Source organism: Vulpes lagopus, chromosome 5, assembly GCF_018345385.1.
Source record: "Vulpes lagopus strain Blue_001 chromosome 5, ASM1834538v1, whole genome shotgun sequence".
Lineage (NCBI taxonomy): Eukaryota > Metazoa > Chordata > Mammalia > Carnivora > Canidae > Vulpes > Vulpes lagopus.
The window spans coordinates 27,794,976-28,083,333 of record NC_054828.1 but is presented as its reverse complement, the minus strand read 5'-3'; the positions used below and the strand labels follow the sequence as shown (position 1 = coordinate 28,083,333).

General features: G+C 41.7%; 4 protein-coding genes across 19 annotated transcripts in view; 2 read left to right on the top strand and 2 right to left on the bottom strand.

The window, feature by feature from the left end:
• INPP4A (inositol polyphosphate-4-phosphatase type I A) overlaps positions 1-128,898 on the top strand; it is a 136,411-nt gene extending 7,513 nt beyond the window's left edge. Inside the window, exons 1-26 of one of the 16 annotated variants that reach the window (XM_041754417.1) lie at positions 39,626-39,688; positions 69,608-69,678; positions 70,595-70,803; positions 71,405-71,449; positions 78,528-78,646; positions 81,074-81,190; positions 81,476-81,555; positions 83,161-83,272; positions 84,093-84,183; positions 84,673-84,820; positions 87,500-87,630; positions 89,919-90,023; positions 90,530-90,638; positions 92,864-92,881; positions 95,446-95,629; positions 97,112-97,330; positions 98,381-98,636; positions 102,298-102,330; positions 106,359-106,531; positions 107,528-107,651; positions 108,607-108,733; positions 109,244-109,384; positions 111,060-111,157; positions 113,100-113,212; positions 116,904-117,058; positions 121,180-126,204. In XM_041754417.1, the coding sequence (XP_041610351.1) occupies positions 70,698-70,803; positions 71,405-71,449; positions 78,528-78,646; positions 81,074-81,190; positions 81,476-81,555; positions 83,161-83,272; positions 84,093-84,183; positions 84,673-84,820; positions 87,500-87,630; positions 89,919-90,023; positions 90,530-90,638; positions 92,864-92,881; positions 95,446-95,629; positions 97,112-97,330; positions 98,381-98,636; positions 102,298-102,330; positions 106,359-106,531; positions 107,528-107,651; positions 108,607-108,733; positions 109,244-109,384; positions 111,060-111,157; positions 113,100-113,212; positions 116,904-117,058; positions 121,180-121,360 (2,985 nt within the window). In that variant the 5' untranslated portion in view covers positions 39,626-39,688; positions 69,608-69,678; positions 70,595-70,697 and the 3' untranslated portion in view covers positions 121,361-126,204. The other 15 variants (XM_041754418.1, XM_041754430.1, XM_041754423.1 and 12 more) reach the window with 15 other exon arrangements.
• A 6,001-nt stretch (positions 128,899-134,899) lies between these two features.
• LOC121490614 (cytochrome c oxidase assembly factor 5) lies at positions 134,900-142,313 on the bottom strand. The gene is made up of 3 exons (XM_041754434.1): positions 142,102-142,313; positions 136,147-136,230; positions 134,900-135,437 (listed from the first exon to the last, which is right to left on the bottom strand). Exons 1-3 carry the CDS (start codon positions 142,198-142,200, stop codon positions 135,396-135,398), a joined length of 225 nt encoding a protein of 74 aa, XP_041610368.1. The 5' UTR covers positions 142,201-142,313; the 3' UTR covers positions 134,900-135,395.
• A 53-nt stretch (positions 142,314-142,366) lies between these two features.
• On the top strand, positions 142,367-158,871 carry UNC50 (unc-50 inner nuclear membrane RNA binding protein). The gene is made up of 6 exons (XM_041754433.1): positions 142,367-142,508; positions 143,597-143,880; positions 144,680-144,800; positions 157,363-157,502; positions 157,591-157,692; positions 158,523-158,871. The coding sequence occupies exons 2-6, from the start codon at positions 143,601-143,603 to the stop codon at positions 158,657-158,659; spliced, it is 780 nt and encodes a 259-aa protein (XP_041610367.1). The 5' UTR covers positions 142,367-142,508; positions 143,597-143,600; the 3' UTR covers positions 158,660-158,871.
• Positions 158,872-159,353: 482 nt separating this feature from the next.
• On the bottom strand, positions 159,354-283,581 carry MGAT4A (alpha-1,3-mannosyl-glycoprotein 4-beta-N-acetylglucosaminyltransferase A). Its single transcript, XM_041756938.1, has 17 exons — positions 283,048-283,581; positions 279,358-279,687; positions 239,173-239,340; positions 236,776-236,916; positions 213,958-214,091; positions 198,144-198,190; positions 195,056-195,169; positions 194,965-194,983; positions 193,246-193,281; positions 185,459-185,573; positions 184,190-184,320; positions 180,757-180,864; positions 180,445-180,638; positions 176,206-176,284; positions 175,461-175,527; positions 165,809-165,921; positions 159,354-165,692 (listed from the first exon to the last, which is right to left on the bottom strand). Exons 2-17 carry the CDS (start codon positions 279,449-279,451, stop codon positions 165,666-165,668), a joined length of 1,587 nt encoding a protein of 528 aa, XP_041612872.1. The 5' UTR covers positions 279,452-279,687; positions 283,048-283,581; the 3' UTR covers positions 159,354-165,665.
• Positions 283,582-288,358: the final 4,777 nt, after the last annotated feature.

Here is a 288,358-nt window from a genome sequence, read left to right as displayed (position 1 = left end):
TCCGCCCAGTGTGACCTTTTTGCAAGTGCAACTCCAACTTTTAGGTGAAGAGAAATAGCCACCTTCATGATATGATTTGTGAGCTCAAAATAGTTCAGTGTTTCAGATTTTTCCAGAAACTAGTGAGCTGAGATATTTTGGATTTTGACTTTTCAAGGCTTTCCTTTTTTTTTTTTTTAATTTTTATTTATTTATGATAGTCACAGACAGAGAGAGAGGCAGAGACACAGGCAGAGGGAGAAACAGGCTTCATGCAGCGGGAGCCCGATGTGGGATTCGATCCCGGGTCTCCAGGATCGCGCCCTGGGCCAAAGGCAAGCGCCAAACCACTGCGCCACCCAGGGATCTCTTCAAGGCTTTCCAAAGTATTTCTAGGTTTTCTTGACTTTTCAAGGTTCATCCTAACCCAAGAAGCCTCTGCTGTACTACATCAGTGCTAATTGCTGAGGAAGAGCACCTGAGGAAGAGGCGGGGTGGCAAGGGTCCAGAACAGTGTTTTTCAAACAGCAGCGGTTTGTGAAATTAATTTGAGATTGTAACTAGCATTTAAACATTTTTTTTTTAATTTTTATTTATTTATGATAGTCACAGAGAGAGAGAGAGAGGCAGAGACCCAGGCGGAGGGAGAAGCAGGCTCCATGCACCGGGAGCCTGATGTGGGATTCGATCCCGGGTCTCCAGGATCGCGCCCTGGGCCAAAGGCAGGCGCCAAACCGCTGCGCCACCGAGGGATCCCGCATTTAAACATTTTTTAAAGGGATCCCTGGGTGGCGCAGCGGTTTGGCGCAGTGGTTTGGCGCCTGCCTTTGGTCCAGGGCGCGATCCTGGAGACCCGGGATCGAATCCCACGTCGGGCTCTCGGTGCATGGAGCCTGCTTCTCCCTCTGCCTGTGTCTCTGCCTCTCTCTCTCTCTCTGTATGACTATCATAAATAAATAATAAAAAAATTAAACATTTTTTTAAAAAAATTAAAATATGCAAATACATGTCTTATAGGAATAGTAGGCATTTTTTGGTAAAACATGTCGTTATTTGCATGTTTTATGTTTGGGTATTGTTCCAATGTCCGTGTTTCCTACTGTGAGTTTCGGCAAAAATGTGTTGAATCTAAAGGTTGAGAAAGGAGAGGAGGGGGCTTCCATGACTATGTAAGCACACACACATGCTGGGTGTTTTCCTGGAGAGAGGGCCTCTGGTCTTCATCAGAACCTTAGTGGAGGGTTGGGGGGTCTATGACTCACCATAAATGGAGAACTGCTGATCTGAAAGGGGACTTTTATCAGTGTGGACCACTGGGAATGAAGCTGGAGCCCAGGAAGACAGCAGAACAGAAGGTGTAGATGTGGTCTTGCTCCAATTTACTGTCTGTGGTGTTTGACCACCTGGGCCAGATCCTCCTGGTGATGTTGAGAATCCTTGGCATGGCTACTCTGAGTGATGGGGAGGCAATGGCAGGGAATGGAGGGATTTGTCAGAGGCTTGCAAGTTAACTCTGGATACCTGACCCCTCCTTCTCCTAACAGGGTGGATCAGCATGTCTGCCTACACCAAGAGAGCGAGAGAGAGGGAATGAGACGAATAGGTTGGTATCTGAATCCACCTTGTTTTGAAGCCGGCCCTGTTGGAGCCATTGCTACCTGTGATTCCCTCTGTAATCCTTTGTGGCTTAACAGGACAACTTCCATGTTACTTTGGTTGCCTTTGGGATGCATGTGTTATACATTAATGCAGGTGTTTGTCTGGTTTGTGTCACAAAACATATGCATATCTTTGGGGTGTCTGTGTCTGGTTTTGAGGGGGACAACTTGGATTATGAGAAGAAAAAGTGATAGACCTGAACCTAAATCAGTTTTCTTCTGGGATATGGGGGAATTGTCTGGCCCACAGAGGGTTATATGAGTTAAATAATGTAAGTAGGAGATTGTGCACTGTGATGCTCTGGGCCGGTGCAGTTGGCAAGTTACTATCCTGTGGGAGACTCAGTATTTTTCCTCTCAATTCTATGGTCTTGATAACCCTGTTTTTCCCATTTTTGCCCCCATTTAAAAAAATGTATTCAGTTTTCTCAATATCCTTCAAGTCATGTCCATGCTTTAGAAAGTTTCTCTGTGGAAGAAAAATGGGATTTATAATATTTGAAAATTCTCTAAGGTGAGATATCTTAGCTACTTTCCAGGGTTGCAGCCTGTTAAGCCACTCAGCTTGCTTATATGTTATTGGAAATACTTTTTTAAAGATTTATGAATTTTTAAATTGAAGTATAATTAATATAGGTGTTATATTAGTTTCAGGTGTACAACATAATGATTTAGTAATCCTGTGCATTATTCAGTGCTCACTATGATAAGTGCCATTATCATCTGTCACTAAGCAATGTTAATATGGCACTTCTAAAGTTTGTGATGGGGTCCTCTAGAACTTTCCTTTTGGGGAAAGTTCACTGCCCTACAGTCATTGCCATACCAATTCATTAGAATTCTTGAACTATAGCAGGAAAGAGTCTCCTATTATTTTTTCCATCCTCCCCACCCCATCCCAAATACCATTTAGAACTTTCTTTAATAATAAAGGTGGCAGGTAAAAACATAAGGAGCCTTTTCCATTATCTTAGGTTGCAGGAAACCTTGTAGTTTTTGAAGTTGAACACACTGTGTATTCCTAAATTTACATTAATCACTATCCTATTAAGTATGTAAAACATTCTTTTGCACTGATGCACTTTCTATCTCCCTTCATTAAAAGCATAACAACCATTAAAAAAAAATGTATTCAAAAGGCTAGGGCACATCCATCTCTGACTCCTGCTCAGAGTACCTCTGAGGGGAAATATTGCAGAAGAAGGTTCTGTGAGGGGACTGCCAGCAAAGGTCAGAGAAGGATGTGGGCAGAGGGGGAACAGGGAAGTGGGAGGGGCCCAGGTTCATAAAGTTTTGTGAGGTGGTCACTGACCCAGCTAAGCCTTCTACTGACACTTTTTTTTTTTTTTTTTAAAGCACATAAAAACTTGTGATTGTGTGAATTGGATGTTGAATATTTTCACATTTCTTATTCATTGCTTTGGCTGTGTTCTGCATATACAAATGTTAAACAGTGATCATATTATATAATTGGGTGATAATCTAATGGCTGATAAAATGCAATAATAGAGCCCAATTAAGATAGGACTGTGTGCCAAGAAATGTTGAGATACCCCAGAATCCTCCAAACATTGTTACTTCTCTGGTTCTGAAGAGGAGGGAATGATGGGTGAGTACATTGGTCTGAGGGAAACACCTTGCTGGTAGTTTCCCTAAGGCAGCAGAGAAGCATGCATATGGATTTTGCCCCTGACCTGTCAGTGACTTGGTAAAATCCTGCCCGAATCTGACCTCTTTCTTCCTTGTTCATCTAGGGAAGACAAGTCCCTCATTTCTTTCTCCCTTGGTCACTAGTCCAACAGTGAAGCAGAGTCATGATCACGTCTGAGAGCCACATGAGTAAAGTTGGCATTGGGGGACCCCCCCGCCCCCCCCACACACACAGACACAGTGTTTAGGGAAGTACTTTTTTGGTCTGTGGCCTTGGAAATCAAGCTCCTGCCTCTGCTCATTCACTTCCTGGCTCTCCTGTGCAGTGGTTCAGCAGCAGCTTCCTAGAGTACATACAAGTACATACACTTAATGCCAGAGACCCTGGAGTACCCCAGATATGTCCATGGAGGTCGAAGCTGTCTGTGTATCATGCAGACTAAACTCTTCCTGGTCAAGTAGAGTGCCCGGGGCCTTTCCCTGGCTCTTCCTCCCTGGACCCCTCCCCATACCTCCCTCCTGAGGCTGTTTGTGTATGTATAGTCCCCCTAGTACAGCTATGGGTTTTATGGTGACACTCAAATCTTTCCCATTTTCTGTGGACTGATGGAGGCTACTTTACTTCATAATGTTTTCCCCTGATAATATATGCACTGCAGTTCAGATCTGGATTGTCTTTCTGGCAGTTTGATATCCTTCCCTAACTTCTTCACCTACCTTTCTGACATCCTTTTACTCTATTTTTGACCTTTTCATTTCCTGTTATCCATTCCTGACCTTTTACACAAAGGGTGCGTGGATTTAAGGTTATTAGTTCAAGCATAAACTGATGAAAAAGAATTGAAGACGGAGCTTCAGATGGATACAACTGTTCTAAATGCCATCCCTCCAAGAAGAGCCCTGAACAGATTTTGGGGATGCTTCCATCACTAGAAGCTGTCACATTCTTCATTTGTGTGTCTTTCTCCTAGAAACACTGCAGAGCCCATAAGACCAGGAACCTATCTTACTTGATAGTGCAGTCTTCCACATAGTTGGTAACATACCAGTGATTTCCTAAGATACACATTTTGTGATGGTTGTTGTAGGCACCTTTAAACTAGATGGTAAAAACAAAACAAAAAAAACCCCTAGATGGTATTTTGAATCACTTCACCAGAGGGAGAAAGATGTGTTTGCATTTTGAGTCAACTTGATTATTTAATCATTCCTTAAGTAGTCAAATATCTCAAATATATATAGGATATATATATATCTCAAATATAGCTAGGAGTTAACCTTGTTGGTCACAGAAGAAAAGCCAGCAGAGTTTGTGAAGCAGTGAAAAGCCTTTTGCAGATTGGTTGCCTGGCTTAAAGAGAAAGGGTACTTCCACGATAGCAGTACCACTCCTACACCGACTTGGTTGTTAGGAAGCATCAGGCTACCCTGTCCAGTATTCAGATCTGTCCTCATTACCACAGCCAGCACAGCTTCAGCCCCTTCCATAGCAGAGTTTTCAGCTGCAGTGGAACAGACTCATTCCAAACAGGATTAGATGAGATCTTAAATGCCAGGGCAGTGATCACCATGTCATTCCTCGGAACTGGGAGTCACAGGGTCTGACCAGCATTATATATCTATAGGTTGGCTGTTTTGTAAACTGTTAAAGATTGTACCCATATTTATCATGACTCCTAGCAGCCCGTGGCTTAGACTGTGAACTGCATTTAATGGACTAACTGTAAAGGATAAAAACAGGGACTGTTTTTGCCTCATAACCTAGATTTGTCTGCACTAAATACACAAGCTGAGCTATTAAATGGTTGGGGCAGTAAACAGGAATTCTGTATATTAAAGCTTTTTGAGCTTGCTACTCAGAGAGGCCTACAAATAGGGTTGGTTGCCTTTTTTTTTAGGATTATAAATGTTGATTATATTGGGGAGAAACTTTTATAAAGTAATTCTACAACACTATGAATTTTATTATGCTTTTAAGGTCTGGTGAGAATGTACTCACTCCAGCCTGGAGCCCATGGTAAATTTGAGAATGCTTCATTTAAAGTATTCCTAAAGTATTCGTTTTGGAAAAAGGAGATTGTTAATGAACTTAAATCTAAAATAGTATCCTCCTCTATCCCTAGCTTTCAGCATTCCAGGATGGTGACATTTTCCACCATTGGATATAAATGGGGAATGATAAAATTGTTAGTATTAACATTTGGCTGCATATAACAGGAAAAAAAATCTGGAGGAAAAGAGGCTTAGTCAGGACAGGCGTGTGTTTCTCGCAGTTAGGACTTGTGTCCTACCTTCCCTGTGACAAGGCCCAGTGCCTCCTGTCTAGCGTGGTGGCTAGAGTGCAGCCAGCTCATGGGTCTTCCAGACACCAGACTGGAGGAAGGCAGACTTCCAGAGAACTCCTCATTAAATTTGTCTGTAAGTCTTGTTGGCAAGCCCCGAACCCCTGGCCACACCTAGCTGCAAGGGAGGCGGACAACCCCAACTAAACGTCAGGGTCCTGGGCCTGTCACTAAGGAGGAAGCAAAGAATAGACAGTGGAGGCAACCAGCTATGTCTTTCCTGCAAGTTATCTTTTTTGGAAGGTTTTTATGCTTGTTGGTAAAATGTTGGCAGAATTTTTGGAAACCTCTGGGGAGGCTATAGGCCTGGACAACTAACTGAAAAGCTGAGTGCTTGAGACCTTTCTCATTTCCACATTGCTTTTATACCAGAGGCTGAAAGAGGTCACTCAATCCTCCTTCATTTACTCATTTGAAACACAGAAATGTTTTTAAATTCTCAGAGTTCTGAATTAAATTCTCAGGGCCAGTGCTGAGGCTTACAGACCATAGCTGCTTTCCACCAGTATTCCCTCTGGTGCCTCTGGACCCGTGCGTGCATCCAGAGGGAAGGGCTGCCTGTATGCAGGGGGGTGAATTTCAGACAGCATGTGAGATTCAGACAAGGACCTGTGTGGACAGGATACCCTGAGTGGGAAGGGGGGGCAGTCCGGGAGGAGGCAGGTAAGCTTCTCCCTGCACCCCCACCACCCTGTGGTCTCCAGGGCTGGCTCATCCTTCCCTATCCTGATCCACCATCGACAGGTCCCCTCCCAAAGTGTGGGGAGGGCCAGTCTCACTAGCTGAATTGAGGGTAGCACATGCATGCTGGGTCTGTGTTTCTATCTTGCCTCTTTCCTTCCTTGTCCTGCTTTTCCTTTCAGGAAGGTGATCCTAAATGTCCACTCTCTTTTGGATGAAAGGGATTTAATAACCAATTTATTCTAGGTGTCTGTAAAATTGCACGTGTTCTTCTTTTTGAGGCATTTGGGTTTGTTTTTTTGTTTTTGTTTTTGTTTTTTTAAGATTTTAGTTATTCATGAGAGAGACAGAGAGAGGGGCAGAGACAGAGGCAGGGGGAGAAGCAGACTCCCTGCAGGGAGCCGGATCTGGGACTCAATCCCAGGACCCCGGATCACAACCTGAGCTGAAGGCAGATGCTCAACCACTGAGCCACCCAGGTGCCCTGAAGCATTTGGATTTTAAGAAGGATAAATATGCTGGCAGTTTCTAAACTCAAGAGAGCCTCTCCAACGGTCAGATATCAGACCAAGGAATAGGCATGGGTAGGAGAAGTTTGGGCCATTCTTTGCCTGTCATCGACATGGATGTAAGCATTTGTAAAGGTGGCTGGGCCAGCTGTTCTTGTCCTTTTCCTTCTACCATGATCTAGTGCATGGGCTCGACACACATGCCTCTCGTGTGCTCACACTCCACTCATGTGCTCGCACACACCATTCATGCATGTACTTACAGGTGCCACTTGCACATGTGCATACACATCTTTCCTGTACCACAAACACACCTTGCAAGACAGTAGCTGCAGGAAGTTGAGCTCCCCTTAGGAGCCATGCTTTGCTTTCTGTCTGACTAGAATCCCTGGGACTTAGGGGTGTATACGTGCACGTATTCAAGAATTTTTACAAAGAAACACCCTGAATTCATGCCTCTGAAATGAGGAAATTTCTTTTTGTGTTTCCAAAACTAACAATGAAAATTTGCTAATCTGTAGTAATTTTTTCAAACCTTTAAAAAAATGTTAACTTCACATTTTAAAAAGGCAAGGGTTATCAAAGGGCCCTTTCTCACCTTCTCTACCCCAGGAGTGGCTGCTGTAGGCAGTGCATGAACATAACACCTTTCCTCACATCCCAGCAGGAATTGTTACTTCTTGAGCTGTTGCTTCTCTTCCAGATTGTTTTGCTAATCAGTTCTTATTTGGTATGAAGATAGGTTGGTTTTTTTTTTCATCTTTGAGAGTGAAATGTTCTACTTAAGGGAGGTCTCCATCAAACTTCATGGAACTACTTTCCTTCATGGGTGTGCAGATCCATGTGTTATGTGGGACTTGTCTTCCTATTCCACAGGTGCCCATGCTGAGTTTCCAGCCGCAGAGAGCTAGATGCTGCACTTTTTCAGGGGAAACAAAGACTGTTGGGACACCCTCAGTCTGCAGTATGAATGCAGAAAGTGAGGCCCTGGCAGTGGAGGGGGTGGGGGGAAGTGGTTTTGATTTCCATGTTTCATCTCCCACTCTCAAGGGAGTATGGTGGAGAAGAAAAGTACAGGCGAGGCAGAAGTTCTTGAAATACCACTGACTGTAGAAGGTGGCTGTCAGCACACTTCACACGGCCATTGGCCCGGGTAACTCTTGCCAGGGACATAGCAGGCATTTGGGCAGCATCTGAGTTCAAGATGGCAACCACCAAAGGCCTTGAGACGCCTGACGTGGAACATCTGTGAAGCACAGAATAAAGTCCTAGGTCAGGATTGTCAGCACTCAAGCTGTGCTCTGCCCAGTGCGAGTGACGCTCACTGTGAGACAAGATGGACGGATGGTGCAAATCTGGACTATCCAGGGGAAGGAGTGACACAAAGTGGACCTGGGTCAGGTGCTCACCCTTGGTGTTGGAGAACTTGATACTTCAGTTGTCTGGCCTGGGTCTTTTGACCACATGCGCCCCCAAGTTGAGTGGCCTGAGAGAGCAGGTGCATGCACAGTTCCACCTGTGGAGTGTAATTAGGGGGTGAGTGCCAGGCCACCAAAAGGAGGAATACAGCACCAAAGTGAGCTAATTTACTCCAGGCACCCCGAAGGGCTGGCACGTGTGGGGCTCAGTGCCTGGCTCACTTGCACCCCTGTTTGGGAGCCCTCTTACCCTCTCCTCCTTGGTGTGTAGTGCCTTGAGAGTAAATCCTTAGGAGTCTAGAGGAATCACTTAAAATGTTAAATTCTGCTTTACTGTGTTTTATGGGGAGGGGCATTGTGTCCCACAGTGGCATTCACATTATGTAGAGAGTTCTCTGGAGACATGCCCAGTGAACCTAACAGATCTGGGGTGTTGAAGGACACAAATGTCCTTCAGGGCAGGAACAGTAGCTCAGTTTTCTTTGTATCTCCAAGTATCCCACAGTGCCTGGTACAAAATAGGTGTATAATCAGTGTTTCTTGAGTGAATGAATGAACAAAGCTATGATTTCATTGTCAAAAGTGTAAGAAAAGCCTCAGCCTGTCCCAGGAAGACAGCCCATTTCCCAGAGATCAAGTTGGAGTTCATTCTAACTTAGGAGAGGGAAGTGAGATGGTAGCTTGTGGCACAGCTATACCTCCAGTCACTTCTCAGGGTGAAACTGAACCTAGCAGCTTGTGTTCCTGGGCCTGGTATGTTCTCTCTGTGGCCTGTCAGTGGTGTCCTTGGCACACAGGCCTGTCAGCCAGCTGCTGGAACCTAGCAGCTGTTTCTGCTCCTCCGAGAAGGGACCACACCTTCTTTGGGCTTGATCATCTTGGATTTTTTTTCTCTCTAAACCTAATCAACCTTTTTCCCGATGCACAGGTTGAAAGTGTAGTACTAAAAGAGAAGCCCAGTAGGGTGCCCCCCTCCCTTCTTGGGTCTTAGGGACATCTCAGGACTTCATGGAGAGTTATGTGACAAGAGTGGGGCAATAGCTCGAGCTGGGAATTTCAAGAGAAAAGTGTGGGGAGGACTGAGGGTAACGCATCAGGAAGGAGGCTGAGGAGAGGCAGCCTCAGCTCACTGAGGGGCTCAAGGTCCATCGGGCCCTTTAAAGTTTGGGACTTCATCCCGCACAGGAGTTTTTTTAGACTTTTTAAAAACCTTGTCTGTTTTGCTTATATCATTATTTTAAATGACAAAAGCAATTCCAGAGTCTTTTTAAGGGTTTGAGGAGACCCTTGCTTAGATGGTAATAGTTTTTATAACTGTACCTGTACTCTAGCCAGGTTTGTGGGCCAAGATGGACTCCCTCATTTCTGTTCAGTGGCATGGGCACTGCAGCTCACTGGGCCCAGGTACAAGGCCCCCAAAACTCACCATGATGGCCGGGGAGCCGTGTCTGTGAAATGATGGAAATGAAACAGGATTAGGGAAGGATATTCTAGACCACCTGTGAAAACTGGGCCGGCTGTGAGGAGGAGCACTGTAGAAATAGGGGTTTCTAGAAACAAATATTAATTATGTCAGGGTCTTCTCCCTGCAGTGAAACAGCTTCAGTTGGCCCTACCTCCTCCACAGACACACGCTCTCCTGTGACCTTGTAGGGTCTTCACAAAGTAGTGCAGTGTAGACAGAAAACATAGTCAAGCCTTTTGGCCAGTGGCTGGGGGAGAGGGGTTGGTAGTGGTTGTGCTAAAACACTCTCCTCCTCCAACAGTTTGTGACTCTGGGGCTGGGAGCATAAATGTTACTGTGCCATATAATGTGGTGATGTAGGCATGATGGAAGAGCAAGGCTGGGGAAGAGGAAAGTGTAGGGCAGAGAGCGAGAGACGCTGGCAGGGGCAAGGTGATGGACATTATTTCTAGTAGCAGGTACAGCCTTAAAGATTTCCTCACCTGCTGGAGGTGATATTGACCTAGAGAAGCACCCCTTTAAAACCTCTGCCCTCTTGTTAGTGGCTATAATATATTAATGTTACTTGGTGGGAGTCCTCAAAACCTCTTTGTATTTAGCTTTATGATATATTTGAGAACATTTTATGTTATGTTTCACAAAAGGCATACCTGTTCATGGTTAACAAATTATAAGGTATAGCAGGATATATGGTAAAGTCTGCCTCCTACCCCAGCCATGCAGATCCAGCCACACAGGTTCCCTCCCTGGAGACCTAATGCCATGTGTTTTTTCTGTGTTCTTCCCAAGATTTTCCATATATGCCAACAGACTTATGTACGTACACAGTAAAATTTTTTTTCACGCCCGCAGTATCACATTTCATGTCCACTGTACCCCTCACCATCTCCCCTTACTGTGTCTGGGTACTTACTGCAAAGAGTTTCTCTTTGTTTTGCCCAGCTGTACAGCATTCCCCTGCCAGGCTTTAACCAACACTCTGTTGAGCATGGTAGTCTGTTCCCGGCCTGTGCTGGGCACTACTGTGTTAGCTCTTTGAAAGAGGCTCTTCTCCCCACCCTCTGTGCACCCTCTAGCTCTCAGGTATGGATTGAGTATTGCCATGGCTGGAAGGAGAAAGTGAGGTTAGGTGACATTTGGAAGTTCCTCCCCATTGATTGTGATTTTCATCTGGGCTATAACTTTTTCTTTGGAGAGTGAAGGGCTGCTAATGGTTAGATATTACTGTTTATAAGATATGCTTCTTTAAAATATCACCTTTAATTCTACACAGACCTTTTTAAATCAATCCATAGCATCCTGAACAAGGCTAGTCAAGGCCACCTTTGACCCCAGCTTTAAGAACAGTGGCTCTAAGGGACTTTGTGGGGCCCATCGCAGATCCAAGCTACCAGAGGTGCTGCAGATGGTTCTGGAGTGATGTATCAGACAGCCAGGACTGGGAATGCATTGTGCTTATGGAATGGAGCAGACTTCTAGTTGTGGCAGTGTCAGGCTGGGGCTGGTTCCGGCCATTCCCATCCAGCATATCGGTTGCTCCCATCACCATGCAGTGTATCTAAGAGGGAAGTGAGCAACCTGGACACAGGCATTGTAAATATGTCTTGGAGTCATGTTGGATGGTCCTTGTCAGCTTCTCACTCTGGAAGACAGTCCTGGTAGTTCACCACAGTGAAGTGGGTGTGCAGTTACTCCCTGTGGTAACATTGTACAGGTGGAGAACATCTGGGAGGGGTCGTGGTGGGCTCCTCGGAGCATGCCCACTTGTTAGCATTCACTTCTGTAGATTTTGGGGACACATGAAGTGACCATTGCTCCACTGGCTCTGGGGATGCTCCAGAGAGTGGGACTTGATGGTAGCCCACCCCCAGAGGGTTTCTAGGTATATATGTCTTTGAGGCTGCTTACCAGCCCCTGGGCAGGATTCAATAGGATGCATCCAAGCCGTGAGGCCTCTGTGGGGGGAGCCAAGGGCTGGCAGATGTTAGATGATAGCCCCTGGGGTCAGCTGTGTGCAGTGCCAGTGGCCGAGAAGTACGAGGTGGGTCTTTCTTCCGGCCATGGCTCAGTCTTTATATAGTGCTGTCTTCTTTCTGCCCTGTTAGCTGTCAGCCAGTTCAGGGCCCTGGTCTCTGCTGGGTAAGCCCAGCTATTGCAGGAGATCAGAGAAGATGGGGGCAAAGAAGGCAGCTCTGGGGCCAGCAGATGACTGCTTTCAGGAAGTGAATGGGCTTCTTCTTTTTGTTCATATTTTCTCTAAAATACTTTTGAGGTTTTCTGGCTCCACCCTGAGTGCCTTTGTGGCTAAGGGCTGCTTGGCCTGGTGGAAGGTATGTTTGGGCAGGCCCAAGTCAGGGTGGCAGGGTCCTGGGGCAGCGCAGTCCTGACTCTGAAACTTTATGGGGGCAGAGAGGAGGCCAAAGAGCTGTCAGGATCGCGGGGCCTCCTCCACACAGAGCCCAGGAGGAGGCTGCTAAGAGCAGAGGAAGTGGAATTGTTGCACATTTTGCATTTCGACACTGGGACTCAACCCTCAAGAAGGAAAACCAAGTGTGGGGGTGCACGGTGCCAGGGCTGTAGAAATGAAAAGAAGAGGTCAGAGGGCCAGACGTTAACCGCCCTGTCTTTTGCTTGCCCAGCTGGCTCTTCTGGGCTGGCCCTGGCAGGGCAGAGTTCTCGGCCCCACACCAACTGCAGGGCCTATTGCTGTGGGTGATGGCCCTGTGAAGTTCTCGTGCTGTGTTTATTCAAGGTAAGAGGGCCCTGATGACAGCTCATGACCCCTAAGGCCAGGAGGGTCTAGTCTGTGAGATGTGACATCAGTAAAGCTAGCCATATGGATATCTGAGTTAATAATTGTACGAGGTGTTTAAGACAAATGCCTGTGACAGTATTGTACTTATATGGCAGGAGCTAAGAGTCCTTGCATAGCCCGGGAAACTCCCTTTGGGATGCAATTGAGAGAAGCAATAAATATGAAGGTGTTTTTTTAATGGAAGCAGGATAATTGCAGCATAAGGCTGTAGCTCTTCACACCACTTGTGGAGACTGGCTGGTGGTCCAGGGAGGATGGCACAGACCATCCTTCAGTGTTTGTGATTGTTTTAGTTTCTACTCTGCTGGGCGCCTTGCTGATTGCTTCACATGCGGTTCTCATTTAATCCCTTGTATTAGTTTCCTAGGGCTGCTGTAGCAAATTCTTGCAGACTCGGTGGCTAAAACCAACAGAAATTTATTCTTTCACATTTCTGGGGGCTAGCAGTCTAAAATCGGTATCACAGGGTCCAAACCAAGGGTTTAGCAGTGCTGTGCTCTCCCCAGTAGTGTTAGGGAAGAGGCTGTTTACCAGCCCCTATGCAGGATTCAGCGGGACACATCCAAGCTGTGAGGCCTTTCTGCAGAGAGCCAAGGGCTGGCAGATGTTAGAAGATAGACCATTCCTTGCCTTGTCCGGCTTCCCATGGCTGCTGGCAGTCCTTGGCTCCTGACCCCCAACCCCCCATCTTCAGTGCCAGCTGTATAGTATCTTCTCTGTGACTTCTTTCTGCCTCTGTTTCATGGCTTTCTTCTGTCTGAAATCTCCCTTAGCCTCCTTCTTGTAAGGGCGTTTAAGATTGGAATTAGGGCCCACCCATGTAATCCAGGACAATCTCCCTATCTCAGGATCTTCAGTTAATTACATCTGCAAATATCTTTAGTTAATCACATCTGTGAAATAATACTCAGCAGGTTCCAGGGATTAGAATGTGGACATCCCCATTACTTGCCCCACTTATGGGATATGGTATCCCACATCAGCCTTCAGAAGACATTCAGGGGATGTGTGAGGAAGCCAAGGCTGGGAGAGGCTGAGCAGCTCTTGGGTGGCCATGGTTCTTTTTTCTCTCTGCCTCTGCAGTAGGGGCCATTTTGTGATGTTGCTGGAAATGCTCTTGATAAATAGATAAGCCCTGTCATTTTCCTATGTTGTTACCTTGGTTTGAAAAAAATAAGAGCTTTGCGGTCAGGTGCCATGGGCTGCAACTTGTTAGGGACATGTTTGTTGAAAGAATGAATTTGTTTCACTGTGGCTGGGATGGTTTTGGGCAGCCTTGTTCTCATCTGTATGTTGATGATAGAACAACCTGGTGAAAATTAGTTGGTATCCCATGGGTGAAATGGCCCAGCATGGATGTCCCAACAAAGGCATGCATGCTGAGTCCTTATTCAGTGTGAGTTCCCAATCCCAGCCAGGGAGAAGTCACCTGAAGAAGGCCAGGTGACATGTAGCACTGACGGTGTTAATCCCTGAAAGAAACAGTGCGTTGGGAGATGTGTAAATAGTTGACTCATTGATAGGACAAACGTCAGTCGGATACCTACTTGTGCCCAACAGTCTGGAAGGCAGAAGGGAAAGAACAGCAAACAGAACATACTATTCTTGCCCTGGGTTTGGGGCTGGGGAGCCAGAGGACAGACATTTGAAAAGTCATTCCACTATTGCGGACTGAGGAAAGTTGCCTTGATATGAATGTGAACATACATGTGTATCACATATTTGTTAATATTTATATGTTATAAATAATGTGAAAATTGACAGTAATTCATGTTCCTGAGTCTGATACATATCTTCAGCTCATTCTCCTTCTTGCGCCCACCTCAGTGGCAGTTCAGATAACTCCCTGGGCCCAGTTAGCTCCTTCCCCAGAGTGGAGCCTGTGTCCTACTTCCTCTCTACACTGAGCCCCCTGCTCAGGTGGGTGTAGCTCTGGCTTCTGCCCAGCAGCCTGGCATCCGGGGCTCTGACCTCCCTTTGGTCACTTGGCTCCACGTCCAGCTCTGCCCACCTTGCTTAGTCTGTATGCTGGTCCCCCACAAGTCTTGTTCCTGCCTTTCCCCAGATGTTCAGCGAGGCCCCTTTCTTGTGTTTCTTATGCTAACCTTGTTGAGCACTCACTGTGTACCAGGGCCTGTTGGCTCAGGTGGGGTGACACATACTCCCTGTCACGATTAGAAGCCACTAGGACTAGTGGAGCCTTGCTGAGTGCTAATCACTGTGCTCTGTCTCCATGTGCATCATTTTGTTTAATTCTTATAAGACTCTCATGGATTTTTGTCTATCCTCCCATCTTGTGGATGAGAGAATTGGGCTGCAGAGAAGTTAAATTACCCAGCTGGTCAGTGGCAGAGCAGGAGTCACAGGTCTTTCTGTCCACAAAGCCCCTTACTCACCCTTACTTAAGTCAGGTAGGCCTTGTCAGTGATAGATCAGCCACCAAATGCACAGCAGCAAGGAAGTGCCAACCTCCTGCTGACAGGAGGTGACAGTGTCTGTCTGCATGCTTTTTGATGGGGACCCACAGTTTTATTTTCATCTCTCTTTTAAATACTTGTCTCACACTTGCATATGTTCTGGCAGTCATTGAGGGAGCAAGCCAGACTTTTTGGACTCAGCCTCTTTGAGTAGAGCCGGGGAGACAGAGTTGCTTTGTTTTCTCCCTGGATGCCCAGAGCCCATGCTTACATTCCCCACCTTCTCCTTCATCTATTTATCAGTCACCACTCTGTTTCCTTGATCTCCCCATCTGCTTATCTCCTTTCTCCTTTCCCTGTCTGTGTTACCAGTTAAGACTAAGAACCTGCAATGTTAGTGACCAACCCCCACCATGTGGTTGTGTCAGGTTCAGTAGAGACGCAGCATCGTTGGTGTCCTCCACTCTTGGAAATGAGCAGAAAGTCTCTTCTCAATCTCTATGGGTAGTATTTGAGTGTTTGATGTAAAGCTTTTTTTTCTTTCTTTCTTTTTTTTTTAAAGATATTTATTTATTTATTCATGAGTGACAGAGAGAGAGACTGAAAGGCAGAGACACAGGCAGAGGGAGAAGCAGGCTCCATGTAGGGAGCCCGACGTGGGACTTGATCCCAAGTCTCCAGGATCAGGTCCTGGGCCGAAGGCAGCACTAAACTGCTGAGCCACCTGGGCTGCCCTAAAGCTTCTTTTTCTTAAGTAACAGAAGATGTTTTTGCATATACCCGGCACACATACATTCATATTTGATTTTCTTGTATATATGCATGTGGAAATACACACTTGATTTTTCTTGTATTAGCATTTTCCTTATTTTAAACTAGCAAAAGCCAAATGAGTGAAAAAAGCATTTGTCTATTTGCTTAGAAACTTAAATATCATCTTAAAGGTAATTTTATATGAAAAGAATTATTCTCTAGGTTCCGTATAACTTATAAATGGGCTTTTGGAATGCAGCCTGTTGATTGAAATGCCCAGAAGTTCAACCTCATCTTTGTGGAATTCCAGAACTGAGTTTTAAAATATTTCTCAGTGATAATGCTTTGTTCACTTTCCAGTGCAATGAGACCATGAACTAACTTAATATGTGATTGCCCTAAATAAGTGGAATAATAGTAAAACATTGAGGTTTTATAGTAAGGAGGTGAGATACCCCAATTTTGATATCTCAGTAAAGAGAATAGAAAATCTGAAGGTGCCATCAGGGAAATATAATAAAGGAAGGGAGGGAAATAAGACCCATACCAGAGTTATACCATGTGAGGTAAGGCTGGTGGGTCACATTTTTGGTCCTGAGATCTGTGGCATTTCTTTTTTGTTGGTCTTGAGCCTGAACCCAGCCTTCAGTTTGTGAAGGAGAAACAACACACACCCTTTTAAAATATATATATTTATTTTTATTTGAGAGAGAGGCAGAGGGAGAAGGAAGGAAGAGAATCCCAAGGAGCGATATCGCTGAGCATGGAGCCCAACTTGGGGCTTGATGTCATGACCCCAAGATCATGACCTGAGCCGAAACCAAGAGTTGGATGGCTAACCAACTGAGCCATCCAGGTGCCCTGAAACAACACACTCTTGAAAGCCATAAACCAAAGTCTCCAAGCAACTGGGCAAACCATTAGCTACTGTCATGAGTCAGCAGTGATCTATAGCTTAAGCTCTCACTTGGTCCATGTCAGAATCAGCACTTTGTGGCTATTTGATGTCCTTATCTTTCCTGATAATCTTGTAATAAAGATTTCTTGGGAAGCATGGTGGCAAGAGCACTGGACCAAGAGCCCAAAGTTGGAAGACCTAGTCAGGAGTGTGACTCAAGGCAGGTCATAAAACATCTCTTTGCCTCAGGATTTTTCTCTGTAAAATCGGTAGACTGAAATTGAAGTGTGAGATACAGGAATCGGTTTTTGTGGTTGTAAAACGTGGCACCTATGAATTTAAGATAATTTAAAGAATAAATGTGTTTATATTTCACCTCAGCTACAGCCTCTTGGGAATTTGAATAATTTTGCATTTTACATTGTTAGTAAATACAAGAAAATCTGCATTATAATAGATGCATATTTCATGTAGTTATTCATGCTAGAAATTCTAATGTAACATCGATTGTATAAAATTTGTGACAATAATTACCATTAATAAAAAAAAAAGAAAGCCATAAACCAAAGGGCCACGGAGAATATCATTCTCTTTTTTTAAAAATATTTTTTTATTGGAGTTCGATTTGCCAACATATAGCATAACAGCCAGTGCTCATCCCATCAAGTACCCCCTCAGTGCCCGTCACCCAGTCACCCCGTCCCCCTGCCCACCTCCCCTTCCACTGCCCCTTGTTCATTTCCCAGAGTTAGGAGTCTCTCATGTTCCATCACCCTTACTGATATTTCCCACTCATTTTCTCTCCTTTCCCCTATAATCCCTTTCACTATTTTTTATATTCCTTGAATGAATGAGACCATATAATGTTTGTCCTTCTCTGATTGACTTACTTTACTCAGCATAATACCCTCCAGTTCGATCCATGTTGAAGCAAATGGTCGGTATTTGCCATTTTTAATGGCTGAGTAATATTCCATTGTGTTTGTGTGTGTGTATCTATCTATATCTATATCTATATCTATATATCTATATCTATATCTATATCTATATCTATACCACATTGCCATATCACCCTGAATGCGCCCGATCTTGTCTGTTTCCAGAAGCTAAGCAGAGTCGGACCTGGTTAGTTCTTGGATGGGAGAATATCATTCTCAATGGGGAAAAACTGAGAGCTTTTCCCTTAAGGTCAGGAACATGGCAGGGATGTCCACTATCACCACTGCTATTCAACATAGTACTAGACATCCTAGCCTCAGCAATCAGAAACAAAAAGAAGTAAAAGCCATCCAAATTGGCAAAGAAGAAGTCAAACTCTTACTCTTTGTAGATGACATGATACTCTATATGGAAAACCCAAAAGACTCCCAACCCAAACTTGCTAGAACTCATATAGCAATTTAGCAATGTGGCAGGATATAAAGTCAATGCACAGAAATCAGTTGTATTTCTATATATCAACAATGAGACAGAGGAAAGAAATTAAGGAGTCAGGCCCATTTACGATTGCACCCATAGCCATAAGATACCTAGGAATAAACATAACCAAATAGGCAAAGGATCTGTACTCAGATAACTGTAGAGTGCTCATGAGAGAAATTGAGGAAAACACAAAGAAATGGAAAAACATTCCATGCTCATAGTTTGGAAGAACAAGTATTGTTATAATGTATATGCTACCTAGAGCAATCTAAACATTCAGTGCAGTCCCTACCAAAATACCATCAATTTATTTTATAGAGTTGGAACAAATCCTAAAATTTGTATGGAACCAGAAAAGACCCCGAAGAGCCAAAGAATGTTGAAAAAGAAAACCAGGGATCCCTGGGTGGTGCAGCGGTTTGGCGCCTGCCTTTGGCCCAGGGCGCGATCCTGGAGACCCGGGATCGAATCCCACGTCGGGCTCCCGGTGCATGGAGCCTGCTTCTCCCTCTGCCTGTGTCTCTGCCTCTCTCTCTCTCTCTGTGACTATCATAAATAAATAAAAAAAAATTTAAAAAAAAAAAAAAGAAAAAGAAAACCAAAACTGGAGGCATTGCAATTCCGGACTTCAAGCTCTGTTACAAAGCTATAATTGTGAAGATAGTATGGTACTAGCACAAAAACAGATGCATAGATCAGTGGAACAGAGAACCCAGAAATGGATTATCAACTCTATGGTCAACTAATCTTTGACAAAGCAAGAAAGAATATCCAATGGAAAGAAGATGGTCTCTTCAACAAATAGTGTTGGGAAAATTGGGCAGCCACATGAAGAAGAATGAAACTGAACCATTTTCTCACACCATACACAAAAATAGATTCAAAATGGATGAAAGACCTCAATGTGAGACAGGAATCCATCAAAATCCTAGAGGAGAAAACAGGCAGCAACCTTTGTGACCTCAGCCAGAGCAACTTCTTACTAGACACATCTCCAAAGGCAAGGGAAACAGACAAAAATGAACTATTGGGACTTCATCAAGATAAAAGGCTTTTGCACAGCAAAGGAAAAAGTTGGCAAAACCAAGACAACCGGCAGAATAGGAGAAGGTATTTGCAAATGACATCAGATAAAGGGCTAGTATCCAAAACCTGTAAGGAACTTATCAAACTCAACATCCAGAGAACAAATAACCCAATCAAGAAATGGGGAGAAGACATGAACAGACATTTCTCCAAAGAAGACATACAAATGGCCAACAGACACATGAAAAAAATACTCCATGTCACTCCACATCAGGGAAGTACAAATCAAAACCACAATGAGATAGCACCTCACACCAGTCAGAATGGCTAAAATTAAGAAGTCAGGAAATGACAGATGTTGGCAAGGATGCAGAGAAAGGGGAACCTTCATATACTGTTGGTGTGAATGCAAGCTGGTGCAGCCACTCTGGAAAACAGTATGAAGGTTCCTCAAAAAGTTGAAATTGGAACTACCCTATGATCCAGCAATTGCACTACTGAGTATTTACCCCAGAGATACAGATATAGTGATCCAAAGGGGCACCTGCACCCCAATGTTCATAGCAGCAATGTCCACAATAGCTAAACTATGGAAAGAGCCCAGATGTCCATCAACAGATGAATGGATAAAGAAGATATGGTGTGTGTGTGTGTGTGTGTGTGTGTGTGTGTGTACACACACAATGGAATACTACTGAGCCATCAAAAAATGAAATCTTGCCATTTGCAATGATGTGGATGGAACTAGAGGTTATTATGCTAAGTAAAATAAGTCGATCAGAGAAAGACAATTATCATATGATCTCACTCATGTGGAATTTAAGAAACAAAACAGGATCATAGGGGAAGAGTAAAAAATAAAACAAGACAAAATCAGAGAGGGAGACAAACCATGAGAGACTCTTAATACGGGAAACAAACTGAGGGTCACTGGAGGGGGGAGGTGGGTTGATGGGCTAACTGGGTGATGGACATTGAGGAGGGCACGTGATGTAATGAGCACTGGGTGTTATATAAGACTGATGAGTCACTGACCTCTACCTCTGAAACCCAGACTACATTACATGTTACTTAATTGAATTTGAATTTTAAAAAATTAAATAAAAAATATTTTTATTTGAGAGAGACTGAGATGGAAGGAAGAGAATCCCAAGGAGTGTCCCCACTGGGCATGGAGCCCGACTCGGGGCTTGATGTTATTACCCTGAGATAATGACCCAAGGTGAAACCAAGAGTCAGACGCCTAACCAACTTAGCTACCCAGGCACTAGGAAACAACACACCCTTGAAGCTGAAGATTCGAAGTCTATAACCCTTCATGGGTTCACAAGGGGACCATAAATTCAGCTAAGACCAGTTGCAGGGCTCATGCCTGGACATTGAGGGCAGGAGGGACCTCTTGTCATCACAGACCCCTGTCACTAGGAACTCCCAAGCTTTGAGGATGCCTCTGGAGGTGGTGGCTGAGATGGCAGGGGAGCCAGCCCTGCAGAACACCTGTAAACAACCTGGGGAGAGGAAGTTCTGGGGGTTAGGGAGGGACCCAGACAGTGCTGCAACTTTCTCCACCACGGCAGCATATTACACTCAGCTGGGGGCTTTCGAGAAACATGGAAGGCTGCTTTCCACCCCCTACCCCCCAGTAAAGTAATGTGGAGGTAGGGCCAGCATTGGCATTTGTCACCTTTCCATTAGATGATTCTGAGGTGCAGTTGGAGTGGAGCAACTAGGCCCTGGGGCTTTGGAACTTGGGCTTCTGCACTTGGCCAGCTTGTTTTGGATCCCTGTGGCTGTGCTGAGCCAGTCTCTTACGTCCTGAGTCTCAGTCTTCCAGTGTCTCAGGCTAGAAAGTGAAACGAGGCCACGGGCACTGGTGCGGTGTACTCTGCCTGGCACTGGGGATGGCTTCATGGTGGTAGTGGCTGACGATTACAGAACAGGCCCCTGGCCCCTCTCACTTAACGACTCACTTGCTGAAACCATGCCCTGGTTGAAGGTACATCTCGACTCAGTGGCCTGTGGCTAGAGAGGACACAACCACGTTGACAGGTCTCTAACTTCATAACCACAAAGCATTGTTAGGGACCACCTGGCACCCAGAGCATATTTCCCTGCTGTCCTAGCCCAGGGGTTGGCCATCTTTTTCTGGAAAGAGCCAGATAATATTTTAGGCTTTGTGGGCCATACAGGCTCTGTGGCAGCACCACCCAGCTCTGCTGTGATGGTGTGAAAGCCACCATAGACACTAGGGAAACAATTGGATGCAGCCATGTCCCATTAAAACTCTCCAAAAACAAATGTTGGGCAGGATTTGGCTGAGCCCTGTCCTAAATGGTTATTTCAACCTCTTGTCTCTACATCACCTCACCCCACTCTCTGCTGCTGGTCTTGCTTCCAGCAGCCTGGATTGCACTTGTGTGGACCACCCACCAGCATGGGTGCCACTCGCGTGTTCTGAGGCCAGCCTCTTGTACACCGCTCCCTGTCCCCAACAGTGGCCAGTCCCCAGGCTTCATTCTTCGGTGGCCTCTCACTTCCTCACATGTCCCTGAAACATTCTCCTGACAGCTCCCAGAACTCCTCACTTTGGATTGCTCTCCTGCTTCACTCAGTCTGCTGGCCTAGTTTCTCCTCTACTCCCTGATACCTTTGGGACCCAGTCCTGGGTGGGACCTTTGCTCTGCTCCCTTCTCTAGTGCTGTCGTCCCCTCTGGTGGCTTACTTACCTCCTCCAGGCAGCCAGTTCAGCAGTGCACTGCTCCAGTCTAGACATCTCCCCTGGACTCCAGGCTCTTGTATCCACTGCCTTCCTCACAGTAAGCACCTCACACGTGATGTGTCCCAGACCAGACTCATTCTCGTGCTCACCCGCTCTTCCTCACCTCAGCAAATCACCACACACTCTTGTGTTGCTTAGCTGTTCGGTGAAGCCTCAGAAGTGTCCTTGACAGCCCTTCCCTTTCTGTATCATCTGTCAGGAAGTCCTGCTGGCTCCACCTGCCGAACACACATGCGTCTCCTTTCCCTGTGCCCTCACCTTTGCCTTCAGTTCTGCACCATCTGCAGGGCGTCTGCCCTTCCTGCTGCTCTTGCCCCCAGTTTCTAGTGGAGCAGCCAGAGGACTTTTCAGAGCAAAATCACTTGAGCTCACACCTCTGTTCAGAACCCTCAGAACTTCTCCTGGATGTGAAGCCATGGTCATGAGGCCCCACAGGGCATCCCCCCACCTCCCCTGCCACTGACCCTGCCTCTACGCTCTCTCCTCCTACTGTCCCTATTCTAGCTTCAGGCAGGTGCCCTGGCTTGCCTTCTGCCTGCCATTTCTTCCCCTAGATACCCATATGGCTTTCTTGCTCTCATAGCTTCCTTGGGTCTCTGCTCAAATGTCACCTTTTTAGTAAGGCCCATCGTGACAACTCTGTTTAGAATTGCAATTCCCCCACCCCCTGTTTACCCTAACAGTCTCTTCCACGATGGCTTGGGCACGCGCCCTGGGTGCTTTAGAACCACAGCATTGGCACAGGATGAGACCCTCATGAGACCGACGCACCGGCAGCTGTTTACAGATCCCCAGCAATAGGGTGGGGGCATATTTGCAGCAGGCCTCCTGTAGTGTAGCCAAGTGCCTGGTCTGGTGAGGGAGGGTGAGGGGGACGACTACAGGGAAGGCCCACTTGCTTCTTTTTTTTTTTTTTTTTTTTAATTAACTTTTATTGGTGTTTAATTTACCAACATACAGAAAAACACCCAGTGCTCATCCCGTCAAGTGTCCACCTCAGTGCCCGTCACCCATTCCCCTCCAACACCCGCCCTCCTCCCCTTCCACCACCCCTAGTTCCTTTCCCCGAGTTAGGAGTCTTTATGTTCTGTCTCCCTTCCTGATATTTCCCAACATTTCTTTTCTCCCTTCCTTTATATTCCCTTTCACTATTATTCATATTCCCCAAATGAATGAGAACATACACTGTTTGTCCTTCTCCGATTGACTTATTTCACTCAGCATAATACCCTCCAGTTCCATCCACGTTGAAGCAAATGGTGGGTATTTGTCATTTCTAATTGCTGAGTAATATTCCATTGTATACATAAACCACATCTTCTTTATCCATTCATCTTTCGATGGACACCGAGGCTCCTTCCACAGTTTGGCTATTGTGGCCATTGCTGATAGAAACATCGGGGTGCAGGTGTCCCGACGTTTCATTGCATCTGAATCTTTGGGGTAAATCCCCAACAGTGCAATTGCTGGGTCGTAGGGCAGGTCTATTTTTAACTCTTTGAGGAACCTCCACACAGTTTTCTGCCCACTTGCTTCTTGATAGCAAAGGCTACTTTATTTCTCGTTAGGAACTTAGGAATTGAATTACAGCCACAAAGTCTTCTTAATGGCATTGATTGTTAAGATTGTGTTCCTCTTAAACACATAAAGGAGTAACACATGGGCTGAGGCTGTGAGGCATTAAACCATCTGGCAGGATCTGTATCAGACCCACTGCCTCACATAGGATTTGTGACTGCCACTAAGACTTTCCTCAACCTTTTCTTTTTTCCTTTTTCCTCTCCTTTTCACTTCTTGAGGTTCTAGAATCCTACTTTTTGCCTTGTGATGTCCTTGGATTTTAAGGAGCCCGGCTCTTGGGGGCATGGTGGGGGAGAAGAGTGGGGGCTGATGAAACACAGGCGTGCCCCCCTCTGAATGTCTCCTGAACTCATGACCTCTATCTGGATGCCTCCTGACAGGAGCCTTGCATACCTGTACACACCCACTGCATAAAGGGGAGCAGGAAGCTCACCTGCCACCAGCTCTGAGCTCTAAGGGAACTGAGGGCCTGCCTGGTAGGTCTGTCCCCAAGTGGACAACCCTTCCCTTCCCCTCCATTGGAAAGCATGGCGGGAACTGGAACCCAGCACCTTGGGCCCATGCAAGGAGAGTTGATGGGGTGTTTCTCCCTTCTTGGCCAGGCACTTAAGGAGCAGAAGGGAAGAAGTGTTATTCCAGGATTGTGGAAGAGGTGGTGGTCGATTGGGTGGTCACTTCTTTGGATGTTGCCTCTGGTCAGGTGTGGTGCAGGGCCAGGCTGCAGGAGGAGCTGAAAGACATTTCCAAGGAAACCTTCACGGGTCTTCTTTGAATAGGTTTCAATATGCATTTCCCTCTTGCTATAACCCATTCAATCCGTAGTATCAGAAACCAGAATGATTTGGGCAAACTTTTGATTGGAGGTCACATTAAAACAGTGTTAGCGGGGCACCTGGGTGGCTTAGTGGTTGAGTGTCTGTCTTTGGCTCAGGTTATGATCCCGGGGTCCTAGGATCGAGTCCTGCATCGGGCTCCCCATGGGGAGTCTGCTTTTCCCTCTGCCTGTATCTGCTTCTCTCTCTCTCTCTGTCTCTCATGAATAAATAAATAAAAATTTTTAAAAAATAAAACAGATTTAGCCATGAGTGTTAGATGTGTGCATATGTGTGTCTATATCTCCACTGCAGATGGCCAATTGAATAATGTCCTGACCTAAGCCCCATGAGAGACACTGTTCCGTTATTTTACAGCCATTTTGTGTAGGAGGAAAAGATGAATGCCTTTGTTGGGTTAAAAAGAAATATTTGAACTTTGAAAAGCTTTTTTTTTTTTTCTTTAAACTTGGCAATCTCACTAAGCTTTCAGGAGAAAATGTAGAATCAAAATATATAATAGGTGGGAGTATGTATGTGCATTTTTTTTTAAACTTAAGATTTCTGTGGTATCTCGTCACATTTGGAATATTCTTATTAAGCCATCTGAGAGGTTTAAAGTCTTGCGGATGAAGGTGTGGATGATAGTGGGTGCTTTTGGACATTAGGCCTGTGAATCTGCTGTTTCTCAGAGGCTAAAACCCCAGGTTGAGCTTTTGGGAATCAGGGACAAGCTCAGTGTTTGCTGAGTGGACTGCAGGTTTGAAATGCTTAGCCCGGGGATCTGCAATTTTCTTCCCCACCCCACCCCCAATATCTCATAAACGTTGACGCTCTCAGCATGTTGTTGGCCCTATTAGTGGATTTGCCCCAGACCCCTCAGCCCCCAGGAGTGCCCAAGAACCCCTGTGTGGCTGAAGTCACAGTACGTGGAAATCAGGTTATAGATCTGCATTTCCACCCCATGCCTGGCAAACTGTTGGAGGGTCTGGCCGGGGTGCAGGCTGACTTAAGCGGGGACCACCTTGTGTGATGTTGAAAGTGCTGAGGAGGCCCCACTGACTGTGGCATCAGTACTGAGCTTGTGTTTGAGAACTGCCTGTCCTTGTCCCTCCTCTGTGCCCCACAGGAGTGTGTGGGGAACCAAGAGTATCACCTGGGCCATGGCTCCTCCAATGAGAAAATAGAATTCTTTGTGATTCTATTTTTTCTGTTTCTGTCCATACCCCCCTCCCCTCTGGACATCAGTAGAGAGCTGGGCGCTTTTGGCAGTGATAAGTAGGAGCCACGAGTGGGGTCCTTCATCAGGGGAGGAGGGTGCAACATACACAGCTGTACTGGAACCCAGCAGCCCATGACAATTCCTCCAAAACCTGTCCAGAGCAGAAGGGTCAGTGGTGTGTATGTACACAGCAGCAGCACCGAGGCCAGGTCATGGCCGCAAGGCTAGTTGCTGCCTCTTGAGCTTTGGTGAATCAGTGGGTGCCTGTGACACCTTGCACCTTGGAGTGTCCTCACTCCTGGCCCACTGACCGTCCCATCTTCCCTGTGTTCATCCACTCATTCTTCATCTGTCCTTCTCAGGTCCAGGAGGGTCAACAGCTCCTATTTGCGTAGTGCATGGGGTGCTTTTTGTCTGTCCTTCTGTCTGTCTAGTCTCCCCTGGAAACAGGCATAGTTTACTTGTTTCTCAGAAGCTGAAAGTGACAACTTTTGTTAAATGCCTGCCCAAGGTCACACTGCATTAAAAAGCTGATCTGGGTCTTAAATATCTTGACTTCCCACTTCACCAGGAAGTGGAATGAAACGTTTGAGAGTTAATATTTATGATACTGGGAAAGATACAATTTATTCACTGGGGGACAGTTTCAAAACTTATTTGAGGCTATTACATGTCTTAAATAGTTACACACTATGAGGGTGTTCCTTACTTGTGGCATCACTCAAAAATTACAAACAGGTATAGAGACAAAAATCATGGCTTCTGTCTTGCCTTCCAGTTCCGCTCTCCAGAGGCCACCAGCAGGCCCAGCATTTTTATGCATGCTCTTGGAGATGGTCTGTCATATATAGACATGTATGATTCTGGGTCCTCTTCCTTTGAAAACATGCATTAATTTAGGCTTATGTGGAGAGCCATACACATGGGTTATGAAATCACTGTGGCTTTATTTTAGTCTATTCTTTCTTTGTATTAATAGTATCTAATATTACCTTGCTGGCCTCAATATCAACCTGTGGCTGAGTTGGATTTTGGTGTCCATGGCAGAGCAGTTGAGGGCAATCTCGCATCCTTCTAGGTGCTTGGTGGGTCTGTGGCAGGTTTTATTCTTTTAAGCAGGACTCCTACACACCAGAATATCCTCCAAGGTAATTAGAGGTGTGTTGTGTTCTTTGCAACATGGAAATCCCTTAGAAATCTTGGTGTTCTGTGCTCTGAAGAGCTTGGGGTGAGATGAGCCCTGACTGGTGCCATGTCACTGTTCACTCACTCCACAGATATCATTGAGGGTTGGAGCAGATAACTGGCCTGACTACTGTCTCCTGGCTGGTGAGTGACAGCTGAGATCCAAACCAGGCTCCTGACCCCAGGTCTTAGCCTTCTTGTATTCTGTAAGGTACTAGGAGCCTGTAGACCCATTCAACCAGTCGTGGCCTAGAGTGCCACCACTCGGGCAGTTTGCCTTGTCCCTAGCAGTTCATAGACTCTCTTTGCACATTGCCATTGACATCAGCCTAAGTGAAGAGCAGAAAAATTGGTTTCATTACTTTAGAGTCATGGCTTTTAAGAAAACATCTATTTTATCGATAAAAAGCACTTCCAAATAATTTTTCTTATGTACTGAACCTGTCTGGTGCACTAGAGATAAAAAAATTTATGTTTCTTAGTCATTTAATCATTTAATAAAAGCTTGTTTGGGGCTGCTTCCATGGGTCAGCTGAACACTAAAGGGTTAAAGATGGAGATGACTCAGTCCCTTCCCTTGAGGAGTTCATAGGAGATGGGGATTTAGAGTGTATTAAAGGTGTTTTTCTTTATGGTTATAGGGAGGGCTGTGTCATAAAGAGCAGAGGGTATTTCTGCCTGGGTGTGGGAGAAGCTTCACAGAGGAACTGTTATTTAAACTGGGCAAGCATGAGTAGGAATTGTCAAGCCCAAGCCCACAAGAACAGGAAGGGCATTCTAGATGGAGAGGAGACCAGAGTAAAGGCATGGGATGTGTACGTGAAAGCCAGAGAGAAACTGCTTTCTCAGAGAGGTGGATGGTCCATGCCGGGTGAAGGGCTCTGGAGTGCATCCCCTGAGTGCTGAGAGAGCCCTGGAAGGGATTTAATTTAAGTCAGAGAGTTATAGTTAGCCCGTCGGATCTCCAGGTTACAGAGAGCCTTCTAAAACCAGGTGGGTGGTACTTCAAGTACAAATCTCTCTCTCCCCAGCTGTTGAAACTCAATTCTTGATCAACCAGGAAAGCAGAAGAGGTTGGAGAGGGAGGCTGGGCCTTGGATAAAGCAAAATCACAAGTGACACAAAAGGAATCAAAACGTAGTGCAAAAGGAGTTTAATTTGGGAAAAGTTATATGTAAAATTTAGCACATTAGACTATTACAGATATGTTGCTTTTCTGCTTTAAAGTGTCAGTGTTCGATTGCATGACCAAAAATGGTTATAGCTGTGGCAGACAGGGCTGTGTGGCGTCGGGGTGAGCCCAGGAGCCCACTCTGGGCTCCTTGTTTCCTTACTGGGGTGGGGGTTCCAGGAGGAAGTGAACAGCTCTGCTTCTGTAGGGCCTGCTTCTGTAGGGGGCCCTGCGTGTCCCCCTCTGTTGCCAGCAGTTACAAATAACTGTAGAGTGCAGTTATCATGGTTTTAATTTTTTCCCACAGAAACCTTCTCATGGTTTCCTAAAGGCAAATCCACACGTTTAACCCACCCACGAGTAGTCAAGATTTGATGGTGGAATGGCTTTGTGGTAACAAGCCTGCCTTGCCATGAGGTTTTGCCCACGTTTTTCTCCTTAATAAAATGAGTCAGACTTGCCACCTGAATTTTTTTTTTTTAATCTCAAAACTTTTGAAAGAATTTAATTAGAATGGGCACATAGAATAATGAAGATTCATACCATAGGAAACTTTTTTTTTTAAAATCAAGATTGCAGAAAGCTTTTAAGATTTGAGTCTTGATGGTTCCTAGAATTTGAATTTTGCTTATTCAGGGCTAGGTAACCCCAGCCTCTTGGTCAGGCATCGCTGGGCCGCACGCATCAGTGCCACCGGCACCTGGGCTCTAAAGGTTCTGTATACACACACACTCAACTGGCTTCAGTCCAAACACCCCTCCACATTGGCAGGAGGTTGCCCTGCTTGTCTGAGGAGCACCTCGGGGCAGGAACTATCTTCAGCTGGGTCACACCCTTTATTGTGGGGACAAGCAGCACCCTCACCCCAACCCCCACCTCTGCCCCTGGGTTTCCAGTCCCCCACCCTGGAGTCAGGGAGGCCTTCACCAAAGCACTGTGGCCCAGCCCTGGGTGTGTGCAGGGAGGAAATGTCTGGAGGCTGAATTCTGCTGAGGGTGGGGTTCCGGGACACCTCTCCAGCGCCAGAGTAGAGTGGGGCCCACCTCCCTCTGAGTTCCTCGTTGCCAGGGTAGAAATTCTCACAGGGCCCTCTGGCCCATTCTTTTCTAGCCAGGTTTTTAATGGGTGCTTTTAATAGATTTATCGACCTTCATCAAGGCCTTATTTCCTGTTGTAAGTTTTCTCTGTTCTCTGGGTACTTTCAGCCCCTTCCCTGTTGTCTTGATCTAGTGGGTTGGCACAAGTGCTTCCAGAACCCTTATTTCTGAATGGATGGAAGTGTCCCAGGGATTTGGGAGTGTCACATGGCCTTGGTAGTAGTGATAGTAATAATGAGTAGCAGCAAACACTTGAGTAGCTTTTTGTGTGCCTCATAGTTTGTGGGGATGAAATTATAATGTCGGTGCAACAGCCAAAGTAGATGCTTCTTTGGCCAGTTTCAGACAGGGAAACTGAGGAGTAGGAGGTTGAGCCAGTTAGTGCTCGTTACGCCTTGCCTGGTGAGTGGCAGAGTGGGGATTGGAACACAGATGATCTGGCTCCAGACTGTGCTCCTGACTGTGGGGCAGGCCCCCTTCCAGGGATAGGAGGCATGCTCTACCCTTCCGTCTGCCATCTTGCCTCCTTCAGGTGCCCACATCAGCACACTCGTCACCTTTTGTCATGAGCAGGTGTGGTGGCATGTTCTGGTCATCCTGCTTGAGCGGGGAAACCATGGTCTCAGTGACTGCTTCAGGCCCTGTTCCCCAATTCTAGGGGCATCTTTGCTTGCAGCCTTTCTCTAGGGTACACTGTTCGCAGACCACAGCCTAACAAGAAAGGTTTAACCAGGGCCTCAATTCCAGCAAATCTTGAGCTGTTTGGGCTGGTCATCACCCAGGACACAATGTTGGTGTTGAGGGAGCTTCCCTCCCTTTGTAAGAGAGTAAGACCTTGGTAGTCATAGTCCCTCCAAGAGTGACTGATTCTCTTCAGCCCAAAGTCTGGCTGACAAGCAGAGGCTTTCTCCCTCCACCACACCCTGCTCCCCATCCCCCACCTGTGACGATTTATGGAGGAGTGCTCTCCTGCCCAGGAGACCACAGTGGTGAGGGAGGACAGGCTGCAGACTCCTCTGACTCCTGTGGCCTGAGCCCCTGTATGGGAGGAGAGATCAGCGGTGGAGGATGGAATTTGAGCCAGGAGGACTAGAGCAGCCAGTTTAGCTCTTAGGGGTCCCAGTCTCTTGGGCCTTAAATAGGCTGGAGTAGGAGGTGGTTAAACACCATCTGCAGCCTCTAACCCTAGGTTATTATGCAGCCCTAATCTTCCAGACTCTAGGCTGGCTTTGTAGCCCATTTGGAAACTCCTTTGATCTCCTTAAAATAGGCTGGACTATTTTGGACATTGCTCTGTGTGAGAGGGATATGTGTTTAGTGCTAAAATAGGGCGTACTTTTTAATTTGTGGGTATTTCCTTTTCCTGTTCCATGCACACTGTGTTTAAGTCCCAGTGTCCTCCCTCCCACCCAAGAGGACAGCCTCAGGCCAGCTGAACAGACTGGTTTTGGTGAAGGCCTCTCTCCTCGTGGCAGGACCTGCTCGGTCCAGACTCAGGATGTCTCTGTGTCCAGGGGAGCTTTTACAACATTCCGTTTCTTGTCTGCTGATCGAGGGCTGGGTCATTTGTCCAAGAGTCTGAGGGATTCCAGAGCAGAGGTGGCCAGCTGCAGAGTGGCTTTCCACCTGGCTCTGCTGCAGTTCCGGTCACAGTGGGTGTGGGGCAGCCCTCAGCCCAGATTCTGAGTTAACTGTGGGCAGGTGTTGAGTTACACACATGCACACACACACACACACAGCCCTTGCACCAAATGGTGGTGATCTCTCTTCTGACCTTTTTGTTGGTCACCGACACAGCTGTGAAGAGGGTGCCGCAGTAGAGGGGAGAGTGGGAGGCTGGGGTGGGAACAGCTGAGGAAGACGCAGCTCTCTGACTCATTCAGTCCTGCCTTATTCTGTGGTCCATTCTTCTGTCACTGAGTGTGGACATAGCTCACACCCTGGTCTTTCTCTTGTGCTTTTTCAGTGTATTGAAAAGAAGGAAGTCTGAGTTTTCATAGAGCATGAAGACTTCACTGGACACAGTTGTGTCAAGCTTCAGGCCTCTTTCTAAGCCAGGAAACTAGATCTAGGACTCACCTGGACAAATTGTTCCAGGCCTGGTGCTGGGCTCCGCCCCCAGGGAGGCAGCCCTAATCCTCCAGGCCCGTCCTACAAGCTCCCTGGTGATGCTCATACTGGTCTCCAGAGTGCTCTTTGAGTTGTCTTGGACACTTATCCCTCTTCCACCCTCCACTAGAGATACTACTTCATTTTTATTACCTTCTGAAAACTGGGCTACTTCTTTCAGTGTTAATTGATAGCCTGGCTGACTCTAAGAGCGTGGGGTGGGGTTCGTGGCCCTGCTCTACTTGGCGGCAGTTCTGATGGGGACACAGAATCTGTGGTGCTCTGGCAGGAGCTCCTTCCTCCTGCTTGTGCCTCATGAGATGTCCCAAAGCTATCCTATCACGATGAGTTTAGCAAGGTGACTCAAAAGCCAGGAGCCCAGCTGTTTCACCATTAGCTACATGCCAGTTCTCATTTACAGAGGCCTCGGAGATGAATGAATAGTTTGGTTGTTGGCATCTCTTCATGGGAATAACTGGTCTGAACCAGCTTGTTCCAGCCATGGGGACGAGAGTTGTGGCCCTGCTGTTTGTAAGTTGGAAAGGTATGATGTGTTAGGATCTTCTCAAGTGTGCCAGGAGGCACAGAACCGACTTATAGCCCGTAATCCATATTGTCTATGACACAGGCAGGTGGTGAGGATGGGGTCCCATTTGGTTTACTTTGGTCCATAAAACATCTGTCATGTGCCAGCTTCTCTGAAACAAATAACAGTCACAAATGGAATCTGAGGTACAGAGGATGCCAACAAACTTCTTTCCCCTCTTCTCTTTCCCAGGGGAGAGTCACCTAAAAAAGAAAAATGAACCCTGCCCAGTCTCCTTGGCTTCTGGTTGGCCAAGGGGGTTGAGCTGTTGCCATGTGGTGATCTCTAGGGCCCTTCATGCCTGGCCCTGGGCTAGACCAGGTTCTAAAACTGCCCCTCAGGCCTGTGGTTGGTGACTTCCTAGAAGACCTTTCCCAGAGATGCTTTTATCTTCTCATGGCCTTAGAAATTGCATCCAAATAGCCTAGAGGGCCGGAGAGCTGCTTCCAGGGGTCTTGCCTGAGGTCAGTCTCTTCCAACAGGAGCTACAGGGCTCTCTCTTCCAGCAGTGCCAGCATCCTTCCCTTTGGGCTACCCTCTCAGTCTCTGGGAAGCAGAAAGCCTTTTTTTCCTGATTTGTGAGGGTACCTGGTGGAGCCCCCAGAGGGTCCTGCTCTCTCACTGTCTTGGACAGGTGGAGGACTCATCCCCAAGAGGTTGGCTCACATGCTAGGTATCGTGCCAGGCATATTTCAAGGATTTTGATTCACCAGCTACCTGGTAAAGTGGTTATTATTCACTTCCAATTGCAGAGGAGGGAAGGGAGGTTCAGACATGGGTTCAGATTTTATCCAGTGTCCTGTCATGGTTTCTGTTGGTTCAGTGTAGATTTTGCTGTGGAAGGATTGTTTTTGTAACTTTACCTGTTAGTGCAAAGGAGCGCAGTCAGCATCGCTTTCAGCTGTGGAGAGCAAGGCCCCAGGCTGGTCTTCCTCTCCTTTGGCTCTCTGTCCTCTCAGGCTTAGACCTAGGTAGGCTCCTGTTATGCTGGAGAGCAAGTGACCAACGTGACCAGTCAGCCACTGTGCATTTACACATTTGGTCCCTTGCTTCTGGCCAGCAGCCTTTTTAGGCAGATTGTGTCCCCCCTGAGTAGCCAGTACAGCCCCAGGCCCTCCATGGGACTGAATCTTTAACCAACCTGCCTTGTTCCAGGTGTAGTGCATGGTGCCCGTGTGTCTGTCTCCAGCCACATTCCCCTGTGCCAGCCTGGGGAGGGTGAGCAAGCAGATAGGGCCACTGCATGCCTTGGATCTGGACTCTTCTGGCAATAAGAATGAGGAGTGGTATGATGTATGCCCCATCCTCACATGCCAGTCAGTCCATGGCTATGTGGGAGCCCTGGCAGGTGCATTTACAGCAGGCAGCACACCAGGTATTTGCTAGTTCACTTACTAATTACTTTTCAACTCCAAACTCTTTTGAGTTGGGGATCCTGACAAAACAGAATTTAACTAGAGCACCTGTGACATTTTCTTGCATCTGGTGCTTCTATGGTGAGGTCATCGATGTCACTCAGTGTAAAGCCTCACCCCACAGAGGCGCCAAGGGTTTGTGAATAGGAGGGGTTGGAGGAGCATTGATGGACATGGTGTGACCCTATGAGTGGGGTCAAGACATCTTCTGAACATGCTCTAGAAGGAAAGAAACTGCGTGTCTTTCCCAAAAGCCTCAAGGCATTTGATGTGCTAGTGCCAGCTCAGTCAGTTGGCATGTCTCAAATGTACTGCAGTTGGTGATATGGGAGAGCTTGGTTCTTATCTCATGGAGTTGAAGAATGAATATCATGGACACAGGAGAGTGAGTAAAGGGTTAGAAGTTTATTAAGTAAAGATACAGAGAAAGCTTTCAGGAGTGAGAGGGGTCCCGGCCGGGTTGCCACTGAGGGCTTGTGGGATTGGTCTTTCATTGAGAGCCTAATCAGGGAACCTAAATCGTTTTAACATTATCTATTGACATCACCATTGAGTAAGGACTATTGATAACATCTTTAATGGCTTACTTCTTCTTTGGGGTCTGGTTGTTCTTTGTTGGTCATTAAGTAGCTGTTACAACAAGACACGCTCCCCACCCACACCTTAGGGCAGAGTGGTCTGGCTTGTTCCCTTATCTCTAGTTTCCTTACACTTCATCATTTTGGGGATTTTTGTGAGACTGCTTCCCATGGCCCTATATCTAGCCCTGCCTAGCCCCATCTGTCCCTAACTCATTGGCAGGTGAAACCCTCTTTTGTTTAGAGTCACTTATTCTGGTTGCCATCGGCCCCTGGCTAATCCCTTGGGTTCTTTATGGAACTGCATTTATTTGCCTTAAAGTTGGCATGTTTTACCTGTCTAAAGTGATTTTAGGTATAAAGATTCAATGACACTATTCCCTATGTAATTTAATGCCATACTTCTCCATATGAAATGATCTTACTACATGAAGCCTCAATAGCAAATTTATGAGCAGACTTTATTATATCTCCTCCAGTGATCCAGCGTAAGCAAGCAGGCTTGTGTTTGGAGAGAATTCTAGGCATTTCGCTGTCCCTCCTAATAAACTGTGCTTTGCAGAATCCCAGGAAGGGGAGGAAAGTAACCACAGTCTGTAATGGGATGCTTGCTGGGCTTGAGCATTTGGTAGCTGGACCTCAGGGGTGTACCACCCCACCGCTACCTCCGGGCCAGGTTTTTTGTTCTATTTACTTGTTTGTTTGTTTGTTTGTTTGTTTGTTTGTTTTCCAGGTAGGCGTCATGCGTAGTGTGGGGCCCAACACAGGGCCCAAACCCTTGACCTTGAGATTGTGACTTGAACTGAAATCAAGAATCAGACACTTAATCAACTGAGCCACGTAGGCACCCCCAGGCTTTCTTTTCTTTAGTGAAAGGTTGCAGCAACAAGCGCTTTTGCCTTTCTTTTTCCCTTTGCTTTGAGCCTACCATACTGGAGTTGGGTTATGTGAAATCTTTTGCTGGTTTATTAGCTCAACACTGTGTACTTTAAAAGCTTAATAGTTTTATTTATTTTTTCTTTTTAAAAAGATTTTGTTTGTTTATTTGTGAAAGATAGGCAGAGGCATAGGCAGAAGGAGAAGCAGACTCTCTGCAGGGAGCCCAATGCAGGACTCGATCCCAGGAACCTGGGATCATGACCTGAGCCAAAGGCAGATGCTCAGTCACTGAGCCACCCAAGTGCCCCAAAGCTTGAACAGTTTTAATACACGGAAGCAGCAGTAAAGAAAGAGGCAAAGCAGGTGATGTGAGGACCCCTTTCTCCCTGCTTTGTGCTTGTGACTCCTACATGATCACATTTTGGGGGTGAAGATCTTGGGGGTCTGGGTAAAATCACCACCCTGCCAGAGGAATGGCAGGTTGAGTTGCTGCTGAGCGCCATCTTGGCCAAGTGTGGTTTAACTTATCGGTGCAAGTCACAGGTGGGCCCCACTGGATGTCAAGGATCAGTCACGCCTGGTCCAGGCTGTGAGGGCCCCGCAAGGAGGGCAGGCTGGTGGGGATTAAAAATGAAAGTTGCACACTTCTGGACAGGTATAACTGGCTCTCTTGCAAGGTGGAAAGGGGCAGGCTGTGGGCAGCTGTGAGGTTCCCCCCATCATTTCTGCCTGACTGGAGTTATCTCCCAGTGGGCCTGGCTTGGGGGATGGATACCAGCAACCAGCAAGTCCACACTGATAGTGGGCAAGTGTGGTTGACATCCAGGTCTTGATCTAAAATGATAGGTGCATATGCTCTCATTTAAAAGAAATGGCATGGCTTCTGATTGAAGATTTAAAATTTTATTACACCTACTTTGCTTTTTTGAAAAGAAAAGTAAAAAGGTACATGAAAATACAAAACAGGGATTTTGGATCTACTTCATTTTATTTTATTTTATTTTATTTTATTTTATTTTATTTTATTTTATTTTATTATTTATTTTTGGATCTACCTCATTTTAATAAAAATTTTTGTTATGCCATACTTTATATGAAAACCCATAGGAAGAATAATACAAATAATGCCTTCAGCTTGACATTTTAATTCCCAGTACAACTGAAACTACATGTACCTGCATCTCTCCCTGAGGTTACTACCATCCTCAATTTGCATTGTATTCTTTTTACCCACTTAAACCTTTGTATTTTGTGACTCTGTCTTCACAGTCTTGTTGATGGGGGATGAGAAGCAAGCACTACTTATTAATTCTCAGTTTGTCTTCAGACACTTGGGGTCAGAAACAGCTGTTCTGAATTTGGGCTTGTGGCTGCCCCAGGTGGTAAGGCAATGAATGGTCAAGTTCAGGGTGGAGCCAAGTCCTGATGGACTATGCTCCCTCCTCTTCCTCTTCCCTCCTGCCTTGCTGTCATGGGAGCATGCTCGAGTGGGTGTGGGCCTTTCCAGGTTTCCATTGCAGAGCACAGGCTGGCCTTGTGTTCACCTTTGCTGCAGAGTTGGCTTCATTTGGGGAATTTCTATCTGCCACTGAGCATTCCCATGGTCTCTGCTTTAAACACCTTGTCTCTAACATGGCTCATGAGTCCTGCCCTAAAGGTAGAAGCCCAGACCAGCTCTCTGTTTCCTCTCTTCCTGGGCTGTCCCAGCCTCCTGCTGGCTGCTCTGGTCCCATGGAGGGTAGGGCAGGGATACTGTCTGCTGTGTAGCCATCCAGGATTTGGTGACCAAATGGCCTCTCTGTCAGATGGACTGTGTTTATGTTCAGTGAAGCCCTCCTTTCCACTCTCTGCTGGGAGCCTTTCCTTTTGCATAAAGAAGCTCTTGCTCCCCACTCATTCCCCCCTTCACAGATGCCCCTTTGCCTCCTCACATAAACTGAAATATGGCTGGTTCTCCCTAGAAATCCAGAGGCCTCAAAATGGAGTAGGCATTCTTTCACTCCTCATCCTACATCTCCTTCCAGAAGTGGACTTGACCCATGACTGTGCTGTTGTTTCCACTTCCTTTCACTGCCCTCTGTCATTCTAGGTTACCCTGGTCTCCAGAAAGGACTTGGCACCCGCCTCTGAAGTCCTTTTCCCTCCTTAATATCTCTCATGTCTCCAGGGATGACTAGCGTCACCACACCCACAGCTTTCCGTTTCCTGCCCTGTAGTTATTCCTGAAACTGCCCCCAGTTGACCTTCCCTGGGTCCCAGCCTTCTGCATTCCCACGTCCCCTTCTCCTGTGTAGCCTGGTCTTTGCTCCCTCTTAATCCTTGTCTGCCAGGCCTGCTGGAACCTTGTGTCTGTTGGCCCTGTGGTATAGAGATGGTCAAGCCGCAGTCACTACCCAATGAGCTGAGAGTGTGAGGTGTGACACATTTCATGTGGTTAGGGTGATGGAGGGGATGTGTGCAGAGGACTGTGTGAGATTGGGGGAGGGGTGAGGTATTGCTTTCCCAGCAGAGTTTGGAGGGAGGCCAAGAAGAATTAGCCCCAGGAGCAGGGTGAGAAGGGTACTGCAGGAGGGCCCAAAACACTGTGTGTGTGTCTGTGTGTGTGTGTGTGTGTGTGTGTGTGATTTACTTATTTCGGTATGAGAGAGAGAGAGAGTGTGTGCGTGCAGGGGGAGGAGCAGAGGAAGAAAGAAAGAGAAACTCAAGCAGACTCTACACTGAGCAGAGCCTGATGAGGGGCTTGATCTCACAATCCCAAATCAGACCCAAGTTGATACCAAGAGTCAGACACTCAACTGACTGTCACACAGGCACCCCCACAGCATGGAGATACTAAATAACCTCATGTGGGTACAGTTAATAAAATTTTGCATGCTTATTATAAAGAGTTTAGAAAAACATGGTCCAATAGATAAACAAGAAAATTATGGTACAACCACTAGTAGTGTTAACATTTTAATATATTTTCTTCTCATGTCCTTCCACTTTGTGTGTGTGTGTGTGTGTGTGTGTGTGTACATCTGTGTATTTGTATTGGTAGATCTTAGAATTTTTTTTTTTTGCTTGTCAGTCGTTGTAAACTCAGTGATTTCCGTTTAAAATTCTGCATAATGTTTCACCATATAACCAAACCATAATTTACTGTGTTCCTAACAAGCATTTACACTGCTATTAAATCTTGCAATTTATGGTGTAAAATATGTTACTGCAAAAGTAGTGCTGCAAGTGAACGCCTCAGTCTGAGATCCTGCTAGAGAGCAAGGACTTCAGTCTTCTGATCTCCCTGTGGTGGAGCTCCTCCAGCAAAGGTTCCCCCACCCCTCCAACACATATACACAGTGGCTGAGCACATTCATGCTCTACTGTGCATCTGCTTTGTGCAGGGATGGCCTGGCCCAAAGGGGTGTGAACGCATTCCATTAGCACTTCTTCCCTTTGCACCAGCAATGACTGACCACTGCCACAACCACAAAGGATTTCTGGAGCTTTGCCAGCCTCGCCCTTGGCTGTGTAAGAGCTGGAGACATAGCCACATGGTACCTCCTTTGTAAGATATATTTTGGATTAAGTTAAAAAGTATGTGTCCCTGAAGGTGCTGATGCAGCAAATAAGATCATCATGCAGCCTGGCAAAGCATGAAATATGTTTACAATCTAATGTACAAATGAAAAAGCAGGATATGGTATCTGTTGTACACACTGATCTTATCTATAAAAACAAAAAGAGTTAACTTCAGTAAAGGTGTGATTATGAGTGAGGATTTCCTACTTTATTGTCCAAACTTAAACAGTAAGGGGACTATGGTAGTTTTTCTTTTTATAGTTCCTGAGCTTACTCTCCTTGGCTCACTACAGGGTCAGATTCCTTGAAAGCCACCAGGGCCGGTGGCACCACTAGGCTGCTGGACAGTTGGTGTGTGGTTGTCCCCCTGACCTGTGGGGTCAGCTGTCACTTAGGGACCACTGCCACTGCTCTTCTGGTGATGGGAACCCAGCTGCTTAATTTTGTTGATTTCAGAGTATAAGCATCTTATTAATGTTTGAAAGTATGTTGATTTTTTACATGAGGCTTTTGAGAACTTTCTTCATTCATCATCCTTTGAATGGGTTAATCCAGAGTTTTGTTGTCCTTGTAGAATATTCTTTACTTGAGGTAAGTCTGTAACTGAGGAAACAGAAATCTATTGGGAACACCTTGTCTGAAGGACTAAAACAGGGCGTTTGCTAACCACCTAAATTCTCTCGTCTTCATAAAAATTATTTAAGTTTCATTGAAAGAGTGCTCTCTACAATAAGAGGAGGGGCACCTCCTGATGAGAAATCTAAATTAGAAACAGGACCAGAAGTAGAACTTTTGAATCCCCACCTATCGTGGGAGATTTGCCACAGTCCCACAGAGTGGGCCACACTACTTTCCAGGGTCCCTGGCAGCAGATTTCTGGTCCCTGACTGCTCCCTCCAACGGAGGGCTCAGTTTCTAGCTTTTTCTTGTCTTTTTCTGGGGATCTTCATGGAGAACCGTAATTGTGTTAAGTGATTTGTCATTTCCTGGAATATTCTGTATGAATTGGGCCAAGTTTAAGGAAATGCCCATACATTGTGGGTGCTCTCTCAAGATGACCTAAGAATCCCACGCATCCTGGTGACACTTTGTGGAGCAGCAGGCGTGCTGTGAACTCTCCTGGGGGCACTGAAAGTCTGGGGAAGTTTGAAAAATATTCCTCCTCGTCCAGCACCTTGCTTCCCTGTTGTCTTGTCTTCCCTCTTCTGCTTGCTTTTTTCCTGTCCTGCACCTTTCCCTGCTCTTAATTGCCTTTGGAAAGAGGAACCCCTTCCGTGTTTTCATCAGCCTGTTATCCCTTTCCCCCAAGCAGTGGTGCACCTTGATGGCCTGAAAGGTGGAAACCAGTAGATTTTTAGGGGAGCTGGAAGAAGGAAGACCTGGGTCAGGCCGGGCAGGAGCGCCCCAGGGTCGCCCAGAGGCCCTGCAACTTGGGCTGGGTAAATCAGGCCCAGCCCGCAGAGCTTTTAGATCACTGACTGGATTCCTGCAGAAGAGTTACATCAGAGGAGTCTAAGAATAGAAGTCAATTCTTAGAAGGCTGCATGAAGGGCAAGGCAGCTGCTTCTCAAATGTCTGATTGCTCTACTTCTGACGGCCTCAGCCCGGTGGGAACTGTCATGTGAGGAGAATGTGTGCCTTGACCTGGAGCCCCTGCACTGGGGACCTCAGCCACCTGAGGTGGGCGTGGGGCAGACTGGAGCATTGGCTCCTAAAGAGGCTGTGGGGAGATAAAGTATAGGTTACCATTCCGGTTGAAGGAAAAAAATGTAGGAGGGACAAAATGTAGGAGGGACGGGGAAGGTTGTTGACTCAGAGCTAAGATTATTTTTTTTAAGTAAATTTTTAAATTTTAGAATAGTTATAGGTTTACAGGAAAGTTACAAATACTGTAACTAGGTCTGCCTCCCGACCCCCTCTGAACCCTGTTTCCCATATTGTTAACATCTTACATTGTTATATTAGTCACAGCTAATGAACCAATATTAATATATTATTTTTAACTAAACTCCATGCTTTCTTTAGATTTCCTTAGTTTCTTTTTTTTTTTTACCTAATGTCCTTTTCCTGTCCCCAGATCCTATCTAGGACACCATGTTACACTTGCTCGTCTTGCTTCCTTAGGATCCTCTGGGTTGTGAGAATTTCTGACTTCTCTTGCTTTTGGTGACCTTGACAGTTTTGAGGAGTACCATTTAGGTATTTATCACCCACCCTCATTCTAGGTTTGTCTGGTGTTTTTCTGTTATACTGGGCATACGGGTTTTGGAGAAGAAGAGCACCGAGATGTAATGCTCTTCTGGTCACGTCACAGCAGGGCACACACTGTGGACACTGAGGTCAGGTTTATCAGATTTCTCCCCTGGAAAGCTACCCTCCCCTACTCCTCTACAATGTTCTCTGCAGAAGGCAGTAGCCCTGTGTCACCCACAGGTAAGGGGTGAGAGGCTTTACAACTCTTTGAAGGGACAGGGGCATTTACATAAACTATTTGGAGTTCTTCTGTATAAGCGATTTGTCTCTTCTTCATTCATTTATTAATCCAGTCTCATTCATTTATATTAGTGTGGACTCATGGATATTTACTTTGTACTTAGGTTTATAATTTAGTATTAGGTTATTTATTTTTTTATTCGCATTGTTTCAGCGTTGGCCGTTGGAAGCTCTTTTGTTGGCTCCTTTGACATTCTCCCAGTATTATGGGGTTTTTTACTGGTTTGCTGTTTGTTTGTTTGTTGTCGTCGTTTTAGCACATCTTTCCTTTTTGATACCACAGGATACTCCAGGCTGGTCTTGTACATTTCCTGCCCCCGCCCCAGAGTCAGCCATTTCTCCAAAGAATCCTCATCCCTTTTACTGGAGATTGGTATTAGAAACTAAGATCTGGGCACTGAGTGGCAAAAAATATTGTAATTTCAGTTCCTATCTATTTAAGCAACAAAAGCAAAACACGTAAGTGGAAATACTAGCAAGGAATAACTGCAGATCTTTCTCCATTGACAAGCTCTGCCTCCTTTGTGGGTTCTACAGACACCATCTTATATTTGTAAACTGATACAGACCTCAGTCTGAGTTCCATTTCTGATATTGTCTCTGCAGTGGTGATATCTCTGTGCATAGGTTCTCACTCTGACTCTGAAGTCACACATTCTCTTGCTGTGTCCTAAATGAATGATTCATGCTCCTTGAGTCTTGTAGTGGGTTTTGATTGAAAGCAGTGAAGTCTAAACCAAGAAAAGAACTCAGTGGAAGAGAAGTTTTAGACACATGATGAGCTGTGTAAACAGGAAGCAGAGCCAGAGCTCCTTAGAGGGAGGGTTGTTTGAGGCAGGCGTTCAGGGAGAGAAGTGTAGGGGATGGAGCCAGCTCCTGCATCTGGGTGTGGGGGGAGTGCTGTGGGATCTTGACATGAAAGCTACAAGTTCAGGGAACTGGAAGGAAGCCTTGCACCCCAACCTAAAGATTCCGGGCCCTTGCCTTTAAGTGAGTGCATACCTGTGCATGTGTGTGAGTGTATATGTGATGTAGTTTTGGCTCTCAGCCTCATGGGGAGGCAGTTCTGAGCCTATTGCCTTAGCCCTATGTGGGGAGCCAGTGGTATTAGAGAAGAAAGTGATGAGAGCAGAGAAACCTCAAAGAAAGAGAGAGAGAGAGGACAGAACTGAATGACCAGTTTGGTTGATGGATGGAAAGTGATGTCAGATCTGTCTGAGCACAGTGGGGCCCCAAAGAGAATCCAGGAGAAGCCAATTCTGAGGAGAATGTGTTCTTACGCTTCAGTAGGTGCCATGAGTCCATGGCTGGTGGCTAGTTGACTTGAGGATGCTGCATTGGGCCTCAAGAGAGTCCTTAGGGCCAAGGGAGAAAGATTTAGGCATCAGCTATTGGATGGCTTAGTGGGTAAAATTGGCATGGTACAGGAGAGTGGAGGCACACACTGAGGACCAGGCCTGGCCTGCAACCCATCCCTGTCTTTGTGGTTGTCCTTGGTCAAAGGTCCTGTCATGCTGAATGACTGATGGGCACTGGTTCACTGAAGCACCAAATGGGAGCTGTCATTTACACACCCTCTGTAGACACCATCAGTACCAAGTGATTTAGTGTCTTTTATCTTGGTGACTCTGGACCCTGTTTTGCAATCCTGAGGTGCCTGACTCCTTCGACAATCTCACTCGGAGGGAAATTTGGCCCTAAAGTTTTCTTCTTGGCAGAGAAAGAAAAGAGAAGTGGTCCCCTTTCTTCCTAAGGCTGAGAGGATGCACAGGAATGTGCCTTCCCCCCCCCCCCCCCCAATGACTTTGGGCATATAAGTTGCTTCCAGAAGGGAGATGGTTGGGGCATCTTTAACTATTTGAGTTTTTGTCCTTGGATGACATGGCATTTTGTGTAGGGTTTTTACATCTTTCCCTATGCAGCTGCCAAATTCAGACTGCCTTTTCCACTCCTTCCATTTGGAATTAGTATCTTCATAGGATCCATGTACATGTGAGTGACATGGATAGTCAAGAAAGGCCCAGAACTCTTTATAATAGTGGAGTGCAGTTAGTGGAATGTGATAGCTTTGGGGATAGTGTGCAAGGCTCCAGTGTGGGTGTGTTACCAGGTCTTGTTGATGGATTAGATGTGGGGGAGGGAAGGGCCCATACAGGAGACCAGGAAGACTCCATATTTTTGGCATGGCGATGCTATCTGCTAAGGTGGAGGGAAGCTTAGAAGTGGAGCAAGAGGAGCGAGGAACAGCACTGACAGCCCGAGAAAGTCAAGAATGTCCTATTGCAGGCTTGTGTTTTCTGCTGGTTTCCTTTCTCTGACCATGCTGCACATCACACAGAAGTCTCTAAAAAGAGAGAAGGTTTGAGATACAGTATCTGGCTTTGGAGGATGGAACCCCATGTGATGATGAAGACACCCATGTGGGAGGGGCTGTGTCCGTGCTATGGTGGTCTTCTCAGTTGGGCCTCATAGAGGTTCCCCAAGTCCTTGCACCTGTGGCATTATGGTTAAACATGGAGGGAGTGCTTGAGGATTCATACTCATTGGTTAGATATGAGGTGCTTCCCGAGGTATATCTGTCTGGTTTGGTCCTGACCCTTCATTGTCTTTGTGAGGATGGATGCCTTCATCTCATTCTGTTTGAAACTAGGATTTACTTCTCCTTGCCCTAGACTTACCGCTACCCTGTGACACCATGGCCTCCCAGTAGACAGGGTGGGAATCTAGAGACCCCTGTCAGTAGTGACAGCTAGGTGCGGGGTGGACAGGTTGTGCCTGCCACAGGTCTGGCCAGAAAACGCTTTGAGATAAAAAATTCGGTCCTTTGAGTTTCACAATAGATCATGTAGGGTTTGTTTGTTTTCCAAAATTACTGTTTTACAATATGTGGACCCTTTCTGCTTAGAACAAAATAAAACACTTCCCAAAGAAAAGAAATGTTTGATGCTAATTTCACAATTAAAATTACAGTGGGGGAAAAAGTAAAATGAAGTTGTATTTCTTTATGGAGATGGAGAAAAAAAAAATAAAAACCTAAACTGTGTCATTCAGACAGTAGTAGTAGGAACAATAAGTTCTATCTGTATCTAATTGTAGCTGAGACCCTGCTAATCAAAAACAAATTGTATTTCCAAAAGGGAGTAGGAGGTGAGCTTTGTGCACTTCTAGAAGACTTTCACATTGAGTAGTAACATAGATGGTGGATTTTTTTTTTCAAGATTGTATTTATTTATTCGTGAGGGAAACAGAGAGAGAGGCAGAGACACAGGCAAAGGGAAAAGCAGACTCCCTGTGGGGAGCCTGATGTAGGACTCGATCCTAGGACCGTGGGATCATGACCTGAGCCAAAGGCAGACGGTCAACCACTGAGCCCCCTAGGAGCCCCCTCTCCCATTGTTTTTTAGTTTGGGGTAAAATCTCAATTTTCAGCAACTACCTTCCTAAAAGTATGCTGCTCCCTGACCTGGTAGCCCAGTAACATGTAGGCAGAAGGGTTTCATGAGCAACCACCATGGACCCAGTGCAGGGTGGGGTCTGGGAAGCCAAAGGTAAACCAGGTGTCTGTGAGCTTGTATGGCCCTCATCCACTGGATATTCTCTTTAAAGCATTCCCTCATGTTTTCATCTGAATGGTTTGGTTTCCAAGCCAGCAGAGGGGAGCCAGGGAGAAGCAGCATACTTAGGTTGACAAGAACGTTGAAAGCTGATAACCTGATTACAGGTAAAGAGAGGAAAGCTATCATAATGGGTAGATGTAACAACAGAAAAAGAGCAGCCAGCCAAGTGCGTTTAATATAGAGATAAGCCCTGCACCCTGATAGAAGGCACATTTGTGTACAGTCACATACCGAGTTCCTCTTTATCCCCATACTATAGATGGGAAAGAGGGCCTCAGGAAAGGGACTGTCGGGGCATGCAAGTTAGGGACAGGATTGGATCTATGTTGTAGATCTCTTATTCAGGATAGCCCTTATTGTCAGGGAAGAATATATTTTATAACATTTTCTTCTAGCATGGTTTGCTTTTTTAAAAATTGCCACCCAACTGATATCTCACTGGCCAGAAGCAAGCAACTGCTAGAGATTTCCCTACTAGAACATCTCTCTTACTGTCTGAAGGGGTGGGCCCTGTTGATATGCTATCTTTGGGGGCCAGTACATCATGTCCCTTAACACTGATTTCCATCTCATGTCTAGAATTTTCCCTGCTTCAGCCAACTGGGAAGAAATCTCACAGGGGTATGAAATTTCAGGGGACCCTTCAGGGATGACTCTTTTGGTAGCTTTGTGAAGGTGAGCAGTCAGGTCCTTGGGGAGGTTGAGGCATGGGCTGACTCTGGAAAGGGTGTCCCTGGGGCCTGTATAGAAGCACAGCCCTTGGACCTTTTGGCATCAGTTTGCTATCTGGAGGGACCCATAGGGAAAGCAGAGCCTATTGAGGAACCATGTCCAGAGTAATGGGTTTGCTAAGTATTGAATTTGGGCTTTGTAAGTGATTGAGGATCTTCATTTTATAGATGGGGAGTCTGGGGCTGGGGGGCGGGGGGGGGTGTTCCAGAGTCCAGTCCAGTTCTCAGCTCCTGCATGTCAGAGCCAGCATTGGAGCCATCCTACCCACTACCCCCTGTCTATCAGGGAGAGATGGTTGGCTGGTGTTGTCACATTTCTAGCCCTCTCCTCAATTTGGATTCTGAGAATGCCATCTTTTTGGGGACTGGGCAACACTTGGTGACTTCTTCTAAGAATGTGCTGGCGACGATCTTTTCAACCATGCTTGGTTACCCCAAGCTAGTTGTTTTTTTGGGAGAGATGAATATATTTCTCTCAGATGTTGATTGGAATCCTTTTGGCCTTCTCAGCTGAGTGGTCCAGAATGAAATGAGCCTCTTATGTGTAGAGGGGGTTACTTGAGGGGTATTTATTTTTGAAGAATGTATGTGGTTCATCTGCTTACTCTGACCTCCTGATGATCTGATTTGTGATTGCATGCCTGCCATGCATAACATTTCCTTACATTTACAAATGACTTGCTAGTCATGATATACATCTGGGTGACTGTTATTATTAATAAAAAGTATATTTTTAAGGTATGACTCCAGTTCCTCCTGGGGGAAGTTTCCTCTTAGAGTGTAAAATTCATATTCTGCTGGTTGATGCCACTTCCTTAACATGGACTATTAGAGTGAAAGGAACTTGCACATAGTGTTTTGTTCTTTAATAGAAATTTAGGTATAAATTTTATCAGGATCTGCTTCTGGAATAGTAGTATTAGAGGTTCTGCAGACCTTCTCAGCAAAACAATAATCATTGATAAAAACTGTTTTAAGAAAGTAATCAGTTAAAATATCTGGAAATTGCTTTAAAGGCATACAACAAATGAAGAAATATTTATTCAGGAAAACCAGCTAAACTCAGTAATAACAGTAAGAGTTTGTAGCACTTGATCTGTGGCCCACTTTTTCCTGCCCAGTTCAGCATGGCAGAAGCTATACTGTTGGCTGGTTGTGGCCAAGATATGTGGCTCCCTCTCCCCTGGGCTTCCATCAAGGCCTGGTGGCGCAGCGGTTTGGCGCCGCCTGCAGCCTGGGGTGTGATCCTGGGGACCCTGGATCAAGTCCCACATGGGGCTCCCTGCATGGAGCCTGCTTCTCCCTCTGCCTGTTCCTCTGCCCCCCTCTCCCTCTGTGTCTCTATGAATAAATTAAAAAAAAAAAAAAAAGGCCTACAGTATCTCCCTGGGAGGGGCAAGCTGCCAGCGTTTCTCATTCCCCTTGAGCTCCGTGTTGCAGAGCTAAATTCCAGGAAAGTATAGTTAGCCTCTAGGGTGGAAGGTCTTTACCAAGCTGAGAATCTTCAGGCCCCAATTGCCCTCTGTCATCCCAGTTTGCATGTAGGGCAGAGACTCAATTCGAGAAGAGTGAAGCCTAGAAGATCAAGGGCTATGCCCCCACCCAGCATTGTTTGTAAAGTTGGCATGTCACTCTGAGAGAAGTGGGCCACTGTCCTTGACCGCAGCTCCAGGGCAGTGACTCAGAAAGGAGGTGAGAAGTAGGCCATAAGAACAGAAAGCTCTGAGGCTTCTCCCAAAGGTACTGAATTTATTTGTAACAGAGTGTGGGGAAGTTCAGACCTAACAGTACTCTCAGAAATGAGGAGATTTTGGTGGTAAGCAAGTAACAAAAGGCTGGTAGCTCCCTGAGAGCAAGTGTTGAAACTTCAGGCTAGAGACAACCAGGGAAAAAGACAGCTAGGAAGAACCTTCCTGGTCAGAACAGACCGCAAACATTGACATCAAAAATGACCCTGCAAAAAGACCTATATTTAATTGGATCCGGTTGTGCAAAAATTGATGCCCCAGAATATTGCTGAAAACGGAACAACCAGCCAGCAACTCTTGGAGCCTCACTGCTGGGTGTGATGACATCAGAGACAGGCAGCCTAAAGGAGACCAGGAAGAGGAGCAGAGAGCCCTGATGAAACCGTTTTCATCCCAGGAACACTGGGCCTCCTGAGAACCACCACTGTAGGCTGCACTCTTGGGGTGGGGTGGAGTGGGGTGGGGCTAGACTTCACTATAAACTAGTACAGCCCACCCCTGAAAGAAGAAACAAAAACAAGCCCCTGGGGAGGAGAAGAACAGCATTCAGAGTTGCTGCAATATATTTAAAAGGTCCAGCTTTCAAGGAAAAAAAGATAAGACATGCAAAGAAATAAGAACGTGAGATGGGATTTTTAAAAAGGTACAGAAATTGTGTGGGAGAGGGCTGAGATGTTGGGCTTAACAGACCAAGACTTCAGAGCAGACATGATAAAGAATGATAAATATATTCAAAGAACTAAAGGAACATGATGATGCATCTGACCAATTAGAGAATAAATCAGTAAAGATCTAGAAAGTATAAAAATGAACCAAATGGTTGGGGTGCCTGGCTGGCTCAGTCAGTAGAACATCTGACTCTTGATTTCAGGGTTGTGAGTTCAGTCCCCATGTTGGGCATGGAGCCTACTTAAAAACAACAAGAACTGAACCAAATGGAGATTCTGGAGTTGAACAATAAAATAACTGGTATGAAGAATTCACTAGAGGACGACATCACTAGATGTTCACCATTGGAAGACAGAATTAATAAACTTGAAGATAGAGTGGTAGAGATTATGCATTTCATTTTTAAAAAGATTTGAGTTAGAAAATGAGAATGAGTGGAGGGAGGCTAGAGGGAGAGAATCTTTAAGCAGACTCTTCACTGAGTGTGGAGCCCTACATGGGACTCCATCCCACAACCCTGAGATCACAAGCTGAGCTGAAAGCAAGAGTTGAACACTTAACCAACTGAGCCACCCAGGCACCCCAAGATTATGCATTTCAAATGATAAGGGAGGTGGGGGGAAATGAAAACAGAGCTTCAGAGAAATTTGGGGTATCATTAAACATACCAACATACATATAGTACAAGTACCAGCAGGTGAGGAGAAAGGAACAGAAAAAAAATATGAGAAGAAATAATGTCAGAAAACTTCCCAAATTTGATGAAAAATCTATACATTTAAGAAACATAGGAAACTCCAGTAGCATAAATATAAAGAGGTTCTTATCCAAGCACATCATAGTGAAAGATGGTAAAAGAGAAAATCTTAAAAGCAACAAGGGAAAAATGAGATTGGACCAGAGAATCCCAGTAAGGTTAACAGTGGACGTCCCCTAGACATGATGGAGGTGGGATGGAGAAGACAGGGGGATGGTGTATTCAAAGTCCTGAGAGGACAAAAACCCCACCAACCAAGGACCTTATATCCAGCAAAACTCCCTCTCAGTAATGTGAATGAAAGATGTTTTAAAATTAAAACAAAAAAAAAGGAATTTGTTGTTAGCAGACCTGTCTTACAGGACATTTAAAGGAAGTTCTTGCTGACAACAGATGACCACAGACGGTGGTTCAGATCCATATGAGAACACCGAGAGTGCCAGGGTTGGTTATTATATAAAAGACAGTATAAATGTGTGTCTCTCCCCCTTTCTTCTTTTAGCTGATTTAAAAAGCAATTTTATTAAATGATATGTATACAATTATATTGTTGAGACTGTAACATTTAGAAGAGTAATGTATTTGTCAATAATAGCATAAAGGAGGCAAAGGGGAGCAAAGCTTTCTTGGAGTAAGGAAATTACACTGTGTTAGGTAACTTGAATCCACAGGATAAAAGGAAGAGAACCAGAAATAGTAAATAAGAAGGTTAATATTTCAAACTCTGTAAATACATACTTGCTTTCCTTCTCTCAGCTTCTTTAAAGATTTTTTTTTTTTTGAGAGAGGGGGAGGGTGCACATCTGAGTGGGGGTAGGGAAGAGGTAGAGAGGGAGACAGAATCGCAATCAGGCTCCACACTCAGCAGAGCCTGATGTCAGATTTAGTCTCATAACCCTGAGATCATGACCTGAGCCAAAATCAAGAGTTGGACGTCTAGCTGACTGCGCCACCCTGGTGCCCTGCCCTCACCTTCTTTAAAGACACGAAGTAATAGTAAAGAAATAGTGACAATATGTTTTTGGGTTTCTAATATATATAGATAATGATACATGTAACAATAATTGAACAAAAAGGAAAAGGGAATAGAACTGCATAGAAGGAATGTTGTCTTGTCTTACTGGAATTGTGTGGATAAAGTAATTAAAGGTCACACTAGAAAATATTATCACTTAATGCAGAGGAGAACAATAAATGGGGAAGAGACAAACAAAAAAGACAGAGATGCCTGTGCTCTTGCTCTTGTTCAGATTTTTTTTTAAGATTTTATTTATTTATTCATGAGAGACACAGAGAGAGGCAGAGACATAGGAGAGGGAGAAGCAGGCTCCCTGCAGGGAACCTGATATGGGACTTGATCCCAGGACCCCAGGATCATGCCCTGAGCCGAAGATAGACACTCAACCACTGAGCCCCCCAGGTGCTCCCAGATGGTTTTTATTATACAGGTACAAACTAAATATTTGAATTTGACTTTCCTTAATTCTGCATGAAAAGAAATTTTATCGGCCTTTCCTGGAGAGAGCCCTCATCTGGCTCCAGTTTATTCTAGGTCTTTTTGTCAAAGATACATTTTAAATGTTGCATTCAGGCCTGACCTGAAGGCTGTAAAGATATAGAGAGCAGGTGTGGAGTAAGAGAGAAGCTTGGGGCCTGGGATTGAGGTTTCCTGACTCTGGTACTGAGTTATGACCTTGAACTGGTCATTTTTCCATCTCTGACATTGGATGTCAAATGTTAAAAGATTGCCCTGAGCACCCAGTGAGATAATGACTGGTTAGTGCTTGACCACAGGCTCCCCCCATCCCCATCCCAGCAAGTCAGTTGCCCAGAGGGGAGAGAAGGGATTCAGGTTCTCTGCCTCAGTATGAGGATACTGCACCTCCTGCAAGCAGAAATGGGAGGGTCATTTTAGGGCCTCTGGTTCTTGACTTCCTACTGGCAGCTGCTACCAACTCAGATGCTGGACTTGGGCATTGCATTAGATTAGAGGGCTAATTTGTCCCTCCCACCGCCATTCATATGTTGAAGTCCTGATGCCCCAGTGTGTCTATATTTGGACATAGCCTCTCTAAAGAGGTAATTAAGGTTAAATGAAGTCATAACGGCAGGGCCCTGATCCAGTACAGCTAGTACCCTTAGTAGAAGAAGAGACACAGAGGAGGGGCTCACAGATGAAAGGCCATGTGAGGACACAGCAAGAAGGCAGCCATCTGCATGCCCTGTAGAGAGGCCTCAGGAGATACCAACCTGCTAGCACCTGAGTTTTGGACCTCCAGTCTCCAGTACTGTGAGAACTTAGGTTTCTGTTGTTTAAGCCACCCAGTGCATGGTGTTTTGTTTAAGCAGCTGGAACATCCTAACACATCTGTCTAGTGTGTTCTTTCTTGATAACCAGCATTACTGAAGTTGTGCCCCACTGAGGAACTGGGGAAGCAGTCCCACTCAAAACGTCTAAGCATGAAAGATAATTACAAATAAGGCTGTTTTGGAGATTGTTTTCTCTCTGTCCTCCTCCTGTTAATGATCAGCTGGGTGACAGAAGCCATCTAAGTGGTGCTGTCAACCTGCCAGAGGGGACTGTAGCTCTGGTTGGTGTTACCCAATGCCAGGTTTGTGTTGGATTTTGGTTTCCTCCCTGTTTTCCCCCCTGAAACAGTAGTGGTGGATAATCACATGGTATTTTTAGAACTGCTTTGCAGTTTCTCTGTGCAAACCTTTCCCTGGGTACATGGTTTAATCCTCTCATCTAGCCTTGTTTAAGATCTGCAGAGTACTATATTTATTTGACTTTCTTTGAAATTTCCAAGCTTTTCAGAATGTTGCTGCAAGAAGTCTAATGCTTACAGAACTCTAGAACTTATACCTTAAAAGGCTCAGCCACTGGTATGTTTGTAGGCATTCTTATGACTTCTCTCTCCCCTTTTTTCCTAGACCTTCTAGGGCAGGGCAGCTAAAAACCCCCTTGGAATTAGTGTCAGAAAGTCCTTTTTTTTCTTTTTTTTTTTAAATGAACCTTGTATTTGTTGGTTTGTTTGTTTATTTTAAAATATTTTATTTATTCATGAGAGACACGGGTAGAGGAAGAAGCAGGCTCCCCGCAAGCAGCCGGATGAGTTACTCGATCCTGGATCCTGGGATCCTGCCCTGAGCTGAAGGCAGACACTCAACTGCTGAGCCACCCAGGCGTCCCATAAACTTTGTTTTTTAGATCAGTTTTAGATTCATAGCCAAGTTGTACAGAAAGTACAGAGAGTTCTCATACACCCCTGGTCTCCACATAGTCTTTTGATTGTGCCCTTGTGATCTTCCAAGGACAGTTGGGGAAAGAGTCTCCTTTCTAGAGAAGCAGTAAGTTTCTTTTCTTCTTTCTTTCTTTCTTTCTTTCTTTCTTTCTTTCTTTCTTTCTTTCTTTCTTTCTTCCTTCCTTCCTTCCTTCCTTCCTTCCTTCCTTCCTTCCTTCCTTCCTTTCTTTCTTCTCTTTCTTTCTTTCGATTTATTTATTTATTTATTTATTTATTTATTTATTCATGAGAGATACAGAGAGAGAGACAAAGACACAGGCAGAGGAAGAAGCAGGGCCCATGCAGGAAGCCCGATGCAGGACTCGATCCCGGGACTCCTGGATCACACCCTGAGCCAAAGGCAGATGCCCAACCATTGAGCTACCCAGGCATCCCAGGGAAGCTGTAAGTTTCTAAGCTACATCAGTGACTTTCAGTGATCAGGTGGAGGGTGAGGGTGACGATCTGTCTGCCTCAGTCTTTGACTTGAATGTAACTTGGGCCTGGCACCCAGCAGACTGTCCCTGTGTCTGCTGTGGGCCCAGTGGAGCCACAAGAGAGGCCCTTGGCAGGCCCGGATCTAATTACTGGGGAAACCTTCCTACTCCTCACAACCTCAGGCTGTCTCATTCTCCAGAAAGAATGTGTCATTTAAAGATTTAAATGCTGACTGCTATCTTTTTAAAGCATTTTTTGCCTTTCTATCTCATCTGACACTTAGCAAGGCTTTGTGTCACTTAAATTTTACTTAGTAACCTTAGGTCTACAAAGCCTTCACGTCCACACTTTCTTTATTGAGATTTGTAGCAAATCTAAGGTGAGACTGTCTCCCCAGCTTAATGACAGAGGACGTAGGTTTAGAGTCAAGCCTTTCCACAGTGAAACAGCTGGCTGGTCGTTGGGGATGGAGATGGGATGGTGTGTTCCATGCAGTCTGCTCTAGGCCCAGTGTCCTAAAGGGGACATGTCTGCTTCTGGAGGGATGGGTGCAAGCCTTATATCTGAATAATTAAATGTGTTTTATATGTATATGAAAAAATACTTAACTGGTTCAAATATTACATGTAAATTTAAAGAAATTATTTAAAGAAAATTCCTTTTTTATTTAAAGAAAAATCTAAAACTGTCAGTGTAAGGTCACAGTAGAAGTCATAATCCCTGTGTGCCTGCCATTTGGGAAGTACCCAACATCTGTGCTAACCTGTAAGATGACCAGGGAAACCAGAGTCCTGCTGTCTGTCCCAGCCTTGCTAGTTCTCCACGGCATATCCTCACTGACACAGAGAGTAATGATTCTCTGTGGCTGAGGCAGGCTTTGTTGTGAGGAGCAAATGACAGAGCAGAATGAACACAATTTAGACCATTTAGGGCACTCTAGCAGTGTAGATAGTAAACGGGGGATTAAAGGGGTATGGCGGAGGGGCTGCATCCATCAGAGGGAATGCCGAAGTGCCCAGAGTTGGTGGTCCTGAGATCTGATGGCTGAATTAAAACCTAAAGCAGACCAAGAGCCCAACAGCTTCGACTCTACATAAGTTATGTTTCAATGACATTTCTTTGCCCCTTATTTGTGTTTGATAAATATGCTGATGCACCAGGCGCTGCTTAGCCAAGCAATGCTAGGAGAATTCTGGCCTGATGCAGGGTATCTCTGGTCTGATCCAAGACCTCAGTTGTCTTCATGTATCTGTGCCTGCTCTCTTCCTGCATGGTATTCTGAAAAGATGTGAGTGTGTTCACACCTGCCTGATGGGTGTACATCTGGCCCCTATATAAAAGCCCAGTCCTCATTGACCCCTAGTGATGGGCTGGATAAGAGTCCTGGGAGTGTTAGGTGATACCTGTCTGGGGCTGGCTGAGTTCTCCAGATGAGAACATTGCATGTGGTGGAGGCCTACCCCTCTGACTCTATTGTCAGTGCCTTGGCCTGTGCTGAAGGAGGCAGGACCCAAAGCTGGCTGGCAAGAGGGCTTGAGGTGGCTTAGGAAATGTATGTCCTACATGCTAGCTTCCAGTTTTTTAGTTTTTCTACAGATCTCTTCTAATGGGAGATGGGAGCAGTTCTAGAAAGTAAATTTTGAAGACACATTTTCCCTAGTCCCTTTATTACTTAGAGAATGTTAACAAGAATGTTAAAGAAAAAAAAAGTGAAAGCACAAGTAAGATTTTAATTAGTTTTCATTGTTACTGCTCTTGGTGATGGCAATTTTATATATATGTCAGGGAGGCATTTTATGGGGGCCTTTGTTCCCAGTGTGTTCTTCACATTTCAGAACTTAGCTGCAGATTTGGGAGAAAAACCAAGTAATGGCAAACGTACTTCTTGACATTTTCCTTGTTATTGCACAGATAGCCCGACTGGTTAGCATCCTCTTTCTAAAGAAAAGCACAACCAGCTTAGGAATCTTTCTGGAACAAGGCCACAGAAAAATGGAAGATGTTCCTGGCAACTTTGTGTAGCAGCCTCACTACTGCTCGGCTTAGGGTGAGGTCCCCTTACAGGGGGAAGATGACCCTGGACTAAGGTGTTTGTGATAGACCTGAGTTGCTTGGCCTCTTCAGTTACCAAGTGGTGTTAGTTCTTTTTGTGGTTGTTGATGTCATTGGGTTTTATTTTATTTACAGAATTGAACAGTGCTTCTTTCCAGATAGTGGCATGTCCTAGCTTTAGGTTTAATTGTTGTGATGACAGAGTGACCTTTGGAACGCCCTGGAGACCTGCCAAGACAGGAGAGTTGTTTCTCAAGTGTCTGTTGTAGATGTTGCCCATCCCTTCTATGTCAGGTGCCATCTTGCCCCAGCTTACCCAGGTAAGCAAGAGGTTTGTTCTCAAAAGCCCAGTAGGAGAGTTTAAGAAAGTACCAAGATTTTTCCTAGAGGGTTCTTCATGCCTACTAGTGAAGCCCAGCTCTGTGGTCTAGTATGAGTGGCTACCTCGAATTGACCCTGCCTGGTTCTCTAGTCTGTTCTCTCTGTCCCTTAGAATGCTGGGCTTCCCTGTTCCCTGAATTAATTGTCCTTGAGTGTGCCTGTGCCTTTTAAAGTGATATCTGTCCACGCTTGTCTGGATCATCTTTGACCAGACTTACCTCCCTCACAAGCCTAGGGCATGCATTTCATTTTGTCTTGTCTGAATGTCTTACTCCTTTGTTACACTGTGGGTCATTTCTGACTCACCTGTGTGTCCCCTTTAAGTATCTGGCTTGGCACCTCTTGAATGAATGAATGAACAACTGCAGTTTAGATTACAGGCCTCCATGAACACTCCAATCAGCAAATGTTGTGGGTCATTGGTGGGCCAGGCTTGCCAGCTGAGCATAGAGACCTCCCCAGAGCTCCTCTCTGTCCTCTGCCCCCTGCCCCCTGGTTCTTCCTCTGTTGGCCTAATCTTCACTGGTGGTTGGGAAGGTGTGCCATGGCAGGTGTTGCTGTTGAGTACGAGGACACCAAGTGTCAGTAGGTGCCTCTTCCTGCCCAGTTGAACTCACTGTTCCAGGCCACACATGTGAGGGCTGTGAAGGGAAAACACTGATTAGTGAGAAAGCCCTGGAACCCCTCCTCACCCCCGTTAACCGGGAGGCAATCCTGGGGAGGGATCCTGATTTCTTCAGCTTTGGTCATGCACTCTCCTCCTTACAAGGAAGAACGCATGGGAGAAATATGTGAAAGAAAGGACTTTCTTTGGTGCCAGACTAACTTCCAGCTGATCAGCCAAAAAGCTGGTTTCCCTATCTCAATCCTACCATATCACATTGTCAGAGAAAACACACACACACACACACACACACACAACCACCAAGAAAACTCAAACCAACCAAATAATGCAACTGAGTTAGCTAAAACGGTAAAACCTTTTCTCCAGAGAAGTCTCATGTAAAAATCAGGACTGCTTGCTTTTTATTTTATATGAAAATATGGAACACAAAAATCCTTTCAGAGTTTCTCTACATGCTCCACCCAACAGTGATTAGTTAAAACAGCATTTCTCTCTTGCATCTCAAGTAAGCTGATAATATACCATTTTGCCAGAGATTTACATATGGTAAAGCTTACAGAATGTGTGACCCACTTTGTTTCCAAGGTATGTAAAGACAGACTTCTCTCCCTAATTTTGGTTTGTTGGTGCAGAAGCCAAAATCAGCCAGGTTGGGTGCTGCCCACTTGGAGGCCTTGGGCAAGTCATCCTTAGTCTCCTGGCTTATTGCCTTGTTCCAGAAATAACTTTGTCCTCCTAGCATTTCATTGATCTGTGGTTGTTGCTTCACATTTATAGCCCTTTATGGAATTTTGTGGCTACTCAGAAAGCTTTATATTCTCTTGTGAAACCAACCTTGACACTTCTGAATTAGAAAACAAGCTTTCAAAAAAAAAAAAAAAAAAAAAAAAAAGAAAACAAGCTTTCCTAGTGATTATAAAAATAAACTGAATCCTCCCAACTCATCATCTGAAACACATTGGAACTTTAAAATTATTGTCAGTCTTGCTCTGTCAACAGTCTAGAAGGGAATTTTGTATCAGGAGTGAGCCTCTAAGTGCCTCTTCGGGCCCATGTACCATCCTGCTGAAGGTGCTGAAGTGAGGATGGTAAAGGGTTCAACAGGAGCAAGGGGGAGGTACTGGGGCACTGTGCATGTGGTTGGATAGGAAACTCTGCATGGGGGATGCTGGCATGTAGATGCCCGAATTTGAAGTAAACCTATAGCTATCATATTAGATAAGCCCTAGGAGCTGGATCCTTCTTTGTTTTCTCAGAGCTCCATTGGAATTAGCATGGAGTTTTGAAAGTTGCCTGAGTATTTGGTTCTAGTAAACAGAACCAAAGCCTGGCTTCATGGTTGCTCACTGACCTGGCATAATCCTGGAGCTTCCCATCCTGAAAAGGCTCAGGCAGCCTCAGGCCTGGATCTCACTAACCTCTCCAGGAGCTGGTGTGGGTGCCCAGCTTCCCTTCCAGGAGTGCATTTTGCTGTTAGGTTAACAAAAAGTACCAGCAAAGGGGCACGTGGGTGGCTCAGTCGGTTGAGTGTTCGACTCTTTTTTTTTTTTTTTAAATTTTTATTTATTTATGATAGTCACAGAGAGAGAGAGAGAGAGAGGCAGAGACATAGGCAGAGGGAGAGGGAGAAGCAGGCTCCATGCACCGGGAGCCCGATGTGGGATTCAATCCCAGGTCTCCAGGATCGCGCCCTGGGCCAAAGGCAGGCGCCAAACCTCTGCGCCACCCAGGGATCCCGAGTGTTCGACTCTTGATTTCGGCTCACGTCATGATCTCAAGAGTCCTGAGATTGAGCCCCGTGTCAGGCTCCACGCTCAGCAGAGAGTCTGCTTGAGATTCTCTCTCCCTCTGCCCCTTCTGCTGCTTGCAATCTCTCTCTCTCTCTCTCTCTCTCTCTCTCTCTCTCTCTCTTTCTCTCTCAAATAAATACATAAATCTTTAAAATGTACCAGCAGGTCTTTGGGACTGTAGGATCTCCCAAGTAGGCTAACTTTGGTCAAGGCCTGTGTTTCTCTACACAGGGACTGCCATTTTAATGTGTATAGCCACTGTCCTGAGTAGTGAGCTGGTTCATTTCCTTGTACTGCTTCCGTTGACAAACCTCAATGAGGACGTGGGAGTTTCTGTAAAGAGAGGGAGGATGCATGTTTTATTCTTGAATTGTGGAATGTGTGTCATCAGTGTGAGCTGGGGACAGCATGTTAACTGTTTCCCAAAGCCCCTTGACATATTCTTCATTTACTATAAGCCAGGATATTCTACAGTGAATAAATAAAACCTGTTGGGAACAGTAAAGAGAAAGGAAGAAATTTAAAAAGCCACAGTAGTTGTAGAAAAAGAGTGGAGGAACCCCTACTAATCGGGTTAACATGTCACCACAGAAACTAGGTGTTGAGTCATGACTTACTGGTTCAGGGGTTCCCATCTACTTTTCTATTGAAACATACCACAGTATTTATGTAAGTCCTGTCTCCACCATCAATTATAGAACATTACATATGTATATATATTTTTTAACTTTAGTATTAATATTGTTGACTAGGTTTTGTCTTTCTACCCTATTCATAAAGTTTTGTGTTTTTTAGTTTTATTTTGCCCCTCCCCCCAGTTTTGTAGGCTTTAAAATTTCTTCTGAAATATTTTAACAAAATATTGATAATATTTTTTTGAGGTACTTAATTTCAGCTTATGTAGAGGAAATCAAACATCAATGATGTAACACAAGAAGTCCCCCCCCCCCCCCCCATCGTGAAGTTCTCTCTTCTGCCTTCTCGAGGAAGGTCCATTTCCTCTCCAATCTGTAGCTTAACATGAAGGCTGGAGTTTGGGTTAGAGAAGAGACTTTGTGACCACACGAGCCTCGTAAAGATGTGGGTGGGGGTGGAAAGGAAAAAATGGTGAGTTTGTCTTGGATCTGAAATGTTTTCTTCCTGGGGGTCCTGTAAAGAGGTGGAGGGAAGAAAGTAATATTCTAATAAACATTGAAAAATTAAAATAATATATGTGCAGGGTGCCTGGTTGGCTCAGTTGGTTAAGCATCTACCTTTGGCTCAGGTCATGATCCTAGAGTCCTGGGATCGAGCCCTACATTGGCTCCCTGCCCAGCGGGGAGTCTGCTTCTCCCTCTCTCTCCCTCTGGCTGCTGCTCCCCCTGCTTGTGCTCTCTCTTTTGCGGTCTCTCTCAAATAAAATCTTTAAGAAAAAATATATGTGAGAGCACTTAAAAAGTGAGGAACTAGCCAAGGGAAAGAATCGTGCCTTTTACCTGCATCTGGTTGTAGTTTGAATTAATGGGCCCTGCAGGTTGTTTTGCTTGTTGGAAAGTGTGCAGGACAATGAAGGGTTGGCTCGTTGGCTCAGGTCCTGACTTTGCTCCAAGGCTCATGACCTTGAAGAAGCTTGGGTCCCTTGTAGGCCTGACTTCCATCTGTCCAGCAGCCCAGGGCAGGGGGGGCGTGAGGAGGGGGAACCAGGGGGCGCAGGCAGCACTTGCCAGCGGAATTGTTGCTCCTGCTCACAGGGCTGGGCTGCCCTTGAGGGTTTTCCACCTGAGGCATCTCTGGACAGGGTGTTTCTTTCCCTGGGTACCAGATGAGGCAGGTGAGTGGACAGAAGGCATCTGAGGCTGGGCACTTGTCTCCTTTCTTGACCTTCTACTCCTGCGAGCTGGAAACATGATGGGAAACTCCAGTAGCAGCAGATATGCCTGGAGGATCATAAGGCTGTGTGACCAGACTGAAGGGAGGGAGGACAGACGGTGCTCTTCACGTGGGGAAGTGTCGCAGCCACTGTCTGGTTTGCCACCTCAGTGGCCCATAGCAGGAGCCCTTCACTGTGGAGACTCAAAGAAGGTGACCGGCATCTTCAGTATTGCATTTTTACACAGTGAGCCATAAAATTATGTTTTGCACTTTTTTCCCCTGTAACCCTCTTGATGTCATGAGGGAGCAAAACCACATGTCCCGCCATCTGGGACTCTGAGACTCCTTGTTCATGGTCCAGGGAGGTGTCAACATACTTCCCCTCATCTGCCCTGCTTGACAACTCATGTTTCTGGGGAATGGTGGCTGCTGGCCATTGTTATTTTGACCACATAGCTGCTGTGTAAACTAAGTGGCCTTTGTGGGCAGGAGAGGCCTCCTGGGGTCAGTCAGTTGTGTTTATGTGACAGTTTCTTTTTTTTTTTTAAGATATTTATTTATTCATGAGAGACACCGAGAGAGGTAGAGACATAGGCAGAGGGAGAAGCAGGCTCCCTGCGGGGAACCCGATGTGAGGCTTGATCCCAGGACCTGGGGATCACAACCTGAGCCAAAGGCAGACACTCAACCACTGAGTCACCCCGGTGCCCCTGTGTGAGGATTTCTGTGGCCACACCTGCCTCATCATGTTATTATAAACGTGAGTTCATTTATGTCCAGGTCTTGTAGTAGTTGATGTATAGATCTCTTTTAGTTTTATTGTAGTTGAAGAGCTCCGAGAAGAGAGAGTTTGTACCTCATTTTATGTTTATGTTATCTATTTTAAACAATATGAGAAACATATACTTAACAGTGGGAGTTCTTCAACTTTTTTAAAGTTTGAGGACAACTTGCTACAGAATCTCTCCATTTGGATCCTAAAAATTGTGGTGAGTTGTGAGGATTCTCTCCAGCCTCCCCGCTCACCCCTTTTGTGGGGATTCTCTCCCACCAAACTCATGGTCTCATGGAAGCACTCATGCTGCAGTGTGTGACCCCAGCCTCTGGCCTGGGTGCACCTGGCCCAAGTTATACCCTTGGATTGCCTTCCCCAAGAATGAGCTGCATTGGTAACTGAGGGAGAGTCCATGCATTCAGCCTCTTCAGTGGCTAGACCTAGGGAGTAAATTTGGGGGCTGTCGGCTGCCTTGACATCATCATGAGCACAGGTTCATTTTCAGGGAAGGGGAGAAAGACATGGGTAAACAGAGGAGAGCCCAGACAAATTGTGCCACTGACATTGGGGTCCTTCGGCCAGTTAAGCCACTCCCATTCAAGTTTTATAAGTCAATCTTAAACCTTTATGACAGATGTGCTTTTTTGCTCAAACTCCTCTGAATTGGCTTCTCCAGGCTGCAGCACAAGTGTTCTGGCTGTCGAGTATGATGTTTTGGCCATGATAGCAGGAGTACCCAGAACCTGCCCTCACCATGATGGCCTCTTCACTAAATCCTTAGGAACAATGGGGTGAATGGACATAATGTCAGGGCAAGGCACTGGGAGTTGCTGTAGCTGGGTGTAAGCCATCACCCCTGGGAGGGCACATGCTCTTTGCACTGTGATACTGAAAAAACATTAAGCAGCTGTAGCCACATCCCTCCCACCACTCCTTGGGGTAAAAGGACAGATCCCTCGCAAAGGGGAGAGGGGAGAGAAGCAGAGTCAGGTGGCATCTGCCCTGGTGGCTGAAGAATGTCAGGGCCCAGCTTCTAGGGGGCCAGCTCTGGGGGAGGGACTGGTGGAGGCAGGCACCAGGCCAGACGTTATAGTGTTGGGTTTGAGCAGGGAAAAAAAAAAAGGGGAAGAGAAAGAGCAGTCTCAGGCAGTGAATGGGTCACACCCAGCTAATCGTTAGGGCTCAGGTCCCCAACCCAGCTCTAGAAGAGCCAGAGAGTTCTTACTTGCTGCATCTCCTGGAACCAAGCTTCGAGTAAGTGCCTTGGATGTAGGGAGCATCTCGTCTGAGATGATATCTTCCTTCATTGGCTGGTTGGTCCTTTGCAGACCTACAGTTGGAGTTAAGCTAACCCATGGGTCACGGAGAAGCTGTTGTCCTCATCTCTTTGATTGTTAGTCCTCCGGGAGCTGTACGTCTTCACTGACAGGGGGAACTGATATACACTGGCTACAGTTCTTTTACACAGCTACTTAGGAATTTCTCTGGCGTTCCTGAGAGGCCTTCCTGGCTGTCATATAGGCAAACTTTCAGTTAATTGTCTGAGGGCCTCAAGTGGCCAAGCTGACAATGGAGAAAGACATGAGACTTGTCAAAGTCATGGACATTTCTAGGAGAGAGAAGAATGCGTTGACACTGGTGTGCATTGTCTTCAGTAATAAACAGGCAGCTCTTAACAATAGAATACAGTGATTAGTGCTTCCATTATCTTTGCTTGTGCTACTCTGGTAAACTTCTGTGGCAGTCAAGTGACAAATGAAGCCTGGTGCATGGGAGTGAGAGGACTGAATCAACACTGGGTTGATTCCCATCGAGAAAGTGCCTCCAGAATCCCTGGTTCTAGCACCTGGGGCACCCCTGCCAGTAAACGGTGCAGGGACAGCAGGCCAGCCCTTCCACGAGGGAGGGTTTGGGAACATGTTTTACCAGCACCAGTGTGGTCCTCAGATTATCCTCCATTCATGTTTCTGTTGCAATTCTGGTCATGCATTTCCTGACCAAGTCCCCCTGTTCATCTTTGTGTCCTTAAGGCCTGGTCCGTGAGAGACCCTTGTTGAAGAGATTGTCCATTTATAGAGAAGAAACAGCATGAAGCATAGAAGGAAAAAAACGTGCTTAAGTGGCTTAAGAGATGTGGGGTGTGGGAGGGCTCAGAACAGCAGAGGCCACCAGAAGACCCCTTGGTGCAGGCCCCCTTTCTGCATCTGCTGCCCGCATTTCTCCCATATAAGCACTTATTATTAACACATCTCTCTCATCTCCTGGATGTGAGCCCCCAAACCACGGTTTGCGCCTGTGTTGCTTGACACAAATCCTTCTACGCACTTTTTCAGGGTTACTTATTTTCAGGCTAGTTCTAGCAGACAGTCCCCCAAAGTTCATGGCTTATATATGAGCCACAAGTCAGTTTTAAGCTGGACTGTCCCAAAGACCTTCTGGAGAGGCTGGTTTTTAGGAAGGACATACTGGAGGTGAGGCGACTGCTCTCCGATGTATTCCAAGGAAGAGCAGCCTCTAAGAGGTTGGCTGACCAGGGAGGTCTAAACAGCAAGCAAGCCAGGTAGGAGCCAGATGAAGATGCTGGCAGAAAGGTTCCTGGCCTCTCCAGTGCCGTGTAGAGACAGCTGCAGAGGGACTGTCAGAAACCAGGGCAGTGGGGCAGGGGTGCCGAGGCAGGCTGGAGTCTGGATGTGTGGGGAAGGTAGAGCGGAAGGATCACCGATGCATTGGGTGTGGGGTACAAGAGGCAGAGTAGTTGAGGAGCCGGCACTGATTTTGTTTCTCGGCTGGAGCAAGTAGAAGGATGGAGCTGCCATTGACTGAGATGGGAAAACGGGGGTGGGGGGGGGGGCTGGAGGGGAGCTGGAACCGTCTGGGCTTGTCCTGCTTCTGGGCCCTAGCCCCAGCTGAGGGGAATATGTGCGCACCCACCCAAGGTGACTGACTCCTCCCTCGGAGGCAGAGACATGCGGAATCTGGGTTAAGGCATTGTCTTATATCAGCTACCATATTCCTTAAATGGAGGAGGGCAGGCTAGTTAATTAACTTGGGCCAACCCATTACCACTGCTGCCTGTTCTGCGTCACCAGCAGAGAACAGGGCTTGGGGAAGTGGAAAGCTGGGGAAAAAAGGTGGCCAAGTGCAGGCCCGGGGTGGGGTGATTTGTGCCTGCAGGTGACAACACACTCCAGCCACACACAGATCTCTGGCCTGACTTTCTGAGGCATTTTTGTCCTGCATTTTGCCACCGGCTGCCCTGGGTAGGTTTGCAGCACACTCATTGGTTAGCGGTGTTCTCGCAGTCGGACACTTAGAGGCACAGTGAACCTCTTTCCTGGGTCCAAGGCCCTGTGCAGCACAGAGACTGAGAAGTGGAAGAGCCTGGGTCCCTGGCACAGAAGGGGAAGGAGGAAGCAGGCCTCCACAGAGAGAGGACTGTGGTGGGTGCTGGCCCTCAGAACAGGATCCTAATGGGTGTTCAGCCCCGAGGCACAGAGCAGCCACTCCTCTTCCCTGGGGGGCTGGGATGGGGTCCGACCCTGGAGCCCTTATATCAGCCAGCTTCTCATTTTACCATCGAGGAACTTGAGGCTCACAAAAGGTGCTTTGTGAAGGAGACGAGGCTCCCTGTGGCTGACCAGGTCTGACACCCACCACACTGCCTTTTGGAATGGCGCTCCATTCACCCATCCCTTCCCCATGGCAACCTTTGGGCCTGGGTGTTTGGTTTAGGTACCACGATCACTGTAAACTCTGTAAACTGAAGCACGGGCAAAGTGCTGCGGACCTGGGTGAAGAGTTCTGGCTGGAAAGTTGTGTAGAAATGTCAGTAAGCTCAGCTGGAGGGAAAGAAAGGCCTTCTCCAGGCTCATCGGTGGCCCCCTTAGAAGTGTGGCATGGAACTAGACGCATTAGAGGCTAGGCAGAGCCAGGAGACTCACATGCCTGATGCCAGTCTCTGTGCCAGGCTCTCTGTGGGGGTGTTACTCGTCTCTTTACATCCTGGTGAGGTGGGTGTTGTTACTCCTGTTTTATGGATTGTGCAACTGAGCCTGAGGGGAGCTCAGTAGCTTCCACCCAGTCCCCCCAGAGAGGGGAGTGACACTAACTGAGCCAGTACATAGCCTCCCGCACCCAGCTCCGGGCCTCCACAGGGTTGACCCGAGGGTCTGGGTCGCACAAGGGCAGGTGCTAAGAACCCTCTGTGGAGCAGGCTGTCCGGGGCCTGCTGGGCTTGGGGCCAGAGGGGCACTACAGGCCTCCCTGTCCTCTAGCCTTGTCTTCGTTCCTGCGGCATCGGGCCTTTCCTGCCCAGTTAATACCTGAGCCTTGGAGGCAGGCAGCATTCCTGGCTTTTTATGGTAAGGAGGCATCTTTGACTTTGTTTAAAAGATTAAGATCTTTTCTAGGCAGTTGGCTTGTTTGAAAGAGAAAAAGATGAAAGATCTGCTTGTTTCCACTAATCTCATGCATTTTAGGGTAGGGAGGGGCACAGAGAGGTGAAGCATCCAGTGGAGGAAGAAGTCCCCAAAATGGGCAAATTATGATCAAGGAACCCTTGCTGCTAAGTCCCAGCTTGGCCTAATTCCTGCTGCCCATGCCTGCCAGAACCTGTGCCTCTGCTCTGCTTACAGTGGTTCATCCCACACGTCACCCTTACCTGCTGTATACCAACTGGCAGTCTTCTCCACAGTTCAGCACCCTCCTAGGCTTTCTCAGCAGCCTGCTCAAGTTTGTGTTATTTAAGGAAGAATGCTTTTAGTGTGTCTCCCCACCCCAGTAGCACAATCCTCTGTTTACAACCATTCTGGCATTTCCTGTGCACCAAAACTTGACTCATTGCCCTTAAATTTCTGGGATGTCATGTAGAGGCACACATTCATTCATTTATTCCATATATAAGCCAGAGCTTTCTGCTGCCATTGCCTGCTGTTCTGGAATATTCAGAAGCCAGACCTTTCTGGTCCTTGCCCATCTACTGAATCTTCCTTTACTGGTAACTGACCTGGTCAGATGCCTGGGAACAGAACAGGAGCTGTTTTGGCACTGGACGCACTCAACCTCACACACCAGATCTCCCTTTGCCTAGACAGGAGCCTCTGACTTGCCCTTGGCCATTCTGGAGATACTGCTCCTATTCCTCTGCACTGGCCTTGCCCATCCCTGTTTTCGTAGCCACTGTGGCTCTGGCCCATTCACTTTTTGTCATGGGCAGCTGTACCCCACCCACCCTGTGCCCACTTGAGGTTTGTGTCCATGTTGTAGTGTTTGTGTCCATGCTGTTGTTATTCTCTTATTTGCTGGGATTCAATGAATCCACGGCCCTGAAACCCCAAGGGTCCCAAGACGCCTTTTGGGTGTGGACCAGGTCTGAGTGGAGCCCTGGGTGGCCCCAATTCCCAGCTGGCTCCTGTTGAAATGAGGCTAACCTTGGGTGCCCGGTGGGAGAGATGGGTCTCTTTTTCTCTCCTGGTTGAACTAGCAGCTCTACAGTCACCTCAGAGAACTTGCTTTCTCAACATTAGTGCCAGCTTCCATCCTAGTGTGTATCTGGGGTGGTGAGATCCAGGTCCAGCCAGGTGATATTGGGGTGGGGGAGGGACAGGAGAGATATCAAGGTGTCCTGAGCCTGATGTGGGATTAGAGGGGACAAAAGACTTTCTGGATTGATTGTCTGCTAAAGTGGGTTTTTTACTTCTCTGTGCTCTGTTCATTTCCTGGCCCCGGGTGGAGGTCTCCCTGCCACCTTTAAGCCCTTTTCTCATACCTCCTGTAGAGAATAAAGCAGCATTCTTTCCTAAACACTGTAAGTAAGTATGAACTAGTGGCTGTGAGTTTTATTTTCATCATGACCATTTATTGGGTGCCTAGAATGTGCCAGACTTTAGTCCAGGTAACTAATGTTAGTGGCTATAACAGCCACCTCCCAGATCTCAGTGGCTTCACACAACAAAGGTTATTTCATACTCAAGCTCAGCTCCGTGTAGGAAGGGGTAGGGAGTGGGGGCTCTGTTCTTCCCAGACTCGAGGACCTAGTTTCTTTCAATGGATTCCTTCCCTTACCCTGGGCCTTGGAATCATTCACTCAGTGCCCTGCCTCCAGCCAGGAATCAGGAGGAAGGGTCCCTTGGAGGATCCCAAGCCCCCCAATCTGTGTTCAGGCTTGAATGAGGCACCTAGGAGGATATGGAAGAAGCAAGGAGTTTAAGTCTGGCATTCATAAGACACAAGGTACCCCGCTGCTCACCCCGTGGTCACATCAGGAAGTGCATTATCTTGGGGTACAGATTGGCTTGCCCTGTTAGGGAGACTGAGGCAGGGCTGTTGGCTGCTGGGCGCTGGCTGTAGGTGGGGGGCTGCATGTGGGAAGTGGCAGCTGTCTCTCTCAAGTTATTATCAGGAGTGATGTGCCAGTGGGCACTGTGATGCCTTATTGATCTGTGATCGTGGCTTTCCTGGATTGGGGGTTTTGATGGAAAACTTCCTCTTTCTGACTCCTGTAGTAGCCCCCTCCTCAGGGGCTGCTGATTCATGCTCTGATTCACTGGAGCCTTTTGTCTGACTTTCTCTCCTTTGCTGCCTGTATTTGGAGAGCAGAGAGGCCCAGGGAAGTTTTGCTGGGAGCCTGTTCCCTGTCTGCAGCGACAGTGACAGGGTGGGCTGGGGAGGCAGAGTGCCCCAGTTGTATTTGGGCTCTTTGCTTTTGGTCGATTCTGGTAGTTCATCCTTTACCTCCATGTGACCTTGAGGAAGTCACCTTGTCTGGACTTTGGTGATGTCATCCGTGCAACTCCTCTTTAAGGTTATCCTCAGAAGAACCCCCCCCCCCCCCCACTGTATAAGACAGATGAAAATGGAGTTTTGTGGCTAGTTCTTCCCACTCTGCTCCAGTTCAGCTGCTCTAAGAACTTACTGAGCCAGAGGGGCCTCCAGAACCCCTTCCGCACCTAGGAACCCATGTTCTGTGGAGGAGGATGGCAGACCTTTTCCAAGACTGGCTTCCTGAGAAGCTTCTGACAGCCACTACCAACGTCACGAATGCCATGGACCTACATGAACCACCACATCCCTCCTATCTTGCTTATGTTCCCTCTTCCACCACCCCCTACCCCCTCACAGGTGGAAGGGACATTACTGGGTTTGCTACCAGGTTGATAATTGGTGTCTTCTTGTCAGAAGGGGTCCCATGTCTCTCACAGAGTGAGGAGAAGAGGCAGTTAGTTTCATGAGTTACTGCTTCTTTCTTTCTTCTTGCCCCCAAGAAAAAAATTTCCAGTTCCTTGAACAACTCCCACACGCTCTCCTCTTTGATGTAAGTGCAGTTTTTCCTCCTCCTAATGAGCTCTGGTCTTCAAATGGGGCCAGGAGGAAAACTGGGGACCTTGGGAATATAAGAATCCTTGGCGAATTACTTTAAATTAATGAGATTAATCAGGAAAATCGAGTTCAGTTGCACAGATCAGATCTGTGTTCTGGGTCTTGATGACTTAAGTTGCAGATCCTAATTAAATGCCCTAAATAACCATGTAGTGGCTTCTGAGGTCCTCTTGACCCAAAAGCTTCTCTGGTCTGTTAACTCTGTGAAATGTAAAATTAATCTGTCAATATTCCCCTTTAAGCATTTCTATCCACAGGCTCCTGTGATGCCTGTGACACCCTCCGCCCTCCTAGGAGAAGGGACCCTGCAAGGGGAGAGGTAGCGGGTAAGTGAGGTCAGGGCATTCGAGAGCCTCCCTTGGGCTGGCAGGTAGTTGGGGTACAGTTGCCTTTTGTCAGGTGACATGTCTGCACTGTCCCAAGTGTAGGGGAGTGATCACAGTTTCATTACAGGCTGAGCAGGGCAGCCAGGCAGGGCAGTGGAATGCTGCAGACACGCTGGGAAGAAGGTCAAGAAAGAAGAGTGCCTTCTTTGAGCCGATTTATGCCCAGGGTGCTGCCTCTGCCTCTGGCCAGTGTGGGGTGCAACTTACAGTGATGCAAGAGGATGACCTTAAGTTGAGACAGGGACCTGTTCCCTGTGGTCACACCCCCAGCATGGCCACCTTCTCCATGTGGTCTCCTCCTGGATCTTTCCCTCTATGTCCAACCTTTTTTTTTTTTTTTTTAAGATTTATTTATTTTAGAGTGAGTAAGCCAGATGTAGGGCTTGATCTCATGACCCTGTGATCACGACCTGAGCTGAAATCAAGAGGCAAGTGCTTAACCGACTGAGCGGCCCAGGTGCCGCAATCTGTGCGCTTTTTAAATGACTATGATCAGAACCAAGTAGAAGATTTTAGTAAAAATATGACGCAGAGCTGACATAAACATTTTCTCATGCTGTTGTCTTTATTGTAGTCATTAAAATAATTAAGCTTTTTATTGAAGTATAAAAATCACTCATGTACAGTTCAATGAATTTTACATAGTAAATTCAGTCTTAAAACCAGAGCCCCAAACAGGAGACAGAGCATCACCAGAGAGCCCACAAGCCTTCTCCTGCCCCATGTGCCCTCTCCAGTCAGTACTCGTCCCTCAAACATATCACTGTCTTGACTTCTGGCACTACGGACTCATTTGGCCTGTGCTTGAACTTTATAGAGATAGAATTCCCTTGATACTCTCTCATGTGACTGGCTTTTCCCCCTTGACATCATTTCTAAAAGCCATCTGTGTTGTTTTGTTTACAGCAGATGGATGCTTGGATTGTTGCTTGAGTTTGACTATTACAAATGTTATGCTGTAAATGTTCTTTATACCTTTGTGAACATAAATATGCATTTCTGTTAGCAATTCATCTCTGAGCTGTATACTAGGTCACGGTGTAGGTGTATGTTCAGCTTGATTAGGTACTGCTAGTTTTCCAGCATGGCTGAGCCATTTCATCCTCCACTGGCAGTGTCTTGGGGCCCCTTTTATTCTACATCCTTACCAAGACTTGGTATTTTCTTTCTTTCTTTTTTTCTTCCATTTTTAGCTATTCTAATGAATGTGCAGGGATCACATGGTTGTGGTTAGTAGTTTCCTGATCACTAATGAGGTTGAAGAAATTGTCATGTGCTTATTAACTTTATCATGACCATTTTAACAGCCATGTGATAGCGTATCTTATAGATAGTCCAGAATCCACTTACTTGTAGCTGGGCATTTAGATTGGTTCCAGTGTTTGTCAGTATAAGTAATGCTACAATAAGCATCTTTGGCCTGATGACAAGAATTTTGTTTTTGTTAATAAATTTTGATATGTAATGTGATAAATAATTTGATAAATTTCTAAAATGCACATTCCACTTAAAAATGTTATCAATAATATAGGTGAACCCTATAGTTTCCCCTAGGTCTGCCAACAAAGCACATACTCATGAGAAGAGCAAACAAACCTCTTTTAGAAGACTACTTTAGATGAATATAAGGAGTTTTTAGCATTCCTTTGTTATGAATGAGTTTGGCCACTTTTCCAAAATGTTTATTACCACATGTATTCCTCTTTTATGAATTCATATCTTTACCACTTGCATTTTTAGTGAGGTGTTTTTTGTTAATTTGTACAAGCATTATTATAAATTACAGATATTAGTACTGTAAGTACTTTCCCTGTTCTCTTTACCATTTTCATTGCATATTGTGACTTTGTATGCCTCTTGCTGTCAGCGGCCACTGTCCTCTCGGCTGAGGTGCCCAGGCTAACAGTCCCTAGGTGCTCCAGTGGGAGGGGGAGGAGCTCAACCTGCAAGAGAAACAGAGTTTGCCCGAGGGCCAACCACACTTCTGCCTATCATCTGTACCCAGACTCCAGGTATTTCAGATAGGTCACACACTGGGTCCTGAGGTCTGCCCTGACAGTCTCTCTTGACTGCGTCGGAGCCTGGGTGTTCTTTTCCACAGGAAGGCACCCAAGGCCCACGCAGCCACGGCAGGGTAGAGCCCTCTTCTGTTTTTGCACATTTGGTTCTCGCTGCAGCCCTGTGAGACAAGTACAACCAGCCTCATCTTAGACACCAGAAAGCAGAGCCTCAGAGGGGCCCGGCAGTTTCTTCCAGGGCCTGACATTTGTGAGCAGGATGACTGGGACTCAGATTCTCAGCTCATTTTTCCTTAACCACATCCAAGCCACACAATGAATGCTTTAGGGCTGGTACGTGTTCCCTTGGATCACTCCTGGAAGAGGGGAGTGGGAATGTGCATTTTCTGTTTCTCATTCTTTTGGGCATCAGCAAAAACCTTTGCTTTTGAGCCAAAAGATTAGATTGTTGTGTGGAGCTCAAAGGAATTTATAGTAGCTCTTGGCTTCCCCATATCTTCCCCATATCTCTAGGCATCTCTGATAGCATAAGTGTTGCGTTATAATATGCATTCTCAAGAACTTCATATTTGACCAGCTTGTTAAGTTTATAACTTTCTGTTTTTAGATGATGGATTTGGACGAGCTTCTATGAAGAAATGCCACATGTCTCAACTAGTCCAAGAACAAACATGTCCAGTAAGTTGCTGGGTGAATGAATATTAACTTGAGAGCAAGAACACAGGCCCTTTGGGGGCACAGGTGTTGACAGACTTTGAGAAGACAGTGTCTGGATACGTGGAAACCTTTGAAAAGGAGTGTCTTAAATCAGCTTTATTGTACCATCTAATTATCTTCACTTCTAAAGGTTGGTTCCTTCTAGAGACAGCAGGAATTGTAGCATAGAGGGCTAGAAAAACATGAAACTCACTTCTTACTGCTTAACCCACTTCTTAGAGCATAGTGTGTGTTCTGTGCCATGCCAGAGCATCTGGCTGAATCTGTCTGATTCAGCCTGTGTTGGCACTTTGCCCAGAGACTTCTGTATCCATAGCACAGCACTGTCCACTTGAGTCAGTCATAAATGACACACACATGTATTATAGGAAAGCAAGCCCAAGACCAAAACACATGTGAAGTTTCTGTAGCTCTGGGAAGAAAGAGAACAGGTTGGAGAAAAGTGCCCTTGTCTCTCTAATGTTCTACTGTGCCGTTACAGCCAGTGGGCTGCAGACCTCTTGTGTATATTATATCCTTCTGGCAGAGATGAATTGATTTAATTTTAAAGATTCTAAGAGACTTGTCAACAGAAAAGGCTAATAAAACAAGAAAATTTCAAAAGCCATCTTTTATGATTATATCTAAACCATCATTTCATGTAGTATGTCTTTGTTGAAGAGATCATGATTTTCTTACATAATCCCATGAGCATATGTACTGGTGGTATTTGAGTGTTAGTGTTGAAGAGCATAGAGGAAGAGGTCACTAGACGGGGCCTAGATCATTGGACTCTCCACTCCTCACTTGCCCATGTTAGACCCATACTGTCTCCATGAGAACACGGTCTCTCAGTCACCATCCGTGTTTCACACCAGTATTTGTGCCTCTTTCTCAGGACTACTGCCACCTTAGGGGACTAGGGCTTGGTGACAGCGCTTCCCGGGGAATCAGGCGTGGTCTGACCCAGGAACAGGAAGCACAACATCACCAATGACATCATGACAGCAAGAGAGCACAGCCCTCGCCATGGCGCCAGGGCCCGTGCGATGCAGCGGGCTTCCACCATTGATGTGGCAGCCGACATGCTGGGCCTCTCTCTGGCAGGTGAGCCTCATAGGACCTGCACTGGGTTTCTGGTACAAGGTCACAACACATAGGTCCCACACCATAAGAGGAGCTGGGAAGGCCACACCTGCCTCCTGGGGTACCCTGAGGATAGTCACAATAAGCCCCCAGTGACTGCCCCAGGCTGGAGGGCACCCTGGTGTAGCATTCTTCTGGTTGAATCAGGGAATGGGGAGGGAGGAGGTCAGCTCTCTTCCTGGAAACTGCTTCCATTGCAGTCTGCCCACCGGCAGTTTTCCAGCTTGGGTGGGCACCCCCACAGCTCATTTGCCAGTAGGCGATATGGGAATGTCCACAGTGCCCATCTGGCAAGTGCCTGTCTGGCAAGTGGCCAGGCCATGATCAAAGCCCTTCTTGTTGTGAATATGCAGAGCTGAGTAGGGAGGGGGGTTTGGTCTAGGAGTCTGAGACTTCTTAGGAATCTCAGAAGCAAAATGTTTAGAAAATGAGTGATCTCATATACCAGTTTCTGAAGTGGGGGTGGTGGGGAGTAGAATGTTGAGTCTTTTGAATAAAATCTAAATGCCAGGAAAAGTTTATTAAGGGTGACTTTTTTTCCTGTCATTTCTTCTTTATTCAGGAAATATACAAGATCCAGATGAGCCCATTTTAGAATTCAGCTTAGGTAAGTATCTTTTTTAATTTTTTGTTTAAAAATGTATGTTGCTTAAAAACAAAAGCAGGATCTTGGCATGAATTTGTATCAGAAAAGTCACTGCTATTGAATTGTTTCTAAGATGAAGCCACGAGGCGGGTGTCAATGTCTTGTGCATGGGAGGGAACCTGGAAGCCTCAGGCCTTGGGTCTCTTCAGCATGCGTTTCCTCCAGGCTGGCAGTGGTCAGGGGGCAGGGTATAAGTGCCCACAAGGACAGCCCCCCTCCTCCTAGGACAGGGTTGGAGAGGTGTGAGAACTGGTTCAGGGCCAGGGTTGTCAGACCCAGCCATAAGGCCCTGTGCAGTTGAGTTTAGTTGCCTAGCCCTTATTCCCTGCTTTGTGAATGAAGGTGATGACACCTAGTGCTTTCTCACTTGGACAGCATCAGAATATCCTAAATACTGCCCTGAATGCCCTAAACTTGTCCTAAAAAACTGTAGTAGAATGTGCTGGCTCTGGAATCAGGGAAGCATGGCATTACTGTGGCTTACCCAGAAGGTCCAACCACCTGGCCCACCAGTTGCAGATGGTTCTTTGCCTGAGCCTGACGTTATCCTGTGTTCCTCTTCCCCTTCCCTTGTCCCCTGGGCAGTGGTGAGCATTGGCCTATGGGCTGGCAGTGGTGGCCGGGAGGTGGTATGACTTAAAAGAAGCATCTCCTCAAAAGTCAGATGACCTGGATTCTAGTCCAGACTATTACAAACCAACCACACAGCCTTGAGTCCGTCGCTTGACCTTACTGGACCAGTTTCCTCATGTGCTGTAAGGGATGTTACCATTTGAGAGACAAAAAAGATCATGGTGCTTAAAGCAAAATCAGACAAACAACTTTGACAAATGATAAATATTTACAAATGGGGCATTATTCTCAAATTAATATTACACTTTGAAAGCATCCCCATTTCCAACCGAATGCCCCTAAACAAATTCAGAGGGTTTCCCAACTGTGACTTGATGGCTGGTTCTGCACTGGCAGGGAGTCCTGCATTTTGAACTAGGGACAGGAGGTTGGGAGAAGCAGCGTTTAATCCTGCTGGGATTCCCGCAGCTGCCCACTTCCAACCTCGAGCTTTATTGTTTTTCACAAGTTGTAATACTAGCCCAAGAGCCTCCAGTTTCACAAGTGAAAAGTGAACTTATTCCCACCCCCTTGTCTTAAGTCATCTCACATGTCAGGAAGAATAAGAAACAGAAACACACACACTGTGCAGTGAGACATTTTTGGAACCCCCAAAATGTAACCCATGAGGAGGAGGGAGCAGATGGAGAGGAGTGTGGTCACACCTTCATGGCTGTGAGGGTGCTGGATTTATCCCAAAGATACTGTGGAGTTTAGAGACAAAAGCAGGGACTTATTGGAAAGTTTGTGTAAGGAAGAGTTTGGGGTTCAAGTTTCCACCACACTGTCAGTCCTGCAGGGACTGGTGGTTACTCTTGTAAGAAACTTGGGAGGCAGAGAGGCTCTGGGCTGAGGTCCATAAGCTCAGAGGAGAGTGTGATGAAGGGCCAGAAGTCTACTGAATAGCAGCCCCCACCAGGCCCTCCCCAGCCTTCTTCCTCTTCCCCTAATTTTGCCAGGCTTATTCTTCAGGAAGGAGGCTCTCACTCTGGAGAAAGTGAACCATCCACTTCCACTCCCCCTAAAGACACAAATGATGGCTTTCTGGACCCCAACCAAAAAGTAGGCTGGCCAGCCACTCAGGTACTGTTGTGGAACCCATCCAGCCCCCCTCATACTCAGCCTTCTGATACCTCATTCTTAAAAATGAATGGACATTCTTTTGTGCATATATAAAGATTGGTTACATGCATACTAGTTGCATCTTTATTCATAATAGCCAACACTGGAAACAACCCACATATCCAGCACCAGGAGAATTCACTATGGTACATGCATACAGTGGAATACCACTCAGCAAGGAAAAAGAAAAGGTACTGATACATACATGATGAATCTCAGAAGCATCATGCAGAGTGAAAGAAGCCAATTCAAAAGGTTGTATATTTATGATTGTTTATGTGGAACTCAGGAAGACTAATCCACAGTGACAAAAGACCTATCAGTGGTTGTCTAGGAGTACTGGTGAAGACCAACTGGAAGGAGCACAGGGGACCCTTTGGGCAATGGAAATGTTCTCTCTCTCTCGACTGTGGTGGCTATATGGATGTATACATTTATCAAAAGTCATTGAGCTCCACACTTTAAATGGGCATGTTTTTTTACATATCCCTCAAAGTTGATTTAAAACAAAATGTGAGAATGGTTAAAGATTGAAGGCTTTTGTAGAAGGCCCACACATGAAAGAAGAAGTAGGAAAAAAACAGAACTTGGAAGAAATGCAGACATTAAAGAAAGTAGAAGAAAATGTCAAAAAAAAAATTTGTAGCCTCAAGAAAAGATGGCATATCCATAAAATAAGAACAGGATGCTGTTAAAAAAAAAAAAAAAGAAAGAAAAGAAAAACAAGGGCAATCTTAGAAACTTAAAGTATGATTTTTTAAAAATACCTTAAAAAGTCAATAAACGTTGGAATATATTCAAGGAATTATCCCCAAAAGTAAAAATTTTGAAGCAAAATAGAAAATGGGAGAGAACTTGAAATGGAAAATTAGCAAATCCAGGAAGCCCGACATTTACAGGAAAAAAACAGAAAAGGGTAGAAGGGAGGGGAATTACCAAGAAATAAGAAGTCTGTTAGAACTGCAGTGTTTCTGGGTGACAAATGCCTACCAGGGCCCAGCATAATAATTGAAAAAGCCCCAGAACAAGGCACATCCTGGTGAGATTTCAGAGCACTGGGAATAAAATGAAGATCCTTAAACTTTCAGAAGGGGAAAGAAACAAAACAAGTCATATCCAAGGACTGGGGTCAGACTAGAGCAGAGGAGATTCTCAGGGACACTGGGAACTTGACGATGGAAAGGGAGCACCTTTACTGTGAGTGGTAAAATATTTCCAATCTGGAATTCTCTACTCAGCCAGACAGTCAAATATGAGGGGAGAAAGAAACTTACTTCAGCTTTGCAGACTCTCAAACTTCTCCCACATCCTTTCTCTGGAAGTGAGTGGAGGATGTGTTCCACCCAAACGAGGGAGTAAATTGAGAACAAGGAAGACATGGGAGCCAGAAAACAGGGCCCAGCACAAGAGAAAATCGAAGGAAATCCCACTTAGCTCATAATAATATTCACTTAACTTTACTAATGCAGAATATGGATTTAACAAAAAAAACCTTGAGCTAAACTGATCGAGTATAGAGACAGGATGAGAGTTGATGTAACCAAGGTAAAAATCTTCACTCCTGTGATAGAAATCAGGATATTTCTGATTCTTGCAAATCAAGGATGGTACAATAGCCATTTGATTGAGGCACACGGGGGAAAAACAGCTTAAAAAGGTAAGGGTGAGTTTCATCTTAAGTTATTTTTACCACAATGGGGGGAAAAAAGAGGATTGAATGGTCAAATATTTTATGTTAAGTTTAAAATTAAGAAGGGCTCATTTTAAAACCTATAATAGACAAAACCTTAGAGGAAAATACCCTATCAGAAATAATCACAGTTGGCATTTTGGTATGGATCCTTCCAGAAATATTTTTTTTAATTTTTTTTTTTAATTTATTTATGATAGTCACAGAGAGAGAGAGAGAGAGAGAGAGAGAGGCAGAGACACAGGCAGAGGGAGAAGCAGGCTCCATGCACCGGGAGCCTGACGTGGGATTCGATCCCGGGTCTCCAGGATCACGCCCTGGGCCAAAGGCAGGCGCCAAACTGCTGCGCCACCCAGGGATCCCCCAGAAATATTTTTTATACCCACACAGTGCTATACAGAATTTTTAATGATTTTTTTTTTTTTTTTTTTTTTTTGCCTGTAGGGGTGATGGGATTATCTACAAAAATGTCACGCTGGTATTTTTTTCATGTGGCAAAATGTCATTGGTATCTTTTCATTGTAATAAACCTGGAATCTGCCCCATCACTTCGGATGCCTACGTAGACTCTACTGTATGGCTGTACCATGTTTATTGTAACCAATTTCCTATTTAGATTCTTTCTAACTTGCCAATATAGACACCACCCCAGTGAATACATTTGTACATAGATCTTTCACACGTTTTGGTGATTATTTCCTTGAGGTAAATGCTTGGATACAGAATTGCAGTCAAAGAATACGTAGTTGAAATCCATATTATTGCTTTTGCCTCAACAGCACTTATCCAGCTGAGATTACAGGTGATCTGATTGGAGAGATGAGGCATACATGCCAGAGACTCATGACTTCTCTGGGAATATGCCAAAGCAATATAAGAAACAGACAGCAGATGTGACTTTGGGCTGCTGAGGGAAAGAGCCATGGAAGCCCTTGGGCTAGGAATAAACACTGAATGAGACTTAGCTGTCTAGGGGTTGGGTCTGAAGAGCAGTTACCTGCAGGAGGGTGTGTTTTGAAGGTGGCTGTTGGCTGATTACCCCTTATCCTGACACCAGTCTTCCCGGCTTTAGCCACCTGTTATACCTCAATCTGTCCGCTGTCACTTGTGCTTCAAAGACTCAAATGTTCCTGCTTCACGTGGGTATGAGAACCCACACCTGATGAAGGGACAAGCTGAGAAAAACCAGGCCTTCAGTCACTTAAACATGAAGCTTAAGGGAGGACAAACAAGCAAGTGAAATGGTCAAATCCCTGCCTCCTGCTGCACCAGACCTAGCAGAAGAAATCGAAGAGAATGTTCAAAATGAATAAAGCGTTAAAGCTTCTAGAAGAAAACAGAGGGTCACTCCCAACCTCAGGGTAGGCAAAGATTTCTCAGTGCAAAAAGCACTAACTCTGTACTTTAGTGTGCTATCACTGCCATAACACAAATTACCATTGAACACCTTGAAACAACACAAACTTATTTACTTAGGTTAAAATCCAGTGGGTTCAGCGTGGTCTCTGCTTAAGCAGATTCTTGACAAGTTATAAAAAGGAACAACAACAAGCACATGGTGAAAAAATGCTTTGCATCATTAATCATCATGGAAATGCAAATTCAAACACATCCATTAGAACAACTATAAAATAAAGACTAACCCTACCAAATGTTGGTGGGGATGCAGAACAGCTGGAACTCATATACATTGCTGATGGGATTGTAAAATGATGCAGCTACTTTAGAAAACATATCCTCTGCTATAACCCAGAAATGTCACTGTTAAGTACTTATGCAAAAGAAATGAAAGCCCATGGCCACAGAAAGACACAAACAGGAGTATTTATAGCTCCTTTATTTACAGTGGTTCACCGCCAGAAACAACCCAATGTCCATTAATAGAATGGATAAATAAATTTTGATACATTCATACAATGGAATCTAACTCATCAGTTTGAAAAAAGAGAGTGATTATCAGTACATGCAACAATATAGATGAATCTCAAATTCAAGAACAGATAAAAGTGATGGAAATCAGAAGTTGGTTGCAAAGGTAGAAGAATTGACTGGGAAGTGTGAAGGGGAAATTACCAGTCTGGTGTTTTGAAAAAGTTTTTCATCTTGTTTTGGTGCTGGTTGTATAGGTGTGTATGATTGTCAAAACTAATTGAATTGAAAACCTAAGCTCTTTGTATTTTATTATATCCAATAAATAATGAAAATTCATAAAGGCCTGTGAGAAGATAATACACATGGATAGAAAACTAAAATTGTTTTTCCAAAGCAAAAACCAATTTCTATATTTTAAATCACCAATGAGCATTTTTAAAAATGGAAATGATGAGGGCAGGAATCGGCAGAGTAAGGATCTCCAAAGAGCCTCTCCTCCATAAAGGGGCAGTGAGAACACTGGCAAAAATGGTCACAATCAGTTATTTTAGATCTCTGGAAACCGACCAAAGACTTGCCACAGTCTGGGGAGCATGTATTACTCCTCAAAAAAAAGGTAATTGTCCCTACAATTGTGTTGAACTTTGATTTACCATGTATTTCATCAGTTCTAAGATGTGTGTTTTCTCATGTTTTACTTTCTATTTAATCAGAAGGTGTCTTACAATCAATAGCATATCATAATCTAATGGCCCCAGCTCCTTTCGCTTTCATAGTGCATTTCACAACAGATAGGGTGTTAGATTCAGTGGTAAAATGTGATCATTGTTCCTGTGGGTCACTTCTATGCTAGAATTATCTGAGTGTTGTCTATTTCAAAATGCTTATTAGTACAATAAATTTTGCAACTGAAACAGTTCCAAAGGAACTGTTAGTTCCAAAAAGTAACATTTTTAGTAATCTGGCTTTTTTTTTTTCTTAAAGATTTTCTTTGTTTACTCATGAGACACACACACACACACAGAGAGAGAGAGAGAGAGAGAGAAGCAGACAGAGACACAGGCAGAGGGATAAGCAGGCTCCATGCAGGGAGCCTGATGTGGGACTCGATCCCAGGTCTCTAGGATCACACCCTGGACTGAAGGCAGCACTAAACCACTCAGCCACCTGGGCTGCCCAGTAATCTGGCATTTGATATGAATCTTATAAGGAGAATAGATGAGCAATGACATCTTTAAAAAAAAAAACACGTTTGTGTTGCCACAGATTTTTAAATTTGCTTCCAACATGTATTCACACAGAGACCTTGGGAGGCCACAGCTTAAGGCTGGCCACCACAGCCATAGGATGCAGGCATGTGTAGCTGTGTCTTGATTTTATAAACTCTGTGGCTACTTAGCTCAACTGGTTAGTTCAGTTGGTTAAGGTCAAACATTATGGGTCATCAAACATTATGGGTCAGACCCCATGTGAGGTTGTGTTCTCTAACCCATGGACACAGAAAGTGCTCTTCAGCTCAGTCTTCCACTGATAGTTAGGGTCTAGTTCTCATGGGAGTGGGAGACAGGTGGAGAAGAGATTGTTTCCAATGGAAAAGGCCACCTCCATGTGATGACTAATTGTCTCATCCCCTTAGTGTCATTGATTTTTTATTTGTTTGCTTTCTTTGGGTGTGTTTGGAACAGAGAACTAATTAGAGCCTGATTTTAAAGGATTTGTTTCTTTCCTATCTTGATTCCATAGCTTGCAGTGAGTTGCATACTCCATCGCTAGATCGAAAACCAAATAGTTTTGTAGCAGTGAGTGTAACCACCCCTCCTCAGGCATTCTGGACAAAACATGCACAGACGGAGATCATCGAGGTAGGTACCACTGGCTCTGACCCTGAAGCTCTGCAATCTTTAAACATCGCACGATGTTTATAGGCTGCAGATGACCTGAGCGCCCTCCATGGGATCCCAGTACATTGATGCTTTTCTTCACATTCATATGAGTGGCATTATATTTGCCATATCCCTTACAATTATGGATTAGCTATTGGCTGGTTGTTTTTAAACAATGATCCTATGAGGTTATTGCCTTTTAAGAGGTAAAGAGCTCATTCTTCCTTGTCATTTTCATTTGGCTGCTGCTTTTGGAGAATTGTGTTCATTAATCAAAGTTTGGAGAGCATTAACTATTAACCAGCCTTCTTACTGGGTATACCCATATTTTTATTGGCTCTTTTTGTAGATCCTTTTGCATTGTGTTTTTTATATTTACATTTTACATTAAATTAAATGATGTGCATTCATCTTGGGACTTTTAGAAATCCCTTTTAGATAATTGAGCACCGTATATGAATTATGAAACTAAGTATAGGATCTGTGTGAGATTGTGCAGGATTTTGTTTGTGACATGAGCATCTATATTAATAGCTCCTCCCTAGGAGTCTCAAACAGACATAAACTGCATTTTCTCCTCTTCCCCCTTCATATTCTGGAATCTTTTTTCATTCTCTTGAAAACTTATTTCCAAGTTCAAATCAACAATTTTGTTTTCGAAGCATTTGCTGAGCTCTGCCTGCATGGAGCACAGTGCCAGGCGCTGTGGTTGACACAAATACCTTGAAGGCCCAGTCCCTGCCTTCAAGGAGCTCCCCATCCTGTGAGTGGGGAGGCAGAGTGAGTATGGCCTCTCTCTACATAGCCATGTGGGAGGGGGTGGAGTAGAGAGATGAGAGCAGCACCTGGGAGGTGGGAGGCGGGGAGCATCCAGCTCTGAGGATTGGAGAGGCTGCCTTGGTGGTGCTTAGTGAAATTCTGACTTAAGAGATCTGAGTGGGACTCAAGACTCTGCAGTTCTCATAAGCTCCCAGGTGATGCCATGCTGTCAGTCTGGGGACCACATGTTGAAGAGCACACCAGAGTTGTGTGGTAGTTTTGCAAAGGCATGCAATAGGAAAGCATCATGTGGGTTTGGAGAATAACCTTATCCTGTTCTGTGTGTGCAGAAGGCCTAAGTGGGAGAACAAGGGAGAGAAGCCTTGATCATCAGGCCAGGATTTTGTATGGGCCAGTGCAGGCCTTTCAGAGAGGAGTCGCCTGACTAGATGTGTTTCAGGGAGGTCCTAAGTTGATAGTCATTTAGGGGAGTATGTAGGACCTGACTGGCAATGGGAAGGAGTGAAGAGAAGGGGTGCATGTGACAGGCCCTGGTGGTGGGTATGTGGGGGCAGTTCATTGTTCCTGGGTGGTTGAGAATGATGGAGAAAGAAGCACCAAAACAGACATTTGTAGCCTCCTTGGGAATAGAGCCAGAAGTAGCCGTAACCAAGGGCAGATGAAGAGTAAGGTTGGGTGGGCTGCGGCCCCAGCAGGCCACCCAGGAGGCGCTGCCCAGTAGACCTTGAGAGACTAGATCTGCAGCTGCAGAGGGAGCAGAGCTAGAGGCATGGAACCCACAGTAGGCACAAACAGGAACATTAACCATTAGGCTGAGATAGTTAACCACCGCCTCAGAAAGAGAATATGTTATGGGACTCTGGGGGAGCAGGGCTAAGCTGCCAAAAATGGGCACCTGTGAGCTAGAAACTAACAGCTTGTCTTTTGAAAAGGATAGCCTTAAAAGGGTCACTTCTTAATTATTCCAACTATGGGATTCTGGAAATAAGAGATGACTTAAGCCATTCGTTTCTTTTTTCATCTGCCTTTGTACATCCTGAAGGAACAAGCCAAAGTAGTAGATCCAAATACATCACTCATCTAAAGTTGTAATACCAAGAATACATGTGGACATCCAACTTCTTTCACTTTGAGAGAATCCCTTCTAGTGAACGAGAGAATCCCTTAGAGTGAGCCCTCGGGTGTAGCTGTGCAGTGGGCTTGCCTGTGGTGGCTGCATCTGTAAAGGTCTGTCATACTACTTTGTCCTTGCTGAAAGTAGTGTTTGGGCTTGTTTGTAGGCATCCATGTAGGCTACCATGAGAGTCTGTGCTGATCCAAGTCAGTAAGAAGATTAGTGTCTCATTCTGAAAATGTTGGTGTGTTTCAAAAGCAATTACTTGGAAAAACATAACACTATATTCTGATTTTTTTTAAAAAAGATTTTATTTATTTATTAAGGAGAGACACAGAGAGAGAGAGAGGCAGAGACACAGCCAGAGGGAGAAGCAGGCTCCATGCAGGGAGCCTGATGTGGGACTCGATCCTGGGACTCCAGGAACATGCCCTGGGCCGAAGGCAGGCGCTAAACAGCTGAGCCACCCTGGGATCCCCTGTATTCTGATTTTATTCTCTTTTCTGTTCTAGGGAACCAACAATCCTATATTTCTAAGCAGTATTGCCTTCTTTCAAGACTCTCTCATCAATCAGATGACACAAATCAAACTCTCTGTGTATGATGTCAAAGATCGATCTCAGGGAACAGTTAAGTAACACGTTGTGGTTCATGAGATTTTGTTCCCTTTTTATAGAGTTCTGTAATCATCTAAGTGAGAGGTGAACACAGATTAACTTCACTACTTTGCTCACAGATTAACTGATGTTCAAATGTATTTGTCTTTAGGAATTTCTTCTTGAGCATCCCTATTGGGCTCCTGAGATAGGGTCAGATGTGTTGTGGGCACCAGCCAGCTGGACTTCTCTAGGGCCTGATATTGGACCAGAAGTAAAGCAAGCGTACTAATGCCTTCTCTCCCCACTTTTCCTCAGATGTATTTACTGGGCTCTGGAACATTCATTGTCAAAGATCTGCTCCAGGACAGGCATCATAGGTTGCATTTAACACTAAGGTTGGTATTTAACTTTATTCCCTTGAAAGGATATAGAATTATGCAGTCCAGGGACAGATGGCAGGAAAGGCCTCATTTCCTGCACAGAAAGAAAGCCCAGCCCCTCCCAAAGGCTGGGATAAGTGAGGAGGTGGTTACTCACCGAAGTGGGATTAAAACTCAGCCCATCAGAAGACCTTTAGGGAATGGCAATGTGCAATATCCATAGGAAACATAAGCCCTGTTTTATGCGGATCTAAGGGAAAACCTAGATATGTATTTGGTAATACTTAGCATTTTTGTCTATTATCTTTTCCCATTAGAATATGATCTCCAAGGCAGCAGGGTTTTTGTCTACTTTGCTTCATTGCTGTATCCTAAGCATCTAGAACAGAGCCTGTTTTCAACAAATATCTATGGGAGGAAGGAAGGGGAATCCCCACTTTATCCCTGGAAAGGAGATGAAAGAGGTCAAAGATGTCAGCCCTTCCCAAATTCATTTCAGAGACAATTCTCATGGAAACCCTAACATGGTGTATTTTTTTTCCCCTCAAAGTCAGTTGGGAAGCTAGTCCAAAACAGCAAGAAAGACTTAACAAAGGTTAATGACCTGCTGGATAGTGCACCATTCTAAGGCTGTAGTGGTAGTGGTGTTACAGGCATGGGCAGAGCAAGACCCTTGCTGTGGCCCTTGGTTTGCATAAAGAGCCTGATTCAGGCTGAAGGACAAGTCTTACAGAAGATGCAAGGGGTCATGTGGGGCAGAGGGCTGCTGAGAGGAAAATATTCAGGTATATCATATGCCAGAACTAACTCTAGTTGCATCAGAGCTAAATGTAAGAAATGGACATCATCCTTTTGAAAAGGGGCTACATAGGACTCTTGAGCAGAGAGCATGGGGAGGCACTTTTCTACAGATGAGAACAATGAGAAGAAGTCACAAAGGAAATTGTCAGTATATGTGACCACATAACAATTTTGGACCTTGCTAAATTAGACATCTTAAATAAAAAGCCAGAGGCTTTAAGGTATCGCTGGGGCTTCCCTGGATGAGTCAGATGGGCCCAGGCAGCTGGCAGCCATCCTGAGGGATCTTAAGGGTGAAGCTGACTAGGGCTAGAGAGGCATTAACTTTATCATATCAGTATTCAAAGGCTTTGGGAAACCCTTAGCTTACTTGGGGTCCAGATCTAGGTCTTGGGTCTAATCACAGCTTATGGGTTTATGGGAGGGAGCAAAAGGGGGCTTCATGCCAGAAGAAAGTGCTCCCCAGTCCCTGTTCTGAGACGTGTCCTCATCACTCTCTAGGGCAGGGGTCAGCCCAGGTGCTGATGGGTGCCTCCCAAACAAGCACTGGCTCTTCCCCTGCAACTGTACCCCAGGCACATCCATGCTTCTCTGGGGTGCTGTGTCTCCTCTCAGATGCTGCCCTTCCCTGTGCTTTCACGTTTCCTTGTGTGCCTCCCCCAGAGCCTGTGCATGTAGTGAATGCTGCTGACTGACTGGCAGGCCAGATCCTGGCACTCCCAGGACCCCTTGATGACCCAGGATGGCTGAGCTTTGCATTTAAGCAGAAAATGAAATGCAGGTACAATGCCTCTTACCAAAGTACTTTGCCCACCGCAGATCTGCAGAGAGCGACCGCGTGGGTAACATCACTGTGATTGGCTGGCAGATGGAAGAGAAGTCAGACCAGCGACCCCCTGTGACCCGGTCTCTGGACACTGTCAATGGGAGGGTGAGTGTGCCACCTTGCTCTTCTCTGTTAGAAGGAGTAGGAGGACCTGATGGACTTTGCCTCTGTGCTCAGCGAAGGGAAAGACAGGGCTCCCGAAGCAGAATGTGCCAGTCTCCGTAGGCACTTCTCAAAGTATCAAGAAGGGGGGTTACCTCAGGGAGCATGACATGCAAGGCTCTGCTGGATGGGAGCCTATCTGGAGGAGCTGCAGTCAGGAGGGGAGAAGGTGGCTAGTGAGGGTATGGAATGAGACTTGGATTAGTTTGTTGTAGTTTCCCTCCCATGTACACTTGTGCCCTACAGCCACTGTATGCACATCTCCTATCTATACACCCTCTGCAGCCTCTCACATACCTCTCCTCCTCTCCATCTTCACTCTCTCTCTGTCACTCTGTTTCCCATGCACAGTCGCTCACATAGGTCCCTCATGCTCTCAGACTGCAGTTCTAATATACCAAACATTGGTAATTGGTCATTGCTGTAAAGTATGGAAATAACTCATTTTACCCAAAATAAGCCCAGGATGTCACCTGTGCAAACATTCCCAAGCGTCATCTCTTTCTTCCTCTCATTCTGTATGTCACAACACCACAACACCAGGTGAAGTGACCTAGTCACTAGAAAATCGTGTGTGTGGCCCAAGTGCAGTGTACTGGCAAGTGGATTAATATGTGGCGTAGGCAACGTATTTACTGTAGAGTTAATGATGAATACAATTTTAAGAATTCTTTGATGATGCATATGGACTCCATTTCTGCTGAGTGATTTAGAGTTGTCTGAGTCTCACTGTTTTTCTCTGCTTTTCTGCACACATTATTAGATGGTTCTACCCGTTGATGAGAGCTTGACAGAGGCACTGGGAATCCGATCCAAGTATGCTTCGTTGAGAAAAGACACTTTACTGAAATCGGGTAAACAGCTTCCTCCGTTGGTACTCTTGCCACTCTTGTGAGTGTCCACTCGGGCCCATGCTGACCTTTTCCTCCCTGCCCGCTCTGATTGTCACGGCCAGGCATCCCGACTGTCACCGCCCTGCCACATTTCTAAGTGCCGTGCTTTTTGCCAGCATGTGGAGTTAGTAATACTCCAAGCAAGGGGAGGGGGTGGGGAGTCCCCTCCTTCATTTCACTCTCATTTTGCCTTGGGTTTGGTGACTGACAACCTCCCCACCCCAGCCCCTGCACTTGAGAGTTAGTTACACGTCCTGGGACACGATGATTGCATGTCTCAAGAGAGGAGCAGCCAGGCTCAGTCACTTGGTGGACTTTGGTTTAAAGGTTTTAATTTTCTTGAGATGAACAGTAAGAAGCACCATTGAAGGCCTGGGGAGGAGGGCACATGCGGCAGATGTGTAGCCAGCTCACACGCAGCCTCCATCTCCTCCACATCCCCCACCTCAGTGTTCGGCGGAGCCATCTGCCGCATGTACCGATTCCCCACCACGGATGGCAACCACCTGCGGATCCTGGAGCAGATGGCAGAGAGCATCCTCTCCTTGCACGTGCCCCGGCAGTTTGTGAAGCTCTTGCTGGAAGAGGATGCGGCCAGGTGAGGCCATGTGGAGAGGCCAACCACCCATCATGCCCTTCCTTTCCAGAAAGCTCTTAGACGTGGTGGGTAGAGCACTGGCAACAGAGGCCAGCTTCAGATCCAGCCTCTGCCACTTGTTTGCTCTGTGGCCTCAGCTTGCTGAAGCCTGTGTTTGCTCACCTACATCCTAGAGTTTCTGTGTGAGGCCTTCCCTTCCCCTCTCCTGTTCCCTCTCAGTGATGAGGAATGGCTGCTCATTCTTTGGTCCTGGCCACCTGGGTCAGTGGTTTTCTAGGGTAGGGCCAGAGTGATACAGGCTACAGAGAGCTAAGTATGACCCATTGGGGCCCTCAGCTCCTTTGTATCTCTCAGCCCGAGGCATATTCCATCGATCCCATGGCAGAGAGAGGCCGGAGGGGTGGTTCAGTGCCGCAGATCGCAGAGCATGTTGCCTGTGTTCCTCAGATGTCATTTCTCCTTGCTGTCATAAGACAGTGTTAATTATGAACACTATAATAGCATGAAAGGAAACAATGCAGTCAGAATCTTACTATTTCAATACAGCCATTTTTAAAAATTTTTTTCTTGAAAAAAAATTCAATGTAAGAATGACAAGAATAATGCAATGAGCTGCTTTATCTATGTGTACAATTTCATAGTTATTTTAATTTTAAAACTTTCCTTTCAGCTTTTCCGTATTTATACAGATTTTCCGAGCTACCCTGTATAGTTGCATAGGTCTTCAGGTTTCACTTATAATTTTAATTATGGCATAACTTCCCATTATTTGGTATACTAGATTATAACCTTAAAGAGTATACTCATTTCACCAGAGCTCTGGTTTTGAGGCTTTTGTTGTTGTTGTGTTTCATCATACCAGTTTCACACACGTGACTGGTGTTGTGCATGGTGTAAAAAGCTTCTTAATGAGTGAGACAGACTGTGGAAGACAGTCCCTCTGGAGCAGTGGGGATTGCTCTCAGAGCCCAAGCTGTGTGAGCAGCGTGCAGAAATTAGAAGGGATGATGAGGAGGAGGGTGGTCAGGGCAGGCCTCTGTGAGATGGTGGCATTAAACTGACCCCAGGAGCGCAAGAAGGAGCTGCATGAAAGACGGGCAGAGACACTGGAGAAGGTCCATCAGCAGCCACAGCAGACGGGGCTCATGTACTCATGAACAGACCCACAGCTGCAGGGCCAGTTGGCCAGCAGTGAGCAAAGACATAGGTCTCACCGCAGCTCGTGTGCGTATTCTTTTACTTTGATTTTGCTAATTTCATAATAATAAAATGGTATAGCTTTCTTTTTAACTTCAGACAATTCAGTAGATTCCATAAAGTTAACTTTTTTTCCCTCCAGAGGAAAGCATGCATAGTATAAAAACCAAACAGGGGGCAGCCCCAGTGGCTCAGCGGTTTAGCGCCGCCTTCAGCCCAGGGTGTGACCCTGGAGACCTGGGATCGAGTCCCATGTCGGGCTCCCTGCATGGAGCCTGCTTCTCCCTCTGCCTGTGTCTCTGCCTCTCTCTCTCTCTGTGTCTCTCATGAATAAATAAATAAAATCTTAAAAAAAAAAAAAAAGCGCCAGAAGGCTTTTAACAATGACGTAAGTCTTGGGGCCCTCGACTCTGTGATCTGCTTCCTAGAAACAATGCTTTCAGCTGTTTTGGTGTTTACCACTATATTTCTAAATAAACATATAGCGTACTCTCTTAACCAGTTTTGGGGATTGGCTACTGATTCCATGAGATGAGGATTTCAGGTCTTTTGTACTTTCTTCAGCTTCCTAATATGGTTATCCTTCTTTTTTTAAAGTCTATCTTGTGTTTTCATTATTCTGATTATGTAGCTATTATTTACTGCTGAGCTAAGACATTTATGTTTCAATTCTTAAACAGCTTTTATTTTTCTGGAGGTGACAGATCCTCTTTTTTCTTCTCTTCTCCCTTTCCCCTTTCCTTGCCTTCATGCTACTTTTAGATTTAGACAGCTCATTTCTCATGGAGACAGAGAAAGTAAGCACAGCCCCCTCTGGCCCTTGTCCCTGACCCCGAGGGACAGCACAGAAACAAAGGGGGCCGAGTGAGTGCAACAGAGCGTGGCTGCCCAGTTCCCAGCAGCTGTGGATGTGGATCGCTATGTGGGATCTTTATGTTCTGCGGCAGTATTCTTAGGGGCAGGGCAGGAAGGCCTGGCTTCCCCAGAACAGGGGGGCCATGAGAAGCTGTCTCACAATAGCCCCTGGGGGAGACAGGTAAGTGAGATGGCCTCAAGTACTTGCTTATAAGCCTCCACTCGTCTCATCTTCCAGAAGAGTCTCACATCCTTCTGTCTGCCCAGATTCCAAAGGGCTGCCTGCGTGGCCCGTGTGAGTCCTGGCAGGAGCCACTCCCCTAGAGCCCCTCTGCTCCACCTAGTTCCCCCGACATTTGACAGGGTTTCTGTGAGAAGGGTCTCTGTGTGCTTTTCCACATGGTAGGTAGTCTGCCCTTCATATAGCCACTACCCCTAGAGTGGTCTGTTGTGCTGCCCCACCGCTTGCTCTGTAGATGTGTAGTGTAGCTGTGGTCTGAGGCCTCCCCTGGCATCGACAATACTTCTGCCTCCATTCTGTTCTCCTGCTTGGTTGGGACACCTGCGCCTCTCCCAGGGAAGTGAGGCGGCTCCGTGGCCTGACGTGCATGTGTGTCTTACTTGCAGAGTGTGTGAACTGGAGGAGTTGGGGGATCTCTCCCCTTGCTGGGAGAGCCTCCGGCGCCAGATTGTCACTCAGTACCAGACCATCATCCTCACGTACCAGGAGAACCTGACCGACCTCCATCAGTACAAAGGTGGGTGCTGGGTCTCCACTTTCCCAGCTGAAGCATGAGAACCTGGCTCAAATACTCTCTCCAGCAGACGCTCTAATGGATTTTTTTAAAAATAGATTTTCCTGTAGGTGTGAATTTTTTCGAATATGGATTTCTCAGATCTTAATTAAGAAGACAAGTATGTGATTTGCATTGAAAATTCCTTCTACGGTGTCATCTGCCAAAGCAAGTAATGTAGGATGAAATTTAGGGGAGATGAAATCTCAGGCTGTTGGTTTGTGTTATTTTTTTGTCTTGGTCTTAAAATGCCCAAAGGAAATGCCCCCAAAGACATAAAGCATTTGCTTTGAGACAAAGCAGTTTCCTAGATTTCCCAGTTTAAATATTCAACAGTCCTGGGGATCCTTGGGTGGCTCAGCGGTTTAGCGCCTGCCTTTGGCCCAGGGCGCAATCCGGGAGTCCCGCATCGGGCTCCCGGCATGGAGCCTGCTTCTCTCTTTGCCTGTGTTTCTGCCTCTCTCTCTCTCTCTCTCTCTTTCTCTCTATGTCTATCATGAATAAATAAATAAATAAATAAATCTTTTAAAAAAATAAATATTCAACAGTCCTTGTATTGAACATCTGAATTGTCTGAGTGGAGCTCTCCATTTTAAGGCTCAAAAGAGAAAGTGAAGGGCAGCGCGGGTGGCTCAGTGGCTCAGTGGTTTAGCGCCGCCTTCAGCCCAGGGTGTGATTCTGGAGACCCGGGATCGAGTCCCACGTCGGGCTCCCTGCATGGAGCCTGCTTCTCCCTCTGCCTGTGTCTCTGCCTCTCTCTCTCTCTCTCCGTGTCTCTCATGAATAAGTAAATAAAATCTTTAAAAAAGAGAGAGAAAGTGAAGTACAGGCACCTCACCTTTTTTCTTAAAAGATCCTGTTTGATGTTCAAAATAATCTAAACATAGATTTAGAAGACTAATCTTAATTCCCTTTTTATTCCAAAATTGAATCAATTTTTTGGTTTTCATTACTTTTCTTCTCTATCTTCAGATTCTCTCCACCTCCCCCACTACATAATGGAATTTCAAGATTAAAAGAAAATCATAAGTCCTTAATATTAAGGTTTTGACATAGAACATATGAACATCTCCATGAACTTGGCTGAGGAGAAGCCAGATACAGTTATGAGGACAAGATGATGGTGTGCTTTGGTTTGGTTTGAATCTGAAGGGCAGGTCTAAATGTATTGGCAGCAGATGACTAAAGAAATTTAGGGACCTCCCTGTGCTGGATCCCTGTTACCTGGGAAAGCAGGAAATCCACAGGAGCTTGAGTTTCCAGAGCAGAGTATCTCAAGTGTCAATGTGTATCCCTGATCCCTAAAGATCTTGCTACAGTGCAGATCTAGGATTTTGAAATGCAGATCTGCATTTCAAACAGGCTCTCAGGATGCCACTGCTGCTGACCTCTGAGCCACCTGCAAGTAGCAAACCCTGAAAGACAATCTTCTCACACAAAATGCAAAGCAGACAATGGGTGGTCTGTATTTCATATACTGGTACAATTTAGCTTTTATCACTAGAGAGAAAGTTTATTTCTTCTCTTCTTCTGATTATCAGGTAATTTGTAATCCCTTTCTTTTCTAGGCGTGCAGTCCTTAATTAGTGTTGGATTCTGATCCTAGAAACAAGATTGTAGGTTTAGTTACAAACATCATCCAACCTCCTTAACCTTCCTGAGGATAATCAAGGGAACATGTTTAGGTTTGTGTTTGAAGGGCCAGGATCCATAGCTATGTAGCATTTGTTCATCTTGATAGATCTGAGGTGACGAGTAGATCTTTTCATCTCTTTGTGGGATTGAGATGTGTTGCTGTAGTTGAACCAATTTCTTAGATCTTGCATGATGGCAATCTCCAGGGTTGGAACAGGCAGTCCCTGGCAGGGGCCCATTTGCTTTATATAGTAGTGCTGACATCGTGTTGCACAAAATCAGTCTTTGTGTCAGACTTCTCAGTTGAGAGCTGAGTCACAGGAAGGCAGGGCACCGATAACCATAGCCTTCTGAAGCTGCCTCTACCCAGCTATGCTTACCACTTGAGCACCCGGAACCAGTCTTCTGACCAGTGAGCTGCCCTCCCTCCAGGGTTTCACCTACCTGCTATAATGGAAATGAAATGTGCTCACGGTCAACTCAGAATTTCCTAGGCCACTCCCAGCATGTACCTGCTTACTCTCAGCAGCTTCCTGAAAATATCACTGTTCTCCTTGCTATTCCTGAATACAGGGTACATGTCAGTGGTCCTTGTTTTCTCCTATTCTGTTTCTCAGGTCCCTCGTTTAAAGCAAGCAGTTTGAAAGCAGATAAAAAGTTAGAATTTGTTCCCACAAACTTGCACATACAGAGGATGAGAGTTCAAGACGATGGGGGGTCAGGTAACTATTTTTCTGTTCCCTTGCTAAATCACACTGCACTTCCTTCCTCCCTGTGTGCCCGGTTCCCAGGCTGCCCCACATATGCCCAGCCTTCCCTGTGTGTTCTTCTGCCTGGCAACTCAGATAAGAGACATGTCATAGGACCTTTGTAAGGTCTGTGTCCCCTAGTCTCTGCCCTCCCTCTGTTCCTTCCCCTGGTCTATCCTCCCTCCAGCATCCCTTTGTGTTTCTGGGACAGAAAGTCACCTGGCAGTTATCCTTCCCAAGGAGGGATGCGAACTAGGCACTGCCAGAAATTGCTTCTGGCCGTTGAGACACCCCCTCTCTGCTGAAATGATGGTGCTGGGCCCCAGGACCCTCAGACAATCCAGGCTGTGGGACTGAGGGAACAGGCTGCCTGGAAACGGGCGGAGGGGCAGGGTCCCAGAGTTTCATGCATCTCCCTGTAGCTGGCTCATCCACAGGCCTGAGCCCAGAGTAACGGAGAAGAGCTTTCTGTCATTCAGATCAGAACTACGACATTGTCACCATTGGAGCGCCAGCAGCACACTGCCAAGGTTTTAAGTCAGGAGGTCTCCGCAAAAAGCTGCACAAATTTGAAGAGACCAAGAAACAGTAAGTACTGAGAGGGTGTTCATGATTCTTGTACAGCTGTCTGGTGCTTCCCAGGTTAATAAATAAATAAATAATGTGACCGCAAAAACATCCAGCCATCCAATGTGCTTTTGTGTGGCGGGAGGAGCTGCCTCATGGCCCCTGTGCTTCTCTGTGTGTGACCAGCTGGGTGGTGATGAGGGCACCTGAGTAGTGGTCCTGCAAACGAACAGCAAATCAAAATCCCCCTTGAAGGTGACTACCCTGTGTGGACTCTCTGCTGGCTCAGTTGTCCCTCAGAGCCCTTGGTCTGTCACACCGGATGTGTGGTGTGTGTTGAACACCACAGAATGTGAAGCCTGCAAGAGATTGTCTCCTTTCCTAAAAGGACTGCAGTGGTAAACACTCTTTGTCTTAAGAAGGTTAGAGTAAGGTCGGGGGGTGGAAGGGGAATAGCACACAGCCGCAGTCCAAACAAAAAATTGTGGAGCATGCAGTGAGGTGTGGCTCAGGCATGGTGATTTGAGGACAGGAGTTGAGGGAGAGAGGGTTGGCCTTGCTGGTAGCCTGCTCAGTGCGGGTCCATGTGCTGGTGACCAAGGATGCAGGGTGATAGATATAGGTCAGGCCCTGACGGGCTTCAGCCTTGCCTAGGAGAACATAAGTGAACAACACCATTTGGAGCAAGCAGTGCCATGCTTGGAGCAGGGGTGACAGAGGGAGAGCCATAAATCCCAGCTGTTGTGTTGGATATGTGGGAGGCATTGGTGATGTTCCAGAATGTCACCCGTTAAGACTTAAATAGATGAGGGAGGCAAGTGTAAGAAGTAGAGGCGATGAGTATAGATAGTCCGGTAAGATCCATGGACCATGGAGTAGAGGAAGTAGCACGCAGTGTCTGCTTGGGGAAAAGGATTATTACTTGATCATGTGGTCAGACTGATGGGGATGACAAAAGTGACAAGGTAAGTTGATAGAGCAAGGTTCTGGAGCAAAGGCCAGACCAGGCAGGTAGTCCTAGAAGGGACAAGAGAAGGTGGGTGCAGAGAGATCTTTGAGGAGTAAAGAAACAAGCTGAAGATACCATGGATCAGCCTCTGCAGAAGGTGGAGTTGAAAGACTGGGACTTACCAATGGAGACTGGAACAGTTGGAGGAAAGGTGAAGCCCATAGGCCCAGGGAGTATCAGGAGAATCGACAAGGCAGCCAGGTGGAGAGGAGAGCATTAGCACCTGCTGGGGAATCAGAGGCTATGTGTTGCCGTGGCCAGGAGTCAGGACATGGCTTGAAGAAACTGATCACATACTGGATCAAGGAAGGGTGAAAGGTCAGGCACAGTGGCCAATCATGGGCCCAAGGGGATCTCGGATGCAGCTAGGAGCTTTCGCCCATGGTGTGCAGCTGGAGGGGTGAGCCAGCAGGTGGAAGAGAACACACTATTAGAAATTGTCACTCAGATGTGTGCACAGGATGCCCAGAGCCAAGGGAGCCCTCCAGGCAAGAGAAGGAAATAACAAAAAGGGCCAGTGGTTAGGAAGGGGAATTCCAGCCTTCAGGGTGGGGCAACGTTCCTGGGAGGCCCCCAGATAGCTCACTTGACCTTGATTGATCCCACCAAGGGGTCTTCCCCTGCCTAGACAAGCCAGGTAATCAGACTGGCCTGTTCCCTGGGAATTACAGTGAAGAGGAGGCTTCCTGTGCCCACCATAGCTCTGCACAGCCAGTCAAGAGATCGTGTGTCTGTCACTCCATTGCATGTGACTGTGTGGGGGATTTGAGGATGCCATGGGGGCCCCAGCAGGGAGAGCCCATCAGAAAGAGGGTGCCACTGTCCATCCCTGCCCCAGAAAGGTCCAGATGTTGATACCTGATTACTCTGTTAACTTCAGAACTTATTTCCAAAATGTCTCTGGAGTATTTTTCAAATCAATAATATAAATTTTCATTTAATTTCCTCCTAGTGTTATAAAACCACCTGAAGAAATGATTTTCATTATTTGAACTATACTTTAAATGCAGACATAACTTGCCCACAGGTAGAATGTCTCCCTGGGCTTGTGCACATACACTGGTATTGCTCTGATGAGTAAGCAAATGGGGCTCAGAAGTTTTATTGGCCCTGTCATGGGTGCCTCAACATGTAAATTTCAAGGAACTTTGTCAAAAGATAACTTGGCTTTTTAATTTTTTATTTTGCATTTGGTGTTTGCTAACTGCTAATATTTCGTTTTGGTTCTTTTCTTTAGCAGTTTTGAGGAGTGTTGGTGAGTTTTCTGTCTGTGGAGAGTGTTTGTTTGGGTCTTGCTCTCCTGTAGAGAAAGCCTGTGTTGTCCCCTCTTCTGTCAGGTGCCTCAGCCCTCTGTGCCACCGGGGGCCCCTGGTTATAGCCTCGTAGACAGAATTCTCCCTTCCAACTGCAATGTTCTTTGATAATGAATAGCCCGTCTTCATCCTACCAGTTCACCTTCAAAATCTGGCAGCAGTTCGTTGCTGTGCGCGCTCTGAGAGAGGACTCTGTTTCTCCCAGGCCGGGCAAGTCCCCAGTGCTGGGATTTCAAGTCAACCCATTGGTATGGTTGGGAATCCCTTTCTGGCTTCTTTTATGACAGTCTTAGGGCTTTGATTTTCACTTTACCATCACCTCTTAGGGGAATGAAGCCAGCATCCATTTTAATGATAATTTAGGCGGATATTCCAAACAGTGTGACTTGGGCCAGTTATCCCCCATTCCCGAGGGCAAACCAAGAATTAAAATAACCAAGTGACTTTTCCTACCAAAGATGGCAGCCAAAAACCACTGTGTCTACTGCCTGGGGTCTCCACTACTGCCCCAGGCTCTCCCCCATCATGCTTAGCGTGCTTACTCAGGCACAGCTAGCACTCTACAGTGGCACTTCACTTGGTGACAGGCCCCAGGAGCACTTGCAGCCCATGAGAACTGCTGCCATCTCAGAACTGGTGAGGCTCGGCATCCATGGCTGGGCCCTGCCTAAGATGGCAGAGCTCTGCAAGGCATAGCTGGATGTGCTGAGGAGGGAACCTTCTACCCAGACTGAGACCTCCTGGGCTTTTCCCATTTTTAGGATGACATAGTTGAGCACATGTGCTTGTATATATACCATCATCCCTAACAACAGCTCTTTGAAATTTACTCTTCCACACCTGGGCCATATGCTTCCTGTGCGTAAGTCCCAGATTATTTTTATTAGAACTGACCTTAAGAACACAAGGTGAGTAGGGGGTGGTGCTTTCCTTCTGGGTTGGGGGACGGTATGTACTGCTTGAAGTGTACACAACCATCTACCATACACTCATGTATATCTGCATGAAGCACACATTACACATGTGCTCGAAGTATTGGGGCCAGGGAAGAACAGATTTTTAAAAATCCTATTTGAGATTGTATTTTTAAGACTCAATTGTCAAGTGGCAGCTATTCATTTGCAAGAGTGATTGCAGATTGGAAAGTAGTTGTGTGCACATTGTGCTGTGAAATTACTTCTCAGATCACGCAGGCTTGGTTGCGATCTGCTGCATGGGCTTCTGGCAAATCCATTGTGTTTTATCGTGGTGTGTGGGTTTGGGGTGTTGTTTCTTTCTGGGGTGCTTTGGTTTTTGGGTTTTGCATGTTTACACCATAGTCTGTCAAGGGAGGTTTCTTGGGGACCTGTCTTCAGGGTCGAGAGCCCAGCAGGGGAGGGTTTCAAGTCCTTATATCCAAGGGAAGCCATGGAGGTTGTGCCCCTCCACCTTCTCCCTCCTACCCAAAACCCAAAGGGAAGCTAGCTCTTTGAGGGGACCAGTGAGGGCTGAGAAGGATGAGGACCAGTGAAGGATGAGAATCCCATTCCAGCTAGAGCTCACAACTTCAGATTCCAGGAGACATCCTCACTGGTGCCTCATACTACTAGAGAGTAGTATGCTTTTGTTGGCTTCCTCATATAGTCTGAAAAATAAATTTATCCATTTACATTGATTTAGGATCCTAGCTGAGAGACTTGGGTTTATCATGTCCATCTAGAATGGCCAGACATGTTCTCCAGGCCCCACACAGCCGGGACATGCAGCCATTTCTCCCAAGGCTGGCACTTGTGCCTTGCAGGGACTGGGCTATAGCTTTGACATTAATCCTAAGATCCCATACTGCTTGGTGATGAAGGAAGGAGGAAGAACCAGGTTTTCAAAGCTGTTGAAGTGTCCAGGCCTGGCCTCGCCTCTGGCTTAGCATGTTCTTTACCTCCTTGTCATCTGCTGAAATATTTTTCAAAGTAGAGAAGCACTGGAGGAGGAAGTCTGATTTTCAGGGTCAGAGGTGTGAGGGAGAATTATGGGTGTGTGCACAGAAAACTTGAAGATTGGCCAAATGGAGAAAGAGATTTCTTGTGGAAAGTCTGGTACCCACAGCAGTTTCCCTTCACTGTGATAAACTGACCCCTTCTGAGATCAGCAGACTCTATGCCTCCACCTCAGTACTGCTGATAAGGTGACAGGTGAGGTTCTTAGGTAGAAGGTTATGAGCATTTGGGTAATTATTGGATTCAATACCTGCATACATATTTGCATAAGAATACAGACAAAAAGAGAGACAAAAGACTTCATTGTGTTTTAATATTTCAACCCTTCTACCATATAGAAGACAGAGAGAATCATAGACAGAAAGAATCTCTTGAGATTTGCTTTTACCCATCATCAGCTGGACTAGCCTAGAAGAACATCTCTGAGTATCAGAATGCTTTACTTGGTGTTGGTTGTGGGCTGGGGTTGGGAGGCTGCTACCATCCTCATAGATTTGAGAAAACTCCTTAGAATCTGTTCTTATCCTTTTTAGTACACCATCCAGCTGCCAGTCCATAATCTACATACCACAGGACATCATCAGAGCAAAGGAGATCATTGCCCAGATCAATACCCTGAAAACCCAAGTGAGTTACTATGCAGAGCGGCTCTCGAGGGCGGCCAAGGACAGGTCTGCCACTGGCCTCGAAAGAACCCTCGCCATTCTGGCAGACAAGGTAGGAGGCACTACCCTGCTACATGTGGGATGGGGGCTCCCTTCGGTTTCTGGAAACCCTTGGACACCCCATGTGTGTCCTTCGAGCTATCCTACAAGAGGTGACATTGGCATGACCTTGAAGGTCTAGCTTAAATTTTAGTTCCCCCAAAGGCCCAGGGAGGTTTGGTGATTTGCCTGTGGTCACAGAGCTGAATGGGGGCAGGCCCAGGACAGCACCCAGGGCATGTGATTTCAGCCGCTGCTTCATTCAGATGTGTCTCCCCTCAAGCCCACGGGGTCCATTGTGGAGGCTGGGATAGTTCCACAGCTTTCTTAGCAACTGCTTACTCAGTGAATTTTTTGCCAATTTTTATTGATTGGAATTTGAAAAAAAGAAACTGAGTTATTATACAGACATACCATAAGGGAAATGTAACTTCATTGGCTTACATAAAATCAATAAACCATTTTCTAGTTAGCTGTAATTTGATCCTGATTAAAAATATATATAGGGCCACCTGGGTGGCTCAGTTGATTAAGGTCTAACTTGATTTTGGCTCAGGTCATGATCTCAGGGTTCTGGGATCAAACCCAATGTCCGACTCTGCACTCAGCAGGGAGTCTGCTTGCAGTTTCTCTCCCTCTCCCTCTGCTCTTTGCCCCACGTGCATGTGTGCGCGCACACACACTCTCTCTTTCTCAAATAAACAAATATTAAAAATATATATATAAATATTAGTCCATACTGGGGAGGGAATTAGATATACCAGATCATTTTGATGGATGATGCTTTTTCAAATTACTCAGTCTCTCAACACACACATACACACACACACCCGCACACACACACACATATGCATGCATATGCATACACACATGTATAGAAATTCTGATCATACTTCCCCACTCACACCCACTTTGCTAGGGTGAGGTGCCATTCCTGATCATAATGTGTTATATCCTTCACATGTGTTCACTCAGCAAAAAAAATTGAGAGCTAGGAATTAGATCTACTTGGAAAGGAAAGATAATGTTATGAGAAGGAAAATTATAAGCCACAAAACTGCTGCATACAGAATTTCCCAGAACTCTAGTGCTGTGCTGAAAGTCCCACTACCCCCAGAGTCCAGGGCTTCAAGTATGAGATAAAAAAGATAAGACATAAGTGATCAAATCAAATTTCTGCCTGTCCCCTGGAACTAGAGAAGACAGTCCAGGAAGTCAGTGAAGGCAAGGATACTGGGCTCTCTTCAGGCCCTTCCTTGAGTCATGTCAGGCTCAGAGGCAGGCAGGATCGAAGAATGTCAGAGATTTCTCGACCTCCCTCATTCTTCCTGTGTTCTCTAGTCCTTTTGTGGGAGCCTCAGCCGTGCCGAGGACTCTTGCACTATGGAGAAGGGTGTGCAGCTGGGTCTTGGGACAGTTCCTGAGCTCTTAGAGATAACTGGCCTTGCAGCCCCTCTGCTGAGGGCTCAGCGGCTTTGGCTTGTGTGTACTGCAGACCCGGCAGCTGGTCACCGTGTGCGACTGCAAGCTGCTGGCCAACTCCATCCATGGGCTGAACGCGGCGCGGCCTGACTACATTGCTTCCAAGGCCTCCCCCACATCGAGTGAGGAGGAGCAGGTGATGCTTAGGAATGACCAGGACACCCTCATGGCTAGGTGGACGGGGAGGAACAGCCGGTCTTCTCTGCAGGTGGACTGGCACGAGGAGGAGTGGGTGAGTCTGCTGCCCGTGGCCCTCATTCTGCTGTGCTTGCGTTGAAAAATTCTAAGCCTCTTGCCAGCCCCTCCCCCTAGAGATACCCTAACAGGCCGGCTGGTTGGTAGACAAGCTCCAAGCCTCCTTCCCAGATGGCTCTGGGGCCACCTGATTTAGGGAGGGAAGTGGCATTTTCACATTTTGTGTCCATCAGAGGGGCAGGGCTGCTAACAGGCCAGGCTGTGTCAGACCTGGTTGTAGAGGGGGTGATGTTCTCCGTGGAGCTTTTACCCTGCTGGAGGCCTGTCTGCTAAAGACCAGTGAGGCCCCCTGTTTCCTCAAAGCTCTGCACCCAGTTAGCCCTTCTGGGGCCATTTGTATTTGGGGGGTGGGGGAGGAATTTGGAGATGCTACCGGACATTGTATGCCTTGCATTCCGCTTCCTCACGAGGTGGCCCTGAGAGCTGCATCTGTCTCTCCTGAGGGAGTGACACCTCACACAACTCGTTTTTGTCATTTGGGGGGACTACCACTTGGAGGCATTTTTCTGTGAAGCACTGAATTTTTAGCAGCGGAGTGCTCCTCCAGGCCTGCCCTGGTGTCCTGTATTCTGTGTGGGTTTCTGCAAACCACTTCCAGCCCTGCTTCCCACCTCCCCACTCCCCATCTGCTTCCATTATCTTCCCTTAGCCCCCTCTGTGTTGAGTGGTTGTAGGAGGTCCACAGAAGAGCGGGGAGGGGGCAGCTGGCTCACTGGGCCCTGTGGCCCTGCTGCCAGCTCTGGAAGGCACTGGGAAGTCTTGTCCAGTCTCCATGACAGTTACTAGCAAACGCATCTCCAACTTTAAAAACAATGACTGCAGTAGATTGATTTGTGTTTTGAAAAGCAAATACAACTGTGATGGGGAATTCTGAACTTTGATATTTCTAAATATGTGGCATTTTAATGATCACAGTGGCCCAGGGTAGGGGAAACAGTGGTTGGGGTGGGAGGGAAGGGGTTGTGTTCTGTTCTGTTTTTCCCCTCACTGGGAGAGCTGACCCAAATGGGCCTTTTTGGTTTGGAAGGAAAAAGTGTGGCTGAATGTAGACAAGAGCCTGGAGTGCATCATTCAGCGGGTGGACAAGCTGCTGCAGAAGGAGCGCCTACACGGCGAAGGCTGTGAGGATGTCTTCCCTTGCGCAGGCAGCTGTACCAGCAAGAAAGGTAACCGGGACAGCCACGCCTACTGGATCAAACCGGAAGACCCCTTCTGCGATGTCCCCTCCTCACCATGCCCCTCCACCATCTGCTCTGCTGCATGCCATCCTCACCTGACCACACGTGCGTATGCATCCACGCTTCCCATTCATCTGCCTCCACCTCACGCTGCATCTGTGTGTCTGTCCGTGTCTGACTCCATGACCTCTTCCCGCCACGCAGACTGCAGGGAGGGCTGTCGGGCAGAGCCACATGGCGCGGAGCTCGGAGCAGTGGGCGGTGAGGGCAGAAGCTCCTGTGCTCCGTGCCCATGGAGCCCGTGTGTGAATCAGCATGTCTGGCAAAGGCAGAATCTGGAGGCTGTCTTGGTTCTCACATCGGTGAGGATGGGGCTCCTGGACTCTTCTGGTTGGTAAACCAGCCTGAGCACCTGAAGGAGGCCGAAGCACAGATGCTTTTCTCAGGAGATTGTTTATTGCCTCAGGGATCGGTAGAATCAAGGAAAAGCTGACTCACGTAGGGACACAGCTGGGGGAGAGTGCTAGCAGGCTCAGCACACTTGCCTAAAGGCTGCTTGGCATCAGCTGGTGTGCTGTTCTCCAGCAGGAGATGTTGCCGTGGGACTTGTTGGTGACTCAGTCAGGTGGTAGGACCCCCTCATGGGGCTAAGTTAGGTTCCTCTGTTCAGCAGCACCTCCAAGCAGGGTTCTCAGTAGATGCCGACATTGGCCTGAAGCAACAGGCTTCAGAAACAGTCTTCTGCCTGCGGAGGCATAGAGCACAACCAGATTACCTTGTCCTGCATATATCCCTAAAGCCGGGCACGCGTGCTTTCTCTACCAGCACATCCTTGGTCCCTGTCACTCAGGGCCGCCTTCCACCTTCTCCTGTAAGAGCTGCGGGGGGGTCATGGGCCAGGCAGTGAGGGCGGGCTGTAGACCTAGCTTCTGCTCTCCTTTGGGTGTGATAAGCTGTAGTTCATAAGGACCAGATATGCCAAGGTTAGCCCTTCAGATAGCAAGGACCTTTCATTTCTGAATTGGACAATTTTTATTCAAGGCAGAATCGTGCTCCTTTATCAGAGCCTCTTGATAAATCCTTCATTTGTAACCTGCCCTTCACCCTTTCAATCTTCCTGCAGTCTGTTCCCAGGGCACAATTTCACTTGAGCCTCTGATTCAGCAGTGTTCATGTCCTCCACCCTTCCATCTGTGAAGGACTATAGTTTCAGTTCCCCAAACCTGTGATTGGTTTCGTGGAGCTGTTTTGTCCTGTTTGTCTTCTCATTTTTTTTATGTAAATTGTGTTGTTTTTTTTTTTAAAAATCTGAAAGCTCATTGTTCATTTCTCTTCAGTATTGTCTTGCTTGTAATTTTAATTTTTTTCTGCAGAATTAAAAGAGTGATTTATTGGAGTTTTTTAATGCCAAGAGAATTTATTAATCAGATATTCTGTAATATCCATAGTTTAAATGTCACTTTCCTTCTAGGCACATCCCATATTGGTCAAATGTAGATAAATTTAAATGCAGTTTTCAAGTTATTTAAATGAGCATTTATTTATGGTATTTAGGGTATGACTTGCGTTTGCCATGCAAATCAGCTCAGTTGTGATCATGGGAATATGAAGCATACATTTGAGAGAGTCTAACTTGGCTGATCAGTACTCAAAGAAATGTGTGAAACCGTATGCCACTAAATTAACTGCGATGATCCTTAATTTAAAAATCTTGAGCATAGCTAGGTAGCTGTTGAGAGCTGAACATGACCAGGAGGATCAGAAAGAACGAGACTGGGAGCTGTTTGTTTTACCCAGTGTGCCCTACCCTGAGGCCAGAGCTCAACTCCGTCGTGATTTTTTCATACCATTCCAATTTCCTGGGCCAGTTGTTTTGACCTAGTGAGCAGGTTGTGTTCACACCAGCTTATTATATATGAAGAACTCTGTGCCTCTTTGAAAAGCATCATGACTTTTCATTCTAGCTATGTATATTGTCCTAGGTTTTGGTTTTCATCTTTTGCTAAGGAGTCACCGTCCCTTCTAGCTTGCTCTCCCACAGAACTCATCAGAGCCTTACCTGGCAGGCATGCATCACTGTAGGAATCACTGACAGGTCCCTGCCAGCTGGAACCACAGAGACTCCATGAGCCTGTCCTTCCTTCTCCTGCTTTCCGCACAAGTGCCCCACAACCCTCTGCATCACCACCCGCAGCCACCCCATCTGGTGGCTTCCATGACCTGCCATGCATGCACTCCCATCCTCTCCTCATTGCTGAAGAGCCATTCAAACCCCAGACCAGGTTGCTTTAACCTACAGCCTGTGGGTTGTACCCTAGTTTTATATGCCCCTGTGATTATGTGCTAAGACAAGGAAGTATATAGTGGTCATCACATCTCAGGGGACTCCATGGCCTAAGACAAGATGCAAGCCACTGGTCCAGAACTATCAAAGGAGACAGACACCTCCCCCAAAACACACATACTTCCTGCTTTGATCGAAAGACTGAATTTACCCAGCTGAGTTTAACTCTTAATGCCTTTTCTGGAATGGTCACAACCCAGCTATTTGGAATCACCACAGAAGATCATGAAAGCAGGTTCCTCGACCTTCCTCTTCACTCAGACTCAGAATTTTGGAGGAAGGGTAATGGGGAGGCACAGAAATCTGTATTTTTTTTTTTTTTTTGACCTGGGGTAACTGATTAGCTGAACAGAGGTCTAAGGATCACTGCTCTGCATCACTGCACACCACTGTGGGTTTCTCTCTTTGTTAGGTAGATGGTCTCAGGATATTTGGGCTCTTATGAAGAGGCTGAAGTCTTCAGCTCTCAAGGGCCTTTACTTTTGCTGTGTTCTATCCCTTTGCCAGTTGAAGAAGTCACTGCTAAAGGTGATTAGAGAGGAAGGATCCCTTGCCACCCCCATCTCTGGACAATCCAGGTTGTAAACATCTCTACACAGCTGGTTCCAGCTATTTTGGGGGCTCTGAAACCACCCATTTCAGTACCCTGAAGACATAAAATGACCCCTTTTCAGACTTGTTTTCTTCCAGGTGGCATGCCCAGTTAACCAAGGAATTTTAAGAGTTTTTAAGGGAAATACACAGTTGAAATGAGTACTTCACTTGCTGAAATGAGACAGTGTAGGTGATATTGGACTAAAATTGGCATTCTTTGAGTGACCTGGAGGGACATTGTAATTCTAAACTTCCCCCAAATCATAAAAGCTTTAAATTTGATTTAAATTTGAAAGATTGGCATAGATGTTGGTTGGTATATTGGTTTCATCACTGGATCCTAACCTTTGGGTCTCAGCATTCAGTCTGCAGCCCGGGTTCTACTCATGAGTCAGAGCAGTGAGCTCTGAATTGGGGATGATTGATTTGCTGGTCAGTCTCTCTCATTACAAGTGTGCTTCCAGATGTTGTGAGTCAACAACATGGGCTCCACCATATGCAATGTGATTGATGCAGGCACTTTATCACATTGTAATCTGTTAGTTTGCTTACTGGAAGAGCATTCTATGTTGAAGTCTTAGCAACATGAACGAATGAATCAGTGAGTGGGTCAGTGTTTACCACGAGGAGGGCTTGGCTGCCTCAGAGCAGCTGAGTACCTGCATGGGACCTCTCAGGGAAGAGGCAGGCAGACCTCTGACCTCTTCTCTGTTCAGTTGAGCCACCTTACGGGCGGCTGCTGATGCAGTTGCTGTAAGCGTTGAGTTGTTCATGTTTGAACTTTGTGCTGCTCCTTAATCATCCGTGTCACCCTCCATTTCTGTGCAGATTGCAGCCCCCCTCCTGACGGGTCCAGCCCAGGTACGTGGTTTCCGTTCAAGGCTTCTGCAGATATCTTTTTAATTCTCAGGTAGTGTCTGTAGCTGAATTCTCCAAGATTGCCTATGCTTCCAGAGTTAGGAAAATATTTTAGGAGTTTATTTAAGGCAGGTAGCTACTTTTCTTAGGTTTGGTGAGGAACCAGTTGGGTTGGGGACTGTGGCCCAAAGCAGCCTACTACTTTTTTCACTTTCCCATCACAAAACCTTTTCAGATGATTCATGTCTGTGGGCGCGCTGGACTTCTGACTCAGAGCAGTACATGTTTGTAAACAATACTTCCTGTGATTTCACCTGAACTTGTGAGCACTACTTGGAGGTGGTGTAGCCACCCGAATATTGCAGCACTCATAATCACACAACATCCTCTCTTCTGAGTCTGGATGCAGCTTAGAGTTCTTACTAGGTATTGCTAACAGGCTCAGTTGGAGATAGTGCTAAAAATGGAATCTTTTTGCTGCCTTTGCATGTAGAAGTCAATGTTTACAGCTCTAGTTCAGGGGTCGGCAGACTACAACTCTGAACCAAATCCTGTTCACCACCTGTTCTTGTAAATAACATTTAATTGGAAATCACATCTACTCATTTACATATGGTCTATGACTGCTTCCGTGGGGGCAATACTAGAGTCAAGTAGGTATGACGGATTCCATTATCCTCTAAGCCTAAAATATTTACTGTCTAAACTTTTACAGAAAAAGGGTGCCGACCCCTGCTCTAGTTCATGTTGAATTTCCTGGTTATGACTCATGGGATCCCCGGAGTGAGCATGAGACCCCCAAATAATATGCTTTTGCTTATATCCCCCAAACCAGCTACCCAATCAGTCTGATGATTGCCTATTTCTGACTGGATATACATGGGAGGTAACAGGACACCTGTTTTATATCTAGAGCACAGCAAACTGGTGATTTGGGGATTAACCAAACTCTCCCTGTCAGTTTTAGAAAACCCTCTCAGCTCATATAGCACCATGAATTTTATATCAGCTGTGTCATTTCTAGAAGCACTGGTGCCTTGTCCACAGTTAATGTCAATGGACTAAAATGGCCTCCTGCCAAGAGTTCCTTTGGCTTTTCCTGGAGAGCTATATTTTAATCTCAGTTAAAACACACATGCATTTTTTCTCTCACTCTTTCTTATTCTTCCTCTTACCCTCTCTCCCTCCTTCTCCTGTTAATGAGGAAGAAAATGCAAAAGCAGAGTATGGATTTGAAAAAGCTCTTCAAAGTTACCCAAAGTAGCATGGTCAGTGGATTGGCCACCAGTCAGTGAGCATTAACAGATTAATAACTAGATGAGGAGCTTGTCCCCTAAAGTGAATCAGCTACATCACTAAGGACATTGTTTAGTTGAGCTGATTTTTTTTTTTTAATAGCAAGATTTTTTTGACAAAGGGAGAAGAATATGACCCCGTTACCGTATCTAACTTCCTGATATCTTTACTTAGCTAGGTCCTGGCAGAAATCTCATTTTTGTCCCTGAAATTCATTTTGTCTAGAAGTTTCTAATTATAGTTTTTCTTCGTATTCTCCCTGAATATATTTCCAGCCCCCAATCCCTTCTCTCTCCTTGGCAGAAACAGCCTGACACAATAGAAATTACATAGAGTTTTAGAGTTAGACACATACAAATGCTAGTTTTTTTTTTTTAATGTGTCTGGGAAGACACTTAACCTCCCTGAGCCTGTTTCCTTACCTGTATTAATGATTCTCCCTCTGTGGATTAAATGAGAAAACAGTTGAAAGATAAAGCACTAACATTTTTTGCATAAATGGTGATTGGCACTCTTATTGTACTCTGGACGTGTCTGAGGCCTTTTCCAGATAGATGGCAGACACATCTCCTACCAAGACCCAGATCTCTTCTCCAGGACAAGCTCCCGGTGTTTTTTAACCATTCTTCCGTTATTTCCATTTGTTATTCAGGATTGGTTTTTTTTTCCCCTAATGGAACAAAACTAAATCATACTTAAATGGATTTTTTTTTAAAGATTTTTATTTATTTAAGAAAGAGAGCAAGAGAGCACAAGCAGGGGGAGGGGGAGAGGGAGAGGGAGAAGCAGGCTTCCCACTGAGCAGGGAGCTGGATCCCAGGACCCTGAGATCTTGAGCTGAAGGCAGACACTTAACCAAGTAGGCCATCCAGGAGCCTCTTAAATGGATTTTTTTTTTTTTTTTTTGAGAGAGAAGTAGGTAAAGTCAACAGGTATTGCATGGAGATTGGCTTAGTTAGCTAAGACTGCTTGTACTTTCTGATAATTTTCAGATTAAAATGATAATTTGCATATTAATTGCATATGTACATGCATGTTAAGTGGGAAAGCAAAGTAAAATTGGCAATACTTGTTCTACAAGCATTTATTTCTTAGCTAATGACTAACTTAGTCAATGCATCCCCAATTATTTGGCTATTAAAACTAAGCTGCCATGGATCTTTTTAAATAGTTGCCGCTGAATAAAATTTACATGTGTGCAACAGAGTTCTTTAAAAAACAAAAACATGGCCTCTGAGATTTTTTAGAGGAAGAAAGAGACTTAGATGTTAACTAGCAGAGCTCTTCCGTTTTATCAGAAAGAACCCATGTAGCCGAAGATTCAAAAGACTTGTCCGTGGCCACCACTACTTAGCAGCAGCTCAGGCCCAAGACTCACATTGTCCACTTTTCAGTCCAGTGTTCTCTGTCACTATGAGTTCTTTGCTAAGACCTTTTCTGCTGTAGACTTTCTAAATCTAAGCCTACTTTTTTTTTTTTTGCAATACAGACACAAATCCTTGTCTATATGCAGTGTGCCTATATACAGTTAGATCATTTCTAAATTTTGAATGGCTACGTATACTTGAAAATCTACATTAACCAAACACTGAGTATAGGGAAGTCCTTTTGCAAGTTTCAGGCAATTATCTAAATTTGTTTCTCAACAAAGTGCTACTCATATATTTTGAGAGGAGTGGAGCTAGTCTCCCTTCTCTCTGGCTCTTTAGATTCTGTTTAAGGCAGAGCTTACCCTCTGGCAGCTGCATTGCTTGTGCAGCCCTGTGGCCTCTCCCCAGTGCGATGATGTTGGTGGGTGTTCTGTGACCCGCACCTCATCCTAAGGGAATGTGTGCTGTCCTGGCTCCACTCCCCACCTGTGCCACATTTGCTGTGGTTAGGCTCACCCAGTGGTGATGGTTAAATGCCTATTTCTGGGCTTAGTGACCTGTTATAAATAGAACTGATGAGGGCATGTCTTTTCTCTTTTAAATGCCTTCAAAATAGGAAAGCAAAAAAGAGCCAAGGCCCAAAATACCTTTAACTCTGTTTTTCTACCCTGAGTTCTATTTTTTAAAAATTGTTTTGGTACAGGGTCACAATTTCCTAGTATTTCCAAAAAAAAAAAAAAAAAACTAAACCAGAAATAGAGGGTACCAGGCAGGACAGTCTTGGGGGTGGGGAAGAAAATGTGGGCAGAAGCAAGGGATATTCTGAGAATGGAAAACCTGGGAAACCGTCTGGAACACTCTTTCCTCCAGACATGGGAAGTGAGACTATAACAGCCGCACACAGCTGCACAAGGATGGAGGTGTCCTTTGCTCTAGAAAGATGGGGGCCTCTGCCTTAATTGCTGGGTCAGGAGAAGCAAGATAACAGGTCACTTTTCTGAGGGCCCTTCTCTCCCTGGATGGTGGAACAGTGGTGACTTGCAGGTGACTCGCAGAAGCTTCTTGGTCATTTTCCTCAAAAGGAATAATCTTGAGCATTTAAATGTACAGTCCCCAGTAGGGAAGGGAGACCAGACCTACATCAATGGCCCCCAGTAGGTCTGCTGGTTAATTACTGGAAAAGCTTCAGGCTAGAAGGTTGAAGACTGGGGTGGTTACAGGCAGAACTTGGTGCCACGCAGTTATGAGATGCAGAAGGGGTAGGGAGGGGGAGACAACAGGGCTGAAGGGCCACATAACTTACTAAACATCTAGAACCTGTCTCTTAAAATCTTCCTCCTCAAATGACTCTTTCCTCATGACCAGGCGAATGGAGCGAGGCCCTTTACCCCCTGCTGACCACACTCACGGACTGCGTGGCCATGATGAGTGACAAGGCCAAGAAGGCAATGGTCTTCCTGCTCATGCAGGACAGTGCTCCCACCATAGCCACGTACCTGAGCCTGCAGTACCGCCGCGATGTGGTCTTCTGTCAAACCGTAAGCCCTGGGAGTGGTGTGCGGGAACCCACAGGCCCTTCTGCCCCTAGAAAACACAGCCTTAAAAAATCTCTCACTTCACACTGAAGAAAACAAGGATGGCAACACTTTCTCCTGTCTTTGGCTCTTAAATTTATTTAATAGAGAGGTCTAGATTTCTACCCGAAGGGAGGAATCCTACTTGATACGTATTTAGGAGAGGGTCTGAGTCCATGCTTGCTTCTCCCTGAGGAAGTGGTGGGCATGGGCACTGCTCCCGCCCGAGGTGTGCTGGCTTCCAGACCACACAGGCCTCTTGGCTGTCTTTCTTCTTACAAAGAAGTTTAGTGAGGGAGATACCAATGCTGTAGTCTGTTTTCTTGTTTATAGAACAGCAGGTGCCTTAGTTCTGCTGCTCATGCACAACTGTTATAATGGTTTTGGAGAAGGGAAGAGCTCAAATGAATGTCACAAGTTCGGTAGATGGCAGGCATCACATTAGCGAAGTGCACAGTGACAGAGGGTCAGGCTGGTTCTCTGAGGTTGTGCCGGCCCATCCCCACAGGAGATCTCCCACTGAGGTAGCTTACAGGGTGACTATGTTCTCTCTCATTTCTGTTCTTTGTTGTGATTGTTTCAGTTTCCAGCCAGAGCTGGTATGGATCTGTGAGTAGATAGGCCATTTTCACTGTCGGGATTTAATTCTGGGCTTCTAGGGGGTTCTAGCCCAGGAGTAAGCCCAGGCAGTTTGGGTTAGAAGCTGAGCTAAAACCAAACCAGCCTTTGGGAGCAATAGGAGTGGCAAGCCTAGAATGCTATGTGGCCTCCCCGTGGCCTGTAGCCTGCATGGCCTCAGAGCCAAACACCCCCCACATGCCAGATAGAGGAGGGGAAGAGGTGCTGCTGCAGCCCAACCAGTGGAAGCAGAGAAACTCGGGGCCAGGGGCATGGCATGGGCTGGGAGCCACTTAGGAAATGTCTGCCCCCCACACTGTTCACCTTGTGTCTCCCCGACAGCTGACTGCTCTCATCTGTGGCTTCATCATCAAGCTGAGGAACTGCCTGCATGACGACGGCTTCCTACGGCAGCTATACACCATCGGGCTGCTGGCCCAGTTTGAGAGCCTGCTGAGCACTTACGGTGAGACTCCAGGGGCACCCCCTACACTTTTGAGATCCTGGGGTTCGTAAGCAGTGCGGACATATGTAATTCCCATTCTTTCTTCCTAGACATTTTTCTGACTACGCACACAGTACATGCTGATTAAAATAAATCCAGATATCATCAAAATGTGTAAGGACCAAATGAAAGTCCTGTATAGTTACACATTCACCCCTTCATTTGTTTTGTTGTTGGTTTTTACAATCAAAGATCTTTCTAATTTGAGGATGGTTGATAATCATTTAGCAGTAATTTCCTGTAGGCCATTTGGACCATTTCTGAATTACTCCTATGAAAACAGTGCTGTCATACATCTCTGCACACAAGTGTGTATGCACCTGTGTGCCCATTTCTGCAGCCACTACATTATTAGAAGGAATATTTCTGGTTCAAATGGTAGGAATATTTTAAAATCTCAAAGATATTTCCCGAGTGCTCTTGAAAAAGACTCTCTTCTTTCATTTTCTGTTTATTTCTTCTAAGAGGATAAAACTAGGGAATTTTTTAAGAAGCATTTGTCAATCTTTGGAGTTATAAGACATCCAATAAATACCAAGCCCTGTGGAGTGGAATGATCTGGCTACAGTGTGCTATTTGGCTATCCTTGTCCATCTCTGAAGTGCCAGCTCTGCCTTCTGAGGTCCCGTGCAGCCCAGTTCCCTCCCCATGCTGTCTGTCACCAGGAGGGGGCTGGAGACTGGCATATCTCTCCACCAGCAGCATTGCTGGTTGTGGCTGCAGGGTTTTAGTAGCAGCCTTACCCACAGAGGAGTGAGTCCACTGGTGAAGAGGCTCAGAGAAACCCTCTCTCCTCACAGCCATGCCTGATCCTGTCACCTCCCGTCTGTGCCCAGCTCTGTGGCCGTTCTGAGCCCACAGAAAGAATGGCAGGTCCCTTCTACCTGACAGCCTTCCATCCCTCTCTTGTATCCAGGTGAGGAGCTGGCCATGCTGGAGGACATGAGCCTTGGGATCATGGACCTGAGGAACGTGACCTTCAAAGTCACTCAGGCCGCTTCTAATGCATCGACTGACATGCTGCCCGTCATCACTGGAAATCGGTAGAAAGATTTTTTTAATCCTCAAAACTAGCACTGTGTTTTAATTTATGTTCATTACATGTGACGTGCTTTTCATTTTTGTTTTATTGCCTTTCATTCAGTTAAAAACATTGATCTTCTACAGTAATTTCACGGGCCTTTAAAAGGTTCATGACTAGCACTTTGTTTTTGGTTTTTTGTTTTGTTTTGTTTTTTTAAAGATTTTATTTATTTATTCATGAGAATGCACAGAGAGGAGAGAGAGAGAGGCAGAGACGCAGGCAGAGGAAGAAGCAGGCTTCATGCAGGGAGCCCGACGTGGGACTCGATCCAGGGTCTCCAGGGTCACACCCTGGGCTGCAGGCGGCACTAAACTGCTGAGCCACCACTTTGGAAACCACTGAGCCAGACGGCCAGTCCCTACTTTTGTATCGAGGCCAGCTTGGTTTTCACCTTCTCACTCGCCTCCTCTCCTGCCTCTCCCCTGTCACAGCCCTTACCCGTCCTCTGCCTGTCTTCACTATTTTGCAGGGATGGGTTTAACGTGCGGATCCCTCTGCCAGGCCCCCTGTTTGATGCCCTGCCCCGGGAGATCCAGAGCGGCATGCTGCTGCGGGTGCAGCCCGTCCTCTTCAATGTGGGCATCAATGAGCAGCAGACTCTGGCCGAGAGGTGGGTGCAGTGGTCACTTACCGCATATAGAAAATGTCCTTAGCCCTCTTCAGGTTCTGAGCACTGAAGAGACTTTGTCATCACTCCCTTCCTTTGGCCAGCATTCTTTAAGTGCAGCCGTACACCTAGCTCTATGTGTGGTGCTGGGGACACAAAGATGACCCAGATGTGGTCTGTATCCTCAAGAGACTTGGGCTGGTAGGAGAGAGATGTGGGCACAAGGATGAAGATGAATGCAGGGAGTAGGGGCTCCTAACAGGAGACCCGGGGAGAAGGTCTGGGAGGGCTTCCTGGAGGGGATGATGGCTGAACGGAGTTTCAAAGAGTAAGTCGGAATTGGTCAGACGATGAGGTGGAGGGAAGGCCTGACATCTCAGGCCAATAAGCCTGAACAAAAGCAGGTAGGGAGAAACTGTGTGGCGGCTCGAGGCCAAGGCCCAGGCCGGGATGGCCAGTGGTGGTGTTAGGCCTGTGTTTGAGGCTGAGAGCCTTGCCTTGATTGCAAAGGCCTGTGTCTTGTAAACTCCCTCTAGGTTCCCCTGCCAGGCAACAAGGAGTAGTCACATGTACCCGTGTGTGCAAGTAAGTGTGTGCATGTGTTCAAGGTGTGACCAGAGCTAGAGGAGCCCACTCCAGGGAGAGTAGGCAGCATCAGGAGGCCGGCAGGGAGGTGTCCCAGGGAGGACAATAATGCTCCCTGTGTCTGGCAGCTGCCATTCCTGTTGACTGCAAGAGCAGTTTCTGGAAAGTGTTGAGGCAAGGCCATATCACAGTCAGCAGAGGGGCAGGTGGAGAGGATGAGACAGTGGGGATGGGGAAGACTTGGTGAGTGCCAGGTCTTTGCTCATTCATCTGCTTTTGGGACACTCTCTTCTCAGCTGTGTCTTGGGGGCAGTCCCCAAGGGAGCAGCTGCCTAGAGGAAAAACCATTGCCGGCATCAGAGTGGATGGGCTGTGATGGACCCACAGGACGGAGTCCTGTGGATGGGAGTCCTAAAGGATGACACGGGTCCATGAAGAGGCTGATGTGCATGGAGGTCACTCAGCAGGGCAGTGGTGGAGCTGCACTGGGCATCCAGGCCTTAGACTTCAGAGCCTGCCTGTGTTAATGACCACCTTGTGTCTTCCTCAAGGGTGACTTTTCTCTGCCTCTGCCTTACACATCTGGCATGTCCTGGCTACCTGGGAGGTGTGCACAGGATGAAGCTGCATGGAGAGAAAAGAGCTAGGGCCTTACATACAGGGCAGGAGGAGCAGCTAGTCAGGCGTGGCAGCAGGCAGAGTGACTTCAGCTTCGAGTACAGGACTGTGTCCTCACTCCCCAGCCAGAGCCCCATTGCTGTCCCTGTCTCCTAAGCACCTCCAGGATGGGAGGACAAGGGCTTCCCAGTGAGTGGCCATGAGGTGTTTCTGTGCATGCCTTACTAGGGGACAGATGGAGTTCTGATTATCTTTTAGGCACATCTGTAACAAACATGCATGGTTTCTGTTAATGTTTAAATACGTGTCACAGACACAGTAGAAATGGCCTGATGCTTGAGAGGAGGAAAGAGGTTTAAAGTTTAAATGTGCACAATAACTCTTGAGACGATCGACATTGTTAGCTTCAATGCAGTGATGCTGATGCTAGAAGAAAGTGTCAGTAACTAATGGTGTCCCCATATAACTCCTGAAGGTTTGGAGATACATCTTTACAAGAAGTTATCAATGTGGAAAGTTTGGTGCGGTTAAATTCCTACTTTGAGCAGTTTAAGGAAGTATTGCCTGAGGATTGTAAGTATTTCGTCACTCACGGTAGGTTTCCTTTTCACTTGTTGTCTATCCTGTGTCACCTTGGGTGTTGGAGCCTTTCCTACCGCTTAGGCTGTCTGCTCACCCACCGTCCAGATGCTGCCTCCATGGGCCCAGTTCTTCCTCTGATTCCCTGTTCTCCCTGGCAGCCTGGTCACCTATTCAGACTCTGCCTGGCTTGAATCCTCACCCACAGGAGAAGCTTCCTCAGGCGTGGCCTGTGCTGATTCCTCGCTGGTTGGTTCTCTTGTCACCTAGATAATGTGGGCTTTCTCATACATCAGCCCAGCCACTGGTGCCATTGAGGCCAGTGATGTGCATTGTGCTCCTGCTGGCAGGACAGGTGGGGGTCGCAGAGGCAGGACCCCACTCAGCCCTGCACTGGTGTGAGCTCTCCACACACCTCCCTCTGTGGCGTGTAGAGTAAGATACCAGGCAGATACTTACTGCTGGATGTGGGAGGCAAGGGGGCCCATGTGCGGCTGTCCCTGGAGGCAGATGGAGTGACAGCAGCCATCACTCTGCAAACAGCCTTCTCTGGGCTTCTGGACACAGGCAGGAGCCCAGGGCTCTCCACACTATCTGTAAATGGAGAATTCTCTCATGATTTCGTATTTACTGAGCACTTGCCCTGGATAAAGCACCACAGGACCTAGTGACAAATGAAACCAAACCCTGCCTGGTTAGAAATGGACTCTGCCTCTCTGTGCTCGCACTGCCCCAGCCATGAGGGGGCTCCCCAGGTGAAGGAGGCCAACTGGGTCCCTGGGTAACCCCCGCATCCTCTAATGGGACTCCTAAGGAGGAAGATGGGAAAAGGCTTCATTCGCATTCCCGGGTCACTGTGTGCCAGGCATTGTGCTGTGCTAGGTGCACATTTCTGCACTGACTCCCCACGACAATGCTTCAAGGTAGGCATTAGTATTGGTGGCACAGAAAGGTTGGCTTGGATCTGAGGCTTGGTGCTTAGATAGTCGGAGAGAGCCATGGGCACATGGTGGAGATACAAAGGGCCTGCACTGGCTGTGGCCACATGACCTGGTGACTGCTGATAGGTGGGGCTGGGGGGCGAGGAGAGCAGTCCAGGTGCCAATGGCCTTGTGATATGGGACAGGGGGCACAGATGAGGCCAGGTAGGGCACACCTGTCACCACCTTGGTCAGCAGCACAGGGTAACAGGGCTGTCTAGTGGTTGAGGTCACTGTGTGAAGAGGAAGGGGCTGAGGACAGAGCCTCTGGGGAAAGTCCCCGTGTGGAGGTGGCTTGTGAAGAAAAGATTCAGCAGAAGGGTGGGAGAGAGTCCTTGCAGGCAAAAGAGCAGCAGTGTTACCTGGGTGCCAAGGAGGGGGAAGGGGAGGGGTCCCTGGTGACTTCTGAGGCACATTCAGTGTGGCGAGGGCTGCAGTCAGGGCAAGTAAGTGATGAAATGGCACTGCCTTGATGGGCCACTCTGCCCCAGAGATCAGCAGAGGTGTGAGATGGGCGATGGGGGAAGGAGCTAGGAAAACACCGGCTGTGAGATGGAGGAGCAGCTCAGGACTACGCATCAGGGATCGCTGTGGACAGGCGGAAATACAAGCAGGCAGCCTCCATTTCCCCAGGGAACCGCAGAAGTGCCGGCCCTGACCACACACTGGAATTCACTGGGGGGCCTGGACAGTCCTGATGCCTGGGCCCCACCCCAGAGTGGTGGTACATCAGCAGTTCCAGAAACTCCCTAGGTGGCCAGGGTTGGAAGCTGTAAGGGGCATGGAAGTAATTTAAGTGCTACCCATGCCAGTAGCCAAGGCCAGTCTCTAAGCGTACCCCCTTTTCTTGCTTAAGTCACCCTAAACTTCCAGCTTGGCTCATGCTACAGTGGCTTCAATAGGCCACTGTACACTGGGTGTCCCACCAGCTCTCATGGACTCCCCCTGTCTTGCAGGTCTACCTCGATCTCGGAGCCAGACGTGCCTGCCGGAGCTGCTGCGTTTTCTGGGCCAGAACGTTCACGCCAGGAAGAATAAGAATGTCGACATTCTCTGGCAAGCCGCTGAGGTAGTACCCTTGTCATAGTGAGGAAAAGAACGTTATTGTTGCACTTGCTGCCAGTAATAATAATTATGATAATAAACCAAAATTGCAGCCAGGAGTCGAGAGAACAAATTTCTCCACAAAAACTTATGTCCCAAACTCTGGAAGACACTGAGAGGTGCCTGTGAGTTCATTACTTAGGGCTGTCTGAAGTCTGAGAAGCTTGACACAGACTCTGTCCCCTGGGGCATTTAATAAGCAGGCTGATGACAATTGTTACCTCCAGAAGCCTGGGCAATCGATAGCAGCTAGAACTCACTGCCTCTTCTAATAGCTTCAGCAGCAGACCATGGTGACCTTCCTAGTCTCTTTACAGTTATTTTTTGTATATTGCAGTTTGGATCTCTTTTCCCAAGTACTTCCAGTATTTTCTCATAAATGTACTTGCAGAGGTCCATAGCTAGCCATTCACTCATCCCTGTCCAGAGGTAACTTTAACTGGTCTCCAAGGCAGCACTGACCTGTCTGGTGTTGGCACTTGCACACATAGATTCAGGAGCACGAGTGATCCCCATATGGCATTCCAGCTCCCAGCCTGGCCTGAGCGCAGGGGAGGAATAGACACCTGCCACTCTGCCCCTGGGGGAGGAGTAGACACCGCACTGCCCACTCACACCTGGTTACCCCCTGGTTCGCAGAGCCCAGGCAGCAGTTAGGAGGGCTGTCTAACCCTCTTCCTTCCCCCCATTGCTTTCCTTAGCTACTCATTCTAGAGCTTTCCTGTTCTCTTCATCATGAACGTGTTTCTCTCAACCCTGGGTCTCTTCCATGGCAGCAGACAGTCCAGTTGGTCATGGTGCTTGCCAGCTATTTGGTAGACCCTGTGTTTGAGAGCCTGTCTTCATGGAGCCCTCTCTTTGAACACGCCCCCCTTTGTGCCTTTGTCAGTGGCTGTGGCCACTGATGCCTTTCCGTCGGATGCAGCTGTGACAAGTGGATGTTCCCCTCTGTATATTCGTGTGTTCATTGAGCCTACAGGTGCCCCAGCTGCTAAGACTTCATGCTCATGAAAACTGTGGGATAGGTCAGCCTGAGGAGCTCCCTTTCTGGGCTAGGCTACCCTTGGAATCTTTTCACAACAGAACACATTTGGAAGCACTGAGTGACAGGAAGCTTGAGGGGATTCATGGGCCTCATTTTTCAAATATTGTCCTGGTTCTGAGGTCACATCTGCCCTTGTTTGATCAGGCCAAGCCTAACAAATAGGGTGTAGGGTGAGCTCACGCATGCCAGGGTGCCTCGGCAGGCAGAGGAGCCCCTTACTTTCTTAGTATATTTTTGGGGGCTGCTAAAATCCTTTGGCTGGCCATGACAAACCTGCTACACAGATATCTTTGCAAGAATTCAGATACAGAGCAAGCCTTTCCTCATGTGGCACAGAAGGTGACACAGCCAGATCCCCCCACAGTGGCCCAGAGCAGCACCCCCTGATACACTCTCCTTAGTACAAGTACACAGATGGCCTTACAGATGTAAGTAGATGCTGAGACCCGTGCGTACCCCGTTTGGGAAGTGTGCTTCTCTTTTCCTCTTGCTAGACTGTGGTGATCCACCAATCCCCTGTGCCAGGTCAGAAAAGCAGCCCATCCAGTCTCACATTTTCTCTTCCCAGCAGAGGTTCAAGGTATAGATTTTCAGGTGGAAAAGTCTCAAAGGCCCTGGACACATCACCTCTTGTATTTTCCCCTTGAGGGTCCCCTGGGGGGAGAGGTATTTGTGCAATGCCAAGTCACTCAGCTATCAAGGCCTCCCATCCCCAGTCTGATCAGAGCTGCCCTCCTTTTCTGAATCTTATTTATTTTCATTTCTGTGTATAAATCCTGACTAAACAGTTCGGGTTTAGTCATTGGTCAGGTCTAGGCCTTAATTCCATGGATGGGGAGATCCATCAGAGCCCCAAAGCTGGCTGATGGCCCCCTTGAGGATGGAGCCTGGCACTGCAGATGGCCCTCTTGTGCAAGAATGCACCTCTGGTCACTCTGCCTGCCTTCTGGAATCTGATGTTCTGGATACCATGTCTCTGAATGTAAGCGTTTTTTTGAACCTATTTGTGGTTCTGGCTTGTGCCATGTGTCTGGATCATGAACTCTGCAGCCTGTGGAATTCAGTGAGCAGGTCACGTGCACCCTCCCTTCATCAGCTATGGTTTTATGCATTTGGATTATATCACTCTTTGCTGAGTTTAGGGGATGCTTAGTGTCCTTTTTTTTTTTTTTTTTTTCCTTTCCTGTAAAAATTGTTTTTGCTCTCAGAAGAAGCCTGTCTTCCTCCTGATGGTCTTGGCCAAACTTGTTTGGGCCCTTTCTCTTTTGTCTTTCTCTAAACACCGTGCTTAGGACTACACTGTGCTCTCTCTAGTGGCATTCCTGGCAGTGGCTGTGCCTCTTGGCTCTGCTGGCCTGGGAAGCAGGTGTGGTCCCATCTCCTGGGCCATCTGCAGGGCTTCTGACACTGCTCTGGAGTGTGATAGCTTATTGGAGTCCACCGTCATCTAGTTTTGATTTTTCACTGAATACCAATATTGTTCTCGAGGTGCGGTACCTAATACAGGTTCATAGGCCCTTATGTGAAGCTCTCGTGGGTAGATGTTTTGGAATTCCATATTTTAAGAAAGTGACATGGTACACGGTTGGTGCACATATATGTAATATAGTGCATATCACCTATGTTTGATGTGGCACGCATATGATTGAACATACCCAGAGGTGTCTGGAGCAGCCCTCTGAAACAAACTCATTAATATTGCTTTATTGAGAAATATGAATGTTTACACAAAATGGGATAAATGAAGATTGTAGTCTCACGTCAGCTCAGATCTGATTGTGTTGCCAAATGAAGTTGCTGTAAACTTAAAAAGAAAAACAATCTTCCGTTCGAGGGCTTTCTGTTCATGGGGACTGGGTACCTAGAATTGTATCTAGTGGTGCAAAGAAAAGGCTCCCAAATGTCCTTCCTGTGGGGAGAGAAGGTGCCCTGGCGTGGCCTTTTCTCAGCCTGGAGGATGCCCCACTGTGAGCTTCCACTTCCTCTGCTTGTGAAGGGGAAAGTGCACTGACCTGTCCCCATGCACAGCCCTGAGTGGGGTGGATAGTGGAGGGCCTGTGGAGCATGGTGGTCAGGAGGGGACTAAGGGGAAGCATTTCTGAGCTATTCCCATCTGTGCAGGTGAGGAGAGAGCAGAGACTGTGGGTCTGTGCTGTGCCTTCCAGAAAGGCCTGGAGATTTGGCCAAGGGTGGAACATCCCAGGAGCTGCTCTGACCTCCTGAGCTGGTCTTTGCTGCCCTCCTCTGCCCAGGACCTGCAGCAAAGGTCTGAATGTGATGAGATGGCCTGGGCAATTTGGAAGAAGGCACAGCTGGTAAGGTCAGCAGACAGGTGGTGATACCCCAGAAAAGAAGGGAGCCCAGGCCTTAATGGAGTGGCCTGTGGTAGGGAGAGTCACAGGAGGGATGGCCAGGGACAAAGGCCATCCCATGGGCAGTGATGTCATCTCTGCGGCCTTCTCTGGCAGGACGTGGAAGTGGAGGGAATGCCGGCCCGAGGAGTTGGCATTGCCATATGCCACCCTTGGCCACCCGGAGCCTGTGTCCCACCCAAAGCTTCTTGCTGTTCTTTGGAGTCTCCCTCTAAGCACAGCCTGTGTTCCTGTTGCAGATCTGCCGCCGCCTTAATGGGGTCCGGTTCACCAGCTGCAAGAGCGCCAAGGACCGCACGGCCATGTCGGTGACGCTGGAGCAGTGCCTGATCCTGCAGCACGAGCACGGCATGGCTCCACAGGTGTTCACCCAGGCCTTGGAGTGCATGCGCAGGTGAGTCCCGCTGCCCCCGCCGCCCGCCCCGCCTGCCCCGGGCTCCGTGTAAACTGCAGATGAGCCGGTCCTGCCGGGGCGCCCCCGGCCCAGGTCCCCTTGACTCCAGCTGGCATGCTCTAGTTTGACTTGGGAAAATTCACTGATGTCTGCCAAGTCAAACTGTCGATGGTCTCACATTGAGACCATGTTCTCTTTTAAGTCAAGGGGTACTAGAGAGCCAGCAGTCTCCATGAGCAGGACTGCTCTGAAATGGGTGGTCTCGGGGCGAGCTTAGGAGTTAGGAAGTCGTGTGTAGCCGTGTGCAAGTGGTCTGGCACGTGGCTTTCCCTCGGCCCCCTGCCTTGCTGTGGGTGAGAATTAGGGCCAGAGCTTCCTCAGCAGGCATCGGCTGCTTCCACCATGCCTCTTAGCTCCTTCCAAACTTGAGTGAAGAAAACGCGTCTGCAGGTTGCACCGGTTTGCTCCGCTTCTTCTCTAGCCATCGACACAGTTTGCTTCTCTTAGCAAAGTGTCAAATGAGTGTCTTATGGTAACGGCAGCAGCCCCCCACCTGTCTGTGTGCCGTGGCGACCTCACCCTAATGATGTTCTGATTCTGAGGCAGCAGGCGTGTTTGCAGAATGAAACCCAGGACTAAAACTGTCTACTGTTGATCGATGCCTTGTTTCAAGCACTGCTGGGGAGCACCTTACCTCACATACCAAAAGAAAGGATAAGAAACCTGGTTTTCCCGTCTCCTTCAATGTAGCCACCAATGCTGTCCAAGTCTCGTTTTCAACAGTCACTCCTACTGAATGTTCTGTATCATTTGTCCTCTCACCAAATTCTTTGAAGCGTTCAATTCTCTTATCCTTTCTGTATGTTTCTGCCGTTTGACCTTCTCACAATAACCCACCAAAGTGATGCCTGAGCTCCTGCCTCTTGATAATAGCATTTTGTAGAAGTGGAATCGTGTTGTCCCTGTTTTGTCTTTCCACATTCATCCAAACCTCTGTTACCTCGGGGCTTCTATGTATGCACGTGGAGAAAGTTCACCATCCTCCCTGTGCTGAGCCTCAGGGAAGCAGTGGAGACTCTCAACCCCCTGCCCAGGCACCCTTGGCTAAAGGCCTGTCCTCACAGGCTGCCCTTCAGGCTCAGTGTCCCTGAGGCCACGGGGGTGGCAGCTGCAGGGTGCTGGGAGGGACCACCTTGGTGAGATGCAGAGAAGAAACACGAAAAATGGAAGGGAGGGGATACCTGTGGTGGTTGGAGCAATGATTAGGATCAGGTCCACTCAGTAGACCAGACCGTGGTGTTTGCAGTTGTTGTGTAGACATCTGTCCAGTCCTGGCTTCTAAAACCAATTCAATGAGAACAAGGATTCATTCTGACTGCATCTGAGCACAGGGAGAAAGGGGCTCCTGAGAAAGACACATGGGCAGCCACCTCTGCTGTCCCATGGCCTGCCTTGGGGCTGTGTGTAGGGGCCCACATGTGCATAGAAAACCGCTGTGGTTTTCAACATGCACAGCCCTTTACCACCTAAGAAATGGATATTCCTTGAAGCAAAATTTAAAAATATGGATAAGCCCCTATACCAGCTGTTCTCACACCTTCACCTCAAAATCCTCCATATTCCCACTTTTGGACAAGTAACTGTGCTAATGTGTGACGCCTACTCTTCCTGATGTAGACACGTATATACAGTCACGTAGGTGTGTGATTAATACACACATTGGTTACCCAGTCCCTGAATAATACACAACACACATACATGCATGAACAGATGCAGTTATATGTGCAATTTTAGCCTGTTATTTTAGCCTACTTTTTTCATTTACCTGTCTTATGGGCATTTTTTCAGGTTAATAGAGACCTTGCCATTTTGAGCACACCATAATTCCCCAGTTTGCTCTCATTGAATAAGCTCTATGTAGTTTTTAGCACCTCAAACCAAGGTGTGGTGAATACCCTTAGGTATGCTCCTGTCCACATTTGCTGCATCGATCCCTTAGGTTAAATAGTATACACCTTAAAAAAAAAAAAAAAAAGTATACACCTTTGTAAAGCTTTTAATACAAACTGTCACACTCCTGCCCACTATCCCGAGCGCCTGCTCGTCCATCTGGGTGTTGTCGTGCCTATCACTCATCAGAGTGCTTCGGAGTCTGTAAAGTCAGTGTTGTATTCCTTTGTCCCAGGTGAGGACCCTGAGGTCCTGAGTAGAGAAAGACCTTCCTCCCTGGGCCTCCCTCTGCCTCTCTAAACCCCCGACCCACCCACGTCCAATTATGAAAGTCTTTTTAAAGTTTCCTATTTGTTTTTCTGAATTTTCTAAAATCTCTGCAGTAAACATATAATCTTACTTAACAATCATGTAAGATATTATTACATAAGAACCAAGCTCTATCACAGCCCCCCTACACCCACCCCCAGGAACCAGTAGCTCTAGCAGCCGGGGCTCCATGCTCACTACCACCTGTCTGCCTGACCATGTAGCAGCTCAGGCCATCACCATGTTTGATTGTTTTAAGGTGATTTTCTGGATTCTCCCCTGTGGGGAAGACACGCATCTGTTCGTAGACAGAAAACCTGAGGTGGCTGGGACACTAGCCAGTATTTCTGGCTGTGGTCAGGACCTGTGGCTCAGCCGGGAGCCCGAAGGAGGCCGCAGAAAATACTGGCCATGCCTTGAATGGAGGAATGCATTTTGGTTCTCTTGCTTTCTCGCTTGCATCTTACCAGATGGAAGAGTAGAGCATGCAGGCAAGGGTGTAGGGCGGAGAGAGGGGTGGGGTAAGGGCTGACACTCGGGCTGTGTTTCTCTCGAAGGCCCAGGGTGAGCAGTGGCCAGTGCTGTGCTAACAAATGTTTAACAACCAGCTCTCTGCCTCCACCACCACCAAAAAAAGCCCTGATCTATAGTGTTTGCCAGATTCTATGGCATAAATACTCCCACTGGGGCTTATTTCAGGCTACCAGTGTGACACCACAGAACATGGAGTTAAGAGGCGATGTGACATTGGAGCCAATGCCAGCACACCACTCATGGTGCCTCTCTGTCCCCAACCCAGGGGCTGAGACATTCACAGAGTGAGCTAAGTAGCCACAGTGACACCCCCCCCAAGACTGCCATCGCTGGGAATGTGACAGTCAGTTGGAAAGTGTCCCCAGTCAGAACGGCACACCTGAACAGTGCCATTCCAGGCCTTCCAGGTTCCTCTGGGAAAGCCCAGGAGAATTCTGCTTGAGGGAGGACCTCATGCTACTAATCTCTGGGTGGATCCTCAGAGGCCACCTGCTGTGTCCCAGCATCTCTGCTTCTGTGTCACTGTTGCCACTTTGGTGACATTCATAGAGGATGTGGCTCCAGAGCCGTGTCACCTCAGTATATTTTGTCTGTGGTGCCAAAAGGGAAAATTCCAAAATTTCTGATGTGAGCTCGGTTGGATTCCATTTTTGGGGATCACCCTGCCCACTAGTAAATTTGAATGTTCAGAGCCACCAGCAACTCAGGCCCTGCCACTGCTTAGCCTGACAGCCAAGGTGAGTCTGGGGAGGGCTCTGCCTTTGACTGGTACTTGAGGTAAATGGTAATTGTCTGAGTGGTTCATCAAGAGGCAGCTCTGGCAAAGTCGGCCACACGGCCCCCCGCTCAGGCATCTGTGAGAAGGTCAAACCACCCCCACCCTTCCCCCAATGGTTCTTCATGTTCAGCTTGCTTTTGGAAACCCATGTCTTGGCAGCATGTGAGAGCATGGCAGGGCAGCATGGAGTTGTGCTTGGCCAGCCGAGAGAGGGCGAACATGGAAAACCATTTAGTCAACCTACATGTGTTTGTTTTCAGTAGACGACAGTATTTTTTCTTATTTTCACTTCTCTTTCTCTCCTTTCTTCTTGTGACTGTGCTGGTTTTGTTTTGGTATCCCTTCCACACCCTTTTCTGCACATCATCTTTTCTTTCTGTTGTGGCTCCATCCCATTTTTTTTTTATACCTTACCATTTGGTTCTCCTCTTTTTTTCCATACTTTTGATACAATCCATTGCATGTGTCTCCTTTTTTTTTCTTTTTTTCCTTTTCTTTATTTTCTTTGCCTTTTTCTTTTCCTTTCTCCCAAACTTTTTCCTTTTCACAGCATTGGAACACGGGAGGTAGTCACCCAGAAGAACTTGAGCGGCCTGGTGCCCATCCGAGACTTAAGACTAGACCCCAGCCTCCTCTGTTCCATCCCTTTGTTAGCTCTGAGCCCCAATTTACTGATTGTGTGGCTCTTCCTGAGCATAGCCTACCTGGTGACCAAATTGCGTTGCAAATGAGTATCCTTGCGAAAAGTCAGTACTAAGTCACAAGAGAAACAAAAGTGCCAGAGTATGTCCAGCCACCTGTGTCCCTAACTGGACAGAAGGAATGTGTCAAAGCGTGGTCTGCCAAGAAATATTTCATGCCTTACAGTTTGATGTTCTGTTGTTCTGAACTGTAAATACCCATCAAATTATTTCACCAAGAGGACTCGTTCTTTTAAATTCCATCGAGTTTTCAGAGCTTGTAACACATTCTGACAGTGCCCTGTCACTGCATTGTTTAGCTGGCCTCGAGTTACTTGTACCAAATCTCTCACCTTCTGATGTACAAATCTTCATTACCTGTATATCTCCTGTGCCCTGTTTCTGAGAGAAGGGGTTCTGTCTGAAGAGAGTTTGTGTATTTGATACTATTCTTTAATGTACCGCTAACCTTTCCTTTCCTTTTGAAGAGAAATGAAAAGGATAGATGCTTTATAACCGGCTCATCTAGATCTACCTATTTAATAGGACATGTACTTTCTGCTTTCATTTCAAAGCGTAGTCCCTGAACTCACAGTAGCAAACACTTTGCAGAATCGTAACATTCCTCGCTTGTGTTTATGATTTCCAGTCTGAGATGACACAACCCTGTGACTGCAGTAGCACGTTGTACCAAGTCAGGCACATTAAAATAACATGCTGCATGTGACTTTTGACCTACTCTTTGAGATCTTTAGGGATCACTAAACTGATTACAGAAACTAGTGCGTATAGTAACAAAAGGCTATTAAATACATTTATTTTTCACGAAGCAGTATTTTTCATTTTAAAAATCGCATCTTGAAATACAGATTAAAGTCCAGACATCTTTTCTCTCTGCCAAATCAAATGTGGTTAATAATGATCATTTTGAAAATCAAAGAAAAAATGAACCAAAACTGGAGGCCTAACCTTTGGGCACTTGTGATAGATGGAACCATGCTTGGATTTGTGCTCTTAGCACTCTTCACATAATGTGGCAAAGCCCAGAAAATGGAATGGTTCTTAACCTTAACTTTCACATTTGGCAGAAGAGTAATTGAACGTGTGTAATGGTAACAGTAAATTAGGTGGAAATGCCATAGATTCTGTATAAGAAATACTCAGTGGCTTCTCTGTTTTCCAGTTCAAACTATGCCATGCTTCTGGTTTTGACCGCCAGCTGGTTCCCCACGCACAGTATTTTATGAAAGTGGATTTCTTTTTACCAGTCTAGAAAAATCAGAGTGAATGTACAGAATCTGTCTTTTCCAGAAACTTTACACACATGCATACACACAAACCCAATCCACCACAAAATCTGCCCTCTCTGTTCCTCCCTCAAGATATCAAGAACTTACTCTGGGACTTCTCTGGTTTGACATCAGACTCTAGGAATGGTAGAAGTGGTTAGCAGTGAATGAAAAACGCTGGACTCAGGATTCTAAGACTGTTCTCCTCATACCCTGGGAGGCCCTTCTTTTCCTAGACCCCCTGAGCACTGCAGGAGCCCTAGGGCAGGGTTCCTACCTGTAGGGGAAGCCAGTCTTCTCACAAGTGCCGTGTGGCCACCGCGTCTCTTCTAGAACAACTGAGGTGGCCGTTCTGTGGCATAGCTCCTGACACCCTTCAGTAGGGAGTCTCACCGGATGCCCAGTGATAGGTGGTGTTAAGTTGTAGCAACACAACACTCGTCACTGTCTGATCCGTGATTCTTGAGAGGCATGTTCACCTCCTGCCTCCTTCACTTTGGGGCGCATGTGTATCAGCACCCGAAGACTGTTTAAGATCCTTTATTTGAAAGGGAGAAAGTAGAGTTCACAGGCCCTTTCAGCTCCTGTTCCACAGCCTCCCAGTCCCTGCTCTGGTTCAAGTGCCCCTGAAGCCCCTCGGTGGTGACACGTGCTTGTGCCTACCTCCAGGCCTGGCAAAGACTATGCACCGATGAGGGTGGCCCTTTGACTATAGACAGTGTGCCCCCCGCCGCTCCCCGGGCTTGTGGGCATTTCTGTCCCAGTCCCTCGAGACTCCTCCTGGGACCACCTCTCCACCCCCAGCAAAGGGAGGGCATGGCCACTAAAGAGGCCCCTCTGAGGAGGTCTTGGGCGCCACAGCCTGCTCCTCGCTGCCATGGTGCCAGCCAGGCCTTCCTGCCCTGTGTAGATTTGGCTGCTAGGTTGACAGAGAAATAAGTTGGAAAGGAGAGAAGATAAAGTTCTTTGTTTTTCTCTTCAGGGGCTGAGCCAAAAGGCAGTCATTCTAGCTGTCCGGTCATGAGGGCAGCACAAGAAAGAACACCAGGAGATCAGCCTAGACTCTGATTGTTGTTGCCACCTTTCTTCAGACCGTCTGAGGAAAGAGACTCAGTATGCTCACCCTGTGTGCTGAGTTTTAGCATCACTAAGGCTTTTTACTTAGGAAATAAGACTAAATATATATCTGAAAATCTTTTCTGCTTTAGTGAAAAATAGGCTGGATGAAACAAACATGGGAAGGATGAATCACCAAAGAGGAGTCTGGTATTTGGTGATGGTTTTCAGGCTGCTGCTGAAGTGATGCTAGCAGCAGGTGGGACATTATCAGTGGCCACCAACACTAGATATTCAGGATCACTGAGATCCCAGTGTATCCACATGAGTTCTAAAGTGGAAGATCCACACCAGAAAGGGAGAATCAGAGGAGTCCTCAAAATTAGTTGTCATCTGGGTTTCCATTCTAGTTTCTCATTCAAAAAAATGGATGTCCTTGAAAAGAAATAATTTACCTATAGAATAAAAAAAAATCATGGAGCTTTGAAATAGTTAAACCCCTCTTTCTAAAATCTATCCAAGACCTTTTCAATGGGTGCTGTTGACACCCAAGAACTATGCAGCCGATGTGGTGGATAGAAGTGTTCTACCTTAGGACAGCAGGCTGGCCCCTGTGGCAGGAAACGCCAGTTAGCAGGACACACCCTCTCCCCTCTACACACTTCAGTCTCAAGCCCTAGCACCAAGCTCCTGCAAATAAGTCATGGCAGCATTGGGGTGCCATCAGCCTCAGCAGTCAGATTTTGTAAATTCAAAAACATTTGAAGGAAAGTAAGTACGATTTGCTTTAAAAACTAAATCACATGGAAAGGGTAATCTTGATTACAATGTTGTGTATCACCTATTCAGTCAGTAAAACCCATAATTAGCTTCTTTACCATGTGTAAATAAAAGATAATGGCAAAGTTGACAGATGATTCTTCTGTGCTCCTCAAAGCAGTTTGGCATTTACTAGTGATAGATGGCCTTTGAAAAGTGTGTACATTTCTATATAAATAGAGAAACCATATCTGAAATAGTTTGATAACATGAGAGCTTCCAAAGATAAAGTCAGACTAACTGTGCATAGGAACCTATAGCTTCTGCTTTACATGAGATTATATTTTTATCTGATTACTGGATGCTAGACAAACATGATCATCCTTTACCCTACAGGGTTCCCTGTTCATATGGCCTAGGCATTCAGCTCCAATGACACCTGTCTCACTGAGGGCTTGAGGCTCTGGTGACAAGAAAGCCTAGCTGAGTTACTAAATTACTTAATAACAAGCAGGTGGATACTTTTCTAAAATACCTGAGCTTACCTTTTGGATAAAATTATTGTCGTACCAAAAATATTTTACATGTTGTTGATAATGAGACTGTCATTTTCACTTTAAAAGGCTTGAGCAATTGCCACTGATATTTTTTAAAAATGCATGACATAATGGTCTTCATACAATTTGAAATATTTTTTTTAACTCACTCTTTCTTGGTAACTCCAAATTTTACATCTCATAATGGGGATTTTTGTACTAAATTTGATAACTAGTCGATTTAATTGCTAGTCTAAGAATAATATAAAAATGTAAAGTTCTACTGTGCTTATAGGAAGTCATTTATATTTAGAGTCGCTTTTGCCTGTTAATTTAATGTCTACAGCAGATCATTTCCCAGAGAACTCCCCTGATGCTCTCACTTGGGAATGTGAGGCCTGCCTGATGGCTCATCCTCCTGTTCAGCATTTGCTGTGCCTGCTGGGTTGCCATGACAACCCTCCATCCAGTACAGCTGGGGATGATGCCGATAGCGGGTTCTGTAGGGAAGGGCACCTGTGGGCTCTCACTGGCTTAGTGGCCTGCCTATGAGAGGTGACCACAGTGAGGACAGCCCACCTGGAGAAGACTGCCATGGGGAGATCTCACTGGGCTCACTCCTTCATGATTGTTCTAGCCCAGACAGCTGTGCAGACTCACCGTGCCACCATTGCATGGGCTCACTGATTGCTTTGCACCCAGGACAGCTATCTCCTCAGTGGGGATGGCATGTTAGAGCAGCCTTCTCAGCCAGATGGCTTTGCTACATTCTGAATTCTGCAAGGAAAATGAACATTTTGAATTTGAGGTGATTAATAGCCATTGCTACTACAGAAAAATGCAGCTCCTGAAAGCTTTGGTAAGAGTAGCACTATTTCTCATTCTATTCAATTTGCGACGCCACAGAACCTTTGAACTGCTAGTTATGATAGAATTCTCAGATTACTAGACATGACATTCATGGAAACCTTCCACTTAAAAACATAAGTTTGCTTCTACTTAGATATAGCGCTGCCTCTGGAAATGCCAGACTCGCAATCCCATCCAGCATGTGTCCATGTCTGTGCTTTTCTTAGTTGCCTTCCTCGTTCAGAAGCCTGCCATCTTGCGTGCGTATTGTTGTAAATGAGTCCGGCACCCATTAGAATTAATCAACCTTTTTTTTAATGCTATGAAAATAATCAACTCATTTCATCTTAGTTTAAGTCTTTTCTTTTTTCCTTTTTTACTGCTGTCATTTCTTGTGCTTGTTTTTTCCCCAGTGAGGGTTGTCGAAGAGAAAATACAATGAAGAATGTTGGAAGTCGCAAATATGCATTTAATTCCCTGCAGCTGAAGGCTTTCCCCAAGCATTACAGGCCTCCCGAAGGGACTTACGGAAAAGTTGAAACATGAACACACGGTTCCTCTAATTAGCTGTTACATACTAAATGTGGGTACCCTCTAGTGTCATATATGAATTCTTCAAGAAGACCTGAAGGATTGGTTTTTATTTTTGTGTTTTTTTTTTTTAAAAATTCACTAAAAAGTCTATGGAGCATGTTTTTTTCCCACTGGAATTAATAGGAGGTAATGTTTGGCTCAGTAGTGTGGATTGTAGCGACTGCCCATTTAAATAGCCTCAGCCATAACCACACAGATATCATTGATAGTTCCCTGTATGAATCAAGCTAGATATGTCTGAAATGCTAAAAGACTTTTTAAAATGCCCACTTAGGCAGCTGCACACCTAACGTATTTTTCTACTGAGTAACTCAAAATTGAGCATTGAATTACAGTCTACTTTTAAAAACTCTGAATGTAAAACAGTAAATAATATATTAAATTATTGGATCCTGGGCAGACCAATAGATGTTAAATGTTAACTCAAGCTTTGGGAAAGAAGCCAGCTCTAGCTCATGCAGTGAGAGCAAATGGTTCCAATGAATTGTCCCATCTGTAACGGCACAGGTGAAATCAGAAGGTGAAGTGAGGGTCACTAAATAACGCCTGAGATCAGACTTCAATGGAAGGTAGTCTCTGCACAGTGGCTCCCACAGTGGGGCCCAGCTCTGCCCCTGACACCTTGTAGAACAGGGTGTGTGCTGGAGAATGTGAAGCCAGCTGTCCTGTTCTCTTCAGCTCTGGGGCTGGTCCTGCACACGCCCCCTCCTTCCATCACTCCAGAACCCCGCTCACTCATGAGGTGTCTGCTGCCTCTCAGATAGCAATGGGGGATTTTTGTGTGTGTAGGTGCTGGAAGCCTAAATATTTTCAGAACAGATGTCCTTTCGTGGGTTTCCCAATTTATTGTCTTCTAGAAGACAATGCAATCATGTTGAATTGTCTGATGAAAGTGTCTCTTAGGTTTGCAGTACTTGTTACAGTCCTCTTCACATTCTCTTATGTAAGATGACTATTGAGAAAGTTGGATTTATCTCCTACAGTGAGATTTTGAAAGGGATTAATGGGCCATAAAACTTAGGAATTTCATAGAAAATTATGTCTGGTCATCTATTATAAGATGATGAGTCTTATCTGCACATAGCAGAGATTTTTTTCTTAGTTTATATGTTTATCAGTTGTTTATCATGATTATGTTTACATGTTATTTAAAAGGCTGTAAAAGAAATCTATGTGGCACATACCCATGATGCTGATCCTAATGATTTAGGAAATTCCTACATCTAAATTTGAGGTATTATTCATGGGCTCCTTTAGAAATGCCAGTTGGAAACATGTAATGTATGTGGGCTGCTGAGGCCCAGGCAAGGCCACCCACCGGCAGGGACCCAGAGGGGTAGGCACAGGTGAGGGTGGAACTGGGTGGATGACCCTCCAGGCCCTACCTTCTCAGACAGAGCCTACTTCTCCTGATGCCCGGTTGGGTGTGAGAGGATATGGAGGACGCAGCAGGGAGTGATGGCACAACTCACACATCTCCCACGGCTGGCTCACTGTGGAGAGTGTGCGCAGACACTGCTGTCCACCACCCCGCTGCAGAGGTGGCAGCAGCTGGTATCACCTTCTGCTGTGTTAGACCCCGCTCAAAGACAGTTTCCAGTATGGCTGATTGGGCCTCTCACCACTCCCCCATTTCATTTAATTTGTAATTTCTCTAGCATCTACCTATTTCCATCTTTTCTTGTTTTAACATCACTACCTTTAAAAAATTCCCTCGTCTTTTTTAAATTAAATGTTACCCATATTGTTTCCAGAATTTTATTTTATTTTAATTTAATTTAATTTTATTTTATTTTTGGTCTGAAGAGCATTAAGTACCTGCATTTATCAAAAGGGAATACAGCAAATGTTGAGTCATCTGTTAGCAATTCTGCATGTGGCACCATTATGTGAATTATTTTAACGACTTTGGCTTCATGTTAAGGATCACCATAAAACTCTAAGACTTGGCTAATCGTGTAGAAAATGTGGAGGCGTCAGTATTCCATGTGAGCGCTCGGCCGGGCTGCGGCGAGAGAGCCTGGCTCAGCCTCCCGGCGGCCTCACGCTCTCCGCGCTTGCTCCGCGCCAGGGCTCCTGCCCGCCGGGGTGGCCGGGGCTCCTCCCGTGGGCCCGGAGCCTTGAGCTTCGGTTGCACAAGGAAAGCCGCTTCACAGGTTCCGGCCAGCGTTCCTGAGAAGGCCCCTCCTTTCAAAAGAAACGTGGAGACCCACTAGGAATGTGGGACGTGACGTGGATTCTGTGTAAGCACGTGCAGCACAGTTGCCTTTGGTTTCCTTTAAAAATGTACAAATATTGTATAATACAGTTTTGTCCCCACACAATTGTATTTGCCAAGCTTAGTGCATTCAAGTACTTTTATTTATTTGTTTTGGGTGGGCAGTATTAATATATATAAACATATAGTTACTGTTTTATATATTCTTAGCTCATTCAAAGCCATGTATGCTGTAAATGTGCTAGTCTTTAGAATGACAAATAATAAATAACTGACAAGAACATTAAACTTGGTGTTGCCTGATTCATCCCGTTCCAATCAGTAGGAGGACTAGTGGTATGGCCGCAGCGGGCCGGGCCACCTCAGTGGCATTGCATCGAGCGCTCGGGAGTTTGTAAGCATGAGACCATGACAGACTTCTGTTTTATAACCTTGTTCCCGTTTAATTTGAAGCAGAGGGGCAGTAGGGGTGGGATCAAGAGCATGGACTTCGGCTTCGGATAGAGCCAGCTCCAGTCCTGTGCTGCCACTCACTGGCTGGTGACTGAACAAGTTGCTTGCCCTCTCTGAGCCTTGGTTTTCTCACGTGCGAAGCATGGACCCAACAGTATGTTCTTCGTAACATGGTCTAAGGTGCCCTGGCATTAAATGTTCTTCAGTGTCGCTGTTGTTACCGTCCCACGTCCATTAAGAGGGATTGCGTCTTCTCTGTGGGTTGCCTGGTCATCTGTTTCGTGTGATTTGCTTAAAATGTAGTTCCATTAATGGTTGGTTTGTTGTAACAAGGACTGCATCTTGTACCTTTGCACCTTTTTCTCAGCCATGTGAGCAATGATTTCCTTTGGATGAATTCCTGGCAGCAGACACTTACAATTAAAAGATCATTTAAATTTTTTAACATTTTTGAATTTTTACTATTACTGAAGTGCTCCCAGAAAATTAACCTACCACCTATTAGCACATGCCTTTTTTCCTTTATTCTCAACTTCTGTTTGATGACTATGAAAATTGAACATCTTCTATACTTTTAGTGATATTTCTACTTTTGTGGCTTCATTGGAGTGTTGGTCTTTTTCATGTGCCTTGTTTCTAATATATATTAACTCCTCTGTCGTATGTAGCAGTTTTTAAAAACCTTCTCATTTGTCTTTGGTTTTGTTTATAGTAGGGAGTAAGAGAAGTTTTAAAGTTTTTATGTAATTAAATATGCTTGTCTTTTTCTTTTTGGTGCTTGTTCTGAAATCCAGTCCTGGCTTCACCACTGAAGGTGACAGACTGGGCACCCGTCCCTTGTCCTTGAGATGGATGAGGTGCTGTGCACTCAGTGAAGGACCACACTAGCCTGTGCCACCCTGGATAGAAAGCTCCCTCCCCATTGCTAAGATCTGGCAAGTGGGAAATAACTTTGTCTTATTTTTATCATAGCTGTCAGTCTCCAAGCTTTGACAGATTCCTGAGAGCATAGGATCAGAATATCCACATTACAAATTCCCCCTTGGACTCCTCTTATATCTCAGCGCTATCTTTGTGATTATTCCTTCCTGTGCCAGGCTCTTTGGTGGGCCGTTTCCGCAGTTCAGGCAGGTCTGAATTCAAATATAGACCTCTGCGGTATTTTCACGCTCTGTTGTATCATTTAATGACAAGCTGGGACAGGTTAAAGAGGATAGGAAACTTGTTTATGTTTCCACTCCTGGGAAGATGATGTCCGCATCAGAGAGACAAATTTAGAAAGAAAGCATTTCACTGCTAAGTACCCCTTGCTGCTCACCCCTCTCTCGGCTTCCATGCCCTCACTCTGTCTCCTTGTTGTCCTCCACCCACCACTAACATTATGGTGTTCCCCATGTTTCTGTCCATAACTCTCCATCTCCTTTCAAACGCTCTTCCTGAAAAGTCTTAATCACTCCTATGGAATAAATTGCCACTTATTTGCTAATGACTCCCAGATTTCTAGGTCCTCCCCAGACTCTAGGTCCATATCCATCTACACACCCAGCCACCTCCTAGTCATTCTACTTGAGTGTCTACCTTGGGGTCTCATAGCCTATCACAAAGTCATGCTTTCTCTCCAAGCTGGCTGAGCCATCCTCTATTAAATGACCCTACCCTCCACCCAGTGGTCATCTTTTCTCTTGCCTTCCACATCTCATCAGCTACTAAGATCTGTATCTCATTACTCCTTCAGCCTATCCCATAATTCACCCCCACACTCACAGCCCTAGTCCATGTCTTGTCCCCACCACCCCTCAGCCTTCTCACTGCTCCTTAAATGCCCATCTCAGGCCTGCCCTCCTCTATGATTTCTCTCCATAGAATGAGTTGGTCCCTTAAAAAAAAGTATTTTTCCTCATTTCCATTTTGAGTATAACTATCATATTGTGTATCTCCTACCCATCATAATACGTTTTACTTTGTCCAGCATGTTATTTTGTGTCTTCGACAGCAAACATAATGCCTGTCACCCAAAAACGTTTACTGAATGAAAGGATAACTTTTGGGAGGGAGGTGTTCAATTGAAATTTTTCTTATTTTACCACTAGACCATTGTTGCTTTTGTCTCTCTGTATAATCCGTCATTCTAAACAATGACAAGGAGCCAAAACTAACTGTCTCAAAGGAGAAAGCAAACAAAAGCAGCAGAGTGTGGCAAGCACCAGGATGGTAGTTTTCTCTCCTAGGGTAAGCGGTAAGCAGCAGGATCTCTGAGGAAAGCCCAGTACCATAGTGGGTTCACACAATGTCCTTTTGATCTAGATGGTAGTGACATGATGATTTACTTTATAGTTATTTGTTAACATTATGCACCCTGTGCACCTTTCTATATGGCTGTTATATTCAACAAAAATTAAATGTTAACCCATCATTATTCAATCAATAATCTGTGAAGAGAATTAAGAATATAGTTCTATTTATAATAGTATAAAAAAGGAATAAGATACTTGGAATTAACCGCATCAAGGAGGCAAAAGTCTTACACTGAAAACTACAAAGTGTTGTAGAAAGAAGACACCAATAAATGGAAAGACATTCATGTGAATGGACTGAGAGATTTCGTATTGTTAAGATGCCAATACTTTCCAAGGTGATGTACAGATTCAGTGTACTCCCTATCAAAATTCCAGTGGTGTCTTTTGCGGAGATAGGGAAATGCATCCTAAAATTCATCTGGCATCTCAAGGGACCTAGAATAGCCAAAACCCTCAAAAAATAACAGTTGGAGGTTGCACACTTCTTGATTTCCAAACTTATTACAAAGCTATAGTAATCAAAATAGTGTGGCACTGACATAAAGACAGACATGTAGACCGGCAGAAAAGAACAAAGGGCCCAGAAGTAAACCCTAGCATATGTGGTCACATGACTTTCATCAAGGACACCAAGATCATTTAATGAGCAAAGGGCAATCTTTTCAACAAATGGTGTTGGGAAAACTGGATATCCCCGTCAAAAGAGTGAAATTGGACCTTACACTATGTACAGAATTAACTCCAACTTGATCAAAGACCTAAATGTAAGAACTAAAACTGTACAACTCCTAGAAGAAAATTTAGGGGAAGAACTTCATTGGATCAGTCAATCATTTGTTGGATATGACACCAAAAGGACAAGCAACAAAAAGTAAAAACAGATACACTGGACTGCATCAGAATTTAAAACAGCAATGGTGAACATAATCAACAGAGTGAAAAGAAATGGGAAAAAGTGCAGATGGTCTCCACTAAGGAGTTAATATCCAGCATATACTCAGAACCCCTAAAGCCCCACAACAGAAGAGCAGACAGCCCTATTTTACAAGGGGCAGAACTTTGAATAGACATTTCTCCAAAGAAGGTTTATAAAAAGCCAACAAACACATGAAATGATGCTCAACATCAGTGCAACAGTGGTTGCCATGGGTTGGGGGTACAGGGTAATGGGGAGTTGGTTAATGGGTGTACAGTTTCAGTTTCACAAGATGAATGAGCTACAGAGATTGGCTGCATAACAAGGTAAATGTACTTAACACTATTGAACTATATACTTAAAAATACTTAAGATTGTATGCTTTATGTATATTTTACTACAGATAAAATTTTAAACAGTTACTAATAAAGGTATCATAAGTTTCAAAGTGGATCACAGACCTATATGTAAATTAAAACTATAAAATTTTTACATGAAAACAAGAATAAATTTCTGTAAGTTTGAATTAGGTAATGATTTTTTTAGATATACCAAAAGGAAAAAAGATAAATTGGAATTTCTCAAAATAATTGTGCTTCAAAAGACAGCAAGCATCAAGAGAGTGAAGACAGATCACCTTTGGGAGAAAAACATATGCCAATCATTTATCTTTAAAGAACTTGTATACACAATATATAAAGTCTTCTTATAACACAGTAATAAAAAGACAGCTTGGAGCACCTGGGTGCTCAGAGGTTGAGCATCTGCCTTTGGCTCAGGTCCTGGGCCTGGGGTCCTGGCATCGAGTCTCCCATAAGGCTCCTTGCAAGGAGCCTGCTTCCCTCTCTGCCTATGTCTCTGCCTCTCTGTGTCTCTCATGAATAAAAAAAATCTTTAAAAAACTCAATTGAAAAATGGACAAAGGACTTGAATAGACATTTCCCCAAAGATCTACATAAGGCCAGAAAGCACATGGAAGCATGTTCAACATCAGTAGCCATTAGTGAAATGCTGATCAAAATCCCAATCAGATACCACGTCATACCTAGTAGAATGTTTATAATCAAACAGATGAAAAACAAATGTTGCTGATGTGGACAAATTAAAATCCTCATGTTGTTGGTGGGAATGTAAAATGATGTAGTCACTGTGGAAAAGTTTGGCAGTTCATCAGAATGCTAAACATGGAGTTGTTATACCATTGTTAGGTGTATACCCTGGAGAAATGAAACATATCTGTGCAAAACTTGTTCGTGAATGTTTGTAGCATACTCTTAATACCCCAAAAGTACAAACAACTCAAAGTCCCTCAACTGATAAATAGATGCATAAAATATGGCATATCTGTACTATGGAAGTAGTATTCAGCAATAAAAAGGAACGGACAGATGCTACGTATGGATGAAACTTGAAAACACGGTAAGTAAAACCCAGTCACAAAAGGCCACATATAATTCCATTTTTGTGAAACGTCCAGAATGTGCAAATCTATTGACACAGAAAGTGTATTAACTGTTGCTGGGAACTGGAGGGAAAGGAGGGATGGGAGGAGTAACTGCTAATGGATATGGGTTTCCCTTGAGAATGTTCTGGAATTAGTGGTGATGGTTGCACAAACTTGTAACTATACTAAAAAAAAAAAAATTGTATGCTGTAAGTGTGAATTTTATGGAATGTGAATTTCTCCAAATGAAGCTGTCAATAAAGCTATTACTAAAAACAGAGGGTTCTATAAAATAAATTTAGTGTTTCTTACCAAAGTTCTTTTAATAAAAGTTGGAGCACTTAAATAGATATACAAGAGTTACTGGGGGGAAAAAAACCCCACAACAACAACCCATCATTTTCCCTTTCCCAGTAAGAAGCAGTATACATACACACACACACACACGAGCCCAGTGACACTGCAACAAGGACCAGCGTGCAGTCCTCACTTATAGGTGAACCTTTTAAAAAAGCAATTGAGCTACAGAACACCTTGACTGCTTATACTCCAAAGAACCATGGCTGTAATGAAGTATAGTGTCTTCATTATTCTTCAGTACTGGAAAGAGAGGTGAAACAGAATCATATTGGACTCAATTGTATTAAATGATCAGAATAAAATTACTGTGATTCTAAACTTTTTCAAGCATTTCCTGGTTTTCACTCCTGCTTTGACTATGAACATCTATTGTTTCAGTTTGCTCTGAATCCTTTCTTTTCAGGATAAGGCCCACCACTTACCCAATGCGATTCTGTTGGGAGTTACTACAGCGCATAAGACCCAAGCCGGCCAACATCATGGGGCCCTCATCCCTTTTTCCACAGGGACTAGTCTGATTCAAGGGTGAACCAGGGAAGACAATTGTCCTTTTGTAGGATTTGATTAGTGAACCCTAGAAAAGGAGGTTAGCTCTCTTATTTTTGGATCACACGTCTTGAGGTACACTTTGGGCTGCCTGGTCTCTTTCCCATTATGTAGAGAAGGGACCAACCAAAAATTGAAGCCAGAAACAAAAGTCACAAGATGGAGGCCAAGAGCCCTGGCAACATAACTGGAGGTTTGCATCCAGCTATGCCTACTGTTTGATATAAAGTTTTGAGGTTATTTAGTGAGTCCGTGCAAATGAAACATTTCTTCTCCAAGGAATCAAACACAAATTTATTTCAGAACCATATAGGACAGATTGAGTAAAAGAAAGCTTTATCCTAAACTTTCCCGATAGACATTTACTCCCCCAACTGCATGTTATCAGTTTTCACAGTCCCATCAGTGGCCTTCGTAATATTCAAAAGGATGTGCAAATGTGTCATTTGGTTGAAGAATCAAGTTGGAAAATAACAATCTTTTCACTTTTTATGCTTTCAAAAAATTCTCAAACAGTATGATGCTCCCAGCTCATAGCTGTTCAATTAGATTTTTCCTTGAAAAGTTAACTTGGAGCAAGAGAATCATTTAGCTTTGAATTTTGAATACATATTCAAAAACAGAACTCATCCATTTTCTCCATTGTTCATGGAGGGAAAAACTGGACCATCCCACTAGATACAGCAAAAAGTCTGTCTCCTATTTGGGCTTTTCTTTTGTAAGTTACTGGAGAAAACTTGTTCTCATTTTGGCTTCATCATGCTAGCATTCAATATCCTTTTCTTCCTCGGAATCTGGATCTGGCATCCAACTGAAAACAAATGTACAGTTAAATCAATTTTGTACAACACAATTAAACAGCTTTGGTAAGGGGTCTCACTACATGACAGAAGTAAACCAGTTTCCAGCACAGTAAAAAAGGCAACTGTCAGAGCTACCAAAGGAAAAAATAATAATAAAGATGACATTAAAAAGAAAAGTTCCATTTAAGGTCCCAATAAGGATTTTCTTCTTAAGTAGAATCCAAATTACACTTATATTTTTCTCTGAACTACACTCAACATGTGCTCTAGCAAACTCAACTTTTTAATTCAGTTTTGCTTGGGTTAAGTTCAAATGTATTTGAAATTTTTAAATATGAAATAACAGCAATCTGGGGATTAAAAGGATTTAGTCATAGGATGATTGCATGTTCTTTGACTTACACCTCACAGTGCTGCCTCCTTGAAGGGTGGTAGGCTAGGTAGAGGGTTTCAAAGTCAATAAACAAGGCAGATTTGCATCTTGGAGGGTTAATAGTGAATGAGTCTTGGACAAAGGCTGTAAGAATCTATTAATCTGCTCAAATGTTTCCTGGACCACTCTTTTCAGTATCAGAGTACAAGTAATAGGTAAATAATATTACCTAATCCTTTTTTTCTGAATGATCTCACTGCAACCTATCTGTAATTAGTAAGTCATTCCATATTTAATTATGTATAGCTAATTTTTAGCATAAGCTTTTCAAAAGCTTTACTTACCATTGATCTTTTACATTCAAAAAATGAGTATTTCAGAGCTTTGCAGTTTCCTTCCTTCAGACACTGTCGAGGGGATTTTCCTTCCTAGGACGCAGAATACAGTATAAATATTTGGGAAATTTCCTTACAAAGCACAAAATCACTATCCTTTTGAAAGTAGTGCTTTTTGAAAAAAATTTAAAAATAGTAAATTATATGAGAAAATGCAGTTCATTTTGACTCGATGTTTAGGAAGAACAGGATAGAATAAAAAGATGTATCATAATTCTGGAGCACTTTGAGGGTGCCCTTGAGTTCTTGAAAACACTGGTGTCCATGGGATACTTTTCTTTAAAATTTTTATGTAAAAAAAAATCTCAAAACTGGTATTTTTTAGCTCCTTACAGGTAAGAAAGAGTAAAGGTGAAAGTAGTAATGGGATTTCTTAAGTGTTTTTAAATTTTTTACACTCCAGAATTTTTCAAGACAGAACAAAGTAGTGTGTGTGTGTGTGTGTGTGTGTGTGTGTGTGTGTCAGAGGAGAGAGTGTGTGTGCACGTGCACACATGCATATGAGAAATTAGGCCTGCTGTCATAGGAAATGGGAGGGTTTTTTCTGGAAGGTCCCATCAAGTAACTTTAAAGCCTCTAGTTACATCCTTTTAATGCATGCAGTTTAACCTCCAACAGATCTCTGCACACTCCCACCCCAACGCCCGCAAAAGTCAAGCTCTCTAGTCTGAGAAGCACAACCACGTAGACGTGGAAGAGCAAAGGGAGATGTTATCAGAATTTATATATGTCTGTGAGAAGAGATCTGCCAGGGCCTGATGTGAAATGAACTCTTTAGGCAGTGAAAGTTGAAAAGATAGGATGCTGCTACAAGAATATTCACAAAAGATATGCTTATTTCTGATTCTTAAAATGAGACTTTTTAACCTATAACTTAAAAATCAGACTTGACAAAGCAACAACTGCAAAACTAGGTAAGAGCAAAAATTTAGTAGAATTTTTTTGAAGGTGAACATGGAATAAAAATTTTAATACTACCTCTTCATGATCTTAAAATATTTTGAACAAATACACTGTTGTATGCATAACACAAAGGCATTTAAAGACATTGGAACATGGAAGCATCTACAAATAATAAACTTCACAATTCAAAGAGGCAAGATTAAAATTGAATTGCAGTAAAATTTCTTTTTGGATGCCCTATCCTGTGAAGTTGTCTATTAATAAACAAAGCCCTCAAGGACTAACTTATTTAAAAAACTCAGAATGGTCCTAAATCAGTTAATGGGAGGTTAAAAAATAAATACTAGATATTCCCACCTAGATAGAGCTTTTATTTTTTTTAGTTTTCCTTGCCTAGACCCAGCTTTTTTTTTTTTTTTTTTAAGATTTTATTTATTCATGAGAGATACAGAGAGAGGGGCAGAGACACAGTCAAAGGGAGAAGCAGGCTCCCCACAGGGAGCCGAATGCAGGACTCAATCCCAGGACCCCAGGATCATGCCCTGAGCCAAAGGCAGATGCTCAACCACTGAGCCACCCAGGTGCCCCTAGACCTGGCTTTTACAACCAGGTAGCAGAAAAGATGTATGTGTACAAATGCTAACTGCCAGTGTGGGCCTGTCACAAAGCAGGAGAGCCAGAGGGATAACAGAGGTGCTAAAGGGGTTCTGTTAATGTAAATATATAGAAAACATCTGGAAAAAGTAGACCAAACTTACATTTTCTGAATTACCTGAGGTTTAATGACATCAAAATGTGATATGCAATTTGTGAAGGAAAAAAATCAAAACCTTAACATTATTATTTCCATTAAAGAAATAAACCCATACTGCTTGTAAACATTAGCCTTCTGCAGTCCTTGACAGTATAAAGGAAAATGATGAAACCTTCCTACTCAAGTTGAGTTTCAGTGTAAAATGGGTCAAACAATTTTGAGAATAAAAATGACCCTGTTCAGTGTTAATTTTAAAAGCTCAAACAGCCAGTATTAGGTGCCCTAAAGTCAGATCAGTTTCAGTGTTAATAAAGAACCTAGGTTGAATACTTCCTACCTAAATAGAAACACTGGGTGCATGCCCCAGGAAAAAGGTAACCCCAATTTCACCTGCTTTTCATCATCAAGGATTTCCCTTCAAGCAGATTTTGACACCTCAACCCCACAACTAAAACCACTTCTCCACACCTTTATTTTGCAAGTGCCAGTCACACTTCTGGTTTTTACTGTGAAAAATGCTACAGGGTACCGCATTCCTGATCCTCTGGAATCTTGCCACTTTCTAGTCTGTCTGCTTAGGTTCTAGATTTTATTTTATTTATTTTTTTTTTTTTAAATTTTTTTTTTTTTAATTTTTTTATTTATTTATGATAGGCACACAGTGAGAGAGAGAGAGGCAGAGACACAGGCAGAGGGAGAAGCAGGCTCCATGCACCGGGAGCCCGATGTGGGATTCGATCCCAGGTCTCCAGGATCGCGCCCTGGGCCAAAGGCAGGCGCCAAACCGCTGCGCCACCCAGGGATCCCAGGTTCTAGATTTTAATGGCCACCTCCACCCGTGAATCTCAAAAGTGAATCAGAACAGAGTAGCAAGCTTCCTTGCACTATGTTGGGGGAGCCCAAAATTTTGTAATGAGATGCTGCTGATGGGATGTGTGTTACCCATATGAGAGAGAGTAAATAAAACTATACAAAAGACTAGAACTATAAACTGATGCTTCCCCAAACTATCTAAGATGTCGTCTTTTTCATAAGCTTTTAAGCCATACTGTCAACAGCCTGCTGGGAAGATCCATCTAGATACACCAGATCTAAAAGAGGTCCTGGGTTAATTCATCCTCCTTCATCTCTGCCAAATGGCAGACTCTAGTTATCCCTTAACATTTAACTCTTCCTTTCTAGTGAGGCCTACGGCTGGGCTAGACTTCCCAGACACCCTAGCAACTAGGCTGGGTCGACTAAGTTCCAGCCAATGGAGTATGTGAGGAACTGAAATGTAAAACTTCTGGGCTGGTCCTTAAAAAGGCACATGGCTGCCCCCCTTCTTCGTTTATGATAAGATTTAGCTTCTTGTATACCGAAGTTCATACCATCCTTTCATAGGCAATCTTAGGTCATGAGTTGAGAATAATATCCTGTCTCCCATCATAGCACCTAAAACCACAAGATCAACAATGTCTAGGTTCAGGGAAGGCTGAGAGGAGCTGTCCAAGCCCTACTTATAGGCGCACACAAGAGCAAAAGAGAGTTTTCTATCTTCTTTAAGGCAGTGTTATTCTGGATCTCTGTAATATGTACCTGTCATATGAACCTATATCCTAATCAATACACTCCCAAGCTTATTTGCCTTCTGAGGTCAAAATTAGTGATTCCCAAACATGGCTGTGCCCAAGAATCAACAAGGGATACTTTTATGGGTGTTGGGGTTGGAGGTACTGGAATCTATACATTTAAGCTCTCTGCCCCCATCTCCAGGTAATTCTAATGAAACCCAGAGGTCTGGGAGCTTCTTAATGGAGGCACAAAGGAAATAACCCACGATTGAGGTTTTTTGGACATAGTTTCAAACTTTTTGATCTCCCAGGAGTCATATAATCCTAAGAAGTCTATCCAAGAGATGCCTTTTGAATCTGCTTGTTCCTTGCTTTTCCTCTCCAGCCCCACTGGGGCTGACATCCTTATCATCATTACCCTGAGCTTCTCCGAGGCCCGGTATTTCCTTGACTTTCTCTCATTGCAGCATCTATTTTGAATTCCTTCCTAGAACGAGGTCGAGCAGCTTTTTCAGTGGGTTAAAGACTGGCAAGGAGAGATTACAGCATCCATCTGTCAAAAGATCAGATTAACTTCTGTATACAAGAAGCTAAATCTTATCATAAACGAAGTGGCCACACAGGGCAGACGCAGACCTCAACAGAATGTCCCTTGGTCTTCAGAGTCCCTAGGAGGGGAGGGGCGGGCTGTAGCTGCCAGTGACACCATCTGAGAAGAGAAGATATTGTCCCAGATCTGCAAAACTCGATGTTCTGTCTGAGTACTGCCCTTTTACACTCCCCCTGAAGTTACGGTAAATTTAACACAAACTAAAAGCACTCCCATTTAAGGTACTTTTTATAATTATCATTTTCTCCTAAGTGACCAACATCAATAAGGCCACAAACTTAAGTTTGTGGCATGTGTCCTGGTCATTATCTTGTCTGGTTTTCTCACTTTCTAAAGATCTAATTTCCATGCAGGAGGGAATGTGTCCCAATCATCTATGTGTCCCAAATTAGAGTTTGGCACTCAAATGTTTGCGGAATAAATTATTACAAAAATACAACTTGGGATCCTTCTTGCCCTCAGTATCTTCCTCCACTTCTAGAGTTTCTTTCCTCAGTCCCACTGTGTACTTTATTCTCTTGATTGCTCATCCTCATGGCCTTCCTGATGCTGAATGTCAAGATAAATTCAGGGTCCTCACTCTGAGACACAAGGGCCTTCACACATGCCAACCTTCTTCTCAAGCCTTCTGTCACATTCCCTATCCCCCAATAGAGCACTAGCTTCTCCTGGTCACATCTCCCTGACTTGCCCATGCTATTCTTTCAGCTTCTCCCCTCAACCACCACATTCCTCACTCCTTTACTTGACAACCTATTACTCAACGTTTAAGACTCCTATCAAATGTCACCTCCTCTGTGAGAAGTTTCCAAATTCCCAAGAAAAATAAGTTGCTTTCCAGTGGACTCCCACGGGATGTTGTTCCTAAATCTAATCATTAAACAAATATTTACAAGATGCTTACACAGATGCTTATACTGTTGGAATTTAGACCCTTCCATGACTGTCCCTCCCACCAGACTGAGGTGATGTAGGGTATGACTGTAACAGATTCATCTTGGTATCACCAATGCCTGACATCATGCCTGCCACTTACCAGGCATTACTAAGAGCTGACTATTTGCACCAATGAAGCAGTCCACTGGAAAAGCCCTGTGCAGGGAAGTGTAAAGTGTGAAGACAGGGCACCTCCGTTTCCTCATCCATGTGAGAGGGACTAGAGAGCCTCTTAAGCCCATGACAACTCAAGTTTTCGGACAAATTGGGCAGCCAGTCCGGCTGACTGCTAAAATCAGTGAACCAAATGTAAATCCTGAATCAGCAGAAACACTGATACAGCTTTATGATGCATGTCCATTTTGGGATAGTCTTTCCCTTTGAAGAGCAAACTCTGAAATTACATCTCCAAATGCAAAACATAATTGCACACAACTGATTGCCCTTTCATCAGGCCTTTGTAACTGGCAAAGGCACTTGCGTTTGAGTTGGGCGCTAAGCTAGAACCCAGCTTTGGACCTCAACCGTCATCTTTGGACCTCAGTATCTTCTTGCCCTCAGGTTGAGAAGACATGAGGGGAGACTGCGGTGAAGCAAGAGACAAAACAGTGAAGAAAAAAAAATGGAGCTGCTTCGTTTACAACTTATTCAAGAAGGCACATAACTCCAACTCAGAAACGATTTCAAACCGAGAGAAAGTCAATATCTATTCAACCATAACGGAACAGAGAAAGGAGAAACTACCAGTCAATACAGCGTACCAGGTTTATGTAATTCTCTGATAATTTAGATTCTCATTTTCTAGCACGCAGGAAACCGGCCTTATTCTCCTTTATACTTCCAGAACCTAGTGGAGTGCCAGGCAACATTTAATAAAATGTTTCTTGAACCGAAATGGTTTATCTTTACGAGAATCCAAAGGGGAGGTTTCATGATCCCCAACCTAACACCGGAGGGAGCTGACGCTCCGACAGCCGAGCCGCCCAAGTTCACCAGGCTGGCGCCGTGCTCTATCCCTAGACTGGCTCCGTCACCTCCCCTGGGCGCCACCGCAGGCTGAGCGGGAGGCGTCGGTCGGGTCCTGCCTCCCCGGTTCCAGCGTCTCCTCACCCCGGACGCCCGGACGCCCGGACGCCCGGCCGCGCTACCTGGAGCACACAGTCCGACTGCAGCAGACAGGCGCCCAGGTCCTCCTTCACGCCCGCGCACGCGCCGCCCTCCGGCTTGTCCTCGTAATAACGGGGCATGACTGCGTCCCCGCCCCAGCAGCCGAGACCCGCCGGCGTCCGCAGCGGCAGCGACCCCCGTGGGGCGCAACGGACACCCGCGGAGGGAAGGAACCGGAACTTGCAGCCACAACTTCCGGCGGGCCCCCGGAAAACTACGGGGCCCGAGAGGCCGCGCGCACGGCGGAAGTGGGTGCACGTGACGCGCCGCGCCCCCTGCGCTGGCTACGTTGCGGGAAGGGAAGTCGGCCCGGCGCCTGCTGGGTCTGGCTGCTGGGCGGAGGTGGCGGGCTAGCTTGGACCTCTTGGAGGCCGCAGGGCGGCTCCAGGTGAGACCCGAGGACTGCTCCGTGCACGCGCGGCTCGGGCTCGGGCTCGCCGGCGCCTTTTCCTCCGGCCCTTCAGGGCGCGCTGGCCCTCGGCCCCGGAGTGACCGTAGCCGCGTCCGGCTGCTCGGCCTGCGGTAGGGTTGCCAGATAAATAAGCCAGCGACGCCCATTTACGCTTAAATTTCACATGAACGACCGACAGCGTTTCCGTGTATGTCCCACACAATGTTTCGGACAGTCTCCTACTATAAGTTATACTTGTATCTGAGATTGATTCGAATGTAACTGGGCGTCCTGTGTTTTCATCCGCTAAGTATGGCGACCTCCCCGCAGCCCCGGGGTGACGGGGAGCCTCTGGAGCCGGCGAGGCGCCGCGGGCGCCCGGGAGGCCTGGGGGGCGGGGCGGGAACTGGGCGGCCGGCCTGTGAGGGCTGGACGGTGAGCTGCGCTCCCCGGGCTCCAGGCTGGGTCCACCGGCCTCCCACGCTGCCAATCCCTCTGCTGAACTATTCACGGAGTAATGCAGTATGGGCTTGAATTTTGTTTTTATATCATATTCCAGTGAAAGAGTTGCTTGGTGGTCTTGCACTGATGGACCCATGTGAATATGCCATTATTTTACCTCGTCGGTAACATTGTTTCTAATTGGCTTTTAAACCCGGTTCCCTTAAAGGCCTGATGGTTTAGAGCTCGGGAGTTTTGGCTCCATTAGTCCTCTCTGTGCTCCTGAGGGGGTCCCTTCACCTCCTAGAGCTTTTTTTTCTGTCTCCCTCTCCTCCCTCCCTGTGGTTAACAGTGACTACTAGGGGGAGCTTCCCCAGGCTTGAGAGAGGTGAAGCGTGGGAAACCTACAGACCCCGTAGAAGTGCTGTGAGGGTTCGGAAGGGTGTGGCGCTGCCCTTGCCTGACGTGCAGCCGACAGTTCTTGAGCCCCCAAATAAGCCTCAGAACCACCTCCATTAGCTTTTGACCCCTGACGTTTACCAAGGATTGGGGCGGAAATGTAAGATGGCATCCCTCCTGAATATCTCAGGAGAGGATACAAGAGGATATCCTTGTAAAAGATTTTTTTTTTTTCTTCCATCTAGGAAGATGTTACCGAGTACTTCAGTGAATTCCCTAGTGCAGGGGAACGGAGTGTTGAATTCCAGAGATGCAGCAAGACACACGGCTGGGGCAAAACGCTACAAATACCTGAGAAGACTTTTTCGTTTTCGGCAGATGGACTTTGAGTTTGCTGCATGGCAGATGCTCTACCTATTTACTTCCCCACAGAGAGTTTACAGAAATTTTCATTACCGAAAGCAGACAAAGGATCAGTGGGCCAGAGATGACCCTGCTTTCTTGGTCCTCTTAAGTATTTGGCTCTGTGGTAAGTGTTAGTTTTTCTGTAATAGAGTTGAAGAACAGACTGGTTTGTTTTTGTTTTTGTTTTTTTAAAGATCGTATTTATTTATTAGAGGATGCAGGGAAAGGGGCAGAGGGGAAAGGAGAAGCAGGCTCCCCACTGAGCAAGGAGCCCAACAGGAGGCTCTATCCCAAGACCCAAGGTCATGGCCTGAGCCGAAGGCAGACACTTAATCAGCTGAGCCACCCTGGTGCCCCGAAACTTAGTGTTTTAGATTGTACTTGTCATTTGCAAAATCTTTTGTTATAAACATATTGTGGGTCAGGATTTAGGATATTTGAAGCTGTTTCTTCTTTTCTGAAGCCTCAAAAATCTCACAGGAAAGAGTGTTGTTTTTTCTGGTTTCAAAGGTCCCAGGCAGATCCAGAGTAAATTGTTTCTTCGGAACATGGAAAAGCAGAAGACAGAGTCACTCCGTGTCTTTTAGCTGCTATGATAAAGAAGTTGATACCAAATGCAGACTTACTGTGAAAAGGACTATCAAGATGGGAAATTGCATTTCACGGGCAAATCTAGAGTGAGAGTGCTAAAAGTACCAATGCAAACTTGTGAAACTACTTTTAAATTCTCCAATAAAAAAATAAAAATAAAAAAAAAAAAAAAAAATAAATAAATAAATAAATTCTCCAATAATGTAGTGAGAGAGTCCTAACCACCTTTAGGGTATAAATGTATAAGATTTTTTTCACCTTTACCTGGGCTTAAATATGTGACTGCCTTTTCAGAACCTGTCCTGAATTTATCACACAAATCTTTCTTTCAGTGTCCACTATAGGATTTGGCTTTGTTCTGGACATGGGATTTTTTGAAACGATAAAGCTTCTCCTTTGGGTTGTATTCATAGATTGTGTAGGCGTTGGTCTTCTCATATCAACTTTAATGTGGTAAGTATCATAATTTTGATTTTTCAAGTCCTGCTGTAGAGCCTGCATTTGCTTCCTTTAGAGATACAGTAGCTGATGTGCACTGAAAGCATGAGTTTAAATTTTTTTTTATTATTGAAATATAGTTGACACACAATGTTACATTAGTTCCAGGGGTACAACATAGAGATTTGAGATATATATACATTATGATGTGCTCACCAAGATAAGTGTAGTTACTTACCATTTGTCACCTTACAGTGTTGTTATAAAATTGACAGTATTCCTTATGCTGTACTTTTTATCTCTGTGTCTGATTTATTTTATAACTAGAAGTTTGTATCTCTTAATCCCCTCCACCTATACCACCCATTCCTTAAACTCTCTTCTCCTCTACCAGTTTGTTCTCTATATTTATGAACCGGTTTGTTTTTTGTTCATTTTGGTTTTTAGACCCACATATAAGTGAAATGATACAGTGTTTGTCTTTCCTGACTTATCTTGCATATCATTATATCCTCTAGGTCCATCTGTGTTGTCACTAATAGTAAGATCTCATTGTTTTTTAAGACTGAGTAATATTCCTCTGTGTGTGTGTATGTGTGTGTGTGTGTATATACACCCCGTTTCTTCTTTATTCCTTCAACTATTGATGAACACTTTAGTTGCTTCTATATCTTGATCATTGTAAATAATGTTGCGATGGACATTGGGGTGCATATAGCTTTTCAAATTAGTGTTTTTATTTTCTTTGAATAAATACCCAGTACTGGTTCTGTTTTTAATTTTTTGATGAACTGCCATACTGTTTTCCACAGTGGTTGCTCCAGATTACATTCTCACCAGCAGTGCACAAGGGTTCCCTTTTCTGCACATCCTTGCCAACACTGGTTATTTCTTGTCTTTTCAATACTAGCTATTCTGACAGGTATAAGGTGATATCCCATTGTACTTTGATTTGCATTTCCCTGATGCTAAGTAATGCTGAGCATTACTTTTCATGTATCTGTTGGCTTTTTGATTGTGTTCTTTAAAAAAAAAAATCTATTCGGGTCATCTGTCCATTTTTTATTTGGATTTTTTTTCTTTATTGTTGAATTGTATAGTTCTTAATATATTTGGGATACTAGTCCCTTATCAGATACATCATTTGCAAATCCTTTCTCCTATCCACTGGATTGCTTTTTTATTTTGTCTGTGATTTTCTTTGTTGTGCAAAGCTCTTTAGTTTGGTTTAGTCCCAGTAGATTATTTTTGCTTTTGTTTTCCTTGCCTGAGGAGATAAATCCATAAGAATGTTGCTGAGGCCAATATCCAAAAAATTTCTGTTTATATTTTCTTTAGGAGCATTATGGCTTCATTTCTCATATTTAGTTCTTTAATCCATTTTGAATTTATTTTTCTGTATGATGTAAGAAAATGGTCCATTTTCATTCTTTTGCATGTAATTGTCCAGGTTTTTCCACACTATTTATTGATGAGACTGTCTTCCCCACTGTATATGTTTTTCTCCTTTGTCATAGGTTAATTGTCCATGTGTTAGTTTGTTTTTTGGGTCTATATCCGGTTCCATTGATCTGTCTGGTTTTGTTTTTGTTTTTTGTTTTGTTTTTAGAGAGAGAGAATGAGAGCAAGCGGGAGTAGAGGTGCAGAGGAGGGGAGAGAGAGAGAATCTTAAGCAGACTCCATGCCTAGCATGAAGCCTGACCGGGGACTTGATCTCATGACTCTGAGATCATGACCTGAGCCAAAATCAAGAGTCAGACACTTAACCAACTGAGCCACCCAAGCACCCCCAATCTGTTTTTGTGCCAGTACTATACAGTTTTAATTACTGTAGCTTTGTAGTATATATTGATATCTGGATTGTGATACCTCTAGCTTTGTTTTTCTTTCTCAAGATTGCGTTGGCTATTTGGGGTCTTTTGTGGTTCCATACAAATTATAGAATTCTTTAATTCTCTAAAAAATATTATTGGTGTTTTGATAGAAATTGTATTGAATCTGTAGATCACTTTGAGTAGTATGGACATTTTAACAATATTGATTCTTCCAATCCACGATCATGGAGTATCTTTCCACGTGTGTGTCCTCTTCAATTTCTTTCATTAGTGTCTTACAGTTTTTAGAGTATAGGGTTTTTATCTCCTTGGTTAAATTTCTTCCTAGGTATTTTTTTGGTGCAATTATAAATGGGGTTATTTTCTTAGTTTCTCTTTCCACTGCTTCATTATTAGTGTACAGAAGCACAAGAGATTTCTGTATATTTTGTGTCCTGTAACTTCACTGAATTTATTGATTAGTTCTAATAGTTTTTTGGTGGAGTCTTCTAGGTTTTCTATATATAGTATCATATATCTGCAAATAGAAACATTTGTACTTCTTCCTTACCGATATGGATGCTTTTTATTTTTCTTGTCTGATTGCTTTGGCTAGGGCTTCCAGTACTATGTTGAATAAAAGTGGTGAGAATGTATGTTCTTGTTTTGTTCCTGATCCTTAAAGAAAAGCTTTCAGCCTTTCACCATTAAGTATGATGTTAGCTGTGGGTTTGTCATTTATAGCCTTCGTTATATTAGGTACATTCCCTCTCAACCCATTTTGTTGGTAGCTTTATCATGAACTAATGTTGGATTTTGTTAGATGCTTTTTCTGCATCTATTGAGATGATCACGATTTTCATCTTCCATTTCGTTAACATGTATCACATTAAATGATTTGCACATAATTGAACCATCCTTGCATCCCTAGAATAAATCCCACTTCAAGTGGAATATCCTTTTAATGTATTACTGAATTTGGTTTGCTAATACTTCGTTGAGTATTTTTGGATCTTTGTACATCAAGGATATTAGCCTATGCTTTTCCTATTTTGTAATGTCTTTGTCTGATTTTGGTACCAGGGTAATGATTTCCTGGTAGAACTGATTTGAAAAATATCCTTTCTCTTTGTTTTTTTTGTTTTTTTTTTTTTGTTTTTTGCAGTAGTTTCAGAAGAATAGGTGTTAACTCTGCTGTAGATGTTTGGTAGAATTCACCTGTGAAACCATCTGGTCCTGGACTCTTGTTTTTTGGGAGTATTTTGATTACCAATTCAAATCCATTACTTATAATAATACATTTTTTTCAGACTTTGTATTCCTGATTCAGTTTTGGAAGGTTGTATATTTCTACAAATTTATCCTTTTTTTTTTTTTTTTGGCTGTCTAATTTGTTGGCATATATTTTTTCACAGTAATCTCTTGTAATCCTTTGTATTTCTCTGGTGTCAGTTGTTACTTCTCTTTCATTTCTGATTTTACTTATTTGGGTTCTGTCTCCTTTTTGATGACTCTGGCTGAATGTTTTATCAATTTTGTTTATTTTTTCAAAGAACTAGTTCTTGGTTTCTTTAATCATTTCTATTGTTTTTTCAGTTCCTATTTCATTTCTTTCTACTCCAGTTTTTATTACTTCCTTCTTCTGTTAACTTTAGGTTCTGCTTGTTCTTTGCTCATACCTTTAGGTTTAAAGTTAGATTGTTTATTTGAAATTTTTGTTCTTTCTTGAGGTATGCCTGTTAGAACATCCCTCTGGCAATTGCTTTTGCTGTGTCCCAAAGATTTTTGGAACATTGTTTCCATTTTCATGTGTCTCAGGAACTTTGTCTCTTTGGTTTTGTTGTTGTAGTTGATGATGATGACCTGTTATTTTAGTAAAAGGTTGTTTAGCCTGTGCATGTTTGTGAGATTTTTCCATTTTTTCTTGTAATGGATTTCTAGTTTCATACCATATGGTTAGAAAAAATGCTAGATATGATTTCAGTCTTCCTAAATTTATTGAGATTTGTGTTGTGGTCTAAACTGTGGTCTGTTCTGGAGAATATGTCTTATGCACTTGAAAAGATTATGTATTCTCCTGGTTTTGGGGGGAATATTCTGTATATGTGTATCTAATATGTTGTCCTTCCTTACTAATTTTCTGTGTGGATGACCTATCCATTGATGTAGGCGGGGTATTAAAGTCCCCTATTTTGTGTTACTATTTCTCTCTTTATGTGTGTTAGTATTTGCTTTATGTATTCCAGTATTCTCATAGTTGGGTGCATATTTATAATTGCTAAATTCCCTTGTTGGATGGAACCTTTTATCATTGTGTAATGCTTTTATGTAACGCCTTGTTTTGTCTCTTGTTACAGTCTTTGTTTTAAAAGCTATTTTTGTGTGAAAGAAGTATTGCTTCCCTGGCCGGCCTGTCTTTCTTTCTTTCTTCTTCTTCTTTTTTTTTTTTTTTTTTTGGCTTCCATCTGCATAGAATATCTTTTTCCATCTCTTCATATTCAGTCTGTAGGAGTCTAGGTCTGAAGGTAGCCTTATTGTCAGCATATAGTTGAGTCTTGTTTTCTTATCCATTCAGTTATCCTGTCTTTTCTTTCTTTCTTTTTTTTTTTTTTACATTTTTAATTCCTGTTAACATACAATATTACGCTGGTTTCAGGTGTACAAAAGAGTGATTCAGCACTTCCATTACAACACCCTGTGCTCATCACAAGTGCACTCTTTAATCCCCATCACCTATTTTACCCAAGCCCCCCTTCCCCTCTCTGGTAACTGTCAGTTCTCTATAATTAAGAGTTTTTTTTCTTAATTTGTCTCTTCTTATATTGTTTCCTTTGCTTGTTTTGCTTCATAAATTCCACACAAGTGAAATCATATGTTGTCTTTCTCTGACCTATTTTGATTAGGATTATACTCTCTAGCTCCATCCATATTGTTGCAAATGACAAGATTTCTTTCTTTTTTATGGCTGAATAGTAGTTCATTGTGTGTATGTGATCTCCTTTATCCATTCATCAATCCATGGACATTTGGGCTGCTTCCATATCTTGGCTGTTATAAATAATGCTTCTATAAACATAGGGGTGCATGTGTTCCTTTGAATTAGTGTTCTTGTATTCTTTTGGTAAATACCCAATAATGCAATTGCTGGATCATAGGGCAGTTCATTTTTTAACTTTTTGAGGAACTTCCATACTGTCTTCCACAGTGGCTGCACTAGTTTGCACACCTACCAACAATGCAGAAGGGTTTCTTTTTCTCCACATCCTTGCCAACACCTGTTGTTTCTTGTATTGTTGATTTTAGCCATTCTGACAGGTGAGAGGGATTTGCATTTCCCTGATGATGAGTGACGTTGAGCAGCTTTTCATGTGTCTTTTGGCCATCTGGACATATATCTTCTTTGGAAAAATGCCTGTTCATGTCTTCTGCTCCTTTTTAAATTTGATTATTGGTATTTTGGGTGTTGAGTTTTATGAGTTCTTTATATTGGATACTGACCCTTTATTGGATAGGTCATTTGCAAATATCTCCCATTTAATAGGTTGCCTTTTAGTTTGTTGATTGTTTCATTCACTATGCAGATTTTAAGTTGATGTAGTCCCAATAGTTTATTTTTGCTTTATTTTTCCGTTGCCTTAGGAGACCTGTGTAGAAAGAAGTTGCTATGATCAGTGTCAGCAAAGTTACTGCCTGTGTTCTCTTATAGAAATTTTATGATACCAGGTCTGAACATTTTGGTCTTTAACCTGTTTTGAATTTATTTTTGTGTATGGTGTAAGAAAGATGGTCCAGTTTCATTCTTCACTGTCCAGTTTTCCCAACACCATTTGTTGAAGAGATGGTCTTTTTCTCCTGCTTTGTCAAAGATTGACTATATAGTTGTGGGTTCATTTCTCAGTTCCCATCCTGTTCCATTGGTCTATGTGTCTATTTTTGTGCCAGTATCATACTGTCTTGACCACTACAGCTTTGTAGTATAACTTGAAATCTGGAATTGTAATGCCTCCAGCTTTGTGGTTTCTTTTCCCAGCTCACTTTGGCTAGTCAAGGTCTCGTGGTTCCATACAAATTTTTGGATTGTTCATTACAGTTCTGTAAAAGGTGCTGTTGGTATTTTGATAGATTGCATTAATGTGTAGATTGCTTTGGTATGAATGAAAATAGTATGAATATTTTAACACTATTTGCTTTTCCAATCCATGAGCATGGAACGTCTTTTCATTTCTTTGTGTCATCTTCAATTTCTTTCATTGGTGTTTTTAAGTTTTCAGAGCACAGGTCTTTTACCTCTTTGGTTGATTCCTAGATATCTTATTATTTGGGGTGCATTTGCAAATGGGTTTTCTTAGTTTCTCTTACTGTTACTTCATTATTGGGTATAGAAATGCAACAAATTTCTGTATATTGATTTGTATCCTGCAATGTGACTGAATTCATTTATCAGTTCTGGCAGTTTTTTGGTGGAATCTTTCAGGTTTTCTATTTATTGTATCAATTTATCTGCAAATACTTAAAGTTTACTTCTTCCTTACCAGTTTGAATACCTTTTATTTCTTTTTGTTGTTTGATTGCTTTGGCTAGACTTCCAGTACACCATGTCTTTTGATTGGAGCATTTAGACATTTACCTTGAAAGTAGCTATTGGTAGGTTTGTTCTTATTCCTATCTTGTTAGGCTTTTTTTGTTTTTTGTTTTTGTTTTGTTTTGTTTTTTTGTAGTTCTTTTGTACCTTTTCTTGCTCTCTTTGTATTGATGACATTTTTTTTAGTGTTATGCTTGGATTCTTTTTCTCTACTTTTTGTCTATCACACAGTTTTGGTTTGTGCTTACTGTGAGGTTCATATGTAACATTCTGTGTATATAGCAGTTTCTTGGTTACTTAAGTTGGAACACATTCTAAACTCACTACATTTTTACTCCCCCTCCATTTTGTCATGTCGATTTTACATCTTTTTTTTTTCTAAGTCTGATAACTAATTTTTGGATATAATTGGTTTTACTACTTTTGTTTTTTAAGCTTCATACTAACTTTATAAGTGAGTGATCTACTCCCTTTATTATAAGTTTGCTTTTACTTGCGAAATTTTTTTCTTTCGCATTTTTTAGTTGTGGCCTTTTTTTTCTGCTTAAAGAGATCCTTTAACATTTCAAGGTCAGTTTAGTGCTGGTGAACTCCTTTTGTCTGTGAAGCTCTTATCTCTCCTTCAATTCTGAATGTTAACCTTGCTGGGTTAAGTATTCTTGGTTGTAGGTTTTTTCCTTTGAGCATTTTGAATGTATCATGTCTGCGAGGTTCTGCTGAAAAATCAACTGAATGCCTTATTGGCCTTCCTTTATAACCAGTTGTTTTTCTCTTGGCTGCATTAAGATTCTCTCTTTATTTTAATCTTTGACATTTTAATTCTTATTTGCATTGGTGTTAGCCTTCATGGGTTCATCTTGTTTAGGCTCTCTGTGCTGCTGGACCTGGATATCTGTGCTTCCTTCCCCTGGTCAGGGATGTTTCCAGTGATTATTTCTTCAAGTAAGTTTTTTGTCGTCCCCCCCCCCCCCCTTTCTGGGATTCTTATAATGCAAATGTCAATATGCTTGATATTGTCCCAAAGACTTCTTTTTTTTTTTTTTTAAGACTTATTAATCATATCCTTATTTTTGTTTTTAATTATTTCTTTTTGTTCAGTCTTGCTGCTTTCCATTTCCTGCCTTCTGCATTCCTAGTCCGTTCTTCTGTGTCTTAGTTTGCTGCTCTTTCTCTTTAGTGTGGTTTGCATTTCAGTTACTGTAGTCTTCAGCTCTGATTGGTTCTTATATTTTCTTCTATCTGTTGAAGTTCTCACTAGGTTCACCCTCTCTTGTTTCAAGTCTGGTGAGCTTCTTGTTGACCATTACTTTGAACTCTTTATCAGGTACATTGTTTATCTTGTTATTTCACTTAGAGTATATTCCTCTATCTCCTTATTTTGTTTTACTTTCTGTATTTGTTTCCATGAATTAGGCAGAACAGCTCCTTTTCCTGGTCTTGAAGGACTGGTCTTGTGTTTGACTGTCCCATGTAGAGTTGTGTATGCCTTCTGGCTTTGGCTGGAACTGTAGCGGGCATGGCTAGAATGGGGTCTCTGGGTATGCCACATGGGGCATACCCTAGCAGGACGCCTGAAACTAAAGTGGGCCTGGGCTGGCAGTGCCCTGCTGGGAAAGCTGGATTCGAACTGGGCTGGTGATTCCAGGGTGCTCTGCACAGTGGGGGCCTTCGTGGGAGAATTGGAGCTAAAGTTGCTGTGGCTAGGGGTGTGGGGCTCATTCAAGTGCTGGGCAGTTAGGGCATCTGTGCCCTGTTGCAGTCTGAGTGATGGGGGGGCATGGTGGGGGTTGGGGGGACATAAGCAGTGGTGCTTACCGGCCCCTTTGGCCCCAGAATGTGTTCCCACAGGCCATGGCCATTTGGCTGAGGGTTAGTTTTTTTATATTCTAGTTGTGTTTTAAACCACTGCTCTTGGGATCCCTGGGTGGCACAGTGGTTTGGCGCCTGCCTTTGGCCCAGGGCGCGATCCTGGAGACCCGGGATCGAATCCCACCTCGGGCTCCCGGTGCATGGAGCCTGCTTCTCCCTCTGCCTGTGTCTCTGCCTCTCTCTCTCTCTCTCTCTCTCTCTCTCTCTCTCTATGTGACTATCATAAATTTAAAAAAATTTAAAAATAAAATAAAATAAAAAAATAAACCACTGCTCTTTTATGTGCACCTCAGTGGGAGTTGGGCTGGTGTGGGATAGGGTCCCAGGGTTCACTGAAGTGGCAGGCCAGCTGGGGTGGCCATATCCCGCTCCCATCTATGCTGTCAGTGTTGGGCCTGGTGGGGGAGGGAACATACACATTGGCACCTGCCAGCCCTCTGAACCCTGGAGACCAGTTCCTCAGGTCCCAGCCATTTGGCAGATGCTCAAGGACTGGTTCCTTTGAATCCTAGTTGCCATTTTACAGTGGGGCTTTTTTCCATGCGTTAGGGTGGTATAGTCTATTCCTGGTTCCTTGGTTCTATCCCCACCCCTCAGTTGACAGCATCAAGTGGGGGGTTCCTGTTGTTTCTTTGCCTCTATCTCTCATGTTCTCTGTGTGGTCCCTCTGTCCTTTGTTGTGCAGAAGCTGTTCAGTCAGCCCTCAGTTCTTTTTCTGGAAGAATTACTCTATATGTGGGTATAGATTTGGTTTGTCCATGGAGGGGAGTTCAGGGTCCCTCCATCGCCATCTTGGATGGTCTCCTGAAAGCATCAATTTTGATTGCTAGGATTATGAGAACCTGCCCTCCCGTGTCATTATTTGTATCAGAAAATACTCTAAGGGGTGGTCTGTATTGTCAAAGTGCAGCAAATAAGTGAACTGAAATAATGATTATATTAACAAAGTCCCTGGTTTTGCAAAAATATGTAGTTAGCCAATTCTGCTTACATTGTCTGGATGATGGCATGGTTTTCACCTTTATTTGTCAGTGGGTCACTTCTAGATGTTTAAGCTATAGAGGATTATTTTATGGAATCTTACTCTGAATATCAGATTTTAAATGAAGGACATTTGAAAAAGGATTTGTTAAACTTGGTGCCATCTTGCTGAGACACACAGGTTTTACTGGACAGGTACACAGTCTGACTTCTGAGTTTGGTTTAACAACGGTAGTGTACTCGGGATCCCTGGGTGGCGCAGCGGTTTGGCGCCTGCCTTTGGCCCAGGGCGCGATCCTGGAGACCCGGGATCGAATCCCATGTCAGGCTCCCGGTGCATGGAGCCTGCTTCTCCCTCTGCCTGTGTCTCTGCCTCTCTCTCTTTCTCTCTGTATGACTATCATAAATAAAAAAATAAATAAATAAATAAAATAAAAAATAAAAACAACGGTAGTGTACTGAGTAGAAATGTATAAATCCAGCATTTGGTTTTTCCATTTTCTCATAGATGCAGGCTCCAATATGGTTGGCATGCCAGATGAGGGGATTGGATGTTTTAAGTGAGTTCATAAAAGGCCAGTGTTTGAGTAGAGGTTGTGGGCATCATGTATCAGAGAAAACACTACAGAAATTTTAGTCTCAGAGAGGCCTAGGTTCACATGCCAGCTCATTAGTCCCAGTCTAACTGTAACTCTTAGTCCCAGTTTCTTTTGTAAAATGGAGTTAGTGATCTAATTTGTAAGATATTTGAAAAGATTGTGGTATAAAAAGTACCTGGTATATAGGAAGTGCTCAATAAATAGTGGTTATTAACATTTTAAATAAAGTCCTGAGACTTTAACCTCTGATAGCAATGTGTTCATTTGTAACTCCTTACTAGTATAAGTTTTGTATGTGCTTGGGAGTCAATAAATGGTATGTGTCATTAATTTGGAATTCTAACATTTGGGGTAAAAAGAATACTACTAACTAATAGAAATTACATATTCATTATCAAAAAGAATGGCAGATGAAACTGTTTCAGTAAATAGGGCTTTCAAAGGGATCGATTGTAGCAGGCATTCTATCATTATATCATTGACTCTATAGGGCCATAGAAATCAAGTCATTCTGGAGTTTAGCACCTTTAGTTTGAGTCCATATTAGTTAAGTAGAAAAGGACTGGGTGGGGGAGTGCTGAGGTGGTTTAGTCGGGTAAGTTTCCAACTCTTAATCTCAGCTCAAGTCTTGATCTCAGGGTTGTGAGTTCAAGCTCCATGTTGGGCGTGGAGCCTACTCATTAAAAAAAAGAAAAGGGACTGACTCAGTATATTTTTCAAAACCTATATTTTGTTACATTGTGTTGTGAACTGTGTTAGAAATGATGACATGTGGTTGCTGTCCTCCCAGATGTGCCAAGGAATCAGCAGGAGGAGGTGTTTGGGGGAGATGGGATCATTGATTCCTGATGCACAAGAACAACATCCTGGATCTAGTGGTGCAGGGTGACACTCACCAGCTCAAGAAGATACGTGACTATAGAATGTGGCCTTCAGTGCAGTTCAGAAAAAAGAATTGGACTTTATCTCATAGCTTGCATATGTTGGTTGGGGAGAGGAGGAGAGGTGGAGAACATGGAGGCTTTGGAATAAAGAAATATCAGATTTACACTTGAAGTAAAGTCTTCTGTGGCTTTGAAGGAGCTGAAGGAGAGTGGTGTGGCTGGATACAACTGTGGGGGTCTGCACAAGAGCAGAGCAGGCCCAGACAGTGTGATGAACTCAGGAACCAGAGAGGAGAGAGATGGATCTGAGAACATTCTGCGATAATCGGCTATGATGAGGGTAGGAAAAAGTGGCAGGTGCAGATGAAGCATTCCATGTCAGACATGCTGAGTTCTGGTGTCTTGAGGACTTCAGTGGAAATAAAGGTAGAGTAGACATTGGGGTAGATGACTTTGAACCTACCAGTCTGGGCCAAGATGAGAATATTATTGGCATTATTAAATGTGGAGGTGGGAGGTGAAAACTACAGATGTCTTGAGCTCTCCCAGAAGGCATGTCTGTGTTCCAGAGGTAAGACTCAGAGTGAAGACAGAAGCCTGGAAAGTGCCCATGTAAGGAATAAGCAAAGGGGTAGGAGCAGCAGGAGGAAAACCACAGAATGAGAGCTCTTGAGTCGTGAGCTAAAAGCTTTTTCATCCACTCATCAGTTAACTGAACTGGTAGGCTATGCTGCAGAACAAGGACAGAAGCTTGAAGAATTGTTCTAATGGCTAGAGAGGTTACTGGCAGCCCTTCCCTTACCGGTTCCTCCTGATTCCTTGAGCTTTTAATGGAGAGGTGACCTATTAGGTGTGAGGCTTGGACCTATTCTGTATCTGCATTCATTTTTTGGAGGGGGGAGGGGCCTTATGCAGGCCCATGGCTTTAAATATTTATACATGGATGAGTTTGTATCTCCCATTTTCAACCTCTCCTCTACATTCCAGACTTTATATACTTCTTACTCCATGTTAACCAGCATCTTCAACATCACAGGTTCACATCCAAACTCCTGCACTGCCCCAAACCGATCTTGCTCACTGTAGTTCATGGCAGCTCAATCCTCATTGGTTTCAGACAGAAATCTTGGTCATCCTTGACTGTTCATCTTTTATCTTATTCCACATGCAGTACTAACACAGATCCTGTTGGTGCTGCCCTCCAACCATAGCATTTCCCCCATGTCACTACCTCTACTGCTACCACCCCTGCTCATCTCTCATTCGCCATAGCCTCCCCCACGGGTGTCCTTGTTTCCCTCTTGTCCCTGTAACCTGTTCTCCGTCAAATCCAGTCTCAGGAAACCGTGTCAAAACAATGAGTCAGATATCCTTCTGGGAACTGCAATGACTCCTTATCTCATCGAGAATAAAAGCCAAAAGTCTTAAAATGGCCACAGGCTCCATAAGCTCTGGCTCCCTACTTCATGTCCTGCTGCTTTTCTCACTTGTTCTAAGCAGGTGGCCTCCTCATCCAGCCTCAAACAGGCCACACCCTGCCCCCTCTTCCGTCCTCCTCCACTTCTGTGTTCAGACTCCTTTCTGCCTGGAATGAGGGTAATTCCCATCCCTGCCCTTGGGTCCTGACCCAGGTGTTAACCTTCATAGGACTGTCCTGTTTAACACTGCATTTCAACTTTATATTTTCTATCCTTATTGCTGAGTTTTTCTCCATATATGCCATCTGAAGACTCCAACTAGGTGGAAGGCAGAGATCTGTTTTGCTCATCACATTGTCTCCAGTATCTAGAATACTGCTTGGAATTAATCTTATTATATTATGAAAGAAATTTTAACTTTGCTCTTTAGGTTTATCTCTAACAAGTATTTAGTGAAACGGCAAAGCAGAGACTATGATGTGGAATGGGGCTATGCCTTTGATGTGCATCTGAATGCTTTTTATCCCCTCCTAGTCATTCTGCATTTTATTCAGCTTTTCTTCATCAACCGTAAGTAGCAGTTACTTCTTAAATGAGCATCAAAAAGTCACCATTATATGCCCTGAAAAGAGATTCATTGTACACCTCTCTTCTGCAGATGTTATCCTGACGGATACATTCATTGGATATTTAGTTGGAAATACCTTATGGTTGGTGGCAGTTGGCTATTACATCTATGTAACCTTCCTAGGATACAGTGGTAAGTCATGGTACAGTTTTGATTGAGAACATAGGTAGGAGGTGGGGTGGTTTTGCTGTAATAACATAATTAGCTTACTTTTATATGAATTACCTCATTTAATCTTCACAGTTAGATTTACTTAACCCCATTTTTCAGACGAGGGTACAGAAACTAATGGTCATGCAGCTAAAAAGTGGCATGGTTGGTATGTAACAAATTTTATAATTTTAAGGAGCCATGTTAAACCATGTTGATATTTCTAGGTTACTTGTAGGAACCCACACCCCATTTCCTTTCCTCCCTGGCTTTCCCATTCTTGGTCCCAGCAGGGGCTTAGAATGGGGCATGAGTTGGAGCTGACATATGGTCACATAGGTAAAGGCACCCTTATGAATGTATTTCAAGGTGTTAAACCTTTGCCTCCCTTTGTTTTTACCATCACTGTGTGGTTCTACAGAGGTCACAAATCAGGCCCAACCTCTGCTGGCCTGAGGACGCAGTTTGCAAATTTACTGTTAAATCCTGCTAGAAGTTTCTTTTTCGTAGTATGAATGAAAAACATAACCCGGCTTGTCCTTTCTTGTCACTCTGGATGATGAGAACCTTACTGTAAATACACACCCCTGGTGCTCAAGTATGACTAGCTCCTCTGGTCAGCCGTGAGGAGGTGGCGGCACCAGCAGCAGAGCAAGTAGCAGACTCTGGCTTTAGAGCAGCGTTTCCCCAATTCAGAACATGCAGGGGGTTTTTTTGTTGTTGTTTGTTTTTGGCTTCACCTGTTGTAATAACTTTCAGAATGTTCATTAGTCATATTTCCTTTTTTAAAAAAATAAATTTTTCTTTTCCAGCATTGCCATTTTTGAAAAATACAGTTATTCTTCTTTATCCGTTTGCACCTCTCATTCTGCTCTACGGCCTGTCACTAGCACTAGGATGGAACTTCACCCACACACTGTGTTCCTTCTATAAGTACAGAGTGAAATGAAAGCAGTATTGAAACTATTCCATCCTCCCCAGCAGCAAGCACTCTGGGTGAAATGATTTCTTCCTAAACTTGTAAATAAACTATCTTTGTAGATATCTTCAGGTGTAAAGTTTGCAAATTTGAGAAAATACATATGTTGACACCATTGTCAAGGTACATTCCTTAAAACTAATTAAATGTACATTTCTATAATAAATATTTTTTAAACTAAAGCATGTATTTTATTCATTCTAATAAAGCTTTAAGTTTTTTTGAAAGAAATCCCATTTGGAGAACTTGATCATCATATGCTCCCCACCACTGTTACTGACAAGGTACGTACTCTGTCCCCATTTTCTAAGAGGTTGTATTTGATTCTAGTATAACCTTCGAAAGTCTCCTTGACCTGTAACGTAACTCAAAGATGAATCACTGTACGATAGGACATAAAATCATCATTTACAGCATTTTCTATACAAAATATATTCGACTGAAGCGGTGCATGGTGGCTACTCTCCTTAGTATACGTGAGAGAGAGTGAACACTTCTATAACCCTGATAATCAGTGTCTTTTCCTTTGAAGTCCTCTCCAAAACCCACATAACTAAAAATAGTTTTAGGTAAATTCCTATATCAGTGTTGAAACTAATAATAAAACTTACTACTCATTAAGTTTTATCTATTTTTATTAGAAGGAATCTTGAATTCAACATGGCTTCTTAAACTTCTTTATTCCAAACACATGAACGGTTGTGGCACAGAGAAACAGTAATGAAAGGCACAGTCAACAGGACCAGTTATTAGGTTTTCAATTATAGCAGCAAATTTGAAAATGACTTCCTTTAAAAATCCAACAGGTACCTAAAATATTACTACAGATATTACCATTCACCCAATGAAAACATTTTCAGGAAAATATGTACAATACATTTAAGGAGAAAAAAAAATTCTGGTACAATCTGGAAAAGCAATTCCTCAAGCACCTTTTCTTAAGGGGTGCTTCCAGAAACATCTACAACCTTTCCAAACAGTGTTCTCAATGAGAAACACATTAGTTTTTCATTCCATAAATGAAACATTATGTTCAGTCAACTGATTTTTAAATCTTTGTTAGAAAACATCACTCTTTACTGAAATGAAAAGTGTTAAATTTGCTTACCTTACAGTGCTATCCATATCAGCCATTTTTAAGGCTCAAAGAATAAGTCTTCAAAAGGTATTTTCAACCAATATCAGCAAACACTGAGCATTTCAAATAATAGATGTCTAACCAAACTACTGAACTTTTGACTCGGAGGGATTTGCTAATTATTAATAAATACCAAAAAAAACAACAACCAGGAGCAAGTGACACATAAAGTAGCCTGCCTCATGTCCAAGAGTGTCATTAGTTATTCCCCACAACAAACAACCCTTACTTGGAGAACAATTTTAGCACCACTATTAACATTTTTACTGCAATATGAACAACACCGAGAACGGTACTTTTCACAAAGTGCTTTCCATTCAATACCCAGCTTACTTTCTTGGACAATGTCTTCTAAATTGTTTACACACACACACACACACACACACACACACACACACTGGACTGCCAGCTCTTTCCTGTTTGTTTCCTTGAAAATGATCTAGTTAGTGCCCCAAAAAGGTGGAGTATTTCAGGCAAGAAGGTATTGATGATAGGGATATATATATATAACAAGTCCTTTTTTTTTTTTTTTTTTAATACTGTGGTCATAGTCTTTTCAGCATTGTATGTTCACATGCATTAAAGAAATAAGCATACTGGTTATCATGTTATATATCAAAAGTAGTAATTAAAACTGTACAGCTATCAAATTTTACACACTATAAATAATGCTACATAGCTTGGAAAAATTTACTTTTCTATAAAAGAAAGAGCTGGGTTATCTGAGTTCCCCTAGAACACGAAGATGATTTATGACTTCCAATTTCTAACTTTCTGACAGTCTTAGCCTCTATTTTCTTCCCTTTTGCTCTGCTATTCTTCTATCAAGGGTATGGCAATAGAGTAAAAATAAATACAAACCAAAATAAAATACAAACTTCATTAGCAATTAATGTTTTAGAAACAGATATTTTGGAAAATATTTGCAAAGTACAAAAATTTGGTTGGCACATACAGGATTTGATCCGTGCTTACACAATAACGTAAATAAGTTTTAGTTTTTTAAGAAAAAGTGTGTTCTTCGATGCAGAGTAGATTATCCGATCTCTAAAGGCAGATTTTTTCCTTTCCTAATCCTTCTTTAAAAATGCCACTGTTGGGGATCCCTGGGTGGCGCAGCGGTTTGGCGCCTGCCTTTGGCCCAGGGCGCGATCCTGGAGACCCGGGATCGAATCCCACATCAGGCTCCCGGTGCATGGAGCCTGCTTCTCCCTCCGCCTGTGTCTCTGCCTCTCTCTCTCTCTCTCTCTCTGTGACTATCATAAATAAATTAAAAAAAAAAAATGCCACTGTTCATCAACTTTTAATAATATACTGAACAGGCTCAGAGCAGACTAAATCAGTACAAAGTATTACCTTTCCCAGGAAAAAGATTCCATATACACTGGGTCCTCATTCTGGAATGAGAACAATCCCATTCTAGCAGTTTCTTTACAGAACATTGCTAAGATACTCAAGTTTTTGGCAACAAACTTCCAATCAATACTACTTGAGATTCTCTGGCAGAGAAACAAACCCCAGAGGAGGCCCACCAGGTATAAGTTTGCTAGTGTAAGACTTGATTCATGTGGTTATAGAGAGATCTCTAAGTTAACTATAGGCAATTAAGGGTGAAGACTTTTCCAACTCCCCTCTTTTAAATACAATTTTTTTCTATTGCTGCATAACAAATCACCACAAATTCAGAGGCTTAACACAATACCTATTTATTATCTCACAGTTCTACAGGCCAGAAGTCAGGGCAGGCTTGATTCGAGTTCTCTCAGCGCAGGGTCTCACAAGGCTGGAATCACGGTGTTGGCAGGGCTGGGCTCTCATCTGCTGGAGAGGACTATTTGCAAGCTCGCTCAAGTTGTTGACTAATCAAGTTTCGGTGGCTGTAGGACTGTACTTCCCATTCCCTTGGCTATTGGCTGAGGCCTCTCTTGGCTCCTTCCAGGCAACTGTGTTCCTTCTCCTGTGGTGCCTCCCATCTCAAATCAGCAGTGGTGCCTTGAGTCCATCTGCTTTGCATCTCTAACTTATGCTACCAGCCTGAGAATGGCTTTTAAAGGGCTCACACAGTTAGATTAGCTGCCCCCAGATAATCTCCCTTTCACTATATAACATAATTATGGGTGATATTGTATAGGTAAGACTGCTTCCGCCCACATGCAAAGGGCCAGGCCATCATCCACAGTACCTGAGGGTCATCTGTAGAATTCTGGCTACTACAAACCCACCCTGCTGTCAAGTAGAGCAGTCTCTCCAAATATGCTGTTTCCATGGTAAGCAAACTTGCCTTTGAGGATAGCATGGTTGGGAGACAACATTTCATGATGACAAATCAAAAAGAAGCCCCTCAGAACACTGCAGAAGGTTCTTGAAATGAAGACCCCTTCTGATCACTCATGGTGCAACCACTGATCTGAAAAGCTGCACCCTTCTCAAAGACCTCTCCGTGGTTGTATGTGTCTACAGCCTGCCTGCAAAATAATCCATGTGCATTCATTTTTTCCAAAGCTTTTCGATCTCACTGCCTGAAACCATTGTTCTTGACTACACAGTACAGCACGGAGCGTGCTGAAATAACACAAGAGGGGCAGCACCGGGGGCCCAGCAGTTTAGCACTGCCTTCGGCCCAGGGCCTGATCCTGGAGTCCCGGGATCAAATCCCGTGTCAGGCTCCCTGCATGGAGCCTGCTTCTCCCTCTGCCTGTGTCTCTGCCTCGCTCTCTCTGTGTCTCTCTTTAATAAATAAAATCTTAAGAAATATATACAGCACGTGAGACCCAGAGACCTCAGAAAATCTGGGGTCTTAGAATCTCAGAAATAATCCTCAACCTTCTCAGTGACAATACTCCTCAATGCACTGTGATACATTCTGCATGCCTGCTCTTGCCCTCCTCATCAGAAGTCATTACTCTGGTTTCTAAAGTGTTCACACCAGTGCTCTTGACACAGTGCTGTCCCTCCAGAACTTTCTGTAGTGACTGCAGGTTCTGTATCTGTGCTGTCCTGTCCAGGCTAACAAGCACCTGAACTGCAGCTGCTGTGACTGAAGAGCTGAAGGTTTTCTTAGTTTAAATTTACGTGGTCACCCTGCGTTTCCTTGCTGCCATATGGGACAGGGCAGCTCTGGGGCCAGAACAGCTTATAGGAAATAAACACTAGATGCAAACCATGATTTATTTCTCTCTATATGTTATTATATACTGGACACCACTGGACATTTTCCCCACTCACGATTCTGATAAAAAAAAAAAAAGTGGTTCAGTGTCCTTTCGAGGCCAACTGTATGCTCCCCTCAGTTCCAGGTTCTATCCCCAGACTTCACTCCCCAGCTACTCCTGAGGGCTGCCACCTGCTTGAGGAAGACAGGACTGTTTCCATTTCTAAGGGTCTCCGGAGGAAGTGGGGGAAGGGAGAGACCGACAATGAGATGATCTGAGCACCTCTGCACCAGAGATGAAGGGCGAGTTGCAGGCTTGCCCCCGCACAGCTTGAAGCCTGGCACGTGGAAGAATGTGCATGTGCACACGCACATGCGTACGTGCGCGCGCACACACACACTCCTCATGAACAACCCAAAACGGGACGGCTGGGGCAGAGGGGGAGAAGGGGGCAAGGACTGTAGGTAAAGGGAGTTAAAAAGAAAGGTGTGTGGGCTGGAGCAGCTGGTCCCCAGGGGCCTGCAGACCCGGCTGGCACCTGCCCCTTGCCCCGCACTCGTGCCCGGCACTCCTGGCCAAAAATTCACCGGGGGGTGGGGGGGGCACAGAGACTGAAAGCTGGGGGAATGTGGCTCAAAGGAGCCTTGGGGCTGGGAGGGGAGCGGAGGCTGAGCGTGAACGCAGGGAGGAGCTGGCTAGTGAGGCTCCCCAGTCCAAAGGCAGAGCCACAGAAGCAGGGAGAGGAGCTGCAGCCACCATCCACCCCCACCACCACCCCCACCTCCCCACCCCGGGTTTCCAGAGCACAGTCCTTCTCCCCAAAGCCAGGGCGGGCTACCGGGCAAGCAGGGAGGCCAGAGGACTTCGCAGCCCACCCCCAGGGCTTCCCTCCTGTCGCTTGGCCGTTCTAGCAGCGGGTCAGTGTGTGAAGCAGCTGCCCAAATTTTATAACAAAAGGTTCTTTTCACACGAAACTGGCCTACAGGCATCAGGCCAGGAAAGCTTGAGGACAAAATAAAACTCAAAGAAAGCGAAAAGTAAATTTAAGAAACCCAGTAAAAAAATTTTAACTAGACTTGGACATAAAAATTATTAGTGGCAACGGGTAACTTTCTAATCCAGGAAAGTAACTAACGATTCCAACACAAGTAATGGAAAGACCTGTACCCTATGTGTCTCCCAACACTTCTCACTCCGTCACACTGTACAGAGCAAGGCTGTCTGAAAGCTCTTTGTTCAGCATCCTGTGAAACCACGGAAACGACTCCAGGCAAGAGGCAACAGCTGGCACTTCCAGCCTCAGCCACTGGCTAGTGGAGAGCTCAGGGGATCAATCTCTGCATGTCTACCTGTAACCCACCTGCAACCCCCCCACCCCCACCCCAGGCATACCAGGCTGGCTGGGAACTGACGCTGATAATTCGGAACTTCCTAAAAGTAAAATACTTTTGTAAAGATCACTGATTGCTAAGGCTGATAGTATTTTTGTTTACAGTAGTAATAACATTTGGAATTGCCTAAGAGCTTTTAAGTACTCTTCAGATAGGAATTTACTTGTAAGTTCATAATGCAACAGAACAAATCGTTTTGGAAAAACATACAACTGTTACAATACCTCTCCCTAAAAACCAATATTACAATTTTATTTTTCTTGAAAATTAAGTGATTTTGACTCATACAATAATATTGCCTAGAAAACATTTTGTCAGAACTCATAAAATGGGTGCAGATATAAAAGGATCAACGAGAGATAATGCATCTAACTCATGGATTCAAGACAAAGATTTAAAAAGAAAATAGAGTTTGTCATCTTACATATCAGAGCATATCAGAGGGAATGTAATGAGTTGAGTCCATGGTAATTTGGGTTGAATGCATGACCCCCACACATTAAAATTTATCAGACTGATTTTTTACACCATAAACAGTATATAGTAAAATAACCCTCAAGAAGGACATTGGTCTTTAAAATCTCGGCTTTACGGAATGACAAATGCCTTTGAAAATAGTTTGTTCTGAATCACTGCAATTATAAAAGTACTTCGGTTAGGAAATCAATCTAGAATCATTCTTAAATGGCAGTGCATTTGAAAAATGGCATTAATTTGTAATGTTTGCATTTCCAAAGAAAAATATAGAAAGAACTTAAAAAAGCAAGGTAACTTTTCAAAAAAAGTATTGATTCAAAAATTTACTGCACAAAAATATGTACTTCTTAAATGTTTCTAATAAATTAATTCCATAACATTTTTATGTATATTTATATATTTATATATATATAATCCCTGATAATCTATAAAAGAGGGTCTATAATAGTAAAATAAATGAACTTCAAAAGTACCCCCTTCATAAAATGTATTTAACATTAATTTTTCTCAAATTTAAGGAATGTAACAATATGTACAACTCTTATGTATTAGTATAATACCAAAATAGTACAAGTCATATTAACAGGCTGTCATAATTGTAAAATGTTTGAGTCAAGTTAAAATTGGAGGACAGCTTAGGTTTGAATGAATGCAATTATCCATGGGACGTTCACTTTCCAAGCGGAAATGACAATCATCTTATCTACAGTAGATTTCACAAGAGGTAGTGTTCAAGTAAAAAAAAAAAGGTACATGCTTAACTATCTTTAATTAACAAATTCACAGGAAAAAATAGGTACTGGTTTCTTAGCAGATGGTCAGTTGGTGACTTTTTTAATATGAATCTGAAATACAAAATAAGAAGTACAATAAAGGTCTTACGCATGAAATCAAAATACGGTAAAAAAAAATAAAATAAAGTACCTTCTAAGCAGTGTACCAATAGCACACATTGTCTTACCTCATTAAGAATGGCCCAAACAGCAGAATTCTGAATAACCGAAAGTCGAAACGCTGAAATGGGGTTTAGCCTGGGATCCACCATTCCTTCGGCAACACCATTCTCAAATTTCCCTTCAAAATAAAAATCAACATGTGTTGGGTAGACTAAAACAGCACACATTAAATAGGACTTAAAACAGGGACGAAAAACAAAATATTTCCAGTGGACATTGTCAGACAGGGCCTGGGTTAACTTTTCCCTTCTTTCTACTTGTATTCAACTTTCAAATTTTTCATTAAGTATATATAAGTTTACATTAGAAGCAACCTATTAGATGAGGCAGAGCTATACTTTTTCCTATTGCAAATTAAATATATATACATATATACATAATTTGTTCTTGCATCAAAAATGTTTGAACATGTAGGTTTTTGATAAAATGTGACTTAAGCCCTACCAAAGTATATTCTGTATTATCCCTTAGTCTGACCCTTTGAGGTTTAAGTTTGTAATAACACGTTTCAGTGCTTGCAGACATACATACTGTGGTTGGCCTTGTGCACAGGCTCAATCTGTATGTATTTTATCCCTGTGTCACTTCTAGAAGGGATTATGAAGTGATACCTCCTCCAGGAGGTTCTAATAGAAAGCTCCTATGATAAGTTACAAACTGAAAAAGCTCTCCTTAGGGATAGGACCAAGACGTTCTATAAAAAGGTACCAGGCTCTGTATCCATTTTTTCTTGCTGTGAGGAATATTCTAAAACCACAACAAAATGCTATTGAAAAAGTGACAGAAAACTGGTTTGTTCTGGGCCATGTTTTGTCATTTATAACTAGCTTTTAACCACAGATAATTTCAGGATTCTAAGCATCACAACTGGAGCCTAGCATAAAAATCTGGGTTGCAAAAAAGAAAAAGAAAAAAAAAAATCTGGGTTGCAAAAAATATGCATATTGCGCTTATGTGCAATCATAAAATCAAGGGGTGTTTTCTTCCATTAGCATTGTTGCAAGTAGTTTCTTTTTCCATTGGCTGCTAGTGGTTGCTATTTTAGGTCCTCTATGCATCACTAATGTAAGACGACTATGCTAGGTTATGTTGTTTCATACTAGTTTAGTTAGGGGTCCCACTTTCATTCCTCATGAGATTTTCTGTATTTCTCATATGCTTCTTCGCTTATGAATTCATCCAGTTCTGGAGGATTACCGAGTGCTATCTTGACCAGCCAACCATCTTCGCAACAAGATTTGTTGACAAGTCTTGGATTTTTCTGCAAGAGCTTCATTACTTTGAGTTACTTCTCCTGATAGAGAACAGGGTTCACTAGCAGCTTTCACACTTTCCAAAGCACCAAACCCATCTTGCCTGTTCAGTGTTGTCCCAAGGCCGGGCTGACTACAGTCAACAATATCTCCCAAAGCTTCCTCCGCAAAATTGCTGATTCTCGCCAATTCTGATACCATTTCCTGCTGTTCTCCCTTCAGGCTAGTCTGTGAATTTACGCACGGGGAGCAGAGCAGGGCGCATGCGCGGGCCCAGGACAGAGGCTGGTACGGCCCCGCAGTGCGCATGCTCCGCTCAGCTCCTGGCGCCATGTTGGTAGCAGTGCGGGGCCGGACCCCGGCTGCTTCTTGTAAAGGGCAGATGGCAAGTATTTTGGGCTTTGGGGGCCAAGAGGAAAAGGGAAGATACCAGGTTGGTACTTACAGAAAGAGAAGTTTCCACAAAATGTTTCCTGATGAAATCAAATTCTAACCAACAGTGAGTACTTTTATGTTTTTGCGAATGTCGGTGGACCAAGGAGAACATAGTTCCTTTGCGGGCTGGGGGTTAACATTTCAGGCACTGGGATTCAGAGTCATCCTCCTCATTACAACTGATTGCAAGTGTTCATCTGTGTGGATCCTTGAGAGCTTATGTAGTTTACCGTGGGTGGTGCCCCTCCCACGGCCTGGATACCGCGAGATCCATGGGTCTGCGAGCACGTGGTTTCAGTGGCGCAGCCTCGCCCCTTAGAAGGTGTTTATGATGGAATTCCCTTGGGTTCTTCTTGATATTTGCCATGTATGGGTCACTAGGCACAGGACATAAGTCACTTCCAAGCAAAAGTTAGGTGGAAGCCCCTGGATTAGTTTGTATAGTTCAAAAAATGTCATCCTTGACTTTACTGAAATACAATACTGAACACACTATTGTATAGTTCAAAAAATGTCATCCTTGACTTTACTGAAATACAAGGTTTGCATAAAAGCGCTATTTTGTCTCGTAATATTAGGTTGAATTAAAAAACATCATCAAGTCTTCAGCAAAAACTGACTTTCAAAGAGTTAACAGTAGTGAAGGGAAAAAATTCTGATTTTTTCTTCTTACTGGGAAAAATTCTAATCTTATTCCTGCCCCCCCCCCAAAGAAAAAAAGAAAGTGGAAAAAGATTTTGTTTTTTGTTTTCCACGATAAAATTTATCACTGGTAAGCCCCAGAGCTGCTCTGTGGTCCAGCAAGTCACACTATTCATTCAGCTCATATTTCTGACTTAAATTCACAGAACTGATCATGGCAAAGCCTGTGAGGGTGAATGAAGTTCACTCCTGATGCTGCTGGTTCAAAAAAAAAATGATATATGACAGATTCAAGTATTTCCCGTACACTATCTGATGAATAATAACTATTGGTTTTAAACGGTTTACATTTTCACAAACATTGTAAATTTATCCGACTAAGCCGCCTTCTTCATAGGCATCTTTACCACCATTCACTGTACCACATCCTAGCAGATTCCACTTCAGGTTGTACTCCGTTTGTGTTTTCTCAGCTTGCTGGAAAATATTCTTGCCTATACTTGCTTCCATGCAGACCATTCAGAGACCAGTGCTTCAGTCACTTCAATCTTGGCATTGACTCCAAATAACTGGGTTGTACAAGTAACATATATCAACTTGAGACAAAATAACTTCCTTTTTTAATGGAAATGATAGAATTGAACCTATTTTTATTCTAGTGTTATCTTAGTGTAAGAAGATTTTTAGGCTTTCTTTGTCCTGCAGGTCTAGATCCGGTTTCCCACATATTATAATGACTTTTTATGCACTGAGATATCCCCAGATACTCTGCAGGAGCAGGATTTCTGACAGTGATCTTGCAAATAGCCTCATCCAAAAAGGTCCAAAATTCATTAGTGTACTTAAACCCTCACACACACAAATGCAAAAAGACCAGGAAAAAAAAAATCACCAAAACAAAAAACCCCAGCAGCATCAAGTAGTTGGGAATCAACTAAGTAAAGAACACTTAGTGAAATCACATTTAATTTTGAGGAAGATGATACTGTTGGGGTTTTGGAAAGATAAACAACTGGCATAATAAAACGCAGTATTTTTTCATCTTCTGTGAAGGGAGTTTTCTTAACAAGATGTGAATATCTGTTACATAAATATTAAATATAATTCTTATAATTACAATGAGGAGGAAACCTTCGAATACTCTCTGGTTTAAATTGTTTTCTATCCAATCTCTCTTTACATATCCATTTATTTATTTTTATATTATTTTTATTGGTATTTTAGATGTTACAATTTACTTCTTTATCAGTCTGGTTTCAAAAAATACTATTTTGCCAATTACTAATAATCTTACAATGATATACATTTATTACCTTCCGGCCTTTGGTTACCACTTTCGTCTAGTTTACCTTAAAATATGCTATAAATATATCACATTGACAACTACACAGTCAATAGTCTGTTTTTTGACTGATACCATTTCCAATGTCCTCAATTCTTCAAGCAGTTTTTGCTGAAAGCTTAATGGCCTATAAGTTTATTTTATCTGCACATGTATCTTTGGCTGCTCTGATTAAATATGATTTTTTAAAGATTTATTTTTTTGATAGAGAGAGGGTGCACAAGCAGGGAGAGCAGCAAGCAGAGGGAGAGGGAGAGGGAGAAGCAGGCTCCCTGCCAAGTAGGGAGTCTGATGCAGGGCTCGATCCCAGGGCCGGATCCGGGGATCATGGCCTGAGCTGAAGGCAGACACTTAACTGACTGAGCCACCCAGGTGCCCCTAATTAAATACAGTTTAACTCACTATTGGTAATCAGTTTTATTTTCTTGGCTAACACACAAGTGACTCTGAAACTCACTTAGGTTACAGCCTCATTTGAATTTTTTATTTTTGTGAAGAAATTCTGCTGGAATGAAATACTCTTTTAAGTTTTCTAATTTTCTGACCTCTGCTTTCCTGTGAGTTGGGAGTATTATGAGGGCTCAGAATGGTAATATATTCTCTAGCACAGCTGTTGCATCACAGCATAATAACCACGATGACCTGGCATCTGATTCTGTAAAATTATCCACACTTTCAGTGTTAGAAAGCACTGACATTCAAAGTCCACTTGTATAGTTTTGACATGATGGGTACACACTGGTCATTTTTTAAAAAATGTCCCAGTATGGTGGTACACAGGTGCGTGTGGCACTTGAAAACCTGTCAAATTATAAATGCATTGCTGCCATTTGTAGTGCACTGAGTGCTGATACAAAGCAATCAGAGCACCACCTCAACCTCTACTGCAACTACTTGCTCATCTCTGCTGTTGTAGCATAAAAGCACACAGACAATACATAAATAAAGGAGCATGGCTATGTTCCAATAAAACTTTTATTTATGGACACCGAAATTTAAATTGTTTATAATTTTTACATGTTACAACATATAATTCGTTTTTTCTCAAACCACTTAAAAATAAAAGTGAAACAAAAATTTTAAACATTCTAAGCAAAAACAGGAAATGGGGGGGGGGGTGAAAAACAACAGGAAGTGGGCCAGATCTGGACCAAGGGCTATTGTTTACTCATCATGCAGTCTACTCCAGAGTTTTACAATATAATCACTAGGCTTTTAGTAAGATATGTTCAACTTGAAAACCATACCAGAGAATACTTGTGTATTTTTTTAAAGATTTATTTATTTTAGAGAGAAAGAGCATGCACACATCGGAGTGGGGACAGGGGCAGAGGGAGAGGTACAAGCAGACTCCATGCTGAGTGCGGAACCCCATGCCAGCCTCAATCTCACAACCCTAAGATCATGATGTGAGCCAAAATCAAGAGTCCTATGTTTAACTGACTAAGCCACTGAGATGCCCCCAAGATTTGTAATATTAAACATATCAACTTCCAAAGTAATATTTTTATTTAAAATGTATTAATTTTATTTCAGAAGAGTATATCCATGTTGGGGCTATAATGGGGTAGGAAGTATATGCTACAAAAAAGTGTTACTGAATTACTGAGTTAGGGCTGAAAAATAGTATGAAATTAAAACATTTTAATGAGATATTATACTGTCATCTGATTGAGCTCATTTAATTAGAAAGATGATTATCTAATGATATAACTGGCCTCTTACAACACTTTTTACCCAGGGGCCACCTGGGTGGTGCAGTCAGTTAAGTGGTTCTGGCCCAGGTTGTGATCTCAGGGTTGTGACATCTAGCCCTGCACTGGGCTCTGGTTAAGACTCTTTCCCTCTTCCTCTGTGCCTCTCACCCTAGCATGCAGGCACCCACATGCACTCTCCAAAATAAATAAATCTTAAAAAAAAAAAAACAAAAAAAACACTTTTCACCTAGGATTTTATCCTGCAGATATACTCTGACATGTCTGAAGAGTATATATTGCAGCAAAAACTGCAAACATCCATCCATCACTAGGTGACTGGCTCTATAAGTTATGATATGCTGTATAACACGAGGGAATTCTGGGCAGCCAATTAAAAGAATGAAGAAAGAATACAAATAATAAACTAAAACTGAAGATAATGCAGCTAAAGACCTACTTGCATTCCCAATGCAGAGAAACTCTCATACATGTGCAGAATTGTTCAGACCAGCATTGTTTGTAACAGGAAAAAAAATGGAAACAAATTTAACAGCCAAACAGGAGAACAGACAGTGATATATATTCATCCATGGAAATTTGGATGAATTTGGAAAAATGAATGAGCCATTGATACATCCACATGGACGAATCTCATGATGGTCAGAGAAGACAAACTGTAGACTACAGAACATCTCATTGCTCTCAAATTTAAGAACAAGCAAATTAACACTGTGCGTTGTTCAGGAATGTATCACACATAGGTAATAAAAGCATACGTGCAAACGGTAACCACGACGCTCAGGACAGTAGTTCTCGTCAGGTGGAAGGGGAAAAGAAGATATTAGGGAAGAACAACTGACTGGCACATCTCAAGCCAGATACACAGATACTCATTACATTAGTATCTGTATCTTCTGTGCATCTGAAATGTTACAGCTTTTTGGAATGTTCATCTCCCCTGTATATAGGTATTTTGCTCAGTGAAAAGACAAGATGCAGAACAAAGTGCAGAGCACGTTATCACTTGTGTGTGATTGTGTGTTTTTAAAAAATATACTCATATATTTTTATTTATGAACAGAATACTTCTGGAAGGACACAGATCATTAAGGGAATTGCCTCCAGGAAGCACTGGGTAGGAGGGAAAAGAAGAGCAAAGGAGACTTAAGTTTCTGTCTTCAAATTTGCGTTTGGTACCATGTGCCTGTCCTATGTTTCCGAACAAGAAATGTAATTTTTGTCTCTGACCCAACAGTCTGGTAGGTCAGCATTGAAAGAAGGGGGAAAGGAAGGAGGAAATTACTGAGAAGTGACTAGAATTCCCAAATCCTGGCACTGGCAAGACTTCCAGGGTCCCGCCCTCTGAGCCCTCCTGGCACCTCACCCAACGGCCCTCCATCCTCTCCTTCCAGGGTTTCTGACAAGGCTCTTCCCCTCACAGCTTTAACTTACTAATGACGGCAGGATTTCCTTCAACAAGGCTGTCCTCGGCCGTGATGCTGTACCCGCCCACCCTGCCCCCAGCCGTCATGGCTCCACTACCTGCCGGCTGGGTTCCATCTTCAACACGCCTTCAAGCATAAATGACTGCACACTCTGCCCAGTTAAGTCCAGGCCCCCACGTGGGGCCTGTCTTTGTGGGTTGTTCCACCGCAGGAGGCTCTTAGTAGTTCTCTCCTTCCCTGGTTCTGTCAAACTTCTGGATGGTCTACAATTTTTTTTTTTTAAAAGCTGCCTAGCTTTTTTTTATTATTATTTATTTATGATAGTCACAGAGAGAGAGAGAGAGAGAGAGGCAGAGACACAGGCAGAGGGAGAAGCAGGCTCCATGCACCGGGAGCCCGATGTGGGATTCGATCCCGGGTCTCCAGGATCGCACCCTGGGCCAAAGGCAGGCGCTGAACCGCTGCGCCACCCAGGGATCCCTGGATGGTCTACAATTTAGCTACCTGTCTCCTCTTAGTTGCTTGCCATCAAAATCTCCGTTGTATTCCACAGTGTCCCTCAGAGGCCTCAACTCCCCCAGGCTCTGTTTCAAGTTTATCAGTCCCCTCAGGGAGAGCTCCAGTGTTCAACTGACTCTCTCCTGGAGAACACCTCTGCACCACTGCTCAGGATCTTTGGTAGGGACATCAGCCCACTTACCTTGGAGTGACACCCCTGCTCTCTGAGCACTGACTGGGTTGTAGCAGTCACCCTTTGTTTTCCTGGCTTCCATCTCCCAGGGTGCTGGGGCAAGGGAGCTCAGGTGAGGGTGATGAGGGTCACCCCTGAGTGAGGTTGGGTTGGAGGAAGGAGCCTCACATCTCTTAGCTGCTCTGTTCTGGAATTGAGTTTCTGCAATATGGAGTTGAGGATGATGACAGATGCTGGCAGCCTGCTCTTCCCAGTGAGAAACCACAGCCCTACAGTGGGAGCTGGTGGAAAGGAGTCTAGCGCTCCTGGCTGCACCCACAGAGAGCAGCATTTGGGTCTCACTGAGCTTGGGCAGAGTGGGTAGTGGAGCAGGTCAGGTCGCTCCCAAACACCACAGCCCCTTCATGTACTTACTGAGATTCAGATTTGAGTAATGGCTCTCCATTTGCTATATTTTCTTGAAAATAATTTTCACCAGTTATGGCTGTTTCACCAAGAGAAAGTTGCCTGCAAAGCTATTCCACTAGAGCATACTTAGGGAGAATTATATTCAATTGCAAAAAAGTCGATTGCTCTTTGTTTCTGATGTACCTTTTTGTTACACAAAAAGACTGGCTGATCCGTAAATTCTCTTCAGTTCTAAATATGAATGAGTTGATGTTTTAGATGGTCATTATCTTCAAATTGCTGCAGAGAACTTACTACGAATGTTCAATTTCCTATGCTTTCCTAACCTAGAACACAACAGTCTCAGACACTAAATAACTGACAAGTAATAGGGTTAATAAATGTCTTGTATATGCAGCCAATTTTATGTACATTTTTAGAAACGAGCTAAGATAATCCAAATATGAAAATAATTAAACTCATCCATCCACCAGAATGACACAAAAATTAGGGTTATCATCCAAGCCTGGTAGCAGAAACAATGCCACCAAATGTAAAACCGCTCTAGAAAGAATTTTAAGAACGTATCTGTCCTGTAATGCAATGTAAACTTAACCAATACTCTCTTCTGCCTACTATTGAGGAAAGCATTCATTTGTTTTAAATAAAAGAAAATATGTAATCATTCACTGAGTTGATGACCATGCAGCTACAGGCCCCATGTCAACTGCAGACACATGAGGGACAAGCCCCCCTCCCTTCCCACAGTGAGTGCGCACGACTGTGGCACAGCAAGGTTACACGGTCAGGGCGCACAGAGCATGGTAACAAAGAGCAGAGAGGAGGGGCAAATGCAGCGTTTAATAAAGAATGAGAAAGCATTCATTAGGAGAAATAGCAGTCAGTCATTTCAGGCGGAGAAAATGGCCAGACATATGGCTGCACGTGAGGACAAGGAACATTAGAGGAACGAGTGTCTGAGGACCAGGGACATTAAGGAAAAAAGGAAGCAAGATGTTAAAATGGACGGAAGCTCAGGGATCTGATGATGGAATGTGGTTAAGGTCCATCCCCAGGTTAACATAATGGGAACACGTACATTTTAGAAAGGAAACCATGGTGGCTCTGGGGAAAGCCAAGGAAAGGACGCAGGGAGATGCAGTCCTTCCCTGGCTCAGAAGTGGAGGTGGAGGCCGAGAGCACTGTCCCAGGCCAAGGACTATGCATTCCCACACAGACAGATGTGTTTCATGCTAATGCACAGTGCAAGGGAGGTAGGTGCTCAGGGTGTCTCCCAGAGTTGGGCATAAGCAACCAGGTGAATGGTGACATCGAAAACCATGGGGACCAAAAGACATGACCGTGTTAGGGATGCTCAGAGTAGATGAGTGTGGGGCCACTCAGAAGGCACACAGACCTGAAGGTTTGGGGGGAGGTGCGGGCTAAAAGCACAGATTCTGGCACGTGGATGCTGCATGCACTCTGCAAGTAGCTGAGGTCACCCCGTGAGACTGCAGATTACCTATCAGTGAGGGGGATAGTGAAGGGGCAGGTGGACAGAGGAAGAGGAACCAGCAAATGAACCTTTGATCTGAGCTCCTAGTTGGGTTGAGATAATAAAAGTATGTAGTGACACATGAGGACAAACAACTTGGGAGCACACTGGTAACTGTAACCCTAAAGTGCTTAATGTCCAACAAGAATTTAAAACTAGGAGTAAGTACAGAAAAGTCAAGCACATTTTACTAAAGCAGGAGGTTATTACCTATTCTGAAATAACCATCTTCTAATCGTTTGTCTTTGGTTTCTTTGCTTATTTCCAAACCTTCACTCTAAAACAGAACAGAAACATTAATTTTACAAATCATTACTTCTATTTAAAACAGATCTAGTAGAGCTTAATAAACATAAAAGTGTTTGTGGCACAGCTCTCACTAAAAAAGAGAAAATGTCATCTCAATCTTGAACCTTAAAGAGTTTATCAATACATTTTTTTTTTAGCTATCTGAATCTCTATATATTAGTGGTTAGAAAATATTAGTGGTTAGAAAATTTAAACCTTAATCAACTTTAAATTTAATAGAGCATGATTTTTTTTTATTAAAAGTAAAAAACCATCTTAACTTGAAAGAAATCTAAGCACTCCTTAAAGACCAGTAAATTAATTTTGTGTATTAAGCAACAGGCATTAAAACCACATGGCGTTTTGAGACTGAAAACATTAAGCAGCTATTAAATATTCAAATAAGATGATAATTCATTTATTTTCCTAGCCTGAACTTCCAAGTTATTTTCCAACATGAAACAAAATGGAGGCTCTTTCTATGAATAAGACAAATGGGACAATATACTATGTGTTCCATATTTTTTAAAAAAATTAATTCTGCTCACTGCTAAGATCCTGCAATCATGAGACTTTTCTTTACCACATAAACAAGAATAATCTCCAACCAAGTCTACCTATCAGTCTCTGTTCTTAAGAAAAATTAAGGGGGAAAAAATAGGCATACCTTAAAAGGCAAAACTTCCACAGTTGTGTTCAGCAGAATATCTCCTGGATGTTCTTGGTTACCACTGTGGAACAAATAACTGAAAAAACAAACATAAAAGTATGAGTCGGACAAGACTTTACAAAGATTCAAGATTGCCTTACCTCAGAGCGAGCTTGCTTTTTTTGTTTTTTTTTTTTTCAGAGCGAGCTTTCTAAACGAGCCTCTGACTACAAAGCTGACAGCACCAGAACGTATAGCAATGGCATGATCCATATTGTGTCATTGTGCCATATCTCAATAGTTACTGGGCACTTAAAAATTTAAAGAAGCAATTGGAGGTGATTATGTCCATTCCTTCCATCAGAAGGGGCATGTTTGTTGCTTACCATTAATAATGTATTTAATAGATTTTTTTAAAGGACAATTTTATATTGCTGTTTACACTGTTTTAAATATATAAACCCCTCAAGGGGAATAATCAAAGCTGCAGCAATATAGCTGCAGTAATACTACTGTATCTTGTATCAGAGAAAACTTTCACCAGGACAGCCGTGAGCCACAGCAAATTCAAAGACTCATTTTATCCAATACAAATAGTTTTAGTATTAGTAGCCTGAAAGTAAATTAACCAATTTCGAATACTTGAATAATTCCACTTATCAGTATAAACATCTGAAAAACAACTCTGATCAATCTAAAATGCTCTCTGGGTATGAGGATAATGTCCTCAGGTTTTGATATCCTGAAAACTAGTGTGGATATGTAAGTGTATTGGGGGGAGGAGGGCATAAAACCAGACAGGGCATGCAAAGCATATCTAAATCTAAACTGAAAACTCAAGTTTAGCTAAGTTACATGGTTAGAAGCTTATACTTAGACTTGGATCCAAATTCTGGGTGTCGGATTTAACAGAATTCTCACCTTCAGCAAGTTCCATTAGCTTTCTGAGCCCGAGTCTCCTCTATACAGTGCAGAGATTCCCACCTACTTCACATGATTGTAGCAAGGAGCAGTTACAGTATGGTTATGATACAGTATGGTATTTGTGGGCAAAAATCACCTGTGATTAAGGCCTGATTTTCAAATGTTCACAGGGAAGGGCACCCTCTAAGATTAGCTCCCTCTAAGCTACACCAAAAAATAATTCCAACATTTTCAGATGAGAGACCACTTTTTTTTTTTTTTTTTTTTTTTTTTTTTTTTATGAGAGACCACTTTTTTAAAAGGTATCTTTGACTTGGAATGCTGCTTCCTTTAACCATGGGCCACTCACCTCAGCTATAGATGCAACAATACAAGACAGAGGAAGCCACTTTTAAGAAAAGAACAATGGACAGAACTTGGTGTTTAGACTGAGAGGTATTTACTATGTGATTATTTACAGTGCAAAACTCAATAGGATCTGCAAAGTTTAATACTAGAAATAAATGATGGTACAGCCAGGCATTGGGATATTGTGCAACCATTACAATGTTTACATATCACTTATAACAGATTATGATATAAAATATAAGATATAAAATTATACATAGACTATGTATAGATAATATAAAATATAAGATATAAAATTATACATAGACTATGATGGCTTTCAAAGTAGAAAGTGCACAGTATTACCAAGAAAAAATGTGCCATTATGGTCAAAATGGTGTCGTTCAGGTTGTGATTTTTTCATTTTTCATATTTTAAAATTTTTGTATAGTCAAAACATATGTTATATATTCAGAAAATATTTTCCCCAACATTTGATTTCTGTATTGAGAAACACAACTTCTGCTTTTCCCCTCTAACAAGTAAGTTATTGTGCAAATCAAAAAGTGATTCCTTTTCTCTATTCTAGCAGAATGGGTCTGTGAACTCTAAGAAAATTCAAATGTACTATGATTTTTAAAAAATGTCTTTTACTAGAACTGTGTCCTCAGTAAGGTCAACAAAAGTTTATTGTAAATATATTTGTTAAGAAGTTGAATCTCCAGTATATGAGTTCTTCAGCAGATTCCTTCTGAGCACTATTTTAACTTGTTAAAAATAGACCAAAAGACATGGATTTGAGACTATTCCTATTTATGGAGAGGAACTAATTGTTTCTAATTCTATGATGACTCTTTGTTCTTAAAATTCTTTGAGTATAGCTGACACACAATGTTACATTAACTTTCAGGTGTACAACATAGTGATTCAACATCTCTATATGTTATGCTCTGTTCACAAGTGTAGCTGCCATCTGTCACCATACATTGCTATAACAGTAGCACTGACTATATTCCCTATGCTGTGCCTTTCATCACTGTGACTTACTCATTCTATAACTGGAAGCCTGCATCTCCCTCTCCCCTTCACCATTTTGCCCAACCCCCCACTCCCACCCCTTTGGCAACCAGTTTGTTTACTGTATTCATAGGTCTGATTCTTTTTTTGTTTATTTGTGGGATTTAAGATTCCTGAGTGGAATTATATGGTATTTGTCTTTCTCAGGCTGACTTCTATCTCTTACTTTAATAATACCCTCTAGGTCCATCCATGTTGTCACAAATGACAAGATCTCCTCCTTTTTGTGGCCATGTAATATTCCCTTGTGTGTGTATATATATCACATTTTCCTTATCCATTTGTCTACTGATGGACATCTGGGTTGCTTCCATATCTTGGCTATTGTAAGGAATGCTGCAGTAAACACAGAGGTGCAAACATCTTTTCAAATTAGCGTTTTCCTTTTCTTTGGATAAATACCCAGCAGCGGAATTATTGGATCATATTGTATTTCTATTGGTAATTTTCTGAGGAACCTCCATACTGTTTTCCACAGTGGTTGCACCAATTTACATTCCCACCAGCAGTGTGTATGAGGGTTCTCCTTTCTCCACACCTTTGCCAACACCTGTTATTTGTCATTCTGATTTCAGCCATTCTAACTGGCATAAGGTGATATCTCATTGTTTTGACTTGCACCTCCCTGATGCTTACTGATGCTGAGCATCTTTTCGTTCATCTGTTGGGCATCTGTCTGTCATCTTTGGAAAATGTCTATTCAGGTCCTCTGTCCCATTTTTTTAATCAAACTGTCTTCTTCAGTGTTGAGTTGTATAAGCTTATATATTATGGATATTAAATTCATATCAGATATTTACAATGATTTTTTTTCATGTAGGCTCCACAACCAACATGGAGCCCAACACGGGGCTCAAACCCATGACCCCGAGATCAAGACCTGAGCTGAGATCAAGAGTCAGATGCTCAACTAACCTGAGCCACATAGGCACCCCCATGATGACTCTTTTAAGCATGGTAAGCACTACCTCAAAGTGCTGAATATCATGCTATCTAGTATAAAAATGAACATTAAATAACTACAAAAATATTTTATACTCATAAATGCAAAATATTACTCAAAACTATTTTTATACATTTTTCCAGTGATACTCCCATTGCCAAAAACATTTTACACACTTAAATTCCTCTTTAGAATCAGTTTAGAATAATAAAATAAAATGAATAACATTATCACTATGCATTGTTTCTGACCACCTTAAATAGAATTATTACAAATGATTTTTGGTGGGTTCTAAAAACTGGACAGCCCTCTCATGAGAACACATAACACAATATGCCACGGGCTACAAAAATCATATTCCATTCAAGGATTGCATTTAAGTGTACCACAGACAGCATACAGTCTGGGGAATATACCCAAAACCAAGGGGAAGTTGAAGACATTATTACCATTAAAAAAAAAAACAGGGAGAAAAGAGTCCTAAATTTCATAAAATGAACATAAACTCTGAAAAACATTAAGAGTTTCTAAATTCTTCTGTGGTGGTCTAAAAGCAAACCAACTTGTGTAAAATCACTGACTATGGATGGTCACGGTCTGTCAAATTTATCATTTCAGTCAAATTGCTGGTTAACCGACTCTCAGTCAAGTCCTAAGGGATATTCTAGAATAAGGACATGAAAACTAATTTTATATTTTGAGGGACAGTTCTATATAAACGTACTAAAAAACTATACTAAATACATGTTCAGCAATACCAATGGAATTTACCAAACATGCTAAGTGCTGGGGTCATATCTGAAAACAATGCACTCATTTTTTACCAAGTTGTAGGAGATGTATTTATAACTTAACATTTGGGACCCACTGTCTCCTCATATCTGTTATACACACACACACACACACAAAAAAAAACCCATCATAAATTACACTATGAATAAGAGGCATAAAATCGTAGGACCAAATATATTTCAATAGTCACCAACCTTTCTACATTGACTGGCTTATCAAACTTGAACAAGATGTAGTCTCCAGCTATTGGGGTTATAGCCCAGAAGAAATCCTCCCCCATGTAAGTTTTCTCCAGTGTATGTCCTTGGTAGACCTTCAAAGAAGTAGATATCTCTGCAGGTGGGTTTACATGGATTTTAAGAAGTAATGGTTTCATGTAATCTTTATCCTAGGAGGAAAGACACGTATGCTGTTAAACAACAGACAGCTTATTTATACTTAAGAAGAGGAGGAATGACTATACACTAAATATATGTGCATGAGAAAAATAAAATTAAATCACTAACCGTGAGTTTCTGAATTTTTCCTGATAGAGAAGAATGCAGACCCACATGTTGGAAAAGGGAAGGTCTGAAGCGAATTCGCAGATTTGCTTTTTGTCTATCACAATGTTTCTAAATATTGGGGGGAAAAAGCATGTTAGTATCACATTACAAAGTGAAACCTGTCCTCATCAGAAAAACCAGAAATCCTTTTATTAGTTTTTGTTTTTGTTTTTTAGAGACATTCTAAAAGTAGGGTGGGAGGTGGGGGAACAAAGGGAGAGAATGGGAATTTTAAGCAGGCTCCGCACCCAGCACAAAGCCTGACATGGCACTCTATCCCACAAACCTGAGATCATGACCTAAGCTGAAACCAAGAGTTGGATGCTCAATGGACTGAACCACCCAGGTGCCCCTTCCAGAAGTCCTATTAATACTGAAAAGAATCCAACTTCATCTCATAATTCCAAGTCAAAAAATTTTAGGGTCCCCTTTTTAAGACATAAATAGATTTGCTACCTACTTGATAAACAGATTTGATATGAAAATTTAAAATAAGCACAACTAAGAGAAGAGCTAAGGATTTAATTCCAACCTTCTTCAGGATTTGTCAAAATGTAGATTTGACTTTTAACATTAAAATGCACACACTAGGGGTACCTGGGTGGCTCAGTGGTTACGTGTCTGCCTTTGGCTCAAGGTGTGATCCCAGGGTCCTGGGATCGAGTCCTGTATCGGGCTCCCCTCAGGGAGCCTGCTTCTCCCTCTGGTTATGTCTCTGCCTCTCTCTCTCTGTGTCCCTCATGAGTAAATAAAATCTTTAAAAAAATAAAAAGTAAAATGCACACACTATAAACTAGAAGTTTGGTTCATATATACAGAATATAGAATAGCATCATATAATATAATGAAGGATTTGCAAATAATAAAGGACACATTTTGTTGCATCAAAGTAATCTGAAAACGCAAGGCAATAGCTTGACCATAAGGAAGTGCATGATATTTAAAGTTCCACAACTCAACTCAGCACAGTTATGGGACACTTGTGTTTCAACCTGAAGTGCCTCATGGTCCAGACTTCAGATTACAACCTGTCCTCACTCTTGGTCAGGATGTGAAACCCATCCTCCTGGCAGGGCTCTCACTGTGTGTTAAGTCAGTACTTCAAGCCCCGGCTATTTTGTCATGCTTTTTCTTTTCAGGGAGTTCTACAAGTTCTAGACCAATAACATACTGGAAAGACACATTTGTAGGTCTTTGTAAGACACTTCCAACTTGGGAAGGATTCCAGTAATTTTCTGGGTACTAAAATGCTTACTTTTTCTCAAGAGGTCTTACTTCATTACTATTATTACTAACACTACACTAAAGGTAACATAACATTCTATTCACATAAACTCAACTACTCAAGTAAAAGGAGAAGAATGGAAGGAAGGCAGAGTAAAGGAAAAGAGTGCAGAGGTGGGGAGAACAAACAGTGCCTAGACTGAGCCCTCTCACTAAGCAATGGATACACTGGTGCCTGAAGAGTCAAAGTGGGCTGATAAACCTGTGGAAGAATGTGTGAACGCCCTGAGGGGCTTCCCAGACCACGGTTAAAGAGATGGTGTTCTGGAGGCCAGCAACTATGTGGTGACAGCTTCCCTGACATCTTAGCAGAAGCAACTGAAGAATTATGGGCCACAGAAAAACATGGCCTAGGGAGCAGTGACAGAGTAGATAAAACTATCTGAAGGGCTATGTGCTAAAATTTATAGATTTCAGTGGATTTAATTTTTTACCATCAGATATTTTAAAACCTAACCATATAGGAGGATAAGATACTGCACGGGACCAATTTAATGTGAGTGTACTGTAGGCGTATAAAGATCACATGAATTTTCTTATGTCCTACAATAAAAATTCCTGTAAGTCACAAAGAAAATACAGGTTAGGACTTGTAAAAATGAATTGTTCAAATCAATGTACATGTTCAATCATTGTTGGAAAATAGCTACTTTGCTATTTGGCTATATTCCATGATTTGCTCTATGAAAGTGGTTTAAAAACAAAAAACAAAAAAAAGAATATAACAATAGCTTATAAACACCAGAAGACAGTGTCCTAAAAAGTAATTGGCAGGTAGAATGATCAAACTATTCTAGAGAAAATAGTAAGTTCATGAAGCCAAATTAAATGTTTGTTAAAATGAATGTCAAGTCATCCCTATAAAGACACATGCCCATAATAAAGATTTCCTGTTATTACATGTCAAAATTGACTTATTTTTAAGAATATGTATTCACATTTTATTTATGCTTACACCAAATAAATATCTTTTTTTCCAGATGTATAATTCAAATTGGATAAGGAAAACATATCTAATTACTTTTTACAATAAGATTTCTATGGAAATAACAGGATAAAGCAAAAATCATTGTTTACTTACTTTTACTGGCTACCATCATCACCCCAAAGGTCAGCAAATTACTATGAAAACTGGTTTTTTTCAAGTAATATACTAAAAAGTACATTTTGACTCACCATTGTTTTGGTATAAAATATTACTTCTGTCTTATTCCTTATTTTCATAAGTGTTGGGGCCTGATATTGTCCCCAAAGTATTTGAAAAAAAGAAAGATGACAGAGTATAAGAAAGCTGAAATAACCCCCCAGCCCAGGACAGATATGAGAACATTTATAGCCCACAGTAACAAAATATCAGAGCCTAAAGACATTACTAACATCTATCAGCAATTTAAAGAAAGGTGGAGACTTCACTGCTTTACAGGACTTTCCACTGTTATTTAAAAGTCTAATTTAAGAACTTTTTGTCAGTTCAAGAAAGCAAGCAAGCACTTCAAATGTTAAGTGAAAACACTGTTTTCATTCATCTATTTAACTGTTCCTTTACAAAATCTGGCTTCCTGAAAGTCACTTTCATGAAATACAGAAAAGTAGCCTCTTCCACTGTTAACGGTAGGGGAGGAACCGCTAAGTATTCCTCAAACTGAGAAAGCACAATTTAAGGGGACTGAAGGTGTGTGGGGGTGAGGATTAAAGGGGATGAGGATCCAACCATGCAGTTCTTCTCTGCAAGGTCTGCACTTTAGTCCACAGATTCTATAGAGTAAGAGGCTACATACATTGTAGTGAGCAAGGGTCTTGTCCTGAGGTCAAAGGGTTTGCACTGGACCTAAACTGACAGCTAACCTTTAATTAGATCTTGTATTACCACCTGTGTGTCAGGAAGGGGAAAGACTATTTTATCTCTAACAGAAACACAGGAGACCCAAACAAGTCTGTTGCCATCCCAGTCTCAGGGGGCATTTCTAACCTAGGTACAGTAATCATCATTAGCCCTGAACACGCAGCCCCAAGAGAGGTCATGGAGTGAACATGAACAAAATGATGGGCCAAAGATAGGAGTCATTTTTGCCAGCACTCCTACATCTACCCTCATAAAAAATTAACTTACTGCATCTTTTTCAGGATTGCAGACTTTTACCCAGAGTATATGGTCCAAGAGCCAATCAATGGGTTTCTCCTTATAGAACATAAATATGAATTCCACAATCAGAGTCAGGTCTGGTGCTTGAAACATTTTACCTGAAAAAACATTCTCAGTCAGTAGCTGTTACGAGGAAACCAAGCATCAAGATGGCTTTAATAAATGAAATCTATACAACAAAGACATGAAAGCTTGTGCTATCAAATATGTCGTTATGAATAACCTCCCAATTTGTCTTATCAAAAGCAAACAAACATGCTTCAGCAAAACATTCGGAGTTGTCACCTGGGTATAAACAGGACTACAGAGCTCCTGACTTTCTTTCTTATAAAATTTGTCATACGATTATTGACTCGTAGGATTTAAGAACCGAGTCAGGGATTTTTTTTTTCCTTCATGTCTTATTACAACTCTCCCCATTAAAAAAAAAAAAAAAAGAAGAAGAACTTTAGGTTCTTTTAGATTCCTTCAGATTTAAGTAAAAAAAAAAAAAAAAAAAAATTTAACCAAATGAATAAATGCCAAAATCAAGGTTTCCTAATTCTGTCTTCAACAAAACCTTCACAAGCAAAGATATTATTTGACTCTTAAATTAAGTTTTGAGATAAATGATCAACAAGGTCAAAGGATTAGTCTCTAATACTTAAAGTTTTAGGGTGCTTTTGGAAGTGAAATGTTATCCTCTGCGTTTTTTTTTTAAACCTGTAAACTGCCTGCAGTTCTTCAACTTTAAACATGTTCTCTTTAGTTGAATGATTTAGGAATTTTAGTGGGAAAAAATTTCTAAATGAACACCCTAACTAGTCTATGAAAGCAACAAACAAATACAAATTAATCACCAAACAAGAACTTCGAGTACTACATCAAATACCAGGAATTCATACTAGAAAACATTTAGTGTGGCATTCTTTTGAAACCCCAATGATGCAAAAGCACTGGGCCATTAAAGAGCATCTGGAAGTGTCAGAGGAGAAATCAGACGTGCTCAGCACCATGGCTGGCTTCAAGTGTATATGTAAGAAGCCAGCAGGCCTGCCTGATGAACGCCATAGTAAATATGACAATCTTTTAAAAGTATCCAAATACTATTTGGGGTTGACTTACATCATTTCACATACAGAAGTTCACCTAAATTTCCTCAAAAGCAATCCATTTCCAGAGGTCAAAGAAATTAGTTTAAGATACCAAGAGTCACAGTTATTTCTGAAAAGTATATAAATCTGACACTTTTCTTACCAATGAAGCCCAGCTGGGAGAACTCTAGTATCATCCATTCCTCAGAAGAAAGTTGAAGTGCAAAATTTTTTATAGTGTTGAAGTAATTCTGTTTGACAATAATATCATCTTCAAGCTAAAGGAAGTTGAACAATTGAATTAATATATCAGAAAGAGATGGAAAAATCCAGATAAAAGGACATTATTAAAAGAAAACTCAAGTATACTTTGATAATGCAAATCGAGAAAAAAAAATGGTCAAAAATGATGAAAATATAACTTTTATTGAAAGAAAATAAGGACAATAAAATGGAAGAGGCATATAGTGAGTCACTGAAACTACTCCCCTACTGTGGAAAAATCACAGTCCCATGCCATGAATACTCCTTTTTGGTCCTCTCATGGTGCCCAACATGATTTCACACTATCATTTTTACTTTTCAAAGTAAAAGAAATTTACTAAATTTCCAAAAATTTCCAAAAGAAATTTTTTGGGCCTTTAATTTTTTTTTTTTTTTACATAATACAATGTACTAAGTCAAAAAGTCAGCAGTTTTCCTTCTCTGCCCTCTAGCCTGCCAGCTGAGGTAACCAACGTTAAAAGTTGGGTTGTGCATCCATTTGCTACCTTCTATATGGCTGTAGAGTACAAAAAGACCCATACGTACTTTAGGTTCTCATCCACGTTTACATTTTTATAAATAAGGGATATTATCACACTTTTTTCTCTTAATATATCATGAGTATCTTTCCAGGCTAATATTTAGTAGATATATAATATTCTATGATATCAATGTAAAAGAATTCATTCAGTGAATCCCCAATCATAGGCATACATCCAGCTTGTTTCTCATTTTTTGTCGATGCAAACAATGATGCAGTAAATGTGCTCATATTTACATATTAGCGCTTTTCATTTATGTGGGACAGATTCCTGAAACTTCTGAAATTTTAAAAGAGATCTTCAGGGGCGCCTGGGTGGCTCAGTCAGCTAAGCGTCCAAATCTTGACTTCAGCTCAAGTCATGATCTCAGGATTGTGAGACTGAGCTTTGCATTGGGCTCCATGCTCAGTGGGGAGTCTGCTGGAGATTCTCTTACTCCCTCTACCTCTGTCCCTCCCCTTGCTCGCTCTCTCTAAAATAAATCTTTAAAAAAGAAAAATTAAATTAATAGTTAATTAATGTCTTCAAAATACTTAAGAAGCTGTGGCAATTCAGAGCGCCAGTTAATCCCATATGCTCGGCCAGCATTATGTGTTATTTATGCTTGCTTGGGATTTTCACCAATTCAATTAGGAGTTGACAAAGATCAGCGATCATAAGTGTATGCAAAGACTTCCACCCCAGAATCTCCTATCATAAAATTTTCAAGTCACAAGATAATTTTAATATCCCAATTTTTTTCCTTTTCTTAATTTCATGTTACTACTTCTAGTTACTTGCTAAGCAATTTTCACTTATTTTAATATTTAGATTTTTTCATGCATTTAAGTCTTAAAAGCTTTCTTCTTCCCACCCATGAAGAAACAGTAGGAGTATTTGGAAAGACAGGATACTGACTCACCAAATATTTATCGAGCTTCTGTTGTGTTTCAGACACTATATAACCCCAGAGAATACATCAGTGAACAGAAAAGACATTTTCTATGCCTTCAGAATTTTAGGGAAGCTGGAGGGCAAACTTGACAAAACACAGAACTACACTGACACCTGACTTTCCTTTCTGAAAGAAGAGCTGCCTACACCCAAACCTAAACACTACCTATGCCCAAAGGAAAGATGATCCCCTAATACCAGGCAATTCCAAATTTTTCCAGTAAGTAATTTCCAAAAACAAGTCTGGGATTATTTAAATGCATAGAGATGTAGATGTAACAGTCAAATGCCTATTTAAAATTTAGTACGCTAATTTTGGCTACCATACATAAATTCACATTTTTACATTCAATTAGGAAAATTGCTTTGTCCCACTATCACATCACATCAAACAATTTCACTTTTATTTCTGAGTTCTCTATTCTATTCCGTTGATCTTTGTGTCAGTTTTTGTCCTTGTACCATACTGTTTTGATTACTATCCCTTTGTAGTATAGGATATCTTGAAATGTAGAATTGTGTTACCTCCAGCTTTGTTTTTTTTGTTTGTTTGTTTGTTTTTTTCTCAAAATTGCTTTGGATATATTCATGATCTTTTGTGATTCCATACAAATTTTAGTATTATCTGTTCGAGTTCTAAGAAAAACACTGTATTTTGATAGGGATTGCACTGAATCTTTAGATTGCTTTCAGCTGTATGGACATTTTAACAATATTAATTCTTCCATTCTGTGAGCATGGAATATATTTCCACTTGGGTGTATCATCTTTAATTTTTTTTTTAAGATTTAATTTATTTGGGGAGGTGGGGAGAGAGAGAGAAGGAGCAGGGGGAGGGGCAGAGGGAAAGGGAGAAGCAGATTCCCTGAACAGGGAGCCTGACATAAGGCTCCATCCCAGGACCCCAGGATCATGACCTGAGCCGAGGGCAGACACTTAACCAACTGAGCCACCCAGGCACCCCTTATCTGTAATTTCTTTCATCACCATCTTATAGTTCCCAGAGTACACGTTTTTATCTCCTTGGTTAAAGTTTATTCCTAGGTATTTTATTCTTTTTTGGTGCAATTGTAAACCAATTGTTTTCTTAATTTCCTCTCCTGCCACTTTGTTATTAGTGTATAGAAATGCAGCAGATTTTTGTATATAAGTAACTTCACTTTTAAAAAACAATTTAAAGGTAAGAGTAGATTCCTGTGTGGCCATAAGAAAACACAGAGATCTCGAATACCTTTCACCCAGTTTTCCCCAATCTAACATTCTCCAGTATAACTACACTATAATTGACTGATACAATTCACTGACCTCATTAAACTTCACCAGTTTTCCATGCATTCCGGTGTGTGTGTTTGTTTAGTGCCATGTAATTTTTGGGAAACAGAACAATTCCATTATGAGGATTCTTGTGCTACCACTACCCTTTATATTCACAGCCACCTCCTTCCTTCTCCACTTTCAGCATCCGGTAACCAACAGTCTACAAGTTTGTCATTTCAAGAACGTCATATAAATGGAGTCATACAGTATGTAACCTTTCAAGAATGTATTTTAAAGTCCCCATAATTCCATGAGATCCAAGATGTGGTATCAATAGTTTGTTTCTTTTCATTATTTCATATTCCATGGTATAGATGTATGACGGTTTCTAACATTCACCAACTAAAGAACATCTGGCCTGTTTCCAGATTTTGGCTATTACAAATAAAGCTCCTATGAACCTTCCTATATAGGTTTTTTGTGAAAGTATGTGCTTCTCTGACATGAATGTTTTGTCACAGCAAGAGCCGTTCTTCAACAAATCTTAATCTCACTAGTGATCTCCAGTTTATAGAGAGAAGCTAAAAAACAAGATTGAAAATATTGTTTTTACAATATGCAAAAGAAATATCAGAAAAATATATATTGGAATATTATATATAAAAATATTATTTTTTTTGCTTAATTTTTATTTAAGTACAAAAAGAAATAAAAAACTAGCCTGGGTGGCTCAGATGGTTAAGCATCTGCCTTCAGCTCAGGGCGTGATCCTGGGGTTCTGGGATCCAGCCCAGCATCAGGCTCCCCACTCAATGGGGACTCTGCTTTTCCTTTTCCCCCTGCTCCTCTCCTCTCCCACTTGTGCTTGCACTCTGTCTCACTCTATTTCAAATAAATAAAATCTTAAAAAAACAAAAGAAATAAAAAAACTAATGGTGGTTACCCATGGGGAAGGAAGAAAACAGAGTGATGGGAATGGGAATAAAAGTGAGACTTCTGCATCTTATCTTCTGTAAGTTCTGATTTGGGAATTTTTTTTACAACTAAAAAGGATAAAAATTCCTAAAAACTGAATATAAAATGAAAGAAACCAAGTTTTATATCAATTTGGCATACAGTATAAAGAATTTCTTCAGTGACTTTCAAACACAGAATTTTGACTATATATTCCTATTAGGATATATTCTAAGGGGGGGGTGGGGGACAAAGAAAATCTAAATCACATTCAGTAGTCTAACAGTAGTGAATAATAATAATATTATTATTATTATTTTGGATGGTATTATTATTTTGAAACTATTTCAGACATATTATAGAATAAAAGAATTATGTTAATAGGATAATGTTAGTAAGACTAAGACTGAATGTAAGAGAAAAGAAATACAGGTATAAAATTTTTAAAGTTAAGTGAAAGCCCTAAAATCTTCATTTGATTTGGGAATATCAATATGAGTTTGTAGTCTTCCTCCCTGAAAACTAAATTACTCTTTTCTTTGCTAAAAAGCCTAGAAACAGAGATTCCATAAGAGCAATGAGCATCTCAAGCACCCGGATTGTGGTCCCAAATACTATGTGCCTCTAAACGGACCAGGGCTCCTTAGAGAAATGGCTGATTCCAGATCTGGCACAGTAAATGTGCAAATCTTGTGCCAGTCAGCACAGAAGTGATCAAAGATTACTGGACTTACATGGAAGGAATACAAAAGCCAATTCGAAGAGATTCCCAATGGCTTATGATGTATTGATGTGAATAATGATGGCAAGGACTGAGGCAAATCAAATATATTTTAAAAACCCATGAATTCATAACAATGTTTTCTAAATGGCCACCACTGGAGATTTATAGGGTACCAACTTTAAAAATTAATGAAGAGAAAGAACAGGCATCTATTCCGCCTTTCCTTAGTGGACTATTTCTCAACATAACCAAATAGTTGAGGAGGGAAGAAATTTCTTCACAGAAGAACTCAGCTTATAAGAATGTTAGAAATCACAGAATTACAAAATTATCACTTGGCCACCTCTTGTGAAATAACCTATCCAGGGAAAAATAATCAATGGATGCAGAACTCCTGGAGGAGTAGCTGCTGGGGAGCTTCCCAAAGGAGAGATTAAGCTTCCCACCAAGCCCACCAATGAATGTCAGCATCACTACAAGTGGGGCAACCAGCCATATTGGGCCTTGGGACAGGATACAATAGGAATTCCACAATGCCACCTAGGAGGTACCTCAATCACCCAACAGTGTTCCAGAAGACACTCTTCAATTCCAGGTCATCTGTGATACAGCACTTTACGAACGTGTAGGATTGTGTCACAGGAAACTTCATTCCAACCCTAAATGGAACACCAGGACACGTGGCATTTTTTCCCTTTTAGGAGAATGCCTACAATGACCATAGAGTAACCTCTAACTCTACTGCCTTTCTAAAAGCGCTCTATCAAAAGCATCCTGGATAAGATACACCCCAGCATATGCAGCCATGAAGTCACACACCTAGGACACTGATCAAGTCTGGATTAAATCCCTTTGCTTCCTCACACTAATATCCCCCAGTTTTGTGGGGGGATTTCTACCTTTCACCAACATATAGAACCAATATTAGGGATGCCTGGGTGGCTCGGCGACTGAGCATCTGCCTTCAGCTCAGGGTGTGATCCTGGGATCCGAGATCAAGTCCCACATCAGGCTCCTTCCTTCTCCCTCTGTCACTCTCTCTCTCTCTCTCTCTCTCTCTCTCTCTCTCTCTCTGTGTGTGTGTGTGTGTGTGTCTCATGAATAAATAAATCTTTAAAAAAAAACAATATTAAACTGGGGACTTTTCAGGCTGATGTGCTTTTTCCCCACTTTATAGATCATAATGAACTGAGAGAACCCTACATAATACAAAACTATGTGAAAACTTCAGTACAAAGCAACTTCCTCTTTTTTGAGGCATAATTTCTTTAGAAAATTGGGTAATTTTAGGAATGTTCATTGGATTCATCTGTGACACAACTAAAAAGTTCGGAATAATCTAAATGACCAACATAAAGGTCATTATGATATCTGAATAGTGATACTTCAATGAGCAATTAAAAATTCTTCCTACCCATTATTACTGGCAAGTATAGATGTCTATCATGTTAGACGACAGTAAAACAGGCTATGAGACAGTACGTACAATATGATCTTGTTCTTAGAAAAACAAGATGTTTTAATTGAGTAAATATGTGTAAAGCCTAAGTTGTAATGAACAATGTATGACATATGGTAAGTGTGCAATAAGTGTCAGTTCATAGCTTCTGTGGCTTTAACACCACAATACGCACACCCTGCTTAAAGGAAGTTTTCCTTATCCTCTTTCTTAACTCTATTCTTTCCTTAATTTCCTAAATGGTTACTTTTTCCTCTATTCCACTAAAAAAGCTTTAAGATTCCATTAATTCTATTCTTAGAAATTTAAAACAAATTTTAAAAGCAATGTAACTACACTTTTAAATTCTTTCTGTAAAGTCCTTGACCATAGTGTAAATATATAGTGGCCCTAGAACAAACAACACGGTTCAACTACAATAATACGGGACGTGTAAAATAAAATGTTTTGAAGTTAATATCTTGAAATTACAGTAAGACTTCCTTAAGACATTTAAAGGAAATGTACTAATTTTAAAATACCATGTTTGTTTGTTTTTTAAACGTTTTTTTTTTATTTTTATTTTATTTATTTATGATAGGCACACAGTGAGAGAGAGAGAGAGGCAGAGACATCAGGCAGAGGGAGAAGCAGGCTCCATGCACCGGGAGCCCGACGTGGGATTCGATCCCGGGTCTCCAGGATCGCGCTCTGGGCCAAAGGCAGGCGCTAAACCGCTGCACCACCCAGGGATCCCAAACACCATGTTTTTATACTCACAACTCTTACACACTATTACCTACAATGTTATATTCTGACCCTATCACTATTTACATTTCCCAACCTGAGAACCAAGAAAGGATTCCTGCACATCTGAATGCAGGTGGCCCGAGATAAAATGTCAAAGGAGACAGAGTCTGTCCTCAAGAAGTCTGCCCTACCATATATATATATATATATATATATATATATATATATATATATATATATATATATATATATATATATATATATATATATATATATATATATATATATATATATATATATATATATATATATATATATATATATATATATATATATATATATATATATATATATATATATATATATATATATATATATATATATATATATATATATATATATATATATATATATATATATATATATATATATATATATATATATATATATATATATATATATATATATATATATATATATATATATATATATATATATATATATATATATATATATATATATATATATATATATATATATATATATATATATATATATATATATATATATATATATATATATATATATATATATATATATATATATATATATATATATATATATATATATATATATATATATATATATATATATATATATATATATATATATATATATATATATATATATATATTATGTATGAAGTAAAAAAAAAAAAACTGTAAGAAAAATCCTTCTTTAAAATTTGCCAAGTAATTAGACCTTAGTTCTTCTTAACAATGGAGAAGGGAGGAATGACAGCCAAAATGGAAGGATGGGAGAGGAGGGAAGAGATGAGTTACCTGCCCACCGTCACAGCATTAAGTAGAAAGCTAGTATTTGTGCTAAACCAGAGAATGGAACTGCAGAACCCACATTATCAGTGACTATGATAGACTCTTCTGCTCTCTGATATATTATTATAATCTTATACATCTTAGAGGGCTTACACTTTCAAAACTTCCTGTTTTAATGAACATATACTCTGGATATTACTTTTCCCTTAAAAGTGTGAAAAAACATTAAAGGACAAGCCAAGCCACACTTACCTGAATGTAATATATTCCCTTTTCCTGAGCATACATCTATATATATATATATATATATATATATATATATATATATATATATATATATATATATATATATATATATATATATATATATATATATATATATATATATATATATATATATATATATATATATATATATATATATATATATATATATATATATATATATATATATATATATATATATATATATATATATATATATATATATATATATATATATATATATATATATATATATATATATATATATATATATATATATATATATATATATATATATATATATATATATATATATATATATATATATATATATATATATATATATATATATATATATATATATATATATATATATATATATATATATATATATATATATATATATATATATATATATATATATATATATATATATATATATATATATATATATATATATATATATATATATATATATATATATATATATATATATATATATATATATATATATATATATATATATATATATACACACACACACACACAAAATATCTGTCTACCCATAGATACACAAATATACATACACACACGATACACCCATGTAGGGGAGCATGAAAGAGAATTAACTTTTCTCTAATGAAACCTTTACTGAAACACTAATCAAGATGTCCTGAGGAAAAAAGGAGTCTAAAGCAAGTAAATTTGGGAAGCACTTATATTCCCCTTCTGGAGACATATTAGAAGCACTAGTATATTAGAGGCATATTAGTATATTAGAAGATATTGAAACATCCAACAGTAAATACATTTGTTAAAAAAAAAAATCTTTTTAATCCAACTTCCCAAACTTCTTTGACCACGGGCCCTTTTTAAAAATGTAACATATTAATGTCTCTGGGAACTCATGCTTCAAAAACTATACTTTGGGGATCACTGCTTTGGTGCCTAGGACTGTGCTTTGCATAAAGGCAGAAATTAATAAACGTTGTACTAAATGCTTAAAAAAAAATACTTTAAAGTTTACAATATTAAGTCCTTTTACTGAATCCCTGGTAGCCTACAGAAAGACTAATGTTGAACAATAGAAGTGGTTGTAAAAGCTAGTTAAAGGGGAAAAAAACATAAAAGGTTTAACTCATACTAAGTAAACTTCTCCAGAATATACCTTGTAAACTGTTCTAAATCTAATAAGACCTAGAATTTTTCACCAAATTCATTCCTAAATTTTTTAAGACTAAAACTATATTTATTGAGAGACAACCAACTATGTGGATCTATCTTTCAAATTAAGTCAAGAAATATAATAAATCTCTCCCCCCAACACTATTTTTTTTCCTTTTTTCTAGTTATATAAAATCCAAAACTAATGTCAGGATCTCTTAGATTACAGCGTTCTTAATAGATTTAGAGACAAATCCAGTTGACTGGATTTTTACATTATTACAGTGTAATTCTGCAGAACAGTAATATTGTTTTTATCACTTCCACTGAATCAGTTCTCATTTATTTTTCATACAGATATGAAGTTTCTATCTAAACTAGCTTTTGAATTATTCTGAATATACTCTTAGGAAAAGTTACAACCCCACAGAAGAGCAGTTACAAAAGTTATTGAGCATAGCAAATTCAATCTCTTGTTAGAAACTCCATAGAATTTCCAAACAAATAACCAAAAATTCATAAGCTCTCACAAATTAGCTCAACCTTAAAAGATGTTATATTTCTGTAAAGGAGAGCTACATTTATTACACATCATACTCATAAAGGTGGGTGATCTTAAACAACACAGGCTCACCTTACTCTTTCTTTGGAGTCTCCAAATGTCTCCTTTAAGTTTGTCAGGTCAGGATAATAGCTTTCAGGAGGTGATATTATTTCCACCAAGCCAGAAGTGATTTCTTTAGAAAATCTGCCAAAAGAAAGGTTAGCTGAATTATTTAAATTCTGTGGGATTTTATCATAATGCTCAATTTACTGTGTTTAACATAAAACACATCAGTAAGGCATACTGTTATGGTCACTGTGTGCTCATAGAAGTAGCTCATTATTGGTTTTACTTGCCAGAAAATACAAATTTTTTTCCAATAACATGAAGTTTTTGTTTTTAAATAATGCTTTTAAAACAGTGTAAAATGCTACTATCCTTAGAGAAATATAGAAATGCTAGGCCAGCTGCAGGTATATTCCTAAAAAATAGGAAAATTTTTAAAAAATTAAATCAAGGTATCACAGAAAATTACAGAATTAAAGAAAAACAAAGGAATGTGTGCGTCTATTTCTATATCTATGCAAAAACCAAAGTGCCCCAATTTTCACGACAGTTTAGTTTTGAGTTATAGACTACATGTCATCCTAACCTAGTCATTTCTCAACTGAGGGCCATCTTGTCCTCCATGTGTACATTGAGCAATGTCTAGATGAATCCGGTTGTCCTGTGGGCAGTACCATTGACATTTAGTGCGCAGACACCAGGGATGCTGCTGAATATCCTACAATGTGAATAACGGTCCTGACAACAAAAACTTATTTAGCCCAAAATGTCCATAGTGCCAAGGTTGAGAAAACCTGTTCTAAAGTTTTTGTAATCAGCTTTACTAACTCAAATGTACTTTCTTTCATATTTACATTCTCCCTCATTTAATTTTCGTAAATCTCCACAAAATCTTTGTGCAACTACCCGCCTTCACACAAATGTTCTTCATGCTCAGCTGTACTTTTTTTCTGGGCTTGGGGTTTCCACACATGAAGGGAGAAGAGAAACTACAAAATCACAGCATGAGCCCCATAGACCTGCCCATGTGTTTTATGGGAGGAGGGGTCAGTAATTATTGCCCTGTTCCTATATTTGAGTCTATACTAAATTGTGTTTATATAAAGGGATGCCAAGAAATTGAATACTTGAGGGAAAAAAATCTAACAAATGCACAATTTAGTTCTGAACTCCCTATATATTTTTAAAACTCTCGGGTTTTAGCATTTTGATAGATAAAGAAAGAACCACGTTATTTTAAATCTAGAGTTGACAATTGTTTCTTTTTGTCTTTTTAAGTAAAAGTCACATCTTTGGGGCAAAACAAGTAAAAGTCAATGAATAAATTCTTATCAAGACTAGTTTTTAGGATATCACTATTAAACTATGAAGGCGATACTATAAAAATGAACAATATCTGAAACTAAGCTTTCCATCTGTTAGCTGCTAAGTGCCTTTCTCACAATAAACTGTTACTCAATCTTTGCAGAATAGAAAAGATTTAGCCATAGTTCTTAGCACTGAGGTTTGAAACTGCTATAAGACTGTCTACCCCTGACAGCAGAAAGCTTTTTATCTTAGTCGAAGAGGGTGAAAGACATATGACTCTCTCTATATTCACTGTCTTCAAGACTTAAAATTTATTTGATAGGGTTACAGATGTAGGACATTCAAATATTTTCTATTCTGAAATACACCAATTTACCCATAATTAGAAAACCGGGTATATACGCATGTACCTTTAAGAAAATATAAAAGATCAATGGTAGTGTCTAATGAACACTAAACTCCACAGAGAAATGAACTAGAAAAAAAGGCATTTTCTTTTAGCAAAAAGCCAGTACCAGTAATTAAAGTATTTCCATTTTCTGGATGAAAGATCTAAATGTGAGAAAGATTCCATCAAAATCCTAGAGGAGAACACAGGCAACACCCTTTTTGAACTCGGCCACAGTAACTTCTTGCAAGATACATCCACAAAGGCAAAAGAAACAAAAGCAAAAATGAATTATTGGGACTTCATCAAGATAAGAAGCTTTTGCACAGCAAAGGATACAGTCAACAAAACTAAAAGACAACCTACAGAATGGGAGAAGATATTTACAAATGATGTATCAGATAAAGGGCTAGTTTCCAAGATCTATAAAGAACTTATTAAACTCAACAAAAAGAAACAAACAATCCAATCATGAAATGGGCAAAAGACATGAACAGAAATCTCACAGAGGAAGACATAGACATGGCCAACACGCACATGAGAAAATGCTCCGCATCACTTGCCATCAGGGAAATACAAATCAAAACCACAATGAGATACCACCTCACACCAGTGAGAATGGGGAAAATTAACAAGACAGGAAACCACAAATGCTGGAGAGGATGCGGAGAAAAGGGAACCCTCTTGCACTGTTGGTGGGAATGTGAACTGGTGCAGCCACTCTGGAAAACTGTGTGGAGGTTCCTCAAAGAGTTAAAAATAGACCTGCCCTACGACCCAGCAATTGCACTGCTGGGGATTTACCCCAAACATACAGATGCAATGAAATGCTGGGACACCTGCACCCCGATGTTTCTAGCAGCAATGTCCACAATAGCCAAACTGTGGAAGGAGCCTCGGTGTCCATCAAAAGATGAATGGATAAAGAAGATGTGGTCTATGTATACAATGGAATACTACTCAGCCATTAGAAACGACAAATACCCCCCATTTGCTTCGACATGGATGGAACTGGAGGGTATTATGCTGAGTGAAATAAGTCAATCGGAGAAGGACAAACATTATATGGTCTCATTCATTTGGGGAATATAAATAATAGTGAAAGGGAATAGAGGGGAAGAAATGGGTAGGAAATATCAGAAAGGGAGACAGAACATGGAAGACTCCTAACTCTGGGAAACGAACTAGGGGTGGTGGAAGGGGAGGAGGGCAGAGGGTGGGGGTGACTGGGTGGCGGGCACTGAGGGGGTCACTTGATGGGATGAGCACTGGGTGTTATTCTGTATATTGGCAAATTGAACACCAATAAAAAATAAATTTATTATTAAAAAATAAAATAAAATAAAATAAAATAAAATAAAATAAAATAAAATAAAATAAAATAAAATATTTCCATTTTCATAATTAAGAACTTACTCTTTCTCCAGGTTGGCTACAACACTGTGTACATAATCACTATCTGTCTGGGAAAGAAAAAAAATTGCAATACATTAATGTTTTTAAATTTTGTTAATACTAAATCCTGAAAAAGAATTACAATATTCAACAAAAGCATTACATTAAATTTTCAGACAACTTATAGATTTGCAGTTCTATATTCTGCTTTGTTGCACAATATATCACTGAATCATTAGTACAATGTACTAATATATTAAGCAGATGTCAGTTTTTATTACCTTCAATGGTTTTTAATTCAGTAGAAAAAACTGAGTACAGAAACTGTTTCTACTTATTTTTAAACCACTGAACTATAAGTAGTTAATAAATAAATAACAGATGCACCATGCTATAGGGAAAGATTTTTCCTTTTGCAGTCATAAACCTTAAGTTCAAGATTTGTCTCTGTAGTTACCTGGCCTGTATAATTGAGTCTGTGAGCCTTCCTTTCCTATCTATATATATAAAAAAAATACAAGCAGGAGGAAAAAATACCTTAGAGACTATGACACTAAATGATAAAACCATGTAATAAAAAAGCTTTTATCATCTGTATTATTATCATCATTATTAGGCTGATAATGAGACCCCAAGTCAAAAATCGCTTTATCCACAGTTAGAAATTAATGTTTATCAGACATGTGTACTTTAAAACTACATATAAATAGAGGCGCCTGGGTGGCTCAGTCAGTTAAGCATCTAACTCTTGATTTTGGCTCAGGTCATAATCTCAGGGTCCTGGGACTGAGCCCTGCTCCCAGCTCGGAGTTGGGCATGGAACCTGCTTAAGATTCTCTTCCTGCCCCTCCCCAGTACTCAGTTTCTATCAATCAAGCAATCAACAAATTATGTACAAATAACAATCTAATACTACCAATTTTAAATACATTCATGGCTTATATTAAAACATTCAATTGTCAGAAGGAATCAATAATACATAAATTATGATCTGTGTTATAAAAACCACCAAACCAAAACACTTCATACTTGAAGAAAACAGTTCAAAACAAAAGATAATGCTTAACCCTGGGAATTACAAAACTATTAAGCTATAAAAAGTTGTATATATAGAATATTTTCTGGAAAAGTTTCTTAACCTTAATTTCCGTTAATTGAAAGTAATTCCTATTTCTACTGTTAAATTTAAAGACTGAGGAATGATACCTTAAGACCACATCCTTCAAACTCTTAACAACTATGGAGATACAACTGGCACACAACTCAAAACTTTCTGTACTTTCCCTATATAAACCCAAACATCAGTCAGTGACTTCTCCTTAATTATTCACTGAGTACCTTACCACTCATCAGCTATAATTTTGAAGAATATCATCAGAATTGATTTAAATAGACATTAATGTTTAAGCAACAACCTATAATTCAATTTGATAAGCATTTATTAAGGGCCAGTAATTTGCCCAGCCAAGGAAAAATGAATACAGAGATGAACAAGATCAGCTCTGTCCCCAGTAGGCTGTTCAAGGGGTGGGCCAAGAATAAGCATATGCAAATGGAGATTTATTAAGTAATATGTAATAAAATAAAAATATGAAATTCAAGTGAATCGTACCTAATATTATCTGTAATCCTTATGTTCCATGTTAATTGACATAAATAGCAAAAGATTTGCTTAAATGACTGCAGCTGGTGTCACTTTTGTACAAGAGAATCAATCCTTTCTGATGTCAGCTAAGGGATTTGTTTTGGGAAGCCTCTGAAGAAAGCTAAATGCATAACTGGCCTAGAAACAAACAGCCCAATCTTTATCTCCATTAGGGCCTCTATTTGCTTCTCCCTGACTCTTACATGTTGACAGTAAGATAGGCAGTAACTGAGATCTTGGAGCTTGCTTGCTTTAAACTAAGACAGTGCTTTTTCCTGAGATGTTTTTTGAAAGGCATGTGGGAACTTTTTAAAAGGCAGTATTATCACACAATTCTAGGAATGTATCTGTGAACATAAAACTGAAATATATATATTCTAGGGGTATGTGAATGGTATGTTTGGGCTAGGTGGGGAGAAAAGTGTACATACATAGAAAAAGAAAGAACATTTTTTCTAGAAGAATCAAGTGTTCCTCATGGTTAAGTAAAATTAAATATTTTTATATTAAAACTAAGATATTATTAATACATACTGCAACAGGGATGAGCCGTGAACACATTATGCCAAGTGAAAAAAAGCCCAGTTACAAATATGTAACTGCATATTATATGACCATATTTGTATAAAATGTCCAGAACTGAACAGTCTATTGAAACAGAAAGTACATTAGTGGTTGCCTAGAGCTGGAGGGAGAAGGGTATTAATGAGGTTGGCTAAGGGGTATAGAGTTGTTTTTTGGGGTGATGAAAATGTTCTAAAACTGAGTTCTAAAACTGCATAACTATGACTAATAAAAAGGTAAATTACAAAAAACAGGATTAAAAAAGTTAAATGTAAAAAGCCATTTTCTATTTTTTAAATATTTTAGGGAGTATAATTATGCTATTAATAGTATATATGTATAATTTGTGAATGTATTATATAGTGCAAATTGGGAATACAAGATCAACAGAATGCTGAACAGAAAAGCTTAGGTCATATTACTGCACTGGACCAGTGCTGGTGGGACAGAGTACAGAATACTCCACCCCAAACCAACATAATACACATTCTTTTCATGGAACATAAATTCAGTTACATTACACGACACAGTTAACATACAAAAATCTGTTGTGTTCCCATACACTAATAATCAACTATCAGAAAAAAAATTTAAGAAAGATCTATACTCTGAAAACTCCAAGATACTGATGGAAAAAACTGAAGACGACACAAACAAATGGAAAGATAAACCATGTGCATAGATTGGAAGAATTGTTAAAATGTCCACACTACTCAAAGCAGTCTACAGAGTCAATCAATCCCTATCAAAACACCCATGGCATTTTTCTCAGAACTAGAACAAATAATCCTACAGTTTGTAAATAACCACAAAAAACCCCAAACAGTCAAAGCAATTTTAAGAAGGGAGGTAACATACTCCCAATTTCAGACTATATTCCAAAGCTATAGTATTCAAGACAGTATGGTACTGATGGAAAAAGACAGATCAACAGAATAGAAGAGAGCCCAGAAATAAACAAACCCTTAAATGGTCAATCTACAACAAAGAGACAACATACAAAGGAGTAAAGACAGCGTTTTTGATCAGTTGTGTTGGGAAAACTGCACAATCACATGGAAAAGAATGAAACTGGACCACTTTCTTACACCATACCAAAAAAGAAAAAAAATAACTCAGAATGCACTGAAAACTTAAGAGATGAAACTATAGAACTCCTAGGATAAAAACAGGCATTATACACTTGGACATCACTCTCAGTAACATTTTTTTTGGATACGTCTCCTCAAGCAAGGGAAACAAAAGCAAAATATCAACAAATGGAACTACATTAAACAAAACTTTTGCACAGTGAAGGAAACCATCAACAAAATGAAAAGGCATTCCGGGAATGGGAATGGGAAGAGATATTTGGAATGGTTGCTATCCAAAATATATGAAGAACTACTACAACTCAATAACAAAAACCTCAACAACCTGATTTTTTAAATGAGCAGAAAGCCTGAATAGATATTTTTGCCAAAGAAGACACACAGGCACATGAAAAGATGCTCACTGTCACAATTATCAGGGAAATGCAAATCAAAACAATGAAATACCACCTCAAATCAGTCACAATGGCTAGAATTAAAAAGACAAGAAATAACAAGTGTTGGCAAGAACATGGAGAAAAGGAAATCCTTGTGCACTGTTGGTGGGCAAATAAATTGGTGCAGCCTCCTGTGGAAAATAGTACAGAGGACCCACACAAAAAAATTAAAATAAAGCTACCATACAGTCCAGCAATTCCACTCCTGGGTATTAAAAAAAAAACAAAAGCACTAATTTGAAAAGATATATTTATCCCTATGTTCAATGCAGCATTATTTATAATAGGCAAGATATGGAAGCAACTCAAGTGTCCATTAGTAGATAAATGGACAAAGAAAATGTGATCTATAAAGTGGAACATATTCAGCTATAAAAAAGAATGAAATTTTGTCATTTGTGACAACACGGGTGGACCTATACTAAATAAGTCAAATACAATATAAGTTTGCTTGTATGTGGAAACTAAAAACAAAACAAGTTTACAAACAGAATAAAAACAGACTCATGGATATGCAGAACTGGTGACTGCAGTGGGGTGGATGGGGGGAGATGCGTGAAACAGGTGAAGGATATTAAGAGATACAAACTTCCAGTTATAAAATAAGTAATTCATGGAGATGCAATATACTGCATAGGGATATAGTTAATAATATTGTAACAATTTTGTGTGGTGACAGATGGTAACTAGACCTTTTGTGATGATCATTTTATAATATGTAATATTGGATTGCCATCTTAGATATTTGAATGAACATAATATTGTATGTCAATTATAACTCAATTTTTAAAAAAGGCTGAATTAGTCAAACAGGCCACAAAGATAGTCTTTCAAACGAGTTCACAAAAATAATGTCCACCACCTTGGATATTTACCTCCTAAATAACCTCTTCAATTTTGTATCATTAGGTTGATAGCAATGTACAAGTCTTCTCTATTCTCACTCCTTTTTTGTTAACTCATTCTATCAAGTAGTGAAAGAAATTACACTTAAAATATCAAAGAATATGAACGAATTTGCTTAGAACTCAGATGCCCACTGGTCAAGAGTTAAAGCCCATGACATAGCAGAAGGCCAAGCATGGGAGTAGTGTGGACCGGCCCTCAAGCTGATACCCAGTTGGGGGGATCAAGCTACCCTTTGATTCTTTGCTCTAGTTCTGAGAAAAATGCCACTGTTATTTTGATAGAGCTGGCACTATATCTGTATACTGCTTTTAGAGATGCCCACACACCTGGGTGTCACGAGGATGTATGTAGCATGAATACTTCGTAACAATGACTAAATCTAAGACAATTTATCTAAAAATTTTAAAACTAGAAAAAACAGGCTCCTCCTCCAGTACTTTAAAGTTGTTGTTCCATAATCTTGGGCTGGCATAGTTTCTAACAAGAAACTGTGGTTTTCTTATCTTTTTCTGTGCATGTGTCTTTTCTTTGGCTTCTATCTAAACCTTCTCTTTATCTCTGGTTTTCAGCAATTTGATTATAACATACCTGACAGTAGTTTTGTGTTTATTCTGCTTAGGATTTTCTGGACTTCTTAAATCTAAATATTTATACTTTTCTTCAAATATGGAAAAATTTCAGCAATTATTCCTTCTTTCTCCTCTCCGTTCTGGAGTTTCATATGGTAGATCAGTTACTATTACCCCACAGATAAATGTAGTGAATACCACTGTTCTTTTTGTCTTTTTTTTTTTTATATATATTTAATTTTGGGTACATTCTATTATCATTCTTAAATTTACTTATTCTGCCTTCTGTGGTGTCTAATCTGTTAAGATTACACAGTAAATTTTAAATTTCAGATATTTTACTTTTCATTGCTATATGTTCCTCCACCATTTGATTCTTTTATACATCTTCCATTCTTCCTTGTTAAGTGCTTGAAAATGTTTATAACAGTTGTTTTATTATCCTTTCCTGCCAGTTCTATCACCTCTATCATTTCTAGATTTGTTTCTGTTAGCTAAATTTTCTTTTAGTTATGGCTCACTTTTTTCTCTCCTTGGTATACTTACCATTTTTTATTTAATAGACATTACAGATGCTACATTGGTGAATGTCTTAATTTTGTTTTTCTAAGTGTTGGGCTTTTTTTTTTTTGGAGGCAGTTATTTGTGGGTCAGTTGATCCCTTAGAGGCCTCTTTTTAAGCTTTGCTGGGGTGGGTCTAGAATAATCATTTCAAAGACAGTGCAGCGACTCTGGATTCTCCATTAAATGCCCTGGGTGATTACCAAGGACTTGCCATTCTGGATGGTCAGAGGTCATCCTGTATAAGCAACAGCAATGTTCATGTTGCAGATCCCTGATCATTCTTCCCCCCAGACTTGTGAATTTCACCCTGTGCACGGAAGGCCCAATACAACAAGGACCCAAAGGCACCATCATTTTCTGTGTAGCAGTTTCCTTTCTGCAACTCTGTTCTGTAGTATCCACTCGCTCTCTGTGATTGCCTTTCCTGCACTGAGATCTGGAATACATCTCCAGGCAGAAAGCTGGGGGAAATGTGGTATTCACTGCATTTATTTTTGTCTTAAGAGAATCCCATCATGTATAGTCTGCTGTCCAATGTCTGAGAACAAATGAATCACATTTTGTTCAGCCTTCTAGTTGCTTATAGCAGGAAGGTAAGTCCAGTCCTTCAGGACTTGAAACAGATGTCATTTTACCTAATGAGGAACCAATGAAAATTCCAGAAATTTAATGTGTACAAGTGACAAACCAAAAGGACTAAAAGGACAAGCATGTGCTAGAATAGGGTTGGCAGCTCATAATAAATTTTATTTCCCTAGGGTCCAAGAAAAGCTATTCCTAGCCATCTAATGTTTGGCTTTATGATACTTTAAATTCAATGCAGATGTATCAGCAAAGGCTGACAAATAGCCTTACTAGTCTCTAAAATGGTCAAGTTGTTAAAAAAAATAGTCAAACACTTCACTTTCAATATATCTTAGTCTTTCTTCCTTTCCTTCTCCTAAATAGTTGATGTACAGCAATAGTTCTCAAACTTTTCTAATTAGAAACCATTCAGTTCAAATTCTCAACCACCTCTTCAATTATCCTAGTCTATGCCTCACTTGGATATTGTAATAGTTGCCTAAGTATGTTCTTTGCTTCCCTTTCCAAAGAAGCCAATGTGACCCTTTTAAAAGGTAAGTCAGGTTATTCTTGCCACAAATGCATGACTACAGTCTGATCATGAGAAAATATCAAACAAATCCAAACTAAGACATTCTACAATGTAACTGACTAGTGTATTCATTAAAAATCTCCAAGTTCATGAAAGACAAGAAAAGTACAAGCAATTATCATGTATAGAAGGCAACTAAGGAGTCAGAACAACTAAATGCAATGTGATATTTAGGACTGGACACTAACAGAAAAACAACCTTCAGTTAAAAAATGTCTAATTTGAATAAAGTCTATAGTTTAGCAAATATTATACTAATTTTTGTTTCCTGGTTTTGATAATCTTAACATGTCTAGATAAGTTGTTAGCATTACAGCAAGCTCAGTGAAGCGAATACTCTGTATTATTTCTGTAAATTTTCTATAAAACCCAAATTACTTCAAAATAAAGTATTTTAAAGTAACTTAAAGGAATGAAAAATAAATCAAGTGTCTTCTCTACTTAAAATCCTCAAAAGATTTTATGTTAATTAGACCAAGAAAGACCCACTGTCTGTTTTCATAAAGTAAAAATTTCCTGGAACACAACCCCATCCATTCATTTACATATTATTTCTGGCTGTTTTCAGGCTACAACAGCAGAGCTGAATAGATGCAACGGAAACTGCACAGCATGCAAAGCCTAAAATATCTGCCATGCAGCCCTATAAAAAAAACCTTGTTAGTCCCCTGACTTAGAGTAAAAACAAAGTTCTTAAAACGGCCTGTAGCGTCCTATGTGACATGGCCCACCCCACTCTTTCTCTGACTTCCTCCTGCTAGTGAACCTCTCATCTTTTCTTTTCCAGCCCTACAGGCCTCTCCCTGCTGTTTCACAAAATGTACCAAGCAATACTCTTGCCTTAGACCCTTTGCACATGCTGTTATTCAGCTTGGAATAATCAACCCTTGCATCCTTCAGGTCTTTACCCACATGTCCTGACCACTCTAATAAACCATCCCCTGGCAACCTCATACTCCCTTTCCTATTTGCTCTGATTTACTCTTCAAGCATTTACTACCACTTAAAAAAAAAAAAAAACCCAATACATAATACATTAAGATTTTATTTATTCATGAGAGACACACAGAGAGAGGCAGAGACACAGGTAGAGGGAGAAGCAGGCTCCATGTGGGGAGCCCAATGTGGGACTTGATTCCAGGATCCCGGGATCATGACCTGAGCCAAAGGTAGATACTCAACCACTGAGCTACTCAGGCTCCCCGTATTTGTTTTTTAATATGTCTTTCCAGTAAGTTTCATTGGGCTGAGGCTTTGTTTTATTCAAAGATATGCCTAGTATTTATCACTGTTTTGGTAAATAACTGTTGAAATACATGCAAATTTAATAGGACATTATGTATGTACAATTTCTTCCTAATTGGCACTGTATGATTTGTAACAAATGTATAACATTTTAAAATACAAATACTAAAAAAATTATAAGCCAAAACCATTACTGATACACTTAACACTGTAATCTGTAATTTAAAATAAAAAACAAACACTAGACAGATGATCAGAAAGTCTACAGAAGACCTGAACAACACTACCAATTTGATCTAACAGACATTTATAAAACACTCCTTCCTCTTGGACAATAGCAGAATCCATTCTTTTAAGCAACATGGAATCTTGTCCAGGATAGATCCTATGCTAGTCCATAAACAAGTACTGATAAATTTAAAAGGCCTGAGTTAGAAACAAAACAATAGAAGGAAATTTGGGAAATCTACAAATAGGTAAAAATTAAACACATTAAATACATTTCTAAATAACCTATGGGTCAAAGCAGTAATTAGAAAGTATTTTGGTCTGAATGAAAGTAAAATCTGACATACCAGAATTTGTGAGATGAAGATAATGTGTGCTTAGAAAGAAATTTATAGCTTAAAATTGCCTCTACTAGAAGAGATCTCCAGCCAATAACCTAGGAATTCAGAAAAATCTAGAAAATCTAGGAGTGCCTGGGTGGCACATTCAGTTGAGCATCTTACTCTTGGCTTTAACTCAGGTCATGATCTCAGAGTCCCAGGATTCAGCCCCGTGATGGGCTCCATGCTTACCATGGAGTCTGCTAGACACTCTATCTCACCCTCCCCGTCTGCCCCTCTCATGTATGCTGTCCTCTCTCCCTAAAACAAATAAATAAAATCTTTAAAAAAATTCTAGAAAAAAGAATCTAACATTTCAGGAAAACCTAAAAATCTAGGAAAACAGTAAAGCAAACTAAAAGCAAGCAGAAGGGAAGAAAAATAAAGAATGGAAATTAACATGACAGGAAAATAAAGAAATGATGAAGTCAATAAGACTAAAAGGGAATAAAGAGAAAGGAGAGAAAATGAGTGAACATATCAGTGAGGGTGACAAAACATGAGTGACACCTAACTCTGGGAAACGAATAAGGGGTAGTGGAAAGGGAGGTGGGCAGGGGGTTGGGGTGACTGGGTGATGGGCACTGAGGGGGGCACTTGGCGGGATGAGCACTGGGTGTTGTGCTATATGTTGGCAAATTGAACTCCAATAAAAAAAATTTAAAAAAATAAAAGTTAGTTCTTTGAAAAGATCAAACAATGTCACCTGAATAGCATCATAGGGAGGTCTGCTCTGCCTGCCAGCCAGCCAAGGCTAGAAGCCTCAACAGGTCTCAGAGGGAGGGAAATGGAAAAGGGAAAAGAAGGAAATTGCAGAGGCTTTAGGAAAAGTGCAGACAGGAGACTACTGTTTAGAATAACAGACTCTGTAGACTACTGGGACTCTTCAGCCATGTGCATGTATAACTAATATATTTTTTTAATGCAGAAAAACAAAAAGAAAGAGAAAAAAGATTCCTGTGGAATCTAGATTACAAGTGAAGGACATAATCTACTATCTAGTGGGTTTTTAAAAATCTCTTCCAGTACTTTCTTCATTTTAGTACTTCAATAAATACATGTTCAGTGAATGAAAGAATAATTAGAACAATATCTATACTTCTGCCTTTATTTTAAAAAGATAACAGACAATTATGAGAGCTTGAGAAAACATAACCAGATGGAATACAACTGTTTCAGAAGCTACCTCCTTCTCAGGTGCCTTGCGTGGAAAAGTTCCAAAGCACTCAGGTAACTAATCCCTAGCTGAAAGCACAATAAACTAACTTGAAAAGATTAAGCCACTTATATAGAATTTGCCTAGGAAGCACTGACATTATACAGAATTATCAATGAGAAACAGATACAAAACTGTAAACTCCATTTTCAGTAAGATCCATATTAATAACCAAACTTCTTAAGCTCAAAAGGAACTCAATGTGGTTCCAATAATCTGAGGTAGCCTGAAGAATTGCACAAACTATATTTGCAGCAAGCATCCTGACTCTGTAGCAGTTACAAAGACAGTCTTTGATTTAAAAAAAAAAAAAAAAAAAAAGAAAAGAAAAAAGAAAAAAACTAGTCTGGAACACTACTTTGCCCCCTCCCCCCACATAAACTATTGGCCTAGAGGGGGGAAAAATAAGCTATTTCTTTCTATGATTCATTAAAAAGGAACCAGCACAGCAACTATACAAAAATATAAGAGAAAAGGGAGAAGCTCAGCAAAAACAAAAAAACTATATGGCTAGCCAAAAAACAGCTGAAAAATTGTGACCAAATATCTCCCCAGTAATTTAAAAGAAAAAACACCCAGTTGAAGCACTTGCTACTATGAAGCAACACCAGATATTAGAAATGACTGTGAGGAGTCTAAATGTCCAAAATATCTAGATCAATCCCAAAAAAAACAAAATTGGAGGATTTAACCCTACCTGATTTCAATATTTAATTCAGAGTAATAGTAATCAGGATAGTGAGGCGTTTGCATAAGGATCAACCTACACATCAATGCAATAGAACAGAAAAAGACCCACACCTATATGGTCATTGGATTTACAAAGAAGGCATCAAACTGATCTGGTGGGGAAAGGAAAGTGTCTTCAACAACAGGTAGTGGAGTAAATGAACACCCACGTGGAAAAAATGAATGTGAACACATTACTCCACAACCAATATGAACCCAAGATGGACTGCAGACCTAATAAAGAAGTTAAAACAAAGTTTTCAGAAGAGATAATCTTCACAATTTGGGGCTAAGCAAGAATTGCTTAGGTCACAGAGAACAATAATCATAGAAGAAAACATTGATTAAATTAGACTTCATCAAAATTAAAAACTCCTCCTCACCAAGAAAATGTGAAATCTGAATTTAATCTTAAGGAAACATGACACAATCCCAAACAGAGACATATTCAAGAATCCTTGCTTCTTTAGAAAAATATATTTAGAAGAAATGTTTTTTTTGTTACTGGTATATAGAAATATAAATTGATCTCACTCAGTCACCTTGATAAATTCCCCTATTATTTCTAATAATTTATCTGTTTATTCTTTGGGTTTTCTGTGTGATCAAAAAATAACTAAGCTCCACTCAAAGTCCAGGATAGGAATACCCAAGCAGCTGAGACTAAGTCATATGCTTGAACTGGTAAAGCAATTACCTGGGATACTTAGGTTCCTTAACGGGAGAGAGGTTTCTTCCCACCAAGATTCATAAAATGGAGAATTCTCCAAATACAAGAACAAAACAGGAAAAACAAATTTTGCTAAAATCCACAGTAGGAAAACGTTTTGTCAGAAATGGTCGTGAGTGACAGAAATAATATAAATGATGGTACAGTATAAAAAATACTATAAAACAGCATAAAATATATAACAAATAATGAAGCACACTGACAACAAAGGATTATTAAAATACAAAGGTTATAATTTAAAGTAAAAGTAAGGTAAAAGTAAACATAAGGATGATACAATCTTAAAATCTGAATATCACTCTTGCATTGTACAATGGATCCTTCAGAGTAACTGGAATTTATTCCTCTTAACTCCTGCAATTCTAGAATAGAGTCAAACAGTACATTAACAGTCAACTGTTCAAAACCGTGCGTGTTCTATAAATGTCTCATCATTTATGCCCAACTGACCCCAAGAGAGAAATCACCAGAGAGGAACAAAGAACAAAAATAGAGCTAGTAACTATTTTTCTGTGTCTTCTCTCTTCCCAGAGGGGAGTTCTTATGGACCCTCCCCTTCAAGAAAAATAGAACATGAAAAACGGAAAGTCTAACAAGCATAAAAAGATTATACATTTTAAGGTCTATAGGTATTCTTCTACATGTTTTCTTTTCATTCGTAATTTTTTTCTCACACATTAAAGTGGACCAAAGGTAATTAACACCTTTACAAAAATTAAAAATGTTTGCGAAAGATCAATTTACTTCTACCTATTTACTCTAAATAAAATTCATATGGGTGATAGGAAAATTTCATAAAAGGGGTGAGCAGGGACCTGAAGGATGATTAAGAAAGAGAAAGGAAGAGGCAACATTTCAAGCTAAGGAATAACACAAATAAAACTCAAAACACACTAGATCCACATAACAAATTGAGAGTAAAATAACTGGAACACAGACTTATTAATTCTGTGGTATAAAAAAAAAAAACCTTTAATAAACACATGGGAAACCTGGAAGAGAAGTAGTTTGAGAAAACCAGATTTTTTTTTTTTAAGATTTTATTTATTTATTCATGACAGACAGAAAGAGAGAGAGAGGCAGAGATACAGGCAGAGGGAGAGGGAGAGAAGCAGGCTCCATGCAGGGAGCCCAATGTGGGACTGGATCCCGGGTCTCCAGGATCACACCCCAGGCCGAGGTCGGCACCAAACCACTGGGCCACCAGGGCTGCCCGAGAAAACCAGATTAACTTAGTTATGGACAGATTAAAAATTGCTCATCAAACCATTAACCATTCAACTAATGTTATTAAGAAGGCAGTTGGAAATATGGGCTTAGGAAGATGCTAGAGATCCAGAGCTAGAAACCATGCAACATGTAGATATCATGATCCTAGCCACAGAATATGTATGCACTTGTTACTAGTGTTAACATACCCTGATCTACCAAACACATAGACTAATAATGACTAATCAAGGTAGAATCAAATATAGTGATTAATATTTTTAAATTTCCTAAAGGCAATTCAATGAATTCTATAAATCAGTTCTGCTCAGGATAGACTTTCTTCCAAATACTGAAATTCTACATAGATACATATACAAATACTGCAATTCAGGAGTCTTCAGAGATCAGAATATTGCAGGCACTCACACTGCACTGTCAGCATGCAACACTTCTCCGTGTGTGTGATCTCATTGTGTCTGCCTGTAACACTGTTGAGCTTAAAAGGCTCAATAGCATAATTCTCATTTTAGAGATGATGAAACTGAGAATGAAGAGAGAAAAAACAATCTGCTCAAGTGACAGTAAGTAGCAGAATCCAGAAGCCCTGAATATGGGTCATCTGACTCCAAACCCAGTGTTATTACACCTTAGTGATCAGATGAAGGGCTATGGCAAGAGGGTCTGGAATTGTTTCGTACACACATCTGTACCTATAGACTGAAACTAATTTTAAGTTATGATATTGTGATTTATAATAATAAATATATATTTGGTCTTTGTTCCATTTCTGGCAGAGAGCTCCCCAAACTCTTGAAATTTCCTAAGCAATGAGAGCAAGACTGTCTTTTGTTATGTTAATGAGGTGCCTTTTTTGATCCACCCCAATGAAGGATGGGGGCTGGCTGCCAGGAGACCCTACCACGTGACCCGAGTGTTGGAACTTTCAATCCCACCCCTCCAATCTCCAGCGAAGGGAGATGACTGGGAGGTTGAATCAATCACCAATGGCCAACAATTTAGTAAGTCATGACTATGTAATGAGGCCTCCATAAAAACCCAAAGGACAAGGTTGGGGAGGTTCCACGCTGGTGAATACATAAAGGTGTTGGGAGAATGGCACCCTAAGAGAGTATGGGAGCTCCATGCCCCTTCCTACATACTTTGCCTTATGCATCTCTCCCACCTGGGTGTTTGTCTGTATCCTTTATCATTAATAAATTAATAAACATAGATGTTCTGCAGAGTTCTGTTAGGCACTCCAGCATATTAATCAAACCCAAGAAGGAGGTCTTTGGAACCTCCAGTCTATAGCTGGTTGGTCAGAAACACAGGGCTTGCAACTGGCATGTGAATCATGTGTGTATGTGGGGGCAAGGATCAATTTTTAGAAGCAGAATATTAGGTCCCCGAGTACAGTACTTGAAATTTTAATAGCTATTGCCAAATTGCTTTCCAAGGAGATCGTACCAATTTCTACTATACAATGTGTGACTGACAAATAAAATTTGTATAAATACAAATGGCCAAAAGACATATAAGCCAAGAGACTATACAATTTCTACTAACATACAATATGCGACTGACAAAATCTGTGTAAGTACAAGTGGTCAAAAGACATATAAACCAATATTTAATCCCATTTGGTAAAGAAACCCAAATTAAACAAAAGTAGTATATTATTTTTATCCATCAACTTGGCAAAAAAAAATTAAAGACTAATATTATCTAGCAGAGCATGGGGACAAGAAAACAAGCTCTCTCTCAGACTGCTGAAAAGGGATAACCTGGATTAATTTCTGTAGGGCATTTTGGCCATCTATGAACATTTTAATGCATATGGACTATGACCCAGCAATTCCACATTTAAGAATGGATCCCACATCAGTAAGTATACAAGTGCCCAACAATTTATTTACAGTAATGCACAGAGCAGTCTTAAAAGGGGGGGGGGGGGCAAAAAATTTGTACAGAGTCTAAATGTTTATCAATCAGAAATTAAGTCAATTATGTTAAAACTATACAATGGAATACTTTGTAGTCATAAAAAACGATGCTGATACTCTTTTTAGCATAGAAAAATGATATGAAAAATGATATGAAAAAAATGTACAGAACAATTGCATTTATATATAAATGTATACAAGTCATAGAAAAAGTTCTTAGAATATATTTCAGAATATCCATAGTATTTCTATTTACATGGAGGAGAAGATAAATTTTCATTATACATTTCTGTAACTGTTTTAAACGGTATGCTTGTTTTAAATTGTTTTAAATGTATGCTTTCTTTATACTAAAGAAAACATTAAGAACATTTTCCTTTTAAAAGACATGAGAAACCATGAAAAGTTGGGAATCAGTAAGCCAGAACCAGATACTCTTCTAAGTCCTTTCATATTCTGAAATTCTATGTGATTATTAAGAAAATATTTATTCCAGGGGCTTTTTTCCCTTCATTATTCGCAGAAAGCATATTCAATATGCTTTCCCTAGGTCTTGCAAGGAGACTGAAATATAAGAAATGTTTCACATTCTTATCCATATTTTGACTTTTAAAATAATAATGATGGCTGAGGAGCTCCTGGATGCCTCAGTTGGTTAAGCATCTGCCTTCAGCTCAGGTCAGGTCAGGGTCCTGGGATCGAGCCCCCACATCAGGCTCCCTACTCAGTGGGTTGCCTGCTTCTCCTTCTTCTTCAACCTCTCTCCTTGCTTGTGCTCTCTCTCTCTCTCTCAAATGAATAAATAAATAAAATATTTTAAAAAATAGTGATGACTGCCTCTTGGAAGTACACAGGAGGGGTGGAGAAAATAAAGAAATGATAAAACCGCAACCTATGCAAAGCCTTTCTCAGGTTTCAAAACTCCCAAAGAAAATCAGTGCAAATCTCCAAATTTAAGCCCTACAGGTAAAAACGGGGACTCACTGCTCTTAAAGATTTATGTATATAATATTATCCTACTCACAACAAGTTATTATTCCTGTTACTGCAGGAGACAAGTTAAGGCAAACACAACAAGCTACACTTAAGTTTAATATCAGAAAGAATGTATTATCTAACCTTGATTCATCACATTTTTAAAAGTGTATTAAAACATTCAATTATGGCTTCAACTCTTATAGATTAAACGTAGCAAAAAATAATGACAATTAAATAATTACCTCTCCTATGAAGACTACTATAACACAGTCCAACTTCTCTTCAGGATACAGATTATCAATAAGGGAATGAAGAGTTTCTATGAGGTAAGATTTAACTTCTCTCTTCACTGTGGGAATTCCCATTACTATTGACACTGCAACAAAATAATGACAGTCATTACATAAAAAGATTTCACAAAGACAGTATAAAATAATACTAGTATTTCAAATGTGATTATACCCTCTCAAGTTGATAGAAATAACTGAGAAATCGAAATACACTATTCAACAATAATTGAGGAATCAGAATATACTACTATACAGAGAAAAATAATCACAGGATATAAAGGCATACCCATAACAGTGTAATTCTTTTCCACAGGGTTTATCCATTAAAAAAGTCAATGTACTGATAAAAATGAAGACTTTAAACCTCACATGAAAAACAAGTGACTGTAAAGTATAAATATAAATTATACAATTGAAAATCAGAAGCACTGAACACATCTTTAAAAGTCTCAAAAAAAAAAATCAATGTCTCAGATATCATGTATATAATGCAATCAGGACACAACATCCCTTCTATGGTTTTCTTGCCAAAAATGCATAACCTCAATCTAACCATGAATACTAGACAAATCCAAATTAAGGGGATAATCCACAAAATAATTGTCCGGGTATTCTCTGATGTGTCAAGATCAGGAAAGACAAAGAAGGAATAAAGAACTGTCCAAGATGGCAGAAGATGAAGGAGACATGACAAGCAAATGAAATACGGATCCTGAATTGGATCCTGGAATAGAAAAAGAAGAAGGATGAGAAAATCTGAATAGGATCTACTAAGGTTAGTTAACACTATAACATCAACATGTCAAGTTCCTGGTTTTGATCATTACATTATATTTACATAAAATTTGAACCTTTAAGGGAACCGGGTGAGATATATGAAAACACCGTGCATACTATCTGTGCAACTTTCTGTAAGTCTAAAATTATAGCCAGTTCTACTATAATGCTTGTTTTGGAACACAAATTTTTTCCTGAGTGATTAATGTATTGGGAAATTCTCTGTGCAATTTCTCCTCTGGGACAAGCATTCACTAGATAAACACAGAAAATGACATCCATTTGAAATGAGTTAAAAAAACAGAACCAAGCAATGTAGAAATACACAAATGGTATGTATATACTTCTACCTTCTACCATCTGTCTCAGTTTACTGATGCTAAGAACCACACATATCTAGTGTTGAAATTTCTACCAGATTGCAAATAATCTGCCTTGCCTCACACTTCTCAGAACCTTCCAAGCTGCAATTCTTATGAAGCCCAGCAAATCTCAAGTATTATTCAGTGCCAGGTTTACTATAGTATGTTGTATTTCTTAATCATTTCACTTGTATAAAATTGTGCTGTTTATGTTTTTGTCTTTTTGTATGTGTAACCGACAAAGTTTCTGACCACTGTGACACTGACTTTTCTTCTTTTATTGCACAATTCTCCACAGCATGATAAACTTTAGGAATGTATATATTGTGTTATAATAGGACTGTATTCCACAGGAAGTCTTTTTTTAAATGACACATTAATATCCTGTTATATAGCAGTAGAGAAATATTTTGCAAATGTTAAAAACATTTGTCTCAATAATGCAACAATTTATTGGAAATGCTACAAAATATTTAGAATTCATAAAATCTTGAAATTAAAAGGAAGCTTGAATCTACCAGAATCTACCATGCCAGTTAGTTACACTATACACAAAAATAAACTCAAAACAGATTAAAAACCCAAATGTGAGACATGAAACCATATAAATCCTAGAAGACAACATTGGCAATAATTTCTCTGACAATGGCCATAGCAACATTTTTCTAGGTATGTCTCCTGAGGCAAGGGAAACAAAAGCAAAAATAAACTACTGAGACTATATCAAAATATAAAGCTTCTGCACAGCAAAGGAAACTTTTGACAAAACTAAAAGACAACCAACTGAATAGGAAAAGGTATTTGCAAATGACATATCTAATAAAGTGCTGGTATCCAAAATATGTAAAGAACTAATACAACTCAACTTTTTTTTTTCCAAAACAAAACAAAAAAACCCAAAACCAATCCAATTAAAATGTGGGCAGAAGGGCAGCCTGGGTGGCTCAGTGGTTTAGCATCACCTTCAGCCCAGGGCATGATCCTAGGGACCTGGGATTGAGTCCCACATTGGGCTCCCTGCATGGAGCCTGCTTCTTCCTCTGCCTGTGTCTCTGCCTCTCTCTCTCTCTGTCCCTCATGAGTAAATAAATAAAATCCTAAAAAATATAAAAACAAAAAAAAAATAAAATGTGGGCAGAAGATATGAACAGATATTTCTCCAAAGAGGATATACAGATGGCCAACAAAACACATGAAAAGATGCCTGACGTCATCACTAGAGAAATGTAAATCAAAACCACAATGAGATAATACCTCACATCTGTCAGAATGGCTAAAATCAACAACACAAGAAACAATGTGTGTTGATAAAGACATGGAGAAAAAGAAAGTCTCATGCATTGTTGGTAGAAATTCAAACTGGTGCAGCCACTGCAGAAAACAGTATAGAAGTTCCTCAAAAATTAAAAATAGAACTACCCTATGATCCAGAAATTGCACTATTGGGTATTTACCCAAAGAATATGAAAACATTAATTCAAAAGATATATGCACCCCTATGTTTATTGCAGCATTATTTACAATAGCCAAATAATGGAAGCAGCCCAAGTGTCCATGAAGTAATGAAAGGCTAAAGCAGATGAGGTATATATACACACAATGGAATATTACTCAGCCATAAAAAGAATATAGTCTTGCCATTTGCAACAACATGGATGGAGCTGGAATAAGTCAATCAGAAAAAAAACAAATACCATATGATTTAACCCACAAGTGGAATTATGAAACAAAACAAAGGGGAAAAAAAGACACAAACTGAAAACACAGACTCCTAACTGTAGAGAACAAAGAGATGGTTATAACAGAGGAGGTGAGCACAAAGATAGATGAAATAGGTGATGGGGATTAAAGAATACACTTACCATGATGAGTACTGAGTTACACATAAAATTGTTGAATCACTGTATTGTACACCTGAAGCTAATTTAACACTATATATTAACTGTACTGAAATTAAAATTTAAAAAGCAAGAATACTCCTCCCAATAAAAAAGAATATTGAGACCCAAATGGTTTAAAAGCTATCCCCAAAGATGGGTGTCACATTCCTCTCTTCCATTTTCAGATGAAAAGCTTCCCGGGGCTCAAAAAGAGATCTGTCATATTTGGACTTCTGGGAAGACGGCAGAGTAGTAAGATCCTGAACTCATGGACACACAGTGCAACTAACTCTGAAAAAGACTCAAAGACTGGCACAAATTAATTGTAGAGAAGGCTACACTGAAAAGTGCAAGAGGGGTAGAAACACACTTAGGAACCAAACCTCTGTGAGACTAGCCACACAGAGGAGGGATACCACAAGCATCGAGAAGGTATCACAGGCACAGACAAGCTACCCTGCAAAGAACAATCTCCATAAAATCTGGCTTTGAAAACCAGTGGGCTTAACTTCCAGAGTTCTACAATCAGCAGACCTTAACTCCAGGTACATTAAAATCAGCTGGCTTAGCTCCAGGAAAGCTCAAGGATAATAGGAAACTGAGTCCCCACCTTTAAAGAGGCAGCATAACAAATAACCCTGCAGAGACACAAGAAAGCAGTAGTTTGGAAAGTGCCTGGGGTATCTCGGATTTTGTACTGGAGGTTCAGGAATCTTTAGAAGACTTTAAGAACAAAAGTGCTGGCAAGCACCATTCTCTTACCCCAGCCTCCCTCCCTACTCCTTGATATAGGCAGACACCTGTAGGAACTAGCACAAACACTCTCTACATACTCTGCTAACACCAAGTGCCCCACCATGTTCCCCATCAGAGGCACCACATCCAACCTGACCTACTCTGCAGGCGGCATGCCTCCAAGGCCACTTCTGCCCCAACATACCATGCAAGCAACCCCAGCAGGGACCAGTGCTACTCCAAAGTGACTCCTGCCCTGGGGTGGAGGGAATATAATCACACAAACCAGTGTACCCAACAGCCCCAGAAGCCAAACCTTATTGCTAGCAGTGCAGAGATAGTGCCCTGCAGCACAGTGCACCTGCAGTCCCAGAGCACATGATGAAGGGCAGCCATCCAGTCTGACTACTGACCTGCCACAAGCCCCTAACAGCATAGGGACCAAACCCTGACCAGTGTACTCCAAACCGGTGAAGCGGGCCTTTGCAGACACTGGACTGAAGATAAGTGCAGCTCAGTCACACAGCAGGGCTCACACAGCCTCACAAGAGACATCCCTGATGCGCCTATGTTCACTGAACAGAGTCCAGTGAACAGAGGACATTGTGCTGCAAGACATCACAAGAGCTCTTCTTCATAAGGCCACTTACGGAGATATAGCTGATCAGGAGATATAGCTGACAGAAACAAACACAGAGTTAGACAGAATGAGGAGACAGAGCAATATGGCCCAAATGAAAGAACAGGACAAAATCATAGCAAGAGAGCTAAAGGAAATGGAATACGCCTGATAAAGAATTCAAATAACGGTCATAAAGATACTCACTGGACTTGAGAAAAAAAGTGGAGGACCTCAGTAAGACCTTCAACAAAGAGATAGAAAATATAAAAAAGAACCAGAGATGAAAAATTCAATAACTAAAATCCAAAATACACTAGAGCAAATTGACAGGAGACTACAGGAGGCAGAAAAACTAAGCAGTGATCTGCAAGACAGAGTAATGGAAAGCAACCACGCCAAACAGCAAAAAGTGAAAATATATAAAAAAAGAGAACGGGTTCAGCAAACTTGATAATATCATCAAACGTAGTAACATTCACATTATAGAGATCCCAGAAGAAGAAAGAAGGCAACACAAGACTTGTTTGAAGAAATAACTGCTGAAAATTTCCCTACTTTGGGGAAGGAAACAGACATCCAGACCCAGGAAGCACAGAAAGGCCCCAACAAAATTTACCCAAGGAGGCGCATACCTAGACACAAAATAATTAAAATGACAAAAATAAGTGATAAAGAGAGAATATTTTTAAAAGAGAAAAGAAAACAGTTATATATAAGGGAAACCACATAAGGCTATTAGTTGATTTTAAAATAGAAAATTTGCAGGCCAGAATAGAGTGGCACAATATATTCAAAGTCCTGAAAAGATAAAACAAGCAACCAAGAAAACACTATTCAGTAAGGCAGTCATTCAGAATAGGAGACACAATGACTTTCCCAGACAAAAGTTAAAAGAGTTCATCACAATTAAACCAGGTTTACAAAAAAATGTTAAAGGGAATTCTCTAAGAAGAAAAGGCCATAATTAGGCATAAGAAAATTAAGGAAGGGAAAAAGTTCACAGGTAAATGCAAAGATACAATAAAAATAGTAGATTAATCACTTATAAACCAGAATGGAAATTAAACATAAAAGGAGTAAAATCAATTGTAAGTATAAAAATCAGGAGATTCGGGATCCCTGGGTGGCGCAGCGGTTTGGCGCCTGCCTTTGGCCTGGGGCGCGATCCTGGAGACCCCGGATCGAATCCCACATCGGGCTCCCGGTGCATGGAGCCTGCTTCTCCCTCTGCCTGTGTCTCTGCCTCTCTCTCTCTCTCTGTGACTATCATAAATAAATAAATAAATAAATAAAAAATTTATTAAAAAAAAAAAAAAATCAGGAGATTCATAAAAGTACGTATGACATCATATACATAAACCAGGGAGTGGAGAGCACATAGGAAAATTTCAGTGCTTTTAGAATGGGTTCAAAAATTTAAGTGATGATCAACTTAATACAGACTGCTATACACATAGGGTATCTTAAATGAACCTAATGGTAACAAACAAACAAAAAACAAGAGAAAGGTATCCCAGCATAACACTAAAGAAATCCATCAAACTACAGAGGAAAGAGCAAGAGAAGAAGAATGGAAGAATTGCAAAAACAACCAGACAACAAGTAACAAAATGGTATTATGTACCTACTTATCAATAACTATTTTAAATGTAAATGGACTAAATACTCCAATCAAAAGACATAAGGTGCCTGAATGGATAAGAAAGCAAGACCCATATATATGCTGCCTATAAGAGACTCACTTCAGACTTAAAGACACATGCAGATTGACAATTAAGTGATGCAAAAACACTTACCATACCAATGGAAATAAAAACAAGACTGGGAAAACAATATTTCTATCAGACAAAACAGACTACAAAACACTGTAAGAAGAGACAAAGGACACTACATAATGATAAAGGGAACTATCCAACAAAAGGATGTAACAATTGTAAATATTTATGCACCCAACATTGGGGCACTTAAATAATAAAACTATTAATAGACATAAAAGAAGAAATTAAGAGTACTATAATAATATTAGGAGATACTCAGAGTAATGGATAGATCAAGACAGAAAATCAACAAGAGAACAGAGACTTTGAATGATAAATTAGATATATTTTGAACATTCAATCCAAAAATAGCCGATTACACATTCTTTTCAAGGGGATATGGGACATTCTCAGATTGTTAGACCACAAAACAAGCCTCAATAAATTAAAAAAGACTGAAATCATGTCATCCGTCTTTCCAACCACAATAGTATGAAACTAGAAATCAATCACAAGAAAAAAATCTGTAAAAACACAAATACATGAGAATAAATAACAAGCTACTAAACAATGAATGGGTCAACCAAGAAATCAAACAATAAATTAAAAAAAAAAACACATGGGGAACATGAAAATGAAAACACAACAGTCCAAATCTTTGGGAGGCAGCAAAAACTGTTCTAAGAAAAAAGTTTATAGCAACACAGGCTTACTCAAGAAACAAAATATCAGGTAAACAACATAACATTTAAGGACCTAGAAAAAGAAGAACAAACAAAGCAAAGCCCAATGCCAGTCAAAGGAAGGAAATAATAAAGATTAGAGCAGGAATAAATGAAAGAGAGACTTAAAAAACAATGACACAGATCAATGAAGCTAGGACCTGGTTCTTTGAAAAGATCAAGTAAATTAATATCCTTTCAGTAAGATTCACCAAGAGAAAAAGACTCAAATAAAATCAGAAATGAAACAGGAGAAATAATATCACCATCACAGAAATGCAAGTTTGTAAAAGAATATTATAAAAAATAATATGCCAACATATTGGACAATGTAGAAGAAATGGATAAATTCCTAGAAACCCACAACCTTCTAAAACTGAATCAGGAAAAAAAAAAAAAAACCAGAAAATGTAAACCGATTACTAGCAACAAAATTGAATCAGTAATTTTAAAAACTCCCAAAAAAACAAAAGCCCAGGACCAGATGGCTTTATAGGTGAATTCTACCAAACATTTAAAGAAGAGTTAATACCTATTCTTCTCAAATTATTTCCAAAAAAATCCCACCAAAAACAGAAAAGGATGGAAAGCTTCCAAATTCATTCTATAAGTCCAGCATTACCCTGATACCAAAACCAGAGAGAGGCACTACAAAAAAAGAAAATTACAGGCCAGTATCTTTCATAAACATGGATGCAAAAATCCTCAACAAAATATTAGCAAACTGAACCCAACAATACAATAAAAATCATTCACCACTATCAAGTGGGATTTCTGGTGGCTCAATATTCACAAATCAACATGATACATTACAACAACAAGAGAAAAGACAAAAACCATATGATCATCTCAATAAATGCAGAAAAAGCATTTGACAAAATCCAGTATCTGTCATGATAAAAACTTTCAAAAAAGTGGGTTTAGAGGGAACATACCACAACATAGTAAAGATCTTATATGAAAAATCCACAGCTAGCATCACAGTCCATGGTGAAAAACTGAGAGCTATTCCTCTAAGATCAGGAACAAGACAAATATGTCCACTCTTACTACCATTATTCAACTCAGGAATCAAAGTCCTAGCCACAGCAATCAGACAAGAATGAGATATAAAAGGTAAGGAAAAAGTAAAACTTGCACTATTTGCAGATGACATAACACTATATATAGAAAACCACAAAGTCCAACAAAAAACTACTAGAACTGATAAGTGGATTTGGTAAAGTCTCAGGATACAAAATATACAGAAATCAGCTGCATTTCTATACACTAATAATGATATAGTATAAAGAGAAAATTTTTTAAATCCTATTTACAATTGCACCAAAAAGAATAAAATACCCAGGAATAAATTTCACCAAGGCGGTGAAAGACCCATATTCCAAAAACCAAAAAGCACTGATGAAAGAAACTAAAGATGACATAAATGGAAAAATATTTCATGCTCATGGCTCAGAAAAATCCATATTGTTAAAATGTCTTCACTACCCACAGCAATCTAAAGATTCAATGCGATTTGTATCAAAAAACAAAAGCATTTTTCACAGAACTAAGACAAAGAATTCTAAAATTTGTATGGAATCACAAAAGACCCCAAATACAATCTTGAGCAAGAGTGAAGATAAAGGTAACACAATCCCAGACTTCAAGATACACTACACAAAGCTATACTAATCAAGACAGCATAGTACTGGTACAAAAATATACACATAGATCAATGGAACAGAATAGAGAACCCAGAAACAAACCTATGCCTATATGGTCAATTAATCTATAACAAAAGTGGTAAGACTATACAATGGGAAAAAAGAGAGTCTCTTCAATAAATGGTGTTGGGAAAAATGGATAGCTAAATGCAAAAGAATGAAACTGGATCACTTTCTTACACCATACACAAAAATAAACCCCAAGTGGATTAAAGATAAATGCAAGACCTAGAACCACAAAACTCTTAAAGGAAAAGATAGGCAGTAATCTCCTGGACCAATGTCCAAGCCTTAGCAACATTTTTTGGGTCTGTCTCTTCAGGCAAGGGAAACAAAAGCAAAAATAAACTATTGGGACTATACCAAAAATAAAAAGCTTTTGCACAGCAAAGGAAACAATCAACAAAATAAAAAGATAACCAAGTGAATGAGAGAAGATATTTTTGCAAGTGATATATCCAATAAGTGGTTCATATCCAAAATATATAAATAACTTCTACAATTCAATACCAAAAAAGCAAATAATCTAATTAAAAATGGACAGAGGACCTGAGCAGATATTTTTTGAGAGAAGGAATATAGAAGCCCACTAGGTGTGAAAAGATGTGCAACATCACTCATCATGAGGGGAATGCACATCAAAACCACAATGAGGTATGACCTCATGCTTATCAGAATGGCTAAAATCAAAAAGACAAAAAATAACAAGTGTTAATAAGGATGTAAAGAGAAAGGAACATTCATGTACTGTTTATGGAAATGCAAGCTGGTGCAGTCACTATGGAAAGCAGTATGGAATTTCCTCAGAAAGGTAAAAATAGAACTACCATATGATCTAGTAATTCTACCACTGGGTATTACTCAAAGAAAAGGAAAACACTAATGCAAAAAGATACATGCATCTCTATGTTTACTACAGCAATTTTTCAACATCCAAGATATGGAAGCAACCTAAGTTTCCATTCATAAATGAATGGATCAAGAAGATGTGGTATATACATACAATGGAATATTACTCAGCCATAAAAAAGAATGAGATCTTGCCATTTGTAACAACATGGATGTACAAAGAGAATATAATGGTAAGTAAAATAAGACAGAGAAAGACAAATACTATGATTTCACTCATATGTGGAACTTAAAAAACAAATGACAAAAAAAAAAAAAAGACAAGAGAAATGGACTCTTAAATATAACAACTAAGCTGATGGCTGCCAGATGGGAGGTGGGGGAGGGGATGGGTAAATAGATACAGGGATTAAGAGTATACTTATTGTAAGCACTGAGTAATGTATAGAATTGTTGAATCATGTTGTACATCTGAAACCAGCACAACACTGTATGTTAATTATATACTTCAACTTTAAAATTAATTAAATAGAACTACTTAAAAAAAAGATTTGCCAAATTTGTTCCAAACATATTTACTGAACACTTATCAAATGCAAGATATTATTCTAGGTGATAGGGATAATAGTGAACAACATAGATAAGCTCTCTGCCCTCATGGAATTTATTTTCTAGAAGAGGGGAAAAGATAAACAATATAATCTTAGTGGGTGATATGTTCTATACAAATTAAAACGTGGCAATATCAAAAATAATGGGTGGGGGGATGCCTGGTTGGCTCAATGCTTTGGTGCCTGCCTTCGGCCCAGGACATGATCCTGGAGACCCGGGATCGAGTCCCCGCGTCGGGCTCCCTGCACAGAACCTGCTTCTCTCTCTCTGCCTCTCTCTCTGTATCTCTCGTTAATAAATAATATCTTTAAAAAAAAATAATGGGTGGGGAATAGGGGAATTGACAGGTACCTCTATAGATAGTAATGTCCTGGAAGTCCTCCATCACCTTAACTGATAACTAATGGTAACAAAGAGCAGAGGAAGAACATTCCAGGAGAGGAAACAGCAAGGCCCCAAAGAAATAATGATCTTAACATAGTTAAGAAATAGAACAGAATGTATCTAAAGCAGAATAAGCCTAGATTCACAGGATTAGTTAGGGGTCAGATCAAAATTAACCTTAAATTTGTTTTTAACTGAGTGCAAGAGAAAGTCATTGAAAAGTTATCAGGGGACAGACATCCAATTTTTAATTTTGAAAGATTACCAAATTTTGTGGCAAAAGATACAAAAGTGTTCAGAGTAAAAGCATTTTGGGGGGGATCAGTTAGAAGTTAGGTGGTATGAATTAGGGTGCTGGAAATGGGGACAAGTGGATGGATTTGAGATATGTCTTGGAGACCATCAATGGGGCTTAACCCTAGGGAAAGCATGGAAGAGAAAGAAGGAAAGGTGACTTGATTAAGCAGATGAGAACAACACACCTGAGGAGGAAAGGGCTCCCAATCAAGATTTCCGTTATGATCGTGTTACTCCAAGATGCCTCATGAGGTACCCTAGAAGCAGAGTACCATATATAGTTGACCCTTGAACAACATGGGTTTGAACTGTGCAAGTGCACTTATACGTGGACTTTTCTCAATACAGTACAGTACTATAAATCTATTTTCTCTTCCCTATGATTTTTTTTTAATAGGCTCTATGTTCAATGTGGGGCTTGAAATCATGACCCCAAGATCAAGAGTAGCATGCTCTACTGACTGAGCCAGCCAGGCGTAACTCCTTATGATTTTAATAATGTTTTTTTCTCTAGCTTATTTTACGGTAAGAATACAGTATATAATACATGTAACATGCAAAATATGTGTTAAGCAACAGTTTATGTTACCAATAACAACTAATGGTCAACACTGGCCAATAATAGTTAAGTTTTGGGGGAGTCAAAGTTACACATGGATTTTTGACTGTGTGGGGTATAGAGGGTCAGGGCCTCTAACTTCATGTGGTTCTAGGGTCAACTTTACCTAAGAATTTAAATTAAAATTATGTTAAGTGTTTAGAATATAGACTAGAAATATAACAACTGTGATGTGAGGTTTCCAAAGCAATCCTAGCTTATATGGAGTTTAATCTTTGTTTATGGAAAAAGCAAACTACATGCTGACCCAGAGTATGCAAACAAAAATAGTATAAAAATGTGAACTCTATTCCCTACCATAGTCTTGAGTTGTTTATTGTTTTAACTTTAGATGGCATGTATAGAGAAGCAGCCATTTTTTCCCCAAATATACTGTTAAGAGATCTGAAATTTAAATTCTTTAGTTTAAACCAAGGCACTCAAGGTCTCCAAGAGCATTAGAAGTGTAAATACTAATTTCAGCTAAACCTACAGACTTAAGAGCGTCCAGGCTTGTGATAATTCACAAAATTACCACAGAAAATGACAGTTTTCCCTGCCTTCTAGAACCAAGGTAAGATGGCCCTTCCTGGTCCACTTATTCTTCTGGCCCACAATGTACTTCTGTGGCTTATAATCTAGAAAATATATTTATTCTAAGGAGGTAGAATTCAGAATAAATGTAACAGCAACGTAAACAACATAGCTATGTCATACTTTTAGGAAGGAGCAAGGTGGACCTTGCCAAAAGTTTGGACTAATTACTTTTATTAATTGTCCAGTATTTCCTATTCAAGTAATAACTGTGTAGCATCTGTAATATATCTATTATGTACTGAACAATCTAAAATACAATACTAATACTAATAAGATAGGATACTAATACAAAATACTAATACAAGATACAAAATACTAATAAGATAGGATAGAGCTATCAACTGTTATCTTGGTTTTCTTCAACTTTCTTGGGAGTTTTTAAATTCTAATGGTTCCTTTAAAATTAAGAAAATTTAGAAACAATCTTATTTTGGCATTTTCCATCTTTAATCACTAGTCTACCTTCAGCTGTACCTTCTCCATCTTCTTTGGCTTTATCTTTCTCTTTCCTGAAAATTAACTGTAGAAAACCATCAAGGCTCAGTCTTAGGCCCTATCCATCCCCGTATTTTCAATCAGTTATTCGCAAATGATGAGCCATAAAATCATATCTAACTCTGATCTCTGAATCCCCGACCTAAATATCCAACTATCCTTCTCTAGAACTCACAATCACCTCTTCACTTAACATATCCAGATTTAAGTTATGATCTTCTTGCAAACCAATGCTGCAAAGTATTTACTGCTGTTCCCTATCTCGGTGAAGAGCACCTGCCATCCACCCAGTTACATGATCCAGAAACCTAAAACTTAATCCTTGACTACATCCTCTACTTCAGTCCACAAAAACAGTTGATCACTAGCTCCTCCCAAATATGTATGTCCCCATACATCCCAAACAACTCCTCCACCCATCCTCTTCTTTCCATCTCTACTATTATCACTATTATCTAGCCCATACCTGTCCTTTCTCAAGGGGATCACTACAATATTCTTTTACTGGGGCCTTCCAAATCTACTCTGCTGTCCATAAACTCAATCATTCTTCCCATTACAGCAATTGCAGTCTTTTTAAAATTTATATCTTATAAAATCATCCTAAGTAAGTCCTGCTTAAAACTCTTCAGTGGCTTCTTTCTGCTCTTAGGATAAAAGCCCAAATCCTCATGCAGCCTGGGTGGCTCAGCGGTTTAGCACCGCCTTCAGCCCAGGGTGTGATCCTGGAGTCCTGGGATCAAGTCCCATATCGGGCTCCCTGCATGGAGCCTGCTTCTCCCTCTGCCTGTGTCTCTGCCTCTCTCTCTCTTTCTCTCTCTCTCTCATGAAGAAATAAAATCTTTGAGAAAAAAAAAAGCCCAAATCCAATAAATGGTCTGCAACTTCCTACATTGTCTGGCTCCAGTACATCTCTCGTCTCATCTTATTCCATGCTTCCCTTCACTTCACACTTCATCTACAGTGAACTTCTTTCATTTTCTAGAACATTCTATGCTCCCATCACAGGGTTTTTGTGATGCTCTTCTCATTTTCTGGAATACTTTTTTCTCCCATGTGGTAACCGTAATAATATCCCTACCATGTCCATGTCCTAACTCCTGGAATTTGTGAATGCATTACCTAACATGGCAAAAGGGATTTTACGGATATGATTAAAGATCTTGAGATTGGAAGGTCATCCTGGACTATCCAGGTTAACCTAATGAACTCACAAGGGTCCTTATGAGAGGAAGGTAGGAGAGTCGGTGAGAGGAGGAGATATGATAATGTATGCAAGAGGTCGGAGTCACAGAGAGATGTGCAGATGAAGGAAGGGGCCCTAATGAATGTAGCCAATCTCTAGAAGATGGAAAAGGAAAGAAGTAGACTATCCCCTAAAGCTTCATAAGGAACACACCCTAGTCAATACATTGATTTTAGGACTACTGGCTACCAAAACTAGAAGATAATAAACTTAGGCCATTTTAGGTCACTGGGTTTGTGGTAATTTTTACAGCACAGTGAAGCAACTAATATAACCACTTTCACCAGTGAGCTACATAGTTCACAGATCTCAGGTCAAATGAATTTTTAAGACTTCCCTAAAAGCCTTAATTGAAGCAAATGCCTCTTTTATACATTCTTCAAGGCATCCTTCGTATCACCAATTAAGGCTGTAACTGTACAATTACTTACATAATTGATCATTTGACCCCTGCATTCTCCTTTACCAGACTAAAGCTCCACAACACTAGGAAGAACATCTAATTTTGTGTACCAAAGTACCTGGCACACAGCAGATGTGGGTGAGTGGATGGATGGACTCATTCATTCATTTTACTTCAGCACAAAGAACCACCTGCTGTCCTCTACCAATCAGTAATGCCATTTTGGTAGGTAACCTGTGGAGGACCTTTCTTCACCCATCCTGCTCAGCACTATGTGGGCCCTGAGTCTAAAGAGCTGAGTTTCTTCAACTCAAAGAAATTTTCCTCTATTACATATTTGCTTATTTCCTCTCTTTATTCCCTTTGTTCTGTCCTTCTGAAATTTCTATTAGATGGGTAATAGAACTTTTGCCTACCCCAATTCTTTGTGCCCTTTATGAAGGATTCTAGAACTACACAGCTCAATTGTTCAGATTGCTAATCTGATCTTCAGCTGTGTCTACTCTGTTTATCAGTCCATCTATATGGTAATTTTAAATACAATCAATGAAATTAGGACACAGAGATTTCCAGTCAATCCTCTATGAACTGGCCTACCATCCCTTTAAAATATATTACGTGTAATTTCTAAATGATATTCTGCTTGCCCTACAAATTCAATTTCCTTGAGTATTAAGTCATTCACAATGTGGGTTTCCTCAAATATTTTGTACCCCTAGTTGTACAATATGCCCTTTTACCTATCTATAGTTGCTGTATCTATTTATTGGAGCCTGCAAATTTCATGGAAGGAACTAGATGTGGTGTGTGTAGGGTGGTCTGGCAGTTCTCTGTTCTTCACAAAGGAATTCAAACCCCTCTTTAGATAATCAGTAGCTGTCTAGAACACATTCTCCCTCTTTAGTCTTAGTAAGACTTAGTGGATCTGAGTGCTGTCCTTATTTAACCAGCCTGACCACTGAAGCACAGAAATTTTAGCAGGAAACAGTTTTTCTTTGACCTAAAAAACAGAAGGGGCGCCTGGGTGCTCAGCTGGTTAAGCATTTCCCTTAGGCTCAGGTCATGATCCCAGTGTCCTGGGATCAATCAAGCACTGCACCAGCTCCATGTTCAATGGGGAGTCAGTGCCTCCTTCTGCCCTCCCTACTTGTGCTCTGTCAAATATATAAGTAAAATCTTTAAAAAAAAAAAAAAAAAAAGTAATTAATATAAAGTCCCTAAAAAGGTTTTGGAGTTCCAAAAATCCCAGAAATTATATACAGAATTAGAAGAATTAGAATTAGAAGTAGAAGGTTTATAATTTTCCTAGGATAGCAAAGGGTTCTAACTCTAAAAATGTTAAAAACCATTGCTTGAGGATTTAGGAAGGAAGATTTTAATGTAAACACCTGAGGGTTTTTTCCAAGCTGTTTGCATTTTCTACCCCTCAAAAATAGTGCCAACTTAATAACAATGTTAACTAGTAGAAAGATGGTTGACCAAGATTTCATTATATTTATGATAAAATCATAAACAAATAGGATGGAGTAAGTACTTCAAAAGGATAAGAGAGAATGTCACATTCACAAAATAACAATGAGCTACTATAGGAGAACCCATTAGAGGTTCTCAAGTTATAAATGACTTTAAAAATACTTCTCGGAGGAGGAGGGGCAAGATGCCGGAAGAGTAGGGTCCCCAAGTCACCTGTCCCCACCAAATTACCTAGATAACCTTCAAATCATTCTGAAAATCTACAAATTCGGCCTGAGATTTAAAGAGAGAATAGCTGGAACGCTACAGTGAGAAGAGTTCGCGCTTCTATCAAGGTAGGAAGCCGGGGGGGGGGGGGGGGGGGGGGGGAAACACATAAAGAAACAAAAGGCCTCCAAGGGGGAGGGGCTGAGGCCGGGGCGAGTGTCCCCAGGACAGGAGAGCCCCGTCCCAGAGAAGCAGGAGCTGCACCAACCTTCCCCGCGGAAAGGGGCTTGCAGGGAGTTGGAGCAGGAGGGCGGGGATGCCCTCGGGCTCCCTGGGACACTAACATACACCTGCACCCCGGGAGAGTGCCCGGAGCTCCCTGAAGGGCTGCAGCGCTCCGCGGGACCCGGAGCAGCTCGGAGGGGCTCGGGCGGAGGCTCCGCGGAGGGGCTGCGGGGCGGGAGCGCGAATCCAACAGCGCAGGCCCCGGGGCACAGGGCGCCGGGACACAGCCCAGGATCCGGCCTCCCCCAGGGACAGGCAGAGGCCGGGAGGGCCCAGGACAGCCAGGACGCTCCTGCCCCGAACTGAGCAGATCAGCGGCCCCGCCCCGGAGCCTCCAGGCCCTGCAGACTGCGGAAGCTGAAGCCAGGGCTCCAGAGCTGGCCTCTGGTTGTTCCTCCTGGGGCCTCATGGGGTGAACAACCCCCACTGAGCCCTGCGCCAGGCAGGGGGCAGAGCAGCTCCCCGAAGTGCTAACACCTGAAAATCAGCACAGCAGGCCCCTCCCCCAGAAGACCAGCTAGACGGACCAGTTCCAGGGGAAGTCAAGGGACTTAAAGTATACAGAATCAGAAGATACGCCCCCATATTGTTTTTTTTTTTCTTGCTTTTTGATTTGTTTGCTTCCCCCACCCCTTTTTTTCCTTTCTTTTTTCCCTCTTTTTCTTCTCTCTTTTTTCTTTTTTTCTTCCTTTTTTCTTTTGCTCTTTTCTTCTCTTCTTTCTCTCCTCTCTTTTTCTCCTTTTCCCAATACAACTTGTTTTCGGCCACTCTGCACTGAGCAAAAGGACTACAAGGAAAACCTTACCTCAAAAGAAAGAATCAGAAACAGTCCTCTCTCCCACAGAGTTACAAAATCTGGATTACAATTCAATGTCAGAAAGCCAATTCAGAGGCACTATTTTTTTTTTTTTTTTTTTTTTTTTTTTTTTTCAGAGGCACTATTATACAGCTACTGCTGGCTCTAGAAAAAAGCATAAAGGACTGGAGAGACTTCATGACTGCAGAATTTAGATCCAATCAGGCAAAAATTAAAAATCAATTGAATGAGATGCAATCCAAACAAGTCCTAACGACGAGGGTTAAGGTGGAAGAATGTGTGAGTGACATAGAAGACAAGTTGATGGCAAAGAGGGAAACTGAGGAAAAAAGAGACAGACAATTAAGAGACCATGAAGATAGATTAAGGGAAATAAACGACAGCCTGATGAAGAAAAACCTATGTATAATTGGGGTTCCCGAGGGTGCCGAAAGGGCCAGAGGGCCAGAATATGTATTTTAACAAATCATAGCTGAAAACTTTCCTAATCTGGGAAGGGAAACAGGCATTCAGATCCAGGAAATAGAGAGATCCCCCCCCCTAAAATCAATAAAAACCGTTCAACACCTCTACATTTAATAGTGAAGCTTGCAAATTCCAAAGATAAAGAGAAGATCCTTAAAGCAGCAAGAGAAAAAAAGTCCCTGACTTTTATGGGGAGGAATATTAGGGTAACAGCAGACCTCTCCACAGAGACCTGGCAGGCCAGAAAGGGCTGGCAGGATATATTCAGGGTCCTAAATGAGAAGAACATGCAACCAAGAATACTTTATCCAGCAAGGCTCTCATTCAAAATGGAAGGAGAGATAAAGAGCTTCCAAGACAGGCAGGAACTGAAAGAATATGTGACCTCCAAACGAGCTCTGCAAGAAATTTTAAGGGGGACTCTTAAAATTCCCCTTTAAGAAGAAGTTCACTGGAACAATCCACAAAAACAAGGACTGAATACATATCATGATGACACTAAACTCATACCTTTCAATAGTAACTCTGAACATGAACGGGCTTAATGACCCCATCAAAAGGCGCAGGGTTTCACACTGGATAAAAAAGCAGGACCCATCTATTTGCTGTCTACAAGAGACTCATTTTAGACAGAAGGACACCTACAGCCTGAAAATAAAAGGTTGGAGAACCATTTACCATTCAAATGGTCGTCAAAAGAAAGCAGGGGTAGCCATTCTTATATCAGATAAACTAAAGTTTACCACAAACACTGTAGTGAGAGATGAAGAGGTACACTATATCATACTTAAAGGATCTATCCAACAAGAAGACTTAACAATCCTCAATATATATACCCCGAATGTGGGAGCTGCCAAATATATCAATTAATAACCAAAGTGAAGAAATACTTAGAGAATAATACACTTATACTTGGTGACTTCAATCTAGCTCTTTCTATACTCGACAGGTCTTTTAAGCACAACATCTCCAAAGAAACGAGAGCTTTAAATGATACACTGGACCAGATGGATTTCACAGATCAGAACTTTACATCCAAACTCAACTGAATACACATTCTTCTCAAGTGCACATGGAACTTTCTCCAGAATAGACCACATACTGGGTCACAAATCGGGTCTGAACTGATACCAAAAGATTGGGATCGTCCCCTGCATATTCTCAGACCATAATACCTTGAAATTAGAACTAAATCACAACAAGAAGTTTGGAAGGACCTCAAACATGTGGAGGTTAAGGACCATCCTGCTAAAAGATGAAAGGGTCAACCAGGAAATTAAGGAAGAATTAAAAAGATTCGTGGAAACTAATGAGAATGAAGATACAACCGTTCAAAATCTTTGGGATGCAGCAAAAGCAGTCCAAAGGGGGAAATACATCGCAATACAAGCATCCATCCAAAAACTGGAAAGAACTCAAATACAAAAGCTAACCTTACACATAAAGGAGCTAGAGAAAAAACAGCAAATAGATCCTACACCCTGCAGAAGAAGAGAGTTAATAAAGATTCGAGCAGAACTCAACAAAATCGAGACCAGAAGAACTGTGGAACAGATCAACAGAACCAGGAGTTGGTTCTTTGAAAGAATTAATTAGATAAACCATTAGCCAACCTTATTAAAAAGAAGAGAGAGAAGACTCAAATTAATAAAAATCATGAATGAGAAAGGAGAGATCACTACCAACACCAAGGAAATACAAAGATTTTAAAAACATATTATGAACAGCTATATGCCAATAAATTAGGCAATCTAGAAGAAATGGACACATTCCTGGAAAGCCACAAACTACCAAAACTGGAACAGGAAGAAATAGAAAACCTGAACAGGCCAATAACCAGGGAGGAAATTGAAGCAGTCATCAAAAACCTCCCAAGACACAAGAGTCCAGGGCCAGATGGCTTCCCAGGGGAATTCTATCAAACATTTAAAGAAAAAACCATACCTATTCTACTAAAGCTGTTTGGAAAGATAGAAAGAGATGGAGTACTTCCAAATTCGTTCTATGAGGCCAGCATCACTTTAATTCCAAAACCAGACAAAGACCCCACCAAAAAGGAGAATTACAGACCAATATCCCTGATGAACATGGATGCAAAAATTCTCAACAAGATACTAGCCAATAGGATCCAACAGTACATTAAGAAAATTATTCACCATGACCAAGTAGGATTTATCCCCGGGACACAAGGCTGGTTCAACACTCGTAAAACCAACAATGTGATTCATCATATCAGCAAGAGAAAAACCAAGAACCATATGATCCTCTCATTAGATGCAGAGAAAGCATTTGACAAAATACAGCATCCATTCCTGATCAAAACTCTTCAGAGTGTTGGGATAGAGGGAACTTTCCTCAACATCTTAAAAGCCATCTACGAAAAGCCCACAGCAAGTATCACTCTCAATGGGGAAGCACTGGGAGCCTTTCCCCTAAGATCAGGAACAAGACAGGGATGTCCACTCTCACCACTGCTATTCAACATAGTACTGGAAGTCCTCGCCTCAGCAATCAGACAACAAAAAGACATTAAAGGCATTCAAATTGGCAAAGAAGAAGTCAAACTCTCCCTCTTCGCCGATGACATGATACTCTACATAGAAAGCCCAAAAGCCTCCACCCCAAGATTGCTAGAACTCATACAGCAATTTGGTAGCGTGGCAGGATACAAAATCAATGCCCAGAAATCAATGGCATTTCTATACACTAACAATGAGACTGAAGAAAGAGAAATTAAGGAGTCAATCCCATTTACAATTGCACCCAAAAGCATAAGATACCTAGGAATAAACCTAACCAAAGAGGTAAAGGATCTATACCCTAAAAACTATAGAACACTTCTGAAAGAAATTGAGGAAGACACAAAGAGATGGAAAATTATTCCATGCTCATGGATTGGCAGAATTAATATTGTGAAAATGACAATGTTACCCAGGGCAATTTACACGTTTAATGCAATCCCTATCAAAATACCATGGACTTTCTTCAGAGAGTTAGAACAAATTATTTTAAGATTTGTGTGGAATTAGAAAAGACCCCGAATAGCCAGGGGAATTTTAAAAAAGAAAACCATATCTGGGGGCATCATAATGCCAGATTTCAGGTTGTACTACAAAGCTGTGGTCATCAAGACAGTGTGGTACTGGCACAAAAACAGACACACAGATCAATGGAACAGAATAGAGAATCCAGAAGTGGACCCTGAACTTTATGGTCAACTAATATTCAATAAAGGAGGAAAGACTAGAGAAGATATTTGCAAATGACCTATTAGATTAAGGGGTAGTTTCCAAGATCTATAAAGAACTTACTAAACTCAACACCAAAGAAACAAACAATCCAATCATGAAACGGGCAAAAGACATGAACAGAAATCTCACAGAGGAAGACAAAGGCATGGCCAACATGCACATGAGAAAATGCTCCGCATCACTTGCCATCAGGGAAATACAAATCAAAACCACAATGAGATACCACCTCACACCAGTGAGAATGGGGAAAATTAACAAGGCAGGAAACCACAAATGTTGGAGAGGATGTGGAGAAAAGGGAACCCTCTTACACTGTTGGTGGGAATGTGAACTGGTGCAGCCACTCTGGAAAACTGTGTGGAGGTTCCTGAAAGAGTTAAAAATAGACCTGCCCTACAACCCAGCTATTGCACTGTTGGGGATTTACCCCAAAGATACAGATGCAATGAATCGCCAGGGAAAAAAAAAAATAAAAGAAACGCCGGGACACCTGCATCCCAATGTTTATAACAGCAATGTCCACAATGGCCAAACTGTGGAAGGAGCCTCGGTGTCCATCGAAAGATGAATGGATAAAGATGATGTGGTTTATGTATACAATGGAATACTACTCAGCCATTAGAAACGACAAATACCCACGATTTGCTTCAACGTAGATGGAACTGGAGGGAATTATGCTGAGTGAAGTAAGTCAATCGGAGAAGGACAAACATTATATGTTCTCATTCATTTGGGGAATATAGATAATAGTGAAAGGGAATATAAGGGAAGGGAGAAGAAATGTGTGGGAAATATCAGAAAGGGAGACAGAACATAAAGACTCTTAACTCTGGGAAATGAACTAGGGGTGGTGGAAGGGGAGGAGGGCGGGAGGTGGGGGTGAATGGGTGACGGGCACTGAGGGGGGCACTTGATGGGATGAGCACTGGGTGTTTTTTTTGTTTTGTTTTGTTTTGTTTTAGTTTTTTTGTTTTTTTTTTTTCTTTTAGCCTTGGGTGTTATTCTGTATGTTGGTAAATTGAACACCAATAAAAAATAAATTTATTTAAAAAAATAAAAATAAAAATACTTCTCTTTTCATTTGATATTCTTATTAGTGAGACATCGTTTAAACTAATAAATGTACTAAATGACTGAGACATCTGATCCAAATAGTGATTAAAGGGAGAGATACATTATCAACTTTGGAAATAATTAATGATCAATCTAGAAAAAATAACTTAGAGTACACAATTTTTTTTTTTTTTAAGTACACAACACTTCTTGTTAGTCTTTTGTACATCCAGCACCTGCTGGATATTTATTGAATCAATAAGGAAATTGGAAAAATGAGTTATTCTGAATATAATATTTTAAGAATTGTCACTTCCTTAGGAAGACAGTGTGCAATTTTAAATGATTCATAAAGTAGAAAGATGGCAGAACTAAAAAAAGAAATATAAAAGCTTATGCTAATAGATCAAATAATAGGAGAAAATGCAACACACACAAAAAGGTAAAATACTTAAGAATCCTACTGAATCATAAGCAGATTCAATCAGCTTCTTAAAAACATTATCACAAAGATGAATTTCAGTATCTGTTAAGTGATGGTTTTGTCATTTGTTAAAGAGTTACTAGGGGAACAAAATGATATTTTGCTCTCTACATTTTAAAATCTCCGAAAGATTAACAAAGTCAAAGTAGAGGAATGAAAATCATGAAAGAACAGTAAATAGGGCCCACAAGGAAAATTCAAACAAGAGGAAAAAAATATGCAATGAACTATCTTTTCACTGTATTAGAAAAAAAGCAAACCAAAGTATTTCTATTATTTCATGAAAGGTTAAACAAAAGTGATTATATGCCTTCCAGCTGTCTGAGAAAAAAGCAGGGGCAAACATAAGAAAACCTCTCTTGACAAGACAGAGAGCTATTAATGTTGAAAGAAGACACAAGAAAAAAAAGTAATCTCTCTACATCTTAAATTTTGAAAACAGAACAAGTAAAAAAGGTTTAAGCATTTTTCTGCCTGGAGATGGGGCAGATTTCTCATGACCCTTTTCGGTTCTATACTCTGATCTATGCAGAAAAATACCCAACTCCTTTCAATGTAAATGAGTCCTAAGTTACTATGCAGAGAGAAGGAATTTTTCTTCTTTGACCTGCCAGGTTTTAATGGTCAATGTTGTACTCCAAGATCCAATTAAGGCCAGCAGCACAACCACAGTAAGAAACAAAACAAACATACCTCCCGTTCTTCCATTACCAATCTGGAGAGCAGGCTGAAGGCTTCTTTCGTTTTGCAATAAATGAGGCAAATGATAATAAATACTTGGCACTTGAAGAGATTTTTTGCTTGTTAACTCCTTTAATAGCTTTAGGGTATTATCTAAAACAAAAAAGCATAATTAATGTACAGGATCACCTTCCTTACAGAAGTTGCTGATTTTACAAATACAGCAGCTAAAATTTATGAGAACTAGAACTCAAGAATTTTCTTTCCTGACTTCATACTTTGGTGAATAAGATCTCCATTTATTTATTTATTTATTTATTTTTTTTAAGATCTCCATTTAAAATGAAAAAGACACTTCTGCAACCAGAGTCTCACAGTCGTGATGTTGGTAGCACTGAATGAAGCCAAAGAACCGTGAGAAGGTGGATGCTTTCATCATTTGTTGTTATGACAGTTCAAAACACAGGCCCTGCAGAACACATTCTAAACAAGCTACCCAATTATGAAAATGTAATACCCAATTATGTAAATGTGTTGGTGGTAAAAGTTATTTACCTACCATACTTTCCTATGCTGTTCTATTTTACTGAATTTTCACATGGAAGTTGCCCCCGGCCCCGAAAAAATTCAAGTATAATAATTTAAACAGTACAATTTGAGAATGTCCAGTACAGACCCTAACTTTCCAATAGTTTTTCTTGGAGGAGTTAATGAATCCTTTAATATAATATGAAATAAAAACTCAATCTGGTAGACAATACTGTTTCCAAAGTTCCAATTATAATATAATTTGACCTTTTAAATACAGAAGGTTAACAGTAAGGACTTAAAGCCTCACAGAAGATTTCTGTGCAAAACTATATGAAAATTCCATTAAAAATATAACAAGAACCCAAAATTCACAAAAGAAATGCACAGGACTTATATTAATGTTTAATGAAATTAATGTTTAATCTCATAAGTAAAGAAACGATTACGAATTCCAATACAGAAATTTCAACCTATTAACTTAGCAATGTGACCTATGTTTCAGCTACTCAGAAGAGCACTGAAAACCCTAAAACATTTGTCTTATTAATAATTTCCCTCCTAGGAATTTCACTTTTATGCACTCAATAAATACTTAGTGATTATCTATTTTATCTCAGCCACTGTGTCATGTGTTTAGAAATCAAGAATCATCAAAACATAGATCCTTGTTTGTTTTTGTTTTTTTTTTTTGTTTTTTTTTTGTTGTTGTTGTTTTTTTAAAAAGGTGATCCTTGCTTTTAAGGAAGTAATAAAATAACTTAAGGGCTGCCAGAAATGTGACCAATTTATACACAAAGATGTTCATCACAGAGTTACAAGTTAGAGAGAAAAAAAACCACACAGAAAAATCCTATTTGCCTAATAGTAGAAAAATATTTAATACATTATGGTATATGATTAACAGACATATGTCCATTGAAAATGGTGTTTCTGAGAAACATCCATTGACACAGTAATATGTCAATAGCCTATTTCAAAAGTAAAACTGAGGTTCTGATATACAATCCCAATTCCAAAGAAAAAACATACATGGAAAAAAGACTAGAAGGAAACAAAAAATGTTAACAGAAATCACTTAGCAGCAGACTTATAGCTGGTTTATATTTTATTCTCTCTACCATTCCATAATTTTAAATGTTACTGTGCCATAACAGGAGAGGAAGCATAGAGCATGAAAATTTAAAAATCAGGTCCAGGCAGTGGCCTGCTTGATCAATCAATCTAAAGACAAGAGGAATGAATGATAAAAGATGGGAAAAGATGATGATAATTGAAAAAGTGTTCTACTCTTGAAAGATGGCATAAATTTCGAGGCAACTGATTACATACATATGTCAATTTAATCATCAGACTAAGAAAAGCACAGAAACGGAGAAAGGATCATTGGCATTCATCTTACTCTAACCAGAAGTTCTTAGAGAGGGAATAGATCAGACACCCTCCAAAAGTACCCACTATAATAAAGCCATATTTTTTTCTTATAAGTCACAGATAAGAATATGAATTGCCTCAAATAGCTCAAAGGTTATCCAGAGTCTATCTACGGTCCACACAGGTCACAACATAAAACATGTAAAAATACAAAATTAAATTTTAATCTCATTTGGAATACGTTTTTTAAAAGATCTGGGTTTTTTTTTTTTGCTATTAGGGAAATTCGTACAACTGAAATCTAAATCAACATTACTTTCTTACAACCACATTTAGCAATTAATAAAAATTGTTTTATCATTTACCATTATAGGGAAGTTTTGTGTGATGTTTCTCTCTGAAAACAGTTAATAAATGTTGGCTGAAAAGCTACACAACTTCCAAATAAATTATAAAAATTCTATTTTCAAAGGGTTATGTGAAATAAAACTAAAGTATCATTTGTACCTGAAAATTTATTTAATGAATCCTTACTTCCATTTGTTTCTGCTCCTACACGCTTGAACTGCTGTACAATGGCATTTAATTCAGAAGAGCGCTGCGAGATTCTATGTTCAGCTATTCGAAGACGTTCTTTCAAGGCAAGAAACTCTCGTTGATAAGCAATCAATTTTTCTAGAAGCAAAACCAAAAGTTTTTAATATATCTCTTTTAAGAAAAAACATAAAATATAACTGTAAGATCAGAAATTTAAAAGTCACATTTTCCAGAAAAAGATACTCATGTATTGATAAAGGACTAAAAATTGGGGCGCCTGGGTGGCTCAGTCAGTTAAGCATCTGCCTTTGGCTCAAGTCATGATGCCAGGGTCCTGGGATCAAGCCCCTCATCAAGCTTTCTGCTCAGTGCCTGCTTCTGCTTCTCCCTCTCCCTGCCACTCTGCTTACTTGTGCGTTCTCTTTCTCTGTCAAATAAATAAATAAAATCTTAAAAAAAAAAAAAGTCCCAACCAGTTAGATATAACAAAGCCTCCACTAACATAATGCTCTTTTTTTAATGTTAGAAAGCAATTTATTTTTTCCTGAGATTTTCTTTAAATATTATTTTATTTTTTTAGAGTTTTCGTGAGTTTTATTTTTCTTCTTTTTTTTACTGGTGTTCAATTATTGCCAACATATAGCATAACACCCAGTGCTGATCTAGCCGAGTGCCCCCCTCAGTGCCCATCACCCAGTTACCCCCACCCCCGGCCCACCTCCCCTTCCACTACCCCTTGTTCATTTCCCAGAGTTAGGTGTCTCATGTTTTGTCACCCTCACTGATATTTTCATGCCTTTCCCTTTATTCCTTTTCACTAATTTTTATATTCCCCAAATGAATGAGACCATATAATGTTGTTTGTCCTTCTCCGATTGACTTATTTCACTCAGCATAATACCTTCCAGGTCCATCCACATAGAAGCAAATGGTGTGTATTTGTCATTTCTAATGGCTGAGTAATATTCCATTGTATACATTAAATTTGATTTTAACTCAATTTATTAAACATATAGCATATTACTAGTTTTAGGGGTAGAATCTAGTGATTAATCAGTTGCATATAACATCTAGTGCTCATTCCATCAAGTGCCCTTAATGCCCATCACCTAATTCCCCATCCTCCCACCACCTCCCCTCCAGCAACCCTTAATTTGTTCCCTATAGTTAAGAATTTTACAGTTTGTCTGTGTTTTTCTTATTTTTCCTTCCCTTCCCCTATGTTCATCTGTTGCTCTTAATATCTGTACAAATGCAAGCACTTTCTACTTAGCACTTCAGAATGTAAAGACAGAGAAAGAACAAAAGATTTTAGAATTAACACTTCAAGCATAATACTAACATCATTTCTCAAAAAATTTAAAGAACTATAAAGACCTTATTTGTATTAAGAAGACAGAGATGAGGTATTGAAACTGATGATAATATATCTAATAATAAAATGAATATTACCTCTTTTATATATAGCATAATCATTTATTTCCATAGGCTGTTTCCTCTGTACTTCCTATTCAGGCAAAGATTTCCCTAGGCCAGACTTTGGCCAAATTTCTGATTCCTAAAAACTCTAACAGGCAGATGTAAAATAAACTGGGATGACCCCAGTTAAAAGTCATCCATTTTAATTTGAGAGAATCACAGGTCAGGAAAACCTGGTCTGGGAAATAAAAGTGGATTTTATGAGGATAAATGTAGACACTGAAACAACAGTATGAGACAGCTCAGAGAGACAAAGTACACAGTGAGAAGAAGCCTAAGGACAGAACTTGACATCAAAATCTAAGACACGGTGGAAGAGACAGCATTCATTAATCTCCGTCAACAATGCTGAAAGATAGCTGAGGTTATGGAGCAGGAGTAATTTCCACAACCTCATTAAATTAAGAGAAACCTGAACAATGGTTTTCAACTTCTGTATCAAGCTAGATAATCCAAAGCTACTATTTTGACATCTAAACAAAACACACTTTAGAAAGACTATTTTTTTACTTAATATTATCTCTGCTTTATTCAAGGATAGACTCAATTTAAGAAACAGACTTACAAAAAATAAATCTGCATGTTTCATAAAGCTAGTCTTAAAAAAGGCAATTATGTTGTTCCTTGTCCCTTACACAAAAGCCCACACAGTAAACATCTCTTCAGAATTTTGTGGCAGGGATAAAAAAAAGTCTGTCCTGCTCAACTGTCATTCTTCCCTATAGTAAACAAGGACAGCCATGTAAGCAGCTGTATTCCCCTTAACTTGCTGGCTTTAGAAGGTAAAGAGGAGCAGGCTGTGATTAGGAAGGGCCTATATGGAACTTTGAGGTGCCAGCAAGATTCTCATGACTGACCTGGGTAGTGGTCCAATAAAATTCATTATTATACATTCACAATTTAGACACTTGTCCATATGCACAAACTTGTTAAATGTCAAAAAGATACTATTCCCAAACACAAAACTATAAACAATTATACTCTCACAAAGACTGTAACAAATATAACAAGAGATACCCAAGATTCATGTGATGAAAACTACAGACCCCTTACCGATACCTTATAATAGAAGAATAAATGAAGTCGTGTCATAATCCTAAGTGAGAAGACTCAATCTTGTAAGAAAGAAAGAAAGAAAGAAAGAAAGAAAGAAAGAAAGAAAGAAAGAAAGAAAGAAAGTCTACCATAAGTTAAAGAATAAATTTAATTCAATACCTTTCAAAAAAATAATGAAACTTTTTTGGAATGAATTTTTACATGTGATTCTAAAATTCATCTAGAAGAGAGAATGTTTTTAAAGAGAAAAAAATCGATAAATAATAAAGGGGAAACTTGCTCTGAGATCAGAACACATTAGAAGGCTATCGGAAAAAAAAAAAAAAAGAAGAAGGCTATCGAAATTAAAACAGTATGGATTGCCAGGTCCAGACAGTATGAACAAGGGCCGATTACATCAAGCAGGCTGTGTTCAAAATTAGTGTGAATGAATGGTCCTCTTGGTTCCTCCCTCTTTATGTGAGCAAGTTAAAATTCTCTAGCACTCATGCAGTTAGTTTCTTGACATCAACCACCCAAAAGAGAATCAGAACTCTCTGGAGAAATAAGTTGAAGATGAACCTGAAACAATCTGGTGTAAAGTAAGAAAACATTATTTAAAAAAAAAAAAAAAAAAAGACAGGACTTGTCAAAAGGGCTCAGCAAGGTACTTGAAGGGCTCCTGACCAAATAAGGGACAATGTAAAGTACAAAACAAAAACTGATAGTAACAGATGAGGAAGATGTGTTTCTTATAGCAGAATGCCAACTAATAAGTGTAGAAAGAATGATGAATGTTGAAAAAATCACCATTTTGCAACTATCAAAGCAATAACGGATTCAGGCAAGAATAAAAAACAGATGCTAAAACTAGCAGGTGGAAGTGTGCTGAAGAACAGGATATGTACATATCTCCCTACAAAGTACTTGGTAATTAACAAAGGGAAAATATGCTAATTTTACCATGGATAAAACTAGGGACCAAAGTTCACATCAGCAACTAGAAAACAGATATGACATGCCTCCCAATGTAATGCACAGAGGATACACCTCATTTATGTGGCATTTCTGCCTAAAAGGCATAATCTGAATCTAATCTCAAGGAAACATCAGACAAGATACAAAACAAAAGGCTTATACTATAAAAAATGTCAAGGTCATCAAAGACAAAGGCTTGTTAGGAAGTGCAGCAGATCTTTAAAGAGGCTAAAGGAGACATGACAACTCAATGGAAAAGCACAGTCCTGGGCTAAATCTTGGATCAGCAAAACTAAATTCTACAAAGAACATTATTGGAAAAAAGTAATAGAATATAGACTATAGATTATATATTTGTGCTCATGTTAAATTTCCTAAGTTTGATACTCATAATGAATACTTTAGTAGAATTCCTTGTTCCTAGGAAATAAACATTAAATTAGGGGTAAAAAGGCAGGATTTCTGTAATTTACACCCAAATAGTTCTAAAAAGAAAAATTATCTACAAATAGAAAGATGATAAAGGCAAAATATTCACGATAGGTGAAATGTATTGAAAAGTCTGGGACATCTGGGTGGCTCAGTGGTTGAGCATCTGCCTTTGGCTCAGGGAGTGATCCAGGTTCCTGGAATCAAGTCCCACACTGGGCTCCCTGCAGGGAGCCTGCTTCTCCCTCTTCCTGTGTCTCTACCTCTCTCTGTCTCTCATGAATAAATCTTAAAAAAAAAAAAAAAAAGAAAAGAAAAGAAATGTATAGAAAAGTAATTTTGTACCATACCCTTGTAACTTCTTCATTTGAAACTTTTTTAAAAAGTAAGCTAGAGGACTGGATGGCACACAGGTTAGGTCTTTTAGCAGCTCTTGATTGGGAAGGTGGGATATGGACCTGAGGGCAGTCTCTGTTCCTACATGCCATTTTCTTGGTACTTTTTGAAACCACCTTCCCAGAGGCCAGCGTAACCAAGGAGGGAGAGTGACCAGTACCAGCAGAGAAATACCCCTACTCCTAATTCCAAAACACTGCCCTGCTTTCAGGTGACTTGGACATGCTCCTGAAAAGATTCCTTGGGCCTGCGGAGTGCTAGATAAAGTCCTAAGTATTTTCTTTCAGCCCAGATGCCAGTGCTGCTCTGAGCCCAAAGCCCACAGCTAAGAACGGGCTCCAGATGGGTCATTTCCCTTATCTCACATCCATCTTTTGTTTCTAACTCCGCCTGTCAATATGAAAAGGGTTCACTCCATAATCAGAGCAAGTCCATTCTCCAGCTAGAAAGCCATGTCAAAGAAAAAGAGTACGTGTGGTAAAAGTCCTCTGCTAGACCTGCTAGGAATACCACAGGATGCTGTTGGCTCCTATGAACACAAAGAAGTTACATATAATCTTCCCACAGCCCTCCCAGGAGTGCAGTCCATTCTCCATCACCTACCCAAACACAGGCTAACTAGTGACTTCCAGAATTTTATCCACCTATATTTTTCACAGTATTACACTACTCCCTGTGGAGATAGATATATCATCCCAGAAGTTAAATTCAAACTTTAGCGTAACAGACAAAGAAAAATTCCTTCAAATTAATGATCATGTTTGACAATTCCCTGTTTTTAACATTAGGAGCACAATGCTTATTTTTGCTTTTCTTTAATCATTTCAATCAGTTTCTGTTGGGGGCCTGGCAAGAAACTGTGGGAATTCTGATACTATCATCTTAATGGGAAATGCCTAATTTTGTTTGGTTGGTTTTTATTGTAGACAAAATCTTAACTTTTTTTAATTGTAGAAAATTATATATCCAGATGAGACAATGAATGAAAGTACAAATCATGTTGTGTGAACCTAAGACTCTGAAACATATAAAAATTTCCAAAGAAACCATTTTAATTTCTTCAAAGCAAGTAAGCCAGTTTTCCAGTGAAAAGCATACCTTTAGGTCCTCAAAGGCTTATTAGGCTGAACCATATGAAACTGCTGGTATTTGATCATTTTTGACAAAAATGGCAATTTCAGGTGGCTCAACAATTCTTTGGAGTCAACAATTTAAAAATATGTGACCAATATATACAATACACCAATACAATATGAAAAATTAACACAAACAGGTACTAAAAACTAATCCCAATACATAATATATAAAAACAGAACAAAAGACTTCATTTTTCAAATAATAGTACACTCTTTATTAGCAAGATGTGGAGGATACTACTGAGTTCTATGAGCTAATGTTAAAAACCGGCTTTTAATAAAAATTATCAAAAACTAAATCCACATTTAAATTTCTTAATTTTAAAATATATTAAATAATAAAATTCTAGCCCTGGAAAGAATGTATATAAATAATCTGGTCCATCCCTCTGTCCTTTAGTACTCTAATGAAATAATGCAACAGATAAATATTTTAAAATTTCTAAAGGAGTGAGGAGCTCTCTTAGAAAAAGATTCCACAATTTAACAAACCTTATTTTTCAGGAAGTCATTGCCTTTGAATAACATTTCACTTCATATTCATCATTCTTATACAACCATTTTTTTAAAAAGAAGGCCCAGCTGAAATTATGGGCAATTTCCTACTTAAAAATCTCTTAAAAAATAAAAGAACTGGATTCATAAAGAGTTTAGAAGAACTAGTCTAGAAAAGCCAAAAGACAGGGGAGCAGGAGTCCAAATGAGATAGGTTGAACGGAATGTGAACAGACAATCCTAATTAGAATGGATAACTAAAAGTTACAAACAGGACTTAGTATCTTATTCTCTAACTTTACTGAGTGTAAGAATCACATGGAAGAGACTGTTAAAACACAAAATTCTGGATGCCATCTCCAGAGATTTTGATTTAGTAGGTCTGAAATTGTGCTTAAGAATTTTAAATAACAGGAGCACCTGGATGGCTCAGTTGGTTAGGCATCCAACTCTTGACCTCAGCTCAGGTCATGATCTCAGTTGTGTGATAGAGCCCTGCATCAGGCTCCACGCATAAAATTGTCTCTCTCCCTCTCCATCTCCCTCTGTCCCACCCCTCTTAAAAAAGAAAATTCAAACAAGCTCCAATGTGATGCTGAGTCACTCACTGAGCAGCACTGAGGTAACCAATACTGTCCTCAAAGTAGGTCTAGAATCAAGCAGCCTGTAAATTTGCATAGTTCTACTACCTACCAGCTGCTTCTCCTCTCTCTGGCTTCCAAGTTAAGGGAACCAGGGACAGAAGGATGACATTAAAATGTTCAGGACATAATCCTCAAGATTACACTTGGGGCACAGAGAGATTTCAAAATATCCAGTGGACATCTATTTCCAAGGCCCTTTTAAGAATTATGTAGAATTACCGAGATCCCTGGGTGGCTCAGCGGCTTAGCACCTGCCTTCGGCCCAAGGCATGATCCTAGAGTCCCGGGATCGAGTCCCATATCAGGCTCCCTGCATGGAGCCTGCTTCTCCCTCTGCCTCTCTCTCTCTCTCTCTCATGAATAAATAAATAAGATCTTTAAAAAAAAAATTATGTAGCATTACCAAAATCATTCCCTGTTTCTGGAGTAGTCTCAGGATCCACCATACAAGCATGGATTAGAAAAAGACCTGAATCCTTCTATATCCAAAAGGGAAAATGGGGCTCATAGATATAGAGAATCATATACTTTAAATTAAAACAATGAAAAAATAAAAAATAAAAAAAAATAAATTAAAATAATGAGTAAAATTCCTCTGTTCCCTTACATATTTTCGCTATGCTTATAAAACATACTAACTAGTGAATGAATACCAGATAAGCTATGGTTGAGAAGTTGTCTGGAATACAATCGTTATTTGTGAGTTGTCCCCGAAGTAATATAATCATTAACAATGTTATTCAAAACAGACTTCCAGGTAGAGGTTTAATAAGTTAAAATCTATCCACTGACCTTATAAAGCACAATCCCTGAAAACAATCAAATGACCTGTTACAACAGACTCCTAGAAATATTTTCTTCATCTAAATAGCTGTAAGTCATTTTCCTTGATTTCTCTTTTCAGAAATGGGCAATCTCTTTTCAGCAATTATCCAAAAGTCCCAAATTCCATCATTATAATGAAATGAGATGAAAAAAGAATAACAAACTACATAACTTACAATAATGCTTACTAGAGTATATTTAGCCATATTTTTATAATCATTCTTTACTTTTAAAATATATCAACAATTTTATTAAACTTGATTTTTAAAAATTCAACAAGCTATAAGGAGCTTGGAGTAAAAATTATCAGTCATGAACTCTTTTTCTTAAGTACTAAAACTAACTGGCAGACATGTTCCAAAATGCTGCTTTGTTTCCAAAAGAAAAATTGTATTCTAAGGGCTCCTGGGTGGCTCAGTCAGTTGAGCATCTGCCTTTGGCTCAGATGGGGTCCTGGGATGGAACCCTGAGTCGGGCTACCCGCTCTCTCCTAAGTGCTCACTCTCAAATAAATAAAATCTTTTAAAAAGATTTTATTCTAAAATATATAATGAGGGCAGCCCAGGTGGCTCAGCGGTTTAGCGTTGCTGCCTTCAGCCCAGGGCATGATCCTGGAGACCTGGGATCAAGTCCCGCGCCGGACTCCCTGCATGGAGCCTGCTTCTCCCTCTGCCTGTGTCTCTGCTGTCTCTCTCTCATGAATAAATAAATAAAATCTAAAAAAAAAAATTATATATATATAATGATATGTATTTTCCCATGAAGACTCCCTGAAGACAGAGCATTACTTTCTACATTAGAATCATCTTTATTAGGGACACCTGGGTGGCTCAGAGCACCTGCCTTCGGCTCAGGGTGTGATCCTGGGGTCCTGGGATCAAGTCCCGCATCAGGCTCCCTGCAAGGAGCCTGCTTCTCCCTCTGCCTAGGTCTCTGCCTCTCTCTCTCCCATGAATAAGTAAATAAATAATTTTTTTAAAAGAAAAAAAAATCATCTTTATTTAAAAAGCAGAATACTGACCATTAGCCAATCCTACACTATGGACTGCCCCTACCAATCAACATGTCCTCTTTCTGTATCTCCTTCAATAGATCAGGTTATTCCTTTTAAGATCTAGTTTGTGCTTTTTTTCTTCCCTTTCTACCTTCTTCTTGTTCCTTTTTTTCCCCACTTTTCTCTCCTACTACTCTTCTGCAAAACCCTTTTCAAATTCTTCTGTGTTTCTTTCTGGACTTCTCATTTTCATCCACAAAACTTCACAGCTCTCACCCCATTTTTCTTTCATATTATTCACACTCCCCGCATCCACCCTGCAAAATCTCCACCTTCTCTGCTGTCTTTGTTTTCAATTACTGGGGACTTTTTTTTTTTCTCCAATTGACCTAAGTAGTCCAATTGCCTGGAGATACTAATTTTGTTGTTTTTGCAAACTTCACTAAAAACAATCGAGAATTTAGGATTTTTCCTTCTTGGAACCACAATGGCCAAAAAAAAAAAGAAAGAAAAAAAAGGAAATTGACAGGAAAACATTTCACAATTAAATCAGAAAATGAATGTAGAGAGACAGGTAAGATCACCCTAAACCCATAGTGTTGGTGAAACATTATAAAAGATTATAAAAGTGAAATATCAGACGATCACTCTTCAGATGACAATATCATGAATGAATTTTATCAAGATCAAGGCTTCCAGCTACAGATCAAAACAGAGATCCTCCTAGTCTTCCCACTAAGCATAATAAAACTCCTGGACTTTACATATTATAAATACAAAGACAACCCAACGGTAGAGAGAAGGCAGCAGATAGAAGGGACAGTGGAGTCAAAGAACAACACATGGTGAGTTCTCAGAGTCTCTTCTTTCTGCTTCATACATTCCAGGATTGCATACTGGAGAAGCCAGCATCCTGGAAGCACCATAGAGGCACAAAAACACCCCCGGAAAAACTGCTCTCTCTTGCCAAAGGACTAAGGATGAAGCAAGAAAACTTTGAGACAATAACCTCTATATTTCTGACCAAATACCATGAAAACAACCAGAGTCCCATCTTCATCCCAATGGCAAAAGACAATCACAAAGTCCAGACCTCCACCCCTGTCTGACTGTAACAAGGCTGCGGGCACACGTGCGCACATGCACACATACACACACACATACACACACACCACACATGGGTAATATCAATAAAGACTATGTGCAGGGCATCTGGGTGGTGCAATTGATTTATTATCTGACTCTTGGTTTCACCTCAGGTCGTGATCTTGGGCTCATGAGATTGAGCCCCACATCAGGCTCTGTGCAGAGTCTGCTTCAGATTCTCTCTCCCTCTGCCCCTCCTGCTCATGCTCTCTTTCTCTCTAAAATAAATAAATCTAAAACAGAAAAGAAAGAAAAGACAAGACTGTGTGAAGAATGAGGACTTACTTCATCCCTCAGCAGTAATGTGCCCTGAAATGAATTATCTACCGATAATGTGCTTGAAACAATGGAAAGCACTAACAGGTACATTCCCGTCTGCCAGCCAGGTGGCATCATCAGAGGCCTAATAGGGAACCAATCTCCCACCACTGCACAACTGTAATGAGGAGCCCCTTTCCACTGGGAACAAGCAAGGAGGATGGACTTCTACCTCACAAGGCAGTAATAAGGTGGAGTGCCAATCTACCTTATTACTGCCACCTTCCACATTATTTGGCCACCTTCCACCAAATTTTGGATTTGGTGACTTCCCCTCCAAATCCAAAAACAGTGTCAGAAAAGACCAGCTAAGGGGTACCTGGGTGGCTCAGTGAAGCATCTGATTTCATCTCAGGTCATGATCTCAGGGCCTTGGAATCAAGCCCCACATCAGGCTCCCCACAGTGGGGAGTCTGCTTATCTCTCTCCCTCTTCTTTTGCCCCTCCCCATGCTCAGTTCTGTCTCTCCTTCAAATAAATAAATAAAATATTTTAAAAAAGAAAAGGCCAGGTAAGACAGAAACTTCAGACCCAGAGTCTCATAAGATAATACTGAAAATGCCCTGGTTAGATGAAAACCACTCATTATACTAAGAATCAGGACAATTTCAACTTGAAAGAGAAAAGACAATCAGTAAATGCCAACACCAAGATGACACAGATATTGAAATTATCTGATAAAGGTTTAAGAGCAACCATCATAAAAATGTTTCAACAGGCAAATTTTTTAAAAATTGAAAAAAAAACAAACCCTACACAAAGAAATAGAAAAGATATAAAATCAAATGAAAATTTTATAAAAGAAAATACCATAACTGAAATTTTAAAAATTTAATGTATGGGCTCAACAGCAGAATGAAGGAGAAAGTGTCAGTGAATCTTGAGAAGACAACCAAAATTGCCCAATCTGAACAACAAAGAGAAAAACCACTCAGAAAAAAAATGTCTAACAATCTCAGGAACCTTTGATACTATAACAAAAAAGATCTAACATTCCTGTCAATAGAGTCCCAGAAGGAAAAGACAAAGGCAGTGGGGTGGAACAAGAATTAGGAAAAATAATGGCTACAATTACCCAAATTTGGCAAAAATATAAACACACATAAAGATGTAAGAAGCTGAGAAAATAACAAAAAAGATACCCCCCCCAAAAAAAAAACCTGTACCAAGCAACACCATAAATGAATTTCAGAAAACTAAATACAAAGAAAAAAATCTTGACAGCAGCCAGAGAAAAATGGCACAGTATCTACCAGGAAAAAAAAATAATAATAATTTGAATAACTGCAGATTTCTCCTCAGAAATCATGGCAGCCAGAAGGAAGTAGCATGACATTTTTCAAGTACTGGGTAAGAAAAAAAAGAACTACCAACCCCAAATTCCCCATCCAGCAAAACTATCAAACCAAGACATTCTCAGACAAAGGAAAACTAATGGAAATTTTCATCAGCACATTTACCCTAGAAGAATGGCTAAAAGGAGGTTCTTGAAATGGAAAGGATAAAAGAAGGAATCTTGGAACATCCTTCTTGGAACTTCAGGAAGGAAGAACCAAAAGCAAAAATAGGGTAAACACAACAGATGTTTCTGCTTTTTTCGAGGTTGCCAAATTATGTTTGGTAGTTGAAGCAAAAAGTGTAATGTCTATGTACATTATCAATACAGAGAAAACATTTTATAACAATTATAAACTGTGGAGGCTAAGGGGCTTTAAAGGAAATAGGTTTCTATATTTCACTCAAACTGATAAAATGCCAATAGCAGTAGACTGCAATAAGTTATATATATACAACAACCAGAGAAACCACTAAAATATCTATACAGAGGGATATACTCAAAAACACTAAAGATAAATAATAATGTGATTTTTTTATTTCCTTTTTATTTTTGAGTGAGATTGCATGGCATGGGATAGCATATAATTGGACTATGGTTTTTTTAAGATTTTATTTTTATTTTTGAAAGAGAAGGCCCAGGTGTAGAGGGGTAGGGAGAGAGGGACAAAGTGAGAATTACAAGCAGACTCCCTGCTGAGCATGGAGCCTGAAGTGCAGGGCTTGATCCCGCAACCCTGAGATCAGAATTTAAGCTAAAACCAAGAATTGGCCACTCAACTGACTGTGCCACCCAGGTGCCCCTGGATTATGTGTTTTTAAACCACTCTACCAATCTGTCTCTTAATTGGTATTTTTAGACTGTTAACATTTAATGTGATTAGTGATGTTAGGCTTTATAAAGTCCTGTCATTTTATTTTTATTCACTATTCTCTCCTTTTATGTCGCTGTTTCTCTGTTTATTTTCCTACCTTCTTAAGGATTGTTTGAATGTTTTAAAAATTGCATTGTTATTGGGGGACCTGGGTAGCTCAGTTGTTTAAGCATCTGCCTTTTGCTCAGGTCATGATCCCAGGGTCTTGGGACATCAGGCTCACATCAGGCTCCTGGCTGAGTGGGGAGACTGCTTCTCCCTCTGCACCTCTCCCTCCTTGTGCATGCACATGCTCACTCTCACTCTCTTCTCTCTCTCTTAAATAAATAAATTTTTAAAAGAAAAAGGAACTATTCAAATACCTGACAACTTGGATGGACTTTAATTATGCTGAATTCAAAACATCAACTGTAATAATAGGTCGCATACTGTATGATTCCATTTGTGTAACACTTTCAACATGACAAAGTTATAGTAACGAATAACAGATTAGTGGTCACCAGGAGTTAGGGAGGCAGGGGACAGAGGAACAGATGGGACTATAAAAGGGTGGCACAAGGGAGATCTTTATGGTGATAAAATTGTTCTTTACCTTTGTACAAGAATCTGTACAAATGATAATATGGCAGAGAATTATACACACTCCTAGTTTCAATGTCAGTTTCCTGATTTTGGCATTGTACATTACTCATATATAAGTCATCATAAGAAGTAACCATTGGAGACAAATGGGAAGTTAGTTACACTGTATCTCTCTGTAGCATCTGCAGCTTCCTGTAATTCTATAATTATTTTAAATAGTTTTTTAGAAAGCAAAACAAAAAAGAACCAAAGGATGAACAAAAATTTCTAAGGACAAAAAGGAAATACAGCATTTTCTTCCAGTTGGTCATTCAACTAGAAGGACATCCTCACAATATTTGCCATAAAAAGCGAGAACATCCTGTTTTGCTAAAACGATGGATAATAGTATTCTCTTGACTAGCATGTATGTGTGCAAAAACATTTACTGGATTAGTTCCTAAACAGACAAATGGTAAAGGCTAATTCGCATATCAAAGTGATTAAAAAGAGATGATGCAGAAATGAAAAAACTTCACTAGGTTCATCATTCTAATTGCTGTTTATCAATTTAATAGTGAAAATGTTTTGCAATTAATAGCATCTTCTCTTCAACAAAATTATCAAGTGTAAAAGTTCCCAAAAGTTTTGTGTTTTGATTATTAAAATGCAAAAGAACTGTAAGTAATGATGAGCTAGAACATACTAAAGATGTACTGAAAATCAGGAATTACAAAAAAAAAAAAATCAGGATTTACAATTTACAAGCAGAGTGTGTTCCAGGTTCACGCATGATCATGATAGTTGATGAGCAGTTAGTTGTGTTCAAAGGACATTGTCTATTGGAATTTGTATACTTACCAAACCAGAAAAATGTACAAAAATGTGGCTTTGTTAAATTTAGATTATTAAAATTTACAATAAAGTTGTTTTTCACTACCCCTTTATTCTTATTTCTGTATTATTTGTAAAACTATTTACAATGAAAATAAATGAAGGTTGTCCACTGGACCCAGATGATAAACATTGATAAAATAATAATGATAAAAATCATGTATCATATGATAATCATATAATAAAATGATAAAACAATATTTTTCCTGGTATAATGAGGGCTTTTAGATTGAGTTTAGGGAAATTGCCACTTTCATCCACAGCTCACCCTTTCCCACATTACTTAAGGTAAACCTCACAGTTTGGGATTTCTACTCTTTAGAATGATGCTGCAGAAGGGTAGAAAGGATCAATGGATTCAATAGACATCTCGTTATTTAGTCTACTCTAGGACCTATTAAGACCTGTTAGTGGAACAGATCATCTACAATGTTAATCCAACTTAACATCTCTTTCATGATGTAAGGACGACAGAGAGGATGGCCCTACTCATAAAATAACAGAGGTTGCAGTTAAAAAATACACACCAAAAAAAAAAAAAATACACACTCTGAAGTTCTCATTTATAGGTTAAGCATACTTCTCAAAAATTCCTTAGGCCTTCTCTGAAGTTTTTCATGCCCTGAAATTTCACCACATTTGCTTACTTTGGTGCTCATGGATCCTCACTTCTTCACACAGATGCTTCTGTAAGCCCTCATTTTATCCCCCCTTGGATTAGAATATAACTGTTCTCCACGTCTTCTTGAATTCCCCTCCAGCTATTCTATGGATGATCACCATAGCTTACCTTCCAAACTGGAAACTCTTAAGTGACTCCCTACTTAACTCTCCAACATTACCTATTGTAATGTCACTTAGGATTATTTCTTGCTTCAACATTATCAAATTGCTTGGGTCTCTCCAAACTCACTATGAGTTTTAACCTTCTTAGTGCATGCTGTTTATCAGACCCACACTTCTCTTTCTTCATTTTTTTTTTAATTTTTTTTTTTTAATTTTTATTTATTTATGATAGTCACAGAGAGAGAGAGAGAGAGGCAGAGACACAGGCAGAGGGAGAAGCAGGCTCCATGCACCGGGAGCCCGATGTGGGATTCGATCCTGGGTCTCCAGGATCGCGCCCTGGGCTAAAGGCAGGCGCCAAACCGCTGCGCCACCCAGGGATCCCTCTTTCTTCATTTGATAAAATTCCATTCATCCTTCAAAATACTCTTTGGTCATCTTCCCCATGATGCTTTCTCTGACCTCTATCCTCTGTTTAGCTCCTCTTTATCTTTTTTTTTCTTTAAAGATTTGACAGAGAGAAAAGAGAGAGAGAGCAAGCATGCACACTGTGGGCAGGGGCAGAACAAGAGAAGAGAGCCCAGAACCTGAGACAGGAATCAGTCTCACAACCCTGAGATCATGACCTGAGCCGAAATCAAGAGTTGGATACTTAATCAACCATAGCTCCTCTTTATCCTAACTACACTCCTATTTTATATCTACTACACTGCTATAATTACATATATATCTCCTTTTCCCTACTAAACTGTGAGCTTCATGATGGCAAATATGTCAGGAATTCCCAAGACCACACCCAGGTTCAACAGAAAGACTCACAGTACTTTCTGATTCAACAGAAAGACTCACAGTACTCAATATACAGTAGTATAAGCAAAAGGAAAAGGCACATAGGTAGAAGTCTGGAGGAAACCAGGTACAAGCATCCAGGTCTTTTCTCAGTGGAATAATACAGGACACACTTAATTCCTCCAGCAATGAATTCTGACAACACATGCAAAGTGTTATCTACCAGTAAAAATCACTAGAGACTCAGTGCCCAAGGCTGTTATTGGAGGCTAGTCATGTAGGCAAGCTCTGCCTAGCACATACCAATATTCCACACTCAAAGAAGGAAAGCAGATGTTCAGCATAAACCAAATTGCTCGTACAAATAATTTAGGCACAATAAGCCACTCTTATCATGTAGAGTAAGGTTTTTTTTTTTAAGAGTTTATTTATTTATTCATGAGAGACATGGGGAGAGAGAGAGAGGCAGAGACACAGGCAGAAGGAGAAGCAGGCTCCATGCAGGGAGCCTGACGTGGGACTCGATTCCAGGTCTCCAGGATCACGCCCTGGGCCGAAGGTGAAGCTAAACCACTGAGCCACCCAGGCTGCCTGGAGAGTAAATTTTATACCAGTGTTTACCAGCCAAGTTCCCAGATTCAAGTCAAGTTCCAACCTTGCAAGCAAGCCTTTCTAATGATAAGCTGTCTCACATCTGTTAACTCTCTTTACGGCAGAAATCACATTTTAGATTTTTTTCCCCTACATGTCCGTGCCTTGTAGAATGCTAGGTAATTAGCAGCTATGCCAGTGAATGGCAAATCCTCTTAAATAAAAAAAAAAAAATTATAGAAACTGATATGTGTAAAATTCATCAGCATTATGTAGTTAAGCTAATGATTGTAAGTTTACAATAGAATGCTTTGGACCCACTAAACACCATGACATGGGAAACATCTGTGTTACATTAAGCAAAAACGTAGGTTATACAATGTGCCCAAAATGATGCCAATTACATTTATACTTAGCATAGTAGTTCTCAAACTTTTTGGTCTCAGAACTCCTTCACACTCTTCTAAATGAGAGGACCCCAAAGACCTTTTGTTTATGTGAATTATATCAATATTTACCATATTAGAAATCAAAACCAATTAACATGCAAAATAATTAAAATTATTTTAAAAATAAGCCCATTACATGTTAACATAAATAATATATTTTACAAAAAATAACTGTTTTTCTAAAACAAAAATTTAGTAGAGTGACATTTGCTTAAATCTTATGTCCTGCTTACCAAAATATAGCTGAATTCTCATAGTTGCTTCTGTTATTTGAGCCTGAAAAAGGCAATAACCAAATAACTTATCAGTATTTTTACAAAAATAGTCTTGACTTTGTGAACCTCCTGAAGAGGTTCCCTCGAATCCTCATGTCCTTGAACCACATTGTGAGAACCACCAGTCCAGAAAAATGAGAGAAAACACACCAAAAACTTAACAACATAGTTTTACCTACTAGATTCCATTGACTAGCATTCTCTTTCAGGTTTCTCTTTTTTTTTTTTTTTTTTTAAGATTTTATTCATTTATTCATGAGAGGCACACGGAGAGAGGAAGAGAGAGAAGCAGAGACACAGGCAGAGGGAGAAACAGGCTCCATGCAGGGAGCCCAATGTGGGACTCAATACTGGGTTCTCCAGGATCAGGCCCTGGGCGGAAGGTGGCGCTAAACCGCTGAGCCACCCCGGCTGCCCTCTCTTTCAGGTTTCTGTGCATTTATATTCTACTAAATAAGACTGATCTTTTAACTTTTTTTCTAGCTATTCTTGTCCACTACTGGTTTAAGGGTGCAATGTACTTTATCCATGTACCTTGTTAAACAATGGAGCCTAGAACTGGACAATTAGTCATATCCCCAAAGCCTGGCTGGCAGTCTTTCTAAAGCATCACAAAAAATTCAGTTAGCTAATGTTCTGTAATAATTCAGTGTTCTCAATTTAGTCCTCCTCTAATATGTCAACCATGAATAATATCCTTTCAGAGCTAAGAATACGTCAAGCATAGATTTCCACACAACCTCTGAGCACAGCACATGCTTAAGCAGCTTTCCAACCTGGAAAAATTAGATTAAGAAAGTGTTTTAGGAAATGGATGGTAGCCAACTCAGCTGAACAGAAAATAATTCCATACTAGCAAGCCCAAGGGCTAAATCTGCCAATTTTAATATATAAATAAGAAAGGCAACTGGCCTACCTGGCAGCAGTTAGGTCTATATCCTAGCCCCTTCTCAGGTCCTGTTTTAAAATTAGGTCCTTATTTGTAATACCTCAGATTTTAAAGAGCTTTCTTTTTTTAGAAATTCAATATGGCAAAAACTTTACGCCATTGTTTTATGTGTATTTAGAACTTGAAGAATCCTAGTAATGGGTCTCAAGTCTGCCTCCAAATTCAAAATCACCTGATGGAACATTTTAAAAATGCCCAGGGGACTTCTAACTTCTAACATAACAGACTGAGGAGGCCCACAGATCCTCCTCCCAACAGCAACTGTGAAGCTAGCCAAACAAATAAAAAACAACTATTTCAGTGCTCTGGAAATCAATTAGAGACATACAACAAATTGTTTATTCATGAATACACTGCACTGTAAGAACCGAGTAAGTACGTGACTTTACTGCCAGGAACCGCCCTCATCCCTCCTCAGGTCTATCACTTCAGAAGTTCAACAAGGCAGAGGCAGGCCTTGAAAGCAGCAGATCCATGGTCACTGCCAAAAGGGACTCACCTGATTTGGAGTGTGGGTCAAAGCGGCAACCTCCGAGGCAAATGAAAGGGACTCCGCCAGCCTGAGGTCATTGTACTATAGGGAGCAAGCAATGGATGGGCAGACAGGCCAGGAGACTGAACATGGAGCCCCAGGAAGTGAGACAGTTATAGGGAGCTTACAAAGCTCCCCACAGGTCAGGCTGACTGGAGGCCATGAGCACAGCAGAGACCAGAGCGGGCCCAAGCCACCCACACATGCCTGGCTGACAGAACCCATACACACACACAGAGGAACAGACAGAGGCAAGAGGAAAGTTAAAGCCAAGACAGACTTGAAAACAGCCTGAAGTAGAACTGCTCCATGAGTACCCACGTATCAGCAGAGAATGGAGGTCTCACTGCCTCAAAGTGTTTGACTACAACCCTAACCAATATTTGGCTGAACACTATCCTATGCACTGAAAAATAAAAATAAAAGTATAGAAAGATATCAGGAGTCACATACTGTGGGAGAGACAGACTTGGGAGATGTAGCTCACTCAAGCTACTAAACAAATAAGCAAGCAAAACTGCCAACAGCTTCAGGAATAAAATTTTTAGAAGAATCTACAGCTGCATCAACATATTATCTAAGATATACAGTAGTCAACAAACATTTACAAGCATACAAAGAAAAAAAGAAAGTGTGACCAGTACCTCAAGCAGAAAAAAATTAGAAGCAGTCCATAGAAATGGTCTCTGAGTGTTCCCAGATGTTGGAGTTAGCAGATGAAGACTTGAAAACAGCTAATATAAAATAACTAAATAAAACCAAATTTACAGAATTAAAAGAAAGTGTGATGTAATGAATAGAGAAAATAAAGAGGTAGAAATTATAAAACAAGATGGAAATTCTTGAGTTGAGGCTCAACCCCAGATTTTTTTTTTAATTTATTCATGAGAGACACAGAGAGAAAGGCAGAGACACAGGCAGAGGGAGAAGCAGGCTCCATGCAGGGAGCTCAATGTAGGACTCGATCCCGGGACTCCAGGATCACATCCTGGGCTGAAGGCGGCGCTAAGCCGCTGAGCCACTAGGGCTGCCCCAACCCCAGATTTCTGATAGCAAAAGAAAGAATCCATGAACTTGAAGTTAGATCGATAGAAATTATCTCGTCTGAAGAATAGAGACAAAAGATTGACGAAAATTAAGCTATCATCAAGCATACCCAGAAGAGGAGAGAGAAAAAGTGTGAGGAAAGTATATGGGAAAAGTAATGGCCTTCCACAAAACAGGAATAGAGGGGAACTTCCTTAACTTGAGAAAAAATATCAACAAAAAAGTCTCCAGCTAACCCCACATTTAATGATGAGAAACTAGATACTCTCCTACTAAGATCAGGAGCAAGGCAAGGATGTCTGCTCTTACCACTCCTATTCAATATCATACTGGAAGTTCTGTATGATGCAATAAAACAGGAAAAGAAAATAAAAAGTATATAGATTGGAAAGAAACATAAAACTTTCACAAATGACACTGTCTACATGAAAGACTCCAAAGGTCAACAACAACAAAAAAACTCCTGAAACTAATAAACAATCATAACAAGGTTGCAAGATACAAGGTTAATATATAAAAATCAAGGGCTTTCTTACATACTGGCAATAAACAACTGGATTTGAAATTAAAATCACAATACCGTTTACATTAGCATCCCCCAAAATTAAATACTTAGCTATAAATCTAACAGAATATGTACAGAACCTATGCAGAAAACTACAAAAGTCTGCTGAAAGAAATCAAAGAAGATCTAAATAGATATTTCATGATGTCAGTTCTCCCCAATTTAATCTATAGAGAAAAATCAATAAAGCCAAGTGTTAGTTCTTTGTAAAAATCTTCCCCCAAAAAACAAACAAAAAACAGGTTTAGAGGGTAGTAAATCATGGCTGGTTCAACATCAGAAATTAATTATTATAGTAGGAGCACCTGGCTGGCTCAGTTAGTAGAGCATACAACTCTTGATTCTCAGGGTTGTGAATTCAAGTCCCAGATTGGGCACAGAGATTACTTTAAAAAGTTAAATCCTAAAAAAAATTAATACACCATGTTAACAGAATAAAAGACAAAAAACATGAATTTTAAAGGATGCATTAAAAGCATCTGACAGGGCAGCCTTGGGTGGCTCAGCAGTTTAGCGCCACCTTCGGCCCAGGGCATGATCCTGGAGACCCAGGGTCGAGTCCCGTGTCGGGCTCCCTGCATGGAGCCTGCTTCTCCCTCTGCCTGTGTCTCTGCCTCTCTCTCTCTCTGTGTGTGTGTGTGTCTCTCTCATAGATAAATAAAATCTTTAAAAGAAAAAAAAAAAGCATCTGACAAAACCCAAGACACACTGATGATTAGAAAAAAAAAAACCTATATATAATTCACATCATACTTAAAGGGATCATGTCACTTTTTTTTTTTTAAGTCAGCTCCATGTCCAGTGTGGAGTCCAACATGGGACTTAAACTCACAACCCCATGATCAAGACTTAAGATGAAATCAAGAGTCAGATGTCTAACCAACTGAGCCACCCAGGCACTCCCATTCATGTAACTTTTATTCAATGTTACATTGGAGTTTCTAACCAGTACCATAAAGAAAAGGGGAGGGGAGTAAAGATAGGAAGGGAAAGAGGGAGACAGAATTGGGAATGTAAATTTTTCAAGTTTCTAAAGGGAAAGGACATAATTTTTGGTAATACACCAAATTTTTGGTAATACACCAAAAACACAGGACTCATCTCAATAACTACAGTGGCTGCTACAAGACAATAAAGGCAGGTCTTAAAAATTAAAAGGAAACATATTTTTCAAGTTAAAATCCTTTACCCAGGGACACCTGGGTGGCTCAGTGGTTGAGCGTCTGCCTTCAGCTCAGGGCATGATCCTGGATTTCCAGGATCGAGTTCCACACTAGGCTCCCTGCGAGGAGCCTGCTTCTCCCTCTGCTTTGGTCTCTGCCTTCTCTCTGTGTTTCTCATGAATAAATAAAATTTTTTAAAAAAATTTAAAAAAATCCTTTACCCAGACATCAATTTAATATGAAACTAGACTTTTAAAATATTCAAGAATGTAACTATTCTGGAAGCTACTAGAGAAGGTGTTCTAACAAAGCAAAGGAAAAAGTCAAGGGAAAAAAACCAAAAAAACAAAAAACAAAACTCAGGATCTGAATGTGGGAGCCCAAAAGGGAGGCAAAGAAAACTCCCAGGATAATAAAGAACAGAGTTTCAGGAGGAAACTAACCGGAAAGAAAATAAAACTGATAGGTTATCTGGCACAGTAAAGCATCTCATCTGGAGAGAATTACAGTGGACATATGGCATAGACAATCAACTGGAAAAAATAGACACAGAATATTATACAAAAGAAGAATTACACAACTATTAATACCAGGAAAACCAGAAAGTTGTACAATGAAGGAAAGGTCCAAGATTTAGCTTAAAGTAGGATATTTATTCAGTCACTATAGAGTAATGATTTAGCTAAAACTTGCAATATAACTATACTGGAAGGATGAGAAGGAAAAAAGGAATAAGAGCTAAATGCTCATCTATAATTAGAAGTCCACAGATGACATCTAAAATTTTTTTTAAAAAATCAAGTAATAATAGCACATACATGTAACTTATAAATCTGGAATCAGAAAGAACAGCCAAAAGAACTAAAAATAGCTACTTCTAGGAACTGAGACTGGAAGAGTACAGAGAAATTAAGCTGGACACCATTCTTTCAATATAACCTTTCAGTATTATATTTTGACTATGAGCATATTACACTTTAATAAAAATGTTATTTGACTTAAAAGCACAAAACACACAAACATAATAGTAACACGGCTTTAATTAAAGGATCTAGGAAACAACCAGAAAATCCACTCTGCTTATAAGAGTATGAGGACAAAGAACCATGAAAAAGTAATGATCATAGAGCTCAGGGAATGGAGTTGGAAAGAGAGTGTGAAGAGGTACTGGGATGCAACAAGCTGGGAGATACTGGCAGGAGGCTGGGCATACTTCTGTACTGTGTTCCAAGACTAGTACCTGGCCATCATGAAGCACAGGTGAAATGCTGGTAAGGAGGTATCAGGAAGGGTCAAAGGGACACCTAGAGATCATGAGAGTGCTAAGGCACTAAAGCTAGAATCTATGGGAGAGGCAGGCAAGGCTATGACAAACAGGATCAGGAGAAAAGAGTATAGAAAGACAATACTTTTGGGTTAACATTAGGTCCTTAGGATGGTGATAACACAGGAGATGAAGATGAGCTAAATCCTGGAGAACAAGCACAGAGATGCCAGGATTAGAAATGAGAGCTGTAAAAAAAAAAAAAAAAAAAAAAAAATGAGAGCTGAACATAAAATTGGTCTGTCCTCATCTCACACAACCTCTCAGCAGCATGTCACATGACTGACCATTTTTCTCTTTCCTGAAACACTTCCCTCAATTGATTTCTTTGGTATCACAATTTCCTAACATTATTCCTACTTTGCCAACTGCTTCTCCTCCTCTACTTGACCTCAAAGATGGAGTGGGACAGGACTCAATCCTGTAAGTTCTCTCATTCATTCCCATTACTTTAAATGTTATTTGTATGCCAATAATACCAAAATTTGTTATCTCCAGCTTAAGTATCTCAAATTAATCACAGAAGTCTTGATTCCCCACACTCCCTCTTACTAGGCTTTACCTATACTGACTTTGTGTTCTTTCAACATGCCAAGCTCATTATTATTTGAGGACTTTCATACCTGCTAGTCCCCCTGCTAGGATTCCTCTTCACTCTACTCCTCTGGCCTCAATTACACTGCCACCTCCTCAGAGAGGCTTTCTCTGACCACTTACCTGTACTAGCCTCATTCCCACCTCTGGCATTCTCACATTAGCTTGTCTCACTGCCAGTATTCATTGCTATCCAAAATAATTTAGCCTGTTCAGTTGCTCAAATATTATTGGGTAACTCTCTCCCCCCACCCTTAGCATCTCTATGAATAGGTGATATCCTTGCTGTCACAGAGCTTAACTTGTTTACCAGTATATTACTAGTGCCTGGTGGAACAGTACCTTGCATGTGCTCAATAAACACTTGGAAAAATGAATGATTTAACTAAGCTTAAGAGAAGGAAAGGAGTAATATGAAAAAAGCTACTTACAAATCCAGGAGTATTATGTCCATAAACCCCTAATATCCTATAGCTAATAAGATTAGTACATTTCCCTCAAGATCTAATTCATTACTGTAGTAGTTTAAGCACTAAGACAGTTTAGCATATTAACTTCTAGACAGTCCACCAAAAGAACAGAGGAAGCACAGTTCACATGCAAGAAGAAACTTTCTCTAGGGAAGGTGACAGAAGGCCATCTCAGAGTGTCTTATTTCCACTTTATCTTTAATCTTAGTTTTCTGATAAGGAAACCCAGGTTATCTTTACTCTTGTATCCAACTGGTTCAGAAAGGGCAAAACTCATTTCCCTTGAGAAGACAGTTTATTAACCTCCCAGATCTTAATCAGCACACTAAAAGATAACTTCCTTTCATTACTGCTTCAGCAAATGCTTGCTACTACATCAAGAAATGTTTCCCCTCTCCTGTTTATACTTCCTTCTGAAGGCACGGACTGCAGTCCTGTGTCTGTTTCATGTGTTTGATTCATGCACTGGATCACGCACCCTCTCAGGTACATAAGTTCACCATGATTCTGAATGATGGCTCTAGATACTGAACTTCACTTCCCAGCACAACTGAATCCATTTCCCTGTTGTGCACAAACATGGCCAATCACTACCACTGTCTTTCACTTCACTAATAGGGTGACTACATATTTATCCTTGCTCAGGACAGTTCCAATGTACGACTATTACCCGCAGCAGAACTGCTAATATCACCTCCTTTACTCTCAAGTGCCCCAGCTTGGACATTGTATCATTATCCTAACTGCAGAAGAAATAAATAATGTACATTGAGAATATTATCTATAGTCACACAACTGATTATATGATCATGGAATAGTATGAATTGAATGAAAATCAACTAATAATAACATTCCTATTACTAGATATCAAGAGCCAAATGTACCCAAACATTGAAAATGAGAACTACAATGTGGATGTTGAAGAGACTGATAACACAAAGGTCTTGATGTTGTATCCTAACTATTATCTACCATGTATGCAGTATGCAAGGACAAAAAAAAAAAGTCACATCTGCCATGCCATGACCTAAACTCTAAAAGACAAACTTCTGAAGGAACAAAAATGAAAATGTTATATATCCAGTTTAGAAGAACTTGGACTAGAATCTTGCTGGGCACTAGAGAACAGAATGGTATGAAAAGCGGCTATAGTGTGACATCAGTGAAAACGATGGAGCAGGGATTGTGAGGGTATGCCCTCCATCCCCAGAAACAGTGAAATAATGTGAGAGAAAAAAAAAAAAAAAAAACACCACCACCAAGATGTTTTTATACATACAGAACAATATTTATATAGTACTATTACATATACAGTAAATGCTATCTGTGTAAACATTTTAAAGCACACATGTATATGCATACAATTATGGGATTTATAGACATAAATCAATGTATAAAAAATAGATTAGAAGAATACACAAATGGGGCACCTGGGTGGCTCAGTCAGTTAAGCGTCTGACTCTTGATTTCAGCTCAGGTCATGATATCAGGGTCCTGATATTGAGCATGTCTCATGCTCCATGGGGAGTCTGCTTGAGATTCTCCTGTGCCCTTCCCCCCACTCACACACACACCCATGTTTTCACTCTTCCTTAAATAAATCTTTTTTTAAAAAAAGTTCATTATCTAGCCTAAATCCTAGTTTATTTTTGCTGGCTACTAGCAACCACTTTTTCTTGTGAGGCACCTGGGTGGCTCAGTTGGTTAAGTATCTGACTCTTGATTTTAGCTCAGGTCATGATCTTGGGGTCCTAGGATTGAGTCCTCTTAATTAAGCTCCACACTCAGCAGGAAGTATACAACAGATTATTTGCATGACTTGGGCATCCTTTAACTAATGGCAGAGGGAACTAACTTTTAACCTAAAAATAATCAAGTTAAAATGGATTTTTTGCTAAATTTTTTGAAAACTGAAACCCCATACTTTAAAAAAAAGTAACAAATAGAGCTAGAATATGGTTAAATACTAGCAAAGGAAATACTGCTTTTAAAAAAAGCACATGAAGGGGGATCCCTGGGTGTCTCAGTGGTTTAGCGCCGCCTTTGGCCCAGGGTGTGATCCTGAAGTCCTGGGATCAAGTCCCACATTGGGATCCCAGCATGGGGCCTGCTTCTCCCTCTGCCTGTGTCTCTGCCTCTTTCTCTCTCTCTCTCTCTCTCTGTCTTCCATGAATAAATAAAATCTTAAAAAAAATAAAAAATAAAAAAGCACATGAGAAAAAGTCACTTTAGATGACCAACAGAATGAGACTTCCAGAAGCTTCTCTATGGAGACCCCACTTAGGTCTTTAAGATCTGCTTCCTACGGTACACCTGGGCTCACATCCTGTATTCTATCATTTTCCAGTCACATAATGGAGTGGGATTAAATAATTTACTGGTTGCATGTCTCCATGTCCAATAGGGATTTAAATACTCACCTACTTCCCTCAAGTTGCTGGGAGGACTAAATGAGACCATGGATGCAAACATAGTCAACGAATGGTATTCTTCCTTGTTCGCAAATACCAATGCTATGCTTATGCTGGTCATGAACCTACAGGCTTATTTCTCCTGAAATGGCAGCAGTATATGGCAATAACATAATTCTCATCAGTCTTATTATTTCTTGCAAAATCATCTGCAAATAGAACCTTACCAATGATTAAAAGTAAAAATGAGGAAATATGAATGGATAAGACATTTGGGGGAATGTTGCAGAGCTACAAAAGAGACAACTTGAGATAAGTGCAAATTATGACAGACAACAAAAATAGGAAACTTTACACCACAAGTCTTGAAGCTTAACCTCCACTGACATGAAAGAACAAGGTACCAAGGAAAAATCGATCATGACAGCAAACCACTAGACATACAGTCTAGGATTATTATAGTTCCTGGAACATTTACCTCTTTTTTCCATAACTCACGCACAGGATTTGGGAAGAAAAAAGATTTTTTTTTAATTTTTTGTAGTCTGAAATAGCAATCCAGGTGCCAACAGAAGTTTCTCTGTACAGATGCTGGCCAGGACTAACAAAGAGGTAAATTCAATTAACAACTGGCTGTTTGCCACAGTGCAGAAAGAGATAAACTAGCGGGCAAACTCTTTTTATATTTCATACAACTTTCCATTCTCTTTTACGTAACAAGTCCCAGACTGCTGAGTTTTCCTGCAAAACTCCAATCCTGTTCAAACTCTTCTTTAGAGAGCTAGAGTTCATCATCAACATAGACCAAAGTTGTAATGATGGATGAAACCTCATACAGAAGGGAAAGTAGGACAGGGCAATGTAATCAGTTAAATCTGGAAAACCAACCAATGACCATTTCCTAATAACAAGAACAGCACTTTTGTCCATCATTAAGTCTCATGGGCATCCAAGTTTTGGTCTCTAATACAATTCCTACTGAAAGGAACTAGGACTCTTAAGGCATAGCTAATTCCACATCCACTGACGGGGGCGGTGGGGGAGGAATCAGGATGTGTCTAGAACCATGGGAATAGATGCTTTCAAAGATGTCAGGGAGAGTTTAAAGAGATAAAGAAAGAGCCTAAAAGGGGCTCCATTAGACAAGTTATGACTATATGGGCATTTGAAGAAAAAAATTACATTTAGTGGATATAAACTTATTCTGTAAATAATGCTAAAAAAGAGAAAAATATTCAAAAACAGGCTGAAATGTGAAAAAGGTAGAGAATAGAACATGGTTAATTTTCTGTTAATTTAAACAAGTAGAAGACTGCCAGTATACTTGAGTATTTGTTTCTTATAATAAGCATGTCTGCTTATAAAGCATAAACATAAATTTGTATTGTGTCTACCAAGAAATGGTGGTGGTGGGGATTCTGGGCAAGTCTAAAACTACTGGAAAAAAATAAGAAAAGCAATAAGAACAAGGGGGTGGGGAGGAATGATTAGAGTAATGGTCACACCAAGAAATTTGGCTTAAAAAAAAAATATATATATATATATATATATATTCCATGATCTGTCCTAAAATGATCAAACTCCTAGACTAATCCCTTATCTTAGAGGAAGAAAACTCTAGGTGGCCTTCTAATCACAAGATTCTAATAAGGCATGCTTAAGTATCTCTACCAAGTCAGGGTAATGATAAGAGGACAATTAAGAATCCTATTCCAGAGGGAAAATACCAGCATGGAAAAAAACGAAAATCTATATTAGTAATGGGAGCTTAAATGGTCTTATTAACCTAACAAGTTAGGTTTAATTGCAGAAAGAACCCCCACTAGATAATAAGCAGCCCAGATTTAAATCATCTTGGGAGAACCAACCATGTTTCCTGCCCCACTCAAGATTCCATCAATAACTGTGATCATGTTTAGCATGAGTGGTCTCAGCAGACATTCATTTTGTTTTTCCCAGGCTGGTGAGATTTCTAAAACGTCAGAAAGGTATAAAAATAAGAATTTCATAACCTTAGGAAGATTCGGAAATAAGGAAACGAATGAAGCCCATGCTATTGATAGTTTAGAAGAGTTTAAATATAAATACGGGTGGTATGTTTTGCAATATTTGTATTTGTCTGATTGAGGTGTTTGAAATTCAAAAACAGCTACACTTTAAAACAAAACTATGAGAAAAAAGATGTGTGCACACACACCCATATGTGCCAAGTTGTCACCTACCAAAAAATGTACCCAGGTCTAAAGAAATAAGATATTTTACTGGAAGTAAAACTGAGAACAAAATAGTAAGATAATGACCCTCTTCATCATAAACTCTTCCCTAGTTCTTCAGATCTATCACCTCCTTCACTTTCATTATATATGCTTCTGATCTAACAGAACCTGCCAGTCCCTAGGCTGATTCCCCCAGTCTCTTGCCACTATCTTTCTACCCTTTATGCAAGAGGTCAACACTTCTGGTCACAATAAGGCTAAAATTAAACTTTAAAAAACCCTATAAACTAGATTTCCATTACTCAAGGCCCAGCACAATACCTGACAGAAAATGTGCACTTAAAATACTGAATGAATGCATTAAAAACCTAAGTGCCCCTAAAGAAGAGAGATTCTGGATAAATTATGGTACATCCACACAATAGAGTCTTATGAAGTTGTGTAAAAAAAAAAAAAAAAAAAAAAAAATGAGGAAGATCTCCATGAACTGAAACAACTTGGAAACAACTTCCAAGACACTTTGCTAAGTGGGAATTGCAAAGCACAGAAGAGTATCTACAGTATGCTACCCATCACATAAGAAAAAGGATATGAGGAAATGATTATGTATTCATTCAATTTATGCAACAAGGAAATCAAAAAGAATAAAACAGAAAATGAGACTGAATACCTGCAAAGAATAGATGGAAACTGGGTAGAAAAAGGGGAGAAATGGAAATGGAATAGAAGGAATGAGGAGGGACAGTTCTCATAGGCTTTTTTTTTTTTTTTTACAGTTGAGTCTCAGAACCAAGATAATGTTTCATATATCCAAATGTAAATAACTGCAATAAACAGGACATGGAGGGAGGCCCAAAACAGAATACAAGCAGGAATAAATGGGCTGACATGTATTATAAACGGAATAACCACACTGAAAAGGAAGTGACTACGAAATAAGCTAAGTAACTTTGGAAAACAGCATTTCACTATATAAGTTTAAGACAAAAAAAACAGTACACAAATACTGTACCCTAATAAATTTATTTTTCACTTGGATTTTGGTTAGCAATTCTGATACTACTGTCTATATATACTATAATTGAGCAAATAACTACATTAGGATATTAACAGTCTTTTTTTTTTTTTTGCATGTGTGAGAGACAAGAGATAAGTTCCAAAAAAAGAAATGTAGAAACCAGAATGAACACTGTTGTACTGGATTAAAATCCGAGGGATCAATATAAACTCATGGTGTTTTTTTCTTGCACTATCTAGTGAGAGGCTGAGTGTTGATGCCATAGTAGGAATGAGCACACCAAAACTCCATTCTTTAAAAGAACTAGAGGGTCCATGAAGAGAGGACTACTTCCAGGGCTGGGGCAGAGAAAATATAAGATGAACCTGGAGCACGTTACAGCACCAGAAAAATAAAAATTGCTCATAAGATAAATGAGAACCAGGGATGCCTGGAGGCTCAGCGGTTGGGCGCCCGCCTTCGAGGGGCGGATCCGGGATTGAGTTCCGCATTGGGCTCCCTACGAGGAGCTTGCTTCTCCCTCTGCCTGTGTCTCTGCCTCTCTCTGTGTCTCTCAGGAATAAATAAATCTCCAAAAAAAAAAAAAAAAAAAAGATGAATGAGAACTAGAACAAGGTGCTGGTTGTGCAACACTGTGAATGTACTAAATGCCACTTAATTGTTCACTTTAACATACTTTGTATTTTATGCTATGTAAATTTCACCTCAACAAATCTGAAAAAAAAATGACAGGGGCATGCTGAAGGCACAAAATCCTCATTGAAGAAGTTCCCAATGGCCACCGCTGGGACTAACACCAAAATAATTAATGATAACAAAGGATCACAACCCACAGAACAAAATAAGTAACCATTGAGTCCATTCACTGATCAAGGTATGAGAAAGAAACGAGGAAGAAGAGACATCTCTTCATTTCAGCAGAGTTCCAATTACTAAATGTAAAAGAAATGGCAGAAATGGAAAATCACATTAGGCAAACACCACAGTAATAAATTGTTGCAGACAAAAATAATCAATGGATATTCAAACTTGTGGGCAAAAGTATGATGAGAAACAGGATATCTGCTTAATTTTAAAGAAGCCTCTACAAAATGCTTATTAATTACAAAGAAAAAAATAGTAACTTTATAGGGAGAAGCCAGGCAGATAGCAGTTTAACTAAGTGATCAGAGTTATTATAACCTGTGATAAACAGTTCAGCATCATGTACTTTGTGATATGCTGCACTGAGAAGGACACAATGTTGTTTCTGTGGTATTCTTGCCAAAAATGCATTACTTCAATCTAATCATGAGAAGTCATCAGACAAACTCAAATGAAGTGACATTTTACAAAATAATTGGCCAAAGCCTTCAAAAGTGCCAAGAACATAAGAGAAAAGATTAAGGAAATTTCCCATAATGGAGGAAACTAGAAAACATGACAACCAAATGCAGTGTGGGATGCTGGACTGGATCCTAGAACAGAAGGACATTAGAACTAGTGAAATTCAAGTAGATGGGTTAATAGTACCATATCAAAGTCAACTTGAGGGTTTAGAATATTATATTCTGTGGCAATGTAAGTTGTTCTATTAGCAGGTATAAGGGAACTCTGTGTACTAATCTTCAGATTTATTATAAATCTAAAATGATTTCAAAATAAAAAGCTTAGAAACCCCATTTATTATTCACCAGCTTACTATTTATTTTTTGGTTTTTAGCTATCTCCTTTCCTCCTCTCCCAGACTAAAGCAAGGATTTTTCTGATATGTTCAATAATATAGCCCAAATCTCCAATAGTGCCTGACACACAGAAGGCATTGGACAAACACAATTATACAATTTTGGTTAGCCAGAACTATGATGGTATACTCCAAACCCTAGAATTACTATTAATTTCCCTTATATCCTGTTTGAAAGCAGTCTTCTTATTTTGTAAAGAAAAACTTTTAAAAATCTAAAAACTTGTATTTAGTGTTTTTATTTGTAAATAAAATCCATAATTTTAAATTAAATGTTTTATTTGGCGTCTATATTTTTATACACAACAGGATAGGATATCCAATCTTTTCATGCACCCAAGGCTCTATCTTGGATGCAACATACTGAGACTATTGGGGGCCCAAAAGTCATTCCACTGCCTAGTGAGGCAATGGTTCCATGCCAGAAGAGTCAGAGTCAAGACATTCTCTTGCTACTGGCCCCCTCCATGCACCGGTGCTCAGTTCCTAGAGCAGGAGTACCACTCAGAGAGAAGCTAGTCATTATCCCCATCCCCAACTCCAGAGCCCTGGCTCAAATTCTTCCTGGTGAAAAGCAGGCCATAAAATAGCTCCTAATCTCTTCCCAAAAGAACCAGCTTCATTTGTGACAGGAGTGGAGGAATTTAAATTAAGAGCCAGTCTGAAAAACAGAAGTTGTGAAGAGAATTGGGAGAACTGTGGATCTAATGAGGATATAACCTAGATGATAGGAGTTCTGTGGCTAGTTTGCAAGAAAAAACTAGGAAAATGAACAGCTAAGAGGAGCCTTCCTATGGTCAGAATAGCGAAAATACAAATTCAAACATTTCTTCAAAAGAACCATAATTTGATTAGATTAGTTTGTAGCAGAATTATGCTCCAGTGCACTGTTGTAAACAAGAGAACAATCAGCCAGCAATTAGTGTAGTGGTCACTGAAAGAGTGAATCCTACCAGTAATAACAGTCATCCTAGAAGTGGGCATACCCAAAACACTGTCTCCCTGAGGAGCAATACATAGACTCAACCTTATGGGGGATGAGAGAGAAGACAGACTAAAATAATCCAGCCAGTCACTAAACAAATAAATAAGCAAATAAGCAAAATGATAACAGCCTGAGGGTAGCGGTGGGAGAGTATCCAGTGTTGCTAAAATTATCTAAGATGTCCAGTTTCCAACAAAAAATTATAGACAAAGAAATAGGTAAATATGACCCATATGCTAGAAAAAAAGCGGGCAGCACAAGGCACTCACTGTGAACATGACTAGATGTAGGATTTAATGGGTAAGAAGTATTTCAAAGAAGTCATTATAAATACAGTCACAGAACTAAAAGAAAACTTCACTGAAAAAGTAAAGGAAGGCATGACAATATTGCATCAAATAGAGTATCAAAAAAGAAACAAATTTTAAGAAAGAACAAAATGCAAATTCTGGAGTTAAAAAGTGCAATAATAGAAATCAAAAATTCCCTAGAAGACCTCAAGAGTAGATCTGAAATGGCAAAAGAAAGAATCAGCCAACCTGAAGACAGATCAGTAGAGATGACATAAACCAAAGAGAAAAAAGATGAAAAATGAACAGAACCTTTTAAAAAGTTAGGATACCATTAAGAATAAAATCATAAATGTATTGGAATACCAGAAGAGAGAAAAGTTTTTTAAAAAATACATATATATGTATATTCTTTGTATATATGATAAATATAGAAAATGATAAATACTGCCCAAAGTTACTGAAAAACCAGTAACCTACACATCTAGGAAGCAAGACCCATAAACAGACACATCATGGGGGCACCTGGGTGGCTCAGTAGGTTAAGTGGCTCCCTTTGGCTCAGGCCGTGACCTCAGTGTCCTGGGATGGAGCTCTGCATCAGGCTCCCTGCTCATCCAGGAGCCTGCTTCTCCTTCTGCTCCTCCCCCTGCTCATGCTCATGCTCTCATGCTCTCTCTCTCAAATAAATAAAATCTTTAAAGAAAAAAAAATAGACACATCATGGTAAAAACAATAAAAGTCAAACACAAGACAATCTTGAAAACCGCAAAAGAAAAACAATCCATCACTGACCAGGGAACCCCAAGGAGAACAACAGCTAACTTTACAGAAGAAATAATGAAGGCCAGAGGCAGTTGGGGTAACGAGAATATCTCAAAACAAAACAAAACTCTGTCCACTGGGAATCTTAAGTTCAGTAGAGCTATATTCAAAAATGAAGGTAAAATACACATATTCCAAGATAAACAAAAATTGAAAGGATTCATTCCTAGCAGACCTTCCTTACAAGAAATACTAAAGGAATTCATTAATTTGAAAGCAAGTAATCCTAGACAGATTTAAGTCAGCACAAAGAGCAACAGTGATTATGTAATTATAACACTATTTTTTTTTAATTTTTTTTTATTTTATTTATTTATGATAGTCACAGAGAGAGAGAGAGAGGCAGAGACACAGGCGGAGGGAGAAGCAGGCTCCATGCACCGGGAGCCTGATGTGGGATTCGATCCCGGGTCTCCAGGATCGCGCCCTGGGCCAAAGGCAGGCGCCAAACCACTGCGCCACCCAGGGATCCCTAATTATAACACTATTAATGCATATTTTTTTTCTCTTAAAGTATTTAAAAAGAAATAGTATAAAATGATATGCATATAATGTATCACCAAGTCCATAACACATGGAAATGTAATATATTTGCCAATAACAGAACAAAGGAGGTAGGTGAGAATAAAGCTGTAATGTGCTAAGGAAATAAATGGTGGTAAAATAATAACAATCTATTGTGTTTATAATATTGACAGATGTAATGTCTACAACAACACATAAAGAAGGGATGATAGAGCTATATATCAAAGTAACATTTCTACATATTACTGGAATTAACTTAGCATAAATCTGAAGCTGATTCTGATAAGTTGAGATGTATACGATAAACCCTATGTATACGATAAGCCACTAAAATATACTCAAAAATAGTGAAAAAAGTCATTAATGAAATTAAAGTGCTACATTAGAAAATATTCAATCAAAAAAGTAAATAAGGAAAAGAAGAAAAAAGATGTGAGACATATGAAAAACAAAATGATGGCAAAACAAATCAAGCTAAATCAATGACAAGCAATGTGGATGGATTAACCACCTGCCTACTCAAAAGGTAGACACTGTCAGACTAAATCCAGAAAATCATGATCAAACTATGTATTGTTTACAGGAGTCAAACTGTAGAATTAAATACACAAATAGATTAAAGCGAAAGAACAGAATAATGCAAAACATACAAGCAGAAACCAAAGAAAAGTTGGAATGGCTATACTAATATCAGACAAAACAGACGTTAAAACAAAAATGTTACCAGAGATAAAAAGAATATTTAATAATTAATATAAAATAAAATATTTAATAAAAAAATGTCCCCAATAACAGAAAATACATGAAACAAAACTGATAAAAATGAAGAGAGAAATGGAAATTTTACAGCAATAATTGGAGATTTCAATATTCTACTTTCAATACTGGATAGAACAACTAGACAGAAGGCCAACAAGGCAACAGAAGGCCCCTGTTGCCAACTGGACCTTACAGACATCTACAGAACATACAGCAGCACCACATACAGTCTCAAATGTATATGGAACATTCTAGAGGACAGACCATATGCACCAACTGGTAAAAGAAAAAAATAAAACATCAGAAAATACTTTGAAATGAATAAAAATCAAGACAATGTACCAAAATGTATGGGATGCAACTAAAGCAATGCTTAGAGGGAAATTCATAGCTATAAATGCCCACATTGTGAAAGAAAAAAGATCTAAATCAATAACCCTGCCTTCTAGAAAAACCTTACCTGCACTAAAAAAAGAAGAGCAAACTAAGCCTAAAACAACCACAAGAAAGGGATCAAGATTAGAGTAGAAAGTGGGACGCCTGAGTGGCTTAGCAGTTGAGCCTTCAGCTCAGGGTGTGATCCTGCAGTCCTAGCTAGGATCAAGTCCCACATCGGGGGTCCCTGCATGGAGCTTGCTTTTCCCTCTACCTCTGTCTCTGCCTCTTTCTCTGTGTGTCTCTTATGAATAAATAAATAAAATCTTTTTAAAAATGATTAGAGTAGAAAGTAATGAAATAAAGAGTAGATAGAGAAAAAATCAAGAAACCAAAAGCTGGTTCTTTGAAAGGTCCTCAACATTGACAAACTTTTAGCTAGTTTGACCAAGGGGAAAAAAAAAAACAAACTCTTAGAATACTAAAAACGGGGGCTTTACTACTGATCTTACAAAAATAGAAAGGACTATAAAGAAATATAAATAATCGTACACCAATAAATTAGATAGTATAAATGAAATGGACAAATCTGTAGACTACAACCTACCGAAATTGACTGGAGAAGAAATACACAATCTGAAAAGACATGTAACAAATAATGAGATCCTATCAGTCATCAAAAAACTACCCACAGAAAAAAAAAAAAAAAAAAAAAACTACCCACAGGCCCAGATGATGTTGACTCCACCAAACATTCAAAGAATACTTATTTTCCACAAACACTTCCAAAAACAGAACACTTCCCAAATCTTTCTATGAAACCAGTATTACACCCCAATATCAAAACCTGACAAACACAGTATAAGAAAACTACAGACCAATAAACCTTATGAATATGGATGCAAAATCCCCAACAAATATTAGCAAACCAAATCCAGCAACATATAGAAAGAATTACACAGCATGTGCCACGTGTTATTTATCCTAGGGATGCAAGGTTGGTTGAACACCTAAAAATCACTTAATGTAATACATTTTACCAATAGAATATAGATCAAAAATCACTCAATAGACACAGGAAACTCATTTGACAAACTTCAACACATTTTCATGATAAAAAACACTTAGCAAACCAGGAATAGAAGGCAACTTTCTTCACCTGAACAAATGATATCTACTTAAAAACCACAGCTAACACCCCACTTTAAATGTAGACTGGCTGCTTTCCCCTTAAGATCAAGACAAGGATGTCACTCTTACATCGCTTCTATTTAACACTGAAATGAAGGTTCTAGCCAGAAAAATAAACAACACACAGGAAAAAAAAGAAAAAAGACATCCAGACCAGAAAGGAAGAAATAAAACGATTTCTATTCACAGATGGCATGATCTGGTACATGGAAAATCCAAAGGAATCCACTATTAGAATAAATAAGCTCAGTACAGTTGCAGGATACAAAATCAATATACAGAAATCAATTGTATTTCTACACACTCGTAATGAAAATTGACAAAAATAAGAAAACAACTCCATTCAAATCCTATCAGAACATATAAAACACGTAGGTATAAATTTAACAAAAGAAGCATAAAACCAATACTGTGTAAACATGCACAAAAATTGCTGAAAAAATTAAAGACCTAAATAAATAAAATCCTATGTTTTATGGATTGGAAGACCAAACATTGTTAAGATGGTAATAGTATCCAATTTGATGTACAGAGTTAATGCAATCCCTATCATAATCCCAGCTGACTTCTTTATGCAAATTGACAAGCAGATGCCAAAATTCACATGGAATTGCAACGATCCAAAAGAGCCAAACAATCGTGCAAAAGTATACAGTAGAAGGACTTACACTTCTCAATTTCAGAACTTACTACAATGCAACAATAATCAAAATAGTGTGGTACTAGCACAAGGACTGTCAATGGAATAGAATTGCAAGTCCAGAAATAAATCCACACATCTACGATTTTCAGTAACAGTGCCAAGACCATTCAATTGGGAAAAATAGTCTTTTAAACAAATTGTTCTAGGACAACTGTATAGCCAGATGCAAAAGAATTAAGATGGACCTTTACTTCGTATCGCACACAAAAACTGACCTAAAATGGTTCAAAAGGTCAAGACTCTTAGACCCAAATATAGCAGAATTTTCATTCTCTTGGATTTCACAATGAGCTCTTAGATATGACACGAAAGGACAAGCAACAACAACAACAACAAAAATAGACTGAACTTCACCAAAATTTAAAATTCTTGTGCTTCACAGGGTACCATCAAGAATATAAAAGACAACCCACAGAATGGGAGAAAATTTATCTGCAAAAATCATGTATCTGATAAGAAAATTATATCTTGAATAAATAAAGAATTCTTACAACTTAATAAAAAGACAACCCCTTTTTAAAAATAAGCTAAGGATGTGAATAGACAATTTTCAAAAGAATATATGCAAATTGCTAAAAGAATATAAAAAGATGCTAGACATCATTAGTCATCAGAGAAATGCAAATCAAAATCACAATAAAGTACTATCTCCCCACCACTAGAATGAGAATCGAAGCCAGATAATAAGCGTTGTCAGGAATGTGAAGAAACTGGAACCCTCATATACTACTAGAAGGAATGCATAATGGTCCAGCTACTATGAAAAACAGTCTGGCAGTTCTTCAAATGATTAAATATAGAGTTACTACATGATCCAGCAATTCCACTCCTAGGCAAATACCCAAGAGAAACGAAAACATACATCCACTTAGAAACACGTACATGAATGTTATCTGTCCCTATGGATGTACAGATTGCTTGCTTGGTCTTCCCCAATTTCCGGATTGTACCTGACCAAAGTAGGAAGTTCTTTAGGAGAACTCCAGCTACAAGTGAGATATGTAATGACTCTGGTCCCACTCTCACAACATCTGCTTACAACTTTCCCAAACTTATCCATTCCACATAATTGGAAATTGGAGTTCTGCCTCACTTTTACGTGGGAATGCTGCATACCCTGCTAAAACTGGTATCCCGGCCCAAATTCCATCTTCCCTGGCTGGGTTCCCAACATCCTCCCAAACTTATGCCAATCCCATGGACCAGCTCTTGTACTCTTTCAAGTGTTAAATGAAGACCTATGAAAAATATGAGTCATTGCACTGTGATTACCAACAAAACCTTGAGAATCTTTCATAGTCTATGTGCCAATGAAACTCGGGGTCTCATAATTCCAAGGCACAAATACTCTACACCCTTTTAGAACTTTCTGGCTGCATAAGGAGCTCTCTCTACCTGACATGCCCACTGTCTACTACTCTGCCTGGCATCACCTTTTTATTCTTCTTCTATGAAGTGACTCAAGAATTAGTAGCCTCTGTCTCTGCCCTTCTGGGCAGTAGACCAATAGCTAAGAGCATAATCTCTGGAACCAGCGTGACTGAGCTCAAACTCCACTCTACCACTTAATTGTATGACCTTGGCAAGTTTCTCAACCACTCTGTTTTCTTATTATTGAAAGGGGGTAATAATTCTTTCCAAGGATGTTATAAGGATTAAATGAAATAATGTATAATATATATAACATGCTTCCTAGCACCATGTTATTTCTTCTATATCTCAATCTATTGATGGTATTGCATTTGTTTACTTGAATCTTCCGCTACCAGTACCCTACATTCTCAAAAAGTGTTAAGCTTCTTATTTCCTTCATATTCGTAGCATTTAGTACAGGGCTAAGCACCTATAAAAGGGACCAATGAGTGAATGAAAAATAAAAACTACTAGCCCAGCAACATCAATGATTATGGAAACCATGTTTTCAATATAAAAATCAGATCACATGGTTTATGAGTATACTAGAATTGCAATATTTGAAATCAGGCCTGCTCTGGAAAATCCAGACTGATTTAGAAAGAATCCAAACACTCAGCAGTTAGACTGGTTACACAAATGACAGCATTAAAATACAGAGGATTGGGGCATCTGAGTGGCTCAGCTGGTTAAGTGTCTGCCTCCAGCTCAGGTCATGACCCCTGAGACCCAGCCCCACATCGGGCTCACTACTCAGTGGAGAATCTGTTTCTCCCTCTCCCTCTGCAGCTCCCTCTCAAATAAATAAGTAAAATCTTTTTTTTAAATAACAAAAAACCAGAGGATTTTACATAACCATAACACGAGTCCTCTGCTGATAACGTGAAGAAGTCTGGACAAAACACTAAGCAGAAAAACAGAGCAGAAGAATATGCATGAAAGTGTTACAGAGCTGGTCAAAGAATGATAACCAAAGAGAACGGACTTAATATATGAGAGAACAGACTTTATGTTTATCTAATACCACAGGATGAAAGAATATATTTTTAAAATTTTGATTCAACAGACAACTTAATACAAAAAGGAAATAATGCTTATAATGCCTTCACATAAGAAACAAGATAAGTGGAATGGAGATTCCAAAAATTTTACTCCCTTAAGACACAGAAGTTAAGTTTCTCCATTACTATAACTCTGAATAGATAAGCTTCCTGATAAGAAAAAAATCCACATAATCCCCTTATGGTCAATTCTCTGATTTTATAAGTAAACTTTTAAGGCCAGTCATCTGTTTCAGTCATATCTCAGACAATCAATAGTTTGATTAAATTAACCAGCCAAAGTTATTTCTAAGTATATCTTCTCCTTTTGGTAACAATTAAAAAATGAAATCTAAAATGTACATATTTGTCCACAAAGAATAAAAGTTTTCCGCAAGTTTTTCATTCATTTCTACCTGGAATAGTTCCTCTCCAATTACAGCCCAACTCAGAAAAAAAAAAAAAAAGGAGATAGTATACTTGCTTAAAGAACAGATCATATGGTTTTCACTTTAATCAACTTATTTTGTTCATATGTACTCACACAGATATACACACATCTACATATTCATACCTATATACATGCTAGAGGAAACTAAATAATGAATCCATCTTTTCAGTTATCTTCATATAAATTAATAAAATAATGCCAGCAATAGGATCCTCAAATAACCTGGTGATGGTAACTACTCTAACTTGATTCTAAAAAACCAAACATGTAACCTCCATCCTTCTTTGCCATCAAAATTCCTTAGGTTAACATAAGGAATGAGGGCACCTGTACCTGGGGGGCTCAGTAGGTTGAGCATCTGACCCCTGATCTTGGCTCAGGTCATGAACTCAGGGAGATCATGTGATTCCGTGCAAGATCAAGCCAAGTGTTGGGCTCTGACAAGAAAACTGTTCTCTTTTTGGGCTCAGCAGGAAGTCTGCTTGAGATTCTCTCTCTCTCTTTCTCTCTCCCTCTCTTCTGCCCCTCCCCCTGCTCATTCTCAAATAAATAAAATCTTAAAAAAAAAAAAAAGCAAAGGTATTATACCTGAATATCACTTAATAACCTCCTTTAAAAACATACTGCAACATTCTTGATACAATAATAACATTTGTTTCCAATTTTTGAGTAAGAATTTATCCTCACCCACTTCATAAATACTCTTGCCCAAAGAGCAATCTGTCAACACATGCAGTTTAATTCATTAACTACACAGCACCAAATCATTAGTATAATCAGCATGTAAATTTCATGAAGGTGCTGATTGTGTCTTTCTAAGCACTCTAAACAACACCCAGTTACAAGGAAGCTTATTAAACATTTATAATGTTTAATAAAAATAAAATGCCAAAACAAAAGTCTTTATTATTCAACTTGGCTCCCATGTATAATATAACCACTGATCAGTATCTATTTTTTCAAGTGCAATTATAAGAAATCAAAAACAAACCCCATTCAAATTAGAAACTCTATCTCCTCTGTCCAAGAATAGTTTCATTTTTGTGTCAGAAAGAAACTAGCAGGCCACCAGCGGAGAGCATGCAACATGCAAATAGTTGGGATATTTAACCTAAACATGTGTGCATCCTTTAATTTGTGGAGATGCTTTCCTTACCTTTCCCATTTTGCCACGTAGTATACCAAGATAAAGTCAGGAACGAAGTGATAAATGCTAAAACAGTAGCTACAGTTCCATTTCGGAGCCTCATCTCATTTCACCATCACACTGGTTCATATGTTTATGATGATAACCAAGACTGTTCTCTTTTTAATCCTGAAGTCAACTGAATCCACTACTTCTGGCTCTGGGCCAATAAAAACAATCAATAAGAGAGGTTCATTTCAGATGCTCAGCAGAACAAGCCTAGCAGCAACACCATTCATAATTGCTATTCAGGATTGTCTTCACAGTCTTCATAGGCTGATGTCTCAGGCTTCTTTCTTCCTATTCAGGGGAAAAAAAAAAAAAGAGAAAGAAAAATGTGTTCAATAATGCAAAACATTACTTATTTCATTTATCATTCACCATTATGAACAGACTTTTGGCTGGGCTAATCTCTATCTACAAAGATTATCCCCACATCTAAACAACTCATTTAATATACTAGAATTATATGGTTTTCCTCCTCCAGGAGAAAAAGCTTCAAACTATATTCCCTTCTCATTGATTCTGTTTTGTCTGTAAGAAGAAAGTGATGGTTCATTATTTAAAGGGGGAAGTTGTGGGGCTTGTTAAACAAATAGCCACAGATTCCAAGCAATAACTCAAAAGATCACGAAACAGTTACTAAGTAACATAATTGTTACACTCCTCAGTTTTCCTACTGCAAAATAATGTTTTGAAAATTTTAAGAAAAAGTGACAGACTACAACACATGAGCATTAAAAAACCTGGGCTCTAGATCCAACAGCATCATTATATGTATGACTTCAAGTATGCCACTTATCTAGGCCTTGCAATTTCATCCATAAAATGAGAATCCATCCTAGCTCCACTTTGGGGACACAAATAATGTTATAAATAATAGAAAAATAATAGGTCACAGGTGTTATTGCCATTTATCAAACGTAGTTTTCCCAGTGATCAACCTACTGCCAATGTGTAACTTGGGAATATGTAGGCATTTAGAAAATGCAGTAACCTAACCAGAACACTGAATGACCTAGGACCTACCATTGCTTTCACTCAGAAAATGGAAGATCACCACCCATCTAACAAAACCATTGAGAAATTCCAATTCAATCAAGTCTTTGTAAGTACTTAAGTATAGTACCTAGCCCTTAATAGGTTCTCCATAAATGTTAACTGTATAAAAAATAAAAATCGAACAAGGGGCACCTGGGTGGCCGAGCAGTTAAGTGTGCCTTTGACTCAGGTCATGATCCTGGGGTCCCATATGGGGCTCCCTACAGGAAGCCTGCTCCTCCCTCTGCCTATGTCTGCCTCTCTCTGGGTCTCTCATGAACAAATAAGTAAAATCTTTAAAAATAAATAAATAAAACCAAACAAAAAACTGCAGCCAGCCACTGGTTTGATCTACTCTATGCATAGCCAGTCTTATTCCCTGGGGGCATGTCAGGCACTCCAAGACGTCCACTGATTCCCAGGGGCCTCAAGAGACCACAAGATGCACTTGGCAACATACTAAAACAGACTTTATTGGGGTAAGTTAATGCACCTCCAAAAAAGCCTAACAAGCCCAAGGGACAATTCCCTCAGCTACAAAGTATGGCTGATTAAAGCAGCCATTTGTAGGCAATTCAGAAACCACCATCTCAGCTACTTTGTAACACTGAACATTACTAGAAACCTCCCCTAGTCTAGGGCATAGTACTAATGGTAACAATGACAGACATTACAACACACTGCCTCCTGTGCATCTATGGTATGCTTTAAATCTTCACAAAACCCTACGAGGCAGGTATTTTTTTAATTAAAGTTTAATTGACACACAATATTACATTAGTTTCAGGTGTAATGAGACAGGCATTATTACCCTATTTTACACACAAGGGAAATGAACCCAGTGAGGAAACACTAATCAGTAGGCCTCCAAAGTTCAAGCCCTAACCCACCGCCCTTTGCCTCTCAGACTAGGCCACCTGTACCTTGGAAGTATGAAGAGACTGCTAGAGCCACTCAAAGGCTAGAGAACCTTCCTGAGGTATTAACTTTACCCAAAGGTGTGTGAATTTTTTAAATCTTCTATTCTATAACAAATATGGATCTATTATGAAATAAGTTGCAAAATTCATATGAAATTTCCAACTTTAAACCTAAGACTTTAAACACATTTCTCACTTCCTGCAACCTCTGGCTAAGCACCCCTCCCCCCACCCAGTAAACACACCGAAGCATGCCTTTTAACCCTCCTGGGCCAGCAGCTCTCACTGTGATACATACTATTCTAGAAGCACTGAACCCCTCTACTTCCTGGCTTCCTCTTACTATCTGAAAACAAGGAAGTCCAAAGGTATTCTCAAAAGTTATCACTATTTCCCACCACCAAAGTTATTCACCTTCTTCTATAATTAAGACAAGTTAACATCAAACACGCCAACATGGATGGTTTAGTTTTTTAAATCTTCGTGGTGAAATCCTACAATCTGAACTAAATTCCTTAAAGTGCCTAATATGTTGTCTTACATCGATAAACATCCAATAATGAGTCTTGGTAATTCAGTGAATTATATAATGTAGAATCTGTGTGTGACATTTTATAAAAATGCATATAACTTTCTGTTGCTACACACTTAGCCCCACCCTACTTCAGGACGGATTCTGTCCTTGTAAAAGATCCCAAAGTATACAGGTTATTAAAGGTCCAATCAGTAATTTCAAGGAAGTAGAGAAAGAATCATAAAGATATTTTAAAGTAGTTTTATTAAATACAAAAAAAAAAAAAAAAGCCCACATAATATAAGTCAGTATAAACAGGTAGAGACAATAAAAGCAAATAATTTCTAAAATCAAAGTAGACCATGGATAATCTATTGATGATATGTGAAAAATATATCAAATATTAAATCTGCCCCAGGAAGCTTTTAAGCTCTGGTTTGAAGGAGATACTTATCAATTCTACTAACAAATAAGACCTGAAATTCTGCAGGAGAAATGGAAGGGTACTTTACTCAGTAAGAATGCAGTCATACATTTTAATTAGGGTTCCCAAACTAATGAAGTTAAACGGCACAGTACAAGTGAAGACTCCAGACCAAAGCAAAACTAATGATCTCCATGCTGTTCAACCAGGAGAGGCAGTCAGAGGCTGGACAGCCAAGAGCCCTCTGGGTTGACTCACTACCTAAAGCAAGAAACAAAGTGACTCGTATTTTGATCAGTGTCCACCTTTGCAAAAATGTTAATCTAACACCTTAATGCTCTCTGAGGTTATCACTTAACATATTGGAATCTTTAGCAACAAAAAAGGTGGTGGCTAAAATTACGAATCATCTTCATCCTGCCAAAGATGACTTGAACTTCAACTCTAGATCTTAGACTGAAAAATATGTTTTATTTAACTGCCCTTTAAGGGCTGCAGTCCTACTGTTTTATTATTAGACACAAAAACCTTCATTTAAAGTGTTCTCTGAAATATTCAATACGTTTTATGGTTGAGGACACTCTGCTGAACACTTGGCATATCCCCTAATTATCCCACAGACAGGACAGTGGTGCCTGAAGAACGAAACGCACAAGCATGAGACCCATGACATAAGCCGTAAAACTTTATACACAGTAATTATGTAAAAAGAGAATTATTTTAAATGTATAGAATTAATATCTTTCATTAATGCAGCTTACATAATTTCATCGTCCTGTACGTTTTCCGATTTACAAACGCGGGCTAAAGATCTCCATGCCGCGATAACCTGTTAATAAAACTGTGTTGTCGGTTTTCCTTTTTTTTTTTTTAACATTCAGAAAAAGAAAGATAAGCCACAATTCGCATTATTATGGGATTCTAAATTCCACCGAGCGACGCTGTCACTATCTGTCATGAGAATTCGTCCGACAGCAGAAGCACAACGGCAAAATACACGGAAAGCATTTTTAAAAAAAAAAAAAAAAACCGTGCGTTAGGTCTGATTATATTTCGCAATTCGGACCGTAAGCGGTGGACGCACGGGCTCGGGAGGAACCCACGGGGGAGGGAGAAAGGCGGGCGCGCGGGTGGTCCGGCTGCCTGCGCCTGCCCCTGCCCCTGCCCCTGCGCCTGCCCCTGCCCCTGCCCGCGCCTCGGGAGGGTCCCCGGCGCCCGGTGCGCCACCGCCCAGACCCGCGAGGGTCCCGCTCCAGCGGCCTCGGGGGCGGGCGGGGGGCCGGGCCGGCCTGGACCCTCCCATCGCGCCGACCCCCGCCCGGAAGGTGCCTGCCCCGGGGCCCACAGCCGCTCCCGACGGAGCCCCCCTGGCCCCCGGGCCCCGCAAGCCCGCACTTTCCTCCACTTTGCCCCAAAGTCGACGAGCCCCGCCGCGCCGCGGAGCGCGGGGAAACGCACCAGGCGGCCGCCGGGAGACCGCGCGGCTCCGGGGGGCGGCGGCGGCGGGCTGACCCCGCGCCCCGCCCGAGGCCCAGCCCGCGCCCCGCGCCCCGCGCCCGCGCCCGCGCCCCGCGCCCCGCGCCCGCCCCGCAGCAGCCCGAGGCGCGAGCTCCCGGCCGGGCCGCGGCGCGCGCGCTCCGTTACCAGCAGGTGGATCTGGGGCGACCCCGGAGCCTCAGGACCCAGCGGCCGGGCCGGCCCCGCCCCTCCATCCCGCGCCCCGCCGCGCAGCCGCCCTGCGCCCCCACCTCCAGGCCGCCGCCGCCGCCGCCGCCGCCGCCGCGAGCCTCTCCGCCGCGGGCGCTGCCAGTGCTGCCGCGGCCGCCGCCGAGGCTGCTGTGGCCGCCGCTGCCGCCGCCGCCGCCGCCGCCGCCGCCGCCGCCGCCGCCGCCGCCGGGCGCCCCGCCTCCCCAGCGCAGCTCCGCCCCCGCCGCTGGAGCGCCGCGGCCGCCCCGCCCCCGGCCCCGCCCGCGACCCCGCCAGCCATTGGCCGCCGGGGCTGCGCCGAGCCGCCGGGCGCCCCCGCGCGGCCGCCCGCCCGCCCGCCCCGCCCGCGTCGGGGGCTGCCGCCTGGCCCTGGGGGCGCCTGGCCCTGGGGGCGCCTGCCCCCGCGTCGGCTGCCGGCGGGGTCCGAGCTGGCCCCGGCCCGCGGGCCCGCGCCGCCCTCCGCCACATCTGGCGTCCACCCTCCCGGCGCGTGCAGAGGCAGCTCCGCTGCGGCCGGCAGGCCCGGGGGCCCTCGGCCTCCGCCCGCGCCGACGCCCTACGGCCCGGGGCCGCCCCCCTGGCGGCAGGTCCCGGAGCGGCTGCCCCCCCCCCCCCCCCGCCGGCGGCAGCCCCGAGGCCCCGCGGGTCCGCCGCCTCCTGGCCTGTCTCCGACCTCCGCGGCATCCCCAGCCGGAGGCCCCAGCCCAATCCCGGGACTCGGGAAGACGGACGAGCTGAGGCGGAGGAAGGAGAAATCCTAGGCTCACCGGCAGAGGCTCTGGGTGCCGAGGCCTCCGAGCTTCCCTCTCCGTCACGTGCCCTGCCCTGCCCTGCCCTGCCCTGCCCTGCCCTGCCTGCCCTGCCTGCCCTGCCCTGCCCCTCTCTCCGGGGCCCCACGCTCTGATCTTTCACCGCGTCCAAAGGTTTGAAGTGACCCAAAGACCATCATCTACAGAAAGTCCGACCGGCCTGCCCGGCGTCTGCTCAGTGTTCTTATGCACTAGGACTCGTGTGGATAGTAACTACCATTGGGCAGTTACCATCATCCTTGGGATACCCACCAAAGAGGGGTTGTTTTACCATCACAATAATCCTCACAACGACCCTGCGAGGTAATATTTACAGGGAACGGGGGAAGCTGAAGATCAAGGGACGCCTTTCTTCCTTCCCGCCAGGCTCCCAAAGTAATAAATTTAGGTTCCTTTTGGAAAAGAGTAATCCGAAAATTCAAAACTTGAAGAGGCGAAGCTCAGAGTATTTTTTTCTTCCCAGCAGATTCCTTGCTTTTGTCTCGAGACAACAGTAATTAATAATCAGCTGTGACATGCATGGGTTTCTTAGCTCTCCCACGGTGATACTTCTCTCCAGGACTATTAAGCTGTTTTAAAGGTCCAAGAAGAGATACACGATTCCTTCCTCCCGTGGTCCTCCCTTGTTTCAGGGGGAATGGACAAAAAGGTTCGTCCACTATCCAACACCATGAACATAACTTAGTCATGACAGCCATGACATCAAATCACAACTTTTCTCTCTGCTCTGGGGGCCTGAGAACCAAATTTCCTGTATTCTATGACAAAGACATTTCCTAGTAGAAGGCTGGCAGTAAGATTTCTTTTTTTTTTTTAAGATTTTATTTATTTATTAATGAGAGACACACAGAGAGAGAGGCAGAGACACAGGCAGAAGGAGAAGCAGGCTCCATGCAGGGAGCCTGACATGGGACTCGATCCCAGGTCTCCAGGATCACATCCTGGGCTGAAGGCGGCGTTAAACCGCTGAGCCACCCAGGCTGCCCAGGCAGTGAGATTTCATGACCAGATGTAAGCAATAAAGATAGACCATTCAGGGATACAGCCTTTGAGACACTGAGTGATACATTTTGCCTAAAATACCTTGGGAATAGAAAATCTTAGGCCTTAGTGTACATTGTCCCTAATGACATACAAGTACACCCCCCTCTAGCAAATGGAGAAATCTTTGCCATTTGACAAATGATGGTAAAAGCCACCAAGCCGTGCCCACAAGATTGGCCAAAAGGACAAATATTCTTTTTGCTGCTATTCCTATTTTATGGAGGAAGAAACTGAGACCCTGAGAGATCAATTTGGCAGATACAAATAGTAATTTAGGCAGCTAGTAAATGATGGAACCAGAGTTCATACCCAGGTCCGTTTGATTCCAGAGCCCCTATGTCATCCCACCACACTACCTCTCTGCTCAAGCCTTCAGCAATTGACAAAATTTTGTTAAACGGATGAATATTGAAACGACATATTCCTCTCCACTTTCTCCATTTTCCCCCCCTCTCAGTAAGGGACAGAAATGAAAGCACCCACAAACATACTGAAAGCAGAGGCATATGTCAGAGGAGAAAGGAAAGCCTGGAAGGACAAGTTTCAATTACAGACTCAATGGGCTTATTCAGGAAGACAGCAGGAATTCCCCCTGGACGCTGGTTAGTGGTGAAACCTACAGCAGAAGACAGAAAGCAAACAGAAAAAAAACAACTGCCTTCCATTTGGGGCCTTTTTGATAATATGTTGTTTCTCCATCTGTCAGCAGAAGGGCAGGTTTTGTAAGACATCTGACCCTACAGTTAGACTCGTCGTTAACAATTCACATTTAGCTCAGGAAAATCTGGATTTCAGTTCATTGTCCTAAGAATGCCAATGGCATTGAAAATGTGCCTCCAAAGCATGGGTCATAATCGGTTGCTCATTCACCCTAACTTTGCTGGATTTTCCAACCAGGTCTATGGTCTCTCTTTAATAAAGGCAGTCATACCAAACCCCACTGAGTCCTATCTCTTCTTCATTCACTTTATCTCTTCCATGATGATTCCCCTTCTCTTTTATTCCCTTTTTATTCCTTCTCTACTGTGCAGTTTCTTTTTGCCTTCTCAAGGCCTTTACCTCACAGGGGAAATACAGGAAATGCTTAGGCAAGAAATGCGGCCTGTAACTTCACCAATCTGTATTCTGTCCCCAACAAAACTGCTCTGTTCTTTCCATGTTTTCTGAGTGCCTATGAGATGCAGAGGCAGCCAGCATCTAACAGCAGGGCACTCACACACTCGTGGGAGAGGCAGGTAAGGAATCTAACCCCAAGACAGTGCCATAAGTTCAAGGTACTAGGATAGAAGATAGGATGGGGCCATCAATCAGATTCTCAGGGCAGGGAAGGCTTCCTGGAGGTGACACCTGAGCTAAAAGCAGAGTCCACACCAGAAGTTAATCTTTTTCCTTTACTGCTTTGATGGTGCACAGTTGCTGGTGGGGCTGTGCCTACAGCAATCATCTTCTAAGAAATCACACATGGGATCTTTAGTTCTCAACTCCAGTCCCCTCCAAGTCTTAGCAATCAAGTTGGAGTGCCTGGGTGGCTCAGTGGGTAGCATCTGCCTTCCACTAAGGTCATGATTTCAGGGTCCTGGGATGAAGCCCTGTGTTGGGCTCCCTGCTCAGCAGGGAACCTGCTTCTCCCTCTTCCTCTGTTCCTCCCCCTGCTCGTGCTCGCTCTCTCTCTCTCTCTCTCTCAAATAAATAAAATCTTTAAAAATAGATGTTGTGATTCTGGTTTGTTAGCTACTCACGTAAGTGGAATTTTCTTTCAATTGTAAAGGCTTTAAGAGGAATCGCCCCATAAGATCCTTCTTGGCTCCTGTAGAAGTGGCAGGAACCTCTCGTTTCACTTGATAAACAAGTGTGCTTTATCACTTCTAACCTAGAAGTTACAGGGGAGCTAGGATCAGGATGGGCAGTAAAAGCTTATGTATTTTCAGATACAATGTCCAAACTGTTTCTGTTGTGTAATTAGAACACACAGGGACCAAGAATTTAACGAGAGAATGCAAATGGAACCAACTTATGTAATATTCCACAATAGGTGGACATTCAGGTTCATCCAGGTGAAGGAAAGCAGAGAGCTAAAGGATTTTTATTTTCTTATGTTTACACTTCCTCCTCACACTTTTGCTTATCCTGATGTGAGAGAAGCCTTGAAAGATGCCTTTCCTATTTCATTCAGATTCGCACTGTCGGGGTAGATGAATCTACCAGATTATTCAGACAAAAGCCAACCTGTGCAGCTATGTAATTTGGAATGATGAGACCTCGCCATACTTAAGTATTGTGGTCAGTGGCATTTGCAAACATGTACAAGACATTGCTAAAATTGTTCAAGAAAACCCCAAGATGAAAGAGAATCCAACCATCTTACCAGGAAAGGGCTCCCTTCCAGGCATTGTTAGAACAATCAGCAATGCCCCATGACAGGAAAAGTCTCTGCCAAGAGTGTTTAGGAGGATTGGAGGGATCACTCTCTTTTTAGCCACACCATTAAAGCTGACTCACTGGTTTTATTATA

Excerpts from the sequence above, each read along its gene's own strand:
- LOC121490614 (XM_041754434.1), bottom strand. The coding sequence starts at position 142,200 with ATGCCCCGTTATTACGAGGACAAGCCGGAGGGCGGCGCGTGCGCGGGC. Across the intron at positions 136,231-142,101 it reads AGTCGGACTGTGTGCTCCAG|GAAGGAAAATCCCCTCGACA; the intron begins GTAGCGCGGCCG and ends TCTGCGTCCTAG. Across the intron at positions 135,438-136,146 it reads TTGAATGTAAAAGATCAATG|TTGGATGCCAGATCCAGATT; the intron begins GTAAGTAAAGCT and ends ATTTGTTTTCAG.
- UNC50 (XM_041754433.1), top strand. The coding sequence starts at position 143,601 with ATGTTACCGAGTACTTCAGTGAATTCCCTAGTGCAGGGGAACGGAGTG. Across the intron at positions 157,503-157,590 it reads TCAGCTTTTCTTCATCAACC|ATGTTATCCTGACGGATACA; the intron begins GTAAGTAGCAGT and ends TCTCTTCTGCAG. Across the intron at positions 157,693-158,522 it reads AACCTTCCTAGGATACAGTG|CATTGCCATTTTTGAAAAAT; the intron begins GTAAGTCATGGT and ends TTTCTTTTCCAG.
- MGAT4A (XM_041756938.1), bottom strand. The coding sequence starts at position 279,451 with ATGAGGCTCCGAAATGGAACTGTAGCTACTGTTTTAGCATTTATCACT. Across the intron at positions 236,917-239,172 it reads TTCATTAAATAAATTTTCAG|ATAATACCCTAAAGCTATTA; the intron begins GTACAAATGATA and ends TTTTTGTTTTAG. Across the intron at positions 198,191-213,957 it reads TAGTAGTCTTCATAGGAGAG|ACAGATAGTGATTATGTACA; the intron begins GTAATTATTTAA and ends TTTCTTTCCCAG.